At 40.9% G+C, this 219,997-nt stretch overlaps 3 protein-coding genes across 9 annotated transcripts; all 3 read right to left on the reverse strand.

Moving 5' to 3' along the window:
• Positions 1–32,192: 32,192 nt before the first annotated feature.
• On the reverse strand, positions 32,193–54,132 carry KBTBD11 (kelch repeat and BTB domain containing 11). 2 transcript variants are annotated; one of them, XM_055714401.1, is made up of 3 exons: positions 54,001–54,132; positions 38,961–39,092; positions 32,193–38,517 (listed from the first exon to the last, which is right to left on the reverse strand). In XM_055714401.1, exon 3 carries the CDS (start codon positions 38,440–38,442, stop codon positions 36,673–36,675), a length of 1,770 nt encoding a protein of 589 aa, XP_055570376.1. In that variant the 5' UTR covers positions 38,443–38,517; positions 38,961–39,092; positions 54,001–54,132; the 3' UTR covers positions 32,193–36,672. The 2 variants fall into 2 exon arrangements, with proteins under 2 accessions (XP_055570376.1, XP_055570375.1); XM_055714400.1 differs by lacking the exon at positions 54,001–54,132 and adding an exon at positions 53,683–53,968.
• Positions 54,133–61,961: 7,829 nt separating this feature from the next.
• ARHGEF10 (Rho guanine nucleotide exchange factor 10) lies at positions 61,962–179,085 on the reverse strand. 4 transcript variants are annotated; one of them, XM_055714307.1, is made up of 29 exons: positions 178,999–179,085; positions 165,265–165,339; positions 149,235–149,405; positions 147,624–147,914; positions 146,316–146,379; positions 145,125–145,204; positions 143,920–143,976; positions 142,011–142,174; positions 138,699–138,815; positions 137,362–137,476; positions 135,429–135,541; positions 131,749–131,826; positions 131,332–131,511; positions 129,604–129,720; positions 127,443–127,535; positions 125,851–126,021; positions 123,924–124,069; positions 120,777–120,952; positions 104,793–104,908; positions 103,029–103,156; positions 102,427–102,527; positions 101,121–101,242; positions 97,513–97,599; positions 95,450–95,673; positions 94,124–94,281; positions 81,040–81,182; positions 74,838–75,012; positions 67,951–68,073; positions 61,962–65,958 (listed from the first exon to the last, which is right to left on the reverse strand). In XM_055714307.1, the coding sequence occupies exons 2-29, from the start codon at positions 165,299–165,301 to the stop codon at positions 65,444–65,446; spliced, it is 4,062 nt and encodes a 1,353-aa protein (XP_055570282.1). In that variant the 5' UTR covers positions 165,302–165,339; positions 178,999–179,085; the 3' UTR covers positions 61,962–65,443. The 4 variants fall into 4 exon arrangements, with proteins under 4 accessions (XP_055570282.1, XP_055570280.1, XP_055570281.1 ...); XM_055714305.1 differs by having other exon boundaries at positions 146,316–146,382; XM_055714306.1 differs by lacking the exon at positions 178,999–179,085 and adding an exon at positions 178,877–178,989 and having other exon boundaries at positions 146,316–146,382.
• A 7,331-nt stretch (positions 179,086–186,416) lies between these two features.
• Positions 186,417–192,557, reverse strand: CLN8 (CLN8 transmembrane ER and ERGIC protein). Of its 3 annotated transcripts, none has more exons than XM_055714524.1 (3): positions 192,394–192,557; positions 190,367–191,024; positions 186,417–189,966 (listed from the first exon to the last, which is right to left on the reverse strand). In XM_055714524.1, the coding sequence occupies exons 2-3, from the start codon at positions 190,907–190,909 to the stop codon at positions 189,652–189,654; spliced, it is 858 nt and encodes a 285-aa protein (XP_055570499.1). In that variant the 5' UTR covers positions 190,910–191,024; positions 192,394–192,557; the 3' UTR covers positions 186,417–189,651. The 3 variants fall into 3 exon arrangements, with proteins under 3 accessions (XP_055570499.1, XP_055570500.1, XP_055570498.1); XM_055714525.1 differs by having other exon boundaries at positions 192,378–192,557; XM_055714523.1 differs by having other exon boundaries at positions 192,369–192,557.
• Between the last annotated feature and the right edge of the window lie 27,440 nt (positions 192,558–219,997).

Raw genomic sequence — 219,997 nt, forward strand, 5'->3', positions numbered from 1 at the left:
CTGGTTCCTGATTACTACCAACTAAAATAGAGGTTTGGTGCCTGTAGGGCTCCTAGATTTCTATCCAGAAGCTCCAAGGCACCACTGTGGTGGCTCTGACATGTCCAGATGCGATGGGGTAGCAGCACTGGCTCTGCAGAGCTGGTGAGCATGGGCTCAGTTACTCTGCCCCATTCCGGTGGTATGCAACCCCGCAGGGGTTTGTCCCGTTATGTGAGCCCATATAGGGGAAGGGAAGAGAAGGAAACTTAGGACCTCCAAAAAGGCTTTGTAACAAGCATGAAGCAATAATTGCATTCCTCCTATTCTGTCTGGAAATAGGACAACTATATCTGGGAAAACCTGGCTATATGGCAGACCTAATCACACCTCATGACTTGGCCCATAATGACTCAAATATCCTGTGAGTCAGCAACACACAATAAGCGGGGAAATTATTGATATTCAAAGTATGTCAAAACAACAAGATCTTTAAATTCACTTATATAGTAATAGGGTCAAGACCAAAGTCACTAAATGACAATTAAGATCTTCCAGTGCTTGATATAAAAAACTTTGATATATGAACAATGCTCTTTTAAGTCACGCTTGCTTCTTATGCATACATGTATGGGAAGCAGAGCAAAATATGGAAAAGCCGTTAACCAACTCATTCTTCTTGCTTTCACAGTATTAATCCAAGTTTCCTAAATAGCTCTGGTAAGGAACTTTCCTAAACTTTCTTATTGTCTAGGACTACCATTTGCTTGACACAAACTTCTCCCTTCCTCCCATCAATCTTAAATTATAACTCTGTTGGACAGAATTAGATCTACAGAGGCAGACACATTGGAATGAGTGCATATGTACTGAGCATAGATGTTGCTCCAGAAGCAGCTGTCAAAGTAATTAGCACGTAATAAAGCAGAACAAACCCACTTTACTTACACAGCTCCTTTTCTCTCCTATTGCATTTTCCTATGGGAGGTAAGAGTGGTTTTCATGAAAACTTTAAAGTTCTCATTGCATTCTCTGCTCTTAATTTCTTATTCTATATTTATTATCTTTAAAGAAATAGAGGAATGTACAGCCTGCTCTGTCTGCCTTCACACTTGAGCTCTCTTCTATTTTAAGTTCTTTCTTCGGGGTGTGGTTAGATACCAAAAATGTGAAAGTGCATCCTGAGGGTTGTAGGGAACATGCCATAGACAAGAACAAGCCACACAGTGAGGCCAGTCCCGTTGTCTCCAGGTAAGTCAATAAATAAATTCTCCTCTTCATAGCTATTCACAATACAGGATAGAAGGGGAAACTGCAATATTGTCCTATTCAGTGGCGTTGAAATTTAGGTAGCAGAGCACAAAAATTATCCAGCATTTTAATTGTAAAATAATTTACATTATGTTCTCAAACAAACTTCCTTCCTGACACTGAAGACATCTTTCCCTGATTCCTCCACTTCCCAAACAGAAGTTCTTCCCTAAGAGGTGTGTTTTTAAAGCAGAGATTTAGCAGGGTATCAAGAGGATTATTCAAGCACTTAAAACTGAGCATGTGCTAAAATCCTTTTGTGAATGTGGTATTTTAGAACTACCTCTTTATCTTATACCAGTCCCTACATGTGGGTTGTTTAATTGGTAAAGGCTCAACTACCCCAGCAAAGGGGGAACATGAAGACCTGAAATGGAGCTCAGAAAAAAGATGCATTAGCTTTTTAGCTACTGGAGGAAACATCAAAACGGTAATGAAATGAAATGGTGTCAGAAGAGGTAAGTTTTTGGCCTGTAAAAGTGCCTTAATAGTGACATTGTGCTTTTAGCTTTCTCCAGTTCCAAGAAAACCTAATGCATCTTTGTATGGCAGCTTCAGAAGTCCAGCTTTGTGAATATGTCAGCTCTTGATTTCTTCAAATGCTTGCAGCATATTTATAGTTTCATATAAATTAAAAGACCGGTAACTAGCAATGAAGTTCCTTATCCCTGCGGCAGCCCTAATTATTCACAAAGCCCTATGGTAAAGTTTCTAAAGCCATGCTAGAACAACAGATACTGCGCACTGGTGATCATAGAACAGTCTCCTGGATTTCTTTCACAGCTGCCAAGGTCCTAGCATCTCCCTTGGCATTACAAATGAGAGACAAAACAATGCACACAAATTCAACCATATGAAAACAAATTGTGCTCTTTCCTCAATTACCTTTGGGCAGAAGTTCAGGATTATCAGGTATGGGGTCCATATATATACCAAATAGAATGTGTCTTATTCAAAGGAGAATACCACCACCTGAAAGACCTAATTCAAATAAATTTTGGAGGCAGTGCACCTGCTTATGAAGATTTGCTAACAAGAGAGCAGTAACAGATGCACTTGACTGCTGACAGCACTGTAAATGTGTTCATGCAGCTGAGCACAAATCCACAAGGGAAAACACACCTGACTGCCTACTTTTTTTTTTTTTTTTTTTTTTTTGGAGGGGGGGGTGGGTGGGGTGGGGAGAGAACAAGCCCATCTCTGCTCCTAAGAAACTTAAACAGTTCTTTCTACCTTCTGCTTTCTGCTTATTTTCATTTTTCTCCATGCATTTTCTCTTCCTTTATTAAAACCTTTTCTTTTTTTTTTTTGGCACCCAACTTACAAGCATTGTAAGGCTGGCTACATGCAGCTGTGAACTGCCAAAAGGCAAAACTACCTTTCCCAGAAATTAAGATGGGCTGTGTGGAGATGAGACCACGGAAGAGCCAAGACACTTGGAGGAGGAAAAAAAGGAGATACTTGCAACCAAGGGAAGGCTGTGCAGCTCCTGGGAGAGAGGATGATGGCAGCTGTAAAAAAAAACACTTGCTGGAAGCTGTTTTAAACAGTCAGACAGGGTTTTTCAACTTGTAATTCCAACCGAACTAGACTGAACTGCATCCAGAACATCAGACACTTCTAGTACCAGCCTTTGAACAAATACTAAAATACCTGAATATATAAAATGTTGGAATTTTTTTCCCCTGCAACTTAAGATAAAATTAATCTCTTAGTAAGTATCCTTATTTATATCTAAGAAGACACACCTGTGAGTTACAGTGAGTCAATAATTTAAAAGATATTTAAATGGTAATGTGTCACCCTGCTGTCCAAGGACCCACTCTGGAGTACATCAGAGTCAGTGGTAAGGTTTTACTGACTCAGGAAAGCTCTGATTCATACCCTTCTTGATTTAACACCTCTTTTAAAAGCTGACAGAGGGTTAGCTCAGCCACAAACAGAAAATACAGGGTTGCCTGGTGCAGCAGAACGTTTCAACTACTTGTTTTATGAGTTACTGCAAGTGGCAACACGAGTATATTTTCCACTGCTTTGAACAACATAAAGTACTCTAGAGCTGGTAACAGGCTGACAGTGATACTTTAATTAAACTTGGTGCTTCAGCCAGTGGGAATGCATACCTAAATACATTTTGCTAAATTTTAGGGTGAGCCAAGTAAATTACAGTCTCTCACCAATGATGTGAAGTTACAGCTCACATTCCAAATGTTGTTGGGATTTGGGTTTTTTTCCTTAATTTAATCAAATCATTTGGAAGTGTTTGTGATACACCTTAACAAAACCAACAGCACTTACTACAGTTTGTTAACTGTAGTTATGTAGACAAACCATACCATAGGAGACCCTATAGCAGTATATCAGCTCAGTGACACCTCTTCATTTGCTATTACAATGAAATCTATTTTTCAGCCAAGTGCAAAGATGAGGACCATAAGGGTGTCTGTCTTACCCTAGTATAATTATTCAAGTGTCACACGACACCCTCTGCAGATATCCACTGTAGCAACAGCTATCTCTATCATCTAATCTCAGATTAATCAACAGATTAAATCGAGACACAACCACAGGTTTTAAGCAGACAGAGACTGGAACTAGTTACACTACAGTCATGTGCCTTCACCACTCTGGGAAACGCAGGGAAGACACCTATAGTCCCAAAGGACCACTGGGAGCACCATGCAAAGTCTATTTTAATGCCTTCAGGCTTTAGTAGCTGCCGGCTGTGGGGGTTACTGCTCGTAACAGCACCTTCATACAGGACTTACACCAGACTTAATAAGCACAGGCAACCCAGTCACAGAATCACAGAATGGTTGAGGTTGGAAGCAAGCCCTGAAAGTCATCGTGCCCAGCCCACCTGCTCAAGCAGGGCCACCTAAAGCCAGTTGCCCAGCACCATGTCCAAAGAGCCTTTGAATATCTCTAAGGATGGAGACTACACAACCTCCCTAAGCAACCTGTGCAATGCTTGACCACCCTCACTGTAAAAAACAAAAAGGGTTTCCTGATGTTTAGAAGCTCCTGTGTTTCAGTTTGCGCCCACTGACTGCGGTCCTGTCCCCTGCTCCTCTTGGTCTGGCAGATACTGAAGGTCACTAGTGCAGACACACAGACGATGCTCTCTGTGTTCACAAGCACACACACATTTGCCGTCTGGTCACCTACTGTCTGTGGTTTAAGTCAGTGCTCACTGCACACAGATGCACGCACTCATACACTCATCCCACAGGTACCCCACTCCCAGGCCTCACACTCAATACCTACATGTAGGGTGTAGGGGCACAAATAGCTGGCACCCCTTCCACTCATACCAGTCCCCAAAGTAACCAGCACTCAGTCCATGCAGCATTCATACACGTGGGATGAAGAGTGAGATTATACATAGCTGAGAAAGGTTTTAAAGAAGACAGGACAGACTGCAGTGATCAGACACAGGGCTCAGCCGCTGTAATGACCAGCCCTATTTTATACATAACCGACCCCTTTTATACCCCTTTCTGTCTGTTCCTCTCATTGTTCCTCCCTGATTCCTTCCCCTAAACATTTCTTCATCACTTTGCACAGATCGACCAATTCCCATTCCTCTGGTCCAGCATTCAGGATCTTCACCCACCCCATCCCAACCACTCCAGTTATAATCTTCTGTTTCAAAGTCCAGGTTAGTTTTTCTGGAATAGCTCATCAATTAGTACGACTGGCAAGGTTTGTTTCTTCTCATAAACTCTATCATTGTCTGTCAGGTCTGTGTCTCTGTATGTTTGTAGCCTTCACCTTTTCTTATCAACCTGAATTTAGGCGCTCCTTAACCAGATCATCTTTCTGAAATAAGTATTCTCACACTCCACTATCCTTATCAATTAGTGCCACTAACCAGATTTTACTTCTGGTTATTGACTTTCTTATCAATAGTTAGTCGCATTTTTTGTGTTTGTGTGTTTGGCTTTCCTCTTTTCCTTATCATCCTATTTGACATGGTCCTCAGTCAGATAATCTTACAGAAAAAAATTCTCACACTCCACATAGCCTCACACAGATAACATGGAAATTATCTGCTCCTCTTTCACAGGGGTGAAGGAGAAGGAAAGGAATACATAACAGATCATACAGCAGATCACCTGCATGAGGAGTCCAATGTGAGAGCTGATACGAAAACGTCAAATGGTATCAAGTTCAGGCATATCCCACTATTCAAGGTTATTGAATTTTCTGTGGCATAACCATCAGTTCATGTCACTGAAAGCATGTAGCTATGCTGCGTATGGCCCGTGCCACACATGATGTGCTATCTGACTTATATATGCTCATAAATGTGCTCTAAAATAGTAAGCCTGGAAGCAGGTAACTCTCATTAGAAAAATTATATTGTTTGATTTCAGGGCTAAATGACTTACATCCACAGCAGCTTGAAGGAATGATACAGTGGAGGTCTGACCAGATTTCATGGTAAATAGGGAAGACCTATTGGAAATTAAGATCAGGCACAATTTTATTTAGGAATGAGAGCAGCTGGACTCCTTAATTCCTGTTCCTTACTACTGCTGGATTTCTTTGATTCTCTGGTTGTTATAACCAAAAGGATTGAGTCCACCACAGACAGGTACAATAAGAGGTGTGCTAAGACTACCAGTCCCAGGCAGGCCCCAAATTTACACTGTCTTAGTAGATAGCATTGGCCATTTTTAATAACAACAAAGGAAGAAACCACTGAAGAAGTTTCAACGAGACACCCTAGTCCTTCTCCACTCCTCTGTGGTTTCTTCTTCAGGTCTTCAAAAGCAATACCACAGTGCATAAAACAAAGCAATGTTTCATTACAGGAGACAGGCTGAGGAGTTCTACTTGATTATTCCATCCCAGCCTCTAACTCCTGTTTCTCTCTATGGTCCATATTCTGGTGCTTCAGATCAAGCTACATTTGGAAGTCACCAGTTCTTACCATCACCGCTACTGTTACTCAGTTATTGTATGGCTGCAAGTGTTCCTGACAGAGAGGTTTTGCTGAATTCTTTCTCTATGCCATTCAACAGATTATTTACTCTTCTTACTCTTTGGCATTCAGTTGTCACTAAATTAGTCACCCACTAGTGTCCTTGGTCCTCAAGTTAAAGATACATTTGATTTCAAAGGGTGTTTTTACCCAAATAAAGACTGTAGGATTCCCCACACACTCTTCACATTCAAACACAGCTTAGACAAGTTATTCATATTTTGTACTTCTCATTTTTTTTCATAGATCATCTAGCCTGTGTCTTGTCTCACAAGCTAGCCTTTCTGAGTATTCCTCTGCAACTATATTTTTATCTCAAGGTAATACTTACATTGCTGACTGAAAAACTTTTACAGATGTAAGTATATACATTTTGATACCTGAATCAAAATTTTTTTCCATTACTCTTCATTTTAATCTGAGGAAGTTTTAGATTCCAGATACACAGATAGCTTGAGATGGCAGTAAATTTTTTTCTCCTTGGGCAGTAAAAAGCCTGTTTCTTTTATTCTGAATTTCTATTGCAATAAAACAGCATAAGATACTGCTCCGGATTCTACCATAACATATCCTAAATAACAGGTAGGCAGATTCAGAGAGCTGCAAGACCAAAAAAGGCTTTCTTCCAGCTTAAAAAATATCTTGAGGCCCAAGTCACATCAGAGCAGCACAGAATGTAAAGCTTTGAATGCTTAGGACAGCTGTCCTCCCTCCCCGCCTCGGTGGCCTGTCTGGTTACACTTGTACCCAATCCAATCCACTGGCAGTGTTCCCCAAGTGACACAAATACGACAGCAGCACAGGAGAGGAAAAAATCTTGAGCTGAGTGTGGTTGTCAAGATGTCTGGGCATTTACAACAGGACAACATCAGCAACATCACAACAACCATTGGGATTGCTTAGGACACCTCAGGGAGTAAGAGTTTGTTGCTCCTCTCCCTGACAAAGGGACTGCAGTCAGCTGCTCGGGGTTTCCATTGCGTGGGAACTCTTGACTGGAAACAAAGTTTCAGGCCAGAAGAATCATTATGATCGTCTTATTTATACCTCATAGTCTATTCGGTTGTGTGCTACTTTTGTGTGGTGACACCACGTAATTGATAAAACATGGTCAAACACCACCTGGCTGAAGTACTGGTTCTATAAAAGGAAATCTGTCTGAATTTGGACATATCCAGGGATTAATTCTTCCCTGTTGCTTGTACCCACCTCAAATTCTTAATCGTATTTGGTGTAAAAGAACTGTGCCTTTTTTCCTGAGTTGAAATTTGCTTAGCATTACCTTCCATCCATTAGTTCTTGCTGGCTTCTCAGGTTTAAAAAAAAACCAAATGCTCTATTTTCTTCTTCTGAAGGTACTCACACACTAACCCTCACATTTCACTGTCCCATTGCAATTGCTGGACAGAATATCTGTTTCTGACTGTATGATGCTGGTGCAGCCTGCTAGCACAAATCATTCAGAACTTCTGTGAACAAGGTAGAAAGGACCAAAGAATTAAAACAGGTCTGGTTTGGGGGGTGTTTATGATTGTTATTTCCCAGACATAGGGAAAAAAGGGAGTTACTGGTTAGAAAATATTAGCAGTAGGCAATGAAGTAACATGGAAGTTGGCATTATGTGTTGACCTTTGGATAATTGGTCAGAGATGAGAGATAGACACAGGTCATGATAAACATTAAGCAATGGAAAAAAGAATTTGCAGTGGTACATGCCCCATCCCTGGAAGTGTTCAAGGCCAGGCTGGATGGGGCTTTGAGCAACCTGGTCTAGTGGAAGGTGTCCCTGCCCATGGCAGGGGGGTGGAACTAGCTGATCTTTAAGGTCCCCTCCAACCCAAACTATTCTATGTTTCTATGATTTTACGATTACAAAAAATGAATCTTCTAGTAAGAGCAAGTTTGTAGAAAGAGGAAACCTGTCAAAAGGACACCTTAGGATTGTGATCTTTCCAGAAGCTTTCTGGGAAATACTAACTGAGCAACCTGTATTGCATTCCTATACTGTAATACTAGATCTTCAATTTGAATTCAGCTGTATGCATGTAGAAAGACAAATATACTTTGCAGATGTTTTTTCCTGCTTAATCCGAGGCAGAATTAGTATAAAGGTGTAAAGACTGTAATGCTGATTGTTAGAGGCTGCCTGACAGCTTGGAAGGTCATGACTTCACAGGAATCGTGAAAGGAGCCAGCAGAGGCATGTGGAAGGGAAAGTAACAGGTCTGTTCTGGTCTTGGTTAGTTTAGATAAGCAACAAAAAACATTGGCTGCTTTTCTGTAGATTTTTGATCGTCACACACTTCAAACTCATGCATGATACATCTGAAACAGAAATTCTGCCCCCATTTCCAGTGTTTAAAAAATATGGCACTGAAAAGAGAACAGACCACTACACATATATCTCCCTACTAACAGAAACTACACACATGTGCAGTGTCAGTCCCTTTCCAATGGAACTATACCAGCAAATTCCTAGTGTGTCACATGCCCTGGGAAACAATTGTGCCTTGTGAAAATCACATGGAAATAGTCTATTCAGGTTACAGTCTCAAGTAATATAGAACAGCTGTCTCAATAGTTGGACTTCTGTTTTGCTGCGTGCCATTTTCATTATTACTTTTTGCTATTACCCTCCTCACACTCCCCAGCCCCTCCTTAATAATGCTCAAAAAGAAAGAAAAGGGAGATGTCCAGATGTCCCATTACTAGTGCCAGCCCAGGGGACAAGAGGAAGACCAGGAAGACAATGCCACCATCTCTCACCACTCACAAAGACACAGAACAAGCAGGGGTATAACTTACCAGCATAACTAATTGTGCCATCCATCAGTCTTCTGATGGGGCTCTCTACAGGCAATTGCACTTCCCACTGATGGACCTCACAGAGACCTGGAACACGGTGGGCTAATGCTGGTCCTGAAAGCAGCCCTCCACATCCAGCCCTTCTGAACCCACAGCTCCACAGGTACTATATTCCTCTCACAAAGCCCTTGACCTGAAATCGGGTAAAAGGGTGGAAACCACTCTGAGGAGCAGCACAACACATGTTTGTTCTTTGCTTTGTTCTTTAAATCCTTCCTGGGGACCTGCTATTTGGCACAGACAGGGAGAAGACACTAAATGTACCTCTAGGCCTGGTCTATTAAAGTCATTCAACACTTACGCACCAGGGATCTTAAAGAGGAAAAGGTCAAAGAATTGATTTGCATTTCAGAAGCTAATGAACATTTGCTTGGTGAATGTAATCTGTTGAAAGAAAAGACTAGGGAACAGAACCAAGTAAGGAGGAAAGATAAATCAGAGTGTGTATAAAAGAGATCAGAAGAGGAGCCAAGTCCAGTGACGTCTTTCTAGGTAGATACATTACAGTTGAAGATCAACACCAAAGATCAACAGCTCCCTCCAGGAAATAATTTAAATAGTAGCTGTCCAAAGATGGGACTGTCTATACAAGGTGTTTAATAATATTCAGGATCACCCTGGATTTCTTTAAACATTGAACTTTATAATTTTGCCCAACATTTACAAGACTACCAATTAGCTTTTCATTTATCATCCTTGGATTAATTGTTATGTGCATTATTAAAATTTACATACATAAGCACTTACACTGAAATGCCATGATGACAATTAAGGGATTAGAGCAACTGACATACCAGGAGAGGATGAGAGAGCTTGACTGTTCAGCCTGCAGAAGAGAAATCTCAGGGGGATCATATGAATGTGTATTAATACCTGAAGGGAGGGTGCAAAGAAGACAGAGCCAGGCTCTTTTCAGTGCTGCCCAGGGCTGCAGGGAGCTGGAGACCGGCCCTTCTGCATGCTGCAGCAGAGACTGATAGCCCTGGTGGGCTGAAATGGGCCATGGGTAAGGGGAGGTGGAGGCTCTTATTAACTCCAAAATTACATTTGGGAAGGAAACCTGGTGAAAGCTGCCACCATGCCTCTGAGTTCTTTTCAAACACATTGCATAGTGTTGGCCATCAGTGAAACTGCATCGATTGGGAAATGTCTATTGTCTTACAATTACAACAGAATATAGCTTTTTGTGTGTAAGAAATCCAATATAACAGAGCAGGGTTTCCATGGTAGCATATTTGGCCTGTTAAGATGGTCAATTCTCTTTTAAAGCCTCATTTAACTTATGCAATATATTATGACTCACAAACTTGTTTCAAATAGGCAAGTTTCAGTGAGCTATTATTTCAGTATTGCCAATTATTTAAACTTCATGCTTCAATATACTTGATAAATATCAAAGTTCATATTAAATATCATATTTATAGTATAAGATATATTAGCTTGCATTCAACAGAAATTACCTCCAGGTAAGTACATCTGTGGATATGGAATTGCTAGAAGAGTCTTCTCAAGTCCAAGGAGGAGCTTCAGGCCACACTAAAGACGTATTTACATTGTTTATGAATTCTTAGGGTACACTTCTGCCATCCCTTTCACACTGGGAAAACACAGGACAGCAGATCAGCCCCGGGTGAAGGGTCCCACCTGTACCATGCAGTTTGAGGAAGCGATGAGAGGGCAGGCACATACCCGGTGAGAGGCTGGATGTGAGGCTGCTCCCACCCGTCTCGTAGCTGTGACCGCTATTGGCTCACCAAGCCTGAGCCCAAGGTCAGAAGACCTTCCTCTCACGAAGGAAGCATTAGACCATCGTCTGAAGGTATCCTCAGAGAGAGCCTGCCCTCAGCTGTGAGAGGAGACACCCACAACCCTTGTCCACGCAGCTCAAGACTTAGCACTCTGCCCTGCATTTGCCCGTCCCCTTCGCTCAGCCTCATGCTGTTTGGGAGCACCTCTGCTCCTCCATTGCAGCTCCTCCTCTTTGGTGTTAACTTCTGCATGGACAAAAAAAAGGGATTAAATCTTCCCTCTCCAAATGACTGTTTTTGACACTGTGCCCAGTATCTCTAATATTTGAATAGTCAAATATCAAATGGAAAGAGCTTAACTAGGAGAACATACAGGAGCCCAGGCCTGCAACCTGGCCTCAATAAGGGCAAGAGAAGGACTTCCATCTGTCATGAGAATCAGTACTGCTTCAGTTCAAGAACTTTTTCTGAAACTCAGAAATCATAGTGAAAGACATTTTCTGTCTAGTCTAGAGTGGAATATAGCTGTGATACAAAGGTTCTCTCATAAATAAGATCTATTTCCTAAAAATCTTATCAGCATTCATCCGTGCCAGCCCTTCACGCCTTTCCTGGGGAGCTGGGCTAGGACAATTGTTGGTCAGTGTAATGGGTCTTATGGGACCATTCCAGCAGCTGTAACTCCAGCACTGTGCTTCAGATCGTTTATTCTGAAAGTAATTTTTTCCAGGACCATTTATTTTGGAAACTATTTTAGCTCCTACAGGCTGAGAAACACAATAAAAAAAAAAAATACAATTTAGAGCTTCTCCACACCAGGAAAGAATTTAGAGCTTCTCCAGGATTTGCACAGCTGAAGATCTTGCCCACTCTCGACATAACTCCTGAGACAATATAAAACCAACCTAGGGTATCAAAAGAGAGAGCTGTAAGTGTGTGCTGCAAAAGTGATGTCAGTTATAGAAACCAAAAAAACCAAATAAGAGATGCTGAAAAATGAAAGAAAATTATACATGTGGGATATGATGTCCATAAGAAAAAAAAGAAAAATAATTTGTCATTTTCACACAAATACACACACACATTCCTCCTTTAAAACTCTTCCTCCTTTATAAGCAGTAAACTGAACAGTCAGATTTTCAAGGCATGGAAAGCCTTCTCTTGCTCCCCCCCCCCCCCCAATTAAAAAAAAAAAAAAAAACAAACACTAAGGAAAAGAGGAGTGCAAGATCATGATTCAACAGCCAAAGTTAAAAAAGCCTTCTTTCCCAAAAATGCCCTTTTTATTTTAGCCAGACTCTCATTTGTCTTCCAGTGTCTCTAACTTGGGAATTCCATGCAGGGCTTTTAAACAATCCTGCTATGCAGCTTAATGAAAATAATAATCCTATCCTTTATGAAATACCTTTTTGCAAAATAACCCTGTTAAATTCAGGATTACTCAGTCTCCACCTCTTGTGAGCCTCTCTGAAGACAGAGAGCACAGAAACTCTTCAGAAAGTGCTTTCATCAGGGTTTGTTTTAAAAGGAAAGACTGTCAGCTATGTACAGTTACCTGCACTCTCTTGAAAATAGCTAGTTCTGTAAAATACATTTGCCAGAGAAAACAGTTTTATCCTTACCAGATAGTTGAGCTATTTCCTTCTTTCTTTTCCTTTTTATTTTAACAAAGCAAATTTTTAGACAGCTAGGGCCATATGTTCTGTCTAGCTATCCATCTTACTCCCTCGGGTTACACGGAATGACTTGAGTGCAATCGAAATCCAGATTTGGCTGGTTAAATTAATTTGACAGAAAGAGTAGAAAAATGTTGTTTGTAAAAATTAATTGAATATAGCCATAAAAACTTTTTTAATTTCTCAAGCCATTGTCTTTTCTTTTCATAATATGTATGTACAACAAGCAGTTCATGTTTGAACATGGTCCCCATTTTAGGAAAAAAAAAAATAAAAAAAGAACATGTAAGCAGTTCTGTCAAGACAAAATACAGATTTTAAAAGTTTGGCTCTGACAGACCTTTAAGTGCTGCTGGAACGCTTCCTATTTTCATGGTTACCTAATAAACCTTTTAACTTATGGATAACTCCACAGAGTAGTACTGCTATCCTTGAGTCACTTAGCAATAACGGCAGCATACTCAGTGAAATAATGCAGCCTTTCCTTTAAAACAACACAAGACATGCAGAGGTACAGGAGTGGATGATCTTCCCTTCCCCTTCCCGATTGGGATATGCTTCTGCTATGTTACAAAAATGCTTTGGCACATAATGCAAAGTAACACGAACATAATGCAAGGTAACATTGTCTATATAAAGAGACACAGAAAAAATATGTCAGCAGGAGAAGAAGGAACACACAGTAATTTCGTTTGCGATTATTAAGCTCTGTAAGGAATCTTCATACCAGCTCCTTTTGCTGCTTTTTATTTCCCAAAGCAAGACAAATTTGTTCTTGGTCTGCTCGGTGCAAGCCACTACCCACTAGATGGAGCCCGAAGGCAAGAAGTTCTCAGCTCACAACGCCAGGTCCAACCTAAGCGGCACTTACAGGGGAGAAACGTAGTGAGGGCAAAAAGTGGTCTGAAATATCAGAAGTTTAAGAGCTCGAGCTGAAATTGGAACTTGCATTTAATTCTACTAGCACCTACACCAGAAGGAAAGAATAGACCCTCTACATCACAATTCTTGGCTACCTAATCCATAAAACCTAACATCCTGGGGAAAAAATATACAGTCCCTGTATTCTACCAGTAAAATTCACAAGATTTTCACATAACTGTCTGACTGCATAGACCTACAGCTTCCCCTGCCCACAGGGGAAGACATGGACAAAATTATGAGATACAAACAGCATCATGTACTTCCTGCCTGTTGGCCCATACAACAGCAGTGCCAGCATCCCTCAGGAAAATGTGTTTCCAACAAGCAATGGTCCTTGAAGACCTTTCAGCTATGGCTTTGGCTGCTGGGCACTCAGCCTCTCACAGAAACACATCCCCTTCCCTGCCCAGTTTCTGCTTCATCCACGCCTACAGAAAACGTTGATCTTAGTGTTTAAAATCAGAGAAGGGGTCAGGGAACAAAAATCTCTGCACTTCACAGCTAGGGCCATAACCACTGATGCAGGATACAATTCTGGTTTGTATTCACTTTGACCCACAACTGTTCTTCATTTAATCCAATCGAAGTTGATCCTCAGCTGATTATTTACCATCCTGTAGGCAATTGTCCTATAATGTGAATGTAGACTGATATTACTGTATAGCTTATCCCCACATTTGCATCCGAACTCACTACCATAGGCTATCTTAACTGCCAGTGGGGAAAGCCACATCACAAACACAATTCATACCATTCTGAAGTAAATGTCATTTGTCCTCCTAGGGTAAGTAGTTCAGATATAGCTGTCAAAGCTGCAGAGGTCTTAGAAGTCAAGAAAATGGCCCCTGCATCTACTTCTCCGAGGAGACACATTTTCTTGGCTTTGTGTTTAACAACACATGCAGTAGCCTTCTGAGTAAAAACGTGAGCTTTTTCTCTCAGATTCAACAGATTGTAAGGCAACTTTACAACCACCTATCTGAAACCATCTGATCCTTTTCTGGGAACCTCCCACTGCTAAAGTGACAAAATTTCAGCTTTCCACTTAAATATATAAGCCTAGATTTAAAAAGATAAGCCAGAAAGTATTAATTACAAAAGCTTCTAAAGTTTGTTTGAAATTTGGAAAATGCAGGGTGGAAGGTTATTAATATGGTCAATCTCATGCAGGAGAGAGAAACATAAACCTTGAGCCTTGAAGTTAATTACTCCAGAAAAGGTTAGTCACATTATGGTTAAACAATGCCATAAACTGTCCCACACAAATTTCTGTCAACTCCATGGTCTGTTTCTGTTCTTACACAAGAACAGGTTTCTGATGCTTATTTTACTATACCTTACATCAGCTCTGCACAGCAACTGTGGTGAGGGGCACCAGCCATGCCGGATGGAGATAACCTAGACTTGCTCGTGCCAAAATGCACAACAGCCAGGCTGAGGCCGGCTGAATTGTTACCCTGTTTATGTCTGTCTGGATCAGACCCTGGAGCACCAGCCTTCTCCAAGAGCAACTTCTGAAGGCAGAACACATTGGCTACTCTTGAACCTAACAGGAGATTCCCAGGCATGGTAATTCAGTCATCAATACTGTTACAGTGTCAGAGTGTTCCTTGGCACCCTTTCGGACTAGGACACGTGGAACATTCCTGAACAATTCCTGAGTACAGGCAGGATTCAGCCTGAGGAAAACATCATTTTTCATGCAGGTTTGGATGTGGTCCTCCTGTTCTGCAAGCTAAGATAGCTTTATAGTGCAGACATGGCCATGCCAATAGTTTTAGGGACCAGCCATGACAGACATAACGCTGTTCATTTTATTAGTACAGCTCTCTATATATAGCTGGTAAGCACAGAACCTTGTAGATATAAAAATGGAAGACTTACTGAGAATGAAAAACTGCTAAGCAATATTGGCATTTGGAGTGAGGTCAAGGTGAGAGATTTGCAGCACAGGAGTAGTACGGAGGTGAAGCAGCTTGTGGATATTAAGGCAAGGTCACCAGCAATCTTGGAAGCCTGTAATTAGAGCAGGGGACAACAACATGCTGTGAGAGACTTGACAAAATTAAAATGAAGGAATGTAATCATTAACATGCAAATTCAGGACTCAACTGGAGCAAAGAAACCAAAACAGTCAACGCTTGTCTATATCCACACAGGCTTGCACAGGAGAAGGAACATGAGCACCGGAGAGCACTGAGTATTTATGGTGACCAAAATAGGAAAGTGCTTCTGAACAGGCAGGCATGGGGAGAGCCGGTGGCTTCTGATGACACCAAGTCTTCCTCAGGAGCTGTGCAGGGCAGGTCCAGGCTGAACAATGCTTTCTCTCTCTTTTACAGCTCTTTCAAACCAGACCCACCTCCCACCCAGTAACTTGAGGATGGGGGAAGGAGATCTATTACTTCATCCTCATGTATGTTGCAGCTTTGCTGCCTCCTACACTTCATCTGCCACTGCTTTAATCTGCCCACTCTCCCACTTTCACATGGCTCTTTTACAGCTCTACGTCAGGAAGACATTCCTTCATCACCTGCATGCCTCACTTTGCCAAGGTCACTTTCTCACATGCCAGCAACCGTTCCTTCTCCCCACAGCATCTTCAGACACTCTTTTCATTAGTCATTTAATCAACCAATCATTTTCCATGTTTATGTTATCCTCTGAGGATTTTTTATTTTCCAAGTTACTTTTCTCTGGTGCTTTACTAGGCTATAAAATGTTTAGCTCTCTCCAAAGCTCAACATGAGAATTAGATGTGAATGGGTGAGCCTGTAAGCTCTCAGACAATGCTCTCAAGACAATCAGAAGTTTATATCATTAGAAACATGGCATCTGTGTTCCATTTATCTGGAAATTACTGAGTAGTTCTGTGTGGCTTGAAGACACTTCAAGAATTTAGAAAATACAGAGTAAGTATATCTGAAGCAGGTTTCAGGCACTGAGATTTTTAGTAATAAACTAATAAAGAAATGAGGATGTTGTGCATTGTTAGGTGGACTAATATGAAGAATACTACCTTAAAAAAAATCTTTTCATAGCATCCAGACTGAATCTTTTTAACTGCAGAGTAAGCAAAAATTATTCTGATTTTTCCTTGCACTTCCTAAACGAACAAAGAGATCATTATCTTTAACAGCGCCCTTTCACATAATGAAAGATTTCTCATGTTCCCTACTCAGACTTTCGGTTTTTAGATTAAACACAGCCAGTGCTCTGAAACTTTCTTCATTTCCTAAGCCTCATGTCCCCTTTGCTGCCCTCTGAATTCTCTCCAGCGAGCCCACATTTCCAGTCAAGGACAATGCCTGAAAGTAGGTGCAGTATTTCAGCCAGTCTCACCCCTGCCAAGAGAGAAGTGTAATTAATCCCCATTTTACAAATAATGCTGCTGTTCAGACTTTTTCTTAAACGGCATATTTCCCTTTGGTACATAACAGAATTACACTGTAACCCAATATCCTTTTCTTTCCAATACAGCCTGAGGAATTTGTTAGGATTCTGCCACCTGGCCAGCTGCTCCCTACCTCCATTTCACATTTAATTTCTCGTCCACAAGAGCAGCATTTTGTGCTATTCATTACTTTTGTTTAAGGTGTGAGGGAAATGCCCTGCTTTTTACTCCACTTAGGAACAGCCCACAGTTCTCATGCTTTACTTCAGGCCCCTTGCTTTTTGCAATATCTCATCACTGCGTGAGTTCATCCCCAGAAGAAGACGCATGCTGCGACACTCGTGTAATAAAACAGTTCTGAAGAGCAAACTCCTTGCTGTCATGACGTTCATTTTTATTGCCAGCCACAGCATATTGGGAAAAAGACACACTCAGCCTCCATGTGGGTGATGCAGATGGTAAAACCTGAAAAGGAAACTGGAAGAAACTGGTATGATTGTTATTACAAGACAAAGACAAACGTGAGACAGACCAAATGGCTACAGCAGGCATACATATAAGGTGTCCAGGATCTTGTCCAGGAAGTTGACACGAAACAGATTATATGGCATTAAAAATTAATAAATAAAGCTTACGTCAGGTATCATACTGCCTAAGCAGTCTGGGAATCGATGGAGGAAAACTAGCCTTTCGCCACATCCAGGAGATGAACAACTTTGCTCTGGTGATCTCAGGGAAGAAAACTCAAAATTTGAAGGCTTTCTGAGGAATAAGATGTTCAAGCCAACAGCCTGAGCTCACTCTGGGTACCTACAAAACCAAAAGGGTCGTGGAGCACACAAGTTACTTGCTGCCCACCTGGAAATTCATGTACGTGGCAAGGCAGTCTCAGGTGTGTCTCCCCGAAAACTGCATGGCTATAGCCATAGCCTGAGGTAGGAAAAGATCTGCACCTACAAAAATGTTCACACCATCTGTTACAGTTTTGAGTATACTCAGGTCTCCAGTTAAGAGACTTTATGTTCTTTTGTTGTACACCCTCCAGTTCTTCTTCATTTACTATTTACCATCTTTGTGCTATCTCCCCTTGACAGCATTGTAGTCAGCTTGTCCAAATCTGTCCTGCAATTTTCTACACATTTTCAAAGCCATTCTGAAAGAGAAGAAAGGTAAAGCCAAGGCATTTCATTCATTTCTAACCTGTTACAGCAAACTCCTCTAGAAAAGACACCTTTTAAATATCTCTACCAGTCATCAAATGAGCTTTTCTCCCTGAGGTATTTCTCTTTCTGTGCTTGTTTGCAAATATGGCACCAGTGTGGCACTGACATATGCTTGGTTTCCACACAAAATAATCCCACTGAACCCCACAGGTGACATTCAGTCCCATTACAGTAAAGACAGACCTGTCTCCATTGAGTCACCGGGGTACAGCATTTCACCAATATGACTATGTCAGTACAATTAAGCTAAGCACAAGAGCTTGCTGATACAGCAGCTATTCTAGTTAAGGTTTGAGGATATTTTATACGTAATTAGGAAGAAAAATGATAGATGTGTACAGTACTATATAATACTCTCTGAACAGTGTTAAAGCTATTCAAATGCAGAAAAAAATAACAACATTATGCAGAATTACTTTGATGAATTGGTTATGTTTTTAACAAATCGGTGTTATTTTACGTAAGCTGCAATGACCCCTTTGAACAGCAGAGGACGTGTAGTTACCCCAATTTGTCCTTTGAATGGTATCCAGAGGGAAGAACAGTGGGAACAGTGAGGAAACTCAGCCTGGGGACTGGCAGAGAGAAAGGCCCTTTTGTGCAGCGGCAGAAGCAGAATCCCACACACTCACTTTTCACACGCGGACAAAGGAGGAAGGGGAATATTTACCTCTCCTGTTTTTTCTACTTTTTTTCCAAGGTCTGCATCACAAAATCCCTCCCAGGCAAGTAGTGAGCAAGGAGGAAGCATCCTGTGTGCAGAGGCCCAGCCTGGAACATTAGCAATATCACTTACCGCAAACCCAGCACAGCAAGAGAAACTGCTGTGAAAGGATGCTGCAGAGAGGCCAGAGAACTGTGTAAGGAAATAACAAATGCAGCTGCTGCTTTAATCATTGCACCAAGTTTCCAACGATGAGCTTGATTTGCCACGCTGCTGAAGCAATGTGGGATGCCAGAGAAACTCATGGTAGTCAATGGAGAATCTGGGGTTAATTAAAGCTGAAGTAAAAACAGCACCACAAAGCTAAATGTGAGTCTAATCCTGCACACCACACTGTGCTGTTGCTGCATTTTTACTTTACTTGTTAAACAAGACAGATGCACAGTGGCAATTTGGCTTCTTTGCTGAGAAGAATGCAAATTCTAGGAGATCAGAGAGACAGCAACAGACATCACTGCCCACAGTGATGGTGGCCCACAGCTGAGCAAGAACCAGCCGTGTTGGGTTTTATCCCTGATGCTGAAGCTCTCAAGCCTTTTGCATTAAAACCCTGCTGCAGAAACAATTTAACAATACTGGGAGCAGCCACCAGAGGCTGAACATGTCTGCAGCAAACCGCTGTGTCCAGGACTTCTTGTGTCCCATCTCTTGTGCCCTGTATCGCTCAGCATCACCACACCACGTGACTGGAGCGGACAAGACTGCCTGAAGGGTCTAGGACAACATGGTTTTAAACTTCTTAAAGTACAACAGGCACTAGGAGGGGTCTTTAGTGACGACACTATTAAGAAAGGGTATGGCAGCACAACTGCCACAGATTTTAAAGGGATAGAGGCAGTCTTACATTGAAAATAGTCATTTTAGGCAGCTAATACAAGGGATGAATGTGCACTGTAAATCCCAGTAAGCTGGAGCACTTCTGTTCCAGAGACAAGATTTGGGACAAACTCCAGTTTTGTGCTCACTGCCACCCAAGCATGCCAACCATTGCTATGATCTTAAAGGTCTCTTCCAACCTGAATGATTCTATGATCCTGTGAAGCTAATTCATCAGCATCAGCCTTTTTTCCAGGCACACTCAAAGTACTTATCTCCATTGCATTGCAGACTGAGTCTAAGTGTCCTGAGAACCTGAATACCCCCTTGGGCACAACTGGAAAAGTACAACACTATTGTACAGCTCCACATTTACGTTATCTCCATGTGCCATCCAAATCTACCAACTAGGCCTATCATACTTACAAGGTCTCATTCAGCCAGACCTCTCAGCACATCCTTTTTGCATCAGGATCTGCACAAAATGCAGAGAGAGATTAGTCCTGTACATCAGAGGCAACTTGTCAGAGCTTTAATGTAAACAAGGTAAAAACAGCTTAAACCCTTACCTCCGCCCAAGGAAATGTCAGCTCTTATCAAATCCCCTGGATACAACCATCAGTCTACAAGCTTTTCTAAATGCCTTTATCAGTCTTTTCTCTGCAAACTGCTGTATATGGCATCAAATAATGAAGCATCTGATGGACTGCAACAGGGAAATAATTCTATAGGCTACTCTGGGGAGTAGTCATTGGAGTCAGCTGTTAGCAAACCCTTCAGGATCTTTTAAAAATGACCTGGAGTATTGGCATATCTAAGCATTTGATTACTTAAACTGTAACATTTTATTCATACCAGCTTTCCTAGTTAGCTCTACCATGAAGCCTCCTAAATGAGATGCAGCTTATGCTGGCAGAAAACATCATCTTCTTAACCGCAACACTGCACCTTTTCCCCTGACCAGAATCGATCATACAAGCAAATCAACATTCTGCCAATTTAACTCAATCTATACCAGGCCATTCTCTCAATCAGCTGTCTCACATATGAAGACCACAGTGCTTCAGAGACACACCACACCCATGTTGCCTTTGTATGAAGCATGAGTCCAGCCAAGTTAAAGCCCAGCTGGATGGATAGGAAGAATCAGAGTTCTCCTAGGAAGGACAACACCATCTAGTATGTGCTTAGTAGGGGTCATGACTTCACCGTGAAGAAAGATGAGAGAGGTGGAGGTGGTTGGGAGGCGTTCAGGGGTTTCCCACGCAGCAGGGAACCACAGCCTTCTTGCAGAACTGGGTTCTTTTGGCATGACTATAAAAGCTGATCTGCTTCACATATAGCCCAGAGAGTGGAAACAGTGTGGAGAGCCAGCAGACTTGGCATCAGAGGTTTCCTCCATCCTGTAAATAGTATGTAGAGCTGTAACAAGGGCCATGAGTCCCTTTTTTACCATGCAACTGAACACGTCCCCCCAGTCAAAGTCTCTGCGGCTGCAACCTACTCCCGCTCCCTGCCTGCTCCCCTCAGGCTCCCCACCGGAGCTGACAGGGGTAGCACTCTGGGCAGTTAAGTGAAGCCATGAGGAGCAAGAGGAGGGGAGGAGCATACCAGCTCCCAGCCCCTCTCCCTGCTCATGGCAGGCTGCTGGAGAGGTCGTCCTGGTGGCAGCAGGGGTATCTGGCAATTACTTCAATTCTGGATTTAAGCGCTTTGGATATACTGGAGGTAAGAGATAGGACAGGTTAGACACCCTCCTCCCACACAACTTCTGTGTTACGCCATCAGTGGTTCTAAATCTAGATTTAATCTGCAACGGATAACGCTCTATGCTGTTTTGCCCAGGCATCCAAAATGACAAACTCTTTCAGATCTTCAAAATGGTGAAAACCAAACCATTTATATTTTTGTAAGCATTTCAGTCTTTCCTCCACATCCTGATCCAATACCACAAAATACAACTGGTGTGCCTTCTCTTGATGCAACAACCAACTTCAAGGAAGCACAACAGCTAAGAGCAAACCAAATATGTGGCCAGGGGAGGTGTTTGAACAGGAGCTGAGCACAGCTCTCAAACACTCAGACTGTAAACCTTTCATCCATCACTCTCAAGCCTCTGCTTTGTTTATGCTAGTAGGAATTAGTAGAGTAGCACTTAGCAATGCTAGAAAAGGAAACTGAAGGCTGGGTGTGGGAACAGGCCTTCTGTCTGAGCACATTTCTTACCTTCCCTCGATGCTTATGTTCCAGTCATGTGTCATCTACCACGAGAGATCATTATCCCCCTTGCCTGTCCCGGCCCCTCTGCAGTGCCAATATCACTTCAGTATTTGTCATCCAACCCACGAGTTCACATGTTTATGCACATCTCAGTTGTCTTTTGCTTTACTATTAGTTGCTTCATTTAGATTTATATGCCACTTACCAGCAGTGAGGCAAATAGCTTTGCTCCCTTCCACAATAATTTCTGGAAGAACTTGATTTTTAAACAGCTGGAGGAACATTCAGCAAAAGACTCAGAATACTGTTTCTTTATCCTGGGATATTTTTGACTGATTTTTCCCCATCTTTTTCCCTATCTCCAATACAGTTCCACCAATGCTTGGACACCAGTGCTTGTTATCCACACATACTGTGTTTGCTATGGTCAGACAGACAACCTAACTTAAAATTCTGCCACCAGTGCTTTAAGTTCTGTCTCACATGAATTTTTCTGAGCTGGGTTAGCAAGCACAGTATGTACAGTCCCAGAGGTCTCTTGGAGCTCTCTGGGCTAGATACCAAATCCCTCTATCATCACCATAATTCCACCAGTGATTGTAACCATAGGATATTTTATTTTAAAATATCTTGAAGTACGTGCTGCCACTGTCACCTAGGAGATGCTGAATGAGTAGGAGTTTAGTCACAAACAGTTTTGAACAGTGCTGTTTTGCAGGATGAATCAACTGTTCCTTTCTTTAGCTGGGAAGCTGTCCGCGCGACTATTGTAAAATAAAACATCAGAAATATTTTCTCCTGAGAACATAGCTGCTTACAACTGTGCTCACATCTGGCGCTTTAAAAAGCATAGTAAAAGGAGGTGGGTAGAAGCAGAAAAGAGAAGTGTGCAAGATGGAGAAGTAACACAGAGGCTAAGGAAATTACTGAAATCCCAGTTACTTAACAACAGACATAGAAGTGAAATTTATGGTTCTTTATATATAATTATGTAAGCTATTACCATGGATGCTGTGCCCATAAAAACACCAGTGAATATAACAGAAAGAAAAATGTCTTGTGTGTGTAGTCTGCCTAGATACAATCTCTTGGCAGGGGGTGGTAGCCTTTAAAACAAGGGATTTTATAACCTTAAAAAAAGGTCGTATGAAAAGTGCTTGCTTTTCCAAACAGAATAAAAAGGTGGAGGGAAAACAGAGCCTGCAGGCTTAGCTTTGCGTGTCAACACAAACATTGCCCTGCAGACAAATCTTTGTCTACTGCCCCTTCATTAAAGGAGCTGTCCCAGGGTCTCCTTAGATCAAAGAGAGAAACAAAGAAAAAGAAAACTATATGGGGAGAGCGAAAACAATAAGGTCTCTGTTTCTTTCATGAAATTTACTGGGGGAACCAGCGTTTTACTGCAGAGCCACAGGCCTTTTCTATTTACAAATTCAAAGCCCAGTGCTAAACTTCTGAAGATGCTTGTGCCAGGTTCTGTTTCCAATTACCTGCACTCTGTGTGGTTTCCTAAGCGGGGTTTCTGCTGAAACCATAATCAGTCTAAAGTAAGTAATATCCACAACTGCTGGCTTAGATGAACAGGCCACGTTCCACGTCTCCTGCAGCCCCATCCTGCCTGCAGGAAAATGCCTTCTTTACTATGAAAAGAACCCAGCTAAGCCTAGATGTACTTGGCTTTAATTCAGATGTCAGCCAACATCCCAGGAGAAAATTGGCAAGTGGACATGAGGAGAAACTGAAAATAAGTGTTCTTTCCGTAACACCTCTTTGTGGGCTTTTGCTCCTCCTAAACAGCTTGCAATGGTGAATGCAAGAGGCATGCTTGACCAACCAGACCTAACAATTGGCCCTGTTTGCTAAAAACCAGTATCTGTAGAGGATTTCCAGCTTAGATACCTCCGTGCTTCCAGTTTTGAAGGGAAGGGGAAGCTGTCTGCAGAAGGGCTGCAGGCAGCAGCTGTTCCGGTAAGCAGGCTGTGCTCTTGAAACGGAGCAAAGCACCCTTGCCAGCTAGTTTGGATGAGGAGAGAGTTGCCACATTTCTGAGGGGAACCGATGAGAGGCGCCTCATAGTTTGTTCTGAAATTTTAAACCAGAGATGCTGTGGCTATCACCAGCTGGCTGGCAGAAGCAAGAACTGGCTGTTCAGTGAACTACACCACCAAGAATGTTTAAAAGGTCTTGACACAGGGATGGCTAGTGCATTTTAAATATCCTTACAATCTCAGATCCTTACAAGTGAACGTGGAAAGACAATGGTAAAAGAGGCCCAACAAGCAGATTTTGAGGAAGCACAAATCAGCATCGTTCTCTTGACTTCATGTATCCAGATTTGCAGCCCTTGACCAGACCTATGACATCTAATGCAACCCTTTCCAGGGAATGTGTTTGGTTGTTTTATTCCCTCTAATATTAGGGGATTTAATTTTATTACATTTTTTTTTCTCCTAACAGAATTCTAAATTCTCTGAAGTTCACAGAAAGAAACACTTCAATCCTGTAATGAGATTTTACCTTTTTAGAACTTCATCTGCAAGAGAAAAAAAGGGAGGTCCTATCTGTTTGAATTCACACAAAGGACTCTAATGACCTGTTCAGTGCTTTTGACTGTTGGAATTAAGACAAAGATATTGTCAGCCACAGAATCTTAAAAAGGTGAAGTTAAAAAGTTAAAAATTGAACATTTTAAACCTTAATTATGTGCAGACTGCAAAGGACTGAATGTCATTTCAGATAAAGGGAGCAGATCAGAGGGCGGGAGCACCTCTCCCATGAAGGCTGAGAATGTTGGGACTGTTCAGCCTGGAGAAGAGAAGGCTCTGGGGACACCTCATAGCAGCCTGCCAGTGCCTAAAGGGGGCCTACAAGAAAGCTGGAGAGGAACTTTTTACAGAGGCATGCAGTGATAGGATGAGGGGAAATGGCTTTACTGAGAGAGGTTAGACTTAGATTAGATATTAGGAAGAAATTCTTTACTGTGAGGATGACAATACACTGGCACAGGTTGCCCAGAGAAGCTGTGGATGCCCCATCCCTGGAAGTGTTCAAGGCCAGGCTGGATGGGGCTTTGAGCAACCTGGTCTAGTGGAAGGTGTCCCTGCCCATGGCAGGGGGGTGGAACTAGATGGTCTTTAAGGTCCCTTCCAACCCAAAGGGTTCTATGATTCTGTGATTTTTTACAATGATTAATGGCATAAACGGTGATGCTTTTTTTCAGTACAAATCTTAATAAAATCTTCCTCTTACCTGAAGGTAATGGCACGGCCTCAAGGAAGGTTTGATTTCCTGATGAACCAGAGGCTTATCTAAGTTTAGTGATGATTTGCGATAAGCTTCTTTAGCCTGACTTACTGTAAGCGTGGACCAAGAACTCCTTTTCATGTATTTACCATCAGGGGTCATTGCTAGCCCTTCACAAGCCGAACATTTCACATCATTGTTGCTTTTGGAAGTCTTCAATGAGAGATCCCCAAAATGCCCCTGGAGTGCCTCAGCAGCAGTACTACCATTCTTGAAGTGTGTGTGTCTGTGTATTCACTCACCTGGTTCCTCTGCCACAGCATCTATGCACCTGCAGCAAGGCAGGCGTCCCACTGCCTTTTCACAGCCCAGGAGCATCTTGGCTTCAGGGGCAGAGTATGCTGCAAAATGTCACAGATAGGGACCAAAGCAGGAACAGTTTCACTCCACCTTTTTTTTTTCTGTTCAGCTCCACAAGAAGAAAATACTCTGTTCACATGGAGCAAATGCAGTTAAAAAAAATGAAACAGTAAAATAACGCACTTTGCAGTATTAGCCAATTTTCACAAAGTGCTTTACTTATGCAAAAAAATGAATTAATTTCCAATACCTGATGGGATGAATCATCTTTTTCTCCCTCCTCACTTGCACTTTTCAGAGAAAACTGAAGCTTAAACAGCGTTTTCCCAGTAACAGATGGAAGTTTATGGCAGAACCAAAAATAAAGCTAGGTGTTCCTAATGCTTGTATTTCCTATTGTGAGAGCAGCAGAAACTAACCATAATTCCATTGTTCAGTCATTGCTCATACAATTATCTGCCTTTTTCCTTTTCAGGCTGAGCATGTGCAAGCATATGTAGGAGTCAGGAAAAAAAACTTGAACAGGGAACTGTTTCCCGGGTAATCTGCACCTACGATTTCTTGCTGCTGAGAATGCATCACTTGAGCCTTCTTTCTGTGCCTGCGCTCTCTCCCCCTGCCGCTGCCATCAGCCACAGCACAACGCAGGGAGTCTTTGCGCAGCTCTGTGGAACACGAACTGCTGTGGTCACTCAGCTGGCTGGGCTCACTTGCCTTTTTTAGTGCCCTCAGAAAGCAAGATAACTTCAAAAAAAGTGACCCTATTGCCTCGACCTGTTCTCATTCAAACTGCACATGAGGAAGCCCTGGGACTGATAAGGAAACCAACAGTACATTCCAGCTGCTTCAAATACAGTAGCAACGTCCAGAGTAGCCAATGCAAATACTGGATTTTTTTCACTGTCCTTTCAAAAATAACTTCTTTTACAAGTTCTTTTTTACCACATGTAAGCTGAGCTATTTTCTTGGCTCTTGGGAATGAAGGGCAACCTTGTAATTTGAGTAAGAGGAAGCCTGGAACTGTGCTTTCCCCAGAGACCTACAAATGAGCAACAACTGAGCCTCTGCACCTCTGGTTCTTGGGAGGGGGAATCCACAGCTTCACTCCTGCCTGTGGGCACTGAGCCAGGCAGCCTGGTCAGGAAAGCAGTGGGAGCCAGAACAAATTCTGCTCCCCATGTCCTTCCAGTCATTGCTTACAACAGGGAGTATGAAGCAAGCAGGCTCTGCTGCTTCCTCTTCTTGGCTGGAAGCACAATGCCTGCCCCTTTCTAGACTGGGATAAAAGCATGCTATCAGCATATATAGCGATACATATACTGATACACACCTATACACCGACAACCTGCTTGAAAAGTCTAACAGAGCAATGACAGCAAGCACCTTGAGTTGAATGGCAAGCTGTCCTCCTTGCCATTAGTACGTCAGTCAGCTGAGTAACAGACAGCCACTGCTTGTACGGACTGGGTTTTTCAAACAAACCTTACATATATCAATACGCACTGTCTTCATACCTTTATACAACAACTCTGTCAAAGGCAAACCAGAGTTGGACATAGCTAGAATCTACATTTAAAATAACACTTGATTAATTGAAGCAGTGCTTAACAAGGAGATACAAAGGAAGTTGCTGATGAATTAAGGGGTTTCATTCAATTTTTTTTCCATTAGGATTTTGACACTTTTTTGGTTTTAGGATGGGGTGATACGAGTACTGCATCACCAAGGTATGCTATCAAATCACAGTCAGAACCAGTATTTGCTTTCAAAAGATACGTAGGAGCACAGAACTAGAGTAAGAACGCAAAGGAAAAAGGTTCGGCTTCTCTTAATTAGCCTGTGGAAGTTCCCACACAGCACTGCTCCCAGTCCAGGAAATCTCTCATGGATCTGCATGACTTTGAGTTTTCCTAATGATTTAAATCATATTTTTAAGAGGACTGCCGGCCTAGAACTTCATTATGATCTAAAAGACCGGCAATGATGGCAAAAATTGTCTTACTTGCATTCCCTAATGTTATTATTAATCTCAGATTTTGTTTCTCTAATTCTAATCAAGATTCAGAATTTTCTTTAATTAGAAAAATATGGGAGAGACATATAATCCATCACTGCAGATGACAGATTCATTTGCTGATGTAGAATGGGTAAAAATTGCAATTTGCTACTCACAAACTCTGCAATGATTTTTCACATGTGCAAAGAACTGCAAAGCAGCAGAGGAGGAAAAAAAGCCACCAAAAACCCCCTTCACCTGTAATGCACTAACAAGCTGTCAATAAATTAGGCCGTGACCACTGATACAATGGTTTCTAAATGATGTGGGAATTAATTCTGCAGCAGTTCGCGCTCTTGCTTCATTCCTCAGAGGCCTCCTACCTGGTCAATACTTCAATCCTGCAGTTACTTTTCCTGTAGCTACAGTCCACAGTGACTAAAAGCACGGGTAAGCTTAACAAAAGGTGCAGAACTCTCTTACCTTAAGTCTGCATCAAAATTAATTGCTCACAACTTCATTTCCTTAGGAAGCAAACAGCTTGTGGTTTATCATATCCTTCTGCCAAGAAGAAGGATTAAGTCTTCCCCACTTCATCTAGAAACTCAGGGATTTATTAAGGGAAAAAATTAGCAGGGTAGGGAAGGAAAGTCTGCCTTCTGAGGAAAGGAAAAGGAGTTTCATTGGTTTCCAGCAGGTAATTTTTACATATTCACAGACCCCCTGTATGAACTCTTGGAACGTTCAAGAAGAGAGAGAAATATATGCAACCTGCAAAGAACAAAACAAAACAAAAAGGATGGGTGGGAGGGAGAGGATGACATGATAAAAAAGCGAAAGGAGAAAAATAGAAAGAATAAAGACACAGGAAATAAATAAAAAGGGGGAGGAGAGAAAGACATCACCTTCAAAACTCTCCGTGCATAAGCTGCTCACTGGGCACTTCATCAAGAACCGGTGTGCCAGAGAGAGCACAGCAACGAAGGGCTCGGCACGAGGCCGCCAGGCATATATATATATATATATATATATATATTGCTTCCTCTCTCATTCCCAAGGGCTTCTTACCAAGACAGCTGTCATTCAGAGGATACTCCCTCAGCTCCTTTCTGTTGCTGCTTACTGCTGGAGCGACCTGCCAAGCAGGTGTCACTGCTGTGTCAGGCCATGATTCCTTCCTTCCACAGCTGAGCTTCCTCACTACTGGTTGCTCCCGGTAATATTTATGAGATGCAGATGCTCTTCACGCTCCTTTCAGAAGGAAGCCTGCAGGTACTGCCACAGCTGAGTAATAAGTACCTATTGCTCTCCTGACCTACTTTTAGCCACATAGTTTTACTTAGACTGTGAATTCTTTCTCTTCTGTTTACAGATGCCTAGACAGCACACCCCTGGAACAGGAACGGGGTTTGTTTCTAGGCACAGTTCCAGGATTAATAGTTACTCATTTGAGCTACCTTTGAACCCACCCAGAAGGGGTACATCTGTCCGTAGGCTGTAAACTCATGTTTGGTGACACTGTTATTTTGTGCACTCGATAATTACTCGGTATGACATGGGAGTTCCCAGGTATACCTGACTTCCCTGCTTGTGCAGCCTAAGAACTGAAGCAGATTTAGCTTTCCAGCAAGACCTCTGTGCCTTCAGGGGAGTACAAGTCAATACCATCTGCCTCCAGATGTTTTCGTACACAATCTTTTGTAATTTTTGAAGTCCAATACATGGACACAAGTGATGATAAAAACATGCACTGTACCTGGAAAGAGATGATAACAGGGGGTCCTCAGTATCCAAATCAAGAAGACTTTGGAACCTGAATCCTTTGTGCTACAACTGGTGGTTTCAGGGTTTCAGAACTGGAAAATTAATCCTGTGACATGGCACAAATTATTGGACCCAGCTACATCATTTACCAGACTGTGGATACACCTGAAGCTTGAGCCTGGGGCCCCAGCATGGAGAGATGTACGTGCAAAATGTTCAGTGAGCCAAGCAGGAGTATATACACCTGAGACAAAGTTTCATTTGCACTAAGCTCCCCAATACCTACTTTACAGAACAGAGAAAAATGGCAGAGTTAAAAAGTTTATGTTCTAGTAAAACTAAAAAAAACCAAAACAAAAAAACACCACACATTGAAGTTAGTGATTGCCTGAGTCTTATTCTATCAGAGCTTTTCTTTCTCTTTCCCAAGGAAGGTCCCTAGTAAATTACAACAGACTGAAAACTCTGGGGCTGAATGGAGTAATTTTTCTGGCAATCCAAGAGGTTTGATTGAGTTATTCCAGGTTTACCCTGGTTTAACAAGTAGCAGAATTTGGCTGTTCTGAAGAAAATGTAAGAAAGCTGGAAGAGGTAGACCTTGCCTATTGGGCAACTAAGGAAATAATGGAAATGACACCAAGTCCAACCCCACCTAGTCCCCCTATTAACCTTGGAGTTTTCAAACAGCTTATATGACTTCATTTCCAGGAAACTCTCCGATGAGAAAATAAGTAGGAGACAAAGTATGAAATTCAAGTTGTGTTTCATTCTGCTTTTACTTGCATTGCTGTAAATCTACTCCAGCCAACAACCTGACGTGTGATGTAAGATAGGAGAGTATCCTGGGAAAATCTACAAGTAACTTTTATAAATAAATAATGTACTTCAACGTGCTGACAAGGGGGAAAAAAAAGGGAAATAAAACTAACTGTCTGAATTGAAGCTTATGCTAATCTCCTGTTAGGGAAGTGCTTTCACTGCAGAATATTTCATGTTCCTAATACCCAGGGCACTGTGAAATGAAAATATTCCCTTTTGCTTAGCCTTAGAAACATTTCCTAAACATTTTACCTTTGTGATAATCCATATAATTTTATCTTTGCTTTATAAAAACAAATATCATATTGTTTACTGATTGGATGGATGACAACCAAAAAACACCAATTACCCAGAAATCCCTAAGGGGCAGCATAAGCTTTTTGTATGTATTTTATTACACCATAAGTTGGAGTACATAAAAAGCTTTACCTATATATACTTCAAAAATGGAACTGTTAATACATCAGTTACACATGAATTGTGAACACTGTCTAAAGCATTTGCATTAGTTAATCTATTGTAAGTGGCAGCATCAACATTGCTATTTCAGAATTTCACAAATTTGCCCAAAGTTTATCCAGTAAGACTTAAAAGCAAAGCACGAGACTCCTGCAAGAAAGTAGCTTATTAAACACTGTGGTTGTTTAAGATGTATTGCAGGTGCAAAATGGTAAGACTGACAATGTAACTGGTAAAAATTTGGGCTGTTTAAGAAATATTTGAAAAAAATTGGTGCTGTAGTCATCACTGCCTCAATTACCAACACTGGTTTCTCTTCCCTGCTATTTGTTTGGTTCACCTGGATATATAGCAGGTATTTTTGACTCCCAGTTCTTTTGTTTCCTATCCCTCTGCCTCACACTCCCATTTCTTCCCATTCAGTAATTTCAAAATAGCCTGCTGTCATAGTTTAACACCAGCCAGCAACTAAGCGCTGCCCAGCCACCTGCTCACTCCCCCGTGGTGGGATAGGGGAGAGAATCAGAAGGGTAAAAGTGAGGAAACTCACGGTTGAGAGAAAGGCAGTTTAATAGGTAAAGCAAAAGCTGCACACACAAGCAAAGCAGAACAAGGGATTCATTCTCCACTTCCCACCAGCAGGCAGGTATTCAGCCATCCCCAGGGAAGCAGGGCTGCATCACACGTAACGGTTACTTGGGAAGACAAACACCATCGCTCTGAATGTTCCCCCCCCCCTTCCTCCTTCCCCCAGCTTTATATGCTGAGCATGATGTCATATGGTCTGGGATATCCCTGGGGTCAGCTGGGGTCGGCTGTCCCGGCTGTGCCCCCTCCCAGCTCCTTGTGCACCCCCAGCCTGCTGGCTGGTGGGGTGGGGTGAGAGGCAGAAAAGGCCTTGAGGCTGTGCAAGCGCTGCTCAGCAATAACAAAAACATCCCTGTCTTATCAACACTTTTGGTCACAAATCCAAAACCTACCCCATACTAGCTACTATGATGAAAATTAACTCTATCCCAGCCAAAACCAGCACACCTGCTGATTCCTAATACTGATGGGTTCATTCCAGCAGCTCTCAGCATTCAGTAGGCCAAAACAAATGAAAGGTGTGTGATTATCTATTGAGTGCACAATTTTACTGAGCTTTTGTGTCAATCTCTGCTTCTAGTAGCAGTAATTACTATTACTACAGTGGAACTATTACTACAAAAGCATTAAATTATCTCAGAGTAGGAGCTGAGGCAGTAAATATTCTTAAAAACATACATTGCTACAATAGTACTCAGGCTCATACTGCTAATAGCTACACAGAGATGTTCTGTTAAATCCAGCATGAATCTGGTGCACAGAATAATCCCAGACAAAAAAAAGAATTTCTCCTTCCTGTGCTTTCTTAAGTTTCCCAGGAGCAATGCCACTGAAAAAAAAAGGCCCAAAGATACAATTCTGTCTAAGTCTTCTGGGTTCATTCAGGTAGAAAGTACTACATGTCAGTCTAGACACAAAGCAAATCACCCCAGCACCACTGTTAAGCTTTGTGATAATGAAGGGTAACACATCTATGGAGCTGTCAATGGAATGGACACCGTAATGCAGGAAAAAGCAATAGGCCACTCATGAATAGCAAAGAACAGGATACAACACTCTGAGAGCCAATCAAACAGCACAGGAGAATTACAGCTTTCATGTGAATAATTTATTCTTTTACCACTTCAAATTTTACCAGGTACTTATTTACAAAGAATTTTTTTTGTGGACAGAATTTACATCTGCTACTGCACAATTTTATTCATTAACAGACTATGATTAGCATCCTTCCCATGTTGCTTAACGGTGCCTGTTCTGATCAAGTAGGGTTATTCTTTTGCCAATTATTTCTTTGACTTAGTTTCCAAGTGTAAATACAATTTGTACACATGTCTTTGCTGCAATTAAGATTTCTTTTATGGAACCAGTTAATAGATTGAAATAGTAAGGTTCCATCTATTATTAGCATTTACTAAGAAGGCTTGTTTCTTTACTGAAGCAGGGATTTAGTTTTAGATGCAATGAAGGCTTTAGGCATTTGCATATTAGGCACTGCAATGCCTCTCTACCAAGGCGTCACCCCTGAGAAGAATCTGAATTATGTGCTTGGCCTCCCAGTACAGTGCACGGAGTCCCTCATCTCACACTGGCAATCCAAAACACAAAGCCTGTCTGGAAAAGCTTTCCACAGAAGAAAACTTGTTCAATTGCACCAACATGCACTAAACGTGTCCTGAATTACCCATCCAGGAGCTGGAACCTGGAATCTACCAGAACGCAGTGTGCAGGAGCCCGCGTGTGCTTTTGGAAGGATTTGCATGAGGTTCATTCCTGACAAAGAGCTGCAGGACGTGGTCCTGATACTCTTCTTCTAAACAGTCATCTAGATTTCAGAACACACACACATGAAGTGGGAGGCCTGAGTTCAGTCCTTACTCAGCTTAAGGGAATTCAAGCCAACATCCTCTAGCAGATGACCTTGAAAACAGGATTACTCTTAGAGAGGAAGAAGCAGAAAAATTATCTCCTGCACATCCTATTAAAAGTGGGAGAAGGGGACTGTGAGATTCATGGAGAAGTAAGACAGCAGAGAGAACTATGTCTCTCCAGCTAGTCTCAGATCACTTAGTGAGGATGAGGGTTTGAATTCACCTACCTGGATAATTTCTGAGATTTTTAGCCAAATAATGTATAATACAAAACACATAAATATTTAGACATCCGGGATTAGCTCCAAGAGGTCCTTCAATCCATTGCCAGTCAGGCAGCCAGAGATGCAGACTGAATCCTCGAAGGCTAAGAAAACGAACAGTATCTCCACATTCCCATGCAAATACAGCAGCCTTCAGGCTAATAGATAAAATAGCTGTTTTAAAAGCAAAACATATGCAAACACAATTTGAGAGTGGCCTGCCCCTTTAGTTTGTACCACAAAACCATATTTACACCAGTGGCTTCTGTGTATTGCATCATCTGGTTTCAAAGGAGTTGAGGCAGTAGCTACATAGGTTTGTAACTGCTCAGAGGTGAATGGGTGGGGGGAACTGCTCAGCACCTCCACATGTCAAAGGGACAGTTAAGTTCAACTGGAGAGTTCTGGGATGACAATTTTGGTGTTCAGATGCCTGAAGCGTACCTAAATTCTGGGTTTAATACCCACATTTAATAGGGTTTTTTTTGGATACATTGAAGATATAACTGGGGGAAAAAAGCAGCTCTCAGCAAACCTGCCTCAGGCGTACCAGGGAGGAAACAGGCCACAGAGTAGGAAATCTGGCTAGAAACATGACTCTCTTGTCAATCATCAGGCTGTGATTAGGCAAAGAGGTACAAAAGAAACAGGTTTGACAGACAGCTACTAATGAAGACCAGATTTTGCCCTCATTTACACTGTGTAAACAGTGAAAGCAGGTAAGCATTTGATTCAACCTTCTCTTACAATAGGAGCTAGCAAAATACGAACCACTGCAGGTTCATAGAACACTTATTACTGTAAAGATTATTTCCAAATGTATTTCTTTGTGGTGTACAGCAACAAATTTTGAAAGAAAGGATATGTTTCATTCTTTCCTGAAAGTCTGTGGCCTTTTTTCGTAGCTTAAACCATGGAGACTTCCCAAAACTCATTTAGAAGCATTTTCATGCATTAGCAGGAATGAAAATTCTTAATTAATGCTTAATTAATAGGAATGCAAAAGCTGGCTTGATTCCTCACTATGCCATGGTATAAAAACTATACTACTTAATACTTTGAACTATGAAAAAGTATTTTATTGTAAGATAAAACAGACATTTCCTTGTGTGTTCCTGGTGACTCTACTAGTTCAAAATCTGGCTTAGTGCTTATGTCTTTAGTTTAAGTATACACCTAAGTGTTTCACTACACAGCTTGAAATACTTTCTACGGTTAGTAAAAATAATGCTGAAGGTAACACATAATTTTTCTTTCCTGCTTAAGCTACAATGCTGTACTTTAACGTAGAGTCAACATTTCCAAGGATTCTTGTCTGAGAATTAAGTCCATCATTCAGTGAAAAAAATAAATTTCTTTGTGAATCATTAACAAATATGCCATCTGTGGTATTAAATTCCACCACACCAACCTGTACTGACGCTAAGATAAGCATCACACTCTGCAGGCCTACAGCTGCTACCTGGCTGATGCTTTAATTAGCTCACTAGGGAATTGGTTCACTTGGCTAAGAACTTGCAGGGCTGGACCACTGTTTTCTACAGGATGGCTAACCAGATCAGCTGCATTAAAACCCTGTGCAAGACAGATGGAGAAAAGGAGACACACCCCCCCCCCCAAAAAAACCCAACAAACCCAACATGAAAGTGAAGGAAAAAAATATCTATAAACTCACTATTCTATTTTGTGTAGATGGTGTCTCTTAGGACAGAGCCTGCTGCCTTCCTTTGGAACTAGCAATAATGTATAAGAATGCTAATGTCCTGTTTAACAGAAACATCTTAATAAAACATAAAGATCTGCTTTCTTTGATGTAAGATCTTTCTAAAATATGAATCTATACTAGAGCTTTGAGTATAAACTATTCCCTTCCACAGTCCACACAGTTCCAGGCTGAATTACCAATAGCAAAAACACTGGCTATCTTTTTCAGAAAGGGTCTCTCCGTGATTTACCATAAAGCTAAAACATTTGCCTTGCCTATTGATTTTTTTTATGTATATAAAATGTATAAAATAAATGCATGTGCCCTTTTCAACACAGTCTGTCTGCGTAGATGGATTACACTTTTCCAGTTCAGAGTAACATGACAAAAAGTATGCTCCAGCTTTCCACGGGCAGGAAGAAGCTTTGTATGGTTGTCTCTCATTAGGATGCTGCTACACAAACAGACCTTTTGGGCAGTTCAGAATCCCAATGACAACATATGTCACCAGCATGTACTGCAATTAGCAAGGACTTATTGATTACAGCAATCATTAGATTGAAATAAATAAAGCAGTCTCTCAACCAAAGGATAGGGAAATAACATCATGCTAGTGCACAGTATAATCAACATGTGTAGCACATTCCTATTTTCTATGGCCTCCTCTGATGGTCTTGCACTAAGTTGGAAAAGTCTCTTGTCAGAGGTTACTGAACATACAGTGAAACATTTAAGCTGTTTGCAGTCAGTTTCAGAGAATTTACATTTGGTTTATGTTGATCTTCCTTGACTTGCAGTTAAAGAGCAGCTGAAGTACAAAATACTTTCCCAACTCTAGTGGCATACATGGTCATGTCAATCGGTTGCAGTCTGAACAGCTTCAGTTCATTTTTGTTATAATTTAGAATATCTGTTAAAAAAGGTAATAAAACGATGTCTTTTTATACAGAAATCATTGCCTTTTTGAAATAAAGAACATATCAACATTTCATATCTGCTATAATACGCCACATTTTAAAAAGGTTACGTGTCTTTTTTTCTTTCTTTTTTTTTTTTTTTTGTATTCCAAATACAGACATGTGGCACACATTTGTGTTACTCAAAACTTTAAGTCTGCTATCTGTTAAATCATTTGTGGTTGAAATTCCTGGGACCACACAGTGCCACATCTTCCTTAAACTATCTATTGCACCAGAAATGAAAGGCTGTGATGGAGAAGTTCTTCCTATACTTTTCTAACACAGGAAATAGTTAGTTTAACATAAAAACAAATGCACCCAAGCTACATTGCCAGCAGTGTTTATCCCTCAGTATCATCCCAGAGAGAAAGAAAACAAATGGCAGAAAAGGCTCCAGCCCGGATTGCAGCTACATGTAAACACGCGACCAACACCAACTGTCCCATTATGACACTGTTGTCAGGAATTTTTTTAGAAATCCAGGTGTAAAAAAGTTTTCCCCAGATTGGGAATTGGCACAAACATTATCCAGAGATTATCCTTTATAGCAGCTTTTCCTTTCATGTGCTTGGCTTTTCACACAGAGCACAGCAAACACAGGAAGAGTTACAACCAAGCAACTCCGGCTCAACATCTTGGGAGCAGAGAGGAGGAAAGAGGGAGTCCCTTCTCTCTGCAGACCTGTCAAAGAGGGTTCCCTCTGCAGATGGAAGTTTGTGGGTCCCCCACAGCTGCAACCCAGCTTGCCACTTGGGAAGCCAGAGCCAGGCTGGCCACTTCACAGGGGGAGGGAGCCCTCCTGGTCCCCTGCTTTGTCCAGCCTCTCAGGCAAGGTGAGCACAAAGGGTAGAAGGACACCCTTGGCATCCAAGGGAGCTTTAAGAAGCTCCCCATCAAAGGTGCCCTTGAGCCCACCATCCGCTTCCACCTCACCGTCCTGGGCTAGGCTGAAGCGAAGGGTGCCGGTCCGGTTGACACAGTAGATGGTGTTGCCCAAGGGGGCACAGCGGAAGGGCTGGATGGGGCCACCGCTGGGCCGCAGGCTGGCACACTGGCTCCAGCGCTTGGCCACAGTGTTGTACCGGAAAACTTCGACACCGCCTGCAGTCCCACCACCTGGGCCCTGCTCCCCGCCACGGCCACTGCTCACATCAAAGCGGTAGATGAAGCTCTTGAAGGCCACCATGTCAGCAGAGCGCCGTCGGCTGCTGTTGTAAGGGCACTCCTGCCACTCGTCACGCTTGGGGTCATACTTGAGCAGGCGGTAGAAGAGAGAGCCTCCTGACACATAGATCTCTCCATTGCAGGTGGTGGCCTCATGAGCCACAGCAAAAGCACCCTTGGGCAGGGGTGCCACAGGGCTCCAGCGGTCAGCCCGTGGGTCATACCTCTCCACGGTGAAGAGGCACTCGCCCCCCACAGCATAGAGGTAACCATCCAGGGCCAGCAGCTTGAGCTGTGAGCGGGGCTGAGCCAGGGGCCGCACCTGGCTCCAGGTGTCGGTGAGGGGGTTGTAGCAAAAGACCTTGTCAGAAAGACGGGCCCGGGGCTCACCGCCTGCTGGCCCTGCCACTATGCCCCCTGCTAGGAAGAGGTAGTTGTGGAGGACGCACATGGCACAGCCCTTGGCATTGGCCTCCTCAGGCAGGCGTGTGAGCACTCTCCACTCACCGCTGGCCTCGTGGTAGCAGTGGATAAGGGAGCCACTCTCCTCCAGTGACACCACAGAGGAGGGGCTCTGCGGCCGGCTGCTCTCGCGGCTCTGTGGCCGGCTGCCACCACCCAGCCGCTCGAAGGCATCACTAACCTCGGCCACCAGCAAGCAAGGTCGGCCGGCCTCCACGCGTCGCTGCAGAATGAGGTCCCGCTCAGTGCCACTGAGGCGGCCATAGACGCTGGGCTCCCGCAGCACCTCCAGGTAGTGGTCACTCATGAAGCGGTAGGCGGCCTCTCGCAGCTCTGCCAGCCGCTGCTTCTTGGCCAGGCAGAGGAGCTGGTAGCAGTTGTTGAGGCGGAGCTGGGCGCGCATGGCCTCGGCAGCACAGTGCAGCGCGCAAGGCATCTGGAGGACGCGGGCGCCGCTCACCACCTCGGCCAGGTTGTCATGCCGCACCTCGCCCATGCGGGCTGTGTACACGTAGTCGATAAGGAGCCGCAGTGCCCCGTAGCTCACCCCTTTCACCCGCAGGACGTCCCGTGAGGCGCGGGCACGAAAGTAGTCGCTCTTGGCCGCCAGCACCGACTTGTGCGCCCGGATGCGACGCCCCGACACCTCGATCACTAGGTCGGGCTCCTCCGCCGGCCGGTCCCGTGTCCCCACCGCCTCCTCTTCCTCCTCCTCTGGCTGGCAGGTGGCGTTGTTGATCTCCCACTGGCTCTCCACCACCCGGCCGCCAGCAGCGGGCGGCTGCGGCTCGGCTGCGGAGGCGCTGAAGCAGAGGGAGGAGCTGAAGCCGCAGGGGGCGGCCGGGGTGGGCGGCGGTGGCGGCGGCGGGGCGCCGTGCCCAACCCCGCTCTCCTCCTCCTCGGCCGCGCCGCTGCCCTCCATGGAGCCGCGCTAGCTGCGCCGGCGCCGCGCTGCGCCCGTGCGGAGGGCTGCCGGCCGCGGCGGAGCGGCCATCACCTGCGGGGGAGAGCGGAGAGCGCTCAGCTTCGCGCGGCCGGGCCCCGCTCCCCCCTGCCGGCTCCCCCACCCCGCTTCTCCGCCTTGATACTCAGAGCCGCCGTTCCCGCAGGCGGGGCTGCCGCTGGTTTCCGGGGCTCAACCCGCGCTTCTCCTTTCTCTGGGGGATCCACCCTGCGGCTCTGCTGCCTCCCGCTACCCGGGGCTAACTGCACTAGCTTACCCCCCGAAAACCTGACCTCTTCCTGGTGGGGGGATCGCGCCGATGAGCGCCTCAGCAGCCTGAAAAGCAATTCTGGTTTTCCTGTTGCTGTGCAAAAATTCTAGGCGTTTTGCACACACTGCATCCTTTTCATGACAACTGGACCCTACGCTATGCTGGGCAGTGAGGAACAATGTCCTTTAAAGGCAGATACTTCGGAGTACTATCATGATTTATTCACCTTGTGCAACTACTTCAGTGGAAGGTAGTGGTTGCAATCTCTTCTGGAAGGAGATTCCCTGCTAGCCAAGTTTTCCTTTACATGACCTTCATGAAGGTTTCTTCCTATCACTGCTCCTCATAGGCATTCCCCCTGTTTAAAAGAAAAAGTAACAATTCAGTTAGTTTAAAAATCGGTATCTCCTGAGTTCACTCAGAAGTTTGGGATGATTAGTTGTGTTTCCTTTAATGGGGTATCTATAATATCCCAAAGTCACCAGAAGTATGCAAATAGATTCTACATGTGTGTGTTTACAAAACACATCAAAGGATTTTTTTTTGTTGTTAAGAGAAAAGCAATCCAACATGTATGTAACAGCACATGTAGCTGTAATGCATTAGCAAGATGTAAATCAGGCTTCATAGGGCCTGGTTCATGACTGAAAGATTCATGGCTTCTGTTAATAAAAAGTAGAAGCGAGCAAAAATCACAATAGATAATTAGAACATGAAGTTTCTTCTGGGAAAATGGCAGGCTACAGGGCATGTCTGTAAGTAGATTAGTCCCTGTCAGCACAATCACCACGCAGTTGTATCTTCATTTCACAAATGTAGTTTTTAGAATTTAGCAAAGTGCTGTTTGTTTGTCTCATGTTTGTTTATGGATTTCCCAGGCTTGGTTTAAGTTTTGATGAACGATGCATGAAAATTGCCCAAATGTACTTAATTCCATTTAATAAGTATCTGCGGCTGTGATTCTATTTTTAAGAAGGTTATTAATTTCCATTAAAATCCCCATTGGCAGTTTTTTCACAGTCCTCAAGGAACACTCATTTCTATGTAAAATATACCTTGTGACTTCTTTTCAGTAGAGATGATTAATTTACCCTATTAAATTAATATTAGGAAAATCTAACTTTTTTTTTTTTTTTAGTGAAAGCATAATTGGTAGGTGACATTGTCTGGAAACTCCTGACAGACATGAAAACCAGAAGCCTATACTTGTGCAAGCAAACTTCACTTAAATGATAGTATCAGTCTTCTCTTAGAAGTTTTTACCTTGTGCACTTGCCCGTGAAGGACTTTCTACTACATTTGATCACATTCAGTTACACAATAAATCAATACAGAGGTTTGATTTCTGGATATTTGAGCCTTTGAGACTGTAACAAGGTTTCAACAGCATTTGAAAACTTACGAGAATGAGTAGATTTCACAAATTTTGTCTTTCTCATCTGGGTGTTCAGAAATCTGGCACTTAGAAACTTTCTATGACATTTTATGAACTTTGGATAGCTTAAGTGGCAAATTTTCTGGGGTCCAGACCCAAACTCGGTAGGTTATGCTTTACTGACTTTTCCGCAGCTTTAACTAGACAAGGAGAATGCAGCGATCTGTGTGTACACTCAGTGTGTCTCTGGAAAACACACTGATTCATGATTAATTTCAACTGGGCAGCAACCCTGTCAATGTAATTTTGTTTTTCAGTAAGTCTTCACAGTACTGAATTCACTATGTAACCATTTTTTATTCCAATTTATTATGCTGTAGACATTGAGATTAATATACTTTCTGCTCCAGGCCCTCCAGAGCCCTGATCATCAGCTTTGTTTAAGAGCAGCTACTGTAGCCGACACTGGCAAAATTACATAGGTCAAATGGAGATGGTTAGAAAAACACCTACAACGTCAAGCTGTGATGCACTGTTATATTATGAAAATTGCTACCAGTACCTCATTTGTAATATAAGTAATTGAAACATTTTTTGTCTCTTTCCTGGGTGGAGTGCCCTGAGATTCAACCCTTATCTCACTGGAGTTCTGGATAGCTTGACCTCCTCAATCATGAGTATCCAAAGGGTGCTAATAGACTTTCCTCAAATTCTCCCAACTTTATGATCTGTCCTGGATCCAAACATACCTCACTTCTCACTTCTACTTATGTTCCCCCTCTACAAGGAGGAATGAGTAGCTTCAAATAGTTTCAAGCTCTCGGTCTTCTGTTTGATTTTTCAAGTGAAACTATAAAGGACGAATGAAAGAGAACGCCACCAAAAATAAGTGTGGGTGACTAAATGTGAGAAGTCAAAACCAGTAACTAATACCAATAATATCGCCATATGGTGAAATGTATTTCCTGCATCATGTCTCAAAGGAAAATAACCAATTAGAATATTCAAAGTTGTTAAAAACAGCATCCAGAAAAACTGATCTTTTCAACTTTCTCAACTAATGCAAATTAAAAGGGTGAGATCCTCCTCAAGCACAGTAATCATACCTTTTCCCATATTCAGATACCTGCTTGGCTTAGAATTTTGACTTGACACTGAAAGGTTACTGAGAAAGAAGCTGCCACCCAGCACAGTCCTAACAAACATCTGGGTTAACATCCTCTTGAGGAAACACACGGAGGAAGGACTGATGGTACAGCTTGCTAATGGCAAGCAGCAGAATTCTGAAGAAAATTATCTTCTGGTATATTTAAAACTAATTACCAAGAATATGTTGAAATTAATGCTGAGCATGAGAACTTGAATCAAAGTATCACATGCAATTTAGACAACAAGGAACTCTAACAGGGAAGCTGAAGACTTAGAAAAACTGAACAAGAGTCTGGAGGACTTTGTCAAGGACAGAGCAATGACTGCTCCAGCAATCTCACCACTTCTGTCTAGCTGAAAACAAAGTATAGAAATTACACAAAAATTAAGCTGAAAAAACAATTGAGAGAAGTTGTGGAACCTTCCCATTATTGAGCAACATGACCTACCTGAATTAAAAGGTCATGGATTTAGTATAAAACAGGAAGAAGCCGAAAGGAGGTGATGAAAATATAATCTTCCATTCTTTTCTTATCAACAGTGATCAAAGAGTTGTTTTGCTGTTTGGTGACAGAGAACATTCAAAAATTACAGAAAGAGAAAAGACACTTGATAGCCATGCTGATTCAAAAGGATGTGAGCTCCTAACAATCTTGTTTGGCTTAAAACAACCTTGGTTTTAGCACTTTTTTCCAAAATTCATGAACAGGATAGGTACTGGAAAAGGAAGCAAGCTGTTTAGAGTACATGGCATCTGTAGACTGATGTCACCTTTTATACTGGGGACTTTTAAGGCAGAAGCTGAATTACTTGGACTGAAACTGTTTTCATTATCATGGGTTTGGTCTAGAAATGATGTAATGTTCATGGACAGAGGAACTGCCAACAAACATGAACTGTATTTACAGACTTGGCAATTACACACTTACAATATCCTGGATGTGTAGCCCCAACCTCAGACGCTATAAGACATTGCTCAAGTAACAGCACAGATAAGGCGTAGCTTTTTCTGACAGAGGAATTGCAATGAAGGGCTGCAGGTAAAGTTTCCTGGCACTACATTCATTTGGCAGTTCTTCTGATAAAATCCAATTAAATGCTTGTTTTTCATTGTTCTCTATTTTTTTTTTGTGCAGTGCCAAAAACCTTTGACCCAAACCCTGTCCTGTAGCAAGACCCACTTTCTCTGGGGAATATGCACATGTGGGAGGAATTGGGTTACTGCTCTCCAGTTCACAAATGGAAACTGCTCTGACTCAGTCCCAGGGTAAATAAAAGCAGTGCTTTCCCTATCATAAGCAACTCTAATTTACATAAGCAGGCTATCCTCCCCAGGAGACACTACACCAGTTCAGAACTGACAGAATGCTGTTCTGCTCCACCTTAGTCCAGGAAATGCTTTTGTAAAAATCAGCACTGCCAAATTTTACCTCAGTAGAGAATTCCCTCAGGATAGGGGCGTCATCTGATTGAGATGATTAAGGAATCCAAAGAGGCAGGATCATCAAAAGAGGGAAAACATGCCTTGTGTTTATTTTAAAAACTAAAAGATGACTGTTAAAAGTAGAACTGGCCAATGTGAAGACATTTGGCTCAGCCCAGAAGGCAAAATCTTCCGGAGGGCAGAGTCAAGTGCATATTTATAAAGATGGTCTCTTACTCTCCTGCTTATTGAGCAGATATGTGAAACCTAGGGGGGAAAAATGGTCTCTTCGTAACTGGGGAAATTATCTGGAGCACAGAGATGCCATTTCTCTGAAAAGGCCTGGAGCACTTGAATTCTTGCATCCTATTACAGATTTAAACTCTAGATCTTAACGACTTGATTAACCTCCTGCTTGTAAAAAGAAAATAATTTTTTCATGTCTTACCTCAAGAAAAATTGGAGAAAGAATAGATTTTTGTCCCCTTTTCTAAATTTGCTTTCCCTTTTTTAACATTAGGAGTGCCCAAAATCTGGGCTACCACAGTCCCAGTGTCTTGCCCTGCCTACTGGATATATGTCTTTTTGTAGTACTGCATCCACACTCAAGTTGCCTACGCAGCTTCCTTGTGATGTCCCAGGATGCTGCAATTTATCACAACATGTAATGGAGGTATGAATGTTTTTATCTCATAATTGCAAAAATTTCACACAAACATAAAGAAAAATAAACATCTAAGATATGCAGCTTATGATTAGACCACACAAGAAACATGTGGGCAGCAGTTTCTCATCAGAAACTCAGAGGAAGAAAAGTCTGTGTGTGTCTGGGCAAGGAGAAAGAGAGAGGAAGTAAGTCATAATAAAAATATTATCAAAAGCCTGATGAAATCAATATTATAGCTAGCAAATCTAAACTAAAATATACAAGTTCTAAACAGTCATCATGGCCAGAGAAAAGGTTTCTCAACAGTGATATCCATAGAGACAAATGTTCGCTAGAAAGGAAACTATCTCTTTGAGTTCCTTCCAGTTCAGACTCTTCAGAAGTAGTTAGGGCAGAGCAGTCTCTCTCAGGAGTTCCCACACCGATAACACTCCCACAAAAGCAAAATCTAGCAAATGTCAAGTGCAATTCCTCTCCAATATCTCTTAGAAGAAAGAAAGACTAACAAGAGAAGAACAGTCAGAAACAAGGTTTTGAGTGATTACAATAACTTCAGGGAAAATTTCAGGGCTGATGTGATGTCTCCATTGCTAATGGAATACAGATCAGGAGACAATGGGACAGCACTGCATTGCTGAATGTAACAAAGTTTTTTATGGAGAATTGTTACTAGTTCTAGACATGGCCTCCTAAATACAGTTCTAGATATAAGGTGAGATCATGTCTGTGATAAAGTGAAGTTTGGTTACTTTCATCATAACTGGACACGGCTAACACTACCTTAGATGAACAGCTGTATGTAAGATACCAGCACAGTGCTGCAGCTGAAAGGATGAATGCAGTCCTTGAATATGTATACTGGAAAAAAAGGAATAACAGTAGGGAAAAGGTTACCTGCCATCCATAGCATTAGTAGGTTTGCAATGGAACATGATGGATGGATGGATGCATGTTACATTTTGGAAGTAGTATTTAAAGATTTGGGAGGACAGAGAAAAGTACCAAATTATTTAAGAGCTATAGAAAAACACTTCAGTGAGAGACTTGCAACAGCACTCTGCAACCGCACACGAGCCTACTCTGTCTTCACGCAGTGTATGCCAGTCTCGAGCCAAGTCCCAGGCAAGAACGTGATACCTTGCTTAGGCATCATCTCACAGCCACACTTCCATGGCTTTGGAGAGAAAGTGGCTTGTGCTAGTAGCTTGGAGAACAGGCAGAGCAAGCCTTAGTCAGCCTGAGAAATGCAGTGCTGACACTTCTTCAGGGCCTGGTATGTTTGTTGTGCGACTTGATGACTGTGCATAAGTGTAGGCACATGAAAATTCTTGGTGGAGAAAGCCCTAAACAAATCAAGGGGTGGAAGCATAAACAAACCAAAATATTTACACTATGCACTGGGGGTGGGGGGGTGGGGGGGGTGGGTGGAGCATAGTGTGGATACTGGAAGTTTACATTCATTGATGGGGAGAGTAAAGAATAGGCTCAAGGAAGGGAAATCTATTGAAGGTGACTAAATACATATTAAACACTAAAACTGCATCCAGCTTAGGAGGATCCAGAGCTGGAAAATGGTCAAAGTATTAAATATTCATAGATAAAGTAGTATCCCATGGGGAAATACATATTTTTACCCTGCTACACACTTCTTCAAATACTGGATTATGGTTCATGTGGGAGGCAGGATGCTGGGCTAGGCAGACATTTGATCTGATATGGGAAGACCCTTATTCTGATGTGATAAAGGAAACCAGGAGGGTGTGACTTGCTGGAAGGCACTTGGGAGTCCAGGAGGAATGAAATTTGACAGAAGCAGTCTAGCTGATTTAGTGATCCTTTCTGACCTTAAATTCTGGAAATTGCCATACACTAGGAGTACTCACATCAAGCAAAGCATCAGCCTGTGATAATTAAAAGCCTCATTTGAATGTTAGTGTGGTTAACTGCTATAATGTCGACTGCAGAAAAGCTTTTCAGCATTTAACTGTGTTGTTGACAAATAAATAATTGCAAACATGTTCAAAATCTCTGAGAACACTTTGGCAATGTTTGCATTCTCCTCCTTTAGGAGGAGGAGGAGGAGAATATCCACAGAGAAGACAAGTCAAGCAAGCCAGCAGATTTCCTCAGACAGGAGTCAGGCTTGGTTTTGCGTTCCAGAAGAGCACTTGATCCCCATGAATGTGCCACATTCTTGCAACACACCTGCTACATACTGCATTTATAATAAAGAAGATGGGCCAATGTATTTGGAAGAAATTAAATTCCTTGCTTTAAGATAAAACTGGATTTTGCTTTTAATATCATTATGAAAAGGACATGCGGATTAAAGAGCCCAAAGCACCAGATATCTGCCAAAGTATGTCACCATGGTGCTTGAGAAAGACAGAATTTGGTAAGTAACAATAGACTTCAAAGGAAAGCCAACAAAGTTCCACCCTTCTGAGATTTATGCCTAGGAAAAGAAAGGAAAACTTCTGAAGGAGGGAATAATGAAAACACTTCTTTCTCCAGAAAAACTAGATCAGGTACTTAAGAGAAAAAAACCCTACTTTTAAAGACTGAACAGGCTCACTGATTTCTTGACAAATTAAGTAAGCGATGCTTAGAAAGGCAGAGGTCCTTCAGATACATGGTGAATGGCACCATTCTCATTTTTGGAGATCATATATTGTTTCTTCGCCCAGATACTTTTTCAAACTGAAGTTTACAGTCAATCTAGCCATAGTTGAAAGTTACATTGCATCTAGTTAAGATTTACAAAATAGTTCCAGGTTTCTGCAGACATTATCTCTACACTGACTTTGGACTGGATTCAAAGATGGAGAGACGTGCTGCAGTGCTAAACATGGCAAAGGCTGACTTTGAGGGCAGTTTTATCTGGCAGATGGCAATGCAACAGAGATATAAGACCCAAGACTGCCAGATCAGATAGCAAAAAAACCCGCCAGTGTAACAGCCCTAATCTGAAAGAAAGAAAAGAATTAGCTTGCACAGACTTCTCTCTGCCATGGCAGAAGCACTGCTGGTAGGGTTTGCTGTTTGGCCTATAACTGTGAACTATTAGGTGACTCATGGGAGTCTGACTTCTTTTATTTATTATTTCATGGAAACTAGGCCAAGGTGGAGAGACATGAAGCCATATTCCTACACAGAAATTATCTATGGGTCACATGTACCTCCCAGTTCTCCTGCAAGGGCAAAGACACATACTCTGTGTCTGAGCTGTACAGTACTGGTCCTGGAATGGACTCTGGAATGTATGGACTCGTTCTGTACCCATACATATTATGTGAGTACAGTTAGATGTCAATTGAACAGGATCCATAAAAAACAGTGTAAAAGAGCTACTAAGGCCTAGCCAGTAATAAAATACCAAAGACTTTTGGAAGTGGTGATGAACTTGTGCAGTCAGGAGGTGGTAGTTCTTGCTTTGGGTGCCTTAGCCCAGCTTCATCTCTAAAATAAACCTACATTATTTTAAAAGACAGCAGTACTGACTGTTGCTGCTACTTCGCCTTTCTCCACAATGGTTAGAGCTCTGACCAAGCCCCATGGGAAACTTTCCACTGTTCCTTTCTTTGCCTGACAAGATTAAAACCCCCACATGTCAACTGAGTGCCCAAACCATCAAGACTATGCAAGGCAGGTTACTCTCCTTCAGACTAAAGCTGCATTATTTTTCAAAGAAACAAACAAACAAACAAATGTTACTCAGGGAGAGAAAGAAGAATCCTAGGTCCCATTCCCTGACACAAGGGAACTTTCTGTACTTCTTCCTATTGCCTTTGGTGGGGCAGGGCTCAGTTATACTGCCTGGAGATCCAAGCCATTCCAGCTTGTGCTAGGATTGAAAAACACTTGCTGATCTCAAATCAGAAACACATGCTAGAGTCATAGGTACTTCTGCGGCAAGACTTTACTATCAGAAATACCTGTAGGCTGTCAGCACAGATTTCACCAAACAATGGGAATGTTTTTAGCAGCAACTATGTAACTGAAAGCATAAGAAACTATGAGGCAACTCCATGTAGTCATTGGAACTGAACAGGTGAAGAGGAGAAAATCCAGTGTAATGCATGCAGTTTACATTACTAAAAGGTAACAGTTGCTGGCCATTCTGAGACAGAAGTAAAATAGGCTTCTATTAATATACTCCCATTTCCATGGCCTGACACTTTCTGCATTGGATGCGTACCACTTTTTGCTGTAATGTGAATTTCATACGCTGAGCCTGGGTGTTCAGGCAAAGGCCTTCTGGCTGCACTGATTTCTCTGACTATACTCAACTTTTACATTTAGACTTTAGTGGAAGTAATTCAGTATCTCTCACAATATATTTTTTTTCCATTTCACAGAGCAGAAAGGTAACAATTCAGATGACTGAAAGACTGAAAGGGACAGAAAAGACTGTCTGTTTATCTAATCTTATTCCTGCAAGAACAGGCCAAAGAATTTTACTTCTGTACCAAACCAATAATTTCTGGCTGAATTAGGTTCAAAGCATTGTTCTTCTCCAATCATCCATCTCAGATCTATATGGTTTCTCTGTTTTGGCCAATGACCTTGATGGAAAATCAGGTGGCAAATCAATCATCCTGGATACCTTGAAGAAATATACATGCTGCTTTTCACTTTGGACTTCACTTTTTTTGTCTTCCACACTTTTCTATCTGCTGACTTGGCAGCATTCTGTTTTCCCAAAATTATCCATGCTTTTTCTGAAGAGACATACAGACTGGCAGCACAATCATGAAGGGTGACGGTGATCACAGCTACCTCAGGACAGTCCCATCTGCTTTTGGATTTCCTGACACAGAGAAGTAAAGACTGTAGTATGGCTGACTAACCTATGATTCAAACATGTGCCTTCCTTTTCAAGTGCTACAGGATAAAGGCTTGTTAATGCACACAGTTAAATCTATATCATGTGCAACAGTCACAGTGCTATTCTTGCACTCTGCAACCTGGGCAGAGCTAAATAGAGTCAGGACCTGGAGTAAGAATTAAGATCTTCAAATCAGGATGTGAGGCGGAGAGGTGTTTGGTTTTATGGTTGTGATTTGGGAGATGGGAGAGGAAGCACAGATTCAGGGATCTTGTGTGGTAATTGACCATTTTGATTTTGATGTTTCAATCTTAAGTCTGAAGTTTTGCTTCTGGCTAGAGAGAGGTTTTAAATATACATCAATAAAATCTCCTCAAAGCAGATATTGAGGCTTTTCAGCCACTGTACCGCTGAAAAGATACCCGATTTTGGAGGTGCAATAGAAGCATTTATTTCCCCGTACGACTGCAAAATCTCTTGGTAGCAACACTGTCCAGGCATTCATTGGACTAACAATCTAATAGGTCCTTGCAACTCTGTTGCCCACCATAAAGGCCTTCTGGTCTTCTGTCACAGAGAATGAGTGGTATTGCACCAGTGAATTTTATCATATGAATGCACATAACAGTCTTTGCCTTCCTTTTCCTATATCACAGTGTAAAACTTCTTAGGATACATGGCACTAACTCCAAAGCTCACAAAGCAATACACTCAAATGACATTTACTTTACTGTTTCTGCATCTGCTGTGAAAACCAAACTCCTTCAGGACTCTATTATCAGTTACTATTAAACAAGAAATATGTCTGTGGACTGCCCACTTCCATGGCTTTGGAGAGGATGAGGCTTGTGCTAGTAGCCTGCAGCTAGAAACATCCACCTAAGTTTCAACAGAGCTTTTTGATAAAACCAGAGTCTGACATCACTTTAAATCCCCCATTGTAGTCAAGGAAAAATTCCCATTAACTCCACAATCATCTGGATTTCCTACACTGCTGTATTGGGCTTGTACAGCAAGGTTTTGGTAGTGGGGGAGCTACAGGGGTGGCTTCTATGAGAAGCTGCTAGAAGCTTCCCCTATGTCCAATGGAACCAATGCCAGCCAGCTCCAAGATGACCTGCTGCTGGTCAAGGCTAAGCCCATCAGCAATGGTGGTAATGCATGTGATATATTTAAGAAGGGGAAAAAATATCTGTGCAGCAAACTGCATCTGAAGATAGGAGTGAGAATATGTGAGAACAACTCTGCAGACACCCAGGTCAGTGCAGAAGGAGGCGCAGGAGGTGCTCCAGGCACTGGAGCAGAGATTCTCCTGCAGCCTGTGGTGAAGACCATGGTGAGGCAGGCTGTCCCCCTGCAGTCATGGAGGTCCATGGCGGAGCAGATATCCACCTGCAGCCCATGGAGGACCCCATGCCAGAGCAGGTGGATGTGTCCAAAGGAGGCTGTGACCTGTGGGAAGCCTACACTGGAGCAGGCTCCTGGCAGGACCTGTGGACCCGTGGAGACAGAGGAGCCCAGGCTGGAGCAGGTTTGCTGGCAGGACTTGTGACCGCCCAGGGGACCCATGCTGGAGCAGCCTGTGCCTGAAGGACAGCACCCTGTGGAAGGGACCCACACCGGAGCAGTCTGTGCCTATGGGAAGGACTCACGTTGGAGAAGTTTGTGGAGAACTGCCTCCCATGGGAAGGACCCCATGGTGGAGCAGGGGAAGAGTGTGAGGAGTCCCCCCCCTGCAGGGGAAAGAGCAGCAGAAACAATATGGGATGAACAGACTGCAACCCCCATTCCCCTGCGCTGCACAGAGAGAGGAGGTAGAGAAATGGGGAATGAAGTTAAGCCCAGGAAGGAAGGGGTGCAGGGAAGGTGATTTTAAGTTTTGGGTTTATTTCTCATTATCCTACTCTGATTTGATTGGTAACAAATTAAATTAATTTTCCCAAGTCGAGTCTGTTTTGCCTGTGATTGTAATTGCTGAGTGATCTCCCTGCCCTTATCTTCACCCATGAGCCTTTTGTTGTATTTTTTTCTCCCCTGCCCAGCTGAGGAGGAAAGTGATAGAGCGGCTTTGGTGGGTACCTGGCATCCAGCCAGGGTCAACCCACCACAACTGTACATACATATGCATACAGTAGCCTTTTTTTCTAACTGAGGCAACGAAGGGAGTTGCAGTAAAGGGGAGATGAAAGCAAGTTACATGGTATGAGGAGAGCTCTCCCATGAAGAGATTTGCCTTGACTGATGGAATCAGAACATTTGTTGTTTGCATGCCATTCCCTTAGCAAAGGGTTGGCTTTTGGTTCTTACTGCCTAATACTTTAAAAGATGGGTTGCAGAAATAATAGTTTTATCTCCAGAGCTCAGCGCCTGTTCTTCCAATCCACTTACAAAAGAGGGAGAGAAGAAAGCAGAACTGCCTAAGAAAAAAAATAAAATAAAAAATTGCATATCTTTGACAGGTTGATAGTCTGAAATGATTCAGAAGTCCAGGAGCCTTCCAACAGTTAAGAGATCCACATGCAAAGCTTACTCTGTTCCTTAAATACTCCTGGAAGAATCAGTGTCCAGAAAAACAACAAACAGCTTGTGCTAATCTGTGAATTTGTATGTGTAAAGTAACTTCAATACTATTAATTAATGAAAATCATGTTGTGACAGACAACATAACAGCATGGAAGCTGCTTGTCCAACTTACGTGGATTTGTATGGAAAGGTTGTGGTTTCTGGCACATTTCCGAGTGAATTAAAAAAGGCTGTCAACCCATCTGTTTTAGCCAGAGGCACAGCAATGGCACCTCGTGAAACATCGCACCTGAAAAGAATTTATGTGACACATCTTTCTTCTCCCTCTGACACACAAGAGGGAAACGCAAAGTCTGTAAAACTGCTGGATTTTTTTTTCAGCTTATTTTGCATTAAATAAACTGACTTAACCGATCATGAACTCCTGCCATCCTTACTGATGAGGTATAAGAAACTGGAAAGTACCAAATGTGCAGTTGCAGAACAAAGGACCTAGCCAGCTCTTTTTTGCATTAACACTCAATCACCCATATACAATACTGACCCAGTCCTGTAATTCTTTCAAAGCCAAAACTTCCAGTTAGTATCCGAGGAGCATTTTAGGATGACAGAAAAAAGGCTACAGAATTGTCAACACTGTCTAAGGAAAACACAGCATGTATGGTCCCAATCCTGGAAAGAGTTACATGGAGACCTAAATGCTCTGGTCACAAGACTAGTCCCACTCATAATGCCAACATCTACATACGTAAACTGAGTGTTTGCTTAATTAACTGCAGGAGGAAAGCAAAATCTCTATCCATTCACTGTATTGTTACGTGGTTACAAGTCCTGGCACAAGGAAGCTAGCAGGAATGTAAGGCCCAGGCTAAGGAATAAGCAGGTCCAGGGTCCCCTCCCGCTCGGTGACAGCTCAGTCATAGATCAGGTTTAACTGGCTGTCAAATCTTGAACTGCTATAAAGTAATTCTTCAATGAAAGGAACTAATCACGCCTGTTCTCTGACAAAAAAAAACCTGAGACCAAAAAAGAAGCAGAAAGAGCAGATGATGACAATTCCATTGAAAAGTAAAACAGCAGACATAAAAATGTCATGTCCCAAGAAGGCTAATGAGATCAAACACAATGAAAAGGAGCTCATTTTTTAAATGGGTATTTCCAAGGATGTGAAGGGGTATAAAATGACTTCTCAGCCTCTGTTCACAGGAAAGCAGCAGCCTCCTAACTGCAATGTTGCAGAATCTTAGTAGGAATAAACAGCAAAATCCCTGAAAAATCCATGCAGGATCTCACAAGAAAAAACAAAAACAAAAACAACAAAAAAAAGAAAAACAAATCTACTTTAAAGAAATGGCAGGATTTCCCTTTATGTTTTATTATAGCCTTCTTTAGCACCCAGCTGCCCCTAATATCCTCTTGCAACAGGATTCTACAGAATGCTGAAACCCCCAGTAAGTAGGATCTGGATCCAGTCATCTAACCACATCACTGTCTCTACGGTAACCTAGGCCAGCCCTAAATACTATAATCCTGCTTTACTATAGTAAAGCCAGTTAATGGCTTTCATTGAATGTTCCTGCCAAGTAATGGTGCTCTAATACTTATTGACATTTCAGATCTGTCCACCTATCTGGACTATTTGTTACACTGAAAAGTGATGCAAGTAAAGCATTCATAGAAGAAAGGAAGCTATTACAGATTTCAGTCTTTCGATATTATCACGGTGCAGTCCTGAAAACTCTAGTTCCTAAGTGTGTCACCATTGACTTCAGTGCCACTACTGACAAGAGTGAGTCCCTGCAGAGTGGGGGGGAGCTGGGACAGGCAAAGGACTAGTCCTCAGCTCTTTGGCAGGTTCTCATCAGACAGTCCCATTAACAGTGGATGACCAGAGGATCCCATTGGCATGAACTGGATGTCCTAATTAAAGAGTGAATAAATGCTGTGTGATGGGCCCTGGGAAGAGGAGAATGCAGAACAGACAGGATGGGCCAGAGTAAAACTGGGGAGTAAATATTGCTTTGTCAATACTAGTGACAATTTAATTAGTATTTTCCATAAACATTCCATTTAATTCCTTTTTGGGAGACAGATGGTTAAGTCTTAGAAAAACAGGAGCTCTTTAGCTTCCCAGATCATATAAAAGGACTGTTCTATTTTATTGCCATCCCATTTTTTATTGCCCTACTTTTTTTTCTACCTTTTTGTTCTAGTTTTCTATCGTTCAGTTTAATTGCTATGGAAAAGCTTTACAGAATATTATTTCTAGAGGGTTTATTTTTCCTCAATGGGTAAAAAAAGTTAGCTATAGGATTTAATACTATCATTTTCTGTGCTGTGTGTAAGTCTGGGTTTGGGAGCTGGCTTTTTATTGCTTTAAAGGACCAGATATAAAAACCTACCCACTTCAGACAAACAAAATTCAGTAGGACTTTTCTTCAGGCATCTTCCACCCTGCAAAATCATACTCGCCTGTGTGCGCCCAGGGCTTGCACCACTCGTGCTTTTAGTAGGATGGGGAAGCACGCCATATAGAATTTATAGCGGGAAGCAATCTGCTGCAGTTACACATCCCTAAACGTAGGGTAAAGAGTCGTTTAGATTTTTAATAGGTCAGCAGGATTAAAACAAAATACGTAGGCATCAGGTTTGGCTCCTCTGCGACATATGGAGAAGGGATATGGGGATATGCCCGGCCTTCCTCCTGCCCAGGGCGGGAGGATTAAGGGGGACTGAGGGAAAAGAAAAGCGCGATTCAACCTGACGGTGCTCCAGACTCACACACACACACACACACAGAGCCACCGCGGCGCGGTTTTTACCTCAGCTATGGGCAGACACCGGCACCGACCCCCCCGGAGGCTCCGCGGCGGCGGCCCGGGCGGGCGATCGGGCATGTCCCGGGGCCCGACCCCCCTCTCCCGGCCCGCCACCGCGCTGCCTCTGCGCTCCCCTCCCGGCAGGGCGGGGGGCAGGGGCTTACCTTTCGGCGACGGCCGGCGAGCCCCTCATTGCTGTGGGGAAGCTCCCTCCGCCCCGCCTCGCTGCCGGTAGCGCAGCGGCCCCGCTGCTCGGCCACCGGAGCGGGAGCTGGCGGGGGAAGCCGGGAAGGAGAAGCGGGGGGGGGGGAGGGGGGGGGCGGCGGTGCGATGCCAGGCGACGCAAATGGCTGAAGCGCAGGGGCCGGGCTGGCGGAGGAGGCCGGGCGGCCGCTGTGTGGAGGGGGCGCGGGGCCGCGCTCAGCCCCTTTGTTCGCCTGACACACTAGCGCACAGCGGCAGCGGGAGGAGGGGGCACAGACCTGTTGCTCGCGGTGACGCCCGGCGAGGGGAGGCTGCTGAGGCGGGAAGCGGCAGCCGCGCTCCGGCCCGGGTGCCCGCGCTCCCGCGCTGGGGTGAGGCGGCCCAGACGGGGCGGGCGGCGGAACGGCCACACCTGCCCGCGCTGAGGAGAAACTCCCTCCTGGCGGCGCCGGGCGGGAAAACGGCGGGTCCTCACCTCGGGGCGGGGTGGGAGGGAGCCGGCCCTGAGGTAACCGGGGCGGCGGCACCGCTGCCCTGTGGGAGGCAGGGCCGGTAGGGGTGCGGCGGCCGGAGCCCTGGCTGACCGCGGCCTCTCGGAGGGGCTCCAGCCGGAGCCTCTGGGTTATTGGGGTTTCTGCCGACGGAGGAACAACGAGGTGGTGGTCAGGTGGCTTCCCTTTAACTGCAGTTTGGGTCTGAGTCCCATTTTGTCCTGTTCTTCAAAGCTGAAGCTCTCATCAGAATTCCCAGAATTAGACCCGTTTTCCAGTTCCTTGAAAGAAATACCCTGGGTCTGCTGCTGATGCAGTTGGCGGTACTTACCTACCTAAAGTTCCACCACAGGCTGCAATCTGACTTCTACCAAGACAGCAGACACTGTCACTGCACTATCCAAGCCTTTCTAAACCATTGGTGGTGCCTGAATACTACTGACTCAAAACTTCATCTGCAGCTTTTCTCTTTTCCCCTCTTTCCACTGACTCTAGGGTCCTGTCAGACTGGTTCTCCTGCAGCTGCCCAGCAAGTGGCTCCCGGCCCTGGGAGACGCTCCTGAGCAGACTTGCAAAAGCTGCTCCTGTCTCAAATTAACCTGACAATTAATTTCTTCTATGCTGGCAGTGTAACCACTGCAGCTGTATGTTCTTCCAGCTTTCATGGAGGCGACGGTTAAATGTGATTGGGTGTCTTCTCATTCATTTTGTCCCATTGCTCCTACCTTTTGACTTTGGTTTTGCTAAAGCTCTCGTGTGTTGAGTCAGCGCTTAATATACTGAAGTGCTTGCATGCAGTGCTGGGTAACTGTAACCACTTGAAACCCTTGGCTCCACTCACGTTGCACACTTAAGTGCAGTGTTAACTGGAAGCTGGTTTTCAAGCTGAGGTCATGGCTGATCTCTACTGAGAGAGGCCAGTGTGCTTCTTGGTGCCGTAAGATAAGTAAGTAATAATCACACAGTGTCACAGGGTCTCAGAATATTTGGTAACCACAACATGTGGCATTAGCATAATTGCAAATTCCCCACTGTCCCCTGATTTAGGTCCATTACATGATTGGACTGTTGATTTCTGTAGGTGGCTTTATTCCTAGCTTGCTGGAAGAAGTTTTCCATGTGATGCAGCAGACCCATTAAAGCCTGCCAGAAATAACTCTTCTCTCCTGACACCAGGAACTAATTAATCTTCCTGCTGTTTCGTGTTACTTTAAATACTATGTATTTCAAGATGATACTGAAATGATACAGGTCTGGGAAATTATTTTCACTTTTAGAATCCCCATTGTTCTATGCCTCTGTGGAGAATTGTCTCCCCTTGAGGTGCCTGACTTCTGTTCACACTAATGAGAGTTATGTGACTGTAGCAGCAGTATCATATGTGAGATCATTTGAGATTGTTCTGACTCATGCTTTCTGAATATATGACCATTTTAAGCACTACTGGATTTGCTTAGCTCCTCTTCAGGTTTAACTGCCGTATCACATTCCAGTCTTTGTGTACACAGAGATGTCTGAGCTACGGTTTCTGGAGACAATTGAGAGGAGGGTGGGTAAGAAGTAGCATATTGTGTTTATGGGCCATACTTGCCCCCGTGGCTGGAGCCAGCAAAAGACCTATATAAACCCCAAGCTCCATGGAGGTCCTAGCCTGAGAAGTCAGGTAGGACTCGGCTGTTGCACGCTTGATCCTCTGTCCTCACTGAATACTGCCAGAAGCAGACCAGTTAAAGCAACGTCAGTTCTGCTTTTTGAAAATTCACCCTTGGGTAGTGATTCCCTAAGTCTGCGAGCCTCAGTCTATTGTCCTCCCTCCGAGTTTCTTCCTGGTCCGCCATGCACCTTTGTCATCAAACCTTCAAGGCAAAACAGATATAAAGGAGAACTGCTGACATCTTAGCATAAATTTTGCAAAATACTGCTGCTCTTTGGATCACAGGGTGGGAAAGTTCCCATGGAGAGTAAGCCTGCTCATCGACTAGCCTTTCAGTTTTCAGTAGAACTGGAGATGATGCTAAAAACTAGGCCACCCATTCTAGAAATCATCTCAGTTTTAGCTGTTTGATTTCCCTACTTAACTTGAGTTCCCTGAGGCTCCATTTATAATCAACGTACAGGAATAACCATGTCTGGAGGGCAATTTTTCTCACCTATCTTCCACATCTTACCTTAGGATGAGGTGAATCATCATTTGGTATTCCTTGTTTCTCTCCATTAACTGTAAAGTCAGACTGGTACAGCTATAAACGATTAGTTTTTAAACACCTAAATTACATGAGATGAATCATTGTCCCAGTGTAGAAAAAGCTCTGTCCTAAGGAAATCGGGTATGACACAGCTTACATGATACATAATTTGGTGCCTGTCGTGCATTTCTGTAGCCCAGCCAACATGACAAATATTCAGAGGGACTGATTACTTGTGATGCCACTGCTGGCCATCAGGACTTGCTGAGATACCTGTGTTTTGCAAGGGGCAATTAGCCAGGAGCAACAACAGTAGAGCGGTGAGCACAGTGAGGTGAGCAGAGGCAGGAGGTGTTTGCTCTGGTCTGTCACAGAAACCTTAGCTAGTCCCTGCCCAGTCGTATACAGTGGACTTCCTTCTGGACATACAAGCCATCCTTTCTGCCTTACAGTTACCAGCAATAGTGCTTAATAATAAAAAGGGAATACAGTTTGGAACAAAAGATTTTTATCAGCTGTTTCTCTGGTTAAAAAAAAATAAAAATTCCAGATGAAGAAATAGGAAGAGGAAGATTTCTTCATCTTATACACTTCCTGTCTGTTTAATCCACATCAGGCAAAACAGAAGGTTTTCAATTTCTTCTTCCTAGAAGACATCAGACTGTAATGCAGAAATGGGCAACAGAGCTGAATGCCGTTATCATGACAGGATCACCAAATGGCATCCTGACCCAGAGAGATGCATCTGCTCAGAGCTTATCAGGGCCCTGCTCTTCCTGGGAGCAGTACTGCATTTCTTTTCTTTCTCCCACTGGCTGCTGTAGCAGCCGCATTGCTGCGATTCCCAGCTCTGAGGCTGTCACACAGGACTGGACTACCCTGGTAGCTGGTGCAAATGCACTGTTCCTCAGTAAAATTTTCCAGCAGATCACATAAAAATGAATCAGCCTAGGGACTGATTCTTGGCCAGTGAAGCTACAGAATTTCTCATTTAGGGAGGTTAGGAATCATTTCATAAAATCATTATTTCACCCAGATGAAATACTCAATCTGCATCCTATATATAGACCAAAAGGCTTTAAACCTTCCTAAATAACAGGCTCAGTGTAGCACACGCGTGCATATGCAGGCTAGCTCTTACAAGTAAGCAGGGTAGAATCCTGCAGATAGTGTCACCCATGGCAGCATGGAGCTGAACATGGGCCCATGCTCAATTATTTAGCTAGCTAATCAGGTGGGCTTTGTGGCCTTTACTTGCTCAGTACGTTACAGTGGGGGCATATGTCCACCCGGCGGGATTGGTATGCCTACACAGTCTAGATTTGCTACCAGTGTCTATGCAGATGCAAAATTGTTGGTAGGCTATTCTTTTGTGGTTTAGATTGGTACAAGGATGTCTTGGAAAAATAAACATTGCAGTATCAAAATTTTGGAACTGACAGGCGAAACATAGTAGTATTTCTCCTGTGCATACTGGAGTATCGGATACATGGCGGGAGTAACTGATGTCCCTGCAGTACCCAAAGATCTCATTCATGGCCAGAAGCCAAAACATAAAAAAACCCAAACCAACAAACAAAAACCCCAAACCCAAACAGAAATGAAAACTTTACTCCTTTTGCTCATTCTGTGTTTGACAGCTGAACACTCCTGTGTGAAATGTTTCTTGGTATTATAACACAATGGCCTCAAGGATTGGTTTGATGCTATTGCTGGCACAGACAAAACACTTCTTGTGTCTCTGCTGAGCAGCCAAAGATGCCTAAAATGCATCTTGTATTTTTGGAACACAAAACCCATACATGCTGTAGGCATGTCACACAGTATACATCGTATACATCTCATGCTGACTCAAGTTGATCTACCTTTGTATATTAGTTTTCATACATCCCTGTAATACACCCAAATAGTAGAAATGAAAGAAAAAGGCTGGGTGCATCAGGAGGATTATTGGCTTGTAGCAGATAGAGTAGTAGCAGTCATAAGGAAAAACAGATCATAAAGATTTCTTCAGTGTTGGGTAACATACTTCTATGTACTGGAGACACTGATACTGTTTTTAATTTAAGAAGAAAAGCCACCCAGCATAACAAAAGAGACTATTAGCGCAGACTTTTATCACCCAAAACAACGCTCTGAACAGGTAGAACAGCTTTTAATGAGGTCAAAAGCATTTGATAATGTTAGAAGATGGGGAACACACAGCATTTACTTAGGTGAACAGCTGAGAAAATGTGCACATCATCTCCTAATTTGCTAAAAAAAAATTAATTAAAACCCAAGGAGTTTGAAAAAGAGAACCAAAACCTACCCTTGCTCTTTACAGTGCTCTGAAATTATTCAGTCAACTTTTCTTCCCAGACATAATCAGCCATGGATTGTCCCACCACCTGTCTTATCAATATGCATCTATGACTGTGGCTTTTGAGCAAAATATCTCGTGATCAGTACATTTCTCCCAAAATACTGGCGTATCAATGAAACATTATCATTTATTGGTGTAGGCTATAACCAGCTTTGCTTGTCCGGATGGCAGGGTTTGGGCAGGGAAGAGACTGGCACGCGGATCCCACCTGACACAGCCTCAGGATGTGTCAGTAACATTTGAAGTGCTTTGGAGTTCAGCAGTGTAGATGCAGCTTAACTGATGGTGTCGGTTTCTTGTAATTGGCATTAAGAGTATCACAGACTGGTCCGAACAACATTGCAGAAAAGTTGTTGCACTTACAAATCTTGGCTGAACTAGGGGTAATCCTCCTCGTTAATGCACAGTCTACTACCCAACTCTCCAGAAAGAAAAAAAAACCCAAAAAACAAAAAACAAAACCACAAAACTCTTCAGAAAGGGAACAGTAAAAAAACATTTAGTGTAGGCTGACAGGCATGTTCTGCAACCTGAAACACACACAGAACAAACCAGAAAAGAAAAGCCCACAGGAAACAACTTTTACAATTTGTTTGGAAGGTGTGAGTTAATACATTTTTTTGTGCCAACATTCAAGGTGATCCTCATACTCAAGGTGAAACCCATAGAATTTCTCTCCCTTGTGGAATAATGGAAAGCAACAATAAAAATCCAGTAACTCTAGCTATACTATATCTGGTTTCTTGAAATTTAAGCCTTTCTCATTATCTGCATTTGGGCATGTAAATATACAGATTTCAGTGGAAATTAGGTACTTCAGTGCTTGAGAAAACTCTGCTGGAGGCTCACCTGAATCTTTTGATGTAAAAATACTCTTTAAATTAGATTTGTAGTGAGTTCTTACAGTGATTTCATCTCCCCAAAGGTGTGTCATTTTAATCCTAGGTATTCTGGCTCATCTTCTAGGTTGGGACACACATTAATGATAACAGTGATTATCCCTGGAGTATAACAACATGCATAACAGGAGAATTTGCAGTTCTGCTGTCAAGGCCTGTTTTGCTGGAGGAAAAAAAATCTCTTTGAACACCTTTGAAGGTCATGCTGTGAAAGACTGACTGCCTTTACAGTGTGGTTTATGGAGCCTGGCCAAAGCATTTGAAGCGCTTTTGGTCATACACTGACATTGCTGCATTTCAGATGGGAGTCACACAGTAAATCTTCATTTGCCTAGGAACTTTCCAGATCCTTTCATCTGAAGCTGTTTCAGTGTTGCTATTTTGATTCTTTGTTTTAGGAGGTGAAGAGAGTTTCTGGCAGTTTGGTATCTGGGCATGCCTTTAAGAGCAATGCTACAATCAAGTAAGCACAACTATGCGGCAGCAGCAAGTCAACTAATTCTGAAAAATCTTGAGCTAGGTTTCTCAAATCAAATAGCAGATAAATCTAGCAGCGTGCAGGCTGCATGTGTGAGGAAAGAAGGTGTGGATTCTACATACAGCTATAAAACCCCAAAACTGGAAAGGTGAAGGAAGTAAACCAGAACTTTGAGCTGTGATGTGGTGCAAGCAGCTGATGAACCATCGCAGACCAACAATGTGGCTTCTCATATCAACCACCAATACCTGCCTGGCAGGTGTCAAGTCTCTGCTAGTACATATTTCTGTCTCCTAACTGTAAGAGACTGCTCTCAAGTTCTAGCCTGCTTGGCAACCATCCCATATGAACTAGGTTGTATGGATACATGTTAGGCTACATCAGTATCAAGAAACCAGAGGCAGAGAGCTTGTTCGGCAAGTGGCACCACAGAGTTTACATCCATGTAGTTAATCAGTCCCCAAAATACCCCACATAAGTGGCCTTGTCAATGCTGCCTGATGAAAGCAGCCCAGGCCAGGCTCAGTCCTAAAGAACCAGCTACTAACTATAACCACAGGTCAGTGCTCATGTTGTTGCCCTGGTCCTGGCCAGTTCACTAGCACAGATGGTTTCAACAGCCACACATTAAGGAGGCGGCGGTTCAAAGAGCTAATCATGGGCTTAGAAAACAGTAATGGCTTTAATCTGTGTGCTTTTACAGAGTCATCATGTGGCTTCAAGTCACGCAAACACTTCCAACTCAGTTTCTTCCTAGCTACAGATGATATTAATCTGCTGCTTTAACGGGACTATTATTATGTGAAGTATTATTACTATAAAGATATGTAAAGCAATCTAAAAATACTGTATCAACTCCATGGAATCGCTCATTGCAATACAGATTAACTCTCACAGAACCCTCCATTATAGTTGCACCTTTTAAACCACAGATTTTTCTCACACCCAAATGCATTTTACAAAACCAAATTTGTCTTTTTGCAGTCAGGAAATTAAATAGGACAGAAAAGAGAGGAACAGTGAAGTTTAAGCACCAAACCACAGTTCAGGAAACCCTTCACAATGTTGACTCTCTCACAGGGGCAGTAAGTGATTTTCAGCCCTCAGCCTCCCACCCATAAATAATGAGTTGTAAATTCCCATTGGGACAGAATCTGTCTTCAGGTGTGTGAATGTACAGTATCCTGCACTCATGCAATATGATGTTTTACAGAACCATGTATTAAAGAGATGTGGTATAAAAACAGGAGCAAAAAGGCACGCTTTGCTAGCAACCAAACAGATCTCAATAACTCTTCTTTATTCATAATAGTGCAGGTACACACAGAAGGGCTATTGCCCGAGTCTGATGAATACAGTATTTAAATACAATCATGGGATTCTGTATATATCCTTTAGAGCAGATTAATTAGAACAAATTGCCAGTTAGCAACTGAAAATTAATTTCCTCTGTTAATGCTATTGCTTTGCAATACTCATTTTGAATATTAATGCTTCTCATTTTTATGCATCATGCATGCTGCCCAAGTGCTGATGCATACTTCATGTAGACAGCATAATAAAAATTCTACTGCTTAGACTTATTTGGGTCCATTGACACAGGGGTCGAACTTATTATGAGATACTGCATCATTTTCAGAAATGGTATTTACTGGCATTTTAAATTGGAGAAACTATAAAACTAAAAAAATACTTCTTTGTCACATATCCTATTTTCCTTTTTGTAAGTCCATTAATATATATATATGTATTATTCATTATACACGTCACAAATTATAGCCTTTTAGTTAAAATGGCAACCAAGAAACGTACTACTGATGTTATTTTTTATCAATATTTTTTATTAAAATTTTTTCTCAGTTTATACTTTGAACATAAATACACAAGTTTTATGGCTCATGTTATACAAGACACTACTATGTGTTAGAAAACATATCTAGAAGACATCGTAGTGGTTACACCAGCTCCCCTCAATATTTTCTGTAACTTTATTAATCTACAAAAGCAGTATCAGAAAGCAAAATCCAACCTACCTAGCAGCACAGTCTACAGAAGCTGTGAAGACTATTTGCCAGCTGTAAGAGAAACTTTGGTTCCTGCCTGTTTTCATAGTAAGGTAATACCAGTTAGCTGCATATCAGAAAACAAACATTGCACCTTGTGCTCAGTTAGTTACTAAAAATCTAGTTCATGACAATGTATATTTTTAAAGACAAACATGCACCTTCTCTTTTGCTTTACAGCTTCGTAAGATAAATAGATACATATTTTCAAAATAGGATAATGTATATGAGAGACCCAGTTCTGCTCTTGCTGAACTTACTGGCAAAACTCCAGTGTACTTTCAGAAAAGCAGGTTTGTACTTTGTTTCTACTATTTTGTTGATAAAATCAAAGAAAATTACATTTCAGCTGGAAGATGGAATGAATTTAACTTTAAACTCATGCATTACTGCTAGCAGATCCTGTAATAACGCCATGCATCGATTTCCAGTTGAATGTGTAGTGGACTCTTCTCACTGCTCCTAGTGAAAAAGATCTATGAGAGACTGGACATGATCATCCAGCCCTGAAGGCACAGATGTGGCATCCCATGCCCAAGAAGCATGCAGAATAAAACCTGTGGTCTTTTTACTGCAGTGTAGCAAAGGGATGCTAGATTATATATGCTTTATACACAGAAGAATCTTTGTAACTTGTTTTTCAATATACAACATTAAAATGTACAATGTAGCACTTCCACACAGTGGGCAAAAAGCAGCTCCCAGGGCCATAGCTATGGAAGAGTATAGAAAATGCAACTGGCCTTGATCCCTCAAGCCAGACAAGTCCAGGCAGTGGGGCAGGGAGAAGAGGAAAAGTTTGGGAGAATGTGGCCAGCTGCCTGGCTTAGAGGCACTCTGCTTTGCCTTTTTTTTTTTTTTTTTTTTTCCTTTTTTCCTTTACCACCAGGACTCATGCCAACACTAAGCCCACACCAGCGCTGACAACACCCAATTAAAATTGTAAGATATCCAGCAAAAGACACAGAATAAAAGCACAAAACAGCAATGAAGACCCTAAGCCTACAGTCCTGCCTGTAACAAGCGTCCTTTCTGACCTATTGGAGTCTGTGCTATTACGGCTCAAGAATCCTGTTCTGATCAGGATGTAGGCTGCAGGCAAAACCTCTAGAAGGGATTGGGGTGCCTAATTGATTTTTGAAATGCCTGTGTTGGTGCCACCTAGCAGGCAAAGACTGACCAGACTGGCATTCCCTCTGTTCCATGTACTTTGTGGCAGAGAAGACCTGACATTACGCCTGTGCTCTGTCAAATTTGGTAAGTCATCAGCCCACCCCCCAGTTTTGGAGTCACCTTGATAGAGTTTTGCCTTTTAGAACAGACAGACTGAAAATTTAAGAGAAATCTGCTGCAAAATAAAGAAAATAAATTTCAGCGACATTTAAAAAAGAAAACCACACAACAAACCCTACTGCTGTTTTGAGGAAAAAAAAATCTTTTATCTTACATAGAACAAAACAATTCAGTCTCTAGTACTGTTTACCTTGAAATATTATGTGCTGGGAAACAGTGTAGTTATGGTTGCTGTTGATTTAAACTAGGAAGATTGAAACAAAACATGATGGAATCAAAGAGTTTGTATTAGAAGTGGCAGAAAAAATTTCAGGGCAAACCACCTCCTTCCTGAGATAATAATGGCACCAAAGTAGCCAGAAGTTTTACTTGATCCTAGTCAATGTATACATCTGACAAACACAGTGTTCAGATATATTTAATTTTTATTTTACTGAACTGAGGGACAGCATCAGACTTCTTAACATACTCAACTGAAACTTAATCATCCTAATTTATCTGTATCTTTCAGTCTATTGACAAGGGAAAACGATGTTCCCAGTGACTCCATTCAACATGTTTTCTGTATTAAACATATTTTGACTGAAGGATGTGTCTCATCACCATTTTTGGCAATGTCTTTCTGAGCTCAAGACTTTGTCTTGTATTTCCCATGTGCAGAGACTAGCGCAAAAGACAATTTCAGTAGGAATCCCAAATTCAAAGTTTCCTTTGGAAATACATTGATTCATTAAGAAACGATGATTAGGTCACTGTTTAAATTCAGGCTTCTAACACTACCAAAGCAACCACTTGCCTGACAGCGTGAATGAAGCTGTGCACGCTATTTTCATAACATCCACTTACATGACCATGCTTTGCTGAAACTCTGGGTGAAAAGAGGTGACTGCCACTCAGGTATGACCATATCTCTGTTGTTGCTGCTGTGCTGTGACATTATTTGATAGGTGTTTGCCTGAGGACATAGGGCAAAGCAATTGGCATGGGACCTATACCCATAGTGATTACCTGCACTTCTTATAGATATTCAAAAGTTAGTATAATTCTTCCCAATTAAGGATTCAATTAATAATGTAATTACTAATTTACTAGATGCACATACCTCCTTAAAAATGGCATAGTCCATGTCCAGTTTTGATACTGAGTTGCCAGGGGCAGAATGCGCTAGCAGCACTACAACACACAGCTGTCCTGTATCTGTATTTTCTATTTGCCCTAAGCCACAGCATCCTTAGAACTTTATCTGTATAACGAAAGCAAGTCACAGACACATTGCACCTACCAAGAAAATTAATGTGCTTTTTGTACTGCAACTTTTTTAATAACACTGAGCATTAGAAATAATAATAATAAAAATCTATTTCCTATGTTGAGATAAACAATCAATTAATATAACTGCTTTTGTCCAGACCAAACTCTGGCTTGTGGAATGATGTTACAAACTATTATAGTCATTACCAAATTAATAATAGCTTGCATTAGACTATTTATTGTTTAAAAATTTGCTAATTTGTTAAGATCTACAGTCCATGCAATATGTCATTTTGGAAAAAGAAACAACAGCTGATTTACATAAGCACAAACCAGCATTAGAAATGGCATGTGTTCCTTGCCTTCCCTAAGTGCTATAGGACATAATTCTGGTATTTATAAATGTGAATATAAATAAGGTAGAGATTCTAAAACTGTTTAAAAGTGTCTAGCAGATCTTTTTTGTTCTATATATCAAGGAAACTACCAACAGCTAAATGTCTTCCAATATCCTAGCACTGCAGAATATTCTAAGTATGTGAAGACTGTCTTGCAACCCTTAATCCTGTGATTAAAGCGTACTGAAACTGCTCCCAGGTGTATAAAGTCTATCCATTTGGGTCCTAAGATGGCATTTGCGGTAAAAGGATATCAGACTTTTTTTAATAGCAGAAACTGTCTTGGATTTAGTTCAGTTAGATATTTAATAGTGGGATTTGCCAGACCATCACTGAAGACACTAGTTCATCTTGTCGCTGCTGCTTGGTCTTCTTGTTCAGTCTTCTGTGTCCTTGGCCACCAGAAATGACCAACACTGAACTTGCTTTCATTTTCTTGGATCTCTGTCTTTTACTTTTAAATGAGATATTTTGATCCTTCAAAAGCTCATAAATGTTACTGTCCTCAGGCCTGTGTTCTAGGGAACTTGATCCATGAGATAAGGTAAGGGATCCAGAAGATGAGGACAGGTCACTTCTTTGTGCAATGGATCCTGCTGAACCTCCCAGCCAAACTGCAGCATCATGGGTGTTACCAAGAGAAGAGCCTGGCCTTTCATTGTGCAAAATATTCTTTTGGTCATCGTCTTTAGGTTCTGAGCCAGGAGGCAGGCTGTTCCTCAATTTGTTTCTGTTCTTCTTGTTTACAGAAGTAGCCATTACAAGAAACTTGACTGGACCATTGTGTGCGTGATAGGACACCATTCCTCTTCCTGGAGGCAGAAGAAAAAGACAATTAAAGAACACTACTTATTTAACCAAAGTGTTCCACTGTAATTAGTCCATGAAATTTGCTCAGAAAAGTTTAACTCTTAAAACTCTATTACATGCATCCAGTCTTTCACCTTGTGTGTACACAATTTACAGAAAAAGTGTACAAAAAAGAATCTATTGTACCACGAATGATTTAGGACTGCACTAATAAATAAGATGAAACATAGGATTATGAATTTTAGTTGACTGACTTCTGTGCCCTGTTCTCACAACAGCGTGAGTACAGAAATGCTGCTAACTTCTTTTTGTTGGCATTGACACAAATGTAACACTGAGTTTTCTCCAGTAATCCACAAACAAAATACGTGGTTTTCAGTTAATCCTATTGCACCTTTGTACCTCTCCAGAACAGCAGAAGAACATCTGTTTCATTGTAACAGACCCCTTCACACTGTACAGCAGGAGCTAAAACTCATCCTCCAGAACAGTTGTCTAGTTACCATGGCAGATTCATAAGGAAATGACTGAACAATATTTTTTCTTCCTTTTTTTTTAAAAAAAAAAGTATCTAAACAGTGGGATGTTGGCAGTACAAGAAGAATTACACAATGCAAATCATCAGAATGTGTGAAAAACAAATTGCATATGGCCAAATTCAGAAGCTATAACAATATCAGTATATGTGTGTTCCACAACAAAAAAGACTTAAAAATCTAGGATTCTACAAAATCATCTGCAATATGGAAAAGAACTAGGCTAATCAGGGGGGGAAACCCACAACCCTACAAATCACACTATCCATCCCTAACGCATTCCAGGTTAGAAGAAAACATACTCTGCTTTTAGAGAAAGTGTAATGACATAAAGATGAGTTACCACTTTGGAAGCACAACTGGAAAAAGTCACATTTTTTTCAGTTCAAATGCCAAATATGGTATCAGAGACTATAAAAATACATCTCTAAATGTAATGTTGCTAGATCTGTGAAATCTGACAAAACTTGACCAAAACCAAATGCAAGAATATAGAGATGATATAAACCACAAAAATCAAGACAGAAAATGGAAGAACAAAATGAGATATATTTTGATTCTGCCGCTATGCATTTGTGTTACCTTGTATTGCATTTATTTTCACCTAACACAGGTTCCACGTTTTTAAGAAACATTTATCCTGTGCCATACTGGATTACTGCTATATTTTGCTGAACACAGGATTTCGTTTTCATTTTGTGAAGTTACATAAGCTTTATTTTTTTTTTTCCCCCTGAAGGAAGTTGCAAACAGCATGCCTCAAAATCTGCCAGCTTCCCTCCACAGAGCAGAAGCTCAAGAAGAATTCTGAACTCAAAACTTTGGGGCAACCCCCCTACTTAAACACACTTTTAAAATCTTCCCTCTGCTCATAGCTTAAACATTTGCAGAGAGATACAGCAGCATTTATGCATTTGTATTTCAAATAGGGTAATATGAAAATAACTCAATAAATACATCTCTCCAAAATGCAAAAATCTTGGTCGTTGTCAAAAAAATGAAATATATACTCTTGTATATTCCAAGTCTCCTGTTTGGGAAGAAAGGACACAACACAAATTTACTGAATAGCCAGTCAGACAACATACTGAACTTTCAGTTTCTACATCCCTAAACTTACTGCATCTATTTTCCCCAAATCTGGAAGAAAGATTGCTTGCATTCTCTTCTCATCCCCATATATCTGACTGTACTCTGAGAGGATTAATGCCTATCCTATTCTTATGCCCTAAAGAAAAGCAGTTGTCCTGGCTTAAACAACTGAGACAAAACTAGACAATGTCTGGTTATACTGTAAAGCTCAGGAAGAACTACAAATATAATTTCATCGCAAAGCTCTTTTATTATATCTAAACAATACACATAATTTGGCAGGTCCACTTAAGCTACTGACAGAAGATAAATGAAATCTTCACTATAACACCAATGTAGTTGATCCGTTTGAGGAATTTCACTCACCAGTTACTTTGGGAATCCCCTGCAGGCGTGGCACTGGTAATGCTACTATTATACCCAGGTTTGTTCCAACCAGCAATAAACCATGGCACACCAGGAGGCTAGTCACAGAAACACGCTGCTGCCCTGCAAGGTTTAGGAAGTGCTCCATTACTTGAGTGATGATTTTTACCTAGATTAAAGTAACTTCAGGTAAACACAATCAGCTGTACTGTCTCATTCTGCAAAGCACTCATCACAAAGGCAAATATTTTGCTGGACTGTGGTATTAAACTTTACATACATGACAATTTAAATCCTGTTAAACTTCTCAAACATTCTGTCCTAAATATCTAAACAACAGTATCTAAAAGCAGACATGGATTATCTTTATAAATAGACTGTGATTGTATATTCTCAACAATAAACCTGAAAGGCATTTAACTTCACAGTACTCAATAATATATTGCCATAACACATTAAACTCAAGACTCAAACCTGTTTGTGATTACTTTTTTCTCCTAGTTTTTATTCTGTGAAATTGTATATGAAGTGCTGTGTCCCCCTGTTTGAGTTTGGGTGTCATCCCCCCCTGCTCCCCCCCCCCCCTCCCCCCATACAAGAATGACATTGGCACATTGAAAGTTCAAGGGAAGGCAACCAAGACTTATCAGGAGAGTGACGCACATAGCGTACAAAGAGAGGTTAACAAGCGCTGTCTGCACCTATCTCAGGAGGGCGCATAGAAGACAGTCACACTCTATTCAGAAGTGCTCAGTGACAGGATAAGACACAACATCAAATTTGGAACATGGGAAATTTGGATTTTAAGTAGGGAAAGGCTTCTTCATCGTAAGTGTGGTCAAACACTGCAATGGGTTGCTCAGTGAGGTTGTGAAATCTCCATCCTGTCCAAAGATATTAAAAATTTGGCTGGACAAGTCCTTGAACAACCATGTCTAATCAGGCATGCTGCAAGAAGGATGGGCAAGATAACTTCCAGAGTAATTTCCAACTAAATTTTTTCTGTGATTTTCTACAACATTATTTATGGGATTGCTATTTTTCTAATAAAAACAAAGTAGTTTTTGCTTGCAATGCTTACTAATTATGTTTGATTCAGTTCAGATGGATTTTCAAAATGGCCTTGACAAGTTTCCCAAATGGAAACTATGGCCTGCCCAGACTTTTGCCATGGCCCAAGTTTATGTGGAAGAGCATTTAAACTCTGCCGGAATCTTCCAGGTTCAAAATCTACATGTTCTTGAATTAATCATGCAACAGAACAGTCATTCCCATCTTCATCACAGCTCTCAAGTTGTTAATCACTTCATTGCTAAGTAGGGAATTTGGTTTCCATGCCTCTTGTAACTTGGATGAACCTGCATGTTCCACACTTTGGAAAAGGACCTTAATTATGATGTATCACAAATGAATGCATTTTCCATCTTGTCTGTTGAAGCTCAGCCAATTTACATCCACAAATACATGAATCACAGACCCAGTGGGAAAGCAGAGAAGGAGCAGCTTGACTGTAGCCCAAAGCACTCAAGTGGAAAGCAGGAGGTGGACCACAGTTTAAGTCTTTCCTCGCAGAACTTGACAAAAACAAAGTATTAACCCAGCAATGGTGTGTTGTAAAAGGCACGCGCGTAGGGCCAGATCTGGAATCCCAGCTCTGTCTACCCAAAACCACATTCTAAAATACCCTAAAGGCCCAATGATTAGGTCACTCTTAGCAGGTGTAACAAGCATGACTAAGTTGAAGAAGTTCTATCTACTTATGCAGATCCTTCAGAGACACCTATGTTGTTTTCCATACTGCATCATCCCTCCTCAGCTAAATAAGCATGGATGGTCTATGCCTATAGAGAAATTCCAAGCCTTCTGGAACTTGGAGTTTACTTTTTTGATTTTTTGTTGTTGTTTGGTTTGTCTTAGTGGGTGTTTTTGGTGGACTTTTTTGCTTGTTTTGGAGTTGGGTTGGGGGAGGGAGGTTGTTGGTTGTTGGGGTGGTTGTGGTTTGTTTTTTTTGGGGGGGAAGGGGAAATGTATTAATGGGATTATTTTATTTTCCAAAACAAAGCACATAAAGGCACTCCTTCAGCACAAAAGAATTTCACATAGTGATGACCAAACAACTCTGTGTATTGGAGTTTTCAAAAACCAGTATTTGAATTCTGTGATTTCGAGCTCAAGTTTGCTCAAGTTACATATGACAAGCGAGTCCTCTCCCACAGCCAGTGCCACAGCAAGTGCAAGGTAACTGTAGGTCAGCTTAACCTCACTCCATTTCACTTACAGCTTCTTTTACACACTACAAACAGAAATGCTTCAGTACAATTTTTAAACTCACAATTATCAAAACCTCCAATTGTACTGTTGCCTCTCAAACACCTTGCAGAAGAAAGTGCTCACATTTTTAAACAAGAGATCTTTAACACTTTTTAAAGCATTTAAAATGTAAAATAATATGCATGATTTCATATTCCAAACCTGAAGCAACTTCTAACCAGTAATTTTCACCAGGGAACACTGGTAACACGCATTACAGTTTCCATAGGTGAAAACAACAAATTATCAGCCAGCAACTTAGAATCTTCAACACTGAGCACAACCTTAAGTATAAACCATCTACAGTAACATCAAAAGAAAACCACTTGCTTTGAAATCTTGGAAAAGCAGGAAACATCTGCTTCTGAAAATATACTTTGAAATAGCATATAACAATTAAAAAGAAAAAATATAGATTAAAAACTTATTAAAATACCAATTTGAAATATTAATTTGTCACCTGCTAGCCAAGGTTTGAAATAATACTTTTCTTTGTTATTTTGTGCCTTTTTATTTTGATATATTTCAAATTCAAAGAAAAGGAAAAGAAAGTAAAACCAATTTTTCAGAATGCATTATGCAGTAGCACAGAAATAAACTAGTTAAGAAGGGAAAATGACAACCATAAATGCCAAAACCAATCAAATACTCCTGTCTTTAAATGACAACGTTTAGATCACTGTCCCAATGCAGACAGAACCTGTAAAATGATCTGACCAAGATCTTGACTTTACAAAGAACTGAAGCCAAAAATTAAGCATCTTCTGCTCTATGTTCATGTTTCTCAGGTCTGAATTACAACCATCACCAGACCCAGGTAAATCCCCATGTGTTCCCACATAGATCTTCTGAAGTCAACCCTAGGTAGGTACAAGGGCAGACCGGTACATATCCTCTTACATGACGCCATGCTGTTCTTAATACATAAAAAGTAACCCCACTGTACAGATCTACTGGACTGACCTAATCCCCAAACTTTTTATCATTTCCTAGCAGTAAAATCATAAACCAGCTGCATTTTATGGTGTGGCACTTGGTGGAGTGGGGACAAAGGAAGGCTGTAAGCCTCAAAGTATAGTTTGTTTTCCACAGAGAGGAAATTACACTTTTTTTTCTTTGCTCTTCTCATCTGTTTCCAGGAAACACACATGCCATTAGAGGATATAGGGGTATAAACAGAATAGAGCAACTTAAGCAGAAATCACCTCTTTGTTAAGCAGGTAACCTGTCATCATCCACATGAACAATGAAATTACATGTATCGGGGTCAGAGTAATCTCTTTAAAAGGACAAACTCTTTTAGAGTTTTAGAGCTGAAAGGAAAAACTTGTTTAAGAATGTTCTTGAATAATAAATTATTGAATGTGACTGAAAAACAAGTGGACTGTCTATTCATATACAGTAAGATTTTATTTTTTCTTTTTTTGGTGAAAGCTGTGATAAAGGCCGATGAAAAGCTGCCTTTGTTGACATTACAACTACAGATCACAAACAGTGAGCATAAACTTGCTCTACAAATGAAGTACTTAGCACTAGTGAAGTGTGCATATTTGTCTTCACATGTTAATAGATTTTTTTCCCCCTGCTGCTCAATGTGCCCTCTGTTCAGCTAACCTCTGTTCCGAGCTGTGCTTAGGCCACTTAAAAGCGATCCAGCTGTACTGTGGTATACTAGATAGCAACATAGTTACCTGAACCTATAACAATGGTGATGCTCTTCCTCTCAACCATTCACTTGTTTTCACATGGCATTTGTGCTTTTTTGGTGTTTGCTTATAGAACTCAAGCTTGTTATACATTATTAGGAAGTATCGCTGCTGACATATGAAATAAAGGTACTGTGGACCATTCTGGACTAAACCTCCATCCCACAGTTGCCTCCATGACCCTGGTTTAATTTCCAGTCCTGCATTTCTACGCACAAACTTCCCATAACTCCAGAAAGCAAAAGCCCTCCCAACACCATCCTTCATAAGCAGACTGCCACAGATTTCAAAAGTTATGTCCAGCAGATAGAAGATTCTGCCAGACACATTCTGCTTTTGTACATTACTAAACTTTGCCAAATCTAAGGACAATCAGCTCCTGTGTCATTTCCCTTACACTTCATTCTTCTGTGATTCTGTTCTGCTTGCTGTACTGCAGGGATGTCTTCCTCAAAGCAAAGGAGGCGCATCCTTTACAACAAGGAGAGCAGGTACTGATATTTAAAGCCGTCTTCTCCTAAGAACAAAATTGGGAAAATTTAATGCTATAAGAACTGGTTACTAAGATTATGAGAGCCTCTTCCTCAGCTCCATCTTAATTAGTTACTACAGCTATCCTTTAAATACAGCACTGTAACTCACAGTAACTATTCCTGACAGCGACAGTAAAGTTTTCTTCTACTTCTACTGTATAACAACAAAATAAGTTCATTAACTTCATGGAGTAGCATTCCGCTCATTTACATTGCTTTAAACAAAGACAAAGACGGCATCTCCAGGTAGCCAGCCTATCAGGCCAATACTGCATACTGTTTTTTCTCCTAAAATCTTGGCAGAAGAGTCCAGCTTCTTTGAAGTTATATCAGATCCTTGCCTTTTTAATCTCTCTTTATAAGACTTTTAGCAATATTTTTACACAAATATCTTCCCTCTCGTTTCAATACCAGTTGAATTTTTACTTGTCTGTTATTTTTATATACTGAAGTGCTCCTATTCCTGTTCAGAAAACAAACACAGCTGTTCTCTTTAACACTAAAAGTCCTAAAAATCCTCAGTAAAGGCATATACATATTTTGTAAATACACAGCTATTTCACTCCTTTTCTGTTTCACTCTGTTTTTTTCTTTTTTAATCTCAGTATATACTACACAGAGCTTGACTTATTCTTTGGTTGCTTTTACTTCTAAAAGGTCCTCACTGCTGCTTTATTATGTAAACCTCCTACTCCTCTGTCTTTTAGCCTTTGTTGTTGCAGCATTATTGGAATCATATAAACAGGCCCAAGAGCTGTTGCTAAATAATTGAAATTCATTTAATTTTTAGAATGGATTCTCCCTTGGAACATTTGCTGCAATAATGTTCTACTCCTGAAATAAATTTCCACTTCCATTCACCGGCGTGCTTTTTGTGAAAACACTGAGAAAAAAAGAACTAAAATGGGTAAGAATGACAACAAGGAGATATAATTAGCTAGAACTCTTTTACAAAAAAAATAATTATGTTACATCAGTTTTATTACCATGGCAATGAACACTAAAGCTAAATTTTGGAAGATTTATATATATTTTCTGCATATAAAAGGGAGGCCGTTACTTCCCCTTTTCCCCACTGCTATAAACAGCAGCACATATTAAAAGTTAATCTTCTTTTTACAACTGGTCTTGATTTATTTGTGTAACTATGATGAATTCAATTAAATGACCTATTTAAAGGCAGGCCGTTTTTGCTGCTGTTCAGTGTTGGAGCTACAGTCAAACATCACATGTTAAAAATGCCCTGTCTAGAACGTGATATAAATGGAGACAATTTAAAATAGACTTTTATTGCAAAGCTAATACCATCTGAAAGAAAACATGATAAGAAGACTGAGACTGACGTGAAACATGTTTGATGCAAGATTTATACCTAAGTCTTGTAAGAATATGAACATAACATCAGTGCAGGAAGAACTGGTTTCTGCTAGAAACCAAGCAATAAAGCTGGTGCACACATTGCCCATGAAAACTGCAGAAGCTCAGACTACTGCAGTCTATAAACAGGGAGAGACAGAAATAATTGTTGGCCCCTTGTGGACACCTCATGCCCAGCCATGCCAGTATCCCTTTTCTGTCTGCCTCTTCTCCTAGCACTGCCACAGCTCCCATCTGAGGTACTTGCTGATGCGGAGGTCCTAACCACTCACTCACAAAACTGATACAGGCCAATGACAACTGTCTGTGACAGTGATGATTTGCAGATGATTGAAGACCTGTCTTAAAACACTTAAAGATCTGTTAAACGCTATCCTAACAACCACAGGTTCCTTCTTTATTTATAATACTAACTTTTTTATAAGACTAACCTTCTAATTTGACAAATTAAAACTCCCATTAGCAAAACACTGGTCATACTCTGAAATGGCAATGTGTGAGTTTCAGCTGAGTCCACTGGGACGACTGTTGTAACTAAAATTAAGCAAGCGTTTTTTGGTCTGGATCCTAGACTAAGTGACTCCATCACGTACTTTGATACTAAGTTCCAGAGCAAATCCTAAACTCTGCAAAGCAAACGCACTTTCATAGCAGACTGCATTGTCCTACTGCTTCACAGTCACACACACACGCAAAAGGCTAAATAGAAGAATCCACCTGCTTATCTATATAATTACATTTATAAACTCTAAGGAGGAGAGCTGCTACTCAACCAGTTTGCTACACAGGATGTTCTTCTGGGCAGGCAACAGACTGTGATTAACTAAAGCAAATAGTTATGAGACAGTTATCAGACTCAAAGTCCAAGACAGATCTGATTCTGGCCTAATCTGTAACACTCTGGAGAACGATAGTGACAAAGACAAAAGAGAAATATTATTATATGATGTGATTCAGCTACCTGGCAACATGTTGTGAACAGGTGTGGCAATGTTAATATCCTGGAGGTGTTTCAGTGTCTCAGTGTGGAACAGGCGAAGTGTAGATCCAGACGTGAAGGCAATCCAGATTCCCACTCCAGCAACTGCCATGTGGGAGATTACCATCCCTTCCTCTTGATGGGCTTCAAAATGACTCTGTAAGAAAAACAAGGACTCTGTGGGGAGATGCAACCAAACATCATCCAACCTTCCTAATAAGCTCTTCACTGGAGGCACTGCATCTGTCCTCCATGTGAAGGACAAAGCTAGCTTTTACTTTCTCTTCTTCCTTTGCTCAGGATATGTGCCTCTGCATACGATGTTTTGATTTTCCTGGGTTTGGTTTTTTTGGGGTTTTTTTTGTTGGGTTTTTTTTTTTGTAATACACCATCATTAGTATGGAAGGACTCTCAGCTCTTGAGCCAAAGTTCTACCTGATGATAGAGTCACAGTAACTTACATATTGTGTTTATTAAAAATATTGCATGGCAGGGGTTGATAACATGCTGATAACATGAGCAGGGACTCATAACAGCTCAGACTTAAAAGGATTTTGTATTTCTTTATTCATACTCCTTTGAGAAAACTACCACAGGTGAGGTTCCTGGGGGTGAGCAGATTTTTTCCTATTATGTTACTTTTATCTACAGCAGAATTCCTCTTTAAATGATAAAAAATATTTTTCTTCTGTTCTGCTAGGAGATATTTTCAGAATAAGGGTAACAGTCAAGGAAAAAATCATCTTTAGAAAGTAGGGCGTTTATGAACATAAATACACAAGTATTTGATCAACTACACACACAACAATGTAAACCTTAATACTGTGGCATGTTTTTCAATGTAGACACTTCTGAATTTCACAAACATTAGCTCTTTTGTTTTGCTGTCCTTCAAAATATTGACGCTTCCCATTAGAAAGGCCAAAATCCTCCTTCTGAAGATGAGTAATACAAGACATTGAGGACAGACCTTTTTCCTTCATCTAAGCCTTCACAGTCACAACTTCTGCAAGGCTCCAGGAAGGCCAGAACCTCTCTACAGGCCCCTGTTAACATGCGAGATAAAGCTGTAGTAAAGTTCTTTAATCATTAACAAGAAGTAGGGATATTTTTTTTCCAGTTATGTCCTCAAGTTAAACACAGCCTTTTAATGTTGTGCCAGCTATTATTAAATACAGAGAGCTATTCTGATATACAGAAAAATTCCTTGCCTAAATAAATGACGAACTGTTCCCTGTATACAAATCTCTCTGAGGGATATGGAAGGAAATATCTGCTCTAATATTCACACTACATATTATATACTCTTAATTACCTATGCAGACAAAATGCAAAAGTACCCCCTTTCTTCTTGGAAAAGTACACTTAAATTTTCCGTGCATTACAGTTATGAGTTATGTTTTGGTCATTTTCCATCAAAATCTAAATTACATATTTATCAGGATAAGCTCTTAGCTTAAGACAGTTATGTTTTGAATTTATTAGGGTTATAGATATAATACCCAAATTGTCCATCTAAATTCACAAACAGGCTAAGATCAGAGATAAAGAATACAAGTTTAAGCTTTCACAAAGTGTAACTTTTGATATTATACTTAGTAGGCACTTAATTTTCTTTTCATACTTTAATACCCCATTAATTAGTAATTTCCACTGAGACATTGGCTGTTTAAAGATAAGGGGATTTTTTTTTTTCTTTTCATTTGTTAACACTATTCTTGAAATTTTCAGTTTTAAGTAAATTAACAGAGAAGTTTCTCTTCAACTGTTAGACAGTGGGTTCAGTTTTTGAGTGTTACTGTGGTACCTTTTGACTCTTCAAACACCACCACTGCAGAATGCAAGGTAAGCGCCTCTGGCAGGCACATTTATGTTCACTGTTTTCTTCAAGCAACCTCTATTCATTCTTTACTAAATAATACACACAATTTGAAAATCATACGATTTATTCAACAGAAGAATTCATCCATGAACAACATCTTTCAAAGGCAGAAACAGCTCTTATGACTAAATTTCTTGTTATTCTTATCATGTAAGTTTCATTGCAAAAAGGATTTTAAAATATTAACTCAGTTTACAGACTCATACATCCCTATACTGACGACCACCTGACCTCTGAAAACTTCTCAAGGACAGATCCAGCGTTGCTGAAGTGAACCTGACCAGCAACTTGCACTGTTTGAAATTAGAAGAATGAAGCAGGTCATAAGAAATGGAATTTCTCTGGAGTGGTCTGACCACAGCTAACAATTCTTTTGGTGCCACTGTAAACAACTTGTACATGCATTTTTGTCACATTCCATTTTCACCAGCCAACTCATTATACTCCCACTCTGTCCTGCCATTCGTACAGCTGTCTGCTGAAATACGTAAACACATTTAAAGTAAAACTGTAACACTGTCAACACCATAAGGAGCACGTAAAAAGAACTATTCTTCTCATTCAAAGGGTCTCCTAACACGGAACAGGAACATACCCCAAACGTGTACATTCTTTCACAAATGTGTAGGGTTTTGTACAGAGGATAGCTTTGACATCTGTTTCAATTACAAGTCTATCTGAAAGCCAATAGCTGGTCTTTTTCCTTAGTTGTTTTCTTCTCATAGCAAATACTGATAAAAAGGGACAAAAATGTCTTATTCCCTTAAACAACCAAACCCACCCCAAAAATGCCCTTCATTTTACTTTTCTCTTTTAGTTTTCATACCTACATTCCTCTCTATTCAGAGCCCAGCTTTTTTCCCCCGAGGCTCTCTCATTCAAACTCTAACGACAGGAGAGCTGCAGAACACACTCTGGATGCCGCAGCCTGCCTGCCCACCCCGACATAGCTCACCGTTGTCCCAGCAGCGCGGGGCATAACTGGAGTCTTTCTCTGAGGGCGTGCACACTTGCACCAAACAGCTGTGCCAAGCACTGAACCACAATTTCTCAAGATTCATGAGAGGTGCATAATGGGTATCATTGTCCACAAGGTAAAATAAATGACTTCTATTACTCAGAAGTTAAGAGTACTCAGGCAACATACGTTCATGTATAGGGATTTTCATTTGGGTTTTTTTATTCAGCTGAACATTTCAGAGTAACTCTGGTATAGTTAGTCAAGTTTTAAAAACAAGGGAAAACAAACCAAGATGGAATGTCATACAATTGGTGAATTTATTCTTAAATACACTTGACATTTACTGCCTTTACAGAGCATAAGGTTCTACAGGTATAGAGATCACTATGGGATCAAGGTCTATACCCAACAGAAATACAAGTCTTGGATCTAGGGTCAAGACTAAGGACAAATTTTTTCTTCAGAGGAAGAGTATCAGAGTATGTAATTAATGTATAACAGCAGTCAATGCATTTCTCATGTCTCTTGCCAAGGACCTTGAGGCACTGTGCCAGTTTGGGGCACTGTGCCAATATAAGACATTTCCTAAAACATTCTATTACAGTAACGTATCATTAAAATAAGTGAATTGAATCTTATCCGTATCAGAGGGGAAAATAAAGAGGCAGGAAAACAGAATAACATCCAAACCCAATATACAGAATACCACATCTCCTCATTTACTGATAATTATTTTAAAAAAAGCTCAAATAAGAATCTTAAAGCAAGGAGGCATGGAATGAGATTGTTTTCAAGGATAACGTACTTTGCACTTAGCAAATACAGGGACAGTTAACGATGAGTTACCTATGAAGCAGGGAGTGCCTCACCAAGGACAAAGTTTACAAAATGGTCTTGAATAGGCTCATGGGCTTGTACAAATATGGCCTTAAAAAACAGTCAGGTGTCTTTGTAGGTAACATACGTGACACAGAGCATAGAATATGCATGCATGATAGTAGAAAGCAATGAACAAACAAGCAGCTATATGGAGATATAAAGGAGTTCAGCAAAGAGGGAAGAACAACAAACAACTGAGCCTTGTGAAACACTTGGATTCCTGTTGACAGAGCAAAGATGTATATTATGCAAAATATCATGGGTCAAATCATTACTACTAACTCTCAACAAGAGAGGGCAGAGAAGGAGAGCAAACATTTCCTTGCTGCTGTTTCCTTTCATACCGTAAAGCTTCTGCTCTGCACAGTAAAAGGTAGCTCAGATGTATTCAGCTGCTGATATTGTTAAAATATTCCTTATAGACAGAGTCTAAATTGCCTCATGTATAATATAATACTGAAACAATATTGCCAATGAACAAGGTATGCACATCATAGCAGATCACTTTTGGAAATATAAGGAAGTTATCAAAACAAGCCAGGTAACCGAGCAAGTAACAGCAGTGAAAACATTAGTGAGCTGTTTAGTCCGGTGAGAGGAAGAGAACAAGATCAGTACTTGTGTACATCTTAGTACCAGCAAGGAGGCAACAGAAAAAGAATAATTTGTTCACGGTTTTATGAGGAAGATGACATGCTACGGCATGGATATTTGTGTGGAATAAAAAAGATGACTCTCAGGCCAATCATACAGAAAATCATCATGCTCTAGAATAAAATTATCCATGTCAAGAAAACATTATTCAGCCCATACACACCATTTCAGTTGCACTATTTCTTATACGTTGTTTGCTGCAGCATTCATTGCATGTATATTAGTTATAGCTATAAAAGCCAGTGGATCTGAGCTCTGAATACAATTGATGGGTTAGTTTACAAAGCGCTCTGGAAATGAAAAGAAACCTTCTGAGATGCTTTGTAGGAAAACTGTAGTAACAGCTGAAAAATGAACTACCATGTCTGAGAGATATTGACAGAATATTTGTTATTTTGTCTCTGAACTTCTGTTTTCAATATGCAATCGGTTATATTACACTGTATTTTGATAAAAGTAAGCTTTACGCATTCTTTAATCCTCAAAGCTTGTCTAACTGGTATTGTTCTCCTGTGTCAAAACAGCACAGCATAGCCCAAACTGCAGCCATACCACCTGATATAGGAAGAGCTTTGTGGTAGAATTAGACTAGAATTGCCAAACTTATTTACAGAGACCTGGCTGTATGTAAGCAGCGTCACACAGGAACAGTGTGGCTGTGAGCTCTTACCGTTGCTAAGTATTTCTTAGTAAGAATCAGAGAGATTCTTCATCAAAGTCTGTAGAACAGTAACCATGTGTCCCAAAGTCTACTCTGCCCCTCAGTGATACTAACAAAAGTCCATTTCAAGCACCTATTCAAATCACTCTTCCAAAATCTTTCCCTCATCATACCATTTAAACTATCAACAAAACAAGCCTTAAAGAAAAACAAAGTAGGAAAATGCATGATCTGAGCATAAAGAAATCACCCAGAAAGAACAGATAAAGACAGAAGAAATTAGGATGTTAGCTATTTCCCTGCAAACCCATGACAATGACTCACAGAATCAATTGTACCAAATAGACGATTGTTGGGAGAAAACACGTTCATCAATGAAACAAAAAAGCAACAAAGCAGCACACAAAGGAGGAGGCTGTGAGCTCATCACGACTCCTGTTTGAAAGAACTTCATGGCTGTAAACATCATGCAACTCCGTGTAACTGTATTGAAGGTTGAAGGAGAGGCTTAGTTCCTAATGTTTCATCAACTCCAAACTTTAGACCACTAAGGCATTCTTTTGGTAGAGGCTGCCGATTTGACAGAAATGAGTGCTTAATGTTTTCTGGAAAAATGTGGTCACAAATATGAGCTTGAATCCTTAACACTCTTCTCTCCTTACAGAAAGTCTGACTCTTGTATCATTATTCACTGGAAAATGTCCTTATACAAAGCAAATTTTTGTAGGCCACTCAGAAGCAAAACTCTGAAGAAACATCCTATGAAATCATCACAAGTAACATCTAACTATATAGAAGCAGTCTCTTAATTAAACCTTCTTCTGGAATTAACAGGCAATTCCTATAGGCACCCATATCTTTGCTGCCTTTCCTCAGATCTCATTTTTAAGTAAACCTTTTGCCCCAAATATTCTACAAGTTCCAAGCACTTTATGGAAACCTGGAGGAAAATGGAAGCAAACTGAAATCTAGTGAGACATCAGCGGAGAATTTCAAACCGCAGGGAGTGGAATTTAACAGAACTGAAACAATACTTCATGAAAAGCTTCCTGAATCATGAAGCTTCTCAAACAGATTTCAATGTTTGAAATTTCACCACTTATACCCTGTAGCATAGTATGTGAGCAATGCTTTTAAAAGCGTTTACCTCTATGGAATGTGTCACAGTGCTGATTATAAAAATTTGTCCACCACATGCAGCCCAAATGGTCTCCTCCATCACAAGCAGACTTCTAACAGGCAGAACCCCCAGTTTAACTATCTTCTGAGGTTCAGTGTTCCATGTTCCATCTTCAATAAAAAAGAAGAAAGGTTATATACAACAAAATGGTAATATTTGTTTTAAAACAGTTTTGAAAACACTATCTCTCAAGCCTACTGCTAGAATCTCTGCAAGCTGCCACTTCAAGCTATGCTGTGACTTATGTATGTTTAATTTTAGCTTCCAGGCTAAGTTTGTAAAGGTAATATGCAACATTAAGGGGGAAAACAAAAACCAAACACTCATGTGTTTGTTAAATGAACAAATTTTATCTGGATTAATTGAGACACAAGGAATTCTACATTACTGTTCTAATACATCTTCCTTCCTTTCCAGAGGAAATGCACTCAGAAAGCCATGGCTGATATAATTTTCTCCAACACAGAAGGAGCTCATAACTGACCTATTTCAAGATGAATCAACTTCCAACTAGGACAGAATCATCTTTCATGTGAAAAGTAGTCAGCAAAATTTTTATTGGGTTCTAATGGGCTCAGATGACTTTTAAGAGCACATTGATGGAACGGACTTCCTGCTACTAGATGCCTCATTTAAGGAGGAATGTTTTTTCTTAATGAAATTAAAACTTAATTTTGTGCCATATCTTCAGTTTTCCTACTTTTTCCCCTAACTATAATCCACAGTGTTTTCTGTGGACTGCATTTAGCAGATCCATGTTACATTATGCATGTGTATGGTGGCACAATCAATTATTCAGAGACCTTCTAAATAAAAACTGTACACCGCCACTTAGAGCTCTGGTCACTTTCACTTGCCATCTCTTTGAAACAAGGATTAGCAGATTATTTCTCCAAATTTAAGAGCTAGCAACATGGGGTTCTTCAAACAGTTGTAGCTGTGTATTTTATACACGCAATTTGACATACTAAATATGTCAATAATGATTTTAATACTTTTATATTAGTTAATTTCTATTGTAAGCACTCATTGAACATAAAGTCTCAAAGACCACATTCCTATTCATTATGCTTTAGTAATAATATCAAAACTAGTTAAAGTAACTCTTTTGACATTGAAATAAAATGTGTCAAAAAGGCCTCATTCCGTCACTTTAAAGCCTTATTCCTGCAAAAGCTGCAGAAAAGTTGTCTACTGACACTGGTTTCAACTCTGTGAACACTTAAATTGTTGTTGATGGAGATCAAGGTAAACATATCTTTAGGCAAGCACTTAATTACACCTTTTTCATTCCACCTCCATAAGAAGTGCACCTTTTATTACATGCGTAGGTGAAGGGGTACAAAGTTGCCTGCTTCACAATAATGGCAGTGACAACAACAATGAGAAGCCTCAGCTGTGGAGTACTTCTCATCCCTTCTGCCATCTGCATGATACAACCTTTGCTGAGTCATGCTCAGGATGTGGCTCTCTTCCAAAAGCATCTTTGTAAAAATGACATTTAGTTTTAGCCCATCAAAATAATTTTCATTATTTTAGTTTTCAAGTGAGAAGAGTATTTCCAGTTATTAGCCTGCAAACTCTCCCAGCACTATCAAAGTCACTCCATGTTCTTTGTGACTCATATGTACCATCAGTAATATACAAACTTTTGGAAAACTTCTCATTTGCTAGCAACCGCATTATCCTCAAATTAAATTCTGAAGTGAAGGCCGCCCATACCCTGCAAGTGCTTAACCACTGTAGGTAGCTCGGTGCAAAGCCTTCAGAGATCAGAGCTGCACATGTGTGCACATCCTGACTTTGTTGTGTAAGTTATGCTGACTGCAGAAGCCAGAACAGCATCCATATGTAGCACCCTTGTGTTTCCTCTTTAGGGATAAACCCAGCATAATTCTAGTATATTCTTACTGTCTTTTCTGAACAATAAAGACAGTAAACTTGGGCAAAGAGCAGATATGGTGAGCAAGAAGCTAGCTCTTCTTCTGTAGTTATATTTTCACACTGACCAACACATTAACACAAACACAAAACCATTCATGGAACCCGACAGCTCTTTCTCTTAAGTACATTCAAGCTATATGTTGATCTATACATAAGGCATAGCTGATACTGAAATGACAGGCGAATAGAGATTTTCAGCTTCTGAACTATGGACTTGGATTTAAATTTTGCTTAAATTTCATTGCAAGCATCTAAGGGTTTTTTCTTCTTCATCTTTATGCCCTCAACTTTCACACAACTCCTCAGATCACTAGGCATTAAGCTGTGTCATTAATTTTGATCAAGTCTAATTTAAAATTATTATGTAGCATTTGTAATAGTTTTGAGTGAAAAGGAAAACTAGTACTGGTGTCAGGTGGATGTTGATCGCAAAACAAAATTTCTAACACAGCTTACTGAAAGGTAAGAAGATGAGTTCAATATTACCAATGTTATAAATGCTACTAGTATTATGAATACTTAATTCAACAAATATGCATATCAAAACTCTGTTCTCAGAATACCATTTTCTGTTGGCACTGTTAGCACAGCATTTAACAAACCAGTTAACTTTAAGCATTCAGTGGGATTGGACATATGAAAAAAGTGAGACGGAGATGTGATGTCTTTCATGTTACCATGACTTCATGCAAAGAAACTGCAATCCCATTTCATATACGGCCCAGGGAAAACCCGAAACTATTGCTCTACCCAGATACCCTAGCCATGTGCTAAGACTATTCTGTAGTACTTTTTTATTTCTTCCTGCAAAGATTGCCGTATTCCAGATCAGACAGCATCTGAGACAGGTGGGACAAAAAACCGGCAGGAGACTCTCTAGTCTGGTAATTAGGGCAGTATTTAAATGACGGGTCAGCTGTGTTCTGGTCCCCGTCTCAGTGAATGCTTGATTATATGAAGTAGAATGGCACCAGGAGGAGAATTTAAGCACTGTGCATCTCTCTCGTCTTATTTTGTGGCAGGCAGGAAAACCTCTTGAGAGTTGAAAGCATAGGTATAAATCCTCTCAAGCAAGGCAAGGGATTAAGCCTGGTAATCCAACATACTTCTGTGAATGCTTTAACCACAGGCTGCTGACTAAAAGCAAGATCACAACCTCATTTTGCTGACCAAAAGTTTTATCGCTCATTGCCAAAATTACTTAGCAAGTCTGCGTCTAGTTCACAAGTTGCTTCAAGACTATCAAAATCATACTTTAAATAAAACATAATACTCTCTCTGCCTCTCTCCAGATGTCAGCATCTGTCCCTATTCAATACCTGCCTGCACAGACTTCATGTTTGACATGGGCTATTTCATGTTACCTGTCTGCTTCAAAGTTCCTTCCTTCTAAAATCTAAGTGAGAAGTATTATTTCTATTCTACTTGTGTAAACACCTGCAGTTTCAAGACATACTTATGTAAGCGGGTCCAATAACTGGCACTGTCCATGTATTTACAATCAGATGCAGCACTTGCAAAAGATATAGAATGGCTTCATTTGATGTTATAAATCCTTGGTTACTGATTTAATAAACTGATTTTTTCCTAAGAAAAGCAGCAAGAAGTAGTAGCTGAGAGAAAACTTTTGCCAACAAAATCTCAAGGCATACAATAGGACAGGGCCAATGCAAGTTGCTCAGCAAACTATTTTCTGAAGAACAGGAATCGAGCAAAAGAAAAATAATCAATGGAGATGTACATGATGTGGTTCTCAGAGAGCTGGCCAGAGAATACCTGTAGGAATGCCCGCAGAAGCATGGTTTGTCTTAAGATTCTGTTCAATTGATTCCTTGTTTCTGTTCTCTAAACAAGCATTGATTTAGTTTTAGGAAGATTTTACGGTCATTGTCACCTCTAGAATGCTAAAAATACACAATAAAATCTTCTTCTACCTATGAGGTATGCATATAGATACCGAAAGAGATGCAATATACAGTACATATATCCAATAACTAGAGGCTAGTTTGTATGTGGGAAAATCAGTTATCTGCACGTTGAGCAAATACAAGAGCGAAGCCTGACACCTGTGGAAACAGGAAGGACGCAGTGGGAGAAGAGAGAGATGTTTTCATTCTGCTTTGTGAGAAAAGTCCATACAAGTATTAACAACACATAAAGATCACTGTATTTGCAAGTTTTAGTTGACTCAGATCTTAAACGGACCACATCAAAGCACCAAAACTCCTGCTAAGCATACACCAAATGCCTAGTACACAAGACATGAGTGTCTCTGGCAGTCTGTACGACATTACTATAGCAGAATGTAGGCACCTATATAAATTGCAGGTACAGCTATTTGCAGGAACGAGATATGTCTACAAAATCTGAGAACAGGGGCAAATACAAAAATACATCTAGAGGCTTCCAGAAATAACACATCATAATTTCTGATTTTTGCATCTTAGATGAATACTTAAACCACGGGAACACAGTTTTTAAGCACGAATGTGTCTATGCATTAATCGACCTGTGCTATGGCACTATTTGCAATACCCTCTGTAAGTTGTATTTCTCAAGTAGTTACATGCCATAGTTTATACTCCGATATTGAAAAGTATCTTGCAATGCTTATATCAGGCTGTATATCATACTTATATCATGGCTTATATCATACTGCACCAAAGTAAGATATCTTATGCTCATACTTTAAAATCTTAGAAATATTGTATAATAAGGGCATTATTTCCATTAGTGCATTTTGTTATTAGTCTCATGATTTTTATGGATGTTAGAAAATCAGTTACCCTTCTATTCACTCAAATTTCATCAGATAGGAAAAGTTTTAAAACAAAATTCATTATATAGGACAGGATGTTGGCTATTTTATCTTTCTTTTATTTGTTTCCATAAACCCCAGTTAAGTAAAATACTACTATTTTACAATAACATATAAAAACAAGTTTCTTATTTAATTTATACATGATTTATTAATATTTAGTATTTTTAATAATAATTTGTTGGCGCTTTTAGGTCTTCATATGAGATAACCTAATAAAATATAGTTTAGGTCTTCATAAAGGCTTTCTAAAGTTTGTAGTTTTCCCTTCCTTTATGCTTACAATCAAGCTGAACAGAACATGCCTCTTTGTCGGTAGCTTCCTCTCCTGCTTAGCAGTACTATTGATGATTTCTACAGAGCTGCCAACACAGTCCTGGGAACAGTGGTTGTTGGTTAATTTGTGCAGTGGAGCACAAACATTTTTTCCATCACATGGTGCATAAACCAGCACTGCTGAGGATTAAGATGGTAGCTACAGAAGTAAAAAGTGTAGCACATTTCTTATCTCTTGGAAATAAGCCGAGAGACTCAGATTTGCTCTTTTAAACAAGGTGTAACTAGGAATGTCCTGTGCTAACACATGCTTATAGTATTTTTTTCCTACATATGCAACAAACTTCATGCTAAATAGCTGGGATACAACCTCTACCTAAAATTATGGGGGGTGGGGGGTGCTAGAAGTCCCAGCATGAGATACGCAAATTAGACTGATAGCAACGTTACCAGAAATATGTTGACAAGTATTGGGTGATACTGCTAACAGCGATAATGCAGCCAAGACAACAGTATTTATTTCTTTTCAATATCACTGCTCTAGACCTCTCCCCAGCAGCTTAATACCACACCTTACTTTTCATAGCAATACCTCTCACCACTTTCTACTTTAAGTGATGACAACGTGTCAGAACCACACTCTTCAGACACTCTGGAGCAGTGTGTGAAACCACCCAAGCTCTGAAGTTTGACATCAGTGACATTACACATATTCCTCCTTTCCTGCATTCATCAAAGTACACCATTGTCTTGCTAAACTGATCAAGGTACCTTGCTAATGAACTGACCTGATACCCCTCCATTGTTGTAACCGTTTCCCCTTACTCTTGTATTTCATTTCAGTTTTGGTCCTTTTCATTGATATTAATCCTCTGAAAATAATCACTGATTGGTGTCATGAGGCCTCTTTGGACAGCTAAGTCATCAAAACTCTTAACCAGCTTCAGAGCTCTCCATGTTTTTACCAGTGAAACACAGAGACTCATAGAATGGTTTGGGTTGGAAGGAAGCTTAAAGATCATCTAGTTCCCACCCCCCCTGCCATGGGCAGGGACACTCTAGATGAGGTTGCTCAAAGCCCCATCCAGCCTGGCCTTGAACACTGCCAGGGATGGGGCAGACACAGCTTCTCTGGGCAACCTGTGCCAGTGTCTCACCACCCTCACTGTCAAGAATTTCTTCCCAGTATCTAATCTAAATCTTTCAGTTTAAAACTATTCCCTCTTGTCTTGTCACTCTGTGCCCCTGTAAAAAGTCCTTCTCCAGCTTTCTTGTAGGCCCCCTTCTGGTACTGGCAGGCTGCTATAAGGTCTCCCCAAAGCCTTCTCCAGGCTGAACAGCCCCAACTCTCTCAGCCTGTCTCCATAGTTGAGGTGCTCCCACCCCATAATCATCTTCGTGGACCTCCTCTGAGCTTGCTCCAACAGGTCCATGTCCTTCTTACATTGGGGGCCCAGAGCTGAACACAACACTGCAGGTGGGGGTCTCATGAGAGTGGAGTAGAGGGGGAGAATCACCTCCCTCGACCTGCTGGCCATGCTTTTGATGCAGCCCAGGATTTGGTTGGCTTTCTGATCTGCAAGCACACATTGCCAGGTCATGTTGAGCTTCCCATCCACCAACACACCAAAGTCGTCCTCCTCAGGGCTGCTCTCAATCCATTGTCCACCCAGCCTGCATTTGTGCTTGGGATTGCCCTGTACAGGACTTTGCACCTGGCCTTATTGAACTTCAGGAGGTTCACACAGGCCCACCTCTCAAACCTGTCAAGGTCCCTCTGGATGGCATCCCTTCTCCCCAGCATGTCAACTGCACCACACAGCAACAACAACAGTGTTGTCGGTGAGGTGCTTGCTGAGGGTGCACTCAATCCCAGTGTCCATATTGCCTACAAAGATGTTAAACAGCACCAGTCCTGGTACAGACCCCTGAGGAATGCCACTCATCACTGGTCTCCACTCAAATTTTTGAGTGTGACCACCCAGCCAATTCCTTATCCACTGAGTGATCCACCCAACAAATCCATGTCTCTTGAGTTTGGAGACAAGGATGTCACGTAGGACAGTGTCAAATGCCTTGCACAAGTCCTGGTAGGTGACGTCAGTTGCTCTTCATCCACCAATGCTGTAACCTTGCCATAGAAGGCTACCAAATATGTCAGGCACAATTTGCCCTTAGTGAAGCCATGTTGGCTGTCACCAATCACCTCCTCCTCCATGTGCCTTAGAATAGTTTCCAGAAGGATCTGCACCATGATCTTGCTGGGCACAGAGACTGACTGGCCTGTAATTCGCTGCGTCTTCCTTTTTACCCTTTTTACCAACGGGGGTTTTGTTTCCCTTTTTCCAGTCAGTGGGAACTTCACTGGATGGCCACAACTTCTCAAATATGACGGATAGTGGCTTAGCCACTTCATCCACCAGATCCCTCAAGACACACAGATGCATCTCATCAGGCCCCATGGAGTTGTGCACCTTCAGGTTCCTCAGATAGTCTCAAACCTGATCTTCTCCTACAGCAGGCAGTTCTTCATTATCCCAGTCCCCACTTTTGCCTTGTGTGACTTGGGCTGTGAGGCTGGAGCACTTGCTAGTGAAGACCAAGGCGAAAAAGTCATTGAGTACCTCAGCCTTCTCCATGTCCTGGGTAACCAGGTCTCCTGTTTCCTTCTGGAGAGGGCCCACATTTTCTCCAATCTTCCTTTTATCACCAACATACCTATAAAAGCTTTTCTTGTTGCCCTACCCAAGTTTAATTCTATCAAGGCTTTAACTTCCCTAACGTCATCCCTGGCTGCTCAGACAATTTCTCTGGATTCCTCCCAGGCTACCTGTCCTTGCTCCCACCCTCTGCAGGCTTCCTTTTTGTGTTTGAGTTTGTCCAGGAGCTCTTTGTTCATCCATGCAGGCCTCCTGGCATTTTTCATAGAATCATAGAAACATGGAATTGTTTGGGTTGGAAGGGACCTTAAAGACCATCTAGTTCCAGCCCCCTGCCATGGGCAGGGACACCTTCCACTAGACCAGGTTGCTCAAAGCCCCATCCAGCCTGGCCTTGAACACTTCCAGAGATAGGGCACCCCAGCTTCCTCTTTGTTGCGATTTATTGCTCCTGAACTTGGAGGAGGTGGTCCTTTAATATTAACCACCTTTCTTGGGCCCCTCTTCCCTTTCGGGCTTTATCCCTGGAGGGGGAGTCTCTCTGAAGAATCTAAGCTATTGTTCTGTGCATGGCCAGAGTTGCCTCAGCCGCTGTTCTTGTTTCACATTCAATTGCAATCCGGAAAGTTGAGCCTTTCATTCTTTTGTAAACCTCAGAATCAGAATTTAGTAGTGTACACCTACAGGAACAGGCTCCGCAAAAACCTACTAGAAAATACACCTTTCGTTAAAATGTGCAAGAGGCTTCCTCTTACAGGTTTGCGGGCTCACGTCTTTCTGTGGCAAAGTGGATTCACATCAGTATCTTTGGGCTTCCAGAACAGACCTCTAGCTAGCCAGGCAAGGGCCACTTAGGGTGGCAACAGCAGCACTCCCAATCCCTTCTTCATGTTAAAGCTGAGCCGCTCTTGCAAAACACAGAGTTACAAGACTGGATGAAGGGAACAGAGCATAAGTTTTTGTATTACACAATCATTTTATAAAATAGAGATTTCTTCAGATGAGAATAGAGATTTCTTCAGATGAGAATAGAGATTTCTTCAGATGAGAGCCTGGTGCCCTAGCCATTATGATACTCTATGAGAAATTACATGTCCTGTTTCTCCTATTCTGTTGTGTTTGTTTTGTTTTGGTTTTGTTTGTTTTTTTTTTTTAATACCAAAAGAGCCATGGTTCATCCTTAGCTTAAGAAACCAATCATGGGTACAAGCTCTACACGGTGAATCACAGGCGACACTTCTCTACCTCATTGGCACCTGGAAGCAGAATGGCATTAACAAATGCCTTGTTTCAATTTCTTACTTTGGACATTTCTTACAGATTTACAAAATGGTTGTGGTTGGAAAGGACATCTAGACGTTATTTGGCCCAACCCTTCAACTCAAGCAGAGTCACCTAGTGCTGGCTGCCCAGGACTGTGTCCAGATGGCTTTTGAATATCTCCAAGGATGGAGACTCCACAGTCTCTCTGGGCAACCTGTGCCAGTGCTCACTCACCCTCACAGTAAATAAGTATTTCCTGATGTTCAGAGGGAAACTCCTGTGTTGCAGCTTGTCCCCACTGCCTCTGGTCCTACCACTGGACACCTCTGAGAAGATGACTCCATCCTCTTTCCACCCTTCCTTCAGGTATTTGATGACACCTCCCTGAGCTTTCTCTTCTCTAGGCTGAAGACTCTGAGCTCTCTCAGCCTTTCCTCACAGGATAGATTCCAGTCCCTTCATTGTCTGAATGGCCCTGTGCTGGACTTTTTCCACTATGTCCACATCTCTCTCATACTAAGGAGCCCAGAAACTGGACCCAACACTCCAAGTGTGTGGCCTCATCAGTGCTGAACAGCAAGGAAGGATTACAGAGCACACCAAGCACTGTGAATTTAATTCTAGGGGTGAGCATGCAAGGGTTCACTGTGGGTGCTGTACACGAGTAAGAGGTTACACATACCGATCCTGTGCTGAAAGGGTAGCCATTGCAATAAAAGCAGCATGTCTATTTGGTGCATCTATTCTCTCATCTTAATTAAACTTTCTGAAACGAAAAATATATTAATTCTACTTTTTGCCACAATCATTCTAAGTTTTTATTTTCTTTTTCCTGTTTTTCTCCATACTCTTTACAGGACTTTCTGAAAAGGAAATATGTATCAATGTCTAGAAGAAAGGAAGTAGCTGGAACTGACTGCAGTATAATCAGAAACAATACAGATATATAACGATTGTGATTTCCCTTTCCTAAGATACTTTTGTGAATGGAAGTCAAACACGCGCTGACCTTTTTTGCTATTGCATCACTCAGAAAACACATCTGGGCTGTCTGCAATCATCACAAAGGGGTTTTGTTATGTTTTTTAAACAAAGACAGTACAATGTACTTTTTCCTTAACCTCATCTAGAAGTGTTTTGCCTGGAAATATTCCTAATAATTCAGCATGAGGTAAACACTAAATACACAATATTTCAGACTGATAACTTTGCAAAAGTTGATAGCACCATAATCGACTTCCCAACCCACAAGGTTTCAGAAACTTTACAATCTGTATCACTACCATTCCTATGTATAACAGCATTTAATGCAGTAGCTATTCCATGATTTCACGTTCCACAAACTAGTCTTCTCACCCACATAAAATTAAGGATTATTGAGGATAATTATCAGGGTCCTTATTTCTAGGACTAACATATTAGCTGACCTGCATCCTAGTCTTTCTGTGACATTTTCACAGATTACCATGTTAGCTCACATTTAAAAGCTGAGTAGATTTTATGGTACCAGTGCTTCATTGACTCTGCTTTTAATTTATATTCAAATTAATTGAGGCTTAAGTACTTTTGAACTCATAGTTGAAAATACACAGATACTAAGGTGTCTCAATTAAACATGACTACTCTCCATAAAGGAAGGAATCTCACTGTACACCTTCAGCTCTCCCACTGATTTGGCATGTGTTCCTCAGTTTACTGAAATGGAAACCAAGATGTACAAATTACTTCAGGACAAGACTTTCTACCACCAAAGAGCACTCTGGATGCTGTCGATCTGACAAAGTTCTCTTGTGAAGAATGTCAGAAGAGAGCACTTGATGTTTGTAAACAAGCTGGATATGTACATGCTTTGAGCTATCTGAAAACAACAGGAGAAATTAGAGTTATTTGTGTACTTAAAACTGAGAGGCAGAAGTCATGAGTCTTTGACTACATACATATAGGCACTGAGCTTCAGTGACTGAAGTGAACCACTACACTACACTTTCAGCCCAGAGAGGAAGACACAAGGATCACAATTCTAATAGTAACCAGATTTCATGTTCACTTTTAAATCTTTCCTTAGTCTCCTTTATGCTGACAGACCAAAACCCAAGTTGAAGTGCATGGCTGGAAAGTAATCCCCTCCTTAGAAGAAAAGGCAACCCTGTAGTATGGCACAAAGCTCTTCACAGGCCGTATTCCCTCCCTACTCCCATTTTGCCGTTTGGATTCCTTTGTTTTGTAAAATAGGTCAGTGTTCATGAAAACACCCCTTCAGGGACTACTGCCTCACAGGTCCACGGCAGCCAGCTGTAAGGAATACAAACACTAACATGGGAGCAGCTGATTCGCACAACTTTCATGAGGCATGGAGAACTGAAATAACACCCACAGACCAAACTGTAAGGAAAGGGACTACAAGATGAGTCAGAAAAACATGGATGTGTATCTCTCATCTCAGAGCTTCAGCGATCCTGAAAGAGACCATGGCAGGCTCTGTGAATGTCTAGCTGCACAAAACTGATGTCTTCAGAGGAAAATAAATAGAGGACACCATGATCCTTGTCAATGCAACATAACCTTCAGCTCATAATGTAATTCAGTCTGGTTAACAGCTCTGCTGTGTCCTTAACATTCTCTGCAGACAAGCAACCCATGCATCCTTTCTTACCTATACTGCTAAGGATGCTACTTGTGTTTAAGTGATCTTTTCTGGAAGGAGTGACAGCAATTGCAATCTTAAAACAGCTTAAATACACCAAACCCTTTCAGAAGACAATACTTTACTACCCACACAGGTACATACAGAAACTGAAACAACAAAAACTATGTTCTGAGACTAAGATCAAGACCTCACTCCTGTGCTTCCAAGATAAAGAAAAAATTGCTCTTCAGTGATGAAGGGAACTGAAATCTAATGTCTGGCTTCAGATCAGAGATGACAGCTCCACAGGAAACCCACTGGGTTGAAGATGACAGCTGGCAAAAGGAAATGTCTTTCCCAACACTTTTTCAGATTCTTTGTTGCTTGGAAAAATGAAAACAAAAAACAAAACAAAAAAAAAAAAAGAAAAGAAAAAAAAAAGAAGAAGAAAGTGCATCCTGTACTTTTCCCAAACTAAGTCTTTATATGATCTGACACTAGACATACAATTTGTTCCAAGATTGAAGACAGTAAGCTTGGTGCCTCAGTTAGAGGCTGGCAGGATTTAGTAGCCGAGGTATAGTGCCATACAAATGCATCTCTACTGTTTAGAGGGCCCACCTCATTAACATATGACAGTCATCTATGCAGCTCACACTAGTAAGGTACACCAGATCTCTGCTGGCTCTGCACTTTGCAAGGTTAGGTGTCTCTGTGCTAACATCTCGCTTAAAAACTCAAGTTTCAAACTTTGGTTAAAGCCTTGCTGATTTTGAAATAAATTAACTATATATGTATGCAGTACTGCAGGGAAGCTAGTGAAACGTGTACTGGAAGTACACAGGCAAGCACCTAAACCAGGTCCAGAGAAGACTGTTCTGGTTCAGAGGTATTATTTGGGACTCTCCTTTGCTCAAGTTATTTTAGCCAATTACTTAGCTAGGTGCAGAACAAGCAACTGTGATGCTAATGGGAAAAGGAGTTCTGCTGTGAAATACATGACCCACACACATAGGAAAGACTTCTCCTATCTGTACAGTAAAAATGGAGTTGTCATTTCAAATGAGACGTACAGGAATCTACCAATATGGTATTTTTGTCTTGCACAAACACCAGTGTTGGGTAACTGAGTGGAATTAGCACCGTGCTGGGTAAAATACAGTATACTGCCTGTTATCACATAAACTTCTGGACTCTTTAACACAAAACACTTTAGGCTTTAAGCTAAAGGGGCACAAATCAGTTTTCATTCATATCGTATGGTAAAAGTGGGAACAGTATCAAAGTTTCTACTATCCTTCAAAAAGAGAAAACAAGTCTTTTCAGAAGTACTGAAAAGTGTAGCAACCTTAGTTCAGCAGTTTTATAGAGAATTTTCAGAAAATATAATAGTGGAAAACTACTTCTGCCAAAATATACTGACATGCAAGTCCCTCAGGATGCTATCAAATCATATCACATTACCTTCTGCTTTTGTGTAGATCGAGATGTTTCCATTTACCAAGCCAGCAAACAAATATTGAGACATATATGTTAAACTCATAACAGTTGATTTTTCAGGAGTGAAGAAGTGTTGAAGTCGAATTTTCTTTGAGCCTTGACAACTTTTGTAAATAGAAATGCTTTAAAAAGAAGCAAAAAAAAAAAAAAAATAGACTTGTGAAATTATGTTTTCTTTAGTTCTTATTAGAATATGCACAAATGAGATTTAGAATAAAAAGGCAGGGGGTGGGGATTTTCTCCTTCTATTCATAGGAAGAGGAATATAAAGAGTATCTTGACCCTCCAAAATGTCTATGTAGACAATCCACAATTACTTAACATTGATGTATGGCAACACACTTCATACTGTCTGGAGAAACATGCATTCAACAAAGACACATAACAATTCTGCTCAAAGTCCTTATTATGAGTCTATCAAAAATTATATCGGTTAAAAAAAAATAATGGATTCAGTATTACCTTGAGAACTAGGGAAATGAGAAGAAGGAACTCACTGCCAGAGTTACACTTAAAATTCCCACCGTTCCTACAGATTATTACCATAGGTATGTTAGGAATATTGAATACTTAAATCTGGAATTAATTGCACTTCACAAGCAAAAATAATCAGTACAATTAGATGTTGGAATTTTTGAAACACAGCATTTTCCTCAGAAAATTTTGTTCTGCTTCACATATACCAGGTAAATGTATTTATCTTATACCTTAAAAAAATTGCAGGTAGTTACATACTTACATCCTCACTGGCTATAACAAGATCTGTTTGCTTATTGACCTAAGTTTAAAATCTGTAACTTTGTTCTTCAATATAAATCAAGTGATGACCCAGTAAGGTCATCAATTCAATCAGAGCAAAATAATTCATGTCAATAGTAAACAGTATTATTATTTGCATGACAAATCCTGCATATTGTCACAGGGTAGAAGGTTAATGGGTTCCTCATCAACACTTTGTCATTCTGAAAATTTTCCAATACCTAAAGGTTATGTTGTAACGTTACAAAAGTAATATTTATATTTTTCAGACATGATTTATGATGAATTAATCCTCTTTCATCAAAGATACGCATTATTTTAATTCCGAATACTACATAGTGTATTTTAAAATCATATAGAATGTATTTTTTTCTTGATTTAGGTGGAAAGGATAAGCTGAGATCACTGTAATATCACTTGTACACTTCTTTAAAAAGAAAACATTTTCTTGGAAGTATCTCACATGATTTTGCTATAGAATAGTAAATCTAATTAATAAATCATAGACAGTACACAAAAAATGAGAATCACCTTCCTTCTTCCATGCCAAGGCAAATAGTAGGCACATTAGAAGCTTTTGTGAGAACATTTTCAGAGTCAAGAGCCTTATTTTGGTCTTTCAGTTTCTCCTCCTCTGGTATGTAGACCATGCAGAGAATCCGTGATTCCACATTGAAGCACTCAATAACCTTGGGGCTGGTGCTTTGAAATGAGACTATTGCAATCTGGCCCATCTGATTAGTACAACTACCAATCTGAATCGAAAAAAGGCAAGAAAAAAAAAAAGACCAAGACTTGATACCTATCTCCAGGAAGATAAGCATTAACAAGGAGGAATGACTGGAATGTTAATTGAAGAGTGTATTGCAAGTTATATGCATGAATATGATTTTTCATGCATTAAGACATAAACAGGATAATAATTCAGCATAGACAGATTTCAAAGCATTATATACACAAAGTTCCCTTGTATAGTCACAGAAACAGGGTTTTTTTGAAAGGAGGAATATTATAACCTATTCTGATGTCTGATTCATATGTATATACATAATGTAATGGAATCACAATAAGAACCTGTGTAATGTATTATTTTAATAACCAGTATTTTAAGTTATATGAGATTTTCTTGAAACAGATAATATATCTGAGGCCTGTCCTTTGCACAGTAACAGATCTGCAGATAAATGCTTTGTCCTAAGAGAAAGAGGGATTATTAATATAATCCCTTTTGTAAACTCACTGATTCAGGATCCTAAACAGCAGATACGGGATCCTAAGGGCAAATGAAGCTGGTGAAAGGTCTGGAGGATGAGTCTTATGAGAAGCAGCTCAGGGAACTGGGGTTGTTTAGTCTGAAAAGATGGAGACTCACAGGGGACCTTATTGCTCTCTACAACTACCTGAAAGGAGGACGTAGGCAGGTGGGGGTAAGCCTCTTCTCTCAAGTAGCAAGTGACAGGACAACAGAAAACAGCCTGAAGTTGCACCAGGGGAGGTTTAGACTGGATATTAGGAAAAATTTCTGCACAGAAAGGGTGGTCAAGCATTGGAACAGGCTTCCCAGGGAGGTTGTGGAATCTCCATCCCTGGAAGTATTCAAAAAACATGTACATGTGGTGCTTCGGGACATGGTTTAGTGGTGGACTTGGCAGTCTTGGGTTAACAGTTGGAGTTTATGATCTTAAAGGTCTTTACCAATTGAAATGATTCTGTAATTCAATAAACTTCTCCCTGACCCAGAACTAAGTATCATCAATATGTCCACAAATCTGTATATTTTAGGGATCTGGGAAGAGTACAAATTAAAAAAATAAAATCTGCCCAAGCAGCAGTTTTTTTATAAAGTAACTCTTTATGTTTATATGAAATGAAAAATCATAGCAAAGAGAAAGAAAGGACATCTTGTGGCAGTAGAAAGATTTTATTGGCATGTATTTGTGACAACCGCTTACGAACAGTGAAGACAAAAAGAAATTATACAGGTCACCTTGCAAAAGTTCACTGACAAAAAACCATTTCTAACTTCTACTTTTAATTCACAAGGGTTTCCTTAAATTTTTAGTATTGTAGTAACACGAAAAGATACTGAAATCATAAGCATTTTTTTAAAAAAAAGTATTGGCTATCTCCCTTTTCTGGAATATCTGCATATTTGCAGTCATAACAATATGCCAGAATAGAGGTTTTTTTCCTATGTACACACTTAAACAGATTATTTATGGCTAAAACATTTTTAAAATTTGAAAACAGACAACAGGAAAGTGTGAGCTCATACGGCTTTTAGCAGCCCTTCTTACAAATTAGCACATAACTTGCTTCTGAATGTGCTCAGCACTTTGGAATTCATTTTGTGCCACATTAACAAATAACCCACACATAAGTGACACCCTACAGAGAACAGCAGGATCACATGGACAAAATTACTAGCTGTCCTTTATAGAAGGCCATCTTAAAACAAAGAAACAAAACAAAAAAAAAAAAAGGAAAAAAATTATCAAAATTTATTTCAGATCCATATGTTGCTAAGAGTCACAAAAAACGATGCAGAGAAACAGAAGACAATCCCCTTTTTAGCTTTTAAAGATTACACTTACCCAAAGAAAACCATGTTCCGTGGCACAGGAATCTGACTCCATTTCTCCAGAGAGGTACAGTTCAGGATTATAAGCAGCACATTCAACCTGCAAACAAAGGAGAAGAGAGCTGTTACCACATTAACAAGGTATGCCTGTTTCTGCATAATTTAGTCTGTAATTAACGAAAACATTTAAGGACATCAAAGAATCACAAAAGGCAAGAAGTCAGTTTAGTCTGTCCAGCTTCCCGTGGGCAGGGTCAGCTGCATGTGTGTTGTTCCCAGTGTGTTCCTGATCTACATTACAGACTTGAAAAGCCAAAACCTACAAATTCTCTAGCTGATCTGTTCAAATGCTTCATGACCTTTATTAAGTTTTTCCAAATACCCAACCTAACATCGTCCTTGCTGTAATCATTAGAGTGTTACTTCTCATTCAGCCACCAAGTACTTCCCTTCTGCAGTGTCCTTTTACATATAAGGCTGATTTATGTCATGACTCTGAGTCTTCTCTTAATTAGGCTAAATTATCATTATAATTTAATTAATTCTATTTTAAAAATTTTAAAATAATTAATTTTCTTATTCTTGTTTTTAAAATTTGTGATTATCACAACTTATCCAACTGGCATCTCTCCAGCAGATATCTAAGGTTCGCATATTTTAGAGTGCGCTTTGCTACCCGAACATGTTGTTTATTCTAGCAGAGCTGTTAGTAGCACTACACCATGATTACCTCTTCTGAAATCTGTTTGTACACATCCCATTGATTATTTTGCTCTTTTAACAATATTACATTCTTAGCCTATCCTTAGCTTGCTAGTCTATTAAGAAATACTTTTACAGACCCTCTACTCAGCCACCTCCTCAATCTTGTGATTGTGAAGCTTGTAAACCTCAAGCTTGTGAAGCACTTTATTTCTGCCCAAGCATACCATGTGTCTGTCCTATTGACTGTCGTGCCTTTTTTCTCCCCCTCAAATTATTTCTCCTTTACTCATTTTGAATTCTAATGCTATCATCCATAGTAATCCTACTCCCTCCCAACTTCATGTCATCATGTTACTATCAGTAGCTTAATAACAATACTCATGATTTTATCATGCAGGTCATTTAAGAAAATCCTGAAAGATAAATACAGACCTTGAGTCTGGTGTAAGTCCACTCCAACTCTGAATATCATTCAAGCACCAAGGCTCTGAAAACGGGCATTTTTATAAGCAGTCATGGATTTCTATTTTCCCTATTTCCCCTAATATCCATGGCAGTGTTACCTACAGCTTATGTAAACACTTTAAAATATACACAAGCAATTCATAACTTTGTAGAGAATAAAAAGGTTTCTGATGAAGTGTGATACTACATTTTTAGACAAGATTCTCTATAATTCACACTAGTGTTCTCACCTCAGACATCAATGTCATTGTGATTATATTGCAGTACTAGAGATAGTGTGGTTAGTATTAACTTAGACAACTTCACCATAACTTGGCAACATCACCTCCCAACAGTGAATAATTAAAATAAAAAGCAACAAACAAGCAGACATAAGTTAGAGTTCTAAATTCCCAGTTTATTTAATTTTCAAGAGTGCAAAGAATTTCCCAAATCTCCCTGAAGTCAGCAGACTTCACCAAGTGATTAGCAGTAGTAAAAATGATGTCATGTATTCAACCAAAGCAGTCTTCTATAAGGATAAAATATGGAAACTGACAGATGATAAAAAGGAAAAAGAAAAAATAAAAGCTATCCATGTCAGTCTAAGCATGTCTCATTTAGCACATGCTGAAGCTATCTACTCGTAGCGGTGATTTACAGTAGCTGTGACAGCTAAACACATCACTAGCGAACGAAAAGACAGCCTGCATGCTGGGTATTTTTCAGGCTGCTTGTTATACCTCTATGTTACTTCGCATCTTAGTCAAAACCGATGATGTTTTTCCATAGTTAAACCCTGGTAGTTTAGCTCTCAATCTTGACAGAAGCTATTTACCTGGAGCGTAACCTTGCTCTGATGGGAGGAATTGTTACAGGCTCCCTAACACCACCGAACAGCCTAAGCAGCATGCAGCAAGATAACAAGCAGGATCAGCCAAGCAAAGGGTCTCGTCCCACCACAAGCTGTGGGCTGACACCCAAACTGCAGCTGAGGCTGCAGAAAACCACCAATAATGCTTAGATGGTCTTTTCTAGTAATATCAAGGACTTAGGAGCATCAGGCATGACAGCTGGGCTCACACCCACATTGTTTTTAGGAGCTGCAAAACTGGCAAAGCTGACCCAGAGCTCAGGCAAATACTGCCGCGCGCTGTATTCTCCTGAGGTGACCAAGGCAAAGACCATGACCCAGCTGTAGGGGCAACAGACTTTTCTTTCCAAAACAAGTGGATCCTGTTGTAACTTGATTACAGGAACTGAGCCTGGACCTTCAAGGCTCCTGGCATGGACCTACAGGACTTACAAATGCATACATAGGCTCTAAGGAAACATAAACATTTTAGGTTTCTGCAAAAAATTAGGTTAATTTGGTTATTTCACTAGTGGTGACTTTAGCAAGTATTCAACACAGGGAAAACTGGCTGTTTAATATGACTACAATTGTATAGCAAACTGGAGACTTTCAGTAGAATTTGGTTGCTGTAAACCACAGCTCTGCCCTGAAAGCCAGTATCAGGAATGGCTTGATTTAATACCACTACACATTTCATATGCAGTTTCAGCTTGCAATTGTTTTCCCCTAACATTCAGGCCTCTATGCTCATACTTGAAGTGAAGTTTACAGCTGAACTTCCCTCCTGTGCAGGCTGTCCTAGCAGTGAGGATCTGCAGACTTACTGCTTTAAGCAGTACCCATGCAATGTTGTTAATTTAACATTGTGATTCTGGCCATACACATCCAATTTTATTTCCATTAGTGTTTTTGCACAAGCATAACTGACTGATGGTCAATAAGAAATCCTGTCGATAGGAAAAAATAATATCCAGCACCCTTCCTTTCCATCTGTTGGTCTGGATATGCTGTACTTATTTTCATCATTAAAGCCAGTGGTCAATATGACTTCAAACTGACACATTACATTAGGAAAAGAACCATTCAAATTATTTCTGTATGATTGTTCAGGACAGAACTACATTTTATATCAGATCTCTTTTTATATCAGATATTGTTTTATATAAATGAATTTTTAAAATTATAACTGTCGCACTCTGTGCAGTAATGAAAATTGGAAATTTGAGGATAATTCTACATAGTTACACCAGTACAGGACAGCTATCGTGGAGATCAGATTCCTGCACTTTGTAAGCTGCAGGTTATACTTTGGAGCCTCAAACAAACACTTGGGAGACTTCAAGACCAGTTCAAAATTCCCAGCAGTTTCCAACAAGTGATGAGTTTACATCTGAAAGCAAATGTCATACTATATAAAAGCAAATACTATGTTCCTTAGTGCCTCAAAAATTGCAGTATTACGCCTTCCTGTGACCCTCTTGGACCTTCCATTGTTACTGGTCTTACACCAAGGTAGTAACTCAAGAGAACTAATAGATGTATTTACACTACGGTATTCTTTAGCAGTTATATCACACAAGAAAAACATTGTAATCCCATATAAAAATTCTGTTCACCTTAAACTCCTGTTGCTTGGCCATCATCACTGGCATGTGTCTAACAAGGAGAGGATGTTTCTCTTTTTTTATTTGATTCCCATCATCTTCCACACAGAACCAACCCAACAAGTTATCCTCCGCTGTAATGAAAAGAACAAACATCCCACAATACTTTCACTGAATAACAACTTACACCTCTCTACAGGAATAGAAATTAATTCTATTAGGATATGAGCAATAGATTACATAGATACTGATAATGTAAAAAAAGAACACCTTACACTAGCAAAATGTTAAGGGTGTTCTTTTAATGATCTTGCCAGTAAGTCATTAAAAGAGGAAAAGCACATCAAACCTCTCCTCAGACTCCAGGAAATCTGTTTTACAAACAGCATTTCTCTGCCTGTGTAAGTGACATCGCTACCAACTACTACTTATCATAATTATAAGGATGCTCCTCCCGGAATGATGGAGACATCTATTCTCTCGTCTTTTGTTTTTGTTATTTTGTCTGTCTTCAGTGAGAAACCATAAAAAGCACTGCATTTTGAGGGTGTGCTGGTGAAACTTGCTTTCTAGCAAGTGTATATAGTCAATGTTTCCCAATTTAGGCCTTCAAAATCCCAGGTATCTTTGGAAATCTATACCCCTTTGCAAACTCAGGATATTAATAACATCACAGGACAGCACATTTTTTAGTCCTCCCACTTAGATCAGATTTGTTTGTGATAATCCCCTCAGTGAAGACTACAGACTTATGTTTAAAACAACCAAACACCACCACCCCAAAAACATAATGATTTAGTTTTACGCATTTAACCGTAGAAATATTGCTTTATATTAAAACTACACCCATAAGTTTATTTCAGGCTCAGAAAGCTAAACGAATGAACCGAACAGCTTTACTGGTATTTCCTAGCTAAAATGATTCTGACCTAAAACTGAGAAATTTAAACCTGAAGTTCAAAGTTTAAAAAGTTCATCAGATCTGAAGAGCTAAGTTTATAATTGAATAACTTCCTCGCCTGTCTGTCCTGTAGTGTATCTCATTCTTGTTGATTTAGACATAACAATTAGTAATGATTATCACAGTTTTCATTAAAATACTGTGGAAATTATATTCATTCATAATGAAACCTCCATCCTATCCATAACATCATTACTCTGAAGCAATACACAATCACTGCTATTTACTGTACTGCAATTTTAATATCTGCAAATAGATTTTTCACAAAATAACAATTTTCTGAAATATAGAAATAAATGCATTATACGTTGGAGAGCTATCTTAATGTGATAGGAAATGTAAGTAACTAAAAATTACCAAGGGCCAGTTTAGCCATTTGTAAATTGTTGATCCAAGATTGTTTGATAGCAGGGGTAAATGTATTGAACACAGCCGTAAAGAAAGTGGGCCGTCCAGACCTGCAAGACATAAAAAAAAAAAAAAAAAAAAAAAAAGGTGCCACTCTAAATGCATTGAGTATGACATACAGTCAAGGCTAGAAATGTTGAGCAAGATGAAATTTCATTATTTTCTAATAATTAGACAAAGACACAGCTCCAGTATAAGCATGCAGGTTATGCTATGCTGTACTCCCGTCTTCCTACACTTTACATGAAACGGTATGAGAACATCCTCCTTGGCGAAGGAATGTAACAGTGCCTGTTCCCTGTTAGCTGTCACTGCCACGGTTCCACTCTTGCTTCTTGCATCTGGAACACAGGGTTGAGGAATGGGAGAAAAACTACAACGCTACCCTGGAACATGCAAGTTCCCAACACTGTGGCATGACAACAGAAGTCAGAGGCTAACTGAAGAGGCAGAAGAGAGGAAGAGCTACAGATTCCCAAATCCTCCCTGGTACATCTATGCCTAATACAAAAACCCATTTAGAAAGTTTTGTAATCAAGAATACTACTGACTTGTCCTGTTTTCCTGGGAGTTGCAGCTGAATTCTACAGCGATCTGCCGCTCTGATTTCATCTTCTTTTTTCAAAATCAGTTTTTGTAAACCTGAGGTCCAGTCATGGGCTACAGATTGGTTTAAGTTCTGAAAAATTAAAAAAGCTAAGATTCAATGCCAGTTTACTGGCCTATTTCCAACAGGCTAACTAAGGTGATCTCTATATGTAACAAGTAATTCCTGGCACCTGGGCCTCATTTAGGTTGCATTTTCATCACAGATAATTTAGCCATATTTGTAAACATGTTTCAAAAATATCTCTAAAAAATTTGCTAACATTTTATCTGCTAATTTAATCTCACATTGCTTAGTTTGATGAGATACCAACAACATTCCCAAGTGTTTGTCAGATGAAGAAATTTAAATTTGCATCAGGTGTATGCACAAGCCTTTCATTTTATTTCAATGAGTAGTTACACAGAACCCACAAAATCTGTTTCTAAAGAAAATTTCATTAAAATGTCTAGAAATTATACTGCCAATTTGGTTTTGTTCAAATCTTTGAGCCAAAATGTTTACAGAGCCATTATGAAAGCTGTCTGTGTGGTTGGAATCTGTTTAAGTAGGATGCTGAAACAATAGCCCTCTGCAAGCAGTGTTCAGAGTAGGTAAAAGCACACCTAATAAAGCATCAATAGTAACAAGTATCCATACACAAAAGTACACTGATTTTCCACAGTCAGAATTTTATAAAATTTGGATTCTTTTTCAAAAATAGAGAAGCTGACCTCATTTCCCAACTAAACTGCTCTATCTTATACATCTCTACCTCGAAATACTGACCAAATTTTAAGTATTTAAAGCATACTTGGCTCTGACTGGCAGCACAGGCAAAAAGGTTTTGCATATGTTAATGGCTGAATATCTTTGGGTATCTGTACTATACATATTCCAAATAGTGCAGCTGAAATTGACCTTCAAACACTTGTGAAATTTTGTCCAAAAGTAGTTTCCGTAAACTTCTTTCACAGTATGTATTTTCACAAAACTTTATGTTTTATTTAATGCCCTTGACTATGAAGGCAAGATTTCCCAAGAGAAACTCAGCTTTCATATATGTATTCACACACACACATAAAACATTTACAGCCTATGCTGGCAGGTAGGAGTTAAAAATTGTGCCTAAATGTACATAAAGCATATAGAACCAAAGGCAAAAAAGCAATTTTTAAAAGTCTTAAGACTGCGGAGAACTCATTCTGAAATTCAGTGTTAAAAGTACTATATCTGTCAGCCAGAATATAAGCTAAATAAAAGGAATGTGAACAAAGCCAAAGCAAATTACTTTCAAAATTCCTCTGAAAATCCTTCTATGTTTTTTGTAATTTGCACTCAGTTTTATGTACAGTTCCCCCTGAAAGCCAGGATTATGAGCTTGGATGGGCATCAAGAGCTTCCTGCAAACAACCATCCTCCTATTGCCTTGCCTAACTGCAAGAATCTGATTTCTTAAGATCAAAATGTAATTTTTTTTCCCCAATAACTACTGAGCAGATGTGGACACTTGTAGTATCCACCTATGCTTAAAAACAAGATTAGAAATATAGCTGTAATCTACTTATAATGCTAAACAGTTAACAGTAAATTAGTTAGCAGAGGTAAAAATTACTACAGTCTTTACAGAAAGAGCTGAAGAATGTCTTGCACAGATCCTAGGGAGAGACAATTACGTTACTTTACAGCAGGAACATATCTGAAAAATAAATCCAGCTTTGTTTATTACCTGATAGTTTCCTTTAAGGCTGCCTATTAATTGACTAATTTGACCAACTACATTCAAGTCATGTAAAAGGTTCTGCAGATCATGGTACAGTTGCCCTGGTCCCATATAGAGCTTATCTAAAATGAATAAAAACATAAGGTTATATATAATAAAAAGACGTCATTCTCAGTTGAAGGAGAACAGCATGACAAAGATAACTTTAACACATATCGCTCTTTCTTAACACTATGAAAATGAAGCTTATTAAAACTGGTGACTCTCTCTCTAGATTGTAAAAACAACTAATGCACCAATGTGCAGCTAAGGTCTTCATTACTTTTGAAAGTCAGAGTGGTTTGTTTACACATATCAATATTTCAGCTTGCTGCTCCAGGTGCTTTTAATGTCCCTCCAGACAGGTAACAGTGAAATGCATCCCAGAAAACTACAGGTACTAGTATATTATCATGTATTAGCTTTGCATGTACGGGCGTTACCAGAGGCATTTCCTCTTAGCTCACCTTATCACTGCCATTTATAGTTACAGTTAAGATTCGACTTTGTTCATCTACTATGATGAAGAGCATTAGGTGTACTTTCAACAAGCAAGCACTAGAACTGTGACAAATATCAAAGCTTCACTGGCCCCAAAAGTCTCTCGCTGACTTGGAAGTTTTGTTTAGCACAAAGCAGCAGACTTGCTCTTAGTTTGAAAACCCTTCCTGAAGGTTGCTTTTGGTCAGATGACAAAGCCAAAAAACGTATTTGTAGCCTTCACTATGGTGGTTTAAAACTCAAAATTAATTTAATTGATCGCAAGTTGGTTCTGGATCGTATATTCACATCCTTACTCTAATACGAGCCTGCAATTTCACTGAACCACTTGACATTTTATTGCAATCATGGTTAAGTGAAAAAAGAATCCGCACTTATATCAGCAACAAATCTTAACATCAGCAGAAGTATTTGCCCTAGCCATAAATAAGTACATATGTTTATAAGATAACACTAACTCAGAAAAGGATTAGTAGGATAAGCTGTCTATTTAAATGCACAAAGCTCGCAGAACCCTACTAATACACTCTCACTCCCAGACATGATGTTAGGAGCGGGACGGCTATGTAATTCTTGAGGAAACAACACCCCCACTTTCCCCTAAAAATACCCCACCCTGACACGAAGTCAGCATGTTTCCCTTTAGCTGAATGACAGGAACTGGGCTGGATTATCTTTGCAGGAAATCCCTGCAGTTTATTTAGCTCACACAGTGTAGAATCCAAACTACAGATCCTTCATGCCTTACCCCAACCCTGGAAGCTAGTTTGCAGGCAGAAAACTTCCCTGAAGCAGAAGGATTTCACCCCTGTGTTGGCAAGAGCACGATCTAAAGATAATGCCAGCTACCCGCTGTGCAGACAGATCAGGACCAGGGACACAAGCCGTGCCACATGGTCTGGCTGCCAGGGCACGTTGGTGCTGGACGCAGCTGCCAGCTAAGACACCGCAAGCACCTCTATTCCCTGAGTCTGCTACAGGGACCGGCGTATAAACCAAAATGCAACAAACCAAACACAAAGCTATCAAAATAGCATAAGGCAGAATATACATGAAAAATAAACATGCACAAGACAATTCTTGAAGCATTAATATATTCTCAGTTGTGTATTTAACTGTATTTTCTAAAGATATTTTCCTGGTTGGATGCATCATACAGATCAAAGCCATCACTGGATGATAGTTTTTTTTAAACGCAATTCACTATGTTAAGCTAGAGGTCTGCCTTAAACCTTGAAAAGTATACAAATTAAAGGCTCAAGGAATATGTTAAGGGTTACTTTATATCTGAATACTCCACTTCACTGCACGAAGATGCAACACATACCTGAGATATTACACATTCCCATGGAATTTCAAATTATTCTCTTGCCTTTAAATCCTCTGGTAAATTGAATCAATGAAAAGATCTCTGTGTATTGCCCTCGAGCACTAAACAAGGGAATGACTGCACTTACTACTATTTACCCAGCCAAATAATAGATGCAACTTTCATCCACCCTTCTTTGCCCATTCTGAATGTTAATTAAAAGAATACTCTAGCCTTTCTTACCCTTGAAAACAAATCAGTCCAGAAGAAAAACTCATTACATTTATTGTACACAATGAAAAGAAATTACTCCAAAGTAGACCTAAGAGGAAGAATTCTGAGATTATGGTCAGTAGACTATGTCTGCAGATCTGTTTAAAAAATGAAATAATTTTCTGGAAATGCAGACTACATACTTTCACTAAGCTGCTTTTTCACTTTCTTCAAACCAAATAAATGAATTCATAGTCTATTCATTTACCTATCTGTTATAATCTCCACTACTAAACAAACCAAACTGGTGCACTCAAAACCATATTACAAATATTTCTGAAATTTATCTTTGTGGATTTGAACCAAGAGAAAATTTACAACTACCAGGCTGTGAAAAGCTGAAAGGTTGTCAGGATTCCCTTGTATACAACTGGTATTTTCATTCAAGTGAATTACATTATTTTAAAGTTTTAAAAACCAAGATCACTCTTGGCAGCTTCGTAAAGACAGAGTTACCCCGATATTTCAATTATATTACTGAAAGCAGGCTGGAGAATGGACACTAACCTGCAGCATATAACAGCCAGCGTTCAGGCAGCTCTTAGATGCTGCAAGACTTTATGCCAATTTTCAACTGAAGCCATAAAGAAAGCTTTAATTACTTAGACAGACTTGCCCTGTGCAATATATACATCCACTGTGCCTGAAAAGAGCTGTCCTCTACAATCTCCTTCCTGAAGCTTAAAATGCTCTTACAAATATCCTTGTTCCAGCCTTAAGAATAAGGCATAGATCTTGAATTTCATTCAGTAATTGTCACCTGAGTCTATTTTGTCTGCACCATGCATATTTTATAAGCTTTTAATAAGTCAAGATAAAAAGGATGCAATAAGTGTGTCAAATCAAATAAACTAACCTTGCATCTGAAATTCTGTCACACAGAAAAAACAGATGGAATTAATTTGAGGCTCATTCATTGAAGACCACATTCTCAGCACAGGATAGGAAGTCAAAAAGCAAATCAACAACTAATTTAAGAGAGCCTGCTTCTATCCTCTGATGTTCAAGAAAAGACAAATGGCTAAATTAAGAAGATATCTGAATAGTCAATCAATGACTAGATCAACAGCCACACCTAATATCATTCCTTTGTGGAGGACCTTAGTGGGCACAGGCTAGAACACCAAAAAATAATAGATCAGCAATGATGGACTCATCAGAAGAGAGTTCTTTGAGAACTGACCACAAGTTACAGCAACTTCCTCTCTGAAGTAGGTCCTGTAAGGGTTACCTAAATGTCTTTTCAAATAGGATTAGCTTCTTGGTAGTTAACAAAATGCTGACTGCTAGGTGATCTGGTTAAGAATTGTCTGACAAGGGTTTTTCCTGGGTGAAGGAGGTCAGGGGGCACTCTAATCTGTTCATCAGCCAAAGACTGGCTGCTTCAGCCCACACATGTTACCTGACCATTGGACTACTGGCTATTTTGGGGTGGGTGTTCACTTTCTTTTTTCCATAGAGAGCACTGAAAAACTCTTGGCTTCACTCCAAAGCAGATACGTGGTTGGTTTCTTTTTGTACTTTGAAATGTTTCACAAACGATAAAGTCATTTCCTTCCCATTTCTAAGCCAGACTTGCTAATTATCAAGCTCCAAAACAACTTATTTTTCCAACGTGAAAAAAACCCCTTCCTGAGTTTAGAGAAGATTCTATCCAGCTCTACACATTCTACATGTTACAGAAGGATGGTGTGCCTGGGCAGGAGAGAAGGCAGTGTGCTGTAACTGACAACCACATACATAGCTTCAGAGGCAATGCTTTTTGCATTCCACCTACAGATCAAGGGTGAAATCTTGGCCGCATCTAAGTTAGCAGGAATTTTTTTTCATCAATTCCTTTGTTGCTAAGATTTTACCAGAGGAATTTGTGCCTCCCTGCAACAGGAAAGTTTACTGCCAACGACCAGTAATTCATGCAGAACACCCAACTCATTCCTCAGCATTGTTATGAGATATATTCAAGGTTAAAAAAGAAAACAAAACTGCCATTTGCTTTAGAGGGAGGAAGGAGGGTAAAACTTAAATTGATTTTTGTTGCTAAGTAAAATTAGGATGGGAAGATTCTCTTTTTATAACAACTGCTCTTTAGTCAAGATATATTTAAGTATAACACTAATAACACTTAATTTACCTGCTTATTTCCCTCCCAGTGTCACTCTCAGCACTACACCTTTAAATTCACCAGTTTTGCCTGGTTTGAAATAATTCTTATAATTGAAACAGAAGCAATTGTAGCCCATTTACATCCACACACTTTCAAAGCCTGCAGGAAACTCCCTGGGTGTGGTTAAAGTTTAACTTGGCTAGGGCAAAATTATGCTTTGGAAGGTTGTGCATAAATACACACACGCAGGAGAGTGTCTGTGTGCTAGTGCTTAGGTGTGGGCAGAGGGGAAGAATTCCCACCTCTGGCAGTGGGCTGATTTGCAAGGGAGCACAGCCAGCAGCTGCAGCTCTTCCCCTGCACAGACAGCACAGCAGCAGCTGCTTTACTGGGCGCTGGTAGAGCAGCTGCTCCCTTGGAAATTTTGTCTATCCAGTTCCTCTAAATTTTCAATTTGCATGGGCATCACAAGCATATTGGATATTGTACTCCTGAACTGATCACACCCTATTCTCCCTTTCCAAGAATTACTATGGGACACGTTTATTTACTGCAGTGATTTCTCACGTGTACGCATTTTCCACTAGCTTTTGCTGTGTGTTCTGATTCTCTCTTGTGAAACACTGATTTTTCACAGATTTATGCCACCGAAGAGGAAAAAGAAAGTATTGCATTGCCTAGAGTAGATGCACCCATCATTTAAACATCTATTCCTGCGTAAGCACATGTAATGGCTCATGTGGTCCCTTCCCACACTAAACTCTTGCTCATTCCCGGTTAGGAGGATTTTTTTCAAGTAATAGTATTGCATAAATCCCAATAGCATGCAAATATAATAAAAGCCTCATTTGGTATACTCTCAATATTGCAACTATTCTTGCAAACATTTCTGTATCCTGTATCACATTAAAGCCAAAGACTTGTTAATAGATACATTCCTGGGTATCTCTTTTAACTGCAAGGTAAGTAAACTTGACAAGATCTGCCTTGAGTACGCTTATAGTAACGACCTCTTCCCCACATGGTTCAAAACCACAGTATATCAATAGAAATTACTTTGAAAAAGCTGTATCGACATGAAGTGAGAACAGACGCATCATGGAAATTCAAGGTCCTTAGAAAGATTACTTTGCTTCTGAGAGACACAGAGCCCTGAAGTCAAATTAGGTGTTACACAAAATGGAAGCTCACAAACACCCACATGTGAAGACCTCAACCAAAACTGAGAAAAGCTATTTTCCTGACAATAGTTCCAGTATTACTGAGGGGTAACACAAAATTAATGGTACGCTTGAAGAACATGCCGGATTTGAAGAATACTCTCTGAAAGGCTAGTAGGTCCTAAATTTGATTTGCCATTTGCAATCTGGTCTTCAAAGCTGAGCGCATTTGTATTGCTTCCTCCCACTGAGCCATCTGTGTGCATCCAGGCAGCATACTGAAACATCAAGTGTTATGAAGTAAAGAGATTTGGAAAAGATTCAATCCTCATCCTGAGCATAAAAATCACCTGGGATGGGGGGCGAAGTTACATGTGTGGGAGGCAACTTTAAAAGCTGCTGTGTCTGAGGAAGGCATAATAAACTGGTACATGTGTAGAATTAAGCACTCAGTACAAATAATAAAAAATAGGCCCCTTCCACAATATTTAAGTCTACATTTCAACTCAAGAAGCTTGTACAGTGTTCCGGAAAGCAAAGCATCAAGATACCAGATGAATTCTCGATCAGTTCATAAAAAACTGGACAGATTTCACGAGATTGTGAACACGTTTAGGTTGAACTATGATCATGTAGCAGTAATATATTTAAAACTGCTTAAGTGCAATCAGAAACAGTCAGAACTGCTTTTTGTTTTAAATGTGACTTTGATGTCCTGGGAATGTTTCACTGATTTTTTTTTTTATCTAGTAATAATAAGCAGACAGCATCCCACTGCTCAGTTTAAGATGCCCACCTTTAGGAAGGACAAAACTGGAGACTGTTTTGAGAGACAACATTATAGCTGAAGTAAAATAGTTTTCTGCAAGGAAAACTAGAAACCATTAATAAGGCCCAAGATTCAATTACTGCAGGTGAGGAATTCTTTCCCTACCTTTGGTACTGGAACCTGCTCCTACCGATAACACTGGTATGGAAAACACACAGGACAAATGCCTTACAGCTTTCTCTAGGCAAGAGAATTTGTCAAATGGTGGAAAAGCTTTCTCCCTGAGGACGTCTAGTGGAACTAATTTTCTTAGCGCAAGTATCAAAGGAGACCTTTATGTGGCATTTTCATATACAAGTGATCTATTTCAGCAATCAATAAACAGATCTGGCAAAAGCATTACGAATATTGGGAATTGCAAGAACATCACCATTCTGATACTGATGTCCATTTTAAGGTATTATTCCCTTTCCCTTTACAAAAACCTCTGCACCAGAACACCTAGCTTTCACTGGAAAGCCAGCGATGAGGTTCCTTTGCTGCACCAAGCCCTTCCCTTGCCAGAACTTGACAAATCCAAGCACCAGCCACACACAAGGGAGGCACGTCCATACGTCTGATCCCTTCTGCCTGGAAACTCTGTATGAGTATTAAAGCCAGTGACAAAGCAGATGAGATTTTATTTTTAAATGCTGAACTACAAGCTTCCTGCATGTTGTGTTAAGTAAGCAAAGTCCCTGACAGTTTCCCCAGCACCACACCCCTCCTATCTGGGTCTTTCCACTTGCTTACTAATGCTGCTTCTGTTTCCAATGTCACTTCAGAGAAGCATGTAGGTGGGTTATGTTTATTCGTTTCTCCTTTATGAGAGCATTTGAATAGGCAATTGGAATTTCAGTAGAATAAATTAAAAGAAAAAAAGTAATCTTGTGAATCCAAAATCCTGGTTTAAGACCTAAATAAGCTCACAGGCCAATTTAAATTTTGTAAGAGAAAAGCAGGCTTTCTGCCTTATCCCCATTTGTTCTTTCATGCCTGTCCTGGTTGCAGCTTTTAGTAATTAGTACAGTGCTGTATATTTTGGCTATGATGTGAGAACAATGTTGATAGTACACTGATCTCCACAGCTGCATGCTCCTGAAAAATCTGAGCCACCATGGCTGAACTGTAGCTCACCTGAGATAACACTGTACTCTCAGGTCCAAACTGCACAAATGTTTAGAGAGTGGTACTAGCCTCCAGGTTTGGAAATTGAAGAAAATGGGAAGTCAGGAATAATCTCAGAAAACAAACTTAGTTGGCAGCCGTCAATGATAAGTTGAGCTGCTACTCACACATAGCTTTACAGCACAACCCTAAATTAAGTTTGGTAACCTAGTACACAAAGAAACAGCACAAACACACACGTAATATTATGTGATAGGCAATAAACCCTGAGATTACTAGAAGAGAAACTGTTAAATTTGTACATGGGGTAAGCAAGCCTAATCACTGATACAGCCAGGACCTATCACCATCATTAACCAATATGAAGAGCATTATCATAAATTTGAAATTACATATTCAGTCTAATCATACTTTAATCACGTAAGCACCTAAAGATAATCTCTATGAGCTTAATTATTGAATCTAATAATCTGAGCCTCTAAAACTCTTTAATGTATTTATTCTCACTGCCACACAAGACAGGGTAGTTCTTCAAGTCCTAATCACAAAGAATCAAATACACATGCCACCCAGTACACATAGAGCAGAGGTGAGAAACAAACCTCCCAAGTCTCAACTCTTGACAAAGTATTTTTAACATGCTTCACATCCCTGTCAGCTGTTAATACCTTGCTCTCAACTGGTAATTACATGAATGTGGAGGCCTGTCTCACTATATGCTCGTTGTATCAGATCTGAACACCAAAGAAACAGGTTGCACAAAAACTACAGTCCAACCGCAAAACTGCTTATACACACACAGCTTGAGCAATGTGAAGATAAAATCAACAGCTTGCAACTGCAAATATTGAGTAAGGTATTAAATTCATAGTGTTATACCATTTGTGAGTAAAATTATGCAATAACACCAAGGAAATGCAAAGCCTCTTGAGATGGTGAGAAGTAGTTCATACATCAAGAGCATGGCTTCAGGATTATATTAAACTCCAGTTAATCCTGACTGCACAGGGAATTTCAGAGATAAAGTCACATAAAGATTTTCTTTCCTGCTGACAGAAGCAGCTGTGCTGTGTCAGAGACGAGGAAGGAAGTGAAAGAACTAGGGAACAACAGGAGGGAGAAACACTGGAGCCCCGATGTGCTGACAAGTATGGACCCCACAGCCTGGCTCCTCAGCAACATGCTAGCTGGGACAACAGCTGGTGCCTTCCTGGACTACGTACTGACTGCAGATATGTATCACAGGAACTCCAGTTCCTGGCTCTGTTCCCATGAGGAAGGAAAGTCCTGGAAGCAAAGAGACTTTAGAGTGAAAGAAAAGAGGTACCATGGCCCTTTCCTCTCACAGGTCCTGAAGGGGAAGGCTGCGGGTAGCACAGACCTGGAAGCCTCTGCCCTCCCAAATTGGGAGAGGAGCTGCACAGGACCTCCAGTGTACACCTGCATTGGCATGGAAGAGCATGACAGGAACTGGATGCAACAGGCAGTGAAAGTATTCATGTGAAGGCATTTAGATGATGAAAGTACTGCAGGGATCTCAAGACAGGTCTGCAGGTGATTGTAAACTGGCCAAGCTGCCAGAGGTTTACACTGGAGTTCCCACCAAACCACCTGTAACAACTCAAGTGGAAATCATACTGTGAGGAGCTTACCTCACTCTTTCATATTCACTTGCTTATAGCTATGTTTCTACATATTTCACTACTCTGTGTAAAAACATGGACGAGACCCCTAAAAACAGTGTATAGGAGGTGAACGTCAAGCCCTATAACCACTATGGTGGATATGAAAGGCAAGCAGATGAATCTTATCCAAAGTGGGTGAGACAAACATGTTAACACCTAATTTATTCTGTGCCTAGTCCACCAGCTAGAAACATATATCTGCTTAAAAAATGAACTATTTCACGTCACCTGGTTTGCTCAGCTGAACAGGCTATTTGGAGATAGACTGATTTAAAATCTCTGGTCTTTTGTTCACATATATCAATGACAGTTTACATTTATAAACATATTACTGTACAGTATCATTTCAATAGTTTTAAAATAAAGTTTTACATTATTACTCTATTTCAGAGGTGAAAGTTAGTTTAACTAGCAATTCATCCCACATCATCCTTTTTAAAACCTTATCATCAATGCTAGAGTTGATATGCCACTTAATGTTTAGTCTTGCTTACTCTGGACATTGTAGTACAATTGTCCAGCCTTGCAGTGATGATAAAGCTAATTTTTATTTTCCCTTCTCCAATTCTGTATTTCTTGTTAGACAAACCAGTAAAAAAACCAGCATTAATGGTAATGGCTATCACAGCAGCACTATCTTTGTTTTCAAGAACTGTTCTTCCACTGGGCAAGACATTGACAGAAACACAGGTGCACACTGTAGCCCACCAAACACTCCTGCCTGTTTCCCTGGCAACACTTGGAGACCTACATAAAATGACTGCATCAAGAAGAAGGAAACTCGGAAGAAAGGAATCATGCCTGCACTTCAGTGTTATGTCACTACATTTGACAGTAAACAAAACCCACAGAGATCAAAGCCACACATGACTGGAAATGGAGTACAAATATATCCCTGGAAGTCGGACCAGGAAAGATGAGAAGCCATGGTGTAGCAGTGCTGAGGTTTGATCTCAGTTACGAACTGTAAACCTGTGAAACAAAAAACAACACTAAAATGCAGCCATAGACATAAATGTGCTAACCTGTTTTTTCTTTTTACTGTTATCTCCTACACTCATCACTGCATGATACATATAGTACAGATGGGTCTTGCTCATTTTCTCTTTCAGCCTTTAGCCATATGGCTCAAATTAAACGGTTCTTTGCTTAAGTAATAGGCTATGCTGCGTATGGCTCCTAATCAACATGACCTGCAGCAGAACACTGCTAACAGGCACTGGTTTCCCAACCAGAAATGACAGGATACTTAGCCCACCCACCTTGCTTCTACAGAGTCTTTCTAGTCTGGTCTTCTTCAATAAAACCGCTGTGAAAAACTTTTAGAGCTCATCATTTTCATTCTTGGGAACCAGGGAACAGGCAACTAGGGGTGGTCACTGTCGCGGCAGCACCAAGCAGGCATTCATCTTGGCACAGAAACCACATTTCACGACCCATCAGCAGTTTGCATAAAGTGCTGCAAACTCTTAACACCACATTCCAGGAACCTGAAAAGCTGAAACTCTGGCCGGTGCATTTGACCTTTGCTCCTATATTCCCGTTTAAGAGCAGTGAAATACATGTATTTTCAGTGATTTTATGTACAGATGGGTGACTTGCAAGTGAAGGTCCACTTCCAGATTCTTCTAGAGGGGAATACAGTACGTTTTTATAAGAAGTGACAAATTTGCTTTTGACTATATTTTTTTATATTTTTGGAAGACATATTTAAAATATGTCATATTGATATGACATACTAAGAAACAGGTTGTATTGATTGCTCTTTCACCCATCCTCTTTTATCAGAAAAGTATGGGTAACATTTAACTTTCTTAGTGCTCTCTTTCCATAAATTCAATTCAACTTCTCACCCATTTTGATTGAAAAATTATCATTTACTAGGATACAGCTATGTAGTAAACTTCCTCAAAAGCCAACAACAACAAAAGAATCCCTAATAAACCAAACCCCAAGGAAACAGCCAACAGATAAATCCCTTCAATTACTAAAGATCATTCAGGACAAAGCAGCATATAATAGCAAAAAAGATAACATCACAATAAACGCATTAATTGCTTCAGATGCTTACAGCATCTAAAGTAACAAATAAAGACAGAAAAATTAGCAAAAAATAGTTAGCAATAACCTAGTATTTGAATAGGCACTGATTACTCTTTCAATTCCTCTATGATATAACTTGATTATCAAAGATAGCAATTTACCTGTGGGCAGGTTTAAGTGATCTGTGGCCTCCCTTTAGACTCCCTCCAGACACATTAGGTGTCTGAGGTACTTTGAGTGCTTAGGGTTCCTGCCCAGAGCACAGTGTATTTTATAGTTGCAGAAACCAAGGTACAGAAGTAGCAAGACTCCCACAAACATACAAGCAAACCTGTGACAGAGCAAATACTAAAATTCAGGAACCTTAAACTTGATGTTCATTTCCCTAGGTCCACAATAAGCAGGTTACCTATAGACATCTTGGAATAAAACAAAACAGAATAAAGAAAAACAAAACCAAACCAGTATCCCAGCTGTGAATGCTGAATCCATTGTTTTCAGTAGTTCACAGACAGAGGAGGTGAAATCAATGCATGTATCAACACAACTGTGTGGAAGAACAGAATTCACTAGTTAGCATTACGTAAGGAAGAAGTATAATTAAGGAAAGTGTCTCATTTTGAGCTTTTCAACCATTTATAGGCTAGGGTCATCCCTATATTACATAATACTTTTGCTGAGTTCTTTTTGGGCCTTGAAAACAAGGTTCTTGCTTCATAGAATCTTAGAATCATAGAATGGTTTGGGTTGAAAGGGACCTTTAAAGGTCACCTAGTCCAACTCCCCTGCAATAAGCAGGGACACCTTCCACTAGATCAGGTTGCTCAGAGCCCCATCCAACCTGACCTTGAAAGTTTCCAGGGATGGGGCACCTACCACCTCTCTGGGCAACCTGTGCCAGTGCTTTAACGCTCTCATCATAAAAAATGTCTTCTTTACATCTAGTCTGCATCTAACTCTTTTAGTTTAAAACCGTTACCCCGTGTTCTATTGCAACAGGGCCCACTAAAAGGCCTATCCACTTAGCAGCCTCACCTACCATTATAGTAGTTTTCTTATCTCACCATAGAATCAAGTCAAATGCTCCCGTAACCACCTAAACCACGCTTCAAATACCTCTTACTGAACTCCATTACACGACACAATTCTTTCAGCACAAGTAAATCAAACCCAAGAACGTACAACTTCCTACTCATGCTGAAAATATTCCTCTTTTGCTATATTAATTCAAATTTTTAGTACTATGAATGTGTCTGTCCTTCTGCACATGGACTAACTGGGAGGGAGAGGACAACAGCAGTAGCCTACCAGAAACAGTACATGGATTTAATAGGGAAAAAATTCATCTTCCATCTTTCTGCAAATGGTTCTACAGAAGAAAATTCACACATCAGGCTTCTGTCACAAAGAGTTAAGCTAACTACTTCCACAGGAACTGTCCAGTTGGCATGCCAGAGACTCATACTCACAGACATTCAAGCAAGATTAACTCCGATACATGAAATAGGACTTTGCCTAATTTGCTCAGAGGAATGCGATCCGATAAATGTGCTATTTTTTTCTGAAGACTGAGAATGAAATGTTTTCTGCTTTAAATATCATTACAGGAAGCAAACACAAGTTATAATTGCACTCCATCAGGATACAATATTAGAACCATACAAATAAAGGATTCTGCCAAACAGCTGAGGCTTCAATCCTTCTCCATAAATAAAAGAACCTATAGTCTACTTCTGTTGTATCCCTCTAGCACCAAGAATAAAACAAAAGCACAGCAAGGACTGGAACAGCATAGCAGAATACACCCTAGGAAAATTTTCCTGCCTTCCCCCATGTACCCTCAGGCCACACAGTTTCTCCTGCCAAAAGACAAAGGGCTTAAAAAAAAACAGCCATGAACTTAACAACCCCTGAAAGTGTTCTCTAGAATTCAGAGACAAAAGACTGGTATGCAAAGCAGAACTGGGTACAAAACTGCAAACTGATGATTTTGCCAAGTGAAAACCAAGTTCACACAGCCCTTGCTTTCCACTGTAGAACAGTACTAAAGCATGCCCTTGGTTTATGCATATTCATAAAACCTTTCAACCTTTCAGCAGTTGCATATTACAACATGTACGATATGAATTCAAATTCATCTATTAATTTCTCTGTAACACCCAAAGTTTGCATCCTTTAACAATACTATCCTTTCTTGCAGCATCGTAGAAAGCACCAATTGCATTTAGCCAATAATAGTTTAAATTATACAGTAAGATACAGTTATGACAGTTGCCTCCTCATAAAAAGGATTTTGGCTGAGAAAAAAGTGCCACGATAAGAGAAATGCAGCTAATAATCAGTAATCCTCACAATAACAAACTAGAATCCATTAAGAGTCCTTGTTAATCACAGCAGTAATGTGAGAATGCCAACTTTATACAGGGGTCAAGTACTTAACCTGATGAGTTACAGATAGAAAACAACTTTTCTCAGTCTTCTAGAAACAGAAGAAATGACCCCCCTACTTCTTAATGCTTTTACACAGAATCATCATCATTCTGTATCTCTCCAGCTCCCAGAAACTGGAAATGAAAGCTGAAAATAAGGTCTGAAACATGGTTCTGTGTGATGGAAACAGGATTCTGCCTGCAGCATCACAAATTGTTCTTGATGTTATTAAAACCACACACTATGAGGCCACTGGGATTTCACCACAGCACTTGGTATACTTTGAAAACAGAAGGAAACATGATATAACTTTATGACAACCGTTAAGTCAAGCAGTTTCAGGCAAAGAATCGACAATATTTTGTTGGTAGTGTTTTGGAGTTTGTGGTTAATACCCAACAATCTCATGATTGTTGATCCCAAAAAACATGATACTACCATGAAAAAAATTGTGTCATCATCAACTATAAAATGCAGCGTGTTGGTGGGTGCAAATAAACAAGCAACAGTGAACCATTACACAAAATCTTACCAGTCCTTTCCCGCTGCAGGCAGGCTGAACTTTCTGAGCTTCTGCACCTTTAGAGGCCAAGATGACTGGAACTAAGGGGGCAACTCTACAGAATAACTAACACAATTAGGTGTGTATTCAAACTCGTCTACACAGGCCAATTTGGACAAGTCTGCATTCAAAGTAAAACTAGCACAGACACAGCAGTACATGCAAATAGCAAGGCTACACTCTTGCTCTTTCATGATGGGTTATATTCAATTTAGCTCGATCATTTGGCAGAAACATTTGATTAAAGCTGAGGGAAGATTTATTCATTTGTATAACCAGAATCTTTCATAAGCATTTTATTTCTTAGCTTTTGATCCCTTTTACTAGGGCAAGACTGAATTAATGCAACGATCAGAGCTTACCAAGAGGACAGTTGTTCAGCTCATCTTTTACCTACTGATTACCATTTAACCTGAAAGTTGAGACTACAAATGATGTACAAAGTAATTTCATTTTTTTGACATATTGTCACCAAACATCATGAAGCTAGGCAACCTCAAAGCCAAGAGGTTCAAGTAAGTTCTACAGGACTGTTCTGGTAAAAGTTTTTCTTTCTCCCCTCATGCTCCACTTCCCCATCTGATCTTGCTGACAGGCAAGGATTTGGTCTAATCGTCTGTGAAGCTACTGCACAAAGTTGCAGTAGGATTATTCAACAAGCTGTTCCTCCCAAACTCAGCTATAAGAAGGACCCCTCCATTCTAAGTAATATTCTCCTTTATATACATTCAGAGTCATGCATACAGCAGCTGGTAAATGACAATATAAAAGCCTTAACCTCATTGTCTAAGTAGCCCATTAATGGTTAAAAGGAGTTACAAGATGACATCATTCTTGAAATTGAGACGTAACTACCTGTAAAAATTTTCTGTGGCTGTTTACAAAGAGAGGGGCAAAACCACCTGACAATAACCATCCTGGAGAACATGGGGGGCATTAAATGCTGCAGCTGCACCTCAGATAATTCTGAAGTGTAATATTTATGCCTCCTTACAGCACAACTGTGGGAAAATTCAGGAAGCCAAGGGTGCAATATTAAATAAATACAATGTGAAATAATGCCAAGAGCTAGCACTGAAATCCATGCAAATTAGTCCACTAACAAGGATCACAATCTAGATATATAAAATGTACTAAAAAAATGCAGTATTTAGGCAAAACACAAGATATAAAAATAACTCATTATATGTGAAAGGCTAGCTATCAAGTCAACTCTTGGAATTCATACATCTCTTGAGGGTAGTTAGCAGGCTTTTAGGAGGGATTAACAGGCACAGAAGGAACTTGCAGACTTCAGAGCTTGAGGTTGAGTTTGGAGAGAGGCTTGGATTAAATTACCTATTGGCATATTGTTTCAAAAACACTCATTAAAATTAAAATTGATGTTTTTTTCTGAAGCACTTATTACTGCATTTGACAGGTGGGATACTATGGGCTTGAGAGAAGTAACTTCTACCCTGCAGTAAAACCACTTGTGTTGAGACTATTCCACAGCAACAGGGTAGCTGGTCATTTTTATTGAGAGAAACTTCCTTAATTATGGGATAAAGAACATATGCATGACCAGCTACGACGGGACAGCTGGCACACCACACCAAAACAACCTTTTTACAGATTGTATTGTATGAATATATATATGAATTCATATATATATGAATGCCCACACACATTCATACTTTAAAACACTTTTTGCATTCCTGTATAGAACACTGAACTAGGACAAGTACAAATAACTCATGTTGCAAGGCAGGAGACTGGCTATCACTTTACAGATTGTCTGCTTCCAAGGAAAGAGGTTGTATTACTGTCCATGTTACAGAAGTCTTCATTCACAGAATTCTTTCCTTTGTTTTCAGTAGCCCATTGAAATTCAAATATGGATTTTAATGGGAAAAAAAAAAACCCAACCAAAAAAACCCTGTACAAGTCAATAACTCCCGTCACTTACTTGGCTTAGAGTTAATGATGACATTTTCAGCAGAGTGCTGGGGTGGAAACCTGCAGTTCTCTCCTTGGCCCTCACTGCTGCCATACTCGATGACTTCCACTTGTCCCAGCGGTACACTCCACTTCAATAAATACCTCTGGCCAGTTGTCACAGCGCCACTGCTTTCATAGGAAGAGCTGGAAGATGCACAAATTATTGCTTTGACAAACAACTGTGTTTCAAGTCCCATTTATTATTTTAGCTTCTAAAATTTGCTGTTTATCTGTCTGAGCACCATGCACAACTTGAAACAAATACATGCATCAGGCTGACTGTGACTGATCTCTCCTGGAGTGCAAAGAGCAGCTATGCAGGTGCAGATAATCTCATTTACAAACAGCGTAGGACCGCCAGCACAACAGTCCCTACATTTCTATAACAAAACATAAATGACCATCTTATAAGATCAACCTGCATTTTGATACACAAGCTCTTAGGATGACACTTTGGCTCCATATTTTCCTAATCCTTTTGAAACAGTGCTCAAAAGTAGTAACTACTATGTTGAGAGAAGTACGGATGATGGGACCTTTGAATGACTACCAGCAGCAGGGAGGGCAATGTAACCAGCCAAGGGCGGACAAGCTAACATTTCTGCTGAGCCCCACAGCACAGGATATTCTTTACAGCAGACCTTAGCAACTGCTGTGGCTTCTGAGCTTAATCTCAAGTGAGCTACTGCTGAAGCAAGCGTGTATCACAAGAGGCATATCAGAGGAAAGAGCACACTGAGGAAGCTCACTTGGAATAGCAATGGCATTAATACTCATTTTCCTTTGTTTCTTTCATTCCCTTATTCACATTCAAGCACACATAACAAACATTTATCGTTAAGGACAAAAGAGATGTTAAAGTGGACAAAAAAGGTTTACTTCACAGAAAGCACGACTGAAATAACAAAGTTAAATGCTTGGGAGAAATCAGCAAAATGCAGTTATTGAGAACAGTACCTAAATGCTGATGTTTAGCTAGTCAGCTACTTTTCCCAACACAGTCATACTTTTGTTTCAATGAAGAGGCAAGTATGAACAAAAACCACAAGTGCCACAGCTTAAGTAAATATTTATAAACTCTTGATCTAGTTCAGAAGAAAGAAAACAAGACTGGGCAGGACACAGCACTCATTAGGGATAGCATCCACCCCCTCCAACTACTGCTACTTAAAAGTTAGGTCTCCGGTTCAAGCTGGTTATCTAGACTACGTGTCAAGAAGGACCTTCTTAGGGGCATGTACTCTGTAGAAACGCATGTCTTTTGCCAGCTATAGAAAATGGTTCTGGAACAAATGGTCCCCAGGCTCCTGGGACATCTGACTGTTTCTGTAAATGTTGGACAAAAGGTGGTTAAGTGTGCTGACACATACTTAGCTACATGTACGTGTAAAACTTCTGAAAAAAGTCTACATTTCCAGGGTAAATCTGCAGGCATGCACTGTGAAAACCCCTGCTATAACAGAAGCCTAGCTTAGGTAAGATGCCTAACTTCATATAGCTAAACCAAAGAGAAATAAAGCTTATCCTGCATAAGCCAAACAGGCAAGGGGTACATTCTATAGCAGATGCTTATTTTGCACAAAAACTTCTGGAATGGATACAGGTATCATGTGTGAACTCTGGCAGATTATTTCCTTCAGGCTCTAACTATATTTCACATGACACAGGTAGTTTCTTCTGCAGTAAAAAAAAAAAATAAAAAAAAAAAATCTAAGAGCAGTCCATTAAATCATGGAGGAATCCTAAATCCACACATACAGGTTGCAGGTGGACCCACAGGCATCCAAACACCCCAAGGAAGTCACAAACCTTTTATTTGCTAGTGAATAAAGCTAAAAGTGCATTCACCTATTCTAAAAACTCACTATCACATAAACAAGCAGGTTGGAAAGCAAACCTTAACTGCTAGAGAAAACCAAAATTAAACTTTTTCAGAGCTAGCAAATGCCCATGACACATGCATGCCCAATTACCATCCCAAAGGAAGTTGCTCAGAACCAGTTAATGCCCACAAGAACAACAGTGCTGTGATAACAGGAGCTGTTGACTTAATAAGGAACCCAGAGACTTGGCATATCATGAATTTTTCACATGGAAAATGAAAACAGACTGCACATTGCCACTTCAAGGACAAATACAGAAAATCCAAGATGATGGTATGGAAGAAGATAAAACATGAATGGTTAAAAGTAATTTTCTTGCAAACAACCATAAGAAAATATCCAGGTGTTACTAAGGAACTGAAGAATTTGTAAAGGAAAAGAGTAACAGGATAGTTGACATAAGCTTGTTCATTTTCTGAAGTGCAGTTATTACATGGCACTTCTCACTCACCAGCATGAGACCAAGCATTCATATTATTACAAAAATACGTACCACATTCATACTTCAGTAATAAACTGAGATATCAACTCATATTATGCTTAAGAAAAGATGTTCTTGGAAGATTTTAGTGTTCCATGTTTTCTTTGTCAGAATGTGCCATCACATAAAACAATTTATGATACAAGCAACATTTGAATGTGGGTGTAACCTTGGCATACACAGAGATATAGTAACAGTAATAATTACAGCCATAATTTACAGAAAGCACTATGAAAAGATGTCTTCTTCAAAGCACCTCAGCTTTAATCCTTCAACATTTGGTCTCAGAGATAAAAACCTTTCCCCAGCTGGAAATTTGTTAGTGACTTCCAGGTTTGTTCTGGTTACATGTATTAGCTTTGTGTTTTGTTTTGTTTTTGTAATTTGCAAATGGTGTCAATTTACATATTTGTATGTGTGTAACAGTATGAATTTAAGGAAAAGGAGAAAAAAAATCCTACCTTGGCATACCTGTGCTCTGCTAAATGCTAATATACAGCAATAACTAGACACTACAGATAATTTCTATCTGTAAACTCCAACTGATAAAATTTACTTACGTGCTTACTCTAGAACTTCCAAACATCAGCAGGCAATATAGAGGACTGTAACAAAGCTAGCTATCCATTTATTATGACTATCTTAGAAATCATTAGCCATAGTAAAAGCAATTTAAAAAATATTTCAGAAAGTATCATTTCTTCCAGCTGAAGCTTGAATGGTTATTTTAAAAATATGAATGAATTCTTACCGAATATTTACTGTTGCACACATCAGCACATCATTTAACATGAAAAGTCGTCGTTCTTTGGTTTTGATAATTTCTCCTTTGTCATTGTAAACTGTCTCAACCATATCATCAGTCCGTATGAGGTACCTGTTACCACTGCTGAGCAGCTGGATTTAAGAACAACAAAGCACTGTATATTATACATGGCACATCTAACATCCAGTGCAAAAAACCAGAAGAAAATAGAACAGGTTATCACTTGCCATCCTAGTACAAGTGTTAGCAGGTGGATCTCCCAAGTGAATTAAGCCTCTTTACTAATTTGCTTTTCACATAGAGAAACTAATTTCTGCTGCCACCAACACAGCCTGCAGGGGTTTTTGGTCTTCATATGGAATGTAATTGGTCTGGGAATCTTCCACACTGATAAAGGTCCCCTAGTGGAAAAAAAAAATGATAGCTTCCACAATTTCTGTGGTTCCCTTCCTTCATCCTTTCTTTCACAGCCCATTTAAGTGCTACACCTGGTTCCAGCTGTCACAGAGGGAGGAGGAAGGGTGCTTGTGCCTGCTCTGTCCACCTGGGCTCACAGAGCTAGCTAAGGAGTGCAGCTGGCAGGTTGCCACAGGCTGAGGAAAAGACGGTATGTGCAAGAGATGCATGGCATGTAAATTGCTCCTGCCATTTGCCTTCAAGGGTTGAGGATCAGCACCGCGTGCAAGCATGAACCAATCCTTCACAGGTCAAACACACCTTCATAGCAACCAAGAGAACAAAATGGTCCATAACTTACTCATTTCCTATCCACCCACCTCCTTCACCCTGCCTGGCATTGTTCCAAAACTGTATATGCAAATATTAACCCACAAGGCACACAGGGCCCTATGTGATTTGGGATGACTATCCACACATACATCAATTCATCCTCTCAGTGCATAACATACAAGATTTCACAGTTTATATGGACTGACAAGAGGAAACCTGGACCACCTCTTAAAAAACACATTCTGTGTCTTGAACTCCTTCAAGTATTTGTAGATGATTAGTAGCTGCTTCAAGAAGTAGGATTATGAGAACTAGAAAAGTAAATGTCTGAATCCATCTTCTAATGCACTTAGAATGGAAATGTTGTTGCAGTGTAACAATAAATTCAGTATCCCATTTCTGATAAATAGCATAAAACAGTGTGTTCTGTTTGACTACTATGCTTTTATGCATCACAAAACCCACCATTCCCTGCACCTTCAGCATGTCCCCATCACTCCATCCCAGAATGAGTCCAGAGTATAATCATCTGTAACTTCACGAAAGCAAGAACTGAAGCATTTATGCCTTATCTCATGGGAAAGGAGGAACCGTTTTATGATGCAAGACAAGCATCCATATATCCACAGTACAGGTAGCTACTAACAAACTCAAATGAAGATTGTTCCTTCCTTCCTACTGAACGTCTTCTACAGTTCTTTAAAGACATTTCTATTGCATGATCCAAATGAAATATACTGGGATACATACGCACAAATAAAATATACTGGGATGTTCCTTAAAACAAGGAAGATGTTGGACACATTCAATAGCACATCTTGAAATGCTCCATAGTTGGAAGCACTGCAATATAAGGATGAAGGTAATTACTCAGTTCTAGGATAAATTAAAAGTTTAATTTTCCCATGCAGAAAACATACACAAGAGTTTACTACACAGCATTATTTCCTACACTGCCAGAGAACACCAATACTGCTACATGTTGCCTGATCCAGCGCACAGTGGTTTAACCAAAGAGCTTGTTCAGTCCTGGAAGTAGGTCACATCTCACACCTACCACTAAATTGACCCCATGCTGCCGACCTGCACAGAAAAAAACATAGGTTTCTCTTTGGTGTCCATTTTAGAGATTTCTCAAGGCCCAAAAACTAACTCTTCCATCATACATTCCTACTTTTCTAACCTTGTTCAGATAACGTTCATTCATTGCTTTTGCTATTTGTTTTATTTCACAGCGCTGATCTGCATCCCTTTTCCTTTCATTTAACTTCTCTGCCAGCGTTTCAAGTTCTGTAAGAGCCATCTGTAGAGGTAGTCTGTCAGGATGTCCTTTATTGGTGTTCTTCAACATATCCTGAGGGGAAATGATAAAACAAAACAAACATTAGATTTCATTTCAAAGTCAAGTTCAAAAGATTACAGGATGTAAAGTTATTATTACATTCTTTACCCAAGTACTACTAAAGAATAAGACCAATGAACACCTAAGGAATACTCAGACAGCACATTGCTTACTTTCCTGAATATCTTAATAGTTCTTAAGAAAAGATACTGAATGAGGTCACATACAGCTTATTTACAGGATGAAAGTACAGAGAAGGAACTTGAAAATAAATGTTTAATTTATTAATATTAACCACAATGTGAAAAATGTTACAGTAGAATACATAGGTGTCCATAAACAATGATCTAAAATTAAACTTTTCTGATTTTTACTGTTGTAATAATATTGTATTATCTTTATCACCATTATTATTCCTCACCAAAAAACTGATAGTGTGCTCACCCTGAAGTAGGAGACATTGCTTACTTCATGGGTCACAACAGCTTCTCCAAGTCTTTCCCTTTTGTATGCAATACAGTAGGAACAACTTGAATTATATTTTTTTCTCCTTTTCCACAGCACTTAAAAATTAGTCACTATGGCTTCTTGCTGCAATAAACTCTGTATCTTCTGCTACATCAAAAACTTTCGCCACGGCTTCCTACCCACATGCTCCCCCCCAGCTATCTCTGCTCCTTCTCTCACAGTAATTCCCAGACCCACAGCCCAAAGCCTGTCCTTCCCTGTGGCACCTGCCACACACAGCCAACTCACAGCGCTTACTGGGACAGGCCTGCTATAGTCTGGAAGGAGTTACAAACAGCGTAAGTTGGTCTGGAGCAGGTCTACACTGGGGAACTGTGCTCTTCCTGCAGCTCAAATGCCTGTTGAGATGAGACCCGAGGACTCCCTGCCAAGTCTTCTGTTTCCATGGGAAGGAAAACAAGATGCTGCAGGTCAGAAGGAAGCTGCACCACACTGCCCACTACCTGTGAGCCAAGTAGTCAGGGAGGGAGCACGCTTTTTTTCTACATCCCACATGTATTCTGAACTATCCAAGGCATGAACTACATCCTCTTGTATTTTTCTTAAATGGAAAGTAATGCCACAAAGTTCCTAGTGGTGTTTTGAAGTGCTGTTAGCTAACAAACTGTATGAACAAGTAGCTCTTTTGAACTACAGCTTTACTTACAAGCAAAATCTAAACTAGCAAGTAATCTAGAGTAAATCTAGTTCATTTTTTCCTGTAGTGTATTTACTGCCTGCCCCGCAATCAGAATACAAGATCAGCACATTATGATGCAATGACATTTTTGCTTCTTATTTCCCCATGATCCAATAGCCACTTCCACTGCAGCACACTCCTCCGGCAGAAGACAGCTACCATGCGATCCCACAAGCAAACCACATAAGAATACACCAAAAGCATCCCTTTGGTAAACGTTATTTACCTGCAATAGTAGAATGAACTGTGGAAAGCGCTGGATAGGTTTCATCATTAAACCATACAGTGTAATTCGATCGGGGCTTGACTCTTGGCATTGCTACAAAGCAAGAAAGCCACACTGTTTAGTACTGTGTGCGTATTTCCATCAGTTAACAGAATGAAAGAGAAAACATTCCTTAAAAATTCTTCTACAGAATTTACATTAATTGTAGTAGTGGCACTTTAAAAATTCTATTTACTATGAAGATTCCACTTAAAAATATTAAATCTTTAAATAAAATCACTTTTACAATGATGGCATGTCACTGAACTGAATCTTCCTTAAACAAACACAGCTGGGATAAAGCCTCACTAGCAAGGGAGCACCTCTATGTATATCGATATGGCACATTCATTCTTTTTACATAAGCAGTGCACTGAAAAGTCTGCTTAACTTCAAGCACAAAAAAGGGAATGTGCTTGTTCAAGGTCTTAAATTTGAAAAATTTAAGTGATATGTTGATTTACATTCTGTAATTTACTATTACTGCTCTGTTTCTTGGGGCTAAGAGACTATAAATCTCTAACTAGCTATGTGTTTTTAAGGGGAAATTTAAGGGAAACATCATAATCTTAGTGCTATGCAAACAAAAAGGTAATTTTTTTTTAAAGAAACTAAGGAAAAGAACATTGCTTTATGTTTGGAAAGAAAAGCATACGAATCCGTTGTTTTGATTATCAGGACTGGCAGATAAAGCCAGTCAAATATCACTTGCATGTGCAGAAAAGCCCTATTTGTATAAGACATTTCAACATTTGGAAATAGTGTGGCCAGATTCACAGCTGCCCCAAAATAAGGAGAGTAAAGGAAATACTCAATACTAAAACCAAAGCAAACCCAAACAATACTAAACTGGTGTTGTGCTTAAGTTCATATTTACTGCTACAACTATCAGCTTCATAACAATTTGTTTCATTATTTATCTCCACTAACTTTTTATGCCCAAACAGCAGTAGTAAAGATTCAGTCTTCATTGCTAGTGGGCAAACGAAAAAAAGGAAAGTACAGAAATGTCTTCAGTTTTCAGAGTTCGGCTGTGAGTCCGCAGCTCTGAGCATCACCAGTGCCAGCACCGACCAACAGTGATGAGAGCTGTACATTACACCTCTGCTGGAACAACAAGGCTTTAACAATGTGAGAGGTATGGATGTTTCCACTGGTATGGAATGTTTCCGTGGTATGAAGCAGACTCACTAGAGTCTGATCTTCACGGTGCCTAAAGCTTCCAGAATATAATCCTGTGCAGTGCTGGCCACACTCCAAAAAATTGGTAGTTAATGTTAAGAGCTAAAGGCAAATTACAAATCACCCCCCCACCACCACCCCTCTCTAGGCAACCTAAGAGCCTCGCTGTTCCGTTTCCCTAGGGCATCCAATTTCAGTGTCTGGTGGACCATTGCAACAGGCCTGACAGGGCGACAGCTCCGAGAGGCACAACTCGATCCAGGACTCTTGGGAAATGGGACAAGTAGAGCTTCCAGGCTCTTCAGCAGTGTCACAGACTGCTTAAAAGCATTGCAACAAATTTTGTGTACCCTCTGTGAGGTATCATTCCCTAGGGATTCACAGCACTTCTACTGCATGTACCAAGCTCTCCATGCACATCATCAGAAGCATCATATTCATCAGGGTAGTACGCATTCTGCACAAAAATTTTCAATTTCAACCCCAAATTAGAAACACGATTTTCAAAATACTAGGAAATTGTTGTGGAATGGAAGTCTAGTTACACTACTTTGCACAATAAAGAAGTCAAAAGTAAAATAAATCCCAAATAAGACAAAGCCTCACATGGTGAATGATTATTTGAAGCTCATCTGATATGAAAGAATCTCAATGTTTTGCCAGGTACAGTCATGCAAACACCAGTAATCTGATCTGAACAACAACAAAACTACTCTGTACTTCAAAATAAATCCTAGATCTAACATTGTGTTACTATTTTGAAAATAGAGTAGTGGAAGATGAATTCGCTGGGGATTTTTTGTGCCAAACCCATAAAACGTAAAACCAAAGTCCATAAAAAGTCACACAATATACAGCAATCAAATTTACTCCTAACTTACAACTTATACTAACTTATTTATATCATATGCCCAGCTGTTCGAGGATTGAACAAACTCACCTTTAAGAAGTCTAAAAAGGCAGGTTTGGTGGCACATGTTTTCTTGAGAATCCCTACTGCTGTACTGAAGTTGTTTACATATTCGCTGTACGCATCCAATACCATCGATTTAGAAAACTGTAAAGATGAAAGGGTAAACCTTAACTATAAATAGAAAAGATATCTGAAAGCATAACTATCTAGACCTCTGACTGTTGAGGACTCTCCTTGCTCGGAGCCAAGGGCTTTGGCTTGGCCTAGTGCTGAATCTACAGAAATCCTGGTGATGTCCAAAATAATCTTTCTGTAAAAGACAGGTTGGAAACCTAAAGATGTAATGGCTGTGAATTACAAAATGTAAATTTAGAGAAATCGATTTATCTTGGCCACAACACTAGGGTAAAGCCCTGACGACTATGGGCAATCGAAGGGCATCCACTGAGATTCAAAGCAGGTACTGGGATCCCCTCACCATAGGATCATAGAATCATTTAGGCTGGAAGAGATCTTTAAGATCACAGAGTAAAGCTATTAACCCAACACCATCAAGCCCACCACTAAACCATGTCCCTAAGTGCCACATCTATATTTTTTTTAAATACTTCCAGGATGGTGACTCCACCGCTTCCCTGTGCAGCCTGTTCCAATGATTGACCCCCTTTTAAGTGAAAAAATTATTCCCAAATATCAAATCTAAACCTCCCCTGGTACAACTTGAGGCCATTTCTTTCATCCTATTGCTTGTTACTTCGGAAAAGAGGCTGACACCCACCTCACCAGAACCTTCTTTCACCTCATTGCTGCCTATCTTCCAGATTTGCTGAACCAGCAAAGTCCAAGGGCATTCATGCCCCATCTTCAGCTGGTAGGGGTTTACCAAGAACACAGATTGTGTGGTCTGCAAACAGCTATGTGAAGGGTAAGACAGTTGCCCTCTTAGTAATTTTATCCCTCTCTTCTGCAGAGCTGGTCTCATTAACACTACATAACTAACTTCAATCAAAACAAGACAGGTTTGCTTTAAACAGCAAATCTTTAGTAACCGTTCCATTTTGACTGAAATGGGGTCAAAGTACTCAAAGACACAGGTCCCAGCGCTCTTACAGCAGGCCTGAAAAGGTGGTGATTTCTAGCAGCTGGGTGGCAACAGAAAAAAGCACTAAAAGCAGCAGGTAGGCAGCCTTTTCCATCCACACATTTGTGGTGGGAACTATGCCTTTCTATCAACCAAGGTCACTTCTTGTTTTCTCCAATTTAAAGCAGTGGCTAGTTCAGTCCTTTGCTGGGTGAATTCCACTAAGGGTGGTATAGTGTTTTACAAATACTCTTTGCCTGTGCACTAGGCTCAGTTAAAACCCAGGAATTCAGGACATCACCTACTGTGTTTTCTTCTACTCCCAGCAGACATAACGACTACCTGCCTTTTGAGAGACACTGAGCCTCAGTCTCTCCTTAATTTTGGTGGGTTTGTGAATTTCTATCTTCTCAGAAAAAGGAACTGTTTATTTAGATGTCTGAAAACTTGATCAAAGCCTGAAAATTTTGCCCACAATCCTTTCATATCTGCCAACCAGTCCAAAGATGTGTTGGTGTCAGTTTCCTTACCAAGATGGTACATATGCACTCTGACAGTTGCCACAGGCATTGGAGAATATGGGAATAAAGCGGCCAAGTTAGACAGAAAGATATGGAAATGGAATAACAAGCCTAAAATGGAAACAGATTATCTGTTTAGATGCATTTGCTTACTGAAGCAACAAAGACATCACCAATCATTTCAACAGAGTCCCACTCAGATACACGGCTCGCCAGCGCAATCTGAAACATTGAATGGCACTGAAGAATTTCCTTAATACGATAAAAGACCATTTTAAGTTTTCTTTCGCTCAATAATTTTGGCTCCATATCTGAAAGGGGCTTCTCATATTGCTGTGGGGAAAAAAAAAGCATAAATAGATTTAAACAAACAAACAAAAAAGCATCTTCTACAAACAGAAAAAGAACAATGTATGTAACAATATATACACACAAAATCTCTAAACATTTGACATGAAGCAGAAATGTAGCTTCTGTAGCAAAATCTATGTCAGTCATACTACAGATTCTTTAAAAATTCGATTATTTTTCAAATTTCAAAATAACAAAATACAAAAGATATTAGGGTACCTCCAGGATTCTTTTGAGAGCATCCACGTAATTCTTCTCACTGTCAACTACAGAGCCCAAAATATACCTTCTCACAACCTGTTGAAGAAACAAAGTTTTGTCTAAAGCTCTAATCAGGTTAACACGTTCATCATAGCTGGGAATGCTGATGATAAAATTCTCATGTTAATAAAACACAAGAAACACAAAGCAATTTCAATGTTGGAACTGCAATAAAATAATACCATACCTTTTCAAAAGTAATTTACTATTACTTTTCATGTTTTAAAGATCACAACAGTTATTGTAGCTGTATCAATAATCACTGCTGACTTGCATTTCCAAGCTTTACTTTTGAAACTAACCTTTTCATTTTAGATGTATATATTTAGGCATTAATATGAATAATAATAGGTATAAAAAGATGTTGGCTAGTTTGGTGAATTACTGCAACAAATCAGGTAACCAGTTTTCAAAATCAGCTTTCAAGATTCATTTTCTATATTTTAATATATTTTATAAATTTATTCAGAGCAACCTGAAGGACAAACAAGAAAACTTTAATTGCCTTTTTAAGGTAAGGCCATAAACTGTACCACTAAGAAAGTACCTAACTAAGTCAACATTCTTTTTTGAGCCTTACCATGCCTAAGTGAAAACCCCACCTAATCTATATTTAGACCTATTGAGAGAGTTGTAAGAGCTTCAGGAAATGCTACCGTATTTTCGTGTTTACGAACTTCAGGTTATTTATCACACCTCCTTCTCTACCTCTTGCTTCTGTAATTCAGCTGAAATGTACTTTGTGTGCATGTGTAGGTGACATGAGAGAAAGGACTGAGGAATCTGTCTGGCTTAAGATTTGAACTTCTTACTGTTATTGATTAGATGTTTTGCTGGTTTTAAGGATTTGTTTTCATCCAAATCCATTTCCTAATCCATCTTATCCCAGGGCTTTCAAAAGTGTGACTGTGAGGGAGATGATAGCATAAGGGCAGGATCAAACCACTTGCCACAGCTACTTGGGAAGGCAAAACTGCTTCTTTTGCTATTTTAAGCTATTCTAAATGACCATGAAACTCACTTTTCAGACTTGCTTCTCTCTGCTCCTGATCCCTAGAGCCTCCTGCCTCCTCTGCCACGGCTGTCTTTAACTCTCCACACTTGTATTTTGCATTATTAAATTAGGTGCAGGTTATCTGAGGATTTTCTTTCAAGTACTGGAATTTCAAAGGAAGACTTCAAAATTATCTGAGGCCTTGCTTAAGGATATACATGGTAGAATTAGTTGTCTCTAATTTGTGTTTAGAGTGGATTTAGCAGTGTCTTATTTGGTACAATATATCAGCTGCTCTGATGTAAAGGACATTAACTCTACTTTTAGTCACAGTTCATTCTTCTGAAAAGAATAAATGTCTGTAGAAAATGTTTTGTTCAGGCTCTAGAATACACAAATATATACTTAATAGTGCCTACAGGTTATTACAATAGATACGCACAACTTACAAGAGGCTCTCGTGCAAGTCTTACATTCATATTCCTGTTTTCGCTAGTAACAGTAGCATACAACGATCTCGTTAAGAATTCAGAAGCAAAAGCTATCTTGACTGAGACCCCACCCGGGACATCGCGTTTACCAGGCACCAGCTTTTAAACAAAAGCTACCGTGCCACCTGCTGTCTAAAACACGCACAGTCATGAAGTCAGCTTGATGGTACAGCAGCCCGGCTTCGAAGGGCCTTCTGGCCCTCACCCTCCCCAGCTGGGATGCCTAAGGCTGCTGTGCAGGCTGCTGGCCCCCAGTCTGTGCCGTGGCACAGGGTTACTCCACCCCAGAGCCAGGACTCGTGTTGGCCTCGGTTGAGATATTCAAGATTTTCCACCAACCTCACCCCACCAAAGCCACGCTGACCAAGCAGCCCCATCCTCCCACACATGGCCTGCTGCACCCCTCCAACTTGGTATCACAGCTGGTATCCAGATTGTTAGTAAAGGCGTTAAACGCCATGGGCCTTGTATCCCCTCCTGAGGGAAGCCACTAACATGAGCCACCTGCTGGACTTTGCACCATGGACTACCACCTTCTGAGCACGGTGCCCTCGCCTGTTTTCTACCCACTTCTAGTCCACCCATACAAATTATATCTCGCCTATATGGCTACAAGGGTACTTTGGGAGGCTGCTGAAAGCCTGGCTAAAGTAATGGTAAATGACATCCTCAGTTCTCCTCTGTCCACAAACCAGTCATCTCAAAGGGACTCAAGCTGGTCAGGCACAAAAGGACACTGGTCAATCTATTGCGGACTGTTGCCAATCACACTCCAGTCCTAAACCCAGAAATAGCTCCCAGGAGCATTTGCTCCATCACCTTTGCAGGGACCAAGATGAGGCCAGCCTGGATCCTCCTTCTTGCGGGTGACAGTATGACATTTACTTTTTTCCAGTCTTCTGATCACTGTGATCTTTAACAACGCAAAAAGTCCCTACACTCAGCACCCTTAAATCCACCCCATCTGGTCCCAGGGATACCTATATGTCCAGCTGGCCCTCAGTACCCCTTAACTGTTAGGTAATGCTTCACTCCAGCAGGACCTGCCTCTAGGCTCAGGGGCTTCAGAGGCCTGAGGACAAACCTCACCAGTAAAAGCTGAAGCAAAGGTGGCACTGAATACGTCAGTCTTTTCAGTGCCCTTTGTCACTAGGTCCCTGCCCCATCAAGCAGCAGACCCGTATGTTTTCACAGCCTTCCTTTTGCTGCCCAAAAACCCCCAGTGAAACTCTCAAACTCCTATTTGGAAAGAAAGAAAACACAGACTGATGCTGAGATCTTACATTATCATAAGATCTTACAGTAACATAACATGGTTTGGTAGTTGCATTGTTACAAGATTAGCACTTCCCTGTGCTAAACACATCAGAAAAATAAACCTCACCAAGCAAACCAAAACACTTAATCCACTCTCCTCAACTCCCCTTTGTTTTGTTTTGGTTTTTTGTTCATTTTCTGAAGGTATTGTCCAGCTCATGACTTGACACAGTAAGAAGCGAAAAATTCTCATATGGTTACTACTTGTCATAACAATACAGCAACATGATTTCACAGGATTTAATTTCAGCCAAAAATTTCTAACTTATTATGATTTCAGTGATTTTTGACATGGTTTCCACAGTGACTACAGAGTTTGAGGTGCAGAACAGCAAAATATACTCTTCTATAGACTTGACTTTATTGGGGACAAGCTGGGGTTTTGCTGGCTTTTTGGTTGTGTTTGTTGTTTGGGGTTTTTTTAATCAGGAGAGACCTTAAGATTCAGACAGCATACAGGATATTCTCTACATTTAAAATAGAAATCCCAGAGCACCTGGAGCAATGTCTTCTGACTCACTAAAAATGCTTAAACTCTTCTTTTCACTCAGAACAATCACATTTAGTGTAAGTATTCAGGTAGTGAAACAATATAATTTTAAAGGTAATATTATAATGCAAACCAGCCTTTGGCATCTCTGGCTGAAATCAGGACTGATGCAACTATATGCATATATCAATTTTCAAAAAACTACTTATTCAGTTCTGAATTCGATGTCCACTTAATTTATGTTAACCACCAATATGTTTGAAAAGCAAGGCACCTGCAAGCCATTGATGTAGAGCAGAAAGGGAGGAAAAAGAGGCACAAGACCATATTTCCAAAAGCCTACTACCTGCTGCTGTGATAATCCTTCAGGCATAGGAGTCATAATTGCTTCTGTGTGCATACAGTCCACATCAATAAATAAATTTAGCTCCTCCTCTTCCAGACATGATGATCTATGATCTACAAATAATTGAATAACCAAAATGTCAACTTTTACAACATGTAGCTTGAAAGAAAGAAAAAAACCCCCCAAAAAACCCACAAAGATCCTATCATCCAAGCACAGTAATTACACAGCAGTCTTATTTTCACTTACCAAACAAAAGAAATTTCCCAGCACTTCTGTTATCACCTGTGAAATCACACATACCACCACCAATAGGCGCTCCAATACAGAACATCTCTCAAACATACCTCAAAATCCCCAAATCCACACAGCAGGAGATAACTTATGCATCTCGTGCTTGATCTCTAATGCCTCTCTGCAGCCAGGAGAACAGGGCTGCCCAGAGTGCAGGACATGACAACTAGGGTTAAAACACTGCAGCTCCAGGGCCAGCAGTTTCAAAATAAATGACCTTTGGGAAGAAATTAAACATACCCATAATACGATCCAGCCTGAAAAAATCCATATACTCTTCCATAAGCGAACTAAGTAAGTTGTGAAATGTACCGAAATGTTGACTTTCATCACAAATGAGAGTATGGGATTCTGCATTGCTCCCTAGGCACCAATTTTCTGCAAAAAGCACCACCAAAGTGTAGTGATAGGTGGCAGTATGCAGCCGGCCAAACAAGGAGACGTGAGCAAAGGAGAGATAACAGTATGAGAAACTGTGTCTTAGAAGAAAAAGGGAAGTAAAAGAAGCAGATCTGTTGGCTGGGAGGAATTAATTACTTTATTCGACAAATTTGTCACTAGCTCCCTGCTGATTTGGTAAGTAGCTAAAGGATTAAACTGTCCACAGATATGCTGTGTCTCCTACCTAACCTCTAGAAATGGAAGGAGGAATGCCAGGTTCACTGCAACACTGTGCAAGTAGCTTTCTATTTTCTTAGGTATTTATTAGGTAAATTCAGAAGCAGCTGGGGGCCATGACAGGGATGTAGGATGTGTCCTGGACATTAGAGATAGGGTGCAGCTTTATGTTAGCTCACTCACTAAAAATGTCTCGCTCCATTCTTGTGGTTTTAGCTTCCTAAAACTGTAGTTTTATAAGCTCTGATGTTAAAACCATTCAACTAGTAGGGCAGAAACTTGAGCAGACATACTATCTTTCAGACTTATCCTGAAGAAGAAATGAGTTTGTATTCAGTTACTGCTCCCTGCCTCTTGCAAAAATTAACTGTGGACTGCTGCTGGTGAGGCTCATGACACAGGGTTGGCATGTGTTCTTAACTAAAGAAAGAACACTAATACTTTTAGGTTTTTGATTTTACACCACTTTTTTTCCCCAATTCAATCTCAGCTTTCAACAAAAATCCACAAAGTGTAATAAAGCAGAAGTTTCTTCCCCTACTTCCACTCTGAAGTACAGAAAGCGTTTGTTATCCCTTGGCCACCACAAATTTTTTGAATAGTCAACTTTCACTCCACTGAGAACCATGTCATAACAGCAGACTTTCCTGACATGCAGGAGTTACTCAACGGAGGGAACTGGACAGACCTAGTAACTTAAAATAATTTCCATACTTCCATATAGCAAATACTAGATAGGATCTATGACACTGTTTGGTGGGATTTGTTGTTGTTAAGTGGACCTTCCTCTGTGGTCCTCAGGCTTCTCAAGTCACTCAGGTTCTTCCCCCAAACCTAAAACTACTCAGGATCCATTGACCATACTGTCATCTGAACTGAGTAGTATATCATACTTTATAGATATAAAGCTGATTTAATGCATTCAGTACTCAGTTCCCAGTACAAAAACCCGCTAGTCCATTCACTTCCTGTCTCAGAAACAATGAGACAGAGTAATACACACAGTAGAACTGGCACATACCTTGAGAAATAAAAGATTTTGTTCTAATGAAAGAACGACCCTTTTTCACAGCTGCTTTTGTCTTTTCGAGTCCATCTTTGGTACCTTCTCTAGCAGCTCTCATAAGCTTTTGCATCTGTAAAATAAATAATACAGTCTACATGTTCAGTGCATAATAGGTACATATTTGACCATACCATACAGAATGCTTTTGATAAAAATATCTTTAAAAAGAACACTGTCAAGTAGTTTAGGCTATAAATATAGCCCAAAGTCAAGGGAATATATAGTAAGTACACAGATCCATCAAAGCTCAGATGCGAGCACCTGTACTCTTTCTTGATAAAAATCAGGCCTGGAGAAAAGGACTTACTTCATGACAATATCATATGCAAACCTAAATAGCAAAATGCTTAAGAACCCTTCTGCATCAAATATCTGATCTCAAAGTAGTGTCAGATGCTCAGCTTTACATTATATAACAAATACTACAAACAGGTCATTGATAGTCAGGGTTCTTGCCCATCTTCCAATGTCCCACTAATTTTGCCACAGTATTTCTGACCTAAGGAAATCCCCTAGAATCAGTTCTATATTAACTATATTGTTAAATAAACACTGTTTTTCAGAAAATATTACAATAATTTCATTAATTGAAGAAATAAGTGGATTGAATTAAGAATTGCATAATCTTACAGTACACTACTACAGCAAAAAGAAATGCATGCAAAAAAATAAAAATGAAGTGTTGTTTTGCTAGGAAATGTTTATTAAAAACTGCTCTGTACTTTTCCTTTCCCAAAACATCACCATGGCAAAAATTCCCCACCTACAGTCAGAGCTGTGCTGACATCATCAGTGACATCAGAACACAAACAAAGCTGTCTTGCTGCAATCAGGCAATTTCTTGGTGTGAGCCAAAGCTTTTAGCAAACCCCCAGCCTTTTCATACTGGCTCCATTCAGAATGGAGAGCAGGGAGATTCTGAGTCCCGCAGTTTGATGCTGTGTGACTGGAGAGCCAGGGTCAGGCTAGCCCTGTGGAGCTCGCCTGGGTCTCAAACAGGTGCCGGGGCCAGATGCCTGGCTCACACTCTGGGTAAGGGCACCAGTCAGCAGTGAAGAACAATGCCCTGTCTCATCTTCTGAAATGATTACCATTAAAAATAAGCATGAGAAAGGTTTTTGACAAAGTAATTTTAAGACAAACTGCACAGTAATAATCCAGCACATTTAGAATTCATTTCATACAAATTATTGTCTGCTTTTTCAAGTTATTTTTCAAAGAAAAAGACAACATTGTCTGTGTTGGAAAAGCAATATTTAAATGTAGCTAGTTACAAAAATCAACTACACTACCTTCAGCTCATGTTTTTGCTTTAGTTGCTGAATCTCTACTGCTCCCACAGTGTTTGCCATCAAATCTTTCATCTTTTTTTCATAATGCTCCTTTAAACGCGTTAGGTCATGAGAAAGCTACAGTGTATAAAAAGACATAATCTTTTCAAAAAGCCTGTAGTGCAGACTTCATGCTAAAGTACTCACGTATATCATGCATGCTGCCCCATCTGCCTACTGATACACAGACAACTGAAGGAAAATTATCATTTAAGGAAGCTCCAACCTGACAACTAGACCATCACTCCTGTGCATCGCTGAACTTTCTGAAATTCAGCTAGGTGACTTTCTGCTACACCAGCAACTACGTAAAGAGAGGGGCAAAGCTGCTTAGGCTAAGCTAACTGTGTATTAACTACATTGTGCATATCTCTTATAAACCATATGGAAACAATGCATCAGCTTTAACCACAAGCATCATTCATTGCAGCACAAACCCTAGTGAGTGTATTTCTGACTATCCTTCAAAACAGAGAATCGGAAGAATTCTGAAATTCTGAAGAACCTGTGGAGGTTACTGGCACCTGAAAAGATGGAGACTGACAGTGGCAGCAAGTCAGGTAAGGAGACACTAACAGGGGAGGATGCAGTGTCTTGTAATTTCCACGTGCATCTGTCATAGCCTTATTGTATGGCTATGGGCATAACCATCTTGTACATAAATATATCCATTTGCAAGGTAAGGAAACTATCACAGAGAAATGCTTTGGGATACTAATGAACATTTGTTAAACATTTTGAGCAAGCCAGATGAAACAGTTTAAATGTAACCAGAAAAAAAAAAAAAAAAAAGAAGAAGAAAATGTTTGGTGCACCCTACAATAGAAGTCCAATGCAAAACCCCTTAGCTGGATGTCAACAGTTATTTGGCAAGAGATAAAAGCATCAGAAAAGAGAAGGCCTACTGAGTTAAAAACAAAGGGACAGGTCCAGGATTTAGCTCCACTAGGCTGGGTCAGGATGTGATTACTTCCAACATGATGTTTCTGGCATTACAACAGTATAATTAAGAACAGCATCTGGTTCGTAGACTAGAAATATTTAATACCACAAACCCCTTCAATCTTAAACAAACAATAATAATAATAATCAAGAGTCATAATGAAAAAGTGACTTCGTGGAAAGTCATACCAGCACTTAAAATTAAAAAACCCACCTCAAACCTTCCCATGCTTTTCTATGCGCACTAAAAATAATAAGCCAAGCAAGTCCCTCACAGTCTCTGAAAGGCTATATATGTTATTATAGCATCCACCACAAGACCTGAGAAGGGAGAATTAGTGCAAGGAATGGGGACAGAAAAAGGTATAAAGTTGAGTGGTTTCTGCATGTGTTGGAGCGCCAGTGCAGGGAGGGTTGGGATTTTTTTGTATTGTTTGGTTAGGGTATGGGGTTTTTGTTTGGTTGGGTTTTTTATTTCAGCAATCCTAAAGTTTCTGTCTTTCTTCGTTCTCTGCCAAACACCTTCTCTAGTTCCCCAACTTTTCCACCTCCCAGTAACCCATCCAGGTGCAGCAGCCTCTCCATTCACCAGATAATGTGTCCCTGGGCTCCTCACCCCCATGCTCATAAGGCAGTCCTCAAAACCTTTTGTCACAAGCCTGGAAAAGCCAGCTTCAGGGTAGTGCCCCAGAGCACACCGCTCTTGTCCCACCACTCCTCGGTCTCTTGCTCAGACACTTTGTGCCTGATCCTGGCACCATCCCTCTGAACCCACTGCCAACAATTTCCTGTGACAGATCAAAGTATACTTATAAGCACTTAAAAATGGAAACCTTGTTTTGTGCACATGTGTAAATGGATTCCTATGACTACAGCCAAATCTGAAGCTACAGAAAAGAGGAAAAGATATTAAAAAAGAAAAAAAAACCAAACCCAAAAACACAAAACCCAGCAACCATGTTAAGACTCACATGCAACGTCATCTCCGAGTCTCTTCCAAAGTTATTTTAAAAAAAAAAGAGAAAAAAACCACCCAACCAAAAAAACACCCTCAAGAAATAAACAGCTGCAATAGCTTAAACTTGTTCTAGCCAGGACAAAACCAGAGGATAAGCACTCAGCTTACAAAGTGCTGATTTGGGTACGCTCAGGTCTTGCAATTAATTGCTCACTTCCCAGTTTCCAAAGGGCGGATGTGGGGGGAGAGCAAATAATGTATACTGGAGGGAAACACAGTGAGGCTTTTATTCCTATCAGGGTAAGAAACCTGCAAAATGAAAGTAAGGGTCCCATGGAAGAACACCCTGGCCACTACCCCTACATTCTCCAGCCATGGGGTGCTGGAGCAGCCAACAGAACGCAGCTGTGAAGTGGCTTTTGGGCATCTATCCCTAGCCAGGACACACCAGTCATGAGGATTTTGCAGTGCTCTGGGCACTGAGCCCAGCCCTCCCTGTCCCCCACTGTGCCCTGCACCCCCATCCTCCAAAGCACTCAGAGCAGGGAACTGGCAGTGGGAGGCTGCCCAGGTCCCAGGCAAGACTTCCCTCTCACAGAAGAGGCACGAGTGCAGAAGGAGAGAAGGCAAAGCAGCAAGAGCATGGGAGTCTGGGGCTCCTCCCGATCTGCAATCAGACAGATGCAGCACGGACAGGCACCCATGCCATCAGTGTCTTCCTCCCTCCTGCAGCACAGATGCAGCCAAAGATACTACACTAGAGGCATGTCACAGATGGATCACTTTAATCATGCCACCTCTCTTCTTAATAAATGTACGGGCTTCTCTTTGATCACAAAAAGCTTTCACTCTGGGGGGTGGGGTGGGTGGTGGGGGGGGGGGGTCTTAAGCTCAGTCACCTTCTAATAGTCAAAGTAATACAGATCTGAGACAGAAAGGTAGGGAACACTGGTGAAAATTTTGTGACTTTTGAGCACCTAAAGCATCCCAAAACTTCAAGTCCTGTCAGGCTTACCCCTATTTGTGCTTCACATTATTTTCCACACTCATTTATCACTTACACTATCCAGCAGCTGCAAAAGAAGAAAAGGTGAGGAACTGCACACAAGCAAAAATAATCTCATTTTTAATCTCACTTTTATCCAATTTCAGGTTTTTTTCCTTTTTCTAAGGAGCTTCTGTTTAATAGTTTCATCTTTTCTTTTCCCTGTTACATTTCGCTGCAGACTGTCACTCCCACACTGATTCATGTCTCCTTTAAAAAGATGCTGTTGGCATTTGAAACTGGATTGAGAAGGGAAATACAGGTGAAAAAGGCAAGTGCTGGAAATCAGAATAACATCAATGGCTGAGCAGCGCTGTGGGATACATACATGTCTCTTGTGGTTGCCTCGCAAAAAGGAGCTGGGAATTCCATTTTTACCCTCAGAATCACTCTGTTCTTCATAGCTTTCAAACTCACTTGAACTCCACCCATACTCCAGCGAGCTGTTTCCACCATCATCACCATTTTCAACATCATCATAAATCATTTCCTCTGCAAGAATTAAACAAAAATTAAAAAGCTACACTGAAATTTGTTTGTTTAAACACTAAAAAACTTGTTCAGGGTGTACTATAACAGAACTATATAGACTTTTATACACACATTTTAAAATGTGAATTAAATCCAATATTTCATTGATCAACAAGATCAGACCAAAGCAGCCACTATGATATTTTATGACTCATCGTTCTTGCAACTCTACCAGTCACTAGCACTCTCGCATATCTGCAGGTTACCTTACACATAATCTAGTCTAAGAGCATGAACTATTAACTTTTTCAAGATATAGAATGCTATTTTGCAAAGGCTGACCAAAATATAACCTGTTAAAGACACGGGTCTTTTTGTTAGCACAGATGTCAAGTACAACAAACACACTCAGAACAGAATGGAAAATTCTTAGTGCCAACTCCGTATCAGGAAACGGGCATCCACTCTACATGAAGCATCGTTTGTCTACTACAAGTAGAGAAGTATGGACACTTCTGCCAGGGATCCCTATTGTCAGAGGTTATAATGCAGTATTTAAAACTGTCTGATATTATATTCACTAAACGAAAGTTGTGCTTTTAATTTTAAGATTGAAATTTATTTAAATCGAGAAAAATTGTACTTGAAAAGCTGACATATTTTACACATCCATCTAAACCCTAGATTCTGTGATTGAAATACTACATTTTGACCAATAATATTTTAATATGAACAGTAATTAAATCCTTGAGGAATCTCCTCTAACTAGGAATAAGCAAATTTTAAGAATTTTTTTTAAACTTCCATGCACATCAAGACTGCTCTTAAAATACACTTACTGAAGAAGACAATTTAGTAGTAATCTAGCACAATGAATGATTTAAGAGAACCATCATATTAAATCAAAATAAGACTTATATAAAAGTCAAACTTCTGCAATGCCACTATGGGGGCAGAATTTACCCAGTGATTTGGTGAATGTATCTTGTCCATGTGCTAATGTAGACTGAACTCTTACTGTGACTTTTTTGGAATAGTTGTATCTTCCTGACAAAATATACAATTAATAAACTTCAAGACCATGAACATACAAAGATGAAGTTTCCCTCACTACCTATTTTCTCAGAACCTTACAATGTCTTTGGGGACAAATGGAAAGTCAAAATTTTAAGTAACATCTTCAGGGTTAAGCTGTAAATTCTGATTGAGATGCTCAGTAGAGCTTTGCTCCACATCCCATACCCCTCCCCAGCTCAGCCTCCTGGCCTTGGTGTACGTGTCCTAAATGAGCAGTGACAGTGCAAAGATGTCCCTGCCCAGAGCAACACAGTCCACTGAGGGACCTTCCAGTAGGAAACACTTTCAAGTCATGAAAGTAACATAACACTTACAAATTTTAAAAAATACATAAATCTCAGTAATAATTTGTAAAACACCTCACTTGAACACCACTACAGACAAGAAATGAAAATGTTATAGCTTTAAAGATAAATGCGGTTTTCACACAAGAGAGCTTAAGTATTTTCTTGAATCATTAACAACTTCAGTATCAAACACCTACAGCCCTCAGAGTCGTGACAAGTAGATGCAAGTCTTCCAAGAGTTAGTTTAAATCTGAACTTCGTTAGACCTACTGATTATTGACACAATATTAATTCCATTTACATATATTTTAGGTACTTAATAAATATATCCATCCAGTATACATGCACATAATTCCATAATACATTGCTTTTAACATGGACTGTATTACAAAGACCTCAAACCTGGTTCAGAGTCTGAATTTTCTCTTGGCACATCATCGTAAATTACTTCATCTGGGTCTAAAAGCAAAACAGAAACAAAACCAACAACAAAAAAAAAAACAAATTAGGAAATCCCTAAAATTTGAATGGGAATAACAGTGTTTAAGAGGCATTTCAACCATTAATAACAGCTCTAGCTTTTGGTCAGCCCCGAAGTGGTCAGGCAGTTGGACTAGATGGTCACTGTAGGTCCCTTCTAACTGAAATACTCTATTCTATTCTAAAGAATTTTGCTTATATTGGCATATAGGAATATGATGGAAATATAATTCATTCTCCACTAGCATTTTGCTAGTACATCTAATCATCAGTCACATAATAAAATAATGCACAAAATCAGTAGAAGGTATTTGTGAAATTTCACACAGTTTTATCTGCATTGGTTATGGTGACCTTTGGTAGCCTGAAAACAAATCCACTTCAGCAGCCAACATTTCTCTCTCCTTTTTACAGCATTACATTATGTTCTGTGTTTGTTGAGGGCTGCTCATTGCTTTAGTAAATGGCCATAGAGAAGTTGTAATACACATTTTTAACAAGAACCACAGCTAAATAATGTAATGATCATTATAGTACATTAAGGAGCAGAATGAGGATGCAAATTCTTGTCACTTCAAGTGACACATAAAACAAACCTTCAGTCCAGTGGGAATAGCTGAGAACAGGCAGGATAACCTGTCCTCAAACCACAGGGTCTCTCTTCTGGTTTGAAATGCAGCTGTCAGCCAAGAGCACACACCAGGAAAAAGTGGCAATTCCTTCCCTTCCACCTTCTCCAAGAACTTATTTGCCAATTACGGCACGAGAAGAACAATTTCATACACAGCCACAGAGCAGACTCTGAACTGGAGCAAGTTTCCACTACACACATATCGATGGAGCCAAATGATTTTCTTAAGGCAGTGACAAATGATTCCACAGACTCCAACAAGCACTCCATGGAAAAGTGAATGCTCGTTTTATTCTAAAATACACAATTTTATTATACTGTTGAATGTTTTAACCGGTATAACAAGGTTCTGGAACATATCTGAAAAAATACAATAAAAGTGAACATGGACATTCCTATAAAATATACATGTGCATATAGTTACACACATACTGTTGATCACAACTTAAAATGGACCTTCTTCTATAGTTGTACTTGGGTGCTCACTGCTACTTACTTTCCATCCATGCTGTATTTGCAGGATCTGCAACCCACTTGGCCAGCGCATCATCCTCTCTCTTGTCCTGGTTATCTTCACTTGAAAAAAAGGCCATAAAATAAAGGCATTAAAAGCTACACCACAATGTTTTTAAATAACTGTGAAGACAAGACAATAAATATCTTGCTGCCTTTCAGTTCCTACTCCATGGCTGCTGATTACTCAAAAATGCTGCTTCAGTATATAATTAGGAGATTAATAAACTATTCTATTTAACTGTCTGACAACTTGTGTCAAGAAATTGAAAACGCTTCCCTTCCAATCTCAAGAAGTATTTTGCTTTTGAGCTCTTCAACCAGAATACAGAAAATTCTTAGAAAGCAGTGAAGTAAGTGCTGCTATTTCCCTGTAAATAAGACTAAAGACGTTCTGGGGTACATCAGAAGCCACTGGGCTTGACAAGTCTGTTATCCTTTGGTTGGTGCTGGTGAGGCCAAACCTGCAGCAGCTTGTCCAGTTTTGGCTTCCCAACACTCCCTTTCCTAGGGACATGTGGAAAAATTGAAACTATCTCTAGGGAGATGTGGAGCAATTAAAGTCAGGGACTAAAGCACATGGCCTACAAGGAAAAAGCTGGAAGACACGGAACTTGTTTAGTTCAGTAGAAAGGATGCTACAGGGTGATCAAATAGGTGAAAGAGAGCACAGAAGTGATGGAGTTGGGGTGGTTTTTTAGTTGTTTCCATTTGTGTTGGGGCTGGTTTTTTAAGCGCCAGATGATACACAAAGAGGAATGGTAAACAAACTGCACATTGGAAGATTTGGTTTGGACATCAGGGGAAAAAAAAAATAGAAATCACCGAAGGGTGGTACAGCAGAGAAGACTGCCCAGGAAAGCTGCAGCGTCGCCATCTAATGACATGTTAGCAGTGGTCCTGCTGAAAGCAACAGGCTACACTACAAGCACTCCAGTAGCCTGTTGCTAACAATGCTATAACTTTATAGAAATTACACCTAATTCCTTCCAAAATGTCATGCATGGTTATATATATGAGACCTCAACCAGTGTTGATTTTGGTACACAAACAGAATTAGAAGTTAAGAAAATAAAAATAAACATGGAAGCTTCACAAAAGAAAAATAGAATATTTATCAAATGTAGGAATTAAGGTTTTGTAGATCATTAAAACATGCTGAACTAGCAATCACCTATTTTGAGGCTCCTCTGCGTTTACAGAATTATGATGACATTCTTCAGTTGCTGACTGTGTACCTGCTAATTAGAAAAAAAATATGGTTACAAAAATGCTTGGAATAAAATATCAGTGTGTTTCAAATGGTACATTTTAGCATAAGAAAGTGATTTTACTAGTTCACTGCTATGAATAATCTACTTCTAAACTACTTTTATTCTTAACCATGTCTACAAAAACTTACAAATTCTTTCACACTATCCATTTCTGCAAATGAAAGACTTCAGAGACACAGCAATTTGGTATAAAAGCTAAGAGGAAATTACAGTGTCTGATGCATTTAATTCTAATCTCTCAAACATAGTCCTCTACAGGTAACAGCCACCACACAAACATTTGTTTTACTTGACAGTATTCCTAAGGGTGGTATACAGCAAAGGCTGCAAACAAACCATATCACAGTCCATAGAATTATAATAGAATAGCTGCCTACCTAAAGAATAGTCTATTCAAAATACAAGAAAGAAAAAAGGGTAAGATATGGGGAGCTTTCTGTTCCTCCTGCTCTCTTGACATTAAGCTGTCAGCTTTGCCAATTCTGGTTACAAAATGAGGATTGTTCCTGTTTCTGTAATAATCCATGGTTATTTCCCTTTCAGGTTTCCTCTTCTGTCTTAAAATTGTACTAAAGGAGAAACAGAATTCATCAAATCATCAAAGAAAAAAAATTCCACAGCAACTCTAAATCCACTAAGACTGGAAAATAAACAGAATGGTGTGTAGAAAAGGTAAAAGGGACAGGAGCTCTGCCAGGACCTAGATAAAGCAAGATAAGGTATGTAAAGAAACCATTTGTCTTGAACACTGAACTATGGCTCTAGAAATTATTTTGTGACATTAAAAGGGAATTGGCATCAACCATTCTTAATGGCATGATATGACAGAAGTCTTCCCTTGTACTGTATGTTGTAATACAGTGGCAGCAAAACAAAGGTCAAGCAACACTAACTTAAAGAATGGGTTGAAAAAGAACTGATTGTGTACTTTCGTTTTTTCTTAGGCATCTTTACTTAGGTATCTCAATCCCACTATGGGAAGCAGAGTCCTGTAAGATTTTTTTTTTTTTTTTTTTAATAAACTGACATTTTCTTCCAAATCTGGCAAGAAATTTTAGTTCATACTGTAGGATAGTGTTCTTTTTCTATTTTGACACAAAATCTCTCACATATGTCCAGACTGAGTGCTACACAGGCATTTACAAAACAGCAAGGTACCTGAACTTAAACAAGGATTCCCCTTCAAATAATGTGCATAAATACAGTACCTTCTTCATCTACAGAAACACTGCGTATTATGACAGGACTGGAGTATGCTGGCAGTATCAAAGGTAAATTAGATGGCACAGCATAGCCACAGGGGACAGGAACAGAATATCCACCGGACAAGTTTGGACTTGCACATTCATCTTGAGGACTTGGTTCTGGTGACGAGGATGGATCCTTGTCTTGGATCGGTGAAATATTTATAACTGAGTAGGGATTTACTTTGGCTGGCGTGCCTTCTGCAGCAGGTTCTGATGTTTGTGGCTTCTCACCGTTTTCTAAATTATCAGCCCCTGAGATATAAAACAAAAAAAATAACATTTTGTTTTTCATACCTGTTCAAGCTGCCTAGTAGTGCTCTTTGCAAATATCCTAAACACCAATACGATCCTTACTTTACAAAGTTGCTTGGGATCTATGACTCTCAGAATTGCCACACAGTAGCGCTATCCTCCCCATTTTATAGACAAGAAATGCAACAGCAGCAAAAGAAGCCGAGTTACAAGGATGCCTATGGAAAAAGAACGACTGGATTCCAAATTCTGAAGAGTAAGATTTCTGACAAGTAGCCAGGGTCCTCTTTTGCTTGTCATAAGCACACGGTTCAGAACAGGCTTAAACCCTAAAGGTTAAAATGTGGATTCTAGATGGATTTGGATCTTATAAACACAAATGCAAGAAACATTTTAGGAATAGCCACGCAGAGAGAAGTTGACTGAAGGAACACTCCTCAAATAACAGTCCTGAAAATGCAATGTTAAGAAAATGAGAAAGAAAATAACTTTCCAAGTATTGCTCTTTGGAAATCAATTATTTTCTGTTACACAAAGTTCCTGCTATTACTTGAGGCAAGCTGAGGTACAGCAGAGCCAAGGGCCCCTCTGGAGCAATCTGTAGAGCTGCATCCCAAGTGATCAGAAGTTTTTGAGCTGTTAGTACAATTCCACAAAAGGGTGAGTGAGCAATAGACTTTCAAGGAAAGATGGTGTTTAAGTTCCAAGCTGCACAGTCACCTGAAGAGGTACCTCTTTTTAATTGCCATTAGCACAATGACTTTGCTTACAAAAGGATATTGGATCAAAGTCAGCAAAATCAGCTATTGTCCATTTGAGCAGAATACAGCGATTTACAGACCACATCTCAGCACTGGGAACACCTACATGCATTGTAACAAAGGTTTTAATGTTTAATAAAATAACACTTCTGTTTATGAGTAAAATTCACACATTCAGACTCCATTTATTTTTATGCATGTCCTCTTAAGGTCAGCAACCAGCAAACTTAGCTGTGAAAGCAGCTTATTTCAAGGCATCTACACACCATTAGAGCTGCAAGGGCATGAAGTTTTCCTACAACGTGGAACTGTGACTGAAACAAATCCATTGGTTTGGATGTCACACTTGGATGGGAAACCTCACAGGAGTTACATATGATGGTCATTTGCCTTGTCGAATCTAATCTACCATCAGTGTAACTGGCAGGAATATTTAAAACACTTGTATGGTATTTCCATGGAAAACTCTTTTTGTAAGTATCTTTATTGCATGGTATCTTCCTGTAGTCAGTCTTGACTATTTAGCCTAGCGGAGGCACAGCCCAACAGGCTGACTTACCTGTGGCATTAGCCTCTTGGTGCTCTGTGTTATTTCCAGGACCAGGTGGCAGTGGCACAAGGGCTTGCCTGTCTGCTTCAGGTATCTCATCTCCACTGTCAAAGTCAAACTGTTCTCCCTCATCCTCCTCTTCATCATTCACACCCGTGGCTTTTGGTTCATGCTCTAGAACTGTACAGAAAGACACACTTCTGATTATTTGCTTTTAATAATGATTTCATGGGACCAGTAAGTGTTCCACATTATGAATGAAGCTTATACAATGAACCCTCAGATTCTGAGGTTACTGGAACTGAACAAAAGCTCCTTGACTTGCTAATAACTTAATGCAGTTTTCAAAAAATCCTTTAGTGTGAACAATGTATCTACTTGGAAAGCAATTAAAAAGTGATAATGCAAATACCCTTGCTTTTCTCATAATGAAACCAAAACACTTCCAGGAAAACACTTAAGTAGCCAGTTTTTAAATAAGAAAAGTTCACAGAATAATTTATTTGTACAGGGACTTTGGGACTTTTTAACTTCAAGTCATTTTTCCTAACCCAAACTTCTAAGTGTACTCCTTAACAGTGTCAAAATGCCAGTGATGGTAACTTTCTTCACACACACCATGAGAGACCAGCAGATTGGTTTTCCTACTCCATTCTGAGAGTTTTAAACTAACGACCTTATGTAACATGCTATTAGCCCTATTGCCACACACTGTGCACTTTGGTGGAGGTGGGCAGGTTGACTTTTCAGTTCTTACCTTTGAAGAAGCAGAAGCTGCAATAATTACACCCTAATCGCTGAATCACAGAATGGTCAGGGTTGGAAGGGACCTCTGGAGATCATCTAGCCCAAACCACTGCTAAAGCAGATTCAACCAGAGCAGGTTGCACAGGATCATGTCTGGGAGGGTTTTGATATTTGTGTAAGATATTTGCATATGTTGATAAGAACCCCTCAGTTCTTCTCCAGGCTAAACAGTCCCAGCTCTCCCAGCTTTTCCTAGTAAGGGAGATGCTCCAGTCCCCTCATCATCTTTGTAGCCCTCCGCTGGACCCTTTCCAGTAGTTCCCTGTCTTCTCTTGAGCTGGGGAACTCAGAATTGGGCACAGTAATAATATGGGTAGGAAATGGGAGCTTGGGGTTGTTTCTGTCTTTGCTTGTGAAGACCCTGCAGCATAGATTGGGCACCATACACAGGGCTAGGGAGGGGCAGCAGGAAGAAGTGCTGGGCAGTCTCCCTCCATGCTATTGTTCTTACTGCAGGAGCCTGGAGAACCCACAAATATTTAACCCTCCTCACTGCCTTACCTACGGCTGGTTTTGCTGTGTGTTCACATCACAAGAAGCCTGCCCACAGCATCCAAAGCTTCTGTCAGAGACACTGCACAGAGAAGGCATAGCCAGAGCAGCTGCAGAGAGATTCCCAAATCTGCCAGCCTCCTCCCTGTTTCCAGAAGCCTTCACTGCAACTCCCCAAAACAAAAGGGCTTTACCCTTCTCCCCAGACCTGCCTTAGCTGCTCTCTCACCTTCTGTAGAAGAAACTCTTATCAGAGGTCATCTTGAAGGCAGAAATGTCGTCTGTGGAAATTTTTTTGCCCAGCTGACCTTCATCCCAAGCTCTTCCCCAAACCCATGATCGTTAACTTTTACAAAGGTGTTCAATATCATATTTAAAATGTTATGAAAACCCCACATAACTATAGCATAAGAATATATACTAAAATAGTTAAATATGTAACTACACCATTACACTATAAAAATATATGTTCAGTTGATAAGGTTTCCCCTGTCCCCTCTTCAGGTAACACAGTATGAAAAAAAAAAAAAAATCTTGCAAGGGCAATTGGATCTCCTGAGTCATGACGATATTATCAGGTTTTCTACCATCCAGGACATGTTTTGTATCTTTATGATAAAACCCACACAAACTACAGCTCTAGGCTGCTTAGATTGTCATGGTAATCAGCATTCCTGCCAAGGCTTCTGTTTCTTCAGGCAGGCTGAGCCAGCATATTTTATCACAGCCACAAATAACAAGATCTTTCATGCAGCCTCTCTGCAAGAGAAAAAATGAACTAATTGCAAAAATAGTAAGGAACAAAAAAGGAGTTATCCTGCATTTATTGCCTTGGTTTATGGTTGAGGCAGCAGGACATTTAATTTTGATGTTTATCCTTCTGTACAAAGTCAACCTTTGGATTAAGGCTTTTCATTTTTGCTTTTCTCCATTAGCAATGTTTATTTTTTTCCTGAAAGATGCAAAAAATCCTGCAGAACTCTTCCAAGTAATTCAAGACAATCACAGCATTCTTCCCAATTCAACATCCATCTCACTAGATTGTACTACTAGCTGCTTGACAGTAATGGGGAAAGGAAAGAAAAGGGTGGTGGTAGTATTTTATTTCTGGGTTTTTCTCAGTTTCTTTATGTTTTCAGTATGTCTGTGTACTTCAAATTTGGAAAACACAGACTTGTGAAATACTAAGTAGAGTGGGTTTTGTGATTACCAGCCTGTGAAATGTTGGTTAGTCACACAGGCTAGGCAGATAAGTAGACAGCAGTCACAAGCAGGTAACAGCCACAAAACCACAGCTTTTCACATACATGCACTGCTATCTGCCACCGCTCACACTGGACTATATAAGTGAACCACAGTAGCAACAACCTCAAATACATAAAGTAGTTCTGTCGGCACTTTGTATGGTGGGTGGAAGGGAAAGACAAGGTTACTGGAACGAGCTGATCATTTCTGCAGGATTAGGACACCCAGGAAACTGGGGCATTGCTAGAGCAAGGCTCAGCTCAGATATATGAACCCACACACTCACTGGAGGTGAATTCTAGACGTTGGCAAAAGAAAAATTATACATGCTTACAAAACGTTCGAGCCATGCAGGGAAACATCTTGGGAACAGCAGGCATCTCTGAGTTTTTGAGGCTGCTAGGTTAGGGAGCTTCTGGATCCAAATACTTCCTTAGGGCGTATAAAGGTAACTTAGGTATCAGATGCCTGATAATGCTCCACTCTAGCACTTTCACACTGATGCAATTCCCCAGGCACTCAAGTCCAGCACAGTGCCATTTGTCAGAGACAGACAAGACCTGCCACTGGCAAAAAAAGGTAATTTGAGACACTAAAAGCAAAAGGAATGACTCGGGACCCAGGAGCAAAACCTGGTCAACCAATGCACAATTCCTCTTCAACATGCCTCCTCGTTCCCCCTACAAAAGCAACCAACCCATATTTTATGATTGTGGGAAGAAATCTTAAAACAGGAATTGGTTTTCTCAACTCAGGTTAAAAAAAAAAGCAGTTGCAAATGCTTAAGGGAAATTCTTGCATTTCTAAAAGCTTCTATTTGGAGTTTTAAAGCATGAAAAAAACCCTGTTATAATGGGAAAAAAAAATTGTCTTCAAGTTAAATTAAGTGTGAAAGTGTGAATTTAGGATTAGAAAAAGGAATATATAGTCTCATAATTGTTAGCAGAACACATGGATTTATGACTTTTTCCTGTGTTATTTGATGAAATTACTTTTTTCTTCAGCTTACTTAACAAACAAGTTAACTTAGGCTGTGTTTCAGAGACCTGATGGGACATAAGCAATTTTCAAGAATTTTTGGTTACTCTGCCAATTGCAAAGCATTCTTGGCACCATCTGTTTTCCCATTCATTTCCCTTAAATTCTTTATAGTTCAATGTAATACAACTAAAGAGTTAAGAGTTACATTAATTTGAAAGCTGAGATCAAGCTAGTGAAGCTTCATTAATAGTTTTCTTCAACAGTTTATTTTAGAGATATAGAAGTAAGACAAAATAGCTCTGCATATATAATCAAGTGCACTTTGGAGACAGTGCAAACGCCGGGGGGGTGGGGGGGGGGTGGTAAGTACCTCAAAACTCTGACCTCCCTTGCAATTCTCTAAATCAATAGATGATCCTGAAGAATTCAACTGAGCTTCTTCCATAGAAAACCATGATAAAGGAAGGAACCAACCAGACCCCAAGCAGGAATATCTTAGCAGTCCAGAGCACAGTATCAACAAACCTGGAAGCCCTAGACAGACACATTGCCATCAAGAAATATTCATATTTTATGTAATGTTTGAAAGATATCTTTAGAATTTGAAGTAAGGCTTCTGTGTAATTAGGCATGTTATCCTTGCAATCAGTTGTAGCCTTTTTTTTTTTTTAGTTAGCAGGGAACCATGGAACAAAAGAGGCAATGCATCTATTCTATTTGAAAGACTCCATGACAAAGAATTTTCTAAAGACTTCAGGACATGGTAAATCTGTATGTTCTCAGAAGGGAAAACTATTTTTCCTTTCTCCTTCTAATGTATTCACTGAACACCAAATTTTCTCGGTTTTTTTAATGATAAACAATTTTAGTCACTTTTACTATACCACCACCATATACTGACCAATGAAGAAAATAAGTGTACAATGCTTCAGATGGAAAATATCTAATTATTTTTTAGTGAAAAAAAATAAAATAATTGAACGTAAAGCAGACTGTCAGGGGCTGCTTGTTCTTATTCCAATGTGAAGTTTTAGAAGATTTATCTTTTTTACTCATGTATTTTGGATTCAACAAGTCATTCTGGACTGCACAGACCCACTGAATTCCCTAAATGTTTCAACTTTTTTACAAATTCTTCAGTATCTTGAAATACACAAAACTTTTCAGTTAAAAATATTTAAAAGTTTACTATCTCAGAGTATTATTAGGCATTATAAAATTTGATAAATTAAAAAGGTTACAAATCAAAAAAAAATGGCCAGGCATAGCAATCTGAGTCCTTATTAATTAACTTTGATACATTCCAGAGATTTCTCAGGTGAGATAACGCTTGCCTTTTCAGACCCTTATTTCTAAAAATCTGCCCAGCTCCTTATGCAAGTGTACAAAGTACTAGATAGAAACAAGAAACGGAAGTGCACAGATACCAGGAAACAAATGAATTTTTAAAGTTATCGTTACATTTGTAAAACTAACCATTTGGACCCAAACGTACCTTGCTGACTGTGCTCCACAATGAACAGGCTCCCAAGATGTTTGCTTTTTATTTCAGGTGAAATTTCATAGCAGAGGCTTGGTGTTTGTCAGGAAAGTTTGCTTGTGTTTGCCTTAGGCTAGGAAACACTCATGCCTGCGAAAGTTCCCCCATTTGTGTAAATGTTTGGGAAACAACAGTTGATTCACATTCAGCAGGAACTTACAGAAAAGATTTTAAGAAACTTGGTCACCACCAGGCAGCCTTTAGTTTCTCCCAGCTTTTTAGCGCTGATTAGACTGCATTCCTACAGCTAGAAAGTAACACAGGATTTTCTACCCACATCTCCCACTTACGACTGCTACTTCTTTAGTACCAGGAGAAAAAACCTGAACGTTCCATATACTTTTGCTCTGGTACCTGATTTGTACATCTCTCTTCTGCCCTTCCCCAAAAGACACCTCTACCAGCACCTGAGCGGGGATCAGGGGTGAGATGTACAGAGTGACTGAGCAGGGCAGGAGGCACCCCATAAGAACGCTGGCTTTTAGGAGCAAGTGCCCCTGCAAACATCACCCTTCGCTGACACTTTCAAGTCACAGCACATTTGCCAGCAGTCAGTGGCACATGCCACAGTAATGCAGGTGGAAAGATTCTATTTTGTTGAAGGAAAGAAACATCTAAAGCAAAACTGTGTATACAAAAAAACACGGGTGACCGCTCCTTCCCATCGGAAGCAGATCTGAGCTAAGGACTTTCATTCCCCTTTCACTTGCAGTTGTGCTAAGCTGGAACTGCAGGAAACCCAGGTCCCCGCAGTACAGGCACGCTGCTAATTACACACAGCTCGTGCACGCTTCCAAAGCATGACCACAGCCTCAGTGCTACAAGTCTCTGTGGAAAAAACCCCCAACAATACTAAACAGTACACATTCATGCAAAAAATGTTTCCAGTGATGGAAACAAAAGCAAAACCACATGAATTAACAGTCTCTCCCTGCAAATAAACAACAAAGAAATAAGTAAAATGCCTCTTTAGTATTTCATAAATACACACATTACTTACTAATTATGTTGTCAAGCATGCACAACAGATACTACTCTTCTGGATAAAAAACAAACTCAACATTAACGATGAAGCTGTCTGCTCAAGTTTCACAGAAAGACTGCCAATAAGAGCATGTCTAATACTATAAAATTTTATTTCTTGAAATAAAGCCCAGATCTGTGGATGTTTGGAAAGATTTACAAATACCAGAAACACCGAACCTTACAAACTACTCAAAACACTAAAAAATTAAGCTTGAAGTTAGCTAAAAATAAAAAGAATCGAGTTGCAAAAAATCACAAGTCTAACATAAAAACATTACCCATGAACTAAGCTGTCCAGAGAGCAGTGGCAGCAACACCAGCAGACCTGTACTCCTTTGCAACACCACAAGATGCTTTTCAGTGCTGGCTATGCTATAATTAGAAATGTTGCTATGTAAAATCTGCATTTTGTGACCAAATACTTTAACTGCATTTATACTCTGCACACTGTTGACACTGGTATTGCCTGCCATGGCCAGAAACATAGACCGAGCCTGGTCCCAAGCAGGTCTTTTCTACCTCAGCACCATATTAGTAGATTCAGCCATTAAAAATTCATCAAGAAACGTTGCTGATGTGCAGCAAGTCTGTAAAAGGATATGCTGTTAGGAGAATATGTACCACCATTATTCGGAAATCTGTGTAAGTACCCTGAAATACATCCATCCATATTAAAGGCTATTAGCATTCCATCAGTATCAAAGGAACACACTTAACAGTACCAAGGTCACCAGGCTGAATTAGTATAAATGGCACCAGGCACCTAACATGAGGTACAGCAGTCAAAACACAAAAGCTACTTTGCTGTCTGAGGTGCCCGTTGGTAGAGGTAGGTGCTGATGCTGGCTGTGCAGCTGGGCTCAGCCTCAGCTACTGTGCATATGAACTGTCGAACTCACCTACAACGTGCTGCCAAATGGACAATCCACACAGGGAATGGGAAGACCAGAGAGCTTTCATAAAACAGAAATCAAACAGCAGAAGGACTACAAAGTCATTGGGAAAATGTTGGCTAACCATAGGATACAAATGTCACATAAAGAAAAAGGGAAAAGGGAAATCTTCTAAGAAATGCAGTTTTGACTACAGAGCTGCTGTATTTGTGAGAAAATAACAATTTTTAGTGGAGTTTCCACCAGTGAGAGCAGCTTGGGTTATTCTTTACTTCTCCACTTTTTTTTTTTTTTTTGTAGCAGGTATCATCCATTAATATCTAGTTTTCCAAATAATTACTTTTTACATTGAAGCAATTACTGTTTAATGGTTTGAGGAATATGCATTTCTTTAATACTGTCTGTTTAGTTCTAATTAACATGAAACTGCTGTGTCATCGGGTAATACCTTGGACTGAAAGGATTTGAAGAATAATTATGAGTCCTGTGAAGCAGAAAGTGGCAGAAAGAGACCCTGGAGGCCTAAAGCAGGGAGCATGAGATCCCACTTGTACAGAAAGAAAATGTACAGTTCAGGTACATAAACTGTATATCATACTAAAAAGAGCTGAAATCCACCCAGAGCAAAAGCTTAAGTATCCTAGGTCTTGGATCATGTCTAGAAACATCTTTCTACCAAGCTGACACATTTTGGATATAAGTAGCAAGGGATTTGATCTCATTTTTAGATCATGTTTTCTTTCTCTACCTTGCCAGCAATTGTACATATTTCCTAGATAGAACCTTTAGATGACTTAGTCAAGGGATACCTGAATTCTGGGTCATTGGTCTAGGTTGAACAACCCTTTATCTAGCAATGTCAAAACTGAAGCAGTTGGTGGCACTCCCCAAAGGCAGCACTTGTAACACCAAAAAGCATCTGACTTCCTTATCCACGTCAGAGGCACTCATACGCTCAGTCTCCTTCTGAGCATCTCCACAGAAGATGCATATGGCTTCATGGATCTATTTGTCCTTTTGGACACACTGCCAAAGGTTCCTTCTTCCCAACAGTATCTCCATCTAACACTCCCAGAGCACTGTGTGCAACCTGTTCACGTGCTTAAAAAAACTTGGATTTAACTATTTGTTTTCTCCCCAATGTATTCTGAACAAGCAAACCTAGAAATCAACTTTTACAGCATCTTCTACTACAGAAAAAAATACAGACAGAATGGTTATGTCCTGTAAATCCAGGACAATAGTGGAAATATTTTGTATTTCAGCTGGCTTCTCACCTGCTCATTTCTGTTGTTACTGCTTTGCCTAGCCTAAAGAGCACTATACAGATAGACTGATTTGTAAACAAAGTGCAATATAATGTAAAGTTTGACAAATCCATTATCCTAGCAACTAATGGGCAGGGAGTTTTATAGCATCCCCTTTCTTAGTATTTGTTTTAATTGTTGTTTCTATACATCTTGCTCTTCATTGCCCTAACATAGTATGGTCCTGCTATAGCTTGAAAAAAGTATACCTGTGGAATTCAAGCAAACTCACAAAACCAGTAATTCTTACATCAAGACTCACTAACCAAACTCTCCAAAATTCTGTTTTACAATAACGTTTTAACACAGCTTCTACCAGAAATTCTTTCTCCTTAGTGGACACTGGCTTGAGTTGGGCAACAATGGTGTTTCCTTGGGACTTTTCAGTCCATCATCCTTAGAGTCCTTCTCATTGCCTCCTTTCATTAGCCATGGAGAGGAAAGGAAGCCCTGCTTCGGCCTCAACATGGGATGAAGACAACCACCATAACCAAATTTCATGATTCAGAGCTTCAGCCAGTCCACATAGAAGTCAGGAAGGAACCAACATGAAGAATCTTCTTAAGAATTTGGTTGGCAAATATTCTTCACATGGAGACATAAGTGGGTCACCATCAGATATGTAAGTGGAAAAGAGCAATCCCAGTCAAAGTTAATTTTACTTCCACCTTCCTTTGCAATACAGGAGATGGCTAAGATCTTCCAGACATGTTACATAAAACCAATTCACTGCACTCAGGGCAGCACCTGGATTTCCTTTTGTCTCTCCTTGCAACATACAGAACGGGGAAATACAGAGACTGGGAAGTTGCCCGTCAGCGTTGGCATCCCCATGGTACAGAAGCACATGTCCTTCCAGCCCCTGGAGAAACCTGTACCAGTGCAACAGAAGATTTTTCAGGAACTATCAATGCTTTCACCTAACCAAATTATTGAGCTCAACAACAGACTACTGTTTAACAATAAGATGTATTCCTTCAGCAATCCTTCTTTGACAGAATCAATCACCTTCTGTATTAATTTTAATGAAACTATGACAAGGTTGTATTTCCTGGAAAGATTATTTCAATGAGGAAGAAAAAAAATAATAAAATCTATATAGGGGCTTGAACAGTTTTTCCCCAAGAAATGTTTATCAAGCATGTCTTTCTCAGATTACTAGGCATAATTTCAGTTCCTCTCTGCAGCAAAAGCAAGCAGCACCTAATAAGTGTTTCATTCAGTAATTCAGACACTTTATGTAAATTATCATCATGCAAACAAGTTTTTACCTGTGCTCATGCACAAAGGAAAATAATTATAATAATGTATTAAAAAGTTAACTTGCCTGCAAACTCTAGAGTGGAATCATTACAGAAGCTTTAGGCATGGTTAGTGAATATTTACTGGGATCAGTGAAACACAATTAAAAAAAAACCCAACCACAAAAAATCCCTCAGTTATTTGGCGACAATTTATTTTGGCCAGTTAATGCTAGATACAGATCCTAAAAAGGCAAAAGAAAGAAAAAAAAATAATTTACACCTCTTCTTATATGTTGGCTCACTGTTTGAAATTAAAATTTCAAAACCTAGCTTACACAAATATTCACTGAAAGAATACCCCAAAATCAATACAAATTTCTTTTAATATTGTTTGTCTTTTAAACCAACAATACTAGTTACTCTCGACAAATGGCTAAGTTTTGCTGCAATCCCTTGGAAGCCCTTTATCTCATCGTCAATTTTTCTTTTCGATCAACATGTCTGGGCCTTGTCCCTGCACGCAGTCAGCAAGTCCAGCAATAAAGTCACTTTACAGAGCAGTTAAGTGAATAAACTATTATAACTTATTATTCAGAAAGAAAACAATACAAATACTATAAAAAGATTAAGTCAGCCTCCAAGAAATCTGTAAAAGTAAATCACATTTGATCATTTAACAAATTATAAACATCTAGCAAAGATTTTGCTGTTTACTTCAAAACAAAATAAGATAAAATTACATATATGGAAACTGTGTTCTCTTTGTAGATGCTAAAAACAGAAATGATTTTTTAATTAATCTGTTTATCTTCTTTCTGTTTCTTGTTTTTCCCAATGCTCAAATACACTTGGCCAGAAGAAAAACCACATAATTAGGAGTGACATGTGACACCATAGCTGCATTTTTGCAATGTGTATTTTCTTGTTACTATTTGTTACACAGCTTGTCTGAATTGTCACACAAAATAATTGATCCTTACCTTAAACAATGTATTTTCCTTTATTTACTGAGAGAAATGTGATCTTTAGAAATAAATAAATCGTTCTGTTACAGATGGGATGCCAGACACCAGCAAGCTACTGCCAGCTTAAAAAACAAGGGACCATTCATAACTACAATTCATATTCTGTTCTCATTCTTCTGAAATCTTGGCTCCCCTTTTGCCATCATTTGTAACTGTCTGTATGCTGAAAATAGATATCCAACAAACAATGCTGTTTAGCCCAAGACCAACTCCCTTTATAGCTGCAGTTTAATCTAAGCAGTGTTATTATCTTAAAGCCCCAGTCATACTAAGTAGAGCCTTTTTGTTTTACTTTAGTCCAAAATACAAACTTAGGTCCCCCCAGCATTGTTCACTTCCATAAACTAAATCCTAAAGTGTTTTTCTTGTCAATATTACAAAAGCCCAAAATTAGCTGCCTTATGTCTCAGTCGAAAAATCAGATTTTTTAAATAGTTAAAACCTAAATAAACTATGAAATAATTCACTAAACAACACAAAAGGTAATGAAATAATCTGAAAGAAATATATCTGGGGGACAGAATAAAAAGCAGTTCCCCCAGCAGAGAAATACAGTCATCTCTACAGCAAAACACGGCAGCCGTCCAGCAGTTTCCTGCTAGGATTAATCAAAAATGTTTCTAAGTTTTTTGGGTTAAAATATGTAAAGTTCCCAATGGGAACTTTATGAGAGTACAGTTTTTCTTACTTTACTCACTTATTCCACAGAATAAAGATTGCCTTCTCAGGGGCAGAGGAACTATGACTATTTTAATGTTCCGGCATTGGCAGGCAAATGACAAAAAATAACCACAGGAAGACACAATCACACCACTCAATCACATACAGGATATCCAGATTTAAGTCCCTGGCCTCCTTGCTCGATGTCTTTCCATAGCAGAAATAACGAAATATCCCACTCACAGCCCTAGAGAGATGATTATTTGTGTAAAAACATGTATGAAGTGCTTTTACAGTCAGTGTCTAGGAGATAACCTCAGTCTGTTTTCAATTAAAAAAAACGACAAATATTCATTCAATTGAAGAACATCTTAAGTCCCAAACTTAGCGCAACAAGGTTTCTCACTTAGCTTTACTCATGGTACTGGGGACAGTAGTGTAGGTAAGTGAACATCCAGCTTTCCACTAAACCTCATCTTTATGAGCACCTCACACTTTCCAAATAAAGGTTTGCAAGTGATTCTCTCTCAGGTAAAGAGAGTATTCGGCAGTGATATCAAATTAATTCTGACAATGTCTTTGTACAAACTCTGAAATTTTGGTATTTCACTTTAAAATTTTAATATAAATATGTTGGTTTCCTATAAATAGGAAACAAAATATACCATCTGTTCATGATTCAAGAAATGTATTGTGATGCAGTCATACTCCAAATCTCATCACTATATATTAACCTACCTTGATAGACTCAATTAATTATAAAACAGAGCTTAAAGCTTATTTCAGGTCTTACAGCTGTTGTAAAATTTGGTAACTCACTGTTGGGACAACTGGGATGAATTGTTGGCAAATGTACTCAGTATAACAAAATAGACCCAGTGTTTTCTAACAGTTTTACAGAGAAAGCACATGAGGTATAGCATGAACCAGAAATAATGACACACACACACATATTGAGAGACAAAAGTGTGAAACCAGAAGCATATTTGATACATAGAGTACGCACAACCGCAGCCTCCCTTGGGCAAGGAGCTATTTGTCAGGTATCCATCTTGCTGAGTAAACAAAGCTGGGTTTTCCTTTTGAAACAGGCCCCAATAAACACCACTTAAGCCCTCGCTTAAAGAACAAGACTTCCACTTTGCAGGATCTTAAGTAGTAATAGCACAAGCACAGGCCATCACACACAAACACCATCCTAGCATTAAACATCCAGCATCCAGTTCAACCTGGTCAGCATGGAGATGACTCCTCTACAGAAGAAACACGATATGATTCCTGAATCTCAGAATTACCACTTTCTTTAATTCTTCCCTGCAGAGTCTGCAGTCAGCAGCATGTCCTTTTCTTGTCTAAATGGGCTTGATTAAGGACAATCCAATACAGCAGCCAATTAAAAATATAATTATAACTTAGTCATGATAAAATCATTTCGGTTTGAAAAAAGGATTTTTTTGGTTGATAGAGAGAGAACACGAATCATCCTCTATTCTATTTCACAAAATAGCCATGGAAATTTTGTGTGTATGAAAACTCATACACCAGCACTTTGTACATGAATTCAGATGCACAGACACACTAAAGAAAGGAACGCAAGCTAGTACTAACAGCTCAAGTGTCAATTTTGGGAACAGTTGTCTGGACTGTGCTTTTAGCCAAGGAAGCATTTACATCTACCCTTCTCCAACTGCTCCTGGGTTACTAACGCTTATATTCATTCAAAATATACAGAGAAAAATACTAGAGAATTTTTAGTCAAGGCTAAAAGAAGAAATTATTTTTAAAGAAGTCTGGAGGAAGGAACATATGGGCATTAATTTTTCTAAAGTTACTCAGTACTTGAATTTCCTCTGGGTAGGGGAATTAACTAGCACAAACTTGTCAACTGCCTAATTAACAATGCATGAATGGCATGGCCAAACAGCTATGAGCAGATATGTTGCATAAGCATAATAAATTAAATAAATAAAGGTAAAATATGTTATCTTCCATTCTTTTATCACATGTAGTTTCTCCCTATCAAAAAGCAGCAGAAAAAGCTCTACTATTGACCTTAACTGTACCTTAACTTAAACAAGGTGTAGATTCAGACAGTTGTTAATGAAAAGACATTATTTAATGTTAATTCAATCACATAGCTTTCATATACATTCCCACAATATCCTCATTACAAAGATAAAGATTTGCCATTATTTTTCCCCTTTGTAAAGGGTCAGATACAAATAGGTTTATGGAATTTACTTTTCAAAACCATAGAAAACCTACTTGACAAATATAAAAATGAGATTTATAGTGCAAGGCATAACACCTGTAAAGGGAAAGGAACCCACATGACTTTCAGCACTACAGCTATATTTGTTAGGACAAATAGGTAAAAGAAAAAATTCCCATGATGCCAAAAGAAATTAAAAAAAAAAAAAGCAAGTGATTTCATCTGTGGCCCCAGTTCAGGACTTCAGAATCATTATGCAAAGCCAAAAATATTTTTTTATGATGTATCAAAGGGTCCTGCACCCAGCACATGGTGAAAGCCTTATCTTTGCTATAAGCCACAGTAACCCACTCATGCCCCCACAAGTGCTGCTCATCCCTTCTGAGCAGACACCGTGGGTGGCCAGTGTATATGCTTGCCAAAAAGCCTTCAACCATTACAAAAGTCTTATATGTTTCCTTCCTTTAACTGTTATGTGTATTTGCAGTTGTACTTGGTCCTTAAAATCCTCACTGATTTTCCACCTGCAAAACAGCTCATAAGAATTATCTAGAAAGTGAACTAAAGCGTATTTTAGTGTAATTATCAAAATTTATCTTCACAGCTATTCTCTGTATAAATACACTTTAAGAGAGTTAGCAATGGTAAAGTAAAAAAAAAAAAATACAAGTTCCAATAGCTTCAGGCAAAGCTTTTTGAGATAAGGAAACCATCCATTGACGCAAGATCAAGTAGAGCAGAATCTCAATTTATGTTAAATAAATCTAATCCCAGCCTGTTAAAGAATGACGTGTCTGAAAATAAAGACGCAATACACATAGTTCTACATGTCACCAAGAAGTCTGCAGAGAAAGAGCCTTAATTCTAGAATCATATTGAACTACATCACTGAATTTTTGTCAGGGTATCCCATACACTGACATGCTGCACAAAGTTGGAGCTTTTGCTGCAATTATTAGTGTCTTTGAAAAACAGCAGCTCCTGCTCAAGTGGAAATATTGATTCCTTTGGGATGACTCTTCCCCCACAGTACTACATTGCTTTAGAGATGCAATTATCCAACAGAGACAGTTTCACAGTAACTGTCACTAAACAAAACAAAGCTAAATTCAGGGTCCTGACCACATGGATTAGGACAAGGACAGGAAAAGCATTTTTGCCAACAACCACCTTAGTGATATCTCAGAGCATAAATAAAACTGTCAATAATGCTGGCCAGAAATCTAACCCATTAAAAGTTTATTTCACAGCTTTCTGCTTCTTTCACATTCCCAATTTTCTGGGTAGTATCTAGTAACAGACCTCTATCTGTGGCAGAAAGAAATCAGTTTTGATCTAGGATGGCAATTCCCAAATTCCTAAAAAGTTACCGCTGACCAAAATTAAGATAAATCCTCTTTCATACTTAAATGGCCTCACATAGGTATAAGTTCTGTGTGAACAGTAAGTAAAATGTCCTCTAAGTAATAATGTATATTTTTATATATTAACATGTATGTATATGAATATATATAATAAAGGGTAAATCCATAAGTAATAATGTCCTATATAAAAGACAGATCAAAAATTTATGGGAAAGTCACGATCTATACAAACTATACTAGCAACTTTACCAAAGTAAGAACAGCTGTACCGGGTTCAACCACAGGTCTCCATAACCCTTGTCTCCAAAAACTTGTGCTGTGGGATGATTAGAACAAGCACATTACACTTCTTCTAAGAAGTCTCCCAGCATCCAACTACCAAAAGTCAAATCCTTATAAGATTCAAAATACATAATAACAAGCACTACAAATAGGTGTTTACAGGAAATCAAACAGGAAAAAAAAATAGTCACATGCAATATTTGCTTAGAGCATAAACACAGGGCAATGACATGGTGTCTTCGTAGATTGTACCTTTGCATCATCTGAAACCTGGGCTATACCAGTGGCCATACAGCTACCAGCATACAGCAGGAAACGGGCACCGAGCACTGACTTTACAGAACCAGCTCCATAGTCCAGCATTCATAATACCCTTCCATAAATCTCTGCCCTCTGACCACACAGAGGTTCAGCTGTGCATGCTTCCCCTCTGCTTCCCATGAGAATGCACGCTGGCTGGAGAACTGCAGCATCGGAAGATGGTCCTTCAGCTGCAGCCCTCAGCAGACATCACCCGGATTAAGTACGCTTGGCAGACTCCAAATCTGTCCAGGCTTTTGAGACACTGGTTCAAATATCATGCCTGCGCCCCAGCCTTCGCTTGTTTTTTCTCTATAGGGCACCACGTGCATCAGCACCTGAGGCTGCCAAAGCACATGACAAAGATGTAATTATATTGTCCACAATTGTTGCCTTAGAAAAGACATATTTGCAGATTTGGACTGTAAGGACCAATCACTCCCCAGGTTTCCTCCTGTCACGCTCTCGCAAAACCCGCAAGCAAGGTCCAAGAACAAGCCAGGGCAGATTACTGGAGCTCCTGTTTGAGCAAAATACCACTGGGACCAAATCTTAAAGTGAGATGAGGAAAGAGAATATTGGGGACTTAAAAAACATTTTTGGAAATATAATCAAATTGTTACACAAAAATTTACTTTAAACCCCAAATTATTTCAGTTACCTTCTGGTGGTGGTGGAGGGAATTCCTCTGTGTCCATCCTCGTGTACCCACTGTGCCTTTAGCAGACTGAAAACCCTGCAAAAAATGAAGGGAACATGTTTTGTAGATGAACATAATTTCCAAATATTGAGACACTCCTTTTCAGTTTGGCCAAGCTCATATCTATTAGCTAATACCATTATGAATGAGAGGAAATGTGCCTGGATTCTTGCTTCAAAATACATCTAGTCCAAATTTTTATGTACACAGCCCTCAGTATTGGATCCAATTCTTTTAATGATCTCAATAAGCCAGCTGAAAAAAGATGACATTTTCAAACTCTTTGGTACTCTGTAGCTCCCACTGTGACAATCACAAGCAGGTTACTAAAGCATGTTATGTCAGTGTCTGTTTGGAGCATATATTCTGTTTCAAAAAGTTCATGAAGGGGAGAGGGATAAAAACTCTAGGAAGCTCATCCATTCTGATGATGCTTTTCTCCATTTGGCCATCAGAAATCACAAGTTTTAACTATACACTTAATACACAGCTTCTTCTTTTCTTTCTGGCAATCTTTAAAACTCCACTTAAGCACTCTCCTGAAGAGAGTGAAGTACCAGGGAGCAGTCTCCTGAGCACCTTCTCTTTCCTCCTTTTCTCTTCAAATGTCACCAATCTCATGTTTCAAGGAAAAGAATAAATCTACAAAGTATTCTCATACTTTAGTCCTGAATACACACTGGAAGAGAGCAAAGCCCAGAATCTGAGAGAGAAATTTTCCTTCCTTCCACATAACAGGACTTAACAGTGATATTCCAGTATCTTCTGGAAGGAAAAACTGCACCTGTTGCATTGAGCAATGCGCACACTCTGCCCCAAACCCATTTTCGCTCTAGCTCAAGAGACAGCATATCACAAAGATAGATTTCAGAACAAGGCTGAGGAGGAAAACTTTCCAAAAGCCATACGAGACAGTGCAAGAGACAATGCTTAATTTTCTGTCCTACTCTTGAGTGGTCTGTAGATGTTAACATTAAGAAGCTACCACTTCTGCTGGCAACAGCACACAAAACAGCTCAAGCCCTTGGAAAGTCTCCATAGCTGTAATATGAAAAAAGTTGAAGGAGGTAGTGAAATTCAAGGTACAATGGAGAAATAATAAACTAAATTATTTGGGCTACAGAGGTAAAATCAACTGCCACTTACAGAAGGTGGCAGTGAATGGAAGGAAATGCCTTAAGAAAGAATCCAACCTTAGAAGGTACCAGGCAATTTACCTCCCTGACATCAGGTATGCAAGGACAGACGTGCCAGGAACGATAACTCTGGTAGTGCAAGATCCTTGTAGGATGAGACAATTCATAACTACTTGCATTCTCTAAGCATAAAAAATTCTCATTTAAATTGTCTTAAGCTTTGGTAATTCTTAACCAAGTCCTAGACAAAACCAAGTAGCTTCAAAGCCAAGGCTCAGAAAGGATTCATACACATATATAGCATCTGTCTATAACACAAAAAATATTCAGTTACATGCTTTCACTGTACAGTGTCCCTTCTAAAGACTTTCTCTACAATTTATATCTGCAGAGCTCAAAGGCGTGTTCCTGCTTACAAACGTCTGGAATGCATTTTGCCACACCAAAATTGTCAGCCAAAATGAGGGGGGAATATGGTTTGAAGAAAAGGCTATTTTTCTTTATTCTTTTAAAGTTCAATCATCACTGGAACATAGATTTTCAAGTGTGAAACATGCAATAACCAGCAAACCTCTGAAAGTCAGTTTCAGCACCCCTTCCAAATACATCTTTAAGAGACTAGCTAAAAGGCCTTCAGAATATTTTTTTATTTAAATGATGTAAATGTTTAAACATCTGTGGAAGTTAACTTCAACGACAATTTTTAAAATCAGTTTCTTCCTCACAAGCAAATACTAACTGCAGGCAGAGCTGAGCTATGAAAGTTTTCAACTTGTTTTCCATTTTGATCTAGCTCTACAGTGACATGCTTTGAATTGCACAAGAATTGTGTTGAGGAAGGACACAGACCCAGTGTTAGAGTCCTAGCCACTGACCTGCCTGCTCCCATCTGAACAGTGCAGTTATTCACAAGAAGAAAGATACACTTTCCCACTTAAGAATGCCTTAGGGCTTGACTTATAGATTGAATTAATTCATCTTGAAGTTCCACATATTTTTCTCTACTTATTAAACACTGGGAAAAGCATTGCAGTAGCAAAGAGAGTTTGTGTATTGTACATTACAGTAATACCCATCATAAAAATAAAATAATTGTCATTTTACGCAGCAGACAGCACACTGATGAATGATCTCTAGCAGCACCATATTTCAAAGAAAAGTTTTTCGCTCTTCTGTTGAGAGGCAGGGGAACTAACTCAGGTCAAAGATGCTTAAATCAAGATTAAGCCAGATAATTTAATTTGACTAGCAGCATATGGCACAGTTTACTCTTGTAGCTCAAGCAGTTTCCCCATTGATTCTGCTGCTAACAGTTACACACCACACAGCTATACAGATGCATTGAAACAATAATCATAGAAATCACAGCTCAAATTAAGCTGAAAGGGACCTCTGAATGTTCTCTCATACATTCAGGACAGGTGTCTTCAAAATTAGATCAGGTTACTCGGGGCCTTTTCCACCCAAGTTCTGAAACCCTCCGAAAGTAGAGTTTTTACCCCCTCCCAGGGCAGCCTGCTCCTGTGTTTAACCAACCACTCCAGGAAAGTTTTCCCTTGTGCCCAACTGGAATTACCGTTACAGCAGCTTGTGGCCATTGTTTCTCATTATCCTGTTGTGCACCTCTGAAAAAAGGTTGGCTCTGTCTCTTCTTTGCAACGCCGCCTTAGGGAGCAGAGGACTGCAATTCAATCCCCCTCAATCCTTTCTTCTCAAAACCACACAAACCCAGTTCCCTCAAGCCTCTTCTGACCTGTTCCCTTCCCCCAGCCATGGCAGTGACCTTCACTGCATTTGTTCCAGTTTGCCAGTCCCTCACTTGCACCCAGAGCCCCACACTGAAGTGACCACTGAGTAGGTGGTACTTAGTTTAACATAAAATTATTTAAGAAATTGAACAGCTATGAGCTTTTAAGACACAGAATACTAAAATTTCATTCCAAAGGTATTTAAAAGCTGCAAATAGAAAAAATGGCCTATTAAACATGAAACGTGAGCTATTATATGCATGTGGATTGCATTTTAAAATTATTAATCTGAATAACAACTGCCCTGACTTACTCTATGTGACACAGATGTTATAAAAATACAGAGCTTTTTTTCCATATAAAATTGACTTCTCATACATAGTATATCCTCTATTTAATGACTCAAATGGCTCCCTTCCAGGCTCCACAGCAATCACAAAAACACAAGGACAGAAAGAAGCTCTTGAAGTTACCTAGCCCAAAGTGGAAGATTTCCCATGAGCTTCCAGGTACCCAACCAATTCACCTGACTCGGTACTCATCACCTTCTATGCTTCAGATGTGAACAGAGGTAGCAGTGGCTAGTGTGGACCACAGTGGTGGTCTAGATTGCCTCCTCCCCATCTCTTCCCCCACATTTCACCTGTGTACCCAAAGTACAGCAGATGCAGGGAGAGAGGCTGAGGAGCATCCAGTTATTTTTATGCGAGGCAGGTGACCCACTCTGGCCAAAAGACTGGCCCCTTACCTCCCCTGTCTGCTTCATGATGTTTTCACCTGGTCTTTTCCTGTCAAACTGTTAGGAGAAACGGGCAACTCTCACTTATACACACTGGAAGAGGAAGGAGCTTTCCAACTTTGTAAGTTCTCAGTTTAACTGTCCACTTAGATTGGTTCAATGACTAACCTGTTATATTTGAGCAAACCTCAAATATTCCAAGCCTAAGGGACTAGTGCTGTTAAAAAACAAAAGCTATTTGTAGCAGGGTAACATGTTTTTATTCCAACCATTTAGCTATTAATAAGTTTGTCTTTAAAAATCGGCAATAACCATCTTAAATGCATGCATTTTCTTAATACACTGCAGTATATTCAGGTCCTCACCAAGTTTGTAAAAATTTCTAAATTTTAAATTGACAATTAAGAAAAAAATCCCAAGAAATTAAAATACCACATTAAAATCAGATGTTCCTGGGAGATGTTCCCATACAGAGAAGTCCTACTCAGTCAGATCTCAAGCGGCACTCACACCAGAAACCAGAAATGGCCAAGTGTGAAATGATCCCCAAGAATAGTTCCCAACACTTATTTCAAATTTTCCACCAAGAGCCCTCACCTTTGACCATGAAAGATGGTATGGAAGGAAGTGGGAGTCTGTGATGTTCCACAGCAGACCTTATAACCTCGGAACGCTAACACCTAAATAACAGAGGCTGGTGGCCAGGCATCCATGAGACTGAAATACCGATTCCACAGTAAATTACAGTTTCAGCAAAGAAAACAAAGGCACCTCTATACTTGTTCAAAGACTACAGAAGAAAGTCAGTGCTCCTGTCTGTGTCATGGTTTCCCCTCTCATCTCTGGTAAATCCTTCTACCTCCAGGACTAGGTTTTTCAGATACAGCTGTGCATCAGATTTCGTTCAATAGTTTCCTTTAATTGTGGGATAAACAACAGACCACCACTTCTCATCTACAGGAATACAAATACTGATCAACATCTGCATTTCCACTTGATTAAAACTATTTTCCAAAAGTCATCACTTGTACATTAGTCAGTAGGTAACAGAAACAGGACTGCACCAGACTCCACCAAAACTACGAGGCAGTACAGTGTTCAGACTTGGTGGCACAGTACCTATACACTGAGCTACAAAGGGGCACACACTGCCAAGTTTTCTAGTTCTACCACCTGAACTGTAAAGGCAATGTACCTTCTCTTTAAGCAGTGCACACTGTAACTGCAGCGACATCAGGATTCCTCACTCTTACGCTGCAGAAAGAGTGAACCAGTGAGCATTTTTTAATAGAAAACAGAGAAGACGAAATGAGGAGACTGATTTCCAAGGAACTGTGACTCATGGAAAAAGCTTAGTGCAGGCAAGCTGCAAAGTAACTTCTTTGAGAAAGCCTGGAAGCCTAAAAATTAAATAAATAAAACCAAGAAGAAACCATGAAGACAAAGCCCATGAACATCCAAAATCCTCTTGCTGTAAAGTCACTTACTGATTATTGCTGTGTAATGCCTAATTGAGTCTTCTTCCACCTATAACTACAAAAGTCCCACTGGGAAGTAAATCTTGCTGAAATTTGATATACAGACTCTTCTGAGGGTGCAGAGAGGCAAGGAGATAAAACACAGAGAAAAAGATGTATAATTTTTTTTTTCCCTATACCTCAAGATGGCTCTGTTATACAGAAAAAATAAAAACTGATAGCACGATCTGTTCTCCATACAAGACTATTCCTAAAAAAAACCTAAATTCCACAGACTGTGTTTCTTAAGAGATGTTTTTATACTACAGTGGGCATGAATGAAGCAGGCATTTATATTATGACAGCTTACCATCACATGCTGGAAGCCATAGAAGGCTATATCAAGGCCAGATCATTGTTTATTTTAATGTTGATTTGGTTTTATTAATAGCTGACAGTCCTGTAGTATACAAATGTTATACTTTAAATTTAACAAAGAAAATTACATAAATCATAAGCAATGGAATAAGGAACTGCATAGCTTCAAGTAGACAGTAAATATGAAGCCCAGTTCCTTGCTCAGATAAAAGTCAGGGGAAAGTCTATTAGCAGCTGCAATGCAAACAAGGCCAGACCCACAGAGATGCATATTTTCCAGACTGCATGCAGAATCCGCTTCCCTAAAAGCTACTGGGCTTCTTTTTCTGCCACGCTTTCTCACACCAAGCAGCTCAAAGTTACAGAACTACGCAGCTGCAAGCCCTGAACAAGAACCTATCTACAGGGACACCCCAAGAACATGGCTGAATATTGGTTTTCTGATCCTTCTTTTTAAAGGATATTATTTACATTTCTTCACCTCGAGCAGATTCCTGCCTAGTACATCTCAAGGAGGGGAAAAAGAGGAAGAAAGTAATGACCACATTTGCAGATTTGTCTGAGGGCTCCTACCCACAATGAAAGCAGAAAGCACTATGGATTTTTTTAATCCATTTTAAATATTAAAAAAAAATTAAAAACTTATGTTCTTCCCCTCTACAGAGTATTATTGCAAGGCAAAATAGACTCATTCAGGTTCGCAGGTACCTTAGGAGTCATATAGTCCAACCTGCAGCTCAAAGCTAAGTCAGCTATGAAGTGAGACCAGGCTGCTTTCTCTATGGAGGTCTTGGAAATCTCCAAAGACAGACTGCACAACCTTGCCAGGCAACCTGTTCTCCTGCTTAGTTGGACAAACATTCCTCTTATATCAGAACTACCCTTACTTCAGTTTATAATCATTGCCTGTTGTCCTGCCACCTTCTTGACAGATAACCTGCCAGCAGGCAGGGGTAGGCTGCCATTAGGCCCCCATGAAGCATCTCTTCTCCAGGCTGAACAAGCCCAGCTTCCTCAGCCTCTCCTCCAGGGTAGTGCTACAACCTCCCGACATCATGGTGGCCTTGTGTTGAACTTGCTCCAGTTTATCCACATCTTTCTTGTATAGAGGTGGGGTATGGACACAAAGCTGGATGCAATACTCCGGGTGGGGTCTGACAAGTGCTGAGTGAAGGGGAACCCTTCTCCTTGGAAGAGATCTTGCTTCCCACATCTGCTGCTCTGCCTTCATCAATGCTGAATTTCATTAAGTTCCTGCCAGCCAGCTCCTCCAACCTGCCCAGGTCTTTCTAAATGACAGCCCTGATCTCAAGCATATCCACTGCTCATCCTCTCCCCCAGTTTGATGACACCCGCTAACTTCATAAGCAAGGGCTGGTCAACTCCCAAGTCATGCATAACACTGAACAGGACGCATCCTATGACAGACAGCTGGGACACTCCACTGGTTACCAGCCTCCAGGTAAGTTATAACCAAGTAGTCACCTCTAAACCCAACCATCTCACCAGTTTCTCACCCATCTGACAGTACACTCACCCAGATCATAATGAATTCTGCAAAGACCTTGCTGAATCCAACACAAACACATGACTTTATTAAGCTCAGTAGCACTATACTTACTTTACAGATCGGAAAGCAGAGACTTAGAAACATTTAAGGAACGAGATGGAATATGGGTAAAAAGTTATTGAAACAGGGAAGAGCACAGGTTCCCAAACAAGCAAGTAGGGCACCTGACTTTTAGCAAACAAGCCTTCGTTCCTGCCTTTTTTTTTTGCAACTGTTTCAATACCCAAAGGAAGAAGAGAAGCATCACCCCAGGTTTTGGAGGCCATCCTGGAGGTTGAGTGTGCTATAACAAATTGCTAAATCCAAAGAATTAAAAGTGAATGCTGGCGTCACATACTTTTAGTCATGACTGATTTGTTGTTGTTGTTGTTGTTTTTCCATGCCACACAAACTAGAGGACTGTGTTGCTGGTTCAAGACCATGATCTTCCACATTGTGCACACAAACAAAATAAAAATATATGAATACTAAGAGCATTTTACTTAGTTTGCTCTAAAAATTATTGTAATCAAGTAACTTCACCTGGAAAAATTATCAGATTTCTGAATTTCCTCTTTTAAACTTAATCTAGATTAGTCCCTTTCAATATTGAAAATCAAGTGTTACCTTCACTGGAAATATCCTCCCCAAGATTTCTATTTTTAAGTCTGAGAAGATCCTTGCAAGCTGTATAACACTTCAATTGTGATGTAAACCTAAGTATGGTTTAATTGCATACATATTACCACATACATATATACATATTACTGCACATGTAACTAAAATTATTATGCAGAGATTTTATAAATGTTTTTTAATTAAAAAATGCACCAAAATAGTCATTTACTCCAGTAATTCTGATCAGCCCTTTATATAACATACAGTATTTCTGTCATCGGGAAAATGCCACCTCCTGAAACCTATTTTGATTCCCCAGCAAATCAAGTTCTTAGAGTTCTTAGCTTAAAAAAAAAAAAAAAAAAAAAAGAAAAAAAAGGCAGGGGGGAATGTTTTTTGTGGATACAGCTGATAAAGCATATTTCCCCCCTCCAATTGTACTTCATCCCCACATCCACCACGAAAACAGAAAGTCCTGGTCAAACTTACATTAAATCCATGAGTCCTAGTTTTACAAGGCGTAAGTTGTCTTTCAAGATACTGATGACAACTGATGAAAATTTCCGTCAGAAGCTCTTTCCAATGATACAAGTGAAATGATACACTGAACTGAAGATTCAGTTCCTACCACCTTCTGCAAACCTAGTACTGATAGAGACACATTTATTTTCAGTCCTTTGGGTACTGCTGTCCTTGGAAAAGTAACCATACTCTTTCTGATCAAGGACAACCCATTACATCTGATCATTATCCAACTGAATAAATTTATTTCACCTGATCAATAAAGTTACTAAGAATATAAATACAGACTTTTATTCCTGTTTCTAAAATATTTGGAGTAAAATATGGCAATACATTTCTAATCATAAATTAGAATCATAATGCATGCTCTAGAAAAATAACACAATTTTCATTGATTTTCTTTTTATAACACAAAAAATGTTACTCAAATCAGAAATCCGGTAATGCAGCTGTTAAAGCATCAATTAAAGCAAGAAAGAAAAATAGCAATAGCTCCTGCACAAAACAGCCCTCATCTTCAAAAAACATATAATGGAAGGCAGTTTTCCACGGAAGTGTAAGTTCTGCATCTAGTCCTAACCTCAGTCTACACTCCTTCCTCGATTTGGAAATGATTGAGGAGGCCTCTCTCTTCTCCACCTTCCAAAAGTGAAGTTTTTAAGACTCAAATTAGTCAGTCCATGGCTTGCAACAACATTGAACATTATGTATAAAACTCTAAAAGAACACGGAGGGTGAGACATTGATTGTTTTAAAGTAGTGAAAAATACAAAGTCAAGAGACATAAGCTCAAGACTCACTGTGGTCCTAGCAGGAGATCTAAATATTGCCATCTACTTTCCAATAACTGATGATCCTGTTTTACAGATGAGGAAATAATTTATATCCCCTTTCTTGAAATGTCTAATATATATATATATATTCTGTATCACAAAGGAAAAAAATATTCACATGATCTCTGCAATCTTTTTGAAAGCATTTTGAGAAAAGAGATTAGAGAACAGAAACAAGCATGCATGTGTGACCTTGAGCTTGGATCCTAATAGTTCATATTCATGGTTCAGTCCCAAGTAACAAGTATTGAACAGTACAGTAAGTCACTGAAACAGATTTTTCCCAAGATAATGCCCCTATTCAGCACCACGTAAGTAGAACAATTTATTTTGCGCTAGTTAACTGCTTCACCCACGCATTTGACATTAAGCTTCAGGCTTCCTGACTGAGCAGCAAACATGTAGGACATGAATCAATGTTGTGCAGTTATGCATCACTTCCCACAGTCTTGCTGATTCAGGAAAGTCAGAATAAATGCGAATCAAGTTTATGATCTAAACACACAAGTTTGAAGATATATTCTTCAAATCTTGTTTAGCATTACTTGTCATCACTCCATTAAAAACAAGTTGTACTTTTACATGTCCCTGGTTTCAAAATAAACTGAGGTATTTTGGTGCTAGTAAACCTCAGATTCTTTACCGTAAGAAAATGTCCAAGTGATTTAAATTTCAAAAGATGCTAATAATGCAGCAGTTTCCTGCCACAGATATGTGACAGGCCTTGAGTCCCAAGATTTGCTTTCTGCAAATCACTTACAATAATGTTACTGAGAAAGACGTGAACACAGGAAGTGCTAAGACATAGTTGTATAGTTCCATTATGAGAATTTTGGGTTATCTTGCTCATGTTCATCCCCTCATTATTAAGAACACCTCCTCCGCATAGCATGCCTGCGGTCTCCCTAAGTAATTCTCAAGCTTCAGTTTATGAATCCCTGATAACTTCCAAGCATCCAAGCTTGCAGCTTTTCCACTCTTTAAACTGCTTCTAAATTCAAAAACTAATATACCAATATTAATTTTCCAATAACAGATGTAACAACAACAAAGACTTTGTACGAATAGGAACAGGAGTGGAAAAAAATATCTGTAATGAATTCTGATTTTAACAGAAGAAAGTCTTTGATATGAAAAATGCCACCCTCAAATGTTGTAGAATATATACAAAATGAAAGACTAATTCATACTACTATTAACGAAGCCCCATTTACTGCCCCGGTATAACATATAAAATGTTCAAAAAATAAGACGCACTTGACAATTGCATTCACAGCATTTAACTTCAAAGGAAGTTTCTCTAAGGAGCAACTGCTGCAACAGATATTCCACATGAAGCATCTGAGGATAGTATGGAAACGCACTTGTGGCTTAAAAAGCCATCAGGAAGCTGAACTTACAGAAAGCCTGAAAAATGCCCTTAAATTTAGAGGCCATAAGAAAATTTCCCATGAGATCCCTTCTACAGTTCTAAACTAAAACTGTAAAATGGAAAGACGTAATTAAAGAAAAAGGAAAAAGTGTAACAGAGGTCACTTTACAGAAGCAGGAAGAAAATTACTATCCCACATATGTAAAGATGAAGGAAGTAAGTTCTACACACTGCTCATTTCTCCATCACATACAGACAGCAGTGCAGTATTACAGATGCATGAATAAACTGACAACAGCTCTGCAGAACACGTAAATTTTAATCTGACAGTCTGAATTAAAACTACTCCTCTTCCTCCTGGACTGCAGAATTTCTTTCCTGGATTCTTCAGAAATAGACTGAAGTTTATAAATTTTCTACAATAGATTCTAAAAATAATTTCTACTTTACACAGAAGCAGTTAATAGATTTCCTGTTTTACAGATGAGTAATTTACAATTCCCAGTTGTATTAAATTCCATTAACAATTATGACGTTTGACAATAGCCCTTCAAGGTTTCGGACAAGCTTGTTGTCTTCCTTCAAATGTTTATAAACTATGCAAGGAATCCTAAACAACTCAGAATCGACTGAAGAAGTCCTCTGGTGTTGAGATTTCTTCATAGCAAATTTGAATAAATACCCTCAATTGTAACAGACATGGAAAACAAAAGACAACCCCTCCTCCAGCAGTAAGTAGTGGTGTCCTGGCAAAAAGAAAAAAAACTAAGAAAATCAGTGCAACACGGTGTATGTATAAATTGATAACCAAGAAAACAGACAAACAAAGAACAAGCTCTGTGAAAAATAATAATAGACTGAAAGATACTAAAAAACCTCTAAAAGTTGTGATGTCTAACATTAAAAATTCAGCCTACTCAGAACTAAGGCTGTACCTTACTTAAGACATGCTGTACAGCTACTAGGTTTAGGATAATCAGAACCTATGAGTAGCGCAAGGGTTTAGACCTAATATTTCTACACAAGTGTAAGTCAGAGTACTTCCACTGAAGTTAAAGGGCTAGAAGAAAAAAAAACACCACAAGATGCTGAGGTATCGGGGGGTGAGGGGGGTGGGGGTGTGTGTGTGTGTGTGTGTGTGTGACTCTAAATACTATTTCTGTAATACTGTGGATTAATCACAGCCCCTGTTCAGAAGAGTGCTCATGGGCATGGAGGGAGGAAACCACATCCTCAGTACTTTGGTCTGCTCACCACTGACCTGTCAAAGCAAATAGCACAGGACTTGCGTATTTGGTCTCAGTAACGAAGAGCTGTGGTGCCAGCCTGCACACACCTGTCACACAGTACTACGGCTCCTCTCCATATCCCGGGGGTATGAGCTCCCAAAGCCCAAATAGGATCCTGCTGGGTCCTGGCAGTCAGCAGGAACTGCCGGACAGCACGTTCCTCAAGCATCTAGCTACTTCCACAGTCCTTTCTCCCACCACATGCACCTGTGGACATCAGCCGTGAAACCCCCATGTGCTGGACACCCAGTGCCAGTCCCATCACAAGACACTTGTCATCGCTCATGTGGTAGGTCATGTCTCATGCACAGCCCCACAGGTAAACCAAGAAATCTGTAGGCTGTGTTATAAAAGTCTTGAAATCTCACTGTACCTCAGAAATATCAGATTTCAAGGTAGTGTCTAAAGAACTACTGTACATAACCAGATAAACACATGTAACTAGTTCATGAGCTACTGAGCCCGAGGGTGGTGAGGGGGAGACAAGATGGATTAAACAAAGCAAGTCAGACAGATTATCAAGATCAAACAGATCACCCAAGTGAAAAGAATGAAGGGCCCATTGAAGCAAACAGCTGAACAGCCAGAACCCCTGCCTGAATAATGGGCTAGCAGCTGTAGGCACCCAACATGTCCCATGTTCAGGCAACAAAACCACGTCTCCCGAGTGCCAACAGGAAATTTTTAAAATGTAATACTTCATTTCTACTGCAGAACGGATTGCTCACTGGGGTTCACTGAGCAGAGTAAAGGCTTTGGGAAAACATTTATTTCCTTTACAACAATAACAGTCACATGCTAACATACAGTGGTGTGTCCTCACCCTATTTACTCAGCACAAGACAGTTTTTAAACAGTCAATCTTATTGCCTGACTCATGCAAAAAACCCCCCAACATTGTATCTTTTTATGGTAACACTTAAACTGAACAACTGAAACAAAAAAGATACTATTTACACTGCAAGTAACAACTTAAAACCTGCTAGCACAAGATAAAAGCCATGTTCTTACTAGGTCTTTTTTCGGGGACGAGAACAGGACTGAGCAAATACATGAAAGAGGACAAATTTAGCACAGATTAAATCTTTTTTTGGTCACAAATACAAGCATCACACGAAGGCCTTTAAAGGAAACCTTTGCTATGAGCAAATTATCGGTAGCAGTCTTTCCCAGCACCCGGCATTGCCCGCTGACAGCGCTCGCCCAGGTGAATTGACTGACCAATCTTCTAAAGCTGCCTCTGCCTTACCGGCTAAGAGCGGGGCATCTCTCAACAGTAACTATGTGGTCCGGGATTGCCACAGGCAACTATGTAGCTCCACCACTATTTGAAGTATAAAGTGCAAAGCCAATTTTAAAACCTCCTTTCGAAAATAAATAAATAAATAAATATGCAGACATGGACAGTTGTTATCGTGCCAAGGTGGTTTTCGCCTGTTTCAAGACTGCCAACTTAATTGCAGATCCCAACGACAAAGGTGGTGTCGAACGCAGTTTTCAAGAAGGGGGAAGGAAAGAGTTTGGATTTTCCATAGCCTTGTCCGCGCCTTACGAAAAGGAGAGGGATGCCGGAGCCGGGCAGCCCGAAGGGTCTCACCCGCCTGCGAAAGTCCCCGCGAAAACCCCGCGGAAGAAACTTCAACAAAGGTCAAGAGCTACAAGTTCGAAAACGGAGTAACCGGCCTTGACTAAAGACCCTAGCATCCCCGCTGCGGCGACTGGCAAAACCTATTTAATAACGCGTTTTAAAAACGCGGGTTTTCCTCTCCTCCACCCAGGAGGGCAGAGACCCCCCCGCTGCCCCGGGGACGACGAAGGGTGTCCCCGCACCAAACACCGAGCCCATCCCCGACGGGCGAAACTTCCCGTGACTAACACCGCGGCGGGATCCCGGCGCTCCCCGCCGGCTGCAGCCGCGGCGGGAACACCCACCTCCTCCGCCGCGGCCGGCGCCGCCGCCAGGAGCTCCGAGGCCGCCGCCCGCCCGCTCCGTCCCGCCCCGCTCCGTCCCGCCGGGGCTGCAGCGCGGCCCCGCTCCCGGACGCGTCACTCACCCGCCTCCCCCCGCCCGGGGGTGCCGCCGCCGCGCGGAGCTCCCGAGCCCGGCGCGGGAGCCGCCTGCCCGCCCACCGCCGCCGTTACCGCCTCCCGGGGCCGCCGCCGCCTGCTCGCTCCGCCCACCGCCGGGCTCTTCGGGCAGCGCCTGCCGCCATTGGGGCAGCGCGGGGCCCCACCGCCTCCCGGTTGGCGCAGCAGCCCGCCGGTCGCGGCGGGGCGGGGCGGGCGGTGGCGGCGGGCGGGCGTCGTGCTCCCCCCGGCCCGGCCCGGCCCCCCACCGCATTCCTGCCGCCGCACGTGATGCCGCCGCCCGCCCCCGCGCCCCAGGGGGCAGCTGCGGGCGGTGGGCGGCCCCGGGGGACAGGGAGGGCCGGGGGTGCGGGGCCGGCGGTGTAACGGGCGAAGAGCCGAGCGGCCCGGCGGCAAGGGAGCGGGAGGCCAGGCAGTCCCAGCACCGGAGAACCGGGCGCACACGTGGCAAACTTTTTTCCCCTTGGCCTCGTTCTCCCCACCAGCCCCCGGGCGTGCAGACGCACACCCAGCCGGGCCAGCTGCTGTGGAATTCAATCTCACTGACCACTTGAAACACTTTCAAACTTAAAGGTTTTCTGCAAATGCTGGCGCCCCAGCCCCAGCCTTGCGATCTTCGCTCTTTTCTCACCCTTCTCGTGTGACTTTCCTCCCAGCGAGGGGCCTGCACCCCAGTACTGACCGAGTCAACCAGTCACTCACAGACTGTGTCGGGCAAACAGGTAATGCTTATTCTGCAAGTAGCATCAACCACTTGTACATTTGTGTGAATGCACTTCAGGACTGAACGTGCCCCTTCCATAAAACTGAAAAAAAGAAAAAAAAAGAAAAACAACAAAAAACCTTTACAAGACAATTATTTTGAAAATGTGTACTTTACAATATATCCAATGTATGCAGGGTTTTTTTTCATGCTTTTATGAAAATAAATGCTCTTAAGTGCATTATGCATCCTTCATATCAATGTCAACTATTTAATACTGCTAAATATTATTTAAAATCTTTGGACCACTTTTAAGCACAAAACCTTCAAGCTAAATGCTGTTCAAAAATCCATGCATCATCCAGCAGTGATCCTTGCCTATCTATGTGCACTCCTGCTACTGCCAAAAATGAAAAATGCCCAGGTATAGTAAATTCATTATCATTACACGCCAATGTTACTAGAAAATGGCAGCATCTCAAAAGACATTTGATTAATCCACCTTTTTTCTACGTTTTTCATTTGTCTGTAGTTGTAGATTATCCCATGTCGTCGTGTGGATTCATGAAACCTGAACTACAAATTAAATATTTAAAAGTATTACTTTCAAAAACGTTTCCGTTTTCATAAATTTATTTCTTTTTAATGCAGTTCGTGACAGTGTGAACTTAAAATAGTTCTCACATAACCCTATAGGTTCTACATAAGAAAGAACATGAGTAAATTGGGCCATATGTAAAGGTTAGGATCAGGAATATCATTATGGCATTCAGTTCCGCTTCCAGCAAAGAGACCACTTTATCCCATAGCTTTTGAAATTTTGAAGTATGTTGCACTTCACTTACACCCAGCTATCATTTCAGGAGCTGAAATGGCAGGCAATCCATCTTTGGCAAACTGTGTAGTAACTGCTTATCATTAGAGGCCACATTAAAGAACATACACGTATCTAGATTAAGTGCAACTAGCAAAATTCCATGATTAAAAATACCATTTACAAGCAATATCCTTCTCCTCTTGGCAGCCAACTCATTATCTACATGCATTAAATTCCTCCTCTTATAATTATATTTCTCTGCTAGAAAGACAACCTTCAAATCCTTCCTGTAGTTCTTTTCTGAACCCTTTTGATTTTTGACAACCACTTCTTTGGTTCTGGTGACCATACATATATATCCTTATCCAATTCTAATAAGAAGTTACTGTAGAAACCTTGTTGGACAAATCTGACAATAACAGATCAAGCTATAAAAAAGCAAAAGTAACTTCCAAAATCATCTGCACTCCTCCTACTGTTTTCTAAGGCAACATCCTATTAGCAGTTATAATCAGCACCCTAACCACTGCAATCACAAATTCATCATTTATCCACCCATAATTAGAGTACAGATAATGGCTGTCTCCAGAGTTAACATGATGCTTTTCATAACCAGGTCCTAAGAAGATGATGTTTAAATTGGTTTTAGTGGTGATACCTGTACGACGAGACCTCACCAGAACTTACCTGCTCTCATTTCTGGTTAATGGGGCTTTGGCAAAGATATCTCTTGCCTCTGAGCTACCCTTGGTCATGCATCTACTCCAACATATGTACTGGGCATCGTAAGGACAACACAGACAGAGCAGTGTCCTGGCCCCACACGACACAATGCTGTGAAGAAGGCACCCGTTTTTTCTCTCTCCATGGAAACTGGAGTGGTTGAATGTAAACTTAAATTTATGGCACCTAAGGACATACCATCATCATTCCTATGGCTTGCTTTCCAAAACATTGCATGAAATCTGAACAAGGTAACTAAAACTTAGGTTACCAAGTCCTCCAGTGAAGCCTGATTTTCTGTTTCTTCCTTCTATTTACCAGCTGATATAGCCGGCACATCACTTTGGGAGTTTTCATCCACTGGAAATTCAGAAATTGTTTCTCCTGTTGTTCTCAACTGTGTCCCACACAAAGACAGTATGACATCTGCTCACTGTAATTCTTCAGAAACCACTCAAAGCCCAGACATCCTACAGCCCTGCTTGAGCATCTGCAGAACTCATGCTGGAGTCTTTGGAGTAACTCTGAAGTTACAAGTCCCCTCTACTTCCCTTACCAAACAAGGCTGAGTGATGATACTATGAAAAATTTATATAGATATATATGTAAATAGATAATTTTTTACAAAGGCAAAACACAGAGCTCTCAAATTCAGACTATTACATGAAAATAAAATTTGGTTTTATAAAAAAGCATTGCCCATTCACTTTCTGATATGATGCCTACTGCTGGCCTGTCTTCCTGGTCTGCTGGAAGAAGCAGCACCACTACTGCAAAACAGTATGTCAGTTCTGAGCGTACCAGTACAGGTTAACGTGACAACTGAGTTTTAGAACACTGATGTTTTACCAGCACTAGAACTTCTCTCATGAACTCTCTGTTTGAGAGAAGCGTTTGCAAGTCAAATTCTCAGACTGCCAATTCAGATGGGCTAGTTCCAGATTTTCCTAAATTTCAACATTCCGCAGCACGAGAGTCCTTGTGTTACATCAGCTCCTTGTTGTCACGGGTGACACATGAGCAATCGTACAGCTGATGCCGTAACTTACTGTGGTGGGTTGACCCTGGCCAGCAGCCAGACCCCCACCCAGCTGCTCTCTCACTCCCTCTCAACAGGGCAGGGGGAGAAAATAAGATGGAAAGCTTGTGGGTCAAAGACAGGGAGTTCATTTAGCGACTACTGCCATGGGCCGAACAGATCTGACTTGGGGAAATTTCATCTATTGCCAATTAAAATTAGAAAAAGATGGTGAGAAACAAAGACAAAACTAAACACACCCACCCCCCACCCCACCCCCACCCCCCCACACACACGCCCCCCGCCTTCTTCCCAGGCTCAACTTCAACTCCTTCACTCCTTCATTCCCAGCTCCTGCCTCCCCCAGCCCAAGGGCCATGGTGGGATGGGATACAGGGGTTGTGGTCAGCTCGTAACAGGTTCTCTCTGAACTCCCTCCCCACATTTCTCCTCTGCTCCAGCTTTGGCATTCCCACAGGCTGCAGTCCTGGATAAACCTGCTCCTTTGTGGGCTCCTCCAGAGGCTGCCCCAGAATCTCTGCTCCGGCACCTGGAGCACCTCCTGCCCCTCATTCTCCTCTCACCTTGGTGTCTGTACAATTGACTCGTCATTTTTTTTTTTTTTTTTTTTTTTTCCCTTACTCCTCATTTTGCCTGTGTCATGTTTTTGCCCTTTCTTTCCCTGAGGTGCCACCGCCTCACAAGGCCGCGGGGCCCAGCCGTGCCCTGCAGGGGTGGCTGGAGCTGGAGGGAACCGGTTGTGCTCCTCACAGGGCCCTGCAGCCCCCGCCAGCGCCTGGGCACCAGCAGCAGTACAGTAATACGCACAAGTTATTTCCATTACACAAAATTCCCACTTTTTGGTTATTTTGCCACACTGAATTCTCTGCTTCATTTCCAAAGCTAAGGCAGTGAAAAACTCGAATCGATTCGCTGCCACAGGAGCCTGTGAAGCGCCAGGATCGTGCAGCCGTGAAGATACATGCACCTTTGGCTGAAGCAGGGCTTCTGCAGTGGCAGAAAGGAAGCACTAGCGCAATCCAGGGCACTGAGAAGACTTCATATGAACTACTATGTACAACTCTTAAGCTGCCAACATTTAAGAAAAAGGAATTCAAGTAGGAGAAGTGTCAAGTAAAAAGTATTAGGATGGCTAGGAAAATAAAAGAGCAGATTGATTTGTACTCATGAATATGCAAAAAAGCCTCCAGGGGTGAAAAATAATTGTGCAAGATGAAAAGGCAATGATAATGCAAGAATAAATTACTATAAATTAGAACACACTGTAGGCTCCTTCAGCCTTGGGCAATACATTGCTTGGGAAACTTGATGTCCTAAAAAAGGTCCTCAAACTTATCCTCAGCCAGCGTCACAGCGATACTTAAAGCAATGTGTTGCTGAGAAAAAGAGTTAAGGAGTTAGACATCTATACATTCAATGTCCCAACTGCAACCCGATCAGCAGTGTAACAACCAGTTACAGCAATGTAACAAAACAGTCTCAGCTACCTCATCCCAAAGCCTCCTAATTTTTTTCATATTTATTTCTATGGCTCCTAAGCAAGGCTACTGCTGCTTTCCAGGATATATTTTCTTCCTGTAAATATGACCCACAAAATGATCAAGCTCTTGTTAGATGCTCCATGTCTACCCTATGCAAACCACTTCTCTGTACTTTTGTAGTTTGCCTGCAGGGCTTTGTATTTCAAGGTGTCATAGTTATCACCTTGATTTACTCTTTAAAGATCACAACAGAACTGCACGGTCCAGAAATGTAGGAAAGCCAAGCCCCCCCCAAATTAGTCCTTTCTCGGGTATATTTTCTCCCACACTCAGTGCAAGCCCCATGATTAAACTTCAGGGAGCACAGGTTTGGTGACAAAACGCAGAGTTCACACGGTAAACTGCTTCTGGCAGCAGAAGTAGCAAAGCAGGAGAGGGAAGCTGCAGACCTGTATACCAGCAGCAATAATAAAAGTCAGGCCGAGTGAGTACCTGGAGCTACCACAATCAACTATCAGTACTGAAAAGAGGCACATCCTCACAAGTCTTTACAGTAAATACCAGAGAGCATATTGGTGAAAACAGTGTCAGCTTATACAGCACTCTATGTGCACCAGGCATTGGCAGCTAAGAGAATCACATGAGGAAATAAATATTTCAGACCAGAAGTAATTTGGCCTTTATCTGATAAAGCTAGTATCAAATGTCTGCTCTCTCTGCTCAGGTCATATCCTTAAGGACTCAGAAGTGACCTACCTGACTCATCAGAACATACATACACACACAGACAGCAGCGAGCAACAGCACAGCCAATTTCCTTGCTTTCTCCTCCTTTGTGGATGTGCCAGCAGGCCCCACTCCTTTCCTTTCAACGTCCTTGCAGCTTTGCTGCATCATTATCTTTGCCATTCCACCTCACTCAGCTCCCTTTTACTCGGGGAAAACAGGAAGGCAGGATGTGCTGCAAGAACACTTTGTTTCTGTTCTGTGACGCTGCCACTAGCTGAACGTGCTCATTAGTGAACCAGATGCAGAGCATGCAGTGTCTCTTCCAACACTGGAAACCCACCTGGGGGCTGACAACTAGAGCAACAGGCAGAATTGCATTAATGACCATCACTTATTTTTTGTTCCAAATTATCAATGTAAATACCAGTGCCATGACACAAGATCAAAAGATTGTAATTGCAGAGTAACGCTGTCAGTCTAAGTGTGCTCTAATACTTTACTGGGAATACGGTAATGAGTAGTAAAATATATTTACCTATTAATTGAAAACATCTGAATAGCAAAACAGTAATAACACTTAAATTTCTTTTACAGATTATTTACAAAAAAAACCCCTTATTCATACAAATACTATTAATGCATTGTTCTTCTCATCCCAGTCTGCACCCACACACATTCCACAGTGGAGCTTTGCACATGAATGTCTTCTGCTTCAATTAATCTTGGGGACTTCACTGCAGAGGCAGCTAGCAAAATTATGCCAGCCAGTTGCTTACAAAGTGCATTCTTATAATTAAAGAGCCAGCAATGACACTATTTTCCTTTAACCCGCTAATGCTAACAAGCATCAGGAATTCCTGCAAAGCACCATGCAAGACACATGCGTTTAATGCTTAGAATTTTATATTGTTATTTAGCAATGAGACAAGTTTCTGGGGTTTGTTTGGGTTTTTTTAAAGATTTAAAGCGCCTCATACCAAACCGTGAAGTGTCACATGGCATCAAATGAAGTGCCGTCACAGTTAAGAGCCTAATGCAAAGATGAGGCACACACTTCAAATACACAAGTCAGAAGGGTAATTTCCAAGTGATGCTTTTTAGCCGTTTTTAATACATACTTACATATAGGGGAGCTTCTAGTGTTGCAGACACTTAACTAGACATGCTCACGTTAATAGTATGTTGAAGGGACATTACTTTACAAGGTTTTATAGCTATTTCCATGGATATGACATCACATTTGTCAAGTTTAACGAATTATTTCAAATAAACAAGTCATTTTTTTAGTGCTTACACTGCAAAAACTAAGCTACAAATAGCAAGTAAAAAATAGGCATTATTTTAATCAGTAAATGAAACTCACAGTAGACAATTATTCAATAAAATACTTTTATTTATGTACACAGTGTAAAGATGCTGTACCATTCAACAAACATTATATTGTACCAGAGCACGCTTGAATTTACTTAACACTTCTAAATTCACTTTAAGTGGGAGTCTCCCTGAGGTTAAGAAAGGTGGCCTATAACTGTACACTGCATCAATATTTAATCAGTGTTATCAGGAAAAAGCAAAAAAACCCTGAAAAATTAGAACATGGGTACTTAGTGGAAGAAGGGCCCAACAGTAACTGCTGAAAACTTATTAGACAAAGGTATCACTGTGGTAACATGACTGCTGCAAGATCATGACCAGTACTGCAAGTAAGAGTAAATATTACAGAAAAACTGGTGGGTGGGAGGGAAAACAATGACAGATTTGGGGAAAAAAACATAAAAGACAAGACACAAATGGAGGCAAACACAAACTGCGATTTGTGAACGCTGTATGAAGACAGTAAGAACCAGAGACTTGGCCAGGGTGTCTTAGATCAGACATTTTTCTTTACCAAAACCAAACCAAACCCCACAAAACACTCCCACCCCCATCATAATTTGTTGTCTCAAACAGCACTCCTTGAATAAGCTTGCCCAGGAAAGCAGGATGAAGTCTCCAACAGTCACCTAGGTAGACAAAAAATTCACCCAAAACCATAATATACAAGTTTTCCAAATCATGGAAGGAGCACAGCCTGTGACCTGATCCAGCCACTGCTGAGGCTGACTGTGAATCTTCTACATGAGGTTGCAGATGAGGCCTTATGAGAGGCCCAACAGGACTAGAATTAGTTTCACATTAACAAAGTTTATAAACAAATTACGGCTAGTCTCCCTTTGGGCTGAAAAGCAGCACTTAAATTATAAGAGTAGTTAAGACACCAAAACCCTCAGAGAACTTTTTCAGTGTTTTTTTGGAGCAGCAATGCAGTCATCCACAATCATAAGCCAGAAAACCCTCTTGAAGGGAGCAGCCAAAAGGCAATGAAGAAAACACTCAAGTATTACAAAAAAAAAAAAAAAAAAAAAAGAGGCTCTGTGTAACATAACTAGTAACTCCAACCCTAAGCCAGCAAGATGAAGAAGAAAGGCTGTCTGTATTTTTATGCCCTGTTGTATTTCTAGCTGGGCTGTAAAGTGCCCTCACCTCTCAAACCAACTGAAATGAGTGCGGCTGTTTGCTTTATTGCATAGCTCTCTTGTTCTAGCAGTGCTTAGGTTAACAGGTGTTCTTAGGTATTATTAACTAGGTAGTTAAGACAGGCAAAATATTTTTAAATATGCCATAACAGTCTTTGCATTAAAAAAGCTCACAGTAAGATAGATACCGAAAAGGCTGCCTTATTATGATAAAAAAATACTTTGCATGAAAGACTAAAAACCCACTTAAAATTACAGAAATTAACAATACAAAATATTAAACTTTAAAATTTTGGTGCCACTGACATAACTATCCATCTCTTTGCTTTAACCACACCTAATTTTTTTCAGTCCCATATTCACTACTAATCCCAATCCTCCATGTTCTTGTACTTCAACACATAGAAACTTCACCACCTTTAGCCAACCACTACAAGAATTACAGCCTTGGCCCAAACTTACTTATCTTCTGATGCTTCCATTTTCTGTTAAGATTCTTCAGAATTATGTGGCTGGAACTTTTATAATTATTACCTTGTTTTATCGATTCCAAACATTTAAATTTTAAGCTGCATAGAGCACAACACCATTTTGATATCTGGTTACTCACCCTCTGCCTTCCCCCCTGGAACTCCTACAAATGAGGTCTGGATTCTGCAAGATAGGCATTTGGATATCATAGCTGGGTTCAGCTTCTAAGGAATTCATCCCTCCTAAGGTACTTTTGACATTACTCTCCTGCACACAACTCCTCAGGAGAGGTATGTAATTTCAAGTCTTAGAGAACTCTTTTTTTATATAGGAAGGCATCCAGACATGAGACACTGCCAAAACACAACAACATCATTCTGGCCTGCTTAGAAGGTAGCACAAAATTTAGATTTTCTGTACTGAGTATCAGCAGAGTAATAGGTAGGGTTGCTGTGTAAAATTACTATGACCCTCTCAGCCCAGTTTTGAACAGGCAGTTTCAGATATTCACCATTTCATCACTATCAACAAGATCTGGCTACACGTTTGTGACCTAATAGGAAGACGTTTCCTCCCCTTTACAGAGAAGCTCTTAACTCTGTGCTTGCTGCATTCCCTAATTCACTTTATGTAATCTCACCACTAGCTTTCTCCCTTCACTTACCAAAAATTAATAAAATGTAGTTGTTTACACCACACAATGCTTCCCGCACACACTTAAAACAATACACTCCACCACAGATGAGTACTCAAAGCCTCTAATGCATGCCATGACCTAAAAATCTTCACAGCTTGGTCTTGCCCAGTCATTACTTTGGAAAATAAATCTGTGTAGCAGTCACATCACACTACACAACAACGTTTCAACTATCAGGCTTTTTATCTCACTAGTTCAGTGCACCAAAACTAATTAGTAGCTTTGTCATTCTCCTGCCACTGGGCGTCACTCTCTTCCATCGTGATCTTTACACCTTTATCCACTTCCCAACATTTCACCCAGAAACCACCAGACCAATACTGTTAGTGGGGGAACATCTACTGCAATTTGCCAAGTCCCTGTCTAAAAAGTAACCCTGTTCTTTAGGTCAAGGAAAGATTCAGTGACATGGCAGGTAAAGTGCAAAGGATTGTTAGCATCACTTTGTATGTTCTTCAAAGTAAAATAAAAATAGTAAAAGAACAATTGAACTCCTGAAGGAGGTGATATGGGGTTTCCTCCACAGAGGAGTCACCTCAGATTCTAAAACCCTCTATAACTAAGAAAATTTCCAAAAATAAGAGAAACCATAAACAGGAGCACTAGCAGAACTAACTGCATGACCACTCACGTGGTCAAGAAAGTAGTTTTAATAACCAACCAGCAATCTTTTCAGGGATGAAACAAAGTTAAACATTCTGTCATTGCCTCTTGTATTTCACTGATTTCAAGTCTGGAAGGGACCACTATGATTACTTAGCTAGACCACCAGTATAATGAATGCCTGCATCCCCATATGTATATTTGTGATGGATATGAACTCTTCCCATACTGACAGCAACATGGAAACTACAACTCACTTTGACAGTGAAACTCAAACAACTATCTTCCTCAAGTGCACTTAAAAGAAAAAAATAAAACCAAAACCCAAACACAGCCATGACTGCATTCTACCACTGACCAGTTCAGCCCCTTGGAATGACTTAATGGCACACAGGAACTAGGTACCCATGCATACCTAACTTGGGTCATAACTGACCTTAATAAACCATTTAACATAGTTTCCAGTATCAGTATCTCTGACATATGTGAAGTAGAATTTAAGCTAAACTTGATTCAAGCCGAGCTTAATAGACAACTAAACTATAAAGCCACTTTGAAGCGTTAGGACAAAGGATGCCGTTATAGAACATGTCACTACTACATCATCAAATACTGTCCAACCTGATGGTTGGTGTAATTCTTAACTAAGAAGTCTAAGATCTTTTGTGTATGCACATATGAAACAAACAATGCTTTTAAATACTTTTGGTGCATACAGAATACTACCAGCAAGGAATCAACGCATTAATGAGCTTCTCGCAAAGGCTTCTAGTTCACGGGCAAAGAATTACTTCGCATTGTATCCTTCCTCTACCCTATTAGGAAACAGATGTTTCAGTGTTATATCCTCTTCTTCTGCTGTGTTTCACCATTCAGTTTTCCATTTTCCATTGCTTTATTTTCAAAGTTCCAGTCAGTTGGGCTGAGGAGTTGCTGAGTTTTTTTGTATGTCCAGTATGGGTTGAGTATTAGTGTAACGGCAAATAATCCCGAAAATAAAACAATGAAATGAAGTAGTCCCAGATTTTCCATCACAGAATTCCAATTGAAAATACACACCCACCACATGTGGTAAGTAAGAATCATGCGACAGTGAAACAGGTGGATCATCACCCACTGGTTTGCCTTCCAGAAAAAGGTGTTAGCACAGCCAGCCTAGAAAAACAAGAACAGAAAGTATGCAGAAGTGATAAGTACTTCAAGATAAGGAACTGAGGAATCTGTAGAACTAATCAAATACCCAGCTTTCACACACGCATACTCTCGGGCATTTTTTCAATGCAGAGCTATGATATTCCACACGCATACGGCAACCCAAACTCAGAACGAATCTGACCATCTCACTCTCCACACGCACACAGCATCGCACAGAAATCAAAACAGAGGACTACAGAACTACCATCATGACAAAAGCAAGTATCACAGTAACATGGATACTGGTTAGATGAACACAGTTTTGCTGAAAAGCTGTCTAGGGAAACCACAGATTACTTATGTACAAGTGAGATGCACGAAAACTGTTACAAACATAATTTGAAAATTATCATATTCTTACCTTTAGAAGCATCCAGGAAATGCATGTTGAGGGAGTACTCATCTCCAGCAACATTCCCATCAAAGGCAGATAATGTCCAGATTTCACATTAATTACGAGACCAGCTAAGCCACCAAAAGCAAGCAAGTGATGAACTACCAAGAACACATCAAATGTTCTAAAAATAACATTAGACACGTGAACAGCTACATTTTCAAGCAAGAAAAATCCAGCAGCTATTAAACAGTTAAACCAACTCCACTTTTGCTGCGAATACACTTTGTCAGCATGGAAAACAGGATCTATGAGCAAAGCCCATAAGCCAGCAACACAACTCTGGAGTCCGAACATACCACGTGTGACTGCCATATTCCAAAACACCTTCTCCTTTGCATGTAAGGCACGATAAGTGGTACTTATCCATGAAGACAACCAGTGAGACAGAAGAAATACTCCCAAGTAGATTAAAAAACCAGCAGCTAAAAATGTCAAACGAACTTCCCATAAGAGATAGTCCCAGTCAAAAATGGTCCCAAACACTGGGTCATCCTTTGTAGGATTCATTTCTTCTTTTTTACAGAGCAAAGTTTTGCATGGGGCTTCTCACCCACACTATAGTCTCCTTTATGCCTATTCAGCCTCTGCTATTATGCAAACCAGAAACCATGAACTCTTCCATCTGGAACAAGGAGAGAAAAAAAAAAAAAAGTGAATTTTTAAGTCATCCATATACATAGCTACTAAACCATAAAGAACTCATTTCCACTGCAGTTATGTCTTTGGTCCTGTTGCCATTAAGCATATTCAAACCAAAGACAGGTAGCCAGACAAAAAAACCTTTAGCAATGTGTTTTAAGATTAACAATTGGGCTGGAAAATCTGTGCTAGTACAAAGTAACACACTGAAACAAAAGCTGAAGAGGGCAGAGTAGAAAGGCAAGAAAGAGGAAGAGAAAACACAAAGTAAACTATTTTCTTACTTATTTCGACAGCAGTGTGCTGTTATTGTACTCCAATATTCTCCTACTCCCCTGCTTTTCCCTCACTGGTTTTCCACCACTTCCCTCACTGGTTTTCCACCACTTCCCTCACTGGTTTTCCACCACTTCCTATGCCTTTGGGTGCAATTCAGAATCTCAAATACAGATCCGGGACATAAAACTACAAAAACTACACAGAAAGCAGGACCAGTTACACAGAAAAGGGCTTTCAGGATCATATCTCAAAACAAGACTTTGCAATCAGTTTCTGAATATTAAACCACTTTCCAAAACAAAACATACTCCAAAAAGGCAAGAAGATTATGGAATGCAGACAAGCAGCATTAATATGTATTAACAACATTAGTGTAATTAACTGAACAGCAAGTGCCTCAAGTTCGCTGAAAGTTCCTGAACACAGCACAGTTCAAAAACAACAAGTGTGGGGAGGGAAGAGCCAGATACTACTAAAATATCTGAATGCCAGCTCATTTTATGAAATATTTAAGTGATAACAGCGTGACCACTGGACCCACCGCAGCCTGTAAATGCTCAAACCCACAGCGCGTTCGGCAGTTCGGTGGGAGCTACACCAAAAAAGCCACAACGACCACCTCGTACAGAGCCCCCGGCGGGATGCCCCCGCCTCCTCCAGCACGCCGCAGCCCCGCCACCACACGCCCCCCCTGCAGGGACCTGCTCTGCCCGGCCGCCGCCCGCAGACGCCCCCTCCAAGCCGGGGCGGCGGGCTGGCAGCGCCGTCCCAGGGCCCGATGCCCGCCCCACGGCCCCACACCTGACAGCACCGACTCGAAGGTGGGGTCCCAGCAGCTCCCCCCACCTACCGGCGGAAAACCCGGGGTAACCTGCACTAATCCGATGGCACGAACATACCCTGGCCAGCGCGACCCACTGCGACAAGCCTGGCCCCAGCCGGGCCGCGGCAGCTTCCCCGCTCCCGCGCAGCCCCCGCCGCCGCCGCCCCCCGCCCCACCCGCCGAGCCCCTCACGCAGCGCCGGGGGGACGGCCCCGGCGCACAGACCTCACTCACACCCGCCGCTGCTCACCGCCAGCGCTGCCCGCGATGGCGGGCCGGCCCTTCCCGGCCCCGGGACTGCCCCGGCGGCAAGCCGTCCCCACCGGCCTCCCGGCAGCGCCCGGGCCGACCCGACCCGCCGGGGCTCCCACAACAACAGCCCCCAGCGGCGCCGCCGCCACACGCCCCTCTGCGCATGCGCCAGACGCCGCCGCCGCCCCCGCCCCCTGCGCGCTGGCCCGGCGGCACGAACCACCGGCGGCGCAGGGGGGGGACGCGCCTAAACCATTTGGGCAGGAGGCGCGGGGCGGCGGGGCGTCTGGCTCCGTCCGGCCCCTCGGCGCCGCGCCGCCCCTCCGGAGGGGACCCTTGCGAACAGGGTGTTCCGCCACCACTGAAAGGTTAGCATTTTACACGCGGCTGTTCCACAATAACAGTACAAAAAGAGAACGAGCAGTGATGCCATAGCCGGTACCTTCAACTGTAATTACCCAATTTCATTAAAGACGGCAAATTATTAAAGTGATGTCACGGAGTTCTGCTCTATGAATCTCTCCATACTTGTGGAAACCGACGCTGTCATCCCAGGGACTCAGCCTGGCCGGGCCCTGCGAACATCGCCGGGGCCGGTGGCCGAAGCCCCGCCGGGCGGGCGGGCCCGGGGCCGCGCCTCAGCCCCACGGCCGCCAGGGGATGGCTCAGGCCCGCAGCAGACCGGGGGATTCTGCCAAAAAGCCAACACAAAAATGAGATAGAATCAAGCTACAGCTTCCCGTACACAGAGGACTGGCCCAGAACAGCCGAAATCCGAAGCTGGGTCGGCTTGTGATGGGAGGCCAGAGCTGGGCGACCAGTCCTGGAAGCCTGAGGCGTGCCCAGCTGCCGGCGGGGAGAGGGGAGCGCTGCTGTTCCCTGTGGAAAACCGAGTCTTGCCACAGGATAACTGGGCAGGAGGCGTTTTGTGCATTTGCTTTTAATGGCTAATGCGGTAAATCTGCCCCTGAGGGACCCCCGGAGCTCTGTGAAAAGTAAGACCTGTTCATGTGCTGCCTCAGTGGTTCAGATACGGGCAGCTAGCCTCAGCTGTTTGTGCGAAAAGTCTGGTAACAGCACCTACCCGCCTGCAACTCATGTAACCTGCTGGGTGTGAGGTTCGGAGGTATCACACCTTCCCTCCGAGCTCCTCTGCAGGCAGCCCCAGGTGACACGAGGGTTTGGCTGGAGTCGTGCCCACGCACCCAGACACTACCTGGGTGCCACAGACGTGAGTCACACGCCAGAGCACACCCACCACCGCACTACCAGTAACCTCATCTCTGGCCAGGGCGCCCAGGCTCAGCAGTAAGTGCAGGGTGAGAATTTTCAGCCAAAATGCTTATTTCATGCAGAGAGCACACTCATGATAAAGTGACAGAGATCCTAATGACATGCACTGCCAAGCTGGCCTTGTAGACCTAAGGATTCGTCTTTGCACAAAAGTGAGAGTAAAGTTGTTGCAAAGCTTTGGGATACAATCAGAACCATTTACTAACCCTGACAGGGAAGAGGGGCTGTAATGCCTTAGAGATGCTAAACAGAGGATTTGGGGGAGCTGTCACTTGAGAAGTGCTTCGTAGCTGGTTGATTATTTGTTTAATAACCTCTGTTCCTTGACAGATGCTGGACCTGTCCTGGGTAACATGAAAAGGATAAGAAAGCTGAACAAGCAAAAGCTGGGTGAGCTATTATTGGAAGAAGCTGCCCTCTCAAGTAACATGATGCACCAAGGTCACGTGCTTTAGGGTCCCCTACTTTTATTTTTCCCGTAGCTGTCTTTAAAGAATTTCTTTAAATTTTAACACCTTGAGGCAAGAGATTTTTTTTACTTACATATGAGGAACCATGATCATACTATAAAAAACAAGATCCCAGATAGACTGTTGTCTTTCCTGGGGATTTTCCTTGTCTTCGCTGCCTTTCTTGCCTTCTCAAGCAATATCACATGTTTTTTTATTACTACCAGCAGTAGCCATGATGAAATAGTTTAGTGTTACTTTCTGAATCTACTGATACTACAACCATACTTAGTGACAACTTTGTAATAGGTGCCTCATTATGGTAATTACGATCACTTCAGGTATTTCAGAATAGTTTTTCCTGCAGCAAGGCTCATGTCCATATTATGTCATATTCAGTTTCCCTTGTACAGCCATTCTGGCTGGATGCTACAGCATGACCTGTCCAAAGCTAAATTTCCTATCTGCACTGTCTCGATTTTGGAAGAGTTCCTCAGCATCTTCAGAATCTCATGGCTGGAAGAGCAAAGAGCAGCTCCAGGCAGGGAGCCCTGCCTGCAGTCTGGATTATCTGCCCCTTGTAGCTAAGAGCCTCTTTACGCTGGTTCAGTATTGCTTGCCTGCGGTCAAGAAAAGAACATGATTTTTTTGCCCATTACAGTATCTGGGTTTGGTTGCCTCAATAGCTACACCTATACAGCCCCCCATGTGGGAGCTGGCTTTTACTCTGAGACAGGGTGGCTACATCCCAGCTGACCACTGAATATGATTTTAGCACATACTATCTCCCAAAACATCCATAGAAATGTTGACCTCAGAAGGTAATTTTGACCAGACCCCCGCTTCAAATGGCCAATACCCAGGAAGTGTCTAGAAAAGTACTAGTTGGCATAGGCTGGACTTATTCCAGGTAGCATACTAATATGTAAACATTGCATGACGTAATGAATCAGTAGCTCCAAATACAAATATTTGTATTTACAAATATACATATAGCTGATGATAGTTTAAAATTTCTTAGTTTTATTGCTGTCTTTTTCTTCACTCCCCAAATCAGAGTGAGACAATCCAAAGTCCTTTTCCTGCTCCGTGTACTTTCAGAAGCAAACTAGTACCTTCTCAGTGGCATGAGACCACCTTAAAGGCAGAGGCTTAGGAGATGTGTGTGGAGGACACAAAGCCAACCAGTGAGCCCTTCAGTGAGAGGGAAGCCTACAGTTTGTGGAGAGGCTGCAGGATGACGGTTATAGGACATGTATGAGTGCTTGTGTGTATGTGTGGTGAGAATACAGAATATAGCCAAGTGGTACTTATATGTCCATTGGCAGTGAGTTATGCGATTTAGGGATGAGTTGAGAAAGGAGTTTTAATCCCATTATCAAATTAATTAATCCATCCATTGCAGACAACTATTTACCCTGTAAAGATTTGCCTTCGACATGGAAGGGCAGAAGAGTCCAGAATAAGCCACCCTGAATTCTGCCTTTTGCTATGGCAACAGTGGAAAGTTTTCTCTGTACAGGAGTTACGGCATGATGGCAAAGTGGCCAGAAATTATCTATGGCAGTAGTGAAGGGACGGAGATTGGAAGGAATCCTGCCAATGAGGCTGTTCCCTGATCATTTTATGGCACACTGTCATCCTCTGAGTAGCATATGAAGGAACTGAAGTTAGCGTCTTAGGTTATTTTCATTCATTTTTTAATTCCAGAATACTAGGAACTTTTAGTCAGTGGTACTGTATGTTGAACTAAGCCCTCTGAGTATAAATGAAACAGGAGCTAGCAATCTTTCCAACAGAGGATGAAAAAAAATAATCTACTGCTACTTTAAATGTCAAGACCTTGTTGACTTCTCAAAAGGTTTTAGCCCTCTCTTCCCAAAGTTTCAGAAAAGCTTGCACATTTCCACACCGATCCATGCATGTACGCACAAGGTGTACTGACCTGTCATGTAATCACATATCTTCAGTTACGTGGTTCTTTTTTAAACTGAAATTTGCTCCTCTACCACCTACTAATCTGCATTCAAATCTGTGGAAGCTTTACTACTAACTGTGGGAGCTTTGCTTCAAGTCTTTGGGAGTTTTACAACATGCCTGCCTCAAGGAACTCTGTGGGAATACTAAATTTGTAATCTTGCTTAGTTAATGTTTTACACATACTCTCAAAGTTCTCCTGATTCTTGCAAACAAGTACTTATGCAGTGTTCCTACATGCAAACTACAGTTGTTCCAAGGAGCACTTTGAACATGCTTGTTTAAGGCATTTTTCCTCTCAGCTAATAGCAAGCATACTCGACTTCTTTCAGAAAACCTGTATTACAAGGCCTTCGTGTGTGCCAAGGATTCAGAAAGTCTTTACATTTCATAACATATTAATCTAGCCAGGCTGGTTTGTTTTCCTCAGGACCTGAAATCACTACTTTCCGCAGACTCTTTCTATTTGACTTGTGGTTGGTTTTAAATAAGTTACTCCTTATGCTCCAGAACAGATAGCGATAATAGTTGCCTCAAAGCACTTGATATTCTCAAAACCTTAAAATATTCAGATCTGCTGAGTATCCAGACTTTGAACTACCAGTTGCGGGAATAGTCACAGCAATGAAACTGGCTGTTTCTGCCTGCTTGAATCTTTCCAGATATTTCAAGTAATGCAGAACTGGAGATTCTTTGCTCAGTCCCTCTCAAGATTATTCTTCATTTCTCTTTAATTTGCAAACACTTAATGAAAATGCTGGAGGCATACAAGCGCTGTTGAGTACTGCCATATATCCCAGTCTCACTAAAAAAAACCCACTTTACTGGGTGTAGACACAGTTCAGGATGTTTATCATACCCACACTGACCCTGTGACGTCTGGCCATTCTCGGTCCACTGCTTAATTGGACCTCACCAAGTACAGCCTTTGGGCAATTATTCCTTCAGTATTTCCTCCCTTCTCATTCTTTTATTTCCATTCAAGGCAGTATATCCTACTTCTTTTTCTCTATTTCTATTTTGATACAAAATACTCTCAAGGTCTCTCCTGCTTGGTCCAACCATTTCTCTCAAGATTTTCTCTAAATCTCAAGTTCTCTCTCCCATTAGCCCTGCAATTAATCTGTAACACAAGAGATGTTGCTGCTTTACCTGTTCTTTGTCTCCTTAAGTTCACACCTCACTCCAAAGCCGCCTTAGTTTCTTTCCAAATTGCAGGCTTCTCTGTGTTTCATGTACCATAAACGTGTCTCTTGAATCACTGCTTAAATATATTTAATTATATAAATCTTTTCCCCTTCTTCTCCCTTACTCTTTTAGACCCCTGGACAGTCAATGCCTCTTTATGCTCCTCCCTAAGGATTTTCACCTCCTGCTGCCCAGCATCACTGGTGACACTATAACCACTTATTTTACCCCATAGGAATAATAAAGAAGAATAATACTGACTGTATCCAGTCCTGAATATAAGTTCCTCAGTTGCTTCTGGGTGGCTTCAGGTAACTAGCACGAGGTGATGATACAAGCTTGGGTTCACAGTTGAACCTTTTTATTCCTCTCTCACCAATCTATGTGCCTTAACATGTTTGCTGGAACAGGTTATTCTGCCTTAGTAGTTAGGCTCTTGCTTCACAGCTGTGGTCATGATAGGTCTAACTAGTGTTTCAGGCTTACCCAGAATCTCTATTCCTTCTTTCCCATTTCTCACCCGGGTAACTCCAGTGCCCCTTCAAGAACCAAAGGAAAATCCTGTATTTGTCTCATGGAATATATGCTTATCATTTTGGAGTTTCATTTAGCTCTGGGCAGCGTCATCTGAATAGAGGCTAGGGACTTTACCAGCAGACAAAATGATGTTTGTCAGGTTAGAGCAGCCAGTGACTGGTTTACCAATAGGTGTCTAGCAAGGGTTTGATACCAGATTACCACCTCAGACCATCCTTCAGTTGTATCTGTAGACAGCTTCAAACAGTTCCTGTGAAAACTATCTGAAAGGAAGTCAAGGACCTTACAATTACTGTTTAGCAGTAGTGGGCAAAAACCAGAAGCATTTCTGTGGCCTCAGTCAGTAATCTAATAAGTTTATCTTTGGGGATTTCAGTAAAATGACAGCAAATCTATCATATTGACAAGGTTTTCAACAGCTTAAATGACTTCTTGGAATAAGTAGTCCATGAGCAGTAAAGAGGATGTAAGGTGACAAGCCATTTTCCTCTTTTTAGCTCCAAATGGAGTAATTCGGGTATTTCACAAGTTGCAGTGCTGTGCAATAATGACAAGAATGTGAAGCAACAATCAGTGTTAGAAATGGAGAACAAATGGAAAGAAAAATTATTTTTGTTAAAACATTTTGCTAGGAATAGTTGGGAGAAATGTAAGATATGTTTAAAACAGCAGCTGAAAATGAGCCCCTTTCATGGCAGGTTATTCTAGGCTTGCAAAAGATGGAAATCCTTTTTTATATTATATTATAGTCTATTTAAATTTATTTGGAATAAGAAGATTCTAACCATTTACTTCAGATATTCCCAAAAATAAATTCTACAAACCCATATTAATGTAAGTAAATAGCAGTTATCCAGTCTCTTAATATTTAATACAGTTTTTAATTTAACTAAGCCACCGGTGCTAAAAAACCTTCCTAATACCTTCTTTCTCTCCAAAGCTATCTTTATATGCAGTGGTCAAGAGTCAAGCATTTGATGACTGCCACAAATCCGTCAGAGTGTTAAATGAGTCTAGAGTTTTCATCACAGTCTGCTATTTACTGCATTATAGCAACTCTCTGGTGTGTTGAAACAGAAGCACCATCCAGCATGTGACCACTGAATTCATTTATACTAATTCATGGGCAGGTCCTGTGTGGGCTTTTTCTGTTTCGTTGTATTCCATCCTTCCTGAATTTTCACTTTCAGTAAAATTTAAACTGGTCTTGACACTATTTCACTAGATTCTTGCATACTACAGTAGGTCTTTCAGGTAGTTTAATGTGAAGGGCAAAACTAATGGCCTTCCATTCACGAGAGTCATATCCACAGAGGGGAAATAACGTGTTTCAAAGCTGAGAAAAAAAGAAAGAGAAATGTGGCAGAGAATTCTCTGCCAAGTTATTCTCTCCTATTTCTTGCAAGCTTAATCAAAACCCCGCTGAAATAAATCATAACAGGTTATGGATATAACCCATTATAGTAGCCTTTCAAGTATTTTAAGGAGATTTGAAGGAAAACACACAATCAATGAACTATAAAATATAAAATAAATAAGGATGTATGTAATCTTAGCTTTTGCGCATCAGCCCACAGGAGATTCTCATAGTACCTTTTGAACTAGTTGGCCAGTTTAATCCAAAATAAATATGTTCTTAAAAGTTTCATAAAAATCAGTAGAAAGGAACTTCCAGCTGGTACCCATGAAAAGAAAGGCCGCACCACAGAACAGCAGTCCTCTATCCTGTTTAGCTACAGGTCCATAGTTATCACAGACAGCCCAAAACCAACAGCACCTCAGCAGATGCAGCCACAGAGGCAACTCACTATGCAAGTTGCTAAGGACCATGCAAGTCAGCCAGAAATAATGTGTTACAGTAGTATGAGAGAAATTTGTGGCAGAAAGATCACAAGAAACAAGTTCCTTTGCCTTGCTTCTCTCGAAACAATTTGATTTTGCAATTAGTAATGGCTACTCAGAAGCGTGAACAGGTTTTTCAAGCCTAGGTCTCAGAGAAGTTCACACCCAACTTTATAAAGATTTCAGTGGGATTCCTCACAGTGAAAAACATGAGTAAATCTTTGCGGACTGAGGCTGTAATCTGTTAAATCTGTGTGTATATATTTCCTCACATTCAAAGGGTTAGGCTGCAGCACAGCCCCACGGTGACCAGCAGCCTATGGAAGGAGCCAGTCTGTAATGGTCTGAAGGCTAAGCTGTGCTACGCTTACATACCCACCCTCCTTTCTTTGAAAATGATGATGCTACAGCACAACACTTTATCTGTTTATTCAGTGTGCATGGTATGTCGAAGATGGGTGTTGGTTACTGTTTGTGGCATGCTTTTATTTCAGAAGACTTAGGCATCTAAAAATACAGCACAAGGAAAATTAGAATATATTCTGCATAATTTTGCAGTTTTACACTGATAGAGACTCTTAAATAAAGCAGGCTTCCATGTAATGACTAACTTCTTACTAGAAGACTTACTTAACCCTATCATTTCACTTGCATAGAACTTGACATCTTCCCTCAGTGTGAAAACAGACTGGTTTTCATGTTCTTGAAAAAAGGATTCCCATCTGTAACTACTTGCTTTAACTGATTCTTAGTCTTCCTACATCTTCTAAGACATTATTTTGTAATCAATTATATTAATAAGGGAAAAGCCCAAGAGTTATAGTAGAGGTCTTTAATGTAACCAGAGTACATTTTTTTCTACAAAGGTGACAGTCTGGACTGAACTTCATACTGAAGTTGTCATTTTTGTGAATCGACAGAAAAGTGATACCTGCTTACACAAGCTACAGAAATTAATGGCCCTAATTCTCTACCAGTTATTTGGAAAAGAAGACCAAAACTCCCAAGCATCAGGAGTATCTTGTATAGAAGGAATCCAAATGAAATAAATGTCTGAAAAAAAAGATAACAAACTGAAGGCAGAAGCAGCCAATTAATTAGTCAACATCTCTGTCATAAGCAGACAGTTCAGACAGTGGCAAGGTACAAGATCTCCGCTGTTTCAGCATCTCCAACGGATAGCCTATTATCAGAATCTAGGTTTTAGCTGCCAAGTAATTCTAATTCTGATTTGGTCTTGAGGCAATTCCAGGTTTCCTAAGGGACAAATAAAAGATCCCTCAGGAAACGTTTTTCCAGCTCAGGAACAGAAAGATGTGAAACGAAACCTCCCTTAAGGTCTTTCAGCAGGAGTGAGCTCACTTTTCCATATAAATGAAATCTAAATTTACCTTCACTATCAGAAATCAAAATGGCTACAGAGGAGATAGCAGGTGTGCTCATGAAATCATTGTAGGAGAGTTTGCTGAGCATTCAACCCTTCAGCACATATAAAGGGACTCTGCACTGACAAGGCAATAGATTTCTGTTTGCTAAGGTTATAGTTTCATTCTGCTGAAGTCACTGGATTTAAAACTGCATGCCAAGAGAATCAGATTAATCATTACCACTGCTGAAGAGGATAAACTCAAAGACAAAAAGATACTTTGAGTGCTTCAGAATGACAGATTTCTGGGGAAATCTGATCATCAACAACATATTGCAACAGCAATAAGTAGTAAAATTCCGAATTTGCCTCAAGCCCAAATATAAAGATCCAGATACACACTTCTTTTTTTACTCCATTTAAGTAGTTATACATTCTCCATTCCATGTTGTATTCAGTACAGAGCTGGCATCAGTAGCTGGAAGCAGCATGAAAGAAGTGCATACATTGGCCATAGCGACAAATCCCTTAAGTGCAATCTATTAAATTAAGTTTTTATGACTTGAGTTATTACAACTTGCAAACTCATCATCTATCACAGAAGGTAAATTTTTCATGAATGGACATGAATAGAAATAAGAAAATTCCTTCAGCCTCTTCCAAAGTAGTGGAGAGGAATAAGTTCATGTACTAATTACCGTGGTATTGCTGCGTAACAGAAGTCACAATGTGATCAAGGCCAGCGTCTTTAGCATTGAGTAGGAAGCGAATCAGAACAAAGCAGGGAGCTTTCAGAGTGCTCAGTGGGCAAATTAAAATTCAGCATTAATGGGGCAATACGCCGATCAGATTGGGATAGGTAAAAGCTGCCAAAGGAAAATCCTACTTCCTATTGTGCTCCTTAATTTAGAGAGATGAGGAATCAAGCAAAACTAAGGCTGGGGCACATGTTCACCTCAGGATCTGGTTGTGCTAGCAGAAGGCATTGTCCTCAGCTGAACATCTCTCCCCCGCCATCCATGCTGCAGATTATTACGCCTTCTAATCTGCTCCTGAGCTGCTTATGTGTCTGTCAAAGCATGCTGGGTTACTTTGAAAAGTAACCCTTTTCTGACCTATCACATTTAGCTCCGTGTAGGTAAGCAACAATACTGCGAGCAGCTCAGCTAACACCTGGGAGGGAGCAGTACCGTCTGGCAGGAGAGCCACAACATCCTTCTGGCTGACACAGCCTGGAGCCGCAGAAGGAGCCATGCCCATTGTCTGTCCCTCCATAATTAATGGTGACTTCCATGACTGGCATTTGGCACAATGTCATATGCAAAAGATTAATAAAGCAACAACCCTTAATGGTAGAAAAAGCAGTGTAAGAGCTTTACGAAGGAGAAATCCTTGAGCAAACATTTACACAGTAGACCTTAAGTTGGGCATGTGTGATGTAGCTATAACCGGCAGAAGGAAAAAGACCAGCACTGCACCAAATGCAAGACAGGGTATCGTTTGGCTAAAACTAGCAGCAAATTGTGACACCCTTCTCCCTGAGAATACAATTCTTATTACCTCTATGTGTAAGATGCAAGGCCAGTAGCTGCTAGCAAATAACTAATGAAAGAGAAATAGCAAACTGTCATAAAAGCATTGGGTGAAATCTTACTGCTGAGAGTAGCACATATAAACATTATGGTATGGTGGCTCACCACATGACCATGTCAATGCTTTTGTCGAATTCCTAGAGCTTCAGTGTATTGTTTGGTGTATAAGAACGGAATATACCTTCAGTGTTAAGAAATGTCCCTTCCTCAGCCTAAAGTCAAGTTGTCTTGCATGGTTCTTGAAACACAGCAAGTCAGCTCCCGTGACAAAAAAATGCTTTTATGCTACTCAGTCATCGCCAATACAGGTGAAAGACAAGTCACTGTGCTGATCTGGTGAAATGCTGAGATGTAACTTCAAGTTACAGTGCACCACTACCACTACAGTGCTCCCAAGTCCCCAGAAAGCAGCTTATTGTGATTTGACACACAGTCACAGAAAGGTTAAATTGATCACCCCCAGCCAAAACACAGCAGAGTGATGATTAAGCTTCAGAAATACCTGACTGTGAGCTTAACAAGAGGCATGCTTAGACAAATGAGCACATTGTTCCCAGGCTGTGCTGCAATGCATTTTAAAAGGTGCCATAGTAGTAAAACAGTCATTGGACATTTCTCAGTAGGATACGGTTACAGCCCCAAATAATGTCACCTTCTCTGTAATCCTTTTGGGCAACACTGCCAGTGAAAATGTCCTTATCTGATCCCAGTGTGACATCCGTGAGGGCTTGCTGACAAAGGTGGGAATACGATTTAGAGGACAGGACGTATTCCAGTGGTCAATTTTAGGGCTGTTGCTGGCTGTGGGAGAAAGGAGGTATCCCCTGCAAAGGATATCTTGATATTGCCATTAAGATAAACAAATCAAGGCATAAGCTTTGCAACACATAACTGAGCTATGAAGTTGTTATTTGCAGTGGATAAATTAAAGAACTCATTGACTAATGTTGGCTTTACAATTATTTACTGCAGCCTTTTGAGTAACACAGGTCACTGGACATCCATTAATTAATTTTCTTCAAGCCCAATAGATGTTGCTGAATTAAAGCATGTCTATAAAAAAAAATAAATCCAATGCTGATTTAATTATTTTTAGTGATGGGCAATCTTCGATAGATTATTTCAACAGTTAATATGCAACAGATAACTAATGAGAGCATTATTTATGGTCTGAATTAGTTTAGCTTCATCTCCCAGCTACTGAATCTCATTATACCTTCAACAGCTGGATTTCACATTTATAAATTGTGAAGAAGGAGCCTTTAATCTTTCATCATTTAAATAGATCAAGGTTGTAGGATGATTGAGCAATCTATAACAAGTTTTGTAATTTTCATCTATAATTTTTTTGAATCTTTATTCATTTGGACACAGTATTCTAGTAGTTGTTTTACCAGCGACCTATGGGAAACTACTATGAAAATGTTATTTCTATTTTCTAGCCTGCTGTTTGCAAACAAACATTAGCAAAATGATCCCCAGATTTCTGTTTCCTGAACACTGTCATGGAGGTACATCCTATGTTCTTCGTGCCTGGGGTCATAGTCTTACTTCTGACTAGGGTATCTGTGCAGACATTCCCTATGTGATCAAGCTGTTGATCTCCCTCTAATTCACTGAGTGCCTGCTGGTGTGTCCAGCTGGCATCCATTGGACATATAAGTAGGTGTTAAGCCTCTTCACTTGAGCACAATTTTTAACTGAGATGTTGTAGCTGAGAAGTGACAGATTTCAAAATAATTCTTCAGCTGTAATTGGCTTTGTGAATTCTGCTAGTCTGTTCCTGAAAGACAGGACAGTGAATTTAAAACACTATTGGAGTACCTTTTGTCTAACACAATATGGAGGGTCTTACTTATCTACATGCAAATAAGCAGTAGAAGGTATGCATTTTTAGATAAAAGTCCCTATATTTGCACATATTTTTAAATAAAGTCATTAAACTGTACTTCTAAGTACTGTCAACACTTTTGGACAAGAAAACATGGCATAGCTAGTCTATTAAAAGGGAGACATTATGTTTAAAAAAGCTTGCTCTTGTAACATATAATTAATTGAAAACTGTGTTTTCAGGAAAGCAGCTCATAGACAGGCATTAGACTACTGAAGCTGAAGGAACCACAGAACCAAGTGTGATGTCATGTGCCAGACTCATATCAAAACAGCTGGGCTGTAATGATATATGTATAGCTGGGGAGGACAGAAAAATGGTGAGGCAGATTGCTGGTCCAAGTTTGGTATGGGTCTTGCCCAGGAGACTCCAGGCAGTAGGAATGCAGGGACATTCAGACAGAAGTGACAACTAAGTTTACAGTAAGAGTTTAAATAACGAGGTAGGTCATGAGGGTCTTCAGTTGATGAACACCAGGTTACCACCACTAGACTCTCATGGACAGTCAGCCATCTACAGTGCAGCAGCCATTCAACAGAAAGCACTCATCCTGGAATAAACCACTTTTTTGTCAGCTGTCGTTGAATGGTGAATACTCAACAGAAAGGACAGCTAACCTACTATGGCAAACATACCTTCATGTGCACCGTTGCACCGTCAGTAGCTGGTTGCCCAAGAAGAAGTTGGGAGTGAGCTTGTGTGTGCATGGGGAGGGCATTGACAATAATCAGTGTCATCAGGCTTGTCTAATAACTACTCCTATCATGTCTACTCCCTTCTTCCATTTTGCAATACCCTCAGGCCCAGTTCTCAAATCCCTCTTACCTCACTTCAGTGTTCACCTCCCCTCTCTCCCGCTACTGCAAAATAATGCATCCTCAACATCTTTTCCCTGCCACAACAGTCCTCCAGTCTGTACCTCTTCTCTTCCCTGTGCCTCATCTCCAAACCTCTGCTGCCAAACTACCAACCTTTTTATCCAAAGCCATATCTGTGCTCTTGGGTGTCCTTCTCCTAGCATCTCCATGCCACAGTCTTTTAATCCTTCCCCCTGTTATTCCTTTCCTATGTTTTGGCCTGCTCACCCTTGACAGGTCAGGTTGCATGCGACTGCTTCAAAAGAAGGAGAAAGAGTGGCTGAAAGACTGACTTGTCCGAGCAGGCTGTGACAGCTCAGTTAGTAGCATGTTTGCTTTCCTGCTGACAGGATAACAGCTTGAGATGGTCTGAAGGGAATCTTTTGCAACTAAATCCTAAACCTTCTACAATTACTGCTTAAAAGAGCTCCTCCTTCACATGAAGAATGAAATTTAAGCTAGACAACAAGTGAGTTCTTCCTTGTTTCTTATTTAGTGTTTCTCAACAGCTGAATAATGTTTCTCCAGGGGCTGACAACCCAAAAGGAACAAATGGCTTGATGCCTTACCTGCTTTTAGCCCAGACCTCTTGCCAGATGCGCAATAGAATGGCAAAAGAGATCAGAAGCTAATTCAGCAGAAATGTACTGAATTCGGGAAGAAATATGGAACTGAGCCCATACAAGTCCATAGCCATAAAAACATTTATGTGCCCAGTTTTATGAGCTGCTCTGCAATGGTATTGTTAAGCACCATCTGAGAACTGTGAAGGCTTTGCCACAGATGATTTACATCACACTTTCTACAACTCCCTGATGCAGAGGACAGAAAATATGCCTTGTAAAACCCAAGGACATTTTGGATTGGAGACTATTTAAAATACGAATATTTCCATGAATGAAGAGCGATGTCAATATTTGAGGAGAGTGTAGCTGAGAGGACAGAGGTAGTGAGCAGAGCCCAGATAATGTGGTAGAGTCATTGGACTGTCAGGCAAATGTTTAACATATAGTGTTGAATTTTATCTCTGTTCAGTACATTACAAGCCTCTGCAGAGGGAAAAAAAAAAAAAAAAAAAAGAGAGGAGACAAAACTGAATCTGGGGAAAAAAAAATAAAATGTATTTTGAGTATAATAAATCAGATATCAACTTTAAATATGTGAACAACTTTTATTGTGGGTTGCCTCATGGCATGGATTTGTGGTATTTAATGTTTCTGTTTCTAGTGGGGAAGAAACACCAGAAAGCATCAGAAAAACAAAAGGAAGAGTAGAAATTTCATTTTTGAGTTTGGAAGGAGTTTCTATGTATGGAACTTGTTTTTCCATATTAAACCTGATGGTAGAAAACAAGTGCAAAATTACTTTAAAACAGAGATTTCACACCCGTTTCAGTACTGCACTTTGATGCCTTATTACTCAGTCTTGCTTTCATATTGCTGTTAAAAGTTGAGATTATGTTCATTGATATGTCTTAGAGGAGCCTTGATTTTCAGTTTCTTTGTTGTGATTTACTAAATGTGCAAAATAAGATAATATTACAAAATATTTATTTCTGAAGGTTGAAGGTGTGCTTAGACGCTGTGAAAGTGTTTGCCAGTCACTTGTTTTTCTACCATAGGTTTTCCTAATGCCTCTCAGCTGTTTTGTTTACTGTATGTGTAGGCTCATAACAGTAAGTATATTCTAAATGGGAAATAGTATCAGTTCTTTACAACATTGCACCACTTTTGTCTCATGTATGTATGCATTTATCTATTGACATTATAGAGTTTTCCTTAAGCTAAGCTGTGGGCGCACACCTAGCCTGTGGAAAAACAAGTAGACCTGTGCTTGTGATTTCTCTCATTTGAATGCATGCTTCAGGCAACTTATCTATAAAATAAGACAAAGCACAGCTTGAATATATACTTTATTGGTTGGAGGAAAAAAGTCACAAATTTTCATAGGTTGGCTCTGCCTTTAGACAGTTGGTAAGCAGAGGAGAAAAAGAGAAAAGAAATCCTAGATGTCTTCAGAAAAGGTGTTGATGTCTAACTCAGTCTGATGAATCTTATCTCCCCAGTTTCCCGCTAGTCAATGCAGAGAAAGTGTCTTCTCTAGGGAATGTTTCTCAGCAGCTGAGCCCTGAGGATTCAAAACACATCAGGATCTTGGCCACCATCTTCTAGGACTGTACCTCTCCTGATAGCTTGGCTGTTGGACGCAGCATGTAAGAAGATACTGTCACATTCAGCCTAGGTCATCTTCACGCAAGGCAGCAAGCAATGCTGGTTGAAGGTCAAGGCTGCTTGCATCCCTGTAAAGGACAAGCAAGCTTTGGAAGAGATTTGGCTCCCTGGCAATTTCACAGTGAGCTGCACAAGATCTGAGGCAAGGCAGTACCAGTGAGGCTTTGAAGACAGGGCTAAGCATCTAAATGTGCCTGCCAAAGCCTGAGAGCCAGTCAGCAGAGGATACTGGGGGTCTTCCTGTCTGGGTTATCAACCCCATACATCCCTATATCCCTCAGAAGCAGCCCAAGAAAGATTGCTAACACAGAATAAATGTGATATTGGCAGGAAGGTACAACACAGATCACAAAACAGCAGGCACATCATTTTACGCTGGAAACATTCTGGAGAGTACTTTGGTGAACCAGGCCATTGCATGAGGAGTACAATAGTATTTTCAGAGAGGAGATCCCTCTGCATACACCCCCATCTCCCTGTAGTGAGTGCTGCCTACTCAGAGAAGAAAAATCATGGCAGATGTGATCTTCTGCTTTTCCTTCATGCATTTTCATGAGCTCTGAGACCCACATCAGACAAGGATTCACTATCATGAATCTGCTGTTCTATCAACCCATCCTCTTGAATAACCATCATTAGGTCTGAGGGTGCATTTCTGACCCTCAACTGCAGAATATTCTGCATTTTTTTTTTTGCTCTGCTCCCAACCAATGATCTGGTATTACATTAGGGGAAGAGATGTCACTTCACATGGGTGTTGTAGGGTACAGAGCAACCTCTGTGATAAGATGGAAACAACTTGGGAGATTCATGACAGCACAGGAGCAAAGCATCACAGCAAGGGTGAGGAAGAGAGAGAGGGGGAGGTCCCTCTCACCACCCTCTCTCAGGACTTTGGGATTTCAGCCCTTTTCTGGAACAGTTGTTTGATCATCTGCTGTACTTAGACCGTTTTAGAGACAGAATGAAGACAACTGTCTCTTGCATCCAGCAGTCCAACTAGCTGTGGACTCATGGTGGCAGTTCATGGTGACTGAGCATCTCCAGTAGCCCACCATGCTTGCTCAGACTGGCTGGGAGCATACCAGGACACATCAGCTGCAGAGCTAATGGAGTTGGCACTTCATCAACTGCCTTGAATTCTCCCTGTACTTGCCAAAGATGGCTTGAAGCAGCAGCTGGTTCTTAAAATACTCAGATCAGACAATTAGAGACAGGACAAAGCAGTAGCATAGCATTATACCCGATACAGGAGGCACACGTTATCTCATTCTCTCTCACTTTCTCCATCCACACTCCTTTTTGCCTTCAGACTAATCTGCAGACTGCTGCAGAGCTATACAGGTGACTCCGGCTCCCCCAGGCTCATGGGATCCACAGCCAATACGCCGTCCTGCATGGTGCTGTCCTGCAAGCACAGTCTGGTACAAGGTCTGCCTGGACCTGGCAGAGGATGAGCACAGCCTGAGCTCTACACACACAGCTGTTGTATAGAAGGGCATAACTCATGAGACTCGGTCAGGGCAACAGTGCGGTGACAAGATCAATAGCTACTTAGGTAGCTCACTTGTATGCTTTTAAATAACGACTGAGTTAATTAATTATTTTTGTTTGATCGAAATGGTGTGCTTTTTTTGTTTCCTTAGGAAATTCTGAGGCCCTTGCTGTCTCATTTTTGCCCCTCCTTGGCCTGGAGCAGTGTCAAGTCTCTCTTGTGAATTGTGGAGCAGAGTGTCCAGGATCCAGTGCATAGCTAGTACCAAAGGAGTATCTCTGTGGAGAAGGAGGCAATGGAAACAGATATCCACCATGGCTTCATCCTGCAGGGCTTCAACCTTGTGGATGTCAGGGCCCCAAGGAGACCTTAACCCACCAAACCGGGGCTTAGCCACATGGGAGACGCAGATAGGGCCACAGTGCACATGGATACCTTCATAGCACTTGACATTTGTGCCCTGCAGTGGAACAGGGTCCAATGTTGGCAGTGTGTGCCTAAATGGCCAGACAGCACAGTCTTCACCTGATCAGCCAGCTTTGTAATGTCGGGAGGTTTTCTCTTCCCATACCACCCATTCGTACACCCTGAGGCGTAGTATGGAAGCAAACTCAAAGCTGAAGCTTTGGGATTCAGGCTCCACTGGGAAGAAAGCAGCTCCAGTTAGCATTTGTTTTTCCACATTTCTGTTTACTTTCTTTAATTAAAATAGGAGATTGCTCAACGAAACTACTGCAGTGGCCCCAAATAAAGCAAATTAAATTCTTTCAGAAATTAAGATCTGCATAAAGCCAACAGTTCAACTCTTCTTACGTTCACAGACTGAACTCATCCATGGATGTCTCTCAGAACTCTTCCAAGGGCCCCTTTAATGAAGCAAAATGGGGGGTAGCACCCAGCTCGTGGAGGCTGTGTTCCTGAGGGATGGCAGGGGCTGGGGCCTCCAGGGAAGGTAAGGCCAGGCTGGGTCACTGGGTGCACTTTTGGTAACACAGTTCTTCCTCCAGCCTGTGGCTGCATTTGGCTTCACAGACTCTGAGCAGCCAGGGTCCTGCTGCAGGGCATTCGCACACCACTTCCAGAAGCTGTAGGGCCAAGGCCCTTTTAGCATTGCCCACCTGGGGCGGGAGATGGGGGGCACTGGGACAGATCAGTGAACACGTTTGGGGTTTCACCCTCACTGTTAATGTCCAAGTCCACACCTGGTTTGAGGCAGGTGTGAGGGATGTGGTTTTGCTTGGTGGCTGGCTGTGAGGCACAGCACCCAGTGAATGGCACAGGGCCTGTGGGGCCCCGATGGCCATGGGGACACACAGCCTTGTGACGTTCAAAAGCGTGACGCAGCATTACCTGGGAGAGGCTGGTTAAATTCCTGTACAGGAACTCCATCATTTCTTGCCGAAGTTCCTGGGTAGTCAATTTTACAACTTTATACAGTGTAAAAGCAGCCTGTAAGAAAGATAATAATGAATAAATATGAATAGTGGCCTTGCTATTGTTATCCACTAGTGGGTTAAATTGTTACCAACAATTATTTTGACTGCAAGAGGCATTTCTTGCTGTGTCTCACTCGCTAAAGATGAAGACATCATTTTCCTCGTGGTATTACGGCACCCCACAGCAGCAGCAGTAGATGCATTGAGGTGATGTCTTCTGGGCGGGAGCTGGGCCGCGGGTTTCTGTTTACAAAAACCTGACCCTTCTTTGTACAACTCTTCATGGGATTTGTCACTTTTGGGGAAATTCTCCTTGCCTTAAACTCGCATTGCAGAAACCGCGTGTGGCGGGACTTCAGGGCTGCGGGTCCCCTGCTGAGTGGGCCTGTGAGGGGGCTAGTGGCGCACCCGCCAGTCCTGGCACCCGCGAGCCGCGGCGGCTCGGACCCCAGTCACCTTTTGAAGGCCCGCCAGCTTCCACCGGTTTCCTTTTTATTAATATGTTTTACTTCGAAACTACACAAAGAGAACACCCGCCACCCTCCGCGGGGAGCGGCAGCCGGCACCCCTGCCGCGCCGCCTCGCGCCCACGCCGCTCGCGCTGCCTCGGGCGGGGTCGCCCGGGGCGGAGCCTGGCCCCGCCCCACCCCCACCCCCCGCGCGTTGCTCCTTTGCTGCCACCTGGCGCGACAGACGAAGCGGCGCGGGGCGGGGCCGGGCCGGGCGCGGGGCGGGGCCGGGCTCGGGGCGGGGCCGGGCTCGGGGCGGGGCCGGAGCGGGTGGTGCCGCGGGTGCGGGCGGCGGCCCCCGCGGGGGGCGGCGGGGCCGGTGGCAGCGCGCCGGGCCGGAGCGGGGCGGGCTGGGGGATCTGGGCTGGTTGGGTCGCGCTCGTTCCCCTCTCTCGACACCTGCCCCCAGCCGCCCGCGCGGTGCGGCGGTGCTGTTGGGGGGGTCCTCGGGGTCCTCGCATTAAAGCCCAGCGGTCCTAGCGCCACCGCGCGTTTTATGCACCGCCCGCCCGTCCGTGTGCAGGGGGCGGAGGGGGCTGGTGGTCCGAGGCGGCGGCCCCCGCCCCCCCCCCGCAAGTCTGAACACCTGGCCTGGCCTGTCACAATGAAACAGGCGGGGGCCGCGCCTCCCAGCAGGACAACCCCGTCGTTCCCTGCTCCAAAGTGAGGACAACGCCGAACGGCGTAGCGGGGACGTGCTCCCCAGCGGCATAGCGCGCCCCGCCACCGCGCTTGGCAGCGCTGCGGGCTGGCCCGCCGGTGCCTGAGGCAGCGCCGCGCCCCGCGGTGTTTGCAGCCGCTGCGCCCTCCGCCCCGCCCCGCCGGTGCCGCCCGCCCCCTCCCCAGCGCTTCCCCGGCGCGGCCCCTGCGCCCCCCCCGGGGCCCGGCCCCCGCCGCCCCTGCGCCCCCGGGGCAGAGCCGCCGCCCGGTGCGGGGAGGGATACGTGCCGGCGCTTGTCTGGGAAGCGGCCAGCCGTGCCCTGGGATAAGGCCAGGACTTGCTCAGAAGGCAGGTGCCAGGCGCATGGATAGTCAGGACAAGCCCGTGGAAGAGGGACGCCGCTCCTCCCCGGCGGAATGACTCCCCGGAGCGAACGGTGGCAGTGGCACCGTCTCTTTGCATCACTTCAACACTTTTCAAGCACATTACTATTAACAGATCTGTTCTCCCGTTTAAACTTAACTCAATGCTAGAAATCATTCAGGAACAGGAGATCCAGTGGGAGCTTGCTTTGCAAACAGATATGGGAACGCCACCAGAGAAGAGGCAGCGGGCCGAGGGCTGCTGTGGGACATGTGTGACAGGAATCTGCAGCATTTGATTTCCTCTACTGTTTCAATTAAACAAGCTTTTTAAGCAAACAGTTATTTAAGCATCTTTAGCGTTTATTTGTTGGTAGAACTGAAACGAGATCTAAAGCTCCTAAGGAGTCCCTAAGACCTTGCCATTTATCCGGCATGCCTGGCTGCAGCCCGCACACACAAGGAGCGCCTGGCGTTCCCCTTGGTTTGCTGTGATAAGTACAGCGGCCCCAGCTCTCGTTTGTGCTAACGCTGTACTAGTGTCAAGGGGTCGTAAAGTGAATTCTGTTTCTTATCAGGGTTTAAAGCGCAGAAAATAGCAAAGCCGTCATAGACGGGCACATGGGCACTGTCTCCCTGTTTTCTGAAGAAAAACGTAAAATGGAGCAGAAGAAAAAGGTGGATTTGCTGAATTCTGATCATTGCACTGGAAACAAGCACAATGCTGTATTTACTCAGAGCGTTTAAGGACAGATGATATCATTAGACCATATAATCTAACCTCCTGCACATCACAAGCCATTAACATTCACACGGTCATTCCTTTATCAGGCTTCATCACTTGAGTTTGACTAATGCTTATTTTCAGAAAGCCAGTTATTGTGCTTTTGAAGGCCAAAAGAAATGAAGAATTTGCTGCTTTTATTTGCAGCTTGTTGCAGTGACTAATCTCAGTCTTGAAACGCGTGCCTTTTCTGCAGTTTGAAGCAGTCTGGCTTCCCTTTTTGTGTTGCTCGTTACACTTCTCCTTGCTAGATTAAGAAGCCTATTAATCCCCACTATTTCCTCCCTAGGAAAATACTGATGTATTGGAATAGATGACATGCCAGTTTTTTGTCTGGGGCAGAGTGGATTGGGTGGGGATATTTTTATAAATGAAACAGATCATTTTTATGCTGATCTGTGAGGCATTTTCTGAAGTTTAATATAACTTGTGTGACTCTCTGAATTTGCCGGTGTCTTTTAAAGACCATACATGGACTAGAAATTGTTCATCAAAAATATCAAGGAAGTTTTTCTTAAGCATAATTATAGCTGCACTTACTTTCTTAGCTGTTAGCTGTTTTACGTGTAAATACTTGTTTAAAGTTGGGGGTTTTTATCATTCTTTTAATTCCATTGCAATTTTCTGATTCATTGGTGCTGAGATGATTTGCAAGACTGGACTATTTTAGGGAGAAATTAGTATTGGATTGGACAATTAATTGTGGATTTTTTAAAATTATTTTTGGTTTCTCTCCCCTCGCCCCCCCCCCCCCCCCCCCCCCTTTCTGGTGCAGACAGTATTTATCCATAGAAAGCAGTAGTAATGTTAATAGCAATGGAGCTACATTAATCCATCATGGTACAAGAGAAGCCTACTTCTGGAAGGAAACTGCCATCAAGATTTTATGGAACACCTACAGATGGTGAGAGAAATATCCTTTATCCTCTCTACTCTCAACTAGGATGTCCACTAGTACCCTGGCTACTCCACTGTGACTGTCTCTGACTAGCTGTACTCTGCCAGTCAGCACCAGATTCCAATACATGATCCTTTATTAGTGCTTTGAAAATCCACTTGTTGTCCGTTAAAGTAAATCTTGAACTGCCCTGTGTCTTTTCTCTAGGTGGATGAACACAACAGATAGCTAATGTTTCAAGAACAGGAACAGCAGATTTTTCCAACCCCAAATATATTAAATGATGTTACTTTCCTCATTAAATTTACTCAGCATAGACTGAAACCAGCCAGGAGCAAAGCTGCCTTCAGTGATTTTTCTGCTTGGCCATTGCCTGTGCTGGTGGGCTGGAGCAGGGAAGAGGGGCAGTTGCAGCCTTGGAGAAGAAGATATTTTTTCATGTCAGTTTTCATGTTCTGGCAGTTCATCCTGATTGTTACTACAATTTTTCATTCTCAATCTGTACTTTTTTCTTCCAGTATGAAGCTAATAGGGTTTTCCCCACCCAGTATTCAGAAATGTGTCCCACATGCTTACGCCACAAATCCTCTTGCAGTCCTTGCAAATAAATCACAATTTGTTCTCAGTAGCAAAACCTGAGTAACCATGTACTTTTGTAAGATGTGGTGTACCTGTCTTGACTTATATTCAAAGAATATACTGCTTACCCTCCCTGGTATACTAGGACTGATTATGCATTATTGAAATTAAATTACAGCTGCAATATTTTGTTGTGGATTTGATCTTCTTTTTTTTTAAAGCATTATCAAGATCTATATATTAGCTACAACTCTGAGTAGGGTGTTTTTTGTGATTTGAATGAAAACTAACAAATAAAATGAGAAAAATGTATTCTACAATTCAGCCTTATTGATGCTATTATTTATTCATTCACACCTCTCTGCTTGTCTTGTACCTTGTAACATAACTCCTGGCCATTAATTAAAATTCTTGAAGTTCCTTTGTGTTCAGATAGGAATCTTGTTTAATTGTGTTATGTATTTTCCCCCCTCTCTGTATTATAAATCCCTGTGGTTACTTGTAGCTGGGGATTTTAGGTTGTCATACATAGTTTGGCAAATATTTCTTTGCACCATGCTTGTGCTGTTCAAAGAACTTTGCTTTAACTGCAATCCCCAAAACTCTGAAAAAGAGTGAATTCAACACTATTGAAGAAAATTCTTGAATTTGGTGCTTTCTTTTGCACTAATTCCTGATACATTGTTTTGATGCCTTTTTTGCAAGCTCTGCCTATAGGAAAAAATAGATTCATTTATTGCAGCAGCATACACTGATGGTCCAGATGTACCAACACAGTTCCACATGCAGTTTCCTTCTCCCCTCATTTTATAGGAGTCATAGCTCCCGTTGCACCTGCCCTGCAGCTGCAGTTGCTTCCAGTCATGGTGTGTAATGTATCTTGTTGTTAGGCAATGAATGCTCAAACCTCAGAGGTTATGAAGACCTGAATTTTCTCCTCTGCACCACTGCAACACATGCTGACAACATCTGGAACAAAACCCCTGAGCCAAAATACTCCTGGCTGCGAAGAAGTAGGCACCAAAAAGACTTCCAATGACTCCACAGTCCAATCACACTTTGCCTTTGAGAAAGCATCTCCACCCTAGCCTACGCAGACACGCTTCAGAGCCTGTTATTCCCAAATATATCTGTTTGCTGTGATGGAGAGCTCTGATTCCAGAAAGGGAAATGTGCTACTGCGAAATGAAATCTGTGCAGGAGTTTGCTATCACTTTCAGGAAAAATGTGCTCAGATACAGCAATGGGTGGCAGTATAAACTTCTGAAATGCTGAGAGCTGTGTTCAGAAGCCTGTTTGACTCGGCAGCTGTACGCTGCCACGTGCCGAGCAGCCCAGCTGCTTGCCAGGGCACAACGTGAGGTTGCCACAATTCCACTGTGCACCGCCTGCCTCTGGAAAGACACGCGGCAGGCCAGGCTGGGAAGGAGGTGTGATGTATTCCTGCCATTCCTCATGCTTTCCAGACTAGTAAAACAGGACTGCTGAATGCTTCTTCCCTCCTGTTTGACATAATCAAAAAGAACTGAAGAATTTAGTGCCTCCCTGGACTGTCCCACCACACAGATTTCAAAGGCATCCTTTAATCCGTTTCCATTGTGACCAAGAAGAGTGGGAGAACCACATTTATACTGGCTTATTAATACTGGTTATATGGGTTCATTTAGCTAAATGTAAGAGACAGTAAGGTTCCTTCCAGAACAAGGTAAAATGAAGCAGGAAGGGTCAAATGAGCTTTGCTTTTAACCAGAGCTGCACAGGCAGGGAACTCCAGGACCATGGCAGCGTGTTTGTGTAGAGCAAAAGGAAATAGTAGTTTGAGATAATCTTTTTTTTTTTGGGGGGGGTGGGGGGTGGGGGCAGATTAGCAGAGAGAGCACAGTGGTGTGGTGGGGGGTGAAATGGCTGTCAGCCCCTCTTGTGTTTCCTGAAATCTAGATATCGCTCAGGAAGTGCAAGTTAATGCAAGGAGAATTACAGCAAGTTAGATCCTATTTTGATTATAATCATGCTTCATTTTTAGCTACTGGAAATAAACTTGTGACTGAAGAGCAGCAATTGTTCCCTCCTATCCATCTCTGACAGCTCCCACCCACTTTCCCAGGAACGATTTTCCCCGTATGTTTTACCTTGTGAACTACACCCTTTTGTGAGTTGACTCAGAAGTATCACTCGCCTCGTCCCTGAACTCACCTAACCTTTGGTGAAAATACAACAGCAGCTTCACCGGACGCCTTTCATCTTTCTTCAATAAAGTCAATCATCCCAACGTAGCATCTGACATTAGATCAACACAGAAGATATTTACAGCTATTTCATTTGTGACAATAAAGACAAATACTAAGTAGCTCATGGTCCAGCTATTCTGTCTGCTTTCCAGAAGAAAAGTTTGATCCCAGAAAGATGCCAAGGAAGGGTCACAATCTGTTAGGTTTCACAAGGTAAATGCCATCCAAGTGAAACACATGACAGATGGTAAATGTGCCCCGGAGGCTTCCTGCAACAAGTCTTTCAAGTGGCCATGAAGTGCTGCTGCCTGCTCTTCAGGTTCTCCTCTGCACAAACCCCATCCTTTCGCTGCATCTCTGCCGCCTCCTCCCAAACAGTTAATTCAGAGGAGAACTTTGTAACCCCTGACTTACAACAGTGTTTTGATTACATTGACTTTGCTTTGATATTTGGAGACAAGCAAGCTAGGAAATGCCGCACACAGGGAACCTCCCCTTCACATGTGCTGTTACAGCTGGTACATGCATGGCCTGAAATGGCCCTTCTGACTGCAGGAGTAGAGATTCACATTTGTCTGCAGGCATTAGGCTTTTTTCTTCTTGGGTTGCTACATTCAGAATGTAAAATCTGATGGGAGTGTTACAGCTTCTTACTAATCATTACAAATGAGGGTGCTCGGGTAACTTTTGTTTATTCCACATCACATTAAATAAATTAATTGATAAAATGCATTTTGGAAAGATTATCTTGGGAGAATGGAGTGAATCTGGGTGGAGGAATGAAAGACATTGAAGTTGTTAGGTAGCAGGTTGTCTCAAAACAATACAAGTACCTGTTCTAATTCAGGCTGGAAGGTGTCACACTGCATGAATTAGTTCATCTGGGGCACAGACTGTTTGCCTTCCGGCGCAACATGCATGTGTGTATTTGAGTAGGGATCTGGCTGTGGAAACAGATATGTAGCATGAATTAACCCAAAAATGATTTTTCACCCTGAAACAGAATCATGGTTAAAATTGTGTTTCAAATCAGCTAAAGTAATCATATATCCCTAATAAGCAAAGAATAAAGAATACAGCATTTATGTTTGTTTCGGTCTATAGGTTTTCCCTTTCCTCAGCCCTGTTCTCACCCTTCTTTTCAGCTTCCTCTTTCCGTGACTTAGACAAGCAAATGGTTTTATCCCAAGATTCAGACATGCACAAACAAAACCAAATACAAATTTTTGCTATTTAAAAAAAGTAAATGTATATAAAATTTAAAGTTGATCCTCTTTTATTTCTGTATGGATAAATATATACATACATATTGTATATATACATATATATATGTATATATATACATACACACATACAAAGCCACACAAACTCATACAAATGTATAAATATAAACATTCATAAAATTCTAAATACCAGCTTTTTTTCTAAGATGTGGCAATGCTTCATAAATTTATAAATATTTTACAAAATTTATTTTGACATATTAAAACCCCCAAGCATAACGTTCATCTGTTTCCCTTACTGTTCACTCATGATTTATTTCCTATCTGGCAAAACTGATTTATCACCTCTATTATGATTGGGTTTATGTCACTTTTTAATGCTTAGAATTCTTGATTTTTTTACCAAAGCTAATTTCCTTTTAAAATTTGTTTGAAGCAGTCTATTATCATATACTTCGCAAGGATCTGCATTTAAATTGATTTGTCATTATTTTCCATTCCATTGACCTAAGCCCTGTCCTCCTCAAATATTTCAGCGCCAAGCTCTGCAATGACTGTGATGGCGTTCGGTTGCAAGGAGGCAAACCACATAGTGCAGGGGTTCTCAAACTACGGCCCGTGGGCTGGATACGCCCCCCCAGGATCCTCAATCCGGCCCCCGGTATTTACAGACCCCCCCGCCGGGGTTGGGGGGGAACCAAGCAGCCGCAGATGACTGCCTGCCGCTTCATCCGCGCGCCGGCCCCTGGTTAAAAAGTTTGAGGACCCCTGATGTAGGGCAACCGTGGGTGCACAGGCATCTTCTGAGAAGCAAGCCCCTCTGTGTTTTTACATATTGCCTCAATACTCACACCTGTGCAGGTGAGTTGGTATGGGTCATGAAGAATACAAAACCCACATAACAGCCACAAGGACTTTCTAGGAGGCGTTGGCTGAGCACATTAATTATTTCTACACCTGGTCAGGTTCTGAGCTTCCATTCAGTGGTAAAGGCTGAGGTGACGTTATTCCTCATGTGGAGCAGAAACTTTCTTTTGATTTTTCCCTTAACTGCAGCATCTCAAGCAGCCGAGTGCCTGCTAATAAAGAAAAGGGATATGGACCTCACACTGAGGAAAGGACATTGCTGACTCGGGCACTATCACCAATTTTCTGCAATTCCTTTATTTATTATTAAGGTCTTTTGTTCAAGAAGGGCCCTTCATTCCTTTGTGATCTGACAGACCCATAATACACAGGAGAAGAAGCCTGGAGCCTGCCATGACCCTGAGCTCTCAACTTGAGTGCTGAGGCCAGCTGAGGTACCTGTGAGCAGGGCGATGCTGAGGGACCAGCTATGGCTGTGGTCCAGGCTTGCCTCTCACGTCCACCTGCCTGGCCACCCGCTCCTTCTGGGGAGAGCTGGGTATGGTTCTCTGTGCAGCACCTGCAGGTGAGTACCTCTGTTACACTTGCAAATGGCCAGTGGCTTACAAATAGGACCTTGTGTCAAGTGAGAGGAGTGGACGGGTGATCTGGGCACATCCCTTTCACCTTTCAGAGCACGTATGCAGCCTGGACACAGGGCTCCTGTGGCTTTCCAGAGGATCCTGACCTGGGAACACATCTGCAAGGTAGGTTGCGCAGGGCAGGCTTGCTACCTTGTATTATTGACTCTTTGAGCTAAATAATTTTTTTCCAGGATTAACTACCCTTATCCAAACGAAAAAAACAAAGCTAGACTTTTATGCTAATTATAATAACAACCTCCTTCCAGGGAATGGGGAAACAATCACATTAACAGTTCATAACAGCTTCTTTCTGTTGAAAACAAGTCACTCTTTTCCTGATCCATTTTTTTGAGCTCTGTTCACTTAGGTCATGCTTTCTAAATCTCTTACAATCCTTGTTACTGTCTTCTGAATTTTCTCCACATGCTTCTCAATTCCTCCAAAAAGAGGATTTAATACTCTAACTAAAACTTTACTACTACTGGACATACTGGACATATTGAAGTAAGAACCTCTCTGCAGCATACCGGAGATGTCCCTACATTCCCAGAATCTGGCTTGCCACTTGGTCAGTGGCATGACTGAAGGCTCAGTCATTCAGTGTCACTTTTAGATATTTTGAAATGCTTCTGCCTGTCTCACTTGTTATCATTTTGTGTTTGAGCATTTACCTGAGATTCAGAGGCTAATTTCTGCCATCTCAGACAGGACTTG

The sequence above is a fragment of the Falco cherrug genome, chromosome 6, assembly GCF_023634085.1.
Source record: "Falco cherrug isolate bFalChe1 chromosome 6, bFalChe1.pri, whole genome shotgun sequence".
Classification (NCBI taxonomy): Eukaryota; Metazoa; Chordata; class Aves; order Falconiformes; family Falconidae; genus Falco; species Falco cherrug.

Excerpts from the sequence above, each read along its gene's own strand:
- CLN8 (XM_055714524.1), bottom strand. The coding sequence starts at position 190,909 with ATGAATCCTACAAAGGATGACCCAGTGTTTGGGACCATTTTTGACTGG. Across the intron at positions 189,967-190,366 it reads TTTCCTGGATGCTTCTAAAG|GCTGGCTGTGCTAACACCTT; the intron begins GTAAGAATATGA and ends TTGTTTTTCTAG.
- ARHGEF10 (XM_055714305.1), bottom strand. The coding sequence starts at position 165,301 with ATGGACACAGAGGAATTCCCTCCACCACCACCAGAAG. Across the intron at positions 142,175-143,919 it reads AAATTCAGACTCTGAACCAG|AGGAAATGATTTATGATGAT; the intron begins GTTTGAGGTCTT and ends TAATTCTTGCAG. Across the intron at positions 120,953-123,923 it reads TGTGCAACAGTAAATATTCG|CTCTTCCTATGAAAGCAGTG; the intron begins GTAAGAATTCAT and ends TGCATCTTCCAG.
- KBTBD11 (XM_055714401.1), bottom strand. The coding sequence starts at position 38,442 with ATGGAGGGCAGCGGCGCGGCCGAGGAGGAGGAGAGCGGGGTTGGGCAC.